This window comes from Ictalurus punctatus, chromosome 20 (assembly GCF_001660625.3).
Source record: "Ictalurus punctatus breed USDA103 chromosome 20, Coco_2.0, whole genome shotgun sequence".
NCBI lineage: Eukaryota > Metazoa > Chordata > Actinopteri > Siluriformes > Ictaluridae > Ictalurus > Ictalurus punctatus.
Window position 1 is genome coordinate 16,279,318 of NC_030435.2, and position 288,358 is coordinate 16,567,675.

A 288,358-nucleotide genomic window follows, 5' to 3' on the forward strand; every position below is an offset into this window, starting at 1 on the left:
GAAGCTTTCTGGCAGAGGCAGTCAGGTTTTCATTTAATATCTGTTGATATTTGATGGAGTCCATGATCCCATGTATCCTAACAAAATGTCCCCATGCATGAGGTACTTTTCCATATGGCTACTTCTCTGTGTGCCAAAACCACCTCTGGTGTTTATTGCCAAAAAGCTCTATTTTGGTTTCATCTGACCATAGAACCCGATCCCATTAGAAGTTCCAGTAGTGTCTGACAAACTGAAGATGCTTGAGTTTGTTTTTGGATGAGAGTTTTTTTCTTGGCTTTTTTCTTGAAACCCTTCCAAACAAATTGTGGTGATGTAGGTTAATTCAGATTGTAGTTTTGGAGACTTTCTGACCCCAAGACACAACTAATTTCTGCAATTCTCCAGCTGTGATCCTTGGAGATTTTTCGCCCACTCAAACCATCCTCTTCACAGTGCATTCAGACAATAGACATGTCCAATTCCAGGTTGATTCATAACATTACCAGTTGACTGGAACTCATTAATTATTGCCCTGATGGTGGAAATGGGCATTTTCAATGCTTTTGCTATTTTCTTATTACCACTTCCCATTCTGTGAAGCTCAACAACCTTTTGCCGCACATCACAGCTATATTCCTTGGTCTTACCCATTGTTATGAATGACTAAGGGAATTTGGCCTATGTGTTAGCTCATTTATACCCCTGTGAAACAGGAAGTCATGGTTGAACAATTTCTTGTTCTTAGTCACCCAAGTGTACAAAGAAAATGTAAAATATAATTGGGAATATACTTCAAATATAATTTTCTCACATGAATTCATAGGGGTGCCAATAATTGTTGCACACATATATTTAACAAAGATGTATATTTGTTTTATAAACCTGCATGAACATATAATACTACATAAGGTCTGGAAGCCATTATTTCTTCTTCTGTGTAGTGCAATTGTCTAGAGAACAGAGTCAACTGGGATTATGCCAGTGTTGTCATGGTAACAGGGCAACCTTAACTGGCCTTTGGACCTCCTTAAAGCTTGTGATGTTGACAGAACAAGTTTGCTTTTGTCAGCATTTCTTGTCCTGAAATCCAATAACAAAATTCTTTTTTCCCCTTTTTTCCTTTGATTCCCTTTTTTCTGTGATGTCATTTTTGCTAACAGCATAAAAGTCCTTGAAAGGACACAATTACATATATATTTCAGGCTCCATAAAAATGATGGCAAAGCTGTATTTTATTTATTTATTTTTTTTACCAAAACCAGTACACTAGTGCACTCCTGACCCAGTCCATGAGGGACTATGAATCATGTATATTAATAAGGCTGGGAATTAATAAGGAACCATTAAATGTGCCAGTGAAACATTACATATAAAAATAATCTACTCAAAATACTTAATTACACAATCACAGCTTATGATTTAAGGATTATGATTCCTCCAAGCTCAGCAGTATTGTAGCCAGTTATGCCTTGCTCCAATAAACAGCACTTCACTGTGTCATACTGTTACCAAGCAAACTACAAAATACTCTCATAGCTAGGATGCTTAATTGCATGTTTTTAACAGGAAAATCTTTCACTAATGGTCACCTGACCAAATTTACGAAGGGCTGAGTTTTTCATTGTACAAAGGACAGTGTGACGAAAATTGGGACGTATGACGACTGCTAGCACTTTACTGTTTTAACAGTCACATTTTGGTCGTCTTTACCTTTAAATATATAGTTTTGCTTGTTCAATTCAATTAAATTTGATTTGTATAGCGCTTTTTACAACGGTCATTGTCTCTAAGCAGCTTTACAGAAATATATAAACACGGGATACAGATTTTAAGTATGTGGATTAATCCCAATTGAACAAGCTGGTGGTGACGGTGGCAAGGAAAAACTCCCTAAAGATGATATGAGGAAGAAACCTTGAGAGGAACCAGACTCAGAAGAGAACCCATCCTCATCTGCGTAAAAACGGATAGTGTGAAAGCAAAGGTAAGTTCATTATGGTTTTATATGAAGTCTGTTTGTTGAACTAGTCCACTGTTCAAAGGCAAACCGAGTGCAAAACTACATGTAGTAATTGCAGTCCCAGGGCCATAGTAGTAACCGTAGTCCCGGCAACCACAGTGAGAATGTCCATGTGGATTTGGAGTTGATGAGAGCTCCATCCAGGGGTAGGGCATCCGAACGGATCAGGCAGGTCCGGAGAGCAGAAAGGATCAGTATCACTAGCATCTCTATAAAATCATGTGTGGTCTATGTAAGGTCTTTAAAGACATTCTAACCCTGTAATGTAATGACACTGTCTGGTTTGACTTAGTTCTATCTTCAAAAACACACACACACACACACACATTGGTTAAGTTATGATTGCTGCTAGAGGATGTCTTTGAGTATCCTACTTAACATCAGATTCTAGCTTCCCAAGATTCGATATTAGACTGGGTGAGGTAAGATTCAGTACCTCTAAATTAAATCTAAATTGATAGTGATTTATCCACCACATTTCACATTTGCCTTCTTAGCCTGCCATTTTTGTTCAAGAAATATTCAAGATCAACCCAAAGGGTAATAAAATCACTACTGTTACATTGTAAAATTGTAAAAGCTAAACTGTAGACACTGGTATCTCTGAAACCAGCAGTCACACTTAGATAAAGGCTGTGCCATTTAAAACAGATCTCACTAGTTACTTATGTAACCTATCAACAAAGTCATGAAGTGACATATGCAATATACCCCGATCAGCCGTAGTATTAAAATCACTGACAGGAGAATTGAATAACACTGATTATCTCGTTACAGTGGCACCTGTCACTGGGTGGGATATATTATGCAGCAAGTGAACAATCAGTTCTCGAAGTTGGTGTGTTGGAAGAAGGAAAAATGGGGACGCGTAAGGATCTGAGTGACTTTGACAAGGGCCAAATTATGATGGCTAGACAACTGGGTCAGTGCATCTCCAAAACAGCAGGTCTTGTGGGGTGTTCCCAGTATGCAGTGGTTAATACCTACCAAAAGTGGTCCATGGAAGGACAACTGGCAAAAGGGTCATGGGTGCCCAAGATTCACTGATGTGCGTGGGGAGCGAAGGTTAGCCCGTCTGATCCGATCCGACAGAAGATCTACTGTAGCACAAATTGCTGAAAAAGTTCATGCTGGCTTTGATAGAAAGGTGTCGGAACACACAATGCGTATGACACAATGTGTATGAGGCTGCGTAGCTGCAGACAGGTCAGAGTGCCCATGCTGACCCCAGTCCACTGCTGAAAGCACCTACAATAGGCGTGTAAGCATCAGAACTGGACCATGGAGCAATGGAAGAAGGTGGTCTGGTCTGATGATTCACATTTTCTTTTACATCACGTGGACGGCCGGGTGCCTGTGCATCGTTCAACTGGAGGAAGACAAGCTGGCGGAGGAAGTGTGATGCTCTGGTTAATTTAATAATATCTTTTGTTTAAAAAATGTACAAAAATACTCTGCTCTCATGGATATCAAACAATTGCAAACAAAACATATATATATATATATATATATATATATATATATATATATATATATATATATATATATATATATATATATTTTTTTTTTTTTTTAATTATCTTTGTTAAATATAAGTGTGCAACAATTATTGGCACCCTTTTAGTCATTACTTTGTGCAACCTCTGAGTCTTCTCCTATAATGCCTGATGAGGTTGGAGAATACATGGCAAGGGATCTGAGACCGTTCCTCCATACAGAATCTCTCCAGATCCTTCACATTTCGAGGTCCACGCTGGTAGACTCTCCTCTTCAGTTCACCCCACAGGTTTTCTATAAGTTTCAAGTCAGGGGACTGGAATGGCCATGGCAGGATCTTGATTTGATTTTGTGGTCAGTAAACAACTTGTGGTGATGTAGTTGACTTCAGATTGTAGTTTTAGAGACTTTCTGACTCCAAGACACAACTAACTTATGCAATTCTCCAGATTTTTTGGCCTCTCAAACCATCCTCTTCACAGTGTGCTGAGACAATATAGACACACATCCAATTCCAGGTTGATTCATAACATTTCCAGTTAACTGGAACTTCTTAATTATTACTCAGATGGTGAAAATGCTTGTGCTTTTTTCAATGCTTGTGTTATTTTCTTATTCCCATTCTGTGAAGCTCAACAACCTTTTGCCGCACATCACAGCAATTTTCCTTGGTCTTACCCATTGTTATAAATGATTAAGGAAATGTTACACCTCATCTTTATACCCCTGTGAAACAGGAAGCCATGGTTGAACTTTTTCTGGTTCCTAGTCACCCAGGTGTACAATTTTTATTTTTATTTTTTTTTAAATATTCATGGGAATATATTTCAAATATATTTTTCTCATATGAATTCTTAGGGGTGCTAATAATTGTTGCACACCTATATTTAACAAAGTTGTTTTGTTTTTGTTTTTTGTTTTTTTTGGATAAACCTGTGGTTTGCCATTGTTCGACATCCATGAGAGCAGAGTATTTCAGTGATTTTTTTAAAAACCAAAGATCAAAAGTTAAATAATAAAGACAATTTTCATAGCCTTCTTTGCTCATATTTACCAAGGGTGCCAATATTAGTGGAGGGCACTGTTCATTTATAATGCTGAGTTGCTTTATATGTGGGATTCTTTTATACCTTTCATATTATGACATATCTGTAACTTACATAGATTTAGTCATTTCTACACATCTTTATTTTTCACTGTGTAAAATCAAGGATTTCTCAATTTTCTTGCCAAAAGCTTGATATGAACTATATTTGGAGCAGTGGTGGCTTAGGCTCTGGGTTACTGATTGGAAGGTCGGGGGTTCAAGCCCCAGCACTGCCAAGCTGCCACTGTTGGGCCCTTGAGCAAGTCCCTTAACCCTCTCTGCTCCAGGTGTGCTGTATCATGGCTGACCCTGTGCTCTGACCCCAGCTTCCTGAAAGGCTGGGGTATGCAAAGAAAAGAATTTCACTGTGCTTTAATGTATATGTGATCAATAAAGATTCATTATCATTATCTTTACAAATACATCATTGAATGTATGTACATCATATGCATTTTTCTTGTGTGCGTGTTGGCTCATGTGTTGTACTTTTTAAGATCACTAAAAATGTATGCTTATTAAAAAAAACAGTAGCTATGTTGTAGTCAGCATGTTGTTCGATCTTCAATACAATATGTCTAGTTTGCATTCTAACAAGCAATTGTGATTAAATGGCATGATAGATGATAGAAATGGCATATGATGATATTGAAGAATGTCCCAAATGAGAGGCTGAAGTTTCTTCAAAGAGCCACTGCAAAAACTAAGAACTCATATTCTAATAAAGATTTTTATTTTTCAGTTTTAAATAGGCCAACAAACCATAAAAATACATACAGGTCAGTAAAATGATCAGCCACATACTCACATGTGCACATCAGCATCAACGTTTAAGATTGTAAACCGCCTTCAAAAACAGAATTGATAGACTGATTAAATTGCTGTTCACAGGAAGGTTGGTGGTGCTGTGGGATTTTTTTATTTATTTATTTTTTTTCCTATTTGTTTTATCCTGAGAGTCAATTAAAACAAGCTCACATTGAATTAATTCAACTGGTCAGTGCTGATGTAGTTAAAAGCCCTCTCCAGTCAATAAATGCACAAAGACATGAAATTAAATTAATGCAGACAGGGCTATCATTTTACTGAACGGGAAATTCAAAAATCAAAACACATGACCATTCATAAGTCCAGGAGAAAAATCAACCCAATAACCCCAAATGAAGGAATTTACATTGTGGCCATGAAAAAAAAAAATACATTCTCTATGAATAAAAACCTAGTTGTAGATTAAATGTAATTTGTGAGGGTGCGGTACAATATTGGCATCACAAAAACAAATATTTAAATTTGACAGGAAAAAAAAAAGGAAAAAGAAAAAAAAAAAGACCCTCCTACCATTTTAACGTCATGATTCGCATCCTGGTTGAGCGGATGCACACTATCACAGGACATAAGGAAATGTGTGATTACAATTTGAGGTTAAAACGCCACCATCTTAAAATAATGCATGGTATCTGACATAGTGGTAGTAGGGGTTTAGGCCTCTGCAGGGCACACGTCAAGTGTTTGTCCCTCAAACCAAAAGGTTAATCATTCCCTTAACATCGATCTTTCTACAAGCATTCAAACCAGGTGTAGATCATCAATCCACAGCAAAACACAGTTCAGTGTTTTTCCTGCTCAAGCACATCAGCACATAAAATCAGAGATTTTAGATCAGGAAAACACTCATGTAACACAAACATCAGGATAAAAGACAATTCAGCTCCTACATCTTGCCTCGGGAGCATGTAAGTATGCAAAATGCATTTTATTGCTGAACTGGTTGGACTTGCAGATGATCCTTAATTAGAGAACTTTCAGGAAAACAAAATGGCGGATGAAGGGAGCAGCACTGTGTAATAAAAATGCCACAACGCCAACATGCACAGTACAGCAAAAAAAAAAAAAAAAAAAAAAAAAAAAAAAAAAAATTTAAATCCTTTTCACCCCTTCATGGTTGTTCTATTATTTAGCTGTTTGACAAAGCAGAAATGTTTGGATTTCTATAATGCAAGAAAATGAGAGAGAGAGAAAAAAAACACCACAAGGTTAAGATAAATTAAATGAGGGAGCAAATGTAAAACTCAATTCAACAGAGACCAGGAGAAATTTTCATTTTGCTTTCATTTTCCAACTAGAAAAAAAAGAAGACCAAGAAAAGAACCTAAAACATCTTTTATAGCATTTGCAAAAGAAAAGTAAATACAAGGTGCATGCGACAGCTTTTCAACGTTTCAGGATAAAGGTGATGAAAAGGATAACGGTGATGATGGCAGCGTCACGATTCCTCGTTTCCTGAGTCATCTTCATCGTAGCAACAGTCCTCATCGTTATTGTCCTCCAAGTCCTCATCGTCATAGTAATCATCGTAAAACAAGTCAGAGCCCTCGTCTGTAGCAGGGGCACGCGTGCGCACACAGTACTCAGCCAGTGTAGTGGGGACTTTAACTCCGTCTCGCTCAGCTTCTGCTTTAGTAGCCAGAACCTGTTTCCTGTAACACACACATGCGCGCGCACACACACACACACACACACACACACACACACACACACAGAAGATTCAAAAACCTCAAAGAAAACTCTAGTATCTCTTTCTAATATATTCATCTTCCACCTCCATTTTCAGTGCCTTCTTAAATAAGCATGCTCCCATGGGGTGTGCGAGTGTTTTGGAAAACATTCCGGCTATGACGTGCTATGCCACTGTAGTCAATCTCGCCGCACATTATTTAAAGCTACAATGCATAGCTGTACAAAAATAAATAAATAAATTGATGATGATTGACTCAGAGATCATCATCCCCAAGCTGAAAGTAGTCCAGCTACACGATTACTGCCAGGAGTCGCAGCCAATCATTAAAGAGAATCAAGGCAGGGTGAACAATAGATTATTTCTCACTGAAGAATTTGTTCTGTAATTTTGTTGACCTGTGAATCCTAGCATGCTGATTTATTCTGAGGCAGTATTTGTATTGTTAGGCAGTGGTGGCTAACAGGGTGCTTGTGTATTTTCACATTTCAAACTTGGTTAAACTGGCCCAGGAGCCTACTGTTCTACTGATGCTTTTGTCTGGGTGATGAAAACAACAGCGGATATCTTCTGCGTCACAAATACTTGGGGAACATCCCAAATGACATTCTACACTACTAAATAGCATGACAATACACCTTTACTGTCGGTAGTGTGTTATTATTTAGCATATATAAAATGAGGTTTGGGCCCTAACCCTGAATTCTCATTGGATTTATATTACTTCGTAGTCAACTGACCTCTGATCCACAAGCTGAAGGACACAGCACCACATTCTAAAAATTCCAAAAAATCCTACATCCTGCAGCTTGTATTCTGTATTCCAGCAGAAGTATATGAACACTTTGCAATGCACTGTAGAATATGCGGCCTTAAAGGCTTCACGCGTTGAAGTTTCGCAGTCAGAAATTAATGTTTATCGGAGCAGTCTCTGTAACCCAGACATTCCTGCCTAGAACGCCACTGTAGCCAAATATTTTAAATGAAGTCTACAAATGTATTTGTTGAAATATATAGTGCAGGGTTTTCCCAGCTCCATCCTGGTGGGCTGTAGTGATTTGTGATAGTAAAACACAGTTGGTGATTTCCCTAGCTCAGTGGTCCTTAAAGTGCACCTATTATGGTTTTTCCAAATATCACCTTTCACGTAGTGTGTTATAGAGCTGTTTGTGAATGTAAAAACGTCTGTAAAGTTTCAAAAATCAAAGAGCATAACAAATGGTGTTATTGACTCCCAAAAGAAGGAACTGATTCTGAACAGCTGAAACGAGTCATCAGTATTTTTTAATTACAAGCATATTAAAGTGTTTTTTGACCTTGGATGCATGTAAATCATTTGTACGAGACCTTTAAAATAAAATTAGGCACGTCTGAAAACCATAATAGGTGCGCTTTAACCTTTTTGTGAGTGTGGCCCAATTAAAAAAAAAAAGACAATGTTTTGCGACCCCAGGGAGTCACAACCCCCAGGTTAAGAACCAGTGCCCTAGTTAATTACCTGCTTTAATAGCTGTGTTGGAGGGGGGGTGGTAATGTACCAAATGAGAAACTGCCAATGAGGTGTTCAGTATGCTGATTAACCACAAGAGGGCAGCCTTATTCAAATGCATTGTAGAAGATTTCTGACTGGAAACTTGAAATCTCTAGAAGATGCCATACACACCTAAAAAGCTAGTAATATGACTTTGCCTTAGCATAAGATATATATATCTTTTTTTTAAATGTATGAATATGAAGTTTTAAATCCAAAAAGAAAAGTTCAGGGGTGCAAAAATACAACATTGATGTTGGGGGGAAGAAAAAGTGGTCTAGTCATCCTTGACCACAATCCCAACAAGCAGGCGAGTGTGTATGTGCTGTATGCCAAGAGATCGCTACAGTCCTGCATGCCTGACCCCTACACTGTCAGAGGCATTTTGCTGGCACGGTTCATGCCCACTTGTCCCCTTAGAGGGGAGGGCCGCAGCAAATCAGCACAAAGTTCATCTGACTGATCACCTTTATCCTATGCCAAACCTTTATAGACTGCTGGGAGTGGTCTCTTACAGGATAAAGGACAAGCTCTCACTGAATGGTTTCATGCAGATGATAAATGTAAATCATATTCTATGGCCTTCTTAGTCACCAGATCTCAACCTAACTGAACACCCATGGGAGATTTTCACCACCATTATCAAAACACCATTTCAGGGGAATATCTTTTTGGAAGAATGTTCATCCCACCAGTTCAGTTCAAGAGATTTAGACAGTGTACAGAATCTACGCCATTCTGGCACATGATGGTTCTCCTTTTTTTTGTCACCTGGTGGTATATCAAATCAAAGATGTGTCAATGGCAAAAAAAAAAAATAAATAATAAAAAAATATTTAAAAGAACGGTGGAAATGCTGAGATGAGCATCTTACCGAATGATCTCTGCGTACTCTCTGTCCTTTCCTTTGCTATCTCTCCACTTGCGGTACATCACAGAGGCGTCCACATTAGCAGGAGAGAAAGTGTTGGGCTCGTTCAACAAGGATATGACGCTCAGCAGGATGGTTCTGAAACACACACACACACACACCATGGTTACCAGAAGGCTTTACAGAATTTTAAAATAGATCTACACATAAGTGCTCAGCTGGGTTAGAGTTTATTTCATTTTATTAGTGTTGTTTCCTCATCTTTACATGTTACACTGTGTTATATTATTTGTTACAAGTCTTTAAAAGGTAAGGACATTATATTTGTTAAAGTGTGCAGACTATTTATCAGATTTGATGTCAGTAGGGGACTTTTCTCTTACTGGAATTTTTTTTTGTTTACGTAATTTAGTAATTTAGGGGAGGGGGGGTCCCACTCCGGCTGGGACAGGCACGCCTTTAAGATTTATTTGCTGGAACATCAGAGGTAATCCTGTCAAGAGATCTAAGGTTTTTACATATTTGAAACGTCTTCCACTCGACTTTAATTTTAAAGTAGGAGGGGTCGCTATTTTAATTGACAAAAGGTTACAGTTTTCGTCCACTAACGTTATCGCTGATGCGAACGGTAGATATATTATAGTTGCTGGTACTCTAATGCAAAGACAGGTATCGTATATGCTCCTAACTTAGACGAATTATTTATTTATTTATTTAATCATTTAAATAAATATTTATTTTATAAATGGCATCCCTTTTTGTATACTTTATGGAGTTACAGACACTTCCCACTTAAATTTTTGTGCCTGTTCTTGGGTTTTATAATATTTATATAACCAGCGACAGTTATTGAGTAGCCATGATGAGCCGGGGGGGCGGGAGGTGGGTTTTTGGTACTTTTAATATGGTTTTCCTTTGTTTTTGGTTTTTTCTTCTTCTCAATGAAATATTTTGGAAAGGGAAGGGAGGAGAGAAAAGGTAAATGAATCACATGAAAATGAATCACATAAACAAGTGCTCAGGATACCACAATCGTAGGCCTAATCCTACTTTTGTTGGACGATATATTGGCCTGGAAATAATTGCGATAAACGATTCGTCATTTGAATGAACGTCATTTTAATACCATTTTATGCCACTGATATCTGAAATACAAGAATTATTCTTTCTAGATTTTTCTTCTTCAGTAAACATTGTTAGTGCATTGTTATCTCGTGTCAAATTTTAAACAAACAGTGCTTGCTACTCGAACCCACAGTTTTTGCATTCTTAAATACGATGAATATTCGAAGTTGGAACTTTCATTTTTACAGCCCTAGAGCAGACGAGAGGACAGAAGCAGAGTGAATGGCTAAAATGTTGGTGACATTCATTCTTATGTAAACAAACATGCATGTAAACACAATGGGCGATATTGAGGTCAGCAAAAAATGTTCTGGGACATAGAGCCATATATCGTACGATAAATCGATAATGTAATTATCGTGAAAGGCCCACACAATCCTACTGCCCGTGTAGCAGAAAACTGAGTGAGTAAAGACGTCTGTGTGATTTGACAGAAGGTAAGGGTTTCTACAAAACAAGAGAAACTAAAATCTGACCCAAAATCTCTGAGAAAAATAAATATGGAGACAATCATGACTTGGCAGTGATTGAAACATGAGCTTCATTGAGGATGGACTGCTGATTTGTCACATATTAGAAAAACCATTCTGTGTTCAGTGACAGCTGCTCTTGAAAAACATGCACACACATGCTTGGGTGCGCGACCTCAAACACGCACCACTAACTTCCAGGAAGATACGAGGCTTTCCTTTAAAGCTACAGGCATGTGAAACTCGATATTAGAGGTAGTGGCAGACCACAAACATCAAAGAAAAACAAATCTAGGACAGGAAAGGACTGTTAGTCACTTCCTATCACATGACTAAAATACACAAGTACACCTACACACTAACACTGACTGCAAAAAGAAAATCCAGGCATAGAGAAATAAGCTTTTAGCTGAAAAAGTGGCACTAAAAAAATAAAAGCTACTATATGACACACACACACAAAGTAAGGCATGATGAGAGGTGTGTGTGTGTGTGCTCACCTGACGTTCTGTGTTGGGTTCCACCTCTCCGAGGGCAGCTCTCCGCTCTGCGGGTCATCTACTGGAGGGTGGAGGATAGAGATACACACATCCCCGTTCTGAAAGACACACACACCATTCATTTAAAGGCTGACCATTATGTCCTTCAAGGTACCGCCAAAAGCATACGCAACAAGGCTGCACAATATTTTGTAAATACGATACGCTGCTACTTCTGCTGGGGTCCCCCTCCTAGATTGTCCGTAAACTCGACATACTCGATGGATAGCAAACATTGCATCACTGAGCGTAACTAAACAAAACAACAATCTACGCTTGACTAAGCAGCACTAGTGTTCTTCTGCAAGGTTTATATTAACGCACTCGTTCTAAGACATTTAATACATGCCTTTATTTTTGAATGGAGATATTTAACATTTTTGGAAGGAGTTGCTACCTTTACATGCACATCAATATTCTGATATTTTAATCGGAATTTGCTGACATTTGTGGTTGCTAACATATGCATAGTTGTAGGCCAGGTATTTAGGAATGGCAACTCGGGCATACTTACAACAACCACGTACACAGGAATATTCCGATACCTATGTACGCATATGTATATCCTATTCGGAATATGGCTGCAACCCGAATATAGACCTTAAACGGAATTTGATGTGCGTGTAAACGTAGTCACTGTCAGTGCATTGTAACAGTCAGAGCTAAAACAGTAACTTTCAGATTTCTAACACAGGAAAAGTCTTCAGGCTGGATGGATCTGCAGTTCCTCTGTAACATTCCAATCTGCAGCTTGTGTGTTATTAACTTGAAAAGATAAATTTAACAACGATTAAAACATAAGTGATAACAGGAACTTACTTGTTCCACAACAATAAAACGTAACTATAAATTAATAAAAACAATTTTAGAAAATTATTATGCCTTGTTTTTTTACTAAATAATGTAATTGCTGATGAATTGTATACGCCTTCAAAATGTACAGTCTCCCACTACCACCAATACAGCTCAACAATTTTTGATGACATTATTCTGCATTTCAGCTTAATCAGATTTTCTGTCCAATCAAACGGAATCACTCAGGAATCTGAAGTGTCCCGCCCACAATGTTATAAAAATCACCTTGCCGAAGTTGCTGTTGTTGAGTGAGAGAAATCATAGCAGGAGTGGGTAGTAAATGTGTCAGACAGTTTAAAACACATGCATTCACTCAGTTTCCCAACTGCAAGTTGGATAAGAAGGAAATGGCTTGAATTAATTCATTTTCAATTTTGTCAAGTACGGCTTAGCCCAGGCTGTGAGGCAACCTAAACGCTAAAGGCTATTTAAAAAGGGGGAGGAGCCACTACATATGCCCCGCAATGGCTTCCTGTTTCAGTGGAAATTGCATCAGCACACCAAATATCACTGCACATTTCAAGGGATGTCAAGATGCGTTCTACAACAGTAAATTATTGATCTGTCTAATTAAAAAAAAAAAAAAACTCAAAATACTTAAAGAAGCAACTCATTGTGGTGCTGTGTTCACTGGAAGCCTTACTGGCTATACTGGCTTTTGTGAATATTTCTGCCTTGATTTATTGTTATGGCTTCAAACCTTGTGTACTGTCCTCTTTCGAGTTGCTCCAAGGCTGGTTTACTTGAGAATTGCCAGGAGAGTGTTGCTGAAGGTTTTGAAACACTTTGAGAGTGTGTGTGTGTGTGTGTGTGTGTGTGTGTGTGTGTGTGTGTGTGTGTGTGCGCGCGCGCGCCTTGGGCTCTCTTTGTTCAGAACTTTGTTTTGGTTAAACCCATTCTCAGGAGTGAAGGATGGCTTCAGCAGAAATGTACAAACATGCTTTTTTTTTCTCTAGAAGGCTCATGCACATTTCAGAGCTTTAGAAATGTTACCATGTTAGCTCAGCACTGTTTGTCTGGTTCATACACTCAGTGCAACGTACTAGTGAACTTCCCTTACCTCATCATTTACAACAGGAAGAGAATTGTCATGTAAACCCAAATAAACAAATGTAGGTTAACACTCAACTGAGCAATCATATTGTACTATTAAACATGGTGTGTCTGCATATTGTCCAACCTGGTTATTAATAGGCTGAGAAAAGGGTGAGAACATTTAACTAGTAAGATTTTCCAACACCGATCACATGACAAAATAACAAAGGCATACTCTTACCTCATAAATGTTAGGGTGCCACATTTTTGTGAGGAATCTGAAGGCTGGAGGGGAGTAGGGGTAGTCGATGGGGAACTTGATACGTGCCTAGGGTTAAAACAATAAATAAATAAAATTAAAAATTAGTTCACCAAGCATACTGTAAAGAAAAACACACAAAGCAAATAAACAGGCTCAAATTCCCTGCGTAGGTCCTCAGCCTCAGACCTAATTAAGTCTGATTTTATGCTTAACACAACAAACAACTTGACTGTACTATGAAGTACAGGACGATTTTGAATCCATCAAAGCACCATAGTAATCGCACTTGGCCGACCAAAAGAAAGGTCTCCTCAGTCTCCCTCACTATGCAGGACAATAAGGAGACGCTGGGACTGAGGGCTGCTGATAATTGGATTGGAGATACATTACGATTCAAGGATACAGCACAGATATGTCAATGGGGAACATACCAAGCAAAAACAAAAATGAGTCAAACGTCAGGCACTGCACATTTTATCCACTAAAACAACCGGGATACTGATTACACAAGACGTGTGCCCTCTGAACAAAAATGCAGCCAAGATCAAGTATCTGCCACTGAAACACAACACGAATGTCGTTTCCATGCCAGAGACACACGAGTAGTAAGGGATCAGACAACACCTTGTAAAATATTGACAATGTTTGCATGGTACCAAAAGGTGAGCGTTATGTAAAACGGCCAGCTGGAATTAAAATCTGAATGAGACGGTGCGCTGCAGAATTTACTTATCAGCTCGATTAGCACTCTAATGAGAAACATTAGCCTTGTGATCAGTCACTGGTAGACATTAGGTAGTCACCAATTATTTATACTGTGCACTGCACATCATGTGTCCACAAGACTGACATTAACCTACTTAAAAAGGCAGTGATTTCAGTTCTGTGAGGCTTAAAAATTACATGCACGGTATTTTCCAAAGGATTGTAAAGATCTGAAATTTAACTTATTTTCAGACATTTCTTGAAACATGCCAACGCAATTATATTACTGTCCTTTATCCAAGTGCTCAGGGCGTGCAGAAACAGCCGAGAGAATGTCACAAGCGTGCAAAGCTGTCAAAGCTCAAAGAAAAAGGTTTCATAAACAGCTTTGACATTTCCAATATTCTTATAAAAATTCAAATCGTAAAGATAAAGTAAACCTTTCTATGAGCCGTACTTCTATGCATGCTCAGAAGTGGGTAAAATATCTTAATTTCCCATTTTCAAATTTTTAAATGATAATATACTGTGTCGCTCAACATTCCCAAGCTAATAATGAAGTTATGGCCAACAGCGTACTGTACATCACAGAATAATTTAACAGTACCACAATATCAGTGCATTTCACAGAATATCATCTGCATAAAAGGACCATATTTACTGACCAATATTTGGGCATTATTTCCATGATTGCATGATTCTGTTGAAAAATAAATTAATAATAATTCAAACTGACCTTTCACAATTAATTATTGTGTCCTGTTAAAAAGACTATTTTTCAAATGCAAGAAATAATACGTAAAAATAACAAAAACAAAAAGTCCAGGCAGCTCCACTGCTGCACATTTTCACTACTTCTGAACAAATATGAGCATCTTTCCTAACCACACTGTTTATAATAATATAGTTATAAAAATACAAATGATTGCCTGTTATTTTGTGGCTTTAGACACCAGTAAATATATAAGAACCGAGTGACTATTTATGATCTTTTACTGGCCTTCAGTGCAAACATGGAGCACAGACTACACATTTATCCCCCCCCCACAACACAAATACAGTTACAAAATATATTTATTTCTGTAGCACTTCATCGTGTTGTTTACTGCCTGACCAAGCACAGCAGGCGAGTGACGGATGATCTTTCGAGAATCAGTAGCACATACGTGGAAAACAGAAACAGGTGTGCTTGTAGCTCCTCGCGGTTTAATATGTAGTCAGAAATTAAAGACACAAGCCAGATTTAAATCATGGGTTTTATGTGCGATGCAACAAGAGAACACTGCAGCTTGCATACAAAATGGTGACGACTGAGTTTTTGGCCACCCCTGCTGCATTACGTAACGTTGCCCACAAGTTGTTTATAACTGGGACAACTTATTTTCCAGACTAGAATTAGCTAGCTGTTACTAAGACAAGTAAGTTATACTACACAGCGATTTTATGGCTGCAAGTCTCCTATCGCAGCACTATGAAGTCACCAGTAAGCTTTCCTGCTACAGGTTGCCATAGTAACATTTATCAGTGGGTGTCGCAACTACTATTCCACCTTTGACGACATACCAATTTTCTTGCTGCTAATATTAAAAATTCTAAAGAGTTTGTAGAACAAGAAATAAATAAAATACTCAGTGTGTATATATATATATATATATATATATATATATATATAGTAACACACGCATCACAGTCGACGAGATGAAGGCAAAGCAGTGTGTGATCTATGCCATCTATCTGCGGGGAAAGGGCAAGTACCAATTAGCTTAGCCTCCATGCTTCCTGGGTGAAGTGTCCGTCTTGGCACTGCTCATTCCCGGGCACCAGAGTCGGCCTCAGATCCACACGCCTCCTTCGAGCGAGAACGGGAGGTTACGGATCACGTGCGCTCTACTGTTTTCACTCCCATTGGAAGTCGCGGCACCAGATCACTCCAAATTCGCATAAAGTTTAACTTTTCTCAACTTTGTCGCATCACAGGACACACCCACATCTAGTCGCCAAAGGTCACTGTCGCTCATGTAGCTGAAAGTCACCAGCTCTCATTGCCACTTTGTCGCTGCACGTGTAAATGTAGTTTTAGTGTTAAGCTAGCCAAGTAATTTTTTTTAAACTATTACTGAGATGCTCTTGCTCATTCCTTTTCAGAGTATAAAGCCAAACATACGCAATAATTAGGAACCACCCACACAATTGTGTTGTTGCTGGGGAGGGGGGGGTTGGGGAGAAGCCATGACTGATTGCACCTGCATTTATCAAACTGAATATTAACCGCTAAATTTGTGAAATCATTCACAGGAGCATTTCCACAAAAAGTGTGGTAAAAATCCAGTTCATTTGTATCCTATCAGAGCTCTAGAGTGTGTGCAAATTTACATATAGGGAGATTTATGTGAACCAAATAACTGTCCCAAGTTACTTTAGTGTAAATCCCTTAGATATTTCAATCGCTACACAACATCAATTGTTTGCCATCAGTTGTTTGATGGCTCAGCAACAAGGCTCATACACTACATAAACGTCTACTTGGAGAGCACATTGGATCCCCGAATCCCAGGTTCTCGTGAAAATAGACATGAAAGCAGTCTACCATGTTACGATCAGTTGTTTTTTTGGAAACAAGAAAAAGAGAAAGATGCTGAGGAAATATTGGTTGGGAAGATGCAAGCAATCTTTACAGTCTGTTTTGAAAAGAGAACTAAAGCGAACAGCCATTTCGATATGACGTCAAACTTTCTTACAGAAGCAATATTATTGTGCTCACTGTCCAACACAAATGGATGGATGAACAATCTGGACTGATTGCTCTGCTGCGCAGGAGAGCAGATGAATTCGATTTCCTCTGGGAGTCTCATTGGCTGATTCTCATTGCTGTACTTTTAACTGGTTGCAGAGTCTCACAGCAAGTGATTCATCATGATAAAAATTAAACATGTTTGAAAGCACACCATGTGGCCAAAAATATGTGGACACCTGATCATCACATCCACGTGTGCTTTTTGAACAAGCCATTCCAGATTTAGTCCACTTTGAGGCCGTAATAACCTTCTACTCTTCTGGGAAGGCTTTCTACTAGATTTTGGAGCATGGCTGTGGGGATTTGTGCTCAATTCTGCCAAAAGAGCATTAGTGAGGTCAGGCACTGATGTCGGGTGAGGAGGACTAGAGTGCAGTCAGCTTTCCAGTTCATCCCAAAAGGTGTTCAGCGGGGTTGAGGTCAGGGCTCTGTGCAGGGCACATCAAGCTTGGCAAATCATGTCTACATGGATCTTGTTTCATGCACAGAGGTATTGCCATCCACATACCTATTGTCAGGTACATGTTTGAGCCCTTTAGCTCCAGTGAAGTGAAACTGTAAAGCTACATCATATAAAGATATCCTATACACTTGCATGCTTCTAATTTTTGTTGCAACAGTTTGGGGAAGACCCACATACAAGTGTGATGGTCAGGTGTGCACAAACCCTAAATATTTACCCTGGCAGTCAGTCTGCTTTCTATATTTTATTCGGAATAAAAGGATGCAGAAATACTCCAAAAGAGACTATTACAAAGATCATTTTGAATACCCTTCATCGGTGTAAATTTGGTTTAATAATTTGGCGTATGTTACAAATGCGTCTCCACTGGTTATAGTAGTGATGCAGTGAATCTACACTTTGCTGGAGAAGCACAAACAGTCGCACATGCCTATAGAAATGCGATATGCGTGAGCATGAAGTCATCGTTTCACAAATTCTCAGTGTTGTACGTTCACATGGAGAGATGACAACAGCGTTGTTTTCAAAAACTTGCGCACTGAAACCCGTTTTCAAAAGTTTGCGGTTTCAGGCCCCAAAACGCTGTTGTCGTGTAAACGAACAGCCATAACCGCATAATTATTTTTCGGGTTTTAGTTGAGAGCATTGTCGTGTAAATGGCTGCTGAGAAAATTGCACCGTTTAACGGTACATGAGCAGTCATTGCGGGAGGTAGTGCATGGAGAGCAGCCACCAATTGGGGGGGGGGGGGGGGGGGGGGGTGGTGTCGGGTGAAGGGGTTGCGGGGGAGCCCCAAAATCAGGGCTAAAATCATGTAGCATGGACAAGGTCGTCTAATCTTTTGTTGTTGTTGTTGTTGTTGTTTTCAGCTCTGCGTGAGCTTTGCCTTGTCTGGGAGTTTTATGGGCATTACTGAATGTAACTCACTGTGCCATAAACACGCTTGGTAATTCACAGCTACTCTGTGACACACAACTTTACTTGTTAAACAATCAAATGATTTGATTACGCAGAACTTGATAACGGATCTTGTCAGTTTGATTCCTTCTCTGTTCTTTGGTTGAAGCACGGCCTGTGGTGAACAGTTGTGAAGCTGCACTGCACACCAGGAGCCCTGCAGGTTCTCACACACGCACGGGGGGGGTTCACACTCCCAGCTCTGGCACTGCTCAAGTCTGAACACAGCCGCAGAAGGTAATGACGCCAGAGTATCGGCCAAACCCACAGAGCTTCAGCAGTGTAAACAAAGACAATAGATCGCCGTGTGTCAATGTGTCCCAGTTTAAAAACTGCATCAGAAGACATATTACTCACTTCTCTTCAAACTAACCCATCGCATCGAACTGTGTTTTGACATCCGTTAGCTAGACAATGAAACGTACTCGGTAGGATCCTTATTGTGCGACAGATCAGGAACTGAAACTTGGGTCATTTCCTATTTGTGCACAGTTAATCCGAAGCATTACTTCTTAAACACTTACACAGTGCTTGACTACGATAAAGCAAATAAAACCTGCGTTATTATCAACTTTCTGTTCAATACCTATACAGTAACACATTAGTGTTAATACTGAAATGACTTGATAAGGCAGATCTTCCTCAAAAACGAACACTCTGCTCTTCTTTAATCCTCACATTATCAAAACGTGCCAAAAATATAGGGACAGCATGAGCAGACATTTTGGCTAAAAGACTTGTATACTTTTCTGGTATGACAAAGCTCGTTCATGTGTTGCCTACTTCATGCTGAGAGAAGGGATAAAAAAAAAAAGTTATTGAAAAGCAATAATAATTTTATCTTCATAGTTACAAATGAAACTGTATATGTTAAATTTCTTAAGTGTAAGACATTTAGTAACACACAATGTGCCAGACTGAAACTAGGATCAAACTGAGCTCGAGTCGCGCTGTTCACAAAAGCGGAACAAAAGAAGGAAATCCATTATACTACCCTTCTGACTGATATATATTACTAGCTCCTAAAATATACATCATACAGCTTCTCTCTAACCAGGAAAACGAGCCTCGCTTTTAGATAAGCTGATGAATGTTCCTCAGAAATGTCAATTCCGGTATATAAACTATAAGAGCGCGCTGGAGCTAAATAAACACAAAGCTAGCATTAGCGAACTAGCAACGATGGCTTCATGAAGATAAATTTAGAGCTCGGACATTGCTATATATAGCCAGAGAAACGCGCAGCGACTGAAACATTACAACACACACATAATATAGAAATATTCAACTAATCTTACCTTAAAGTAACCCCCTTCATAGAGTGTATTTGGTGGTCCAAAAATGGCCACTTCCCAGTTATAGAGGTCTGCCTCGTCCACCAGGGTGATCTTAAAGCCCTCCACTGGCTCCTCTTGGAGGCTTTTCATTTCGAGCATTAACGCTTTCTGTGAGCTTGCTACGTGAGAACTGCTGTTCTGAGCCATTTCTGAGAGGGGGAGGAAAAAGTCACGAATTGAACGGATTTACAGACAACGCCTGGGTAGCGTTTCCTCTCGGGCTAACCCAAACTAAGCTAAGCTAGCAGGTTGTGCTAGCTGGCTTTGTGTGGTAGCTCGCGAGCTCTGCCAGCTACACAAAAACGCCTATTGTTTGTTGGAGTTGCCGAACGAGTCGCTCAGTGTGACACATACAAGTTAATTCCCTACTCAAAAACGACCCTCCGTCCACAAAACGAACTAACCGAATACGTTTATTTAACCGTCTAACATTATAAATGGTTTACTTTGTAAATATCACGCCATCCAAATGTAGACTAGCACACTTATTTTCCTAGCCACAAAGCTAAACTATCCAAATGGCAACGACTTATCTTTCGAAACGCGCTACTCTATCATGTCTTTGTCTATTTTTGTACAAAAGTTGTCAAATTCTTCTTTTAAAAAAACAATAATAACTCTACGCGGTGTTTAAAGCGACTTGCTCAACAGAGAAAATGGAGTAAACAACTGAGATAGTTGACTGACTGTTTGTCGCAGCTGGTGGAATCTCTAGTATGGCTCTGATGTTTCCATCAGTTCCACTCATCAATAAGTTCGCAATGCATTGTGGGTGTTGGAGTTTACAAGGGCAGCCCCTTAACGCTACCTTTAACTTCACAGTTACGGATTATTAAAAGTTTTCTGCCTTGAACCGACCTCCTTATAATCGCAGCTCAATTATACAAATGTTCAAATGCTATTTTGTATATAATAATATGCGCTGTATAATAATAATTCAACAAAAACTCCCAGAGCTATAACAACGAAAAAACAGCAACGTCCGGGGCAGTTAAAATGTGGAGTCGTTGGGCATTTATGAACATCATTACTGCGCAGTTATTGTGCAAAGCAGTTATGTTACATATGTATATAATCATATGAGCTGTGTGTGTAAGCTAACCACCATAAATGAGCATTTTGGAACTGAAATAAAGTATTTCAGGAGACGTTCAAACTGAGAATTTTGATTTAGTATATTTTTAAAAAGCTAATTTTTATTTTTTTTTAAGTGAGTTTAAAAATAAAATGCGGTTTAATGTGTTTCCACTCTAGTTAGTGTGTACGGTTTATAAAGGAATAAACGTGTGTCTCAATGCCACTGTCTGTATCAGTTTAGTGCTCCAGATATCCCTATTTGTATCTGTATACGGATTTAAACAATAGAGGAAATAAAATAAACCTGAGGTAGAAATGTCAGCATGCATTGCTAAACCCCCAGACCCCCCCCCCCCCCCCCCGAACAAACAAACAAACAAACAAACAAAAACAATAGAAACCATGAATTTTTTTAATGGTTTCCACTATACATACCATTACAAACAATCAGCTGTTAACCATTAAAACCATTACATTTATTAGTCCTTGATGGTGTCCATTAGACATAACATGCTACAAATAGAATGCAACAAATTACCAGTAGAGACCCACAGCGATCATCACAGTTTCCATTAAAACCAATACAATTCCCATTATAACCCTTAAAATCATTACAAATTCTATGAGGGTTTCTACTGTTTTTTTTTCAGCAGGGTGGTCTGTGAATTAATTTGCTCAACAGTTCCTCAACCTCAGATACATCACTTGCGTTTATAATTAGTTTCAACCGGATGTGCACAGGCTTGCATTATTTTCCTCAACTTTTTCCAACAAATTTATCTGGTTCTATTTTTCCGAAATATAAACAAACTAGTAGCCTTATTATTTCCACCATAGTGCAGCCTCCTGCTCATATGACCAGATGCCCTGCGAACCTTTCTGGCAAAAAATAATAATACTTCATTAAAAATAAATTTAAGAAATAAAAAATTATAGTGTGCCTCCTATTTGTGTCTGTATTTGCATGTGTTTAGAACCCTTTCTCCCTTCATTCTGAGTAATGTATTCGGTTCCATCCCGCATAATGCAAATCGACATGTACTGTATATCATGATAAAATAAACTGACACATTTATCATAAAACAAGCCTTTCAGGGATATACAACACACTTAACACTCTTAGCACACAGTTTACCCATCTACCAGTTTGCAAATGAATGTGGAACAGTGTTATAGTTTAAGAGAAGACATGTTATAGAAGCAAGGGGGCACGGAGGCTTAGTGGTTAGCATGTTTGCCTCACATGTTGGGTGTGTGCACGGAGTTTGCATGTTCTGCTTGTGTTTTGGGGGTTTCCTCCGGTTATTCTGTTTTCCTCCTCCAGACCAAAAACACGTTTCCAAATTATCGTAGTGTATGAACGGGTGTGTGAATGTGTATGATTGTGTCCTGTGATGGGTTGTCACCCCTTCTAGGGTGTTCCCTGCCTTGTGCCCTGAGTCCCCTGGGATAGGCTCCAGACTCCCTGTGTAAGATAAGAGGTGCCAAAAATTGGTGGATGAATGTTATGGATGCAATTTATATAAAAATCTGACATGACCAAAAAAATTTCTACCTGTAGTGTCTTAAATTTAAGTCTTTTACCTTAAACACCTAAACATTAACCTATCCCTTTTTATGGGTAAAAGTACCAACCTATCATTATGACATTATGGCAATTATGGCATGTGGCCATATCATTAGCCTTCATTACTTGCTGTGCATGAGCAAACCACAGTTGTGTAAGGCAAAAAAAAGCGAAAATTGTTATGAATGTGTCTCTGGGAAATTACAATAGTGTAGCCAGAAAAAAAACTTTAAGGGTGCCTATAGAGAAATACAATTGCAGAAATGCAACTTTACATTTTCAGTGAAACCTAGAGAGATTTCACTTAATCCATAATAAAACAGGTGTTAAACTGTTAACATAGTTGTTCTACTGCTTGTTTTGATCGGATGTAATATTGTACATATGGTGGATCATTCGTACATTAATCTTCTGTAATTGCTGTATCCTGGTTGTAATGGTGGATGATCCAGAGCCTCAGGAACTCAAGAACACTGGGTGTGATGCAGGAATACACCCTGTCTGGAACAATAATCCATCACACACATTCACAGGGGCAATTTACTATTAGACTCATGGAATCATGGACAGGCCTTGTGTTTTCGCTTAGCAGGATAGCTTGGTACTACTGGCTTTGTGCTGTTTTCCTGTGCTTATAATGTTGAATTTACAAAGGTATGCTAGGCACCATTCAATGATTCACAAACACAACACTGTAGGATCACCATATAGCACAATATGGTGCCAATTCTAACAAGCTAACAGACAATGTTAACATGCTAACCTGCTGATGTTAACTTGCAACTTAAAAAGCGAGTTCTTGTTTACAGGTTTTTCTCTTTCACCTGTTAGTCAACTGTTTTATTGAGATTAATCCATAGAGGAGAAGGACCCATTTTACAAAATGTTCCTATGGAAGTAGCTCACAATAGTATTCTTCTACAGAAGGGGGTAAAATTCCAAAATCTTACATCCTATAGCTTTACTATTGTCTGAGGTTGTGCTTCATCCAGTTGTGTTGTGTAAATTAAAGGTACTGCTTGCAGTATTAAGTATTTAATATAAATGGAAATGGGGAAAAAATAAACCGTAGAACAACTGTGATTTGCAGTGTCATCATGCAATGAATGTGGAGAATCTGGATTGATTCTTCATTTAATAATTTTGTTAATGTTTTTTCCCAACTCAGAAATTAGCCAGAACACAGCTGCTCAATTTCTTAAAAGGCAACAATAACAAAAAAAATTTAAAGCTGCAAGCAGCATTTTTGAGGGCTAAACACCCAGACTCGGTGAGCCACACATTCACAGACGTGGTACAATTGTTGTCTACGCAATCACAGGAAAACAGAGCCATAACTTTAGGTAAAGGGATGCGAGAGTTATTTGTAGTTTCACTCATGATGTCTATGTTTTGACCATGGACAGTGGTGGAGTTCTGTAAGTGTAGAAGGAACGGCCTAGATGAACAAATGGGCAGCAGGGTGGCATTGCTTTTGCAGCTGCCATTACTGCTGTGATCTTTGGTGTTGTCTGTTGCTATTTTGATCTGTGGTTGTGATTGTTACTCCTCTTATCTGAATTTGTTTCTTTTGGATTTTAAAAAGATCTAAGCTATTTATGTTTTTCTCATCAGTCTAAGCCTTTTCCCCACTTTGTGCAAGTTTAAACAGGTCTCAATATGTGAGGGGGAGGAGTAAAAATGACAGTTAGATGGAAGCATATTGAGCATGTTATTGTAACTTTTGATGAGTCAGTGGTGCTGTCAAGAAATCTGTTGCATAGCCTCAGGGCATGGTCGTGAAGATGCCTCCCAAGATTTGTGTCAGTGTGCTAGGTCATTACCAACGTATTTGCCAGCATGTTACAGGAGAATGGTTTGAATATCAAGATTCCTTTGATAGCTTTTATTCAGACATTCAAAATCTTTGGACTAAATTTTGGAGCAATAACAAAAATGGCAGTTGGATGTAAGCATTTTTTTACATGTTGTTACTTTTGACCAGCAGGTGGCGCTAGGATAAAATTTGTGGCATAGCCCCAAGTCATGGTCCTGAGAATGTCTACCAAATTTTGTCATACATAGATGCATTGCTGAGATACAACCTCACATCCTGTTTTTGTTTTTTTGTTTTTTTGCATTTGCCAGTGCGGTACAGGAGAACAGTTTTGAATATCAAAATTCCTTTGATAAGTTTGTTCAGACAGGTTTCAATATTAAGTCAGCCAAATTCGGTGAAGATTGGACAAAAGTTGGAGGATGTGTAGTAAAAATGGCAGTTCGATGTAAGCATTTTAAGCATGTTATTGTAACTTTTGACCAGTAGGTGGTGCTGTCACGAAATTTGTTGCATAGAGTCTATGCCATCTACGCCATAGACTCCAGTCATGGTCCTGAAGCGGCCACCAAGTTTTGTGTCAGTGTGCAAAGTCTTTGCTGAGATATATCCTCAATTCCTCTTTAAAAAAAAAAAAAAAAAAAAAAAAAAAAAGGCTTCGCTGGCAGGTTCATTGGCCCATCACTGACAAGCCGTTTGGAATATTCCAAATTATTTTGATATCTTTTGTGAGGCTTACTCTGATAATGACGTGCCAAATTTGGTGATGATTGAACACATTTTGTAGAAGGAGTAGCAAAAAACAGGTTTTAACAAAATCAAAGATGGACGACAGGAAGTACACTTGAATTTCAGCTCTTGGTGTGTGTTGATTTTAGTATACTCCAGGGAATTATAAGAAAAATTAATAAGGAAACAAATTAAAGTTATTAAGGAAACAAATTAAAGTTATATATATATATATATATATATATATATATATATATATATATATATATATATATATATATATAAAGTTTATGAAAGTTGAAAATAATATTAATAGTAATAAAACATAAAATAACAATAGGGTGCCTATGCACCTTTGGTGCTTGGCCCCCTAATAAGCAGAATCCGTAGAAAAACAATAGGTGCCTTGCACCTTCGGTGCTTGGCCAATAATAAGAACAGGTAGAACAACAATAGGGTGCCTGTGCACTTTCTGTGCACTTTCTATGCATCCCTAAAAAACTAACAAAATATATATTTCAATACCAGCTGTACATCTATCCCTGGTAGGTCAAGTTTGATTTGTATCCACTAATCCTCTTCTTCAGAGCAGTTGCCTACATTTGGTGGATGTCATTATTTAGAAGACTACTCAGATTCAAGTTGGTCGTTGGTGATTTTCTCTTCTACAGATTTCTTAATTTTTTATGTCATGTCCTCTTCACATTCTGGTAGATGACAAGAAAATATCTGCTACAATAAAGGGTGGGACTGGTCTCTGTGGATACCTCAGTTTTGGTAAATAAAGGCAAAACAAATCATTTGGACCACAATCATCCACACAATCAGGATAAGGCTGCGTCTCTACTTGCCCGTCAGAAAGCTCTCCTTCTTGTGCTAGCATTTTGGGTGTTCTAGTCTAGGCATGCTTTGGGTTTGATGGAGGGATCACAGTAGACAGGGGCTGGAGGAATTTTTCTCTTTGGTATCCAAATTGGCTGCAATTTGGGCAAACATTAGTTGGGTAATTGCCGTTCTTTCACCTCAAGTTGCATTAATACACATAATAAAATGCCTTATACCACAGTGTTTATGAATTCTCAAATCTGTTTGGTCAGAAAGTGTTGATTAATGTTCCATAACAACACAGCCACAAGATTTGAATGAATGAATGAATGTAACTACAAACTAATAGAAAATGTATGGGCCTTATCAAACCAGCTGTTAGAATTCGAAGACTCAAATGATAAGATTTCTTGATAGTCAATATTTTTCAAGCTCAATGCAGATCTCGGAATAGACACTAACTGAAGGTTAGGATCAAACCCCAGACCTTTGGAGCTGTGAGGCACTGACTCTACCTGCTGCTACCTGCTGCTCCATAATTAAGAAAGCCCAGCAGTGCCTCTACTTTCTGTGAAGGCTGAAAAAAGCCCATCTCCCACCCACCACCCCATCCTCCTCACATTTTACAGAGGGACTATTGAGAGTATCCCGAGCAGCTGCATCATTGCCTGGTATGGAATTTGCATCGTCTCGGATTGCGACACCCTGCAGCAGATAGTGAGGACAGCTGAGAAGATCATCGTTGTCTCTCTTCCCGGCATCGTAGACATTTACACAACAAGCTGCATCTGCAAAGCCACCTGCGTTGTGGATGACCCCACACACCCCTCACACAAACTCTTCACCCTCCTGCCGTCAGGCAAATGGTACTGAAGCATTCAGGCCCTCACAGGCAGACTGTGTCACAACTTCTTCCCCAAGCCGTCAGACTCCTCAACACTCAGAGCCTTGACTGACAACACACACACACACACACACACACACACACACACACACACACACACACATTCTCAACTGAACACCAACCCACTTTTCTGGCACTTTTTGCACATTTTTGTGTTGACTATCTGCCTTTTTGCTGCAACTCTATTTTATAAAATTATTTAAGTATTTAAATTCAAGTCACTACTATACTCTTTACCTGGTTGCTACAGCAATAAATGCTTATCTGCTGAATACTACATCATAGTATTTTATGTTTACATTCACAGCGTTTTTATTATATTGTTATTCTTTTGAACTGTTATATCCGACACTTCCACACTAAAACTGTGTACTGGTCGGCGCTACGCTGTCTCTTACTGTGCCTGTTGTCGTGTTTTAGTAGTTACTGTACTGCCTTATGCTGTTTACACAAATGTAGAAATGTGTTAACTTTTGTAGTCCTGTGTTTTATGCCGTACCCTGGCCCTGGAGGAATATTGTTTCGTTTTACTGTGTACTGTACCAGCTGTATATGTGTGAAATGACAAGAAAGTCACTTGACTTGACTATAGTGTCTGAACAGTTTTAGTCAATGAAAAATCTAAATATTTTAGTCTATGTAACTTCAATATGACCTTAGTCATGTTACCATTCCTTCAGGGGAGCATACGATAACGTTTCTCTAGCATATTTAATTATGTTGCTCCAGCTTTGCATAACCTTGCTAAATGTAAATAAGCATGCCTACTTGAGTGACTCTAATGAGTAGGGATGTCACGAGAACAGATACTTCGGTACCAAGTCGGTACCGACATTCTTAAAACGTGACGGTACATGTTTTTCTGCACTAGCATTGGAACCGTTTCTAGTGGAGGTACCGAGGTCGCAATTCTTGTGGACCTGATGGGGGCAGCAAATACGCGCAAGTGTTTTAGTCGGTCCACAAGTGGTGAAGAAGAAGAAGAAGAACGCCTACAAGCACACAGGTGAGAAAAACTACAGAAGTTTAGCTTAGCTTAACAAGTTTAGCTCCGCCCCGACTGAGAGGAAAGCTAGTATCGGTTTTCGGTGTGCAACCGATGCTATCGTTCATTTCAGACAAAGTGAGGAAACACCTGGAATTTGGAGAAGCACCTGAAAGACGGTCCTATATTATGTTTGTTTGAGGAAGCTGGCATTGTGGCCGTGAAACCAGCTAACGTTATGCTCCATGTAATGTTAGCGATAGTCTGTTATTTGTTAAAGACGCTAACGCATTGCAGTGTTATAAACTACCTCCTAATGGGCCCCCATGCATCGCCATTCAGCCCGTGTCCTGTCAGCTAAATGTAGTCTGATGTCACTAATAATTATTCAAATGTTCATGCTTTTAATAAATCTTTTTGGCCTGCCACCATGTCAGTGAATTTAAACTAATGCTTGCATTCAGAGTATAAGGTGTGTGTGCGCACGTGCGTTTAGGAGTGCACCTCCACTCATTATCACAGTGTTTGATAACTAAAATACCCCCCCCCCCCCACCCCCCCAAGCCTCCCTCTTCTCCCTCTGCCATCTGCCCACCCCCCTCCCCCCCTTCTCTGCCAGTATCAGCCAGAGGAGGATGTCCTCCAGGAGAGTTTTTAATAAAATGTTTTTAATTGTATTTTTATACCACACCGTGGTATCGACTTTGGTATCGAGTACTTTTGGTGGTATCGGTACCGACTACTAGATTTTTGGTATCGTGACATCCCTACTAATGAGATACTGTCAGGTATGGACAATAATGAAAGTTAATATTTCAAATCATTCTTTATCGGCCATTGTTTTGGTTAGAAAGGGAATGAGCTACTGTAGAAGATGAAATTAGTTGAGTAATTGCATACAAAATGGCACACGGCTCTTATTTTGGAGAAAAGGCGAGTCGTAAACTCCTTATACACGAAATCTCAGCCTTCACACTATGTGTTGCTTGTCGTTACGGTTAGCAAAACAGCTACTCAGACCGGATGACTCTCTGCACTTAATCCCTAATGATGATTTTAGTTACACGGGGAAAAGATTGGGAACCGAGTTTAATGTCTTGGCATGTATAGATACATAAAAACCTCTCGGAGATTCTGCTAGTTTTCGGTAAGTTTTTCGGATGTATATCTTTCACTATCGCACCCGACACCGAACTAGCCAAGTTTTAGCGAAACTCTTTTTGGTTGAATCTCAAACGGCTCTCTAGTGGTCATCTAGTGCAAAACAATAGTGTGTAGCCGCCATCATTACACAACCTGTGTAGTGCACTTGTATAAGAAGTGTCGCGCTATTTGGGATTCAGCCTGTAGCTTGCCGAGATAGGCAGATAGCAGCATTTGTGAACATTATGTATTTTAATAGTTACATAGCTAGACAGCGAGGGAACACTTTTAAGACTACTTAAATAACCACCAATTATTGTAAAAAAAATGATTAATACATTTAATTATCTTTTTATATCGAATTACATCGAGAGAAAAGGGCTACGCTGTGCCGCTCGGAGCAGGAAGCTCGCTAATTCAGCTAGCTAATTACACTACTGTCTTGTTAAAGATAAGAACTGTTACATGTAACGCTTGCACTATATACACTTTGTCGTTCAGTTTTATACAACGCTTACGTTTACAAATGTGTATTTTTTTTTATGGATGTATAAAAAGATAAACATTCGACGGTTAACACCAGAATTATTGGCACCCTTTAAGATAAGAGCATAAACGCTCATATAAAATGAACTGTGACCACAGTGATTAAGATTTTCCGTTCAAAACAGTTGGGAGCCCTGTGAAGGGAAATGTGTTCGTGCTCATTATTTTATTTTTTTCGAATTAATAACAAATTATTTCAAGGTATTTTGTCGTTATTAAGATTTAATAACTCGTATGTTTGATATTATGTTGACGCCACAGTCTGTGAATCAGACTAATTCATGGAACATCAGCGTGTAATTCTTATAGTAAGACCTAAATCTGGTTTACATAATATTCTCAAAGTAAGAATTAAGTCGGGTTTATTTCCTAATACATGATTATAAAAAAAAAGCAAAAGTATTTTAAGTCACTGAAACCCGTTTGGAAAACGGACTTCCGGTCTGGAATGGTTGTTTGGATGTGCTCCTGTCAGTCATTTTGTAGACATGCTATTCTACGGGCCACGGTAGATTTTGGGGGCGGAGCTTCGTGAACATGTATTCAAATCATTCAAATATCTAATGTACCTTTTAATTCTTATAGAAAGTAAGCGATATGTTGTTTTCATGATTGGTAATTCACCAACGTGAGTTTAGGTGTGGTCAAGGTTCTGACTCCTTGCTCCTAATCACGCCTGGTCCTGCAGGAAGTTTGACCAATCCTGCCTCCTCACGCAGTTCATTATCAGTACGTTTACATGGACAATAATAATCTGATATTAAGACGATACTCTGATTAAGAAACTACTATGTAAACAGCGATTATTGATTACCTTAATCTGACTAAAGTCATATTCGAAGTAAACACAAATTGAATTAAGACGTGGAGTATTCCTGTTTTAATTGCATTATCAACGTGCATTACTGACTACGTTTACATGGACCGTAAAAATCTAATTATTGACCTTATTCTGAATAAGACAATATTGTGATTAAGGTACATGAGTCGCTTTTAGAATATTCCTTTCATGTTCTCGTTTTACATGTTATAGAACATAGATCGATTAACAGCACACATCATTACGTCACCTCGCCGTCCGACGTTCCCTCCCGAATTTCATGGATCAACATACAGTTCGTCTTCGTTATGGTACCGTATACAGCTTTGGGTGTTTTTATTTAATTTTTTAAGAAAGCTTCGAATGCAGTTAATTATTTGTCATGCTATACGTGTAAATAGACGACTGCTTGAAGCCATGAGTTGTGTCTGAAACCGCGTAATTACCTACTATTTAGTAGCTGAGATACATGTATCTCGCCTACTATATAGCAGGTAAGTACATGGTTTCGGACGCAGACGTGCTCTCTTACCGTCAAATGGTTGAGCCCTGCCGTGTGTGTACGTGTCCTGTCGTACAAAGTGGTGAAAACTCTCACACGACCTTATTAGTGTGATTAAGGTGTTTACATGTCTCTCAGTACGTTTACATGGACAACAATAATCCAATATTAACCCGATTAAGACAATGGTAGTTAGATGGTTAAGAAACTACAATGTAAACAGCAATTTTTATTACCTTAATCAAAGTAAACACAAATCGAATTAAGACATGTGGAGTATTCCTGTTTTAGTCGCATTATCGACATGCATTACAGACATGTAAACACCTTAATCACACTATTAACGTTGTGTTGGAGTTTTCACTGCATTCTGCGACAGGACACGTACACACGGCAGGGCTCAACTGTTTTATGGCAAACGAGAGCACGGCTGCCTCCCCAAACCACGTACTTACCTGCTATATAGTAGGTGAAATACATGCATCTCAGCTACTAAATTGTAGCTAAGTACACGGTTTCAAACACAGCTCATGGCTTCAAGCAGTCGTCTGTTTGCACGTTTAGCATGACAAATAATTAACTGCACTCGAAGCTTCCTTAAAAATGTAAAATAAAAACACCCAAAACTGTATGTTGATACGTGAAATTCTGGAGGGACGGCGTGGCATGGGGACGTAATGAAGTGTGCTGTTAATCAGTCTATGTGCTATAACATGTAAAACGGGAACATGAAAGGAGTATTCTAAAAGCGACTCATGTAAACACCTTAATCACAATATTGTCTTATTCAGAATAAGGTCAATAATTAGATTACTGCTGTCCATGTAAACTTAGTCTTTGTTTGCACCTGCCTGCGAGTTTCTGACAAATTTAGTTGGGTACTCAAAATATGCGTAGATTAATAACCACTGTGACCCCTGACCAGAGTAAACCCATTACTGCACCTATGGCTGCACAATTATGGCCAAAATGATGATAATCCTAAATATTTTGATCAATATTGAGATCATGATTATTTTTCACGATTATTAATTGACTTTAGTGACAACATATTTTTATTGCACTTTCATATTTAAATAAACAGACGGCTGCTTTCACCTCCATGTTGTGCTAAATTCCTGCTAATGTACAAATCTTTGCATCAAATTAGACTGATCCTTAAAGTGCATCATCTCGTAGAAGCAAATTATAAATAAAATTGTACCCAGAATATAGGATAAGTAACAATAAAAATTCCATCAACCAAATGAAAATATGCAATCCAATAAAACAATATGCAACCAAATGAAAACAATTCAGGCGTATACAGAAAAGGCAATAACAGTGTTTACAGGAGTAGAGATGCAGCCAAATCACCCAATAGAGCGGTGCAGCGATGACATCATTTTGTAGCAGAACCCGGAAGTTAGCATCACACCGGTTCCCTCGACAAAAACACAATGGATTTTCACATAGACTTTTGAAATATTTAAAAAAAATAATAATAATAATAAAAAAAGCTTTGTGATTAACAAAAGTTTCCAATGCTAACACGTTTTGTGTATCAAGATAATTTTCACAAATGAACACAACTTTTATGAAGTTTGAAGCCTAAATACAATCTCCAGAAATAAAAAGCTAACTGTATGCTATAAACAAACTACACCACGGTCGTTCGACTTGAACGTCACCATCACCAAGCTTCCCGCAACTTTTCCAAACATAATTTACACATTTTCCATAATATGGATTTACTCTGTGGATGAATCTTTATCCACCTTTTTTGGGGGAATTGTGAGAACCAGTTTCAGGGCTCTAAGGTAAAAATTTCTTTCTAACAATTACAAAAATTTAGGAGCACAGTCAAAAATTTTGGAGCACGGTTGAAGTCTAGATTTATGTTTTTTTAAGGCACATTAATGTGCCACAATATAACACAGAAGTAGGCATGTGAAAACTTGAGCTGGTCAATTATCACAGAATTTAGGAATATAGTGTGAGCCAAGACTAATTAATTTACCTTCTGATAAACTAAATTTAATATTTTCAGTCAATTGTACAGACTGTATGCAAAATACAACCTTTAACCTGTTCCACCTTGTAAACAAATACAATAAACCTCAATGTTCAGTGTTTGAAGTCTGCTCCTCTTAAATATATTTAAAGCTACACTATTAGACATTTTCCACTGCCATGGTTCTGTGCTGGAGTCAGTTCTCGAACCGCTCTGTGTATATTGTGTGTATATATCTGAATAATCTCATATAGGATGTGATTGTGTTAGTTCATTTACCTGTCCGATGCATAGCGCTTTAGATTATTGGTGTTCATTAGGGATGCTCCGATCAGGGTTTTTACGTCTGATACCGAACCAGATACCAATCTTTTTTTGTTTAAGCTTTAATCAGGAGGTCTGTCATAAACAGTTAATTGTAAGTTCTCTGCTCATGGTCACTGTTAATTGAATTAAAATAATAGCAATGAGAAATACTGTTGGTTAATTGATAAATAAACAAGCATAAAATATTTATTTTTAAATATCTTAAACAATAAAGAGTCCTAATTAAAAGTAGACTAACACAAGCATGATCCATATTAGGAAAAAGGCTAATAGCCTTCTAAGGAAATAGCGAACTAAGCTTAATGTCAAATTGATATTAAATGCAACCCATAGTAATTAAATATTATTCCATTTCTCATTTTATTTATATTTTATGAAGTTATTATATCTATTTTTTATATTAAAGGATTTATTTATAATTAAGCACATTTTCTGTCTTTACATTTTAGTGTTTTTATTTTTGTTTGTTTATCAGTTTTAGATCGGTTCCCCCAGTACAGTGTCCATGTCTGCTGATAATATTATGTTTTTTGGGCGATTAAATCAGAACAAGCACGGTGTAGATGCATTTTGGACTTCCTGTAGTTTTTATTCCGACTGTATTATACAACTCCGAACAGGTCACTCGCACCGGTGTGAATAAATATTTATTGACAGTCGCACAATAAACTTTTCAGTCACAAACGTGAATGAAATGGTCGCAGTGTAGAGCCCTGAGTTTATCTGCAAAGTGTTTTCATGTTTAGCGTGATGAGGTTTAATGTCCCCGAAAACCTCTGTAGTGCCATTTAGCTACATGTTGGTGTCATGATTTCCCCTCGCGCAAGCACTGGAGCTCGCAGCGAAACTGGCAGATCAAGTGCTAAAATGCCCTCGTTTCCAGGTTTTGGGATTACAAAATGAGGTCATCCCTGCGCCGCTCTATCGTGATTGACTGTAAGTTTAGGAAGCCCTTGATTTCATCTGCAGCGGACTTTTCTATGAGTGGAGGACGAACTTTAAACATCAATATCGCATATCGCAGTTGATATTGACGTCATGTTCATGTAATCATGGGCAGGCAAAATCGTAATCGCGATCGATATTCAATTAATTGTGCACCCCTAACAGAAGAGGTGACGATGACTTAGGTTATGTGAGATCCCAGTCATGATGCACACCTCTAACTGATAGGTTGGGTCTGGTTTATGGCCAGCAGTTCAGAGGAGCTTTTAAATATGATAAGAAGTCTGCTAATTACCAGACTGCTGAGACCAAAACCTGGTTGCATCTGCCAGGCTGTGCCATAGATAATGACCCCAAATCATGCACCTAAATACCTAAAGATATATGAATCCAAAAATTGTTTTACAATGCTTGTTGGTGGAGTTGGGGTACTTGGTTCTGGAGTCGGACTCGAGTCCAATTCTGAACGAACTCGGACTTGTCACGCACTCGGGTAAATTTGTACTTGAACTTGACGTGGACTCGGAAATTTTTCCGAGCACACTCGAGACCGTGTCATGTGTAACGCGAAAAGAAAGATAAAAAATAAATAACAATATAAAATTAATATAAGAAGAAATTAATGAATGTCTTCCTGCCTGACCAGGGGGCTTTCTGTGCACACACACCTGAAACATGCGCACTGGAAGATGCGTCATCATGCGAGTGCCGAATTGAGGTCTCTTTAACGTTTTTTTTTACGCTTGGATGGTCAAATAAATAAAATACACATGCACCATGTCAAAATGCAGGTCTGGCCGAGTATTCATGTAAACACAGTTGGTTATGTCTTATGTGAATGTAAACAGTTGGGGGGAAAAATCGGAGGTGTCAGTACAGTGTATTTGATCTGTGCATTAGGTCTTAAAGTGACAGCAGTCTAATAAACCTGCTGTTGTCCGTGTCATTAATGTTAATCAAACAACAAAAGAGAGAGAAAATCACTCTCTCACTCATTTGACTGAATAACTTCAGTAAATGTAATAAGAATCACTGTATATGTCACACTGTGAAGTCTGTTTTATTTTACATTTAATTGCTTTATTCAATTTCCATAGTATTTCTCACTTGAATACTACTGACAGACCTACCTGAGAAAATGTATTGTTATCGTGAAATAAGATTGTAGTCATATCGCCCACCCCTAAACATTAACATTTGGTGCTCAGTCTTGAATTTCATGTGAAATGTACTTCTTAATGTAGTAAATATCATAAACCCTGCTGATGGGGATTTCTTTTTTCATTTTAGGAATGAAAAAGAACACAGCTGTGTTCAGAAATGAGTTTGTTGTCATTCATAGACGGATTAAAAGCAGTAATATAGCATGAAGCTTGTTGTTATGGCGTGCTGCTAAATGTAACTCGACTCTGTACTCTCTGTCTCTCGGCCTATATAACTGTGGGGGAGACGCATCAAATCATTGAAATGTCAGCTCGAACTGGAGCAAATAATATAGTGTAATACAATAACAACACAGCTTCATTTGTATTTTCATACACTTAAAAGTTCTACATATACCTCTATATCCTTTTTTATTTCTTTGAAACCATTTTTTTTTTAATAGGAAAATAGTTGAGATGCGATGACATGAAATAAAAATATTAAATGGCAATAGCAAGATGTAATAGTGGTATTTTGTTTACATTTATGTTGCCATTGGTTTGTGAAGCTTAAAATATTAATTTAACAGCTCAGTGTTGAGTTTACAATTGCAATTTCAAATCTTTTTTTTCCAATTTAATTACTTTCTGGACTCTGCTAGACTCGATTTGGACTCGGACTCAATTGGTTAAGGACTAGGTCTTGACTCGAGTTCAACCCAACACTTCTTACTGGCATTGAATCCTGTTGAAAACCTGTGATCTGAATTGAATATAGCTCTACAATTGTTCTGAAACACTGATAGATGCTAAGATATTTAACAGGATATTCATTACAGTGAATGTCCCCCATATGTTTAATCTCATAATTGGATTAATTGTGTGTGGTGTTTATATATTAACATTGAGTCATTTTCATGGAAGCTTCAGATAGATCTTGTTTTGTCTGGTCAGCCGAACTTTGTCTAACGCTATTGGATCTGTTTGTCTTGTTCTCAGGTTCTTCCAGCTTTTCTGTAACTCGGTGCTGGAAAGATGAATGGATTGTCGGTCAGCGAGCTGTGCGGCCTTTTCTGCTGCCCTCCTTGCCCGAGTCGGATTGCCGCAAAACTGGCCTTCCTACCCCCAGAGCCCACTTACACTTTACTGCCTGAAATAGACTCGCCCCCGACCATAACCTCAAATCAGAGCGCCTCGGGCCTGCGTTCTCGGCTGAGTCGGAGAGGTGGAGGAGGAGACCGAGGTGGAGAGGGCAGGTGGAAGCTCCATCTCTCAGAGCGAGCCGAGTTCCAGTACTCCCAAAGAGAGCTGGACAGGACAGAAGTCTTCCTGACTCGCTCTAGTCGTGGGAACAAAGTGGGATGCATGTACATCCGCTGTGCCCCCACAGCCAGGTAGAACTTCTACAATCGTTAGTATTAATATTATATGTGCAGGCTACCGTTTCCATCCCACAAAGCAAATAACATACTGTCCTTTATTTATATGGGCTTTCCATGACGACAAGCATGGACCTTTTTAAATAAACTAACACATTACCGGAACATTAGTACTGTTTTTAATTTATCTATCTATCTATCTATCTATCTATCTATCTATCTATCTATCTATTTATTTATAATGTTGCGGGGGTCAATACAGTAATCCATTTTTGCAGTAATTTATTCATTTTCGTGAATGAATGTGCTGCTGTTTGTCTAATTGTAGTGCTGCGTGATAATGATTGCAATCATTATTATAATTGTTTTGGTCTTTTTTTTCTTCTTTTTTTAAAAATTCATGATCATTTATCTCGTATACCACTATAATTATTGATACTAATTATCGCTATAATTATTCATCCGATTTAAGAACAGTTATTTTATTTGAGCTTCATCATCTTATTTTAATTGGACAAAAACAGCATTTAATGTCAGCTTTTTGTAGTAGAAGCCTTTATTTCATAGCATGTATAAATCTTTTAAAGGTGAACTCTTGAACATGTTCACAAGAAGTCTTGTACTTATTAAAGGATGTTACATTTCTTTTAGTCTTGATATATTTTTTATGAGTACTAAAGGAGTTGTGTGCCTGTAAGGATTGCTCATGTTTGTCTCTGCAGGTACACGGTGCTGTTCTCCCATGGTAATGCTGTGGATCTGGGTCAGATGAGTAGCTTCTACATTGGCCTGGGCACACGCATCAACTGCAACATCTTCTCCTACGACTACTCGGGTTATGGAGCCAGTACGGGGAAGCCGTCTGAGAAGAACCTCTATGCTGACATAGATGCCGCCTGGCATGCGCTGCGCACCAGGTGAGCAAAAGGCATCCAGTGTGGGAAGATTTGCAGCTAAGTGTACTGTTTTACTACATTACAGACTTGACCTCCACATTGCTCTAAATTATGTGAAGTGCTAATACTTAAACCTTGATAGTGGGAACGTTATAGAATAGAGTCAAGTGTCCTCCTCTAGAGCCAAAACTTTGATAAACCTTCAGCAACATGTGACACGAGATATCAAGGAACTACATAAGCATATTGTGCAAAAATGGCATATATAGTTGAGTGCAAAAGTTTGCATACCCTTAGGGGGAAAAAAAAATCAACAAAGCAATTTATGTGTGATAACTATTCTAGCCCCAAGCCATAAAAATATATTTAAAAAAAAAAAAATCCTTGCCGAGCATATGTCTGTTTATTTACTTAACTCCCAGAGACATGTGAAGACTTCAGCAGACGATGTTAAAATGCAACACCACGCATGCAGTCTCTCAGTTTCTGTTGCTAAATTATGGTACATTTTGTTATAAATTATACCACAGTGCTGTTGAATCAAATCGGTCCAAAGGTGTTGATTTAATTCTCTGTAGCAGCAGCTGTTTACAAAGTACCTGCTTTACTTCAAATGTTAATGCATTCATTCTAATACATTATTGTTTCTATAGTAACGACTCATTAACAAGGACTTGTACACAAAATAAACCACTAAAGTAAGAAGCGTCTAATCATTGATATGATGAAGCTTGATATACGGACACATTTATTTCATATTTGTGGAGTCTGTAGGTCTAGTCTAGTCTAGGCAAGTTTCCCAGGTTAAAGGTTTGCATCACCGGTTGTGATAGCGATAACTATTGCCTAATAACTTGTATGCTCACCTTTTGCCTTTGTAACTGCCTTTGAACTCTTCATCCTGATCTGCTTGTTCTAATTGTGCCAGATGTTGCTCTTCACTCTGCCAGATGTCATACACTGCCTTTTTGTTGCCTTTCATGGTGAAACATTTAAAAAAGGTGTAAAATAGAAGTTTTTTTTCTAGAAATATCAAACAGGGTAATAATTATCCACCAGTTGGTTTTGTGATTATTATTATTAACTTGTCCATTAATTTTTCTCCAGATATGGGATTAGTCCCGAGAATATCATCCTTTATGGCCAGAGTATTGGCACGGTGCCCACGGTGGACCTGGCGTCACGGTATGAGTGTGCTGCCGTGGTCCTCCACTCCCCCCTCACCTCGGGTATGAGAGTGGCCTTCCCTGACACCAAGAAGACCTACTGCTTTGACGCCTTTCCAAAGTAGGTGTTTCGCCTACCCAGTCAGCTGCAGTGATTTGAAACCAGTGAACACAGATATTCATAATTAGTACAAAGTTCACAACAGTGTAACATGCTTACTGTGCCAAATTCACCATTATCTGTTACTGAGACACTTTGCTTGGCTTTACGGCTCTTAGACCATGACTGTTACTAGTGTTCGAATCACAGGTTTTGTGTATAATTTGCTTACTCAGAATGATATGAAATGAGCAAAATTGTCTTTTTATTAAGATACCTTACTAGCCCCGAAACCCCATTTATAATATATAGAGGTTAGTACACTTTTTCTTGAGATATGGCATGTTTCAGCTGGAACTGTGCAAGCAAAAAACACACAGTTGTTGAAGGATCCTTTTTCCGTAAGAAAACTTTGGTACTATGCTATAATATTTCATCATAAGTCATTCTATCTATTTATTGATGCTTACATACAGTACTGTGCAAAAGTCGTAGGCATGCTATTTTTTTATACAAAGTTTATTATAGATGTTTATTTTCTGACCTCTGCATTATTGAGTCAATAACAAAAAAAATTACATTTCAACATATTACTTTACTAACTAAAAAAAACTGCATAACTGCAAAAAAAAACAAAAAACCCAAGTGTGACTGTCAAAGTCTCAAGAAGAACTGTAGCAGGTTCTCCAAGATGCTGAGTGATACATCAGTATAATTTCCTTATAAAACTGCACAATTTGTACCTCAGACTGCTGATGTTTGGGTTTGTTTGTTTGTTTTTTTTAAGCAAAGGGATGTCACACCAAATATTGACTTTGTTTAGTGTATTGCTATTTAATACGCTTTACAGAATTCTTTTTTTTTAATGCAGAAACGTTCCATTTTAAATTATTATTTTTGAAGGCACCTTTGCTTTACAGCATATTTTCCCCCTAATCTTGAACTGTCCAGATTAGGTGAGTCTGTGCCCATGATACCTTCTGATTCTTGTTCTTGGCTGACCGAAGTGGAACCTGATTTGTCCTGCTGCTGTTGTAGCCCATCCACTTCTAGGCTCGATATTTTGTGCATGCTGAGATGCTTTTATGATGAATGTTGGTTACTATAATCTTCCTGGTAGCTTGAACCAATCTGGCCATTTTCCTCTGACCTCGCTTATCAACAATGCGTTTCCGCCCACAGGATTGTCGCTCACTCTGTTTTGTTTTTTTTTTGTTTTCCGCACAATTCTGTGTAAACTCTAGAGACTGTAGTGTGTGAAAATCCCAGGAGATCAGAATGAGATCCTCAGTGAGCAAACCAGAGACGACACGAGGAGGAAACTTTAGAACAGCGTAACTCGAAAGGGCCCTTTCTGTGTGCAACCTGACAGTGGTTCATGTTCAATATCAGCATATTGTGAGGAAATGTTCTGGGTTGAGCACTTATAGCAGCATGTCTTATGTACTACATATGTTAAGTCTAGAGTGTCCAGGTGAGATTATCCACTTAAGTGTAAACTACTTGCAAGCAACATGACAAAGCTTGTCGATCGAAGCACTCAACCAAAACTAGAGTTTAATCAAGCTTGTCGTGTATGCCGGAGTTTATTCAAGCTTGCCGCGTATGCCGGAGGTTATTCGGGCTTGTCGGGTATGCCGGAGGTTATTCGGGCTTGTCGGGTATGCCGGAGGTTATTCGGGCTTGTCGGGTATGCCGGAGGTTATTCGGGCTTGTCGGGTATGCCGGAGGTTATTCGGGCTTGTCGGGTATGCCGGAGGTTATTCGGGCTTGTCGGGTATGCCGGAGGTTATTCGGGCTTGTCGGGTATGCCGGAGGTTATTCGGGCTTGTCGGGTATGCCGGAGGTTATTCGGGCTTGTCAGCTTGTGAAAGTGGTTTCACAACCCATGCAAACATCATTTTGTGACGTAACCTCCATGATATTGATCAGTCTCTCTGTACTATATTAACCAATACCTCCACCTTTTCTTTTAGCATCGAGAAGGTGTCAAAGATCACATCTCCAGTGCTAATCATCCATGGCACCGAGGATGAGGTGATTGATTTCTCGCACGGCCTTGCCCTGTTCGAGCGCTGCCCCAAGGCCGTGGAGCCGCTGTGGGTGGAGGGAGCCGGCCACAACGATATCGAGCTCTACAGCCAGTACCTGGAGCGCCTGCGCCGCTTCATCAGCCAGGAACTGACCGCGCAGTATGCCTGAAAATCCAGCAGCTCAAAGCTCAGTCCAGGTGAAACGAACACTCCAGTGTCAATTTGAGGGCCTGCTTCAACATTTTCTACTCTGTAGGCTGGTAAATATTAACATGCAGACCTGGATGGCTCAACATCTTGAAGCAGGACCTTGTGGGTCCAGTATAGCAGGGCAAAAATCACCACAAACTGTATTTGTCATAATTTTCTTATTATTATTGTATTATTATAATGTTATTATTTCTTTTGCTCAAGGCATCTACACGGAGACTGCCATAAGTGCAATTTCTTAGATTAATTCTTGTTTGGTTCAATATTTTGGGCTGGTGGATTTAATGGTAATTTAATGGAGGATTTAATTTTCTGCTCCTTCCTGTATGTATGTGCTCTCTGCTGGACAGATCGGGTGTTTTGTCTGACCTTGTGGAGACCATTATATGGGCCAAGTGTGTATGTACTGATTTATTACAGACTCTTTAAAATGCTTTTTGATCTCAAGCACCTCTTTTACCCTTTTGTTCCGTTTAATTTGTTCCTTTTTAAACACATTTGGATTGCCACTCAGCCAGCAGCATCTTGAGTCTGGTGTGTGTTTAACAGGACATGAACTGAGTGTTAAATTTAGGCAGCAAGCCATATACATTGGGTTACTGTGAATACAACTATAAGGCAACCTTGATAGAAACCCCCCCCCCCCCCCCCCCCCCCCCCCCCCGACCGGAACAAATGAACTGAAAAAACCCCCGTCATTTTTCCTTTAATGCAATTAAATTCACATGAATGTAGCTTTCATCTTTCATTCTCCACAATGATGATTAGATTACGAGTAAACTAGGGGTTTCTCTGTTATCTTTTAATCTGAGCTGCTTTGTTGGTGTGCTTTCCTCTGAATCTCATTCATGTCTCTCTTGAGCTCTTTATATCTTGTATATACTTCCCTAAAATCTCTCTTACACACATTCTCACTCTGTCTCACTGTGACATTATACACACTAACTATTCGTACATCGTCCCAGTGCCTCACTTTTTTAATTCGCAAGTTTTCTTGTGAATTAAGAATCCGTACTTCTGTTCTCCCTTTCGATCTCTGACATTGTTGCACTATTTCCTCTTTCTCACAGCAGCAGTGTCTGTAAAGCTTAAGAAATGTTGAGAGGTTTTGAATATAAATGCATTAAACAAAAACACATTGCTAATTTGTAAGATATCCTTCCTCTTTTTTGGTATTTCTTATTGCAGACATTTTTGTTTTGTTTAGTTTTTTTAGTAATCTATTTGACATTTACCATTTCTCGCAGTTTAGCTGTACTTAACGCATTTTAAGAACATTACGAAGAACTTGCAAATCTATTTTTCTAAGAGTAAGTTTTTGCTCTAGTGCTCTAGTTTTGTCTAAATCAGAGCTATTCTTAAGGGACTGGAGAATAGTTTTATTGCTATTTGGTTGAAGTGAAAAGAGGATAATTCAGCCCACTCCCTAAGATAATTAGATTTGCCTTTGTCATCAATCTAAAGTCACTTTTGAACATGATCACCTGGACAAAATCTATTTAAATTCCAAAAAATACCTTGGGTTTTGGTCTCAAAGTGCAATAACATCAAAATGATATGAGTTATAAGTGTAAGCTGCAGCCTCAGTGTGGGTACGCTCACCCTCTACACTCCAAATGGCAATAAACCTAAGCTTTATGATGCAGATGTTTGGAAAAACATTTTAGAAACCCTCATATTTAAAATGATTAATGTATTATTCTTTTTTTCTCGCTGCATCCTTGTATAAGTGTGTAGGCATGTTTCCGTTGGTGAAAGAAGCATAATGAACTTTTTTTCTTTTCTTTGTGTATCCTTTTCTTAGCTGAAGAATGTATGTGTTGTAATGTAACTGATTTAATAAAAGTGATGATGACTGCGTTAGAAGTGTTCTTAATTACCTTAAATCTGGTTCCTTAGAAGGTGCTGATGAATTTTCAGCTCTGACTTTAGTTCCAGCTGTAATTCAAATCACTTATTTACACCAATCAGCCATAGCATTAAAACCTCTGAGAGGAGAATTGAATAACACTGATTATCTCGTTACAGTGGCACCTGTCAAGGAGTGGGATATATTAGGCAGCAAATGTACGGTCAGTTCTTGAAGTTGATGTGTTGGAAGAAGGAAAAATGGGGAAGCGTAAGGATCTGAGTGACTTTGACAAGGGCCAAATTGTGATGGCTAGACGACTGGGTCAGAGCATCTCCAAAACAGCAGGTCTTGTGGGGTGTTCCCAGTATGCAGTGGTTAATACCTACCAAAAGTGGTCCATGGAAGGACAACTGACAAGAGGGTCATGGGTGCCCAAGATTCACTGATGTGCGTGGGGAGCGAAGGCTAGCCCATTTGGTCTGATCCCAGCGAAGATCTACTGTAGCACAAATTACTGAAAAAGTTCATGCTGGCTCTGATAGAAAGGTGTCGGAACACACAATGCACCACAGCTTGCTGCGTATGAGGCTGCGTAGCTGCAGACGGGTCAGAGTGCCCATGCTGACCCCTGTCCACTGTTGAAAGCACCTACAATAGGCGTGTAAGCATCAGAACTGGACCATGGAGCAATGGAAGAAGGTGGTCTGGTCTGGTGATTCACATTTTCTTTTGTGGACGGCCGGGTGCCTGTGCATCGTCTACCTGGGGAAGAGATGGCACCAGGATACACTGTGGGAAGAAAACAAGCCAACAGAGGAAGTGTGATGCTCTGGACAATGTTCTGCTGGGAAAATTTGGACACTGGCATTCATGTGGATATTACTTTGACACGTACCACTTACCTAAACATTATTGCAGACCAAGTACACCCCTTCATTGCAATGCTACTCCCTAATGGCAGTGGTCTCTTTCAGCAGGATAATGCACTCTGATACACTACAAAAATTGTTCGGAATGGTTTGAGGAACATGACTAAGTTGAAGGTGTTGACTCAGCCTCCAAATTCCCCAGATCTCAATCCGATCGAGTGTTTGTGGGACGTGCCAGACAAACAAGTCCGATCCATGTTGGCCCCACCTCACAACTTACAGAACTTAAAGGATCTGTTGCTAACATCTTGGTCCCAGATACCACATCACACCTTCAGAGGTCTTGTGGAGTCCATGCCTCGACGGGTCAGAGCTGTTTTGCCGGCACAGAGGGGACCTACACAATATTAGGCAAATGGTTTTAATGTTATGGATGGTCAGGCTATATTAATGCCCTTCTTTAAATAAGTTCATTGGCATAGTCTAAACCTAATAATAAATGACACCACATTATATAACAGAATGTATAACATAAATATAATAATAAATGTATAATTATTGATTTGGTTAAGCTTTCATAACTTTTATTGAAGGAGTATCCAGTGTCAGTGCTCTGTAACAATGTTACAAAGTGTTCCGACATGGGGAAGTCTTAAGGACAGAGGACTTGGAGTTTTTGGTTTCTCTGTAACAGGATGAGCAAAACCTTTTTTTTTTTTTTTTTTTTTTTTTTTTGTCTTATTAACTTCTAAAGAGAGAAAAAGATAAGATAAGTAGGAACAGGAACATTACACATTGTTAAATTCCACTATAATCAATTAAATGTGTGTGTTCATTACTAAATGCAAATTCTAATTATTGACAAATTTACCCTTGTACACGAGGAGTAAAAGCATTCCAGGATGTGCTGTTATTGGAAAATAATCATGTTTTGGGTGGTAACAGTAACGCTGATTTTTCTATAACAGCACGCCTTGTATTTTATTTCTTGGACAAGTTCAATAGGTTTAACTACATATGTAAGGAATAAAACAGTTATGGTGTGCTGATAAAGGAAAACTATATTATGTAGACTGCCTGGCATATAAGATGTTACCATATAACATGAAACGTTATACGTGAAACGATAACATGTTTATATAAACCTGTTATTTGTATTAAAGCCTTCGCTACACTCCGAGCTGCTGACCAGCACACATGAAATGAAACCTTCTGACAAGAGATTAGATATTGTATAAACACTGCTTTCACTGTTACACTGTTCAGTATAACCACCAGATGGCAACATGCTTCTTTCTTTCCATTCTACAAAACCACCATGTATGAATATGAGAAGCTGCATGTAGTAAGTAGCTGTTAATCCTGCTCTCCTGCATTGCATTCTTAAAGCTGTGTTTCATGCAAATGGGCTTCTTGGTTAGAAAGTAGGGGTTGATTTAGTCTGACACGAAACATAAAATATCTACTTGCAGCTTTGCGTTTTAAAGAGAGTGACTAATCACAAACTCTGCAGTGGCAGTGCAAGAAGTAAATGATTTGCTTGTTTAGCTGCTGAAATGTTCTTTAAAACAACCTGTTAAGAGAGTGTGATTGCTGAAGTTTATAAAAGCACTAAAACTACACAGTATGTTTCTAATTTCATTAAAAATGTCAATCAGAAGGTTAAACTTCAGTGTTTAAAACACTTGTACACACCTACCCCCTACCCTTATCATGGTCTTAAATTTCAGATTTATTCTCACAGTATTCTGTTGCAACCCAAAAAAATAATGGCACCATGTAACACACTGCAAGCAAGACCCACTTAAATCTAGTTAAAGTGTACTAAAATCAAGCAAAAAAATAATAATCTGCCACTGGGGTATGGAAAACAGAATTCATGAAAATAGCATAAATATCTAGTCATTAAAATATGCTATTGGATCTTAAAACTAGACAAAAATGCCAAAATTTAAGCAAGTTGTGCTTATTAATAGCAATGAAAACACCATTATTCAGGCTTGACTTACTTAAACTGAGTAGTTTGGTCTCTTGATTGAACGGACTAAGAGTTTATCCTTTAATCTAAGATTAATAATTAACAAAAAGCTTACAATTAGACAATTTTTTTTCAAGCAGCATAATAAAAATAAGTGACTATGTCTTAAATTAAGGCACTAGAAGCATTGTTATTTTTAGCATTTTTATAGCATTTTTATTGAAACAGGGAAAATCTCTGCAACATAGTGTCAGGGATTGTAGAAGGTGGCGGATGCAAGCGCAGATTTTTGATTGAATAAAGTACAAAACAAACGACCAAAACTGTGAAAACAAGAACCAGAAATGTCACAACAGACACAAGGTTATGACACATGCAGATTATGAGCGAGGCTGTAACACACATGACAACAACAGCTTGACAATTATATGCTGAAAAACTAGAACTTCTTTAGGGGAGCTTATTAGAGGTAACACAACAGGTGTGAGTGATCAGTGGGACATGGTCATGTGACATGCTGGGGCTGATGGGTAATGCAGTTCAGTGTGGATTTCAGCATAACCATGATCCATCCGTCCATCACGGGGAACCTGGAGCCTATCCCAGGGAGCATCGGGCATGAGGCGGGGTACACCTCTGGACAGAGTGCCAATCCATCGCAGGGCACACAATCATACTCTGCGGACACTTTGGACATGGCAATCAGTCTACCATGCATGTCTTTGGACTGGGGGAGGAAACTGGAGTACCCGGAGGAAACCCCCACAGCATGGGGAGGACATGCAAACTCCGCACACACAGGGCCATGGTGGGAATCGAACCCCCAACCCTGGAAGTGTGAGGTGAATGTGCTAACCACTAAGCCACTGCGCGCCATAATACATAGCTATTTTATTGGAAAAAAAAAAAGAGTCTTAAAATAAGGAAAACAATCTTGTTCATCTGCTGTTATATATTATTGTTGTAGCAATAATTGTTGTAGCTAAAACATTGTTGTAGCTTGTTACTGGTTAAATCTTGCTTGTCAATATTAGCTGGAATATCTTAAGACAAAGTTAGATATATTTTCTTAAAATGAGATTATGAGAGTTTACATTTTACATAAAAAACTAAGACTCATTTCCCCAGAAACAAGGCTTTTTTTTTTTTTACTTTCTTGAGGCATTTTTTTGGGAGGAAACCCACATGCACACAGGGAGAACATGAGAGCACTCCACACAGAGAGTAACCCAAGCTTTAGAATCGAATCCGGATCGTTCCTGGAGATACGATGTGGCAATGCACACCAGTTAAACGAAAATACATTTCTGAAGAAACTTGAACGCAGCCGGTGTCTACTCGTCTTCTGCTTTTACTGAAGATACAAAACCACACATAATGTTATGAGTGAAATTCCGCTCAGTGCTTAGATACCTACTAAGACGCAAAACCACTTGATTGTGATTGTTAGCTTTCACTTCTTATTAGCCGTCTTATTGCATTTAGCTCCTTCTAAAGTGGGCTTTCAATCCCAGCAGTTGCCCTCAGTTACAGTAGTGGGAACGGCATGCCCTACAAATCTCACTGCTCTAACACACTCAACCCATTTTACGAAAGACTTGATAATTGCTTGATGAGTTGTATCGAGTGTGTTAGAAGCAGGGGAAAAACAATAAACATGCTATGTGTGTGGTTCCCACCCCTGGGAGTGAGAATCCCATTTAATCAATCTCTCTACTGCAGACTCTTTTCATTTGTGGCTGTGTAATGATGGAATTTATTGCCTAGCTTCTTGCAGATTCCTTCATAACCTCCAAGAAATGCCTGAAGACGCAGCTCTTCCACAAGCACTGGACGTCCATGCAGAAACATCCCGCGGTGTCTCTGTGAGTGCATGTGTCGATGTAAATGTGTTCTCTTTCACTGTGCTTCTCTTTTATAGTGAGAAACATGACACAGTGTTTTGACTGAAAGAGTAAAAATGTTCCACATGAGGACCTTTCCACTGCAGGCTTGAGACATCACCTGAAAGCACAACATTCTGGTCCATTTGTAGACCATGTGTATTAGTGTTACAGTTTCTATTATTTGCTGTACTTATTGTCAGTTTGGTTTTGTGGAGTAATGATTTAATGAATGATTTTCAATTTTCAGAAGCCAAAAAGTTCTGTGCACCAATGTCCAATGCTAATTAATAATAATAGTAATTTAAAAAATAAATAAAATAAAAACCACCACGGCTTTAAGTGTTTGGTTTCAGATTTCAGTGCAGAATATATTTATTTATTTCATTTGGTCAAGAATTCCCATTTTGACGCATCATCTCTAATTATCCCAATTATTTTGTTACTCCTCAGTAGTAGCACTTACTCTAAGCATGGTGTGTGTGTGTGTGTGTGTGTGTGTGTGTGTGTGTGTGTGTGTGTCTGTGTGTGTGTGTGTGTGCGCGCTAAGCTGCATTTTTCACAGTCAGCCATTTAACAAATCTTTAACAGATGTTTTTTGTTTTGTTTTGTTTTCTTTCGTGACCAGTATTTGTAGCACTCCTCAGTAGTATTAGCACTTATCAGTCCCTCCAGGATTTTGTGAATATGCGGTTGCAGAAAATAACGCAAAAACGAGGCAACTCTGCAATATTCAGTGGAGATTGCAATTTATAAAAAAAAATTACCGCAGATTTGGGCCAAGATGCATCATGTGACTTCATCACAACATGCATTCAGGCAAAGCAGTCTTTGATTCATGTGCATCGAACATGAGTACAGCTAAAAGATCTCATTTACCAGCAGACATCACTGTGAAAGAGCGGACAAAACGATTCCGTTCAATTGCAATTTCGGCAATTCAAGTAGTTTTCCACAAAAAACTCAAACACAATTTGAAAAAAGTCGCAGCAAAATCAAGCATATTTGTCCGTAACAATCAGAAAAAAAAACTCCACAAAATCTCGACTTACTCTAAACTCTGTGTGTTTGTGTTAAACTGTATTTTTCACGTTCCGCTCTGCTACAAATATTTGCTTAGAATGTATTCTGCCTCATTTTTGAGACAATACCCTATAAATAAATAAGTAACTTTAGGGTAGTAACCCGAGTTCACATCAGGCCGCATCACACCACCCTGCCGTTTTCTTCTAATGGCGCGTCATGTTTTCTAACCGTTTTTTTTTTTACACTTAAAGTTTTGGAAACGTGATGGCACACTTAATGACACTGGAGACTTTATACTCCAATTATATTTTTCTTTGTTAAATAACAACGTGTTTTTTAAAAAAAATCAGTTTATACCACAGCACTGCTCTGACAGTAGTCCTGGCTGTAACATAAACGCTAGGTCTATCGTTTCTATAGTAACAGCACCTACATAAGAGCTTGAATGATGGACGCTTATAACCATGGTCTACTGTGTGTTATTTCTTACTTATTATTAGCCAGTGTGAATTAGCTGTTACTATGGAAACAATAAAGTATTGGAACGAGCACTTGAATATAAACCTGTTTTGAATTATGGCCAGAACTATTGTCAGAGCTGCTGCTGTAGAAAATTAATCGCCACCAACAAATCAGATTTGAGGATTCAATAGCGCTGTGGTATGACTGCAAATGTAAAATGTACCCAAGCGTAGAGTATATACAGTCCCCTCTGAAAGTATTAAAACTGCAAGGCCAGTTCTGTTGTTTTTCACTATACATTGAAGACATGTTGGTTTGAGATCAAAAAGATGGACATGAGGTGACAGATCAGAATTACATCTTTCTTTTCCTCATATTTACATCTAGATGTGTTAAACAACTTAGAACATGGCACCTTCTGCTGCAACCCTTTTTCAAGTGATCCAAAATATTGGAACACGTGACTGATGGGTGTTTCTTGTTGTCCAGGTGTGTGATGTTAAAGTGACTGTTTAAAGTATTAATACCTCTGAAAGCCTACTCATGGTTTGATCCCTTAGTTTCACATGTGAAGACTGCATTTTTTGTTAAAAAGGATAAATCAACCTGTAGACCAGCGAGATGGCTACGGGAGAAAAGCAAGCCATTTTGAAGCTGAGAAAAGAGGGACAATCTATTAGAGCCATTGCACAAGCATTGGGCATAGCCGATTAAACAATTTGGAATGTCCGGAAAAAGAAAGATACCACTAGACGAATGTCCGTTTGTGAAACCTCGTATTTCATTTCAGTGTTTTTCTAACAAATAACATGACTTACAAAGTCATGTGAACTGAACATCTTTATGAAACTGTATTGTGTTGCATCAGCTGGATTGTACAATTTCTGCTCACATTAGCCTTGGGTGATTTTATAATTTGATAATGTCCTTGGTCACATTCATAGATGTCACTTGAGTGTACCACTTTTTCCTGGCTTTAAATCTGAACACTGCAGCTAAACCTCTCAGCAGATAATATCAGCCGTTGCATATACAGGAACATTAAAGTATTTACAAGGAGGACCATTTGCATTTTCTTTCTCTGTCCTCTGATCGTGCTCTCTTTTTCTATTTCTCTGGAGATTCAATGCTCCAAATTTTCTTCTTTGATCCTGCCAGACTAGTTTTTAAATTTAATATTCTTTCAAGAATGTTCTCAAATTTCTTAAACGGCTACGATATGCCTGGTACGGGAAATCATATTATATATGAATACAATGCCTTTTCGAATCTTTCTCACGGCCGTGCCGATTCATTTGCTTCAAGTGTCCCTTGGGGTGAGTTTGACTTGGACCATACGCAGGCTACGTTTTACAAGATTGTGTATCAGTTTTGACTGAGAATTTCACGCTACGCAGCTTGAAACCGAATCACAAGGCCATCCATCTGTAGGATCTGTGTTGAATTAACCCTGAATTCAGCATGCTGTGTGTGTGTGTGGGGGTGTGTGTGTGTGTGTGTGTGTGTGGGGGGTGTGTGTGTGTGTGGGGGGGGGTGGGGATGGGGGGGCAAAAGAGAGACAGTGAGGTTAATCAGAAAAAGCCTGATCATAAATCATATGAGGTGCAATTTCAATGAAAAAAATACCCACAACACAAATTCAACATAACACCATTTGAACAGTATAAGTAATGGCTTGTGCACTTATTTATCATATACCACCAAGACAATGATTTTTCACAACACCTACAGTACGTCCTTAGAGGAGAAAAGCTGCTGCTGTGTGCTTTTAATAGACAACCTATTAGAGCATGACCTCCAGCCGGGTTCATTTGAAAAATCAGAATATGAAGAAGTTCCTAGGAAAACATAACTTTTCTTTCATGTCTCATAAGCTGACCTATTTTCAGTATGAATATCTGTGTCTAGACTTGTGGCACGGTATATTATACCACCTTGCTATGGTTTGCTTTTCCTTTTTTCATTTATTTCAGTAAGAATTTGTTATCCAGCAACTACATGGAAAACAACACAAATATGGTTGATACATATGTCTAAAAACATAAGATGTAGTTGTAGTCGTAAAATAATGATCACCTGGGTGATGTGATGCGTACTGTTACCATGTTACCAAGTCCATCCATTCATCGTTTTTCCATACCGCTTACCCTACATGGAGCGGGGAACATCTTGGATGGGGTGGCAATGCATAGCAGGGTCCAATCACATACTATGAACAATTTGGAAATGCCAATCAGTCTACAATGCATGTCTTTGGACTGGGGGAGGAAACAGGAGTAAACCCCCGAATTCGCATGGGGAAAACATGCACATTCTGTGAGCGGAGGTAGAATTTGAACCCCCAACTCTGGATGTGCGAGGCAAGGGTGCTAACCACTAAGCCACAACATAAAAGACCTGCTTTTTAATCCATTTATAGTTACTGTTAATGCTATGAAATGTCTGTGAAAAGGAAAAAAGTAAGGTCCTGTTAACACTTATGTTAAAACAATGATAAACACTCATTGTCTTAGCTCCAGCTTTACCTATGAGTGTTACAAAGCATTGACACTGGAGGCTCCTTCCATAAAATATCACCATATGAACACATTTATAGTATGTAGATACCCTGTGAATGCACTGTTACTATAGAAACGATACCATATTCGAATGAGTGCATTAGTGCATTAGTATAAACCTGTGATTGGCCTTGGATTCAGGAACTACCTTTTGGGCCTTACTGTTCTAGAAAAGCAATCACCCCCTTCTGACTAATCACATTCGAGAATTCAATAGTGCTGTGGTATTATATAAGATTTTAACATGTATGGAATGGAATATAGCACCATCCTGTATTTCCATGTAGGTAAGAAGACTAAAATTTGGTTTAGAAGATGAGGAACAGCTCAACTTGTATGAGTTATGATGGATAAGACAGGGTTTAGGGGTGGGGTTGTGTGGTCATACATTTTTTTTATCACTACATTTATGATCAAAATTCGATCTCAAAGGAATTGTATTCGTATGAGCTCTCCAGTGGTGAGTTGTAATATACACCTGTAGTGTTTGTGTGTAGGCTCTATAGTAAATTAATGTCTGAAGGGAATTAATTCCACTGAGCATTGTGTTGTATAATTGATCATGCTCATGGACATTTGAATCTCCTGAGCTTCCAGGCTCATGCTCCACTCATCCACATTCTTAGAAATCACTGGCCTGATCATTTCTGCATTGTTATCATTGTAGATAATGAGTTTGGAAATGTGAATCAGCACAAGAAGCTAGAGCTGCCCAGGTATTTTGCAGATAATTAGTTTCTAGATTTTATCCTGGATATGTGCGCGTGTGTGCGCGCTCGCGTGCGTTTCAGTATGTGTGTGTGTATGTGAGTGAGTGTGTGAAAGAAAGACCCAGTGAAAGAAAGCTTTATTCTGGTCGTTCCAGCAACAAACCATCTCGTTCTCGTGTGTGTGTGTGTGTAAGAGAGAGTGTGAGAGTGTCTGTGTAGGTGTGCATGACTGACACGAACTCTTGCTGATGCACTGCCTGCACGGTGGTATGTTTTAAAGCAAAATACGCACGCATTCGGAAATGCGCTTAAGGGAGCGAGCGGACTGACGCGCTGATCTGGAGAGGAGCCAAAGCACACGCCGCATCGATCCGCTTTCTGTGACGCCCGCTGTTCAGAACCGGCTCGTGAGGCTGCACAACAGCTCCCTAAACACAGAGAGAACGCAAACAAGGTGTGTGTTTATTTTTTGTTGTTGTTGTTATTCTCGTGCACAATGTCGGCGTGCGTTTTAACCGATTTTGCGCAATTGCGCCGCGGCTCCACAGCGCCGTATTTCTGACTGCTCCGGTTCTCCGCCACACCTACCGTTCTGTCTCTCCTCCGATCTGTCCGTACAGCACGTGCAGCAGCAGCGAAGGTCTCGCGCTCACATACTGTGCAAAAGAGAGAGAGAGAGAAGAGAGGAGAAGAGAACTGCTTGTGTGGTGTGGTGTGTGCAAGACAAGAAAGAGAAGGATGTCGCCGCATCGGCTTGTGTGATCTGAAGACGACGCAGGTGTCAAAAGGGAGAAACCGGACTAATCGCATTGAATCCAGTCAGTTTTTCTCTCTCGCGCGCTAGAGCCTCGGGGTTTATCCCCGCGCCGCATCCTGTAGCAGAAGATCTAGTCGGCGACGTAGAAGTTAGCAGGTGAGCAAAGGGGAGATGATTTGTGCACACTGTGCAAAATAATAATAATAATAATAATAATAATAATAATAATAATAAAGTGATTATTTGTTTACGAATATGCGCAATATGGATGGGTAAAGATGTGCGCATTTTGAGTGTCCGATTGTTTGCATGACTAATGTTTAAGATCTTCAGTTCACTCTGTCCTGCAGTGGTGTGGTGCACTGTTTCTCACTTGAATTCTCAATAGGCCTATAGCTATATTTTTCCGGTTTTGTGGTCCTGTTGGATGTAATATTCAAGCCTCAGTTCCTGGGGGTGTTTAACACAGATAGGTGAAACATGCGCCCCTGTTAAATGATCTGAGCATTACACCAAGGGGTCTCTTAGCAGATAAGTGGAAGATTCATCACATCTCTTTCAATCTAACAGATCACTTTTTGACCTGGAACTAGGAATCAGACATTGCTCCAAAAAGCACTGTAGTGCCTAAATGCCTAATTAGTCTTTCAGTACACTGCCTGTTAAGTATAACGTGTAATCAGATCCTCACATGTACCCTTCACGTTTCACATTTTCACAGAACCCTGTTCTGCAGCAGAGAGTACTCCGTTTATGTTGACGGCACATTTGCTGCTTCAAGCATACCTATGGTGTTTTGTCAACTCGTGCAGGCCTGTAACGTTGCCTTTTTACGCTGACGCCCTGTCTTCAGTTCTCTTTTCATCAGCACTCAGTCTCTTTGTTCTCTCTCTCTCTCTGGCACTCTGTCACTCCTTCTCTGGCTTGTAGGATTCATGGGTATAAAGCTGTAAGTCAGCAAAGTTAAAAAAGAGTGCACAGTCTGAAGGGTGAATGAGAGAAATACGTATGGATAGAAATCCTTTTCCTCAATAGAAAGCCACTGATCTAGTGTAAAGTACGGGAGAAAAAAAAAACACATCCTGACTTATTGATGCTGTCCATCAGGCTCATTAGTCTGGAGCTGAAGCTAAGCATAACACTGTCACCTTACAGCCTATAGCAGCTTTCTGCCATTTAAACTCTTCACATTCTGCCTTGCAACAGTATGTATTCATGACTGCGTTCCCAATTAGCCTGGCAGTTTACAGTTCATTGCATACAGATACAGACTTTGTGATATCAACTGATATCTGCTCATTTTGATACTGTTGTGAATGGTGATTACACCATAAAAAAAAGAATTATCTTTACACTCTCTTTCCCAAAGAGAGGTGAAGGCCTGCTTGCTGTTATTCTCTGATTGAAAGGAGTTTGGAGTGCTATCAGGTAGAGCAGGTGAAAACCATGTTTAATAATAGATCGGAGTGAAAAGCTGAACGCTTAAAGGTTAGTTTGGAAAAAAAAAATCACTTCATTGGGAAATAGCATGCTTCGTCATTAAGCCTCTGAATGGAACTGTTATTAACTTTAGAGAGGAGTTCAATGGATGAGCTGTGTGTCTTATTTTGAAGATTGCGACTAACCGATTTTAAATGCAGACCACATCCATGCAGCGTAGCGCCTGGTGTGTAATCGGTTTATTGCTAAGTGAATATGTTGTCTTACTTTAATTCCTTAAATTCCCAGTGTATTTTTTTTATTATTTGGTGACTACTAAAAATGATTCAGTAAAAAAAATAAAAATAAAATAAAAACCTGTGAAGCATAACCAGTGCTCAGTGATCAGATATTTTGTTACTGTAGTGGGAATCACAGCCCAACGTCATTAAAAGTAACTTATAAAGTACTTATAGTAGTAAAAGTACTTATAGTTATTATCTTGTTTGACTGGTAGAATGAATTGGACAGGTTTTGTCCAAATCTTTCAACAACTCAAAAACAAGCAGCTTATAAATAACGTCTAATGAATGTTCTGGAGTAGAAAGCCCTATGACACTAATAAATAGCAAAAAATATCAAATATATTGGTATACATGTGAATAATGAGTCTAATATTTGAATAGTTCGATTATGTAGATAAAATAAATCTGGCCTGAATTGATTTCCCAGTTTAACGCATCTCTGGCTTGAAATAATTCCTAGAAGCCCTACTCAACCAGCTCCTGGAAGTTTATAGAGTTACTACACTCCTGAGCTTTTCATTTTAAACTATAAAAATAATCTATGTAACTAAGTGATTTCATAGGATTGCAAAAGAAAAGTACTAAAATGGCCGAGGAACATCATTCTCCCATGTCAAGAGCTATGACCCAGCTGCTGCTGCTATTAAATTAATGCAAGTAATCATTTGAGAGCTACAACAACAAAAAGCTACTTACATTTCTAGACGAAGTTGGCTGAGAGTCCGTCCACCTTTTTAAAAAAAAAAAAATTTATTTGTTTTTAGAGGTGAGAGGCTTCAGAAAACATGACGTCTTTTCCAGTAAGGGAACCTAGTGAGCATCGATGCGCCCTGGTTTTTGCGGTGAATTCTGGGATATTTTAAGGGCGCGAACGTTCCAGTGCACTGGAAGTATTTTGCACTTGAGACAGCACTTAAAATGGCCGACTACCTGATCAGTGCACTATTGATCTAGGGAGCTGCTTGAGACATACCCTAAATGTTTTCGGGTCCTACAATTTCGACATAATGTTCACAGTCATTTTTTTTTCTGAAAGTTCTGAGACAAACTAAGTTTTAACCAGAAAATATTAATTTAGTGCAATGTCAATAAATATGAGCCGAACACCAGTCTGTATAATCAGAATTAGCCATCCAAGAATCATTTTCTTAAAGAATTCATTTTCTTAGAGTTAAATTTTTAATAAAGTCACGTTTTTAAAATCATGTCAGAGACCCTTTTCATTCAGTTTCCATGATTGATCTGAATGTTGTAGTGCACTTCAAACACAACTAAACCCATGTGTATGTGTATTAGAAGATGTAGAGGAATGAGGAAAGTTAACGTGGTGTGTTTTCAAGATGATATATCTGTGTGTCTGAGATTGAGGGAGAGTAAAACTGGGTGTGTGCGTGTGTCTTAACCTGAGAGATCGAAAGAGCATGAGTAGTGTGTGTTTTGAGGGTGAGGAAGTCCTGTGTGTATATGTGTGAGGTTGAGAATACACTGTTTGGCATGTGTGTGTGAGAGATGGAGTGTAGTGTGTGTGTGTGTGTTAGTGAGAGAAGGAGAAAGAGAAGGGCTGGCTCAGAGGCGCTGCTCATGAATGGCCTCCCTGTTATCGCCGCTCTGCACACGGGCATCAGCACAACAGGCCGCTCATGCAGGTGCTGCCTCTACCGCACAAAAATAGCAGGTGTCTCACTGGGATAATACACACACATACACACACGCACACTTCTCCTTCAGCAGTCACTCTCCACCCTTTACCTCCTCCCCAGGCTCTGGCGACCATGTGTGACGTCTCGGCTGTTGTCTGCCGTTTGTAGTGTGCGGCGGCGCTTCTTGTTGTTTTCATGGGCTGCCGAATGAGGGATTGCCCCCTGCTTTTGTCCACAGGGTGAGAACCGTGTGAGGATTTCATGTTCAGTAATATGAAGGATATGAGTGTTACTGAGTTGCAGCTGACAGTGTGTAAGTGTGTTTTAATACCACACTGTGTGTTATGAGTGTGTGTCGCATGGACCAAGATAGTGGTTGGACAATTTTTTTTTTTTTTTTGCCATAACAAGTTACATCCCTGGTTATGGTTGGATCTCTTTATAACTGAATTTGACAGTGGTTAAGGTTGTTTTATTCAACACCTATGTCACTGGTTATTGATGTTACTGTTAATAATTGGTCATGAAACTGGGTATAGTTGCGGTAGTCACTCGTAGGATCACTCGCCGTGGTTGTTTATCTTTATAAATTATGTCACTGGTTATAGTTGGTAGTCTTTATAACAGGTTATGTCACTGGTTATAGCTGATGTAGTCACTGATAGTTGTTTATCTTTCTAACCTATGCCACTGGTTATAGCTTTTACTCTATTACTTGTAGTATCACTGCTTATAGTTGTTGTAGTTACTGATAGTGTTATAGTTGGTAGTATTTATAACTGCTTATGTCACTGGTTATGGTTGTTGTAGTTACTGCTTATGGCGGTTTGTCTTTATCACTAGTTATGTCATTCTTATGAAAGACATTAGCTTGCATCGTGCACATATTTAGAGGTTAATGATACGACAAACAGAATGTTACAAAGATGAATACTGAATAGTGACAGAAGCAGGAACACTGTTAGAAAGGAAAACCTGTATCTCCTTTATGGGCACCAAAGGACTATTCATTCTTATAAAATTCTTAAAAACTTATAACATTCTTAAAAACTTATAAAATCTGTATGTCATACTTACTACATCTGAAGACAAGATGATTATAAGAAAGGTGATTATACCTTTAGAAAATGTTACGAATGATACACAGAAAAGAGAAAAAAAAATTGAATTGCTCATTGCATACTTGTCTATTTTTTCATCCTGATCGTGGTAATTATTTCTTTGTTTTCATTAACAGTGCATTAATGACATTTTGAGAAAGTTGTCACAGTGGGCATTCATTCATCTTCAGTAATCACTTTATCCTGGTCGGTGGATCTGAAGTCTAACCTGGGAATTCTGAATGGTCCATCACAGGGCACCATGCACAAACATATTCACACACTCATTCACACCTAGAGGCAATTTAGCGTAGCCAGTCCATCTACTGGTATGTTATGGGAGGTGGCAGGAAACCCGAGAGCTCTGCGGACACCCATATGGGCACGGTGAAGAACACAAACAGAAACTCCATGCAGATAGTAACTCAATCTCAGTATAGAACCAGGGACTGTGAGGATTGCAAATTTGCAATCATAACGGAGTTATCAATGCAAATTTTAGAAGTTTAGTTTGAGTGTATTAAAATCTTTCATTTGGCTGACATAAGCACTTTGTAAATAAGTGAACTGTATTGGAGTGGTGCTTCATAGTAATTCATAAATGCTAACGGACCACCAGTATGCCAGTTGAACAACATGTATGTACCTGTATGCTCCTTTTAGAATTAGATATAGTAATTAGACCTCCCAGAAGGTAAAATCAATCTTGGGTCCTTCATAGAAGATTTATTTTGACATAAACTTTACATACAGCATTAGTATTGCTTCGTAAGATATTTATTATCCAATCAATGTTGTTAGTTATTTATAGTTTCTGATGGTGATCTTTTTCAATCAATGTTTTTGGTGTCAGTAGCTTGTATCAGTTTCAGTATTAGTATCAGTAACTGGATCAGTGGACTGTCGTCTAAGGTAATTCGATGCTTTTAGAGAACATGAGGGTGTGCTCATGATGTTTTACCAGCGTGCCTGATTGTCCGGTCCATCTCTACACATATGTATAACATGATATTACTCTAAATGCTGTGCAGGCTGTATGGTTTGCTGTAGTCAACCGCATTACATTAATGTATACCACTTGGTTTCCTGTGTAGTGCACTGTTCAGTTTGATAGCAGCTTCACATTCAGCACTCACGCTGGAAGAAATACACTCGTACATTGCATAGCTTGATTCTCCTTGTTGGTAATAAAAATCCAAATTTAGGCACTGAAATCTAAATGTAGCTACATGTTTGCTTTGTACTTCCTTAATTACACAACATGCAGATTTTCTGTAATACAATTACAAACTCATTATTTCTCAGTAATGAGATTAAGACAGTAAAAAAAAAATCTAATGAAGTTTCATTCTTAGATACTTTAGTACATACTTTACTACTTAAGGACTAATTAATATAAAACAAGGACATATATAAACATCTTTAAAATATGAGTAGTGCTTTAAAAAAATCCAAGCTTTCAGATGTGAACCACTTTTTTTGCTTCTTATATAAAATTAACATTTCTGAGATAAGAGGTGTTTTTTTTAAAAAAAATGACAGTGCCAGAAATAATTAAGATTTTCAGTCATGTTTTATCAAGCAATCTTTATAGCATGTGCTTTACACAACCCAGAGTTATCAGTGCCACACAGCTTTCACCTACTCTAAGAAAATCTACTGTTCTGCAGTCTCACCTGTAAATAAAACCTCTTGACAATCCACTGTTTACTATTCAGTCTCACAGCTCAAGGCTAAAGAAGATTGTAAGTGTAGATTAGACAAATGATAGAATGGCAAGATCCTTGTGTTGTATTTCTAAATTCATATGTTTGCCAAGGTAGTACTTTTCAAAGAAGACCCCTAGGCTGTGTATTGGTCATGTCTCACATCCTTCAGAACCACATCCATTTATACGTGGCAGCTGGAAGCAGCCAGCTTCTCCCTGCTCTTTGTCGGAAGCCAGGACTTCCTGAGAAATTTTTGTAAAAGGTCATATTCCAACTGAAGTCCTGTGAATTTTAGATAACAGCTCTGCCTGGATATGAACTGGAATGGAGCAAATTATCTGTTCAGTTCTATGGAAGGTGGAATATGATTGAAAGGTTTGATTATTTCTTCTAATGAATCATAATCATATCAAGATCCAGTTTTTTTTTCTAATGATCATAATGAATATCAATGGGAGATTCCATCCAAATGTTTCAGTGGAACTACATTTAAAAAAAAAAATAGGCTAAATCTAGGGTTCTTTAGATTGTTCCTCTGGGGAATCCCTTTTAAGTTCTGTGTGGCTTTTCTCTTTTAGAAAAGGTTCCAAGTAGAGAGCTAGAACTGTTCCAAAGAAAGCATGAGAAATCCTTTTAGAGTGTGTATCATATTCAGACATCTGTGCAAAACTCATGCTCAGAGGTATTGAGGCTAACCATCGGCTGGAAAGGACATCAGTGGCCTTACATTTTGGGCTGAAAGTAGTCCAACGGTATAACTTCCTGGTCCAACAGCTATAACTTCTTGGTTGAAAACCCATCCTAAAAGCTAAACTGATTTAACACATGGTATACCGTTGTATCACGCAATAATATGTAAGAACTCACAAACCAGCTTCAGGGAAACAAACTGACATTTAAGATGGTAACTAGCAAATCAGACGCTTCACCACAGGGACACAGTTGGCCACCCTGGCACAACCAGTCTGCATGTGTGGGTGTATGTGTGGATATAATGAAGCTAATTCTATCTCAGCAGACGTTGCCCTGTAGAAGTTTGCTTCTTGCCCGCAGCGATGCTGCACACTACAGATCAGGTCATTCCTCAATGTGACAACATCATAAATTTGCCCCCCTCCTGGGGTAGATTGTGTCACTCTTAATACCCTGTCAACTTGTGTCCTCAGGCTCTCTCTTCACTTGTTGTCCTTATCCGAACATTTCTTTATATCATCAAAAAACTTTCAGACTGCAGTGCAGCAAAATATTTCACTGGACCGAACTGACCATTTGAAAAAAATATTATCGCAGAACAGATTGGTGTATAAAAAAAAATGGCCTGAAGTTCAGTGACTCCACTTTTCACTTCTGTAGCAGATCCTCTGTTGCAGCTTTTCCAATCACCTACATTTCTGTAAATTATTCAGGTTAAAGCAGCTCATCAGACTAGAGATTAGCTAGTAACAATGCTACACAGATCAGCAAAGGACATTTAAACACTTTTATAGATTTTAACAACATTTTATTTAACCTCTCTGGTCTGACAAGTGATGACATGACTTGTTAGAGACGTTACTGTTTATTCTAGAGATGCAACAATGCCACTTTTTTCCAATACTGATATTCACACCCATCCTGTATTTTTTTTACTTTAAAAACTTCTAAGATTGAGTGCATGGTGGATTCATGGTTAGCACATTTGCCTCGCACCTCTGGGGTTGGGGGTATAATTCCCTCCTCCGCCTTGTGTGTGTGGAGTTTATATGTTCTCCTCGTGCTTCGGGGGTTGGTGTCATGTCCAAATTGTAAGTAGCGTGTCGGTTTGTGTGTGTGTGTGTGACTGTGCGCAGTGATGGGTTAGGACCCATCACAGGGTGTTCCTCGCCTTGTGCCATAAGTCTCCTGGGAGAGGCTCCAGGCTCCCTGCGACCCTGTGTAGGATAAGTGGTACAGAAAATGGATGGAACTACTAATATTTTTTAAACTGACACACTTACAGTGTGATTCATCCTGATTTCTTCTGTTTTTGTGTATATATCATACTAAATTGTTTCAGAAGTCTAAAAAAAAAAACTAAGATAACAAAAGCAACCTGAGTAAACACAAAATATAGTTTTTAAATGATAATGTTTTTATTGAAGCAAAAAAGTTATCCAATACCAACTGGGCCTGTCTTAAAATGTATTTTCCTTTGTAGTTACTAATTACGCAAATCTGCATTCATAATGTGTTCAGCTGGACTAGATACAATCAGGCCTGATTACTACAAACCCTGTTCAATCAAATCAACACTTAAAGAGAACTTTTTCAAACAGCATGAAGTTGGTTAAAAGGTCTTACTCGGTAACACACTATACCAAAATGGAAAGAAATTCCAGAAATGATGAGGAAGAAGGATGAAATACATCAGTCTTGGGAGGGGTTGCAAAGCTATTTCAAAGGCTCTGGGACTCCAAAGAACCACAGTGAGAGCCATTATCTCCAAATGGAACAAACTCAGCACTTTAGTGAACCTTCCCAGAAGTGACCGACCTTCCAAAATTCCTCCAAGAGCACAGCAACTACTCATCCCGGAAGTCACAAAAAGAGCCAAGGACAATATCAAAGGTCCTACAGGACTCTCTTGCATCAATAAATGGCACTGTTCAGGAATCCACTATCAGAAAGACACTGGGCAAAAATGGTATCCATTGAAGAGTGGAGAGGTAAAAACCACTGCTATCCCAGAAGAACATTAAGGCTCATCTGAATTTTGCCAAAACACACCTGGATGATCCTGAAACCTTTTGGGAGAATGTTCTGTGGACTGATGAGTCGAAAGTGGAACTGTTTGGAAGGACCCTGTTACATCTGGCGTAAACCAAACACCAATCTCCACAAAAAGATCGTCATACCTACGGTTAAGCATGGTGGTGGAAGTGTGATGGTGTGGGGATGCTTTGCTGCTTCAGAGCCTGGGCAACATGCAATAATTGAGGGAAACACGAATTCTGCTCTCGACCAGAAAATCCTAAAGGAGAATGTCCGGTCTTCAGTCCGTAAGTTGAAACTCCACAGACCGACTATTTTCTGCTGATATCGCTCCTGGATATTGGATCGGAGGCACCTCTAGTTTATTTGTTCCTAGGACAAAAAAGTACAGCAGTCAGATATCCTGCATCATTCATTCATCCATCCTTATTAACTGCTTTATCCTGGTAGGTGTCATGGTGGTTTAAATGACTAATTTCTTTATATTTTGCGGACCATGTAATTTGTTTTTCCAGTTAGCAGATGCTTTTATCCAAAGCGACATGCAAATGAGGAAATACAAGCAAAGCGATAGTAGTGCTACCATACAAGATTTTTTTAATTGAGTGCTAGAGGAGCAAAGTGCACAGAGTAGAGTGTAAGAGCCAGTGTAAGTGCAGCTTTTTTAATTAATTAAAAACAAATTGCGGGGGGGGGGGGGGGGGGGGGTAGAGTTATGGGTCAGTTAAGTGTTCGAAGAAGAGATGGGTCTTTAACTGTTTTTTGAAGATAGTGACAGATTCTGCTGTCCAGATTGAGGTTGGAAGTTCATTCCACCAGTCAGTTTGTAGGTTCTGGAAAGGGACCTCATACCTCGCTGAGTAGGTGCCAGGCATCAGTCGTTGTGGGAACCGTGCAGTTGTAGAAATAAGGTCTGTAAAGTTCAAGAGGTCATTGAAAGTCACCCCAATATTAGAAAATATCTCGGGCAGATAGAATCATATACGATAGCCGCAGGAGCGAGGGGGATGGGTTAAATTTTCTTTGGGAGTGGGCTTGTTTGTCATACATAAACCTCTGTTTTCGTCCATGGTGCAAGTCAAAAGAAGCAATGTGAAATGCCAGTGCGAAAAACAAAAAAGAAACATTTTGTATCTAATGATAATCATCATATTTATAACAATAAACTAAACTTGAAACTAAAATGCAGTTGTTTTTTTTTTTTTAAATATAGCTTTCCATGTTATTTAAGCTGGTTACAGTGCACTGGGAAATATAACCATCATCTGATTAATTTGATCAGATCCAGATACACAGGTAATCATTACTTAATTGATTAAATTAACTACATCTTGATTCATTATGTTAACCTCTGTTTGTTGCGGATTCAATTACTGGTCGATACATGACCACTAAAATGCTCTCCTCTACATGTGTTTGTTTTTATTTATTACAAATGCTTATGCAATGTAATTAGTTTTTCTGTGAAGCTGGGTTTTTTTTCCATCTGCTTGTTAAGTGTTAAAAGCGTACTAAAAATATGGTGGCTGTAGAGAGGGCACTGTGACCCTATTACATTACGCTGGAAACAGAACATCACTGCTTGCTTCGCGTTCACCTTCCTCTTATCGATTTGCAAACACACGGCGTGTGGCTGCCGGCAACTGGGCAGAATGATGATGTGCTGTGGAATGGAACCAAGTGATATCATCAGCGGGAGACGAGATATCCCCCTTCTCGACACCGCTAACATCGCTATATTTATGAAAAAAAGGAGAGATGACAGTTGGTTTTACATTAATAGATAAAAAAATATACAGACAGTCTTAAAGAAAACATAAACCACAACTGAAAAATGAGATTCCTAAAGACATTAAAGCTGTTGCACATCAGCCATCGTGGTGTTTCCCTAAAACCTCTGTAACAATCTGTAATCATTTTGTAGATACTAAGTGCTTTGTTGAGAGGACATTTCTTTGCTTAACTGCGTGGGAAAGAAAGCTGTCACACCATTTTACATCTATGCACATGGTTCTTTCAGGAGAACGCGGCATGCACAATATGCACAGGAGATGAGGAAATGGTGTTGGCACAAGGATCACCTATTAATAAGCTGGCTATGGCTATTTTCATTTCTATTTTTGCCTCATTTTCTTTCAATTTATTTGTTATCAACTCCACGCCGCTTGTTAGGTCTCCTCAGTTGCACAACCCAGAGGTTAATTCAACAGCTAATTTGAATTTAGTTTAACTTAGTCTTTTGACCAAAGTACATAATAGTGAGGCATGTTTAGTTTAGTTTAGTCATTTAATTATTGTTAATTTTATTGTAGATGAAACTCCAGATCATTTTACAATGCAAAGTCTTTCTCCTTTTTTGATGTTTGTTGCCTAAATAATAGTTCTGCTGTGCCTGAAATTACCAAGCTACGAGAAAGAAATATTACTCTAATGAGCAGACTTAATACACTGCGTACACTTCATAAAAGTAAATCAATTTCACTGACTGAATGCAGGTGTCACAAATTTCTCCTCTTTTGTTAATAGTTTTCCAGATGCTTTTCTCCTCCCCTCTTACTCCATTGGTTATGTATGCTATATGGCCAAAAGTACATGGACACCTGAAGATCACACACATCTGTGGTTCTTCCCCAAACTGTTGCCAGAAAGTTTGAAGCACCCAAATGTACAGAATGTGTTTGAATGCTGTAGAATTATGATTTCCCCTCACTGGAATTTGGGTATAGCCCAAACCTCTTCCAGCATGACAATGCCCCTGTGCACAAAGCAAGGTCCATGAAGACATGGTTTGTCAAGATTGGAGTGGAAGAACTTTAGTGGCCTGCACAGAGCCCTGACCTCAACCCCACTGAACATCGTTTGGATCACTAATGCTCTTGTGACTGAATGGGTAAATCCCCACAGCCATGCTCCAAAATCTAGTGGAAAACCTTTCTGGAAGAGTATAGGTTATTACACCATCAAAGGGGGGACTAAATCTGGAATAGGATGTTCACCAAGCACATAGGGTTGTGATTGTTCAATCGTCCACATATGTTTGGCCATATAATGTATGTCGCCAGTGTTTTGGTTTTAAAGTTATTCCGTTAATATTACTGTTTATATATTTCATGTCTCTGTTCCTGGTCTTGTTTCTTGTTTTTCACCCTCCCAGTTACCAGCTACTTGCATGTGATTTCCAGCATTTTAGGTCTTATAATACTTGTGTATATATAGTACATATAATTCTAGTTATAATTAACTTTGTATCCAAGTTTCTTGTACTTCATTGTTTTAAGTCACGGCCGGTTATGGATCGCTAGTATTAGCTTATCATCAGTCTAATGAAACATTGTTATTCAACACGTAAAGAATAGGACAGCCCCTTTCTCCAACTTTGAAGTGTTAGCATACATATGCAGATCGTTCAATTCAATTCAATTCAGTTTTATTTGTATAGCGCTTTTAACAATGGACCTAGTCCCAAAGCAGCTTTACAGAAATATATAAATCAGGATATAGATTTTAAATGTATGAATTTATCTCTAATGAGCAAGCCAGAGGCAACAGTGGCAAAGAAAAACTCCCTGAGATGATATGAGGAAGAAACTTTGAGAGGACTCAGACTCGAAACGGGTAGTGCAATTATAAATAAGTAACTGTCTTCTACAAATGTGCTAATACTGCATGGTCAAATAGTGCATTTGTGTAACCAGGAAAATTCATTACTGTTTGTACATGCAGTCTGTTTTTTTGAACTTGTCCACTGTTCACTGATGGATACGTGAGTGCAAAACTGTGTGTGAATTGTAGTCCTAGCCATCATAGAATAACTGTTCATATGAAGTGAGGTCCAAAGCGATCTTATGGTCTTTAAGTGATACCATCCTCAGCAATCTCAATGACCTTTTGGCTGCACCCTGTGGGGCCATCTTCAGCAGCAGCATGTGGCTTCCAATTGATGAGAACTCCAACCAATAGTAGGGCATCAGGATGCATCAGGCAAGTCCGGAGAGCAGAAGGGGTCACGATCACTAATATCTCAGGAGTATCATGTGTAGCTCAATAGAAAGAGAGAGAGAGAAAAAAAGAGAGGGAGCGATGATTAGGTATGCTTATTGTCCCGTAATGGTTAAGGACAATGTATTTTGTGTGAGTGCAAGCAGGGACTTAACAGCATAAGTAAAAGGGAGAGCCAGAAGGTAACACAGACATGAGGGTTCCCTGGGGCATAAGGCGGCCTGCCACTCCACCATCAACAAACCTGGGTGAATGCACAAAAGTGGGGTTGGGGGGGATTGCGACAGCATCCACAGATCTGGAGCACTCTAGATCTGCTCCTTTACCTAAGGAAAAAAAAAACTTTTTTCACTAAAATCTTGACTTAACAAATATGTATTCAGCCAGGACTTAAACACTGAGTCCCGAACACTAATTGGAAGGCTGTTCCATAACTGTGGGACTTTGTAAGAGAAAGCTCTTCTCCCTGATGTAGCCTTCAGTATTTGAGGTACCAACAAATACCCTACACATTTTGATCAAAGTTGGTGTGGTGGATCATAAAAGACCAAAGTTAGCTTGGGTGTTGTGAAGCGGGACTATTCAGTGCTTTATAGGTCAATAGTAGTATTTTATATTCAAGGCGCAATTTTATGTGGATAAGATCGGGGTGATGTGGTCGTATCTTCTGGTTCTAGTAAGGACTCTTGCAGCTGCATACTGGACTAACTGGAGTTTGTTTATGCTCCTATTGGAACATCCGGACAGTAAGGTATTACAATAAATCCAACCTAGAGGTGACATAAACAAATTTTTCTGCATCATGTAGTGACATTATATTTTGTATCTTAGTAATAATTCTGAGGTGAAAGAAGGCTAGTAATATTATCTACATGAGCATCAAATGAAAGACTGGAATCAATAATCACACCAAGGTCTTTTACTGCTGCACATGATGAAACAGAAAGACCATCCAGAGTTACTATGTGATCAGAAAGCTTACTTTCTGTCTTGTCAGAATTACGTAAGAAGAACTTAATAAGCACCCAGTGTCTAATTCTATTGTCCTTTACACATTCCTCTTTATTAACCTGGTGCCTGTCATCTGGCTTTGCTGAAACATTCGACTGTGTATCATCAACATAACAGTGGAAGCTAATTCCATGGTTATGAATAATTTGACCCAGAGGTAGCATATATAGAAAAAGGCAGTGGGCCTAAAACAGAACCTTGCGGAACACCAAACTTTACCTCAGTATGCATGGAGAAGTCACCATTTACGTCTACAAACTGATAGATCAGAGCTGGCAGGCATCCGTTCGCTTGATCTTTTATTGCGTGTGTCTGAGCACATTTTAATTAATTCCTTCTTATCCAGTATGCCAAGATGAGGGGGAATGGTTTCACTTTAGTCTAATAAACTTTTTTTTTAATTTGTTGAAGAAAATGGCATTCATTTTTGTGATATATTTTGAGTAGAAGCCTGTTGGCAAACATTTCTCATCAACAAGGCAGTGCATCTTTTTTAGCTGCTTCACATACGAAATCTTGGGCCAAGGCTGGACGAGACAGCTAACACCTTCACTCTGTATAAATGGACTTTCAGACAGCTGCCATACCTGTAGTGACAATGCTAATTACTCCCCGCTGAAAAAGCAACAACAATTGTAACCATCACAGCAATTCTAATGGTTTCCACTACAAATACCATTACAAACCATCAGCTCTTATCCATTAAAACCATTACCAAATGTTTTCCATTACATTATAGGATATAATGGACATAGGTCTTTAATGGTATCCACTAGACATAACAGGCCACCAATGGAAGGCAACAAATTACCAGTAGAGACCCACAGGGACTATTGCAGTTTCCATCAAAACCAATTCCCATTATAACCATTAAAACCACTACAAATTCTGTGAGGGTTTCTGTTGTTTTTACCATCAGGGTTGTATGTTTGCTTGGACGTCCATTCATGGAGCCCATGATCTCTCTCCAAGAGGAGGAACACTTAGACCATTTGTTAAACTCAGGCTGGCTGTTGAGATTTAAGGGAAATGCAGTAATTCCTGTTGTGTGATGCACCAACCTATGAGTCAAGAGGTTATGGCTACAATTCTAGCTGATGTCCATTGCCACACTGCTGTTTAAGCAAGATCCACCAAGGAAGCAGAGGAGGGTTAATGTTAGTTGACCTCGGTAGAAGTGGTGATGAATAAAAAGAATATGAATGTAGGGAAATGGTGTAGGTCATTGATTCTGGAGGAGGATAAGTCTTTCACTGTGAGCAGGGTCTGTTCAAAACCTATACAGAGACCAGACTAACTAATTATAGAAAAGGCAGAATACAGAGATGAACAGGTACCGTTGAATTATGAAGCATGGATAAGCTTACATAAAATATTCATACTATATACAGTATTTATTCTCTTTTGCTATGTTAAAAAACACCTTTAATTATTTGTTTCCCCCAATATCAAATGATTCAAAAGAAACAGAGTTCATAACATGAGTAGTATAAATTTATCAAGATAAAATCTAACGTTCCACCTGTTTTTATCTTTAGTTTTTTGACCATTCAATTAAAAAAAAAAAAAAAACATATTGAAACAGATTGCTGTTTTTATAGTAGGTGGGCTTTATTTGTACCAGTTATGTACTTAAATGAAGATACATGACATTTTCATCTCCCACTGAACATCATTTTGAACCACCTTCATAACAGCTCTGCGAAATTCATCTGCATATCTTTGATTCATGCAAAAATACATACTAATTCTTTGCTATTTGAAGAACCTTTTGGCATTGTTAACATTTAATTTTTGAAAAAAAAAAAAAGTGAGGTCCACAGAAAAGTCTACAGTTCATTTGCATGAAGATGATATGACCACTAACCCTTTTACAATTTTTGTAAAGAAGAAATTAATTATTCAATTTTTTTGTAGCTTATGCGGATTTCATAGTTATGTTTTACACATATTGTAATACGTTGAAATCTTCTATTATTATGGTAAGAAGAGGATTTCATTTCCTATTTCTGTAGATGATAGTGAGGGCAACTTAGAGCATAGACGCGAGTGAAAAAATAATGCAGGACGTTTTATCACAGGAACAGAAACCGGACACAGGTATATGCTTTGAAGAATGTTTAGATGTTATTAGACATGTTACTGAGCAGTCATATCTCTAAAATATACTAACATTCCATGAAATTAAATTTGTGCCAAAAGTATTGAACGTAACTTTTTAAGAAACAAACAATAATATACAATGAGGAAGAAGGAAAACAGTCTGAAACTGAAAACAGTGAACTCTGTGGCAAAAATTTTACATGGTCTTCAAATAAACAGCGTTCTTTATTAACAATTTTCTAAGCTTCCTTTTCGCTAATCATGGTTTATGATGTTATGATGGTATGCTATGTTTTCGTTTATGCTTTCAAACCTTTTGTTTACATTTTGCAAGTTTCTGGCACAAACCTCTCATGGAGGCGGGGCTTAACAGAGATTTACTCTTATTGGCTAATGAGACTTCAGGGGCGCAAATTTTGGATTTTCTCTGTATAGTTATAGTATTTGTACTTTGTAGTGGAAATCACTTACTCACTTAGTCAGTATATTAGTTAATTAATATTTGAGGTTTGGGTAGTCTCATACGACAGTTTTTTCAAGGTGAGCTCGCAGTAGAGGCACAGAGTGTCATCATTGTCATCATCCTCCTCCTCATCCTCCTCAGCTGGACACTCAATCTGTCGATCCAAATCTCACTAGCCAATGAGAGTAAATCATTGTTAAGCCCCACCCACATGAGAAGTTTTTGAAAGTGAAATTGTATATGTTTATTAGTTTCTTGAAAAGTAACATTTAATACTTTTGTCACAAGTTTTAATTCCATAACATTCCTACCTCTAATTAAAATACGTCTGTCATGTTTCAGTCAGAGGGATGGATTGATTTTGAAAGTCAGAATAAACCAGCTTGAAAGTTGGAAAATTCTGTTTAACAAAAGAAACATGCACAAACCCTGGCTGCAAGAAGATTAGCAGAGTTCAAAGCTCCAGATGGGATGTGTACCTCTGCTTCAGCAGTCTCAAAAATAAATATTTAATAGGCCTGTTTCCATTGTTGTACAGTGCTGCCATATGGCAACATGCCCCCCCCCCCCCCCCACAATACTTCATAAAATAACAGGATAAACATTTTAAACTGATAAAATGCAATATATTTTTTAATGAGACTATCATAATATGTGCAGTAGAGGGTTAAGTTATAACAATAAATCCCAATAACAAAATGAGTGTATGTAATAACTTTATAGTTGAGTGGATAAAAACATGCTAAATAAATGATAATTAAATGATCTGTAAAATTCATTAGATTTCTTGGAGGCTTTCAAGCTGCTGATATTTAAAAAAAAAAAAAAGAAGTAATTTAATGTAAGAGTTTTGATAAATTCAAATTCACACCATCATTTTTCACGAGTATAAGTTGAAAAAGTTTGTCTTTACTTACTGGAAAAAGTATTTACACTTCTTAAGGAAACACTGCAAAACTCCTACTGTTTAACAAGATTAACACCTACAGTTTTGAATAACATTAAAAAAAAGTTGTCCTGTTTTTTTTTTTATAAATGATGCAAAATGATGTAAAAAGTTATACAGGGGCCTAGGATATTTCAGTAAAGCATTTATATTTGCACTCATGCATAAATATAGTCAGTTTAATTAAAAGAGTTGTAATAAATTTGATTGTTGCCTAAAAATAATATTAATATCAAAGCTGGAGATTTGCAGTTTAGTAGCAAAAAAGGTTTTGTGTGTGTGTATTTAAATAAATAAATAAATAAATAAATAAATCAGACTTGACATTATGTTACTATTTAGGCCTACGTTAAAATTCTAATATAGAAAACGTGAAATAAATTGTATTATAATTATTCGGCTTGATTTTTGGTTATTTTTTTTGGGAAACTTTTTTTATTAGCTACATAAAACACATTTGTTTGCCTTTATTATTTAGATTTTCTATGTTACAAAAAAAATGAATGTATTTGGTATTGCACAAATAAAACCATTTTTAGTCATTTTGCTTGTAATAATGTTTATTGAGTAAATCAAATGAATTTTTTTTAATGGAAAAAAACATGAATAGGTTTGTATTCTTAGGTAATAAATATGAACTACTTTAGTTCTGGTAACTGATAAAGGGACTGTGACTCGGGTGTATGGGCATTGTTTTCTGTTAGAAAGGTCTTCGAGATGTTCTGACAGAGATGGCATAAGTGCCCAGGACCCTACTGTGCCATTGTTGCTTCTTTAGAAATCATTAATAATCCTCCACAGAGCTGCTTTTTGTCCATGGAGAGCTGGAGCACAAGGTCCTGGCTGGACAGAGCTGTCCGCAGGCTGTCTCTCTCTCTCTCAGGGGCATCAGACACACACACACACACCACAGGGGAGAGGTTTCAAAAAAGAGGGCCGTCTCTGCCACTTTTGATTCCGATGTCAGTCCCTGGGCCATAACTTGATTAATGAGAATGGAAGCTGAATGGGCTTTTGATGTGCACCTCCTCCTTCAGCTGCCGCTTTATCAGGTTCCCCCGAAGTGTTTATACTTTGAAGTGTTGCTCTCTCAAGGCAGGAGGAAAGAAGGAAGTGAGACATGCATTAGGATTAAGAATTTCTGACATGTGTGATCCTGCTCCAATTATCAAGTACAGAAGAGGGATGTGTAAAAAGTCATTTGAATATCGGAAAATCTTTTGGGAGCTTCGTTTTTTTCCCCCTTCTTCTTTCACTCTATTACTTATGTACTCACACACACACACACAGACTTTCCTTTCACAATGATCTATCTCCAAAATGTTTCACTTTTTTCTTTTTGCCACCTTGAAATCTCTCTCTCTCTCTCACACACACACACACCTTTCACACATTTGTTTTAGCATCTCTCACAGGTTTTAAAACCTTTTTTTTTTTCCTCCTCACAATTTAATACCCTAGTCAGGGTAACCAGACACTCCTATGTCATTTTTTTTGTCTCCATCATTCACTCAGCATTTATGAACATTTCTTTTAAAAACTAGTATAAGCAGTTGAATATAAAATACTGTATCGGTTGCACTTTCCTCATCAATCTTAAGTCTTCGCTCTTGCTCTCTGGTGATTGATGGGAAAACTGTCAGTGCTACGGATAAACCACAAGTTTTAGGCTCCATTTTGTAGACGTTGCTGCAGTGATACATGAACGCTGCAATGTTTTGACCTTATGATTATAAGGGTTTATCTGAGAGCAGATCTGAGACATTGGGCATAAAACATTTAACATAATAAACGGCAAAGAAATAATATAATAATGAATTCTACATTAATAGTTCACTATAAAGTTTAGTTCTTTAAGTAATAATTCACTCGTTCCTTCATTCATCTTCAGTAAACACTTTATCCTGGTCAGGATACGGAGTCAATCCCAGGAACATGTGAGCCAGGAATACACACTGAATGGAATGCCAGTCCAACACCGGACACCATGCAAACACATGGTGCATTTTGGAGACACCAATCCACCAACTGGCATGTTTTTGGGAGGAAATTGAAGAACTCTGAGAAAAACCATGTGGAACATGTGAAACGCCGCACAGACTTGGGATTAACCCAAGTTTAATTAAAAATACAGTGTGTTCCAAAAGTCTCCATGTATGGGTGACTATGTTTGGCAGCACCACGTCGGTTGTGCCTTCGTCAGTGGATGTTCGTGGACACCGACTTCCAGTCTTTTTGAATTAGTTAATAAGTTTGGCAGCAATGTCATGTGTGATGTGCTCAGCATGTTTCCTGTTAAAGTCCATTGCAGCCTTAATTACAACAGCTTCCTGATTAGATGTAACGATATGAAAATTTCATATCACGATTATCGTGACCAAAACGATCACGGGTATCAGTATTATCACGGTATTGTTAAAATGTGCTGAAAATGTTCAAAATATACTGATACACACACTGAAATCATTTAAACAGGCTTTATATTTGACAATAAGGTGATGGATGGTTGTCACTAGACTTGCTGCGATCATTTAATTCAGTTAGAGAACATGGCGTATTTTGGATTTTGTAAAAATGCTGAGGGAAACTTAATAGAAGATGGTAAGAAGAAAGTTGCTGCGAATGGGGGCTTTTCCCTTTTTCCTGCCTTGATTTTAATTCGCTTATGAATGCCCGTGCGGCTGCGCGTATTTCACTTTTGTTTTTGAATTAATTGCTTGAATGGTGGGTGAATTATTATTCTTAATGAAAATCACAACAACAACAAAACAGTACAATGACAAACTCGCTTATATTAAACCAAATCTTCAGCCATTGACTTGTTAGTCAGCTCGCCTCACTCTTCCTGTCAGTCAACTCACCTCATTTTCGTCACGTGATGAATGAAATCTGACTCCTGCTGAACTGCGACTCATTCGGCTCATGTTGAATTTCTACATTCAAAAAACAATGTTGCATGCTGCACCTGCGTCACATTCATGCTGGGAGTGTGTGGACAACATTTACCGCGAGTTTTACAAATCACAATAATCACATATGGTTTGAATAATAATTTAATGTGACATGGTAATATTAACCGTCGGGGAATTTCATCGTGGTTTATCGTGAAACCGGTAACCATTTCATCCCTATTCCCGATCCAGTCATGAGAATGATTTCAATACGTTCTTCTTTTGTCAAAGGCATTCTTTAAGGCTATCTGAACAAATATATATAATATAAACTAAGTATGAAGATTTTTGGAAAACATTTTGCTAAAAATTGTTAACTTCCCCTATGTATGGAGACATTTGGACAGGTCTAAGTCAGACAGTAACATGCAAAAAAAAAAAAAAAAGGATTGCTAAAGCAGAATTGTTTGCTTTATGAAGTAATGGATACTCAGAAGGTGACCAAGAAAAAAAGAAAAGAACAAACCAATCATAACAAGAAAAAGAAACAACAAGAAAGAAATATACACTTACCAATAAATAGTAGAAAAATCTATTAAACTGTGTTAGTATTGTTTTCCTTCTTATCACTATTCAAAAGTAGTTTTTTTTTTTTTTTACATTTTCTTTATGAGTGGGTGTGTACTATAAATGTTTTATATACAGTGATAGTCAAATGAACTAAATCCAAAAAGGGCAAGGCGCAAACAAGATTATGGACAGGCCGAGAGTCCTATTTTAACACTAGCAAAGTCTACATTGTAAGACTTATTCAATTATGAATAAGTTCATGTTTGTAAATAATGTACCAATAATACCCAAGTTTCTTCAGTGAAGCAACCCACTTGGGGGGAATCAGTGATGTCACATGTCATGAACTACAACCAATGTGTACAATAATCCATCATCGCAGTACCAATAAAATGAACAAACTGCACAGCACAGAGATGATCTGCTGTGGTGGTCAGCTGGTAGCTCATCAGCTAGTCGTGTTCAGGAGGAGAAGGAGAAAAGGCGAGATGCATAGCTTTTGCAGCTTTTATTGGCTCTTCTGTGCCAAGAGTTGCGAGTTCGAATCCCAGTGATGCCGCAGCCATCCGTGAGTCAAAGAGAGCAAAAATAGGCTGTGTTGTGTGGGAGGGACGGGTGGCATACTCTCTCTCCGCTGTCAATCATAGCAACGCTAGCCAACCGTGAGCGTCTGTCAGCTCATGTATGAGGAAGAAGGTAGATAGCACTTTCCTCGGAGTGTGTTGTCCTGCCCTGTAATGTAGCATGAGCAGCAGTTCAAAATATGACTTAACATGTCTCAGAGGAAGCACGTGATTAGTCTTCACCCTCCCCAGTTGGTAGTTGTCATATGATAGGGCAGAGCTGGCTGGTGGGTGGGAATTAGCCTAAAGCAAATTATGGAGAAATTACAGCAAGAAAACAAATCTGATGTTCTTGTCTGTGACAGTATGATCTAGGACTGCACATCTAACTCATATCTAACTTGAAATGATACACAGATCTGAAAATATCTGATTTGCACCATGTGAAGCCTGTAATGCAACATTGCCCATGTGATGTTTGTTTTTTTGTGTGTGTAAATACAGTTTCTTATTGGGTCTATAAAGTTTACATGCTGAATCCATTTAAACTAACACGGAATCTTAAAATACCGAGGTGATAACTTTTCATTCTTGTTTATACGTAGACCATAATTTATGTGGCGGTCAAAAAAATACAAACCTTAATTAGCTGGCAATTAAAGACTAAAGTAAGCAGAATTTGCTAAGAACCTTCCAGAAATGACCTTCCAGAGTGAAGCGCAGTTCATTTAAAAGCCTAGAGATGAAGGACTTTTTTCCCCCTGAGTTAGTGCGTATAGATTTATTCTCCATCACGACATGTTCACATCTGCAAATAAGCTGTGCTAAACCCTACTAGCAAAGTTCAAGCTCAAGACAAACCTCATAGAAAGACAGTGAATTGATTTACGTCCAAAACTTGAGTAAAACCTCAGGATTAGAGCTAGCATTATGACTAGCAATACGCTTGCCATACACTCGTTATATGTGGATAGTGGTGTTATTTGAAGGTCTTTGTCATCACAGAACTGGCCTTCCAGCTGCAGAGATTCCTACCTAGATCTTTAAAGAGCAGATGAGATCAAAAAGGACCATGTGTGATCTCCCTCTGTTCTCTACAGGATTGCAGCTGCTTTTAAAACAAAGCCGAGTCAGCCAGCCTTCCCCTGGGTCTCACTATGTTCACCTTGTGCTGAAGGATATTCTCATCAATATGAAACATGAAACATGAAATGCTTTGCACATGTTGGCCATAATTCACAGCTCATTCAGCTGATGGATCAGTAGGTATTTGGCATGTATTGGCTCTTCCACACATTGGTCTTATTGTAATATCTGCACTGAAGCACTAGTGGTTTGTCATCAGAGCAATTGTTTTTCTATTCTGTCTTCTTTCCCTTCTCAATCCCCTGCCATCCATCTTTTCCTCTCTCTCTTTTCCATTGCACCCCAGGGCTGTCTCGAGTGTAAGTGCTGTACACAAGGCTGTGCTGAATCAAATTACTCTCTAGTTTCCAATTCATTTCTCTGTTCACGGTAACCAAACCTTTGGAAGTGGAATTTGTAATACGGGCCATATTTGGAGTTGAGTTAAGTGAGCACGGTGAGGATTTAATCATGAAATTGTGCACATTGGTGTTCAGACCTCAGATTTAAATGCAGACTTTGACTCTATTCTGACAGATGCATGAGAGTTACGTATATAACTTAACTTAAAAGAATCAATAATTATTAGTACTCTTTAATCAGAAACATTGCTTGTCTGAAGGACCAAATTCTTCATAGATGAAGTTATGACGTAACTTAAAGTAAGCTGTAGGTGTAGCAGATGAGTGCTTTGTCAGCTTATCCTTCAAGTCATGGTCATGTTTTCTTTACAAGAGTGCATTAAATGTGTGTCAAATGTGCACAAAAATTTCACAACTCTTTATAGCAAATAAAATAGTTTATATCCAAATCACTCATTATGATTTCATGACCTCCAGTTAGTGTGCACACAATTTAATACTCCAGGATGTGCTGGATCAGTAGTGGCAATGGTCGTTCAGTGGTTAAAGGCTCTGGGTTACTGATCAGAAGGTCAGGAGTTCAAGCCCCAGCACTGCCAAGCTGCCACTGTTGGGCCATTAACCCTCAACTGCTCAGTTCTCTAAATGAGATAAATGTAAGTCGCTCTGGATGAGGGCGCCAAATACTATAAATGTAAATGGATCAAGTGCTATTTCATAAGATACAGAATAAAGAGGGTGGAAACCAGGGTAAGGTTTCCATATTTGCAGTGATTAATGTGATACTTATGACTAGGACTATTCATGCAGCATTATATTGCAAATATACTAGACCACATTTGTATCAGGCTTAAACGCTTGTGTGTAAATATAGCATTGTGGAATCCTGTCTTCGATGTTTCCATTCAAGTAAAATCTGGCAAACTCAGAGGGGTAAACTACACGCAGGTGAATTGCATAATCTGATTGGGCTGCCCAGAAAATCAGTTTAAGCATGTACATAACTTTCCTCATGTAAATAATGTAACTTTTGTACTTGAGTTGCCATGGTCCTAAATGAAACTTACCTCTACATTCTGCCATATAGGATGACATGTGTCTTATGTCTAATCAGTAAAAAGAACTGTATAGGTAATCTTGAGTTGTACACATCATATTTGAATATCCTTGATTTAGGATTTTGTAAAGCCTAGATTTCATTTAAATGTAGATGTCCAAAAAAAAAGTCAAGCATGTATTAAATAGCCATTAGTTGCAGTTATTTTTCAAGAGGTTTGTGGGAGGCAGAGAAGCAAAGTTTGGAAGTCAAGGTTTAATCCTTTAACCTGTTCTGATGGGCTGAAGTGATGTGTTTTTACATATTAATAACATTCCCTTCTCCCACTCACCCTGTCCCTCTTCTTATGCCTCCATTTCCAGTTTAACCTTTAAGGTAAGATTGACATTTTCTCTCGGTAGCCATGGTGACGCTGTGGTCATCATGATCCCTGTACACAATGCTCAGTTGGCGTTTCCACTGAATATCTACAAATAACCCAAGGAATGATCTCTTCTCATTAATTCTTGTAACTGAAATGCAAAACTGTTTGCCACTGTTGGCTGCCGATGCTCTAACTTAGCCCATTAATGTGGCTCTGTATTACTGTTTTAATAAGGACAATTTGTGTAGGCTTGCAGCTTGTGTTATTTTGTTTTCACACTTTGTTAATTATGAAATGGAATAGCAAAGATTGTAGGGAAACAAAATACATATTTACATTATTTATATTTGTCAGTGTTATTATAGATTTCTAATTCCTCTATATTTTCACACTCAGTTATATTTCTATGGGGAAACACACACACACACACACACACACACACACACACACACACACACACACACACACACACACACACACTTCTTACTACATACTACATTTTTTTTTTATTTAGACCTTCAAATAGTCACTACAAAACTCAAAGATCATGACATGAATATATTTCTTTGGCTGGCTGGCAATTCAATTGATTTTTGTGCATTTTCATTTAATTTATGAAATATATTCGAACCGTCCAATCAAATATATCCTCATCACTGCCTGTTAGTCACACTTCATACATTTGAGATGAAAAAAGGGCAAAAAGGTCATGAGAAATATGCTCAGAATCAAACAAATTCTGTTTTATACAATTTTTCTTCCCACAGACCTAACCTTAACATTCTTAACATAAAATGAATAATGAAATGAATTTGCAATTGAGAATATGTTGCAAAAATCATGATTTTTTTCTTTTCAATCTTCAGTTAAAGTAATTTTAATTTTAAATTTATACCTGAATACATTCAATTATGGACATGTTTTCAATTTTTAAGTATAATTTTGACTAGTTACTTCCACTTTTCTGTTCTTTTTCCTTCCCTGCTTACACCCTGCTTTCAGAGTTCTGGAATGAAATCTCTGACAGAGAAAGCAAATGTTATATTCTCATCCCCTGTACTGGTATAATCTAGGCATTTGCACTGATGGATATGTTTACTGCAGCTTTTCTCTGCAAGTGAATGTGATAAGACTCCAGTCAGGCTCACTTAGATTTGTTGTCAGTCCCCAAATTTCATGTCCATTTAGAACTTACTTCCTACTAGTTTTCTAAAAGCACCATGACTACATTAGACAAAACTTGTAATCTCTGGGAAATAAATCTCTGTTGAAAGCTATGAATAGTATTCCAATTTGTTCATGAATACATTTGGATGGTTTGGTGATTTTACACTGTGACTGACACGGAATGTGCATATTATTAACATTGTCATTCTTAGTTTACTAAAGTGCCTTGTATTTACTGGCAGAGAATCACAGGAACAGCATAGAGTTCAGTGCATTTCTCCAAATTGTGCTGCAAGATGTAAGAAACTGGCATCAACCCATGGCCCCTATTTCATGGCCAAATTCTCTGAGTGCTGGAATATCATTAGCGCTTGTCTGGTTCTCCATAATAGCAGTTGCACTGTGATTTTGCTTACAGCTCAACATTCACAGAAAATCATTCATATATGCAATGAAGGTATTTAGTATCAGAGACCAAGGATTGGAGTGCGCTCTAAGGTCATTTTTACACTTGGTCCGGGTACTCCTTTCTTGATTCTGGGCTTCTGTGCAGAAGGGGCTCATATATCAGTCCATACAGGAGTTTTTTTGTTATTGTTGTGGCCAAAAATGCTTGATTTTCCTGCGGCTTTTTCAAAATTTGCGGAGCAATTTGCAGAGTTTTTGTATTTGTTTTTTTTTGTGTAAAGCTACTTGAATTGCCAAAATTGCAGTTGCACAAAAATGTTTTGAACAGCCTTTCACAGTGATATCTGTTGGTAAAAGAGACCTTTTTTAGCAGTACTCATGTTCGGCGCACACGGCCTTTGACTGAAAATGCATCGTGATGATGTCACATGATGCATTTCGGCCTAAATGTGTGGTAATTTTTAAATTGCTAGGTCCTCCAAATATTGTGAAGTTTGCTTGATTTTGCCTTACTTTCTGTGATTGTAAAATCACAAAATCCTGGAGGAACTATAATAATAAAAAAAACATATATAAACTCTCTCTATATATGTATGTATGTATAGGGTGTATATAGGGTTTACTCTCAGATAGAAGAAGATTTTTTCAGTTGTGTATATCCATACCTCACATTTGTGTACACAGGTTTGCGAAATGGTAGGCATTAAGTTCCTCTGTTTGCTTTGTATTTTTTTATTATTATTTTCCTACATGCCAACATGAAGACCAGCACTTTTTGGATACATGGCATGCCATTGTGCAGGAATACAGCCAACCCAGAAGCCATTCTCATGTAAAACGTTTTCAGCCATGCAGTCCAACATGAGACGTGCATTTTTCACTATGCTTTCAGTGCAAGCACTTGTACCACAAAGTGAACTAATTACACTGCTCCAGTCCTATGAAAGTCTGGTAAGGTGTTCTGTCACCTCCAATGTCCATAACAAGCTTTCCCCAGTCATCACTAGACTTGAAACAGGAGGTAATGTGACAAGTTTGAACTAGTCATATTACTCACCATGTTGCACTGAGCGTGGATACCTTCCACACCTGATGCAGATGACACCATGGTTCAGTGGAGGCAAGCCCCAGGCAACCATTTTCAAGATGACCATCAATTGGTTCACTGGACCATTTACGTGCTTAAAAACAGCTTTCACACTTCACCAAATATAAGAAAACTCTAGGGGGAAATGGGCCGGAGTCCTGAAAAAAAAAACTGACCTAAGAGTTTAACTACTGTGTGGAGAGACTTGATGCACTAATTGTCCTCAAGCTGTGGGTGCTGCTGACTGGTTTCTTGTTGTAGGATCGCTGGCCATGGTGCTGAACTTGGACTGATGGTGGGAAATTTATAGGCAGACTGATCTCATGAGAAATTCGTGCAAGTTTGAGTCATGCAATTGTTTCAGATTTACAATTGTGAATAAATTCTGTATGGCATACGATTATAATAAGTAAGAAAAAAAAGTTACAGCCAGATAGTTGTTGTTAGCACTTGTAACCTGTAGCAGCAGTAACCAATTTAGTGGCACAATGTGAAATTTCTATTTCTTCGCTGAAATAATGGCTACTGTTGGCACATATGATATGACAAATATGATAAAAACATATGTATAAGGTGATCCCGGAAACCTAGCAATAACAAATCAAGATAACTTAACCTTGGTAAGGACTTATATAGTATATGTATGGAATAAATCACAGATGAGTGGGGTGGTATGATGTTACCAAAATACTGCAAAGAGCAAAATCCTCTGTCCTGATGACTCGCCAATACTGAAAAACACTGACAATGGAGGCTCTTTCTGTAGATGTTAAATGTTAAATGTTTCTCCCAGAAACCTTCACATTTTTTTAAAAAAATGTGTTTAACAGCATTAGATTATGTGGTGAGTCCACCATACAAGTGCCTGTGAATGAGTTGTTACTATAAAAATGATAATGTATTAGAACGAGTGCATTAATATAAGCCTATAATTTGTCTTGCAGCTGGGAGAACTACTTGACATGCTATTATAGAAAATTAATTACTACCTTCTGATTTTTGAGTTACGAGAATTCAACAAAAAATATGCTACTTAGAGTACACTTAGAAAAATGCTCTTACAGCACTGGGTAAAACAAAACTGTCATGGAAACACATGCCACAATATGGTATCTTCCATGAAAACGCTTAGAAAGAATTTTTTCTCATTTTTATATTATTCATTTATATATACAAAGCTCTCATTTTTCCTGGTACGTAGTTCCATAGTTTGAGTGTTACAATTCTTAGGCGGAGACAAACGCGGACTGGCAATCGGGATTACGTGGGGTGGACGACAGACGGAACACGGAACGAGATTACGGTCAGAATGATCGGGCAATCAGGTTATACGGGGCATAGGCAGTAGGGTAATCTAAAGACAAGCGAGTATCGAAACCAGGTAAACGTATATGAGATTAATGCTTGGTACACGAACAGAGACGAGGCTGCTGAGTGGTTACTTCGCAAGCGGCTGACGTTAATGAGGCCCTTTTATAACTTTAGATGTAGTGCAGGTGTTCATAATCAGAACTCCGGCGAACTCGAGCGTGGGCATGGCTGGGAAGTGTAGTCCTCTTCTGCCATGTCCCTGGGCGGCACTACAGGCTGGGAATTGCAGCCACGAGTTTGCCATGGTGTAACAATGAGCAAAATGAGGATGTTCAAATACTGACTTTTCATTTCATTATATTGTAAGTTGAATCATGGCATCCATTGCCTCTATGTTGTATGATATTTTCTGATATCAGAATGCTTCCCAGCATTCCCAGCTTACCCAACTTGACACTTTAGTGGCCTGGAATGTATTTAATTGCTTGGAGCTCTCTGGATTGGAAACCGCTCAACTGTGGCAGCACCTTGCTCCAGATCCTGTCTTAGGTGAGAATAAAATGACAGGTAGGTATTTGAAACATCCTCTCATTTTCCCCAAAGTAGGTGGACTTATGCCTATTGCGCAATTGCACCAGGCTGTCGAGAACTGAGAATATGATCATCAGTAGCACAGACGTTTAACACCTTGTTCGTTCTGTTTACGGTCTCTGTTTGTAGTGCGAACTTGTCTGGGGCGTTGTTACACTCTTCTAATACATACGGTATTGTTGACGGCATGATATGATCCATCTAAGCAACCAAACAATATACAGACTAATATATCATCTCCCTATAAAATGGTGAGTGATTAACTCATGGTGACTTTTAAATTCAGCCTCATTAGGAAGAACTAAACAAAGAAAAATTGTTGAAGTTTTTGTCTTGGAGGTTTTATGCTGCTCGAAGATGTTTCCTGTGTGCTACATGATTAAGGCAACCTGTTTATGGTTGGTGAGATAGAGGAGACTGGATTAATAGAGGCACCTTGAAAAGAAACTCATATTCCTTTTTGAAAATACCAGCCTATTTCATATTTCTTGCTTTGATAACCCTTTTTCAGTTCAAGGGATTACTGAAGGATTAAGTTTAGCACTCGGAATAATGCGATGAAGCTCCTGTGGCATATGCGTGTTGTCGTAGAGAGCAAGAGCTGGCAAGGTGTCAAACATCTGAATGGCAGTTTATTCATCGTTTAGCTGGAACAGAAATGGAAAGCTACTCTTTGATGCCGTCTGCAGTACACAGCACCTTCTTACTTACGTGCCCTCACTTGCTTTCTATTTTTATGAGAAAAAAAACAGCCCAAATTTCAAAGGTCTACAGTTCATTTTTCTGTCTTGTGTAATGAAATTACCTTTCTAACAAGACCCATGGTATGCCTCTACATCTATTAGCTAACAGGCTTAATATAGAGCTTCAGAACACAGAGGCGTAGAATACTGCAAGTCTGAGTGCTAACTAAGGTTATGGCTTTCCCGTGCGAGTATGAAACGCATCTGTGTTCTTACACAATAGTTGGTGCTAAATGGTTGCTGCTTTGAGCGTTAGTGACTCGTTTCATTTGTGGGGTTGCCGTGGCAGGGTGTTTGTGAGTTGGCCCATGTGATGGAAGTAGTTCTGCCTCCCAAGGGCCAACAGCAGGAGCAGTTTTGAACGCTAAAATGAGCAGTTAATGGTTTGCACTTAGCCTGCTGGTTCCACAGTCCACTGCTCCCTGGACAGCAGGGGACGCATCTATGCCAAGGGCGGTTTCCCAGAGTCTAGACATGGAGGACGGTTGGGTGGAAGGATAGAAAGAAATTTGAATGTGTCTGAGTACAACCCCAATTCTGAAAAAGTTGGGACAGTATGGAAATTGCAAAAAAAACAAACAAACAAAAAGAGTCATTTGAAAATTCTGTTCACCCTCTACTAGTATTGAAAACACATTATTAACACATTATTTGATATTTTACTTTGTGAATTTAATGTATTTTTGAAAATATACGCTCATTTCAAATCTGATGGCTGCAACACACTCCAGAAAAGTTGGGACAGTCGACTGTTTACCACTGTGATGGTTTTTAAGACTGTGATGTCTGAGGGATCTGAGATCACATGGATTCAGAAGTGGTTTTCAGCCTTGCCCTTTATGCACCGAGATTTCACCCAATGCCTTTAATCTTTTAATTATATTGTGCACTGTAGAAGGTAGGGCTGCACAATTAATCGAATATCGATCGCGATTACGATTTTGACTGCACACGATTAAATGAACATGATCGACTGTGATATTGACATTTAAAGTTCGTCCTCCGCTCATAGAAAACTCCACTGTTTTCTCCACTCAAATCAAGCGCTTCCTACACTTTCAGCCAATCACATAGAGCGGCGCAGGGATGACGTCATTTTTAGAGCCAAAACCCAGAAACGGATTTAGCATTTTACCGCTCGAGCTGCCAGTTTCGCTGCGAGCTCCAGTGCTTGCGCGAGGGGAAATCATGACACTAGCACGATGCTAAATGGCACTACAGAGGTTGTTCACGCCAAACGGGAAAAAACTTTGCAGATAAACTCAGGGTTCTACAGTGCGACCATTTCACTCGCATTCGCGACTGAAAAGTACTTTGTGCGACTGTGACTAAATATTTATTCGCATCGGTGCGAGTGACCTGTTCGGAGTTGTATAATACAATCGGAATAAAAACTACAGGAAGTCCAAAATGCATCTACACTGTGCAACAGTTAATTTCACACTTTTCATCTCCTCAATCAACCGAACAAGTGTTTAAATACTGCAGAGAAGCCATTATGATGACAAGTAACTCTGGACATCATCTGCTTCTGTCAACTTCGCAGTCTCACAAACCGCCATCTTTTATTGATCCCGCACTAGGTTCCTAAATTCTGTCATAATTGACAAGCTCAAGTTTTCTCATGCCCACTTGTGTGTTATATTGTGGCACATTAACGTTACCATCTCTTAAAAAAAAAAAAAAAAAAACACTAAACTTCAACTGTGCTCCTAAAAAAATTGTCTTGCGTATCTCCTCCTGTAAACACCGTTATTGCCTTTTCTGTATACGCCTGAATTGTTTTAATTTAGTTGCATATTGTTATATTTGATACATATTTTCATTTGGTTGATGGAATTTTTACTTATCCTATATTTTGGGTACAATTTTATTTATATTTTGCTTCTACGAGATGATGCACTTTAAGGATCAGTCTAATTTGATTCAAAGATTTGTACATTAGCAGGAATGTAGCACAACATGGAGGTGAAAGCAGCCGTATGTTTATTTAAATGTGAAAGTACAATAAAAATATGTTGTCCCTAAAATCATTGAATAATCTCAATATTGATCAAAATAATCGGGATTATCATTTTGGCCATAATCGTGCACCCCTAGTAGAAGGTGAAATGCCCCAAATACTACCGATTTGTCTTTGGGGAATGTTGTTCTCAAAATGTTGGATTATTTGCTGATGCGTCTGTTGGCAGATTGGCGAGCCTCGACCCATCCTTGCTCTTGAAGTACTAGGCCATTTTTGAAGGCTCCTTATATACTATGATTAGACGATTGCCTCACCTGTTTTATATCACCTTCTTATTTCAACTTGTCACATCGCTATCAGTCTTAAATTGCCCCTGTCCCAACTTTTTTGGAACGTGTTGCATGCATCAATTTCAAAGTAAATGTTTACCTTCAAAAAACTATGCAGTTGATTAGGTAAAACATCAAATACCTTGTCTTTATACGTTTTTGTTTAACTACAAGTCAACCTACATTTACAAATCATTCCTATTTGTATTTAATAGCATTTTCCATAGTGTCCCAACTTTTTCGGAATTGGGGTTGTAGTTTAGGATATTAATGGGTTAGTATGCAGTACTTTGTTCTTCTGGGTTACAGCATATAATGCTGTGGCTCATCATACTGTTTAATTAATTTAAATTCAATTCAGCCTTATCTGATATCTGTCTTATCTTTGCAGAGATCCAGCTTCAGACTGTTAATCAACTAATGAAAGGAAAGATGTAGAAACTTAAGAAACACTGGTATTCTGCTTTTTCACATTTGTAAAGGCACATCTTTTGCTTACAAAAGTCTGGATAAGAATCTAACATGGCTGACTATTGACAGCAGTTCAGGGATCAGGGAAGGCCACTTGAGTTCATCCACACCAACTTTGGCAAACAATGTCTTTATGGACCTCGCTTTGTGCACACAGGCATTGTCATGCTGGAACATGTTTGGATGAAGGGAAATCTTAATGCTACAGCATACATCCAACTTTGTGCCAACAGTTTGCGGAAGAACCAAATATGATTGTGATAGTCAGGTGTTCACATACTTTTGGCCATATATATATATATATATATATATATATATATATATATATATATATATATATATATATATATATATATATAGTGTATGAGTGTAATTTATATCCAGGATTTAAAACATACTAACATACTAAAACTTACATCTGCGATATAAGCAAATAACAAATGCTAAAATTCTGTCAGAAGAAAACGTATATTTGGAAATATTTGATTTGCATATATTTTGTATGGGTGAGTTATTATGCTCTTATACTGTACATGTGGTGTTCGCATTTTTTTTGTAAACCCTACTAAATCTGAAATATTCATGAGCTTATCTGAAAAAAGTCTGTCCTTGATCAGCACCATCGTTTATTCCACTGTAGAGTTTTAATCCCCTATCAGGAAATGATGAAATATTTTGATTTTATTAAGCTAAATTGCATACAGTACAACTGTGTATTGTCTGTCGTTCTCTCTGCAACATCTCATGACCTTTTCAGAATTATACAACTCGATCAGTGGGCTGTGTGATACTCTATGCTGTATCTTTTTGGCCTCTGGTATGTTATATTACAAAAATATGGAACTGCTTTTGTTCACTCCTGTATGCAGTGTTTCAAGCATGACACTGACCTTGTTTTTACAACAACAACAAAAAAAAAACCACACTGACCATGTTTTTACATCCATTTTCTATGGAGGAAACCCAGTGGAGTACCCAGAGGAAACCCCCGCAGCACGGGGAGAACATGCAAACTCCGCACACACAGGGATCTGATTCCCTGACCCTTAAGGTGTGAGACAAACGTGCTGACCACTAAGCCACAGTGTGAACAATTATAAATATTTTCAGTTGAATTTAAGTAGGATGACCAAGCTAATACAATTTATGAAGGTGAAATTCTGACAAATGACATTTAGTTTACAGAATTTCACTGATATTAATTGGATCACTTTTTCACACATATATTTTGTCTTATACTACAAAGTAGCTGAATTCTTGCATCTGATTGGTCAAAAGGTGTTGATAAAAGTTTAAAAGACATTCCATTAAACATTAATCTAACTTTGAACAATTCAAAAGCACAATTTGTCTTTCGTTAATAAATATAAATTGTAATCACTGGCAAATTGCTACTGTAAGCAGAATAACATGCTTCACATGGTGCTGTTATAAGAAAATAACCTAATTCTGGGTGGTAACAGCCTCTGTTTTGCATCTGTTATGTATTATTCCTTACATATTTGATATATTGCATTGGTTCCCTGTTCCAGTCTTGATGTTTTCCATAGCCACCCATGTTAAAGCAAGAAAATCATTAAAATGTGCTGTGCATAGTAACCCTAGGAATGGAACTGGGAACCACCACTGTAGTTCATTTTCATTACACTGTAAAAGATTTACTTTGAAAATTTGACAGTATCTTGCTGATTGCAGAGTTGCCAGATATTTACTGTAATTAATATTTACAAGATCTTTACTGTAAAGTTTTTGTACAGTAATGATACATTGTCTTGTATCGAATATAGAAAAAATATGGATTGTACATCTATGAAGACAAAAACACCAACATTGTTATATTGCAGTTGTGGTTATATCGCTGCTTTATTGTTGTTTGCTCTTCTATGACCAAATTTGAAATAAATTTGAAATACCTAAAATTCCTAAGCAAATAATATGATCAAACGTGTGTAACATGCTTCATAGACAGGCAAGGAGGAGATGGGAACTGGCTGAACATACAGACTTTATTTATGGACTTTAATGTTGTGAATTCTTTATATTTCCGGATTTCTTGAGTTAACACTGATATCTGTTGAAAATTTCATGTGAGTAGCATCCTCACAGCCTGGCCACTCCTTCCTCCTCCTCACAATGTGTTTAATAAATCAATTATTTCCGTTCACATAAGAACACATTTAAGATATCCAATTACACAATATGAACTTAAAATTCAACAATGATGTTACATAATGACAAACTGCTATCAACAGATCACAGTCTTGATATCACAGAAAAAAGCAAGCTATTTAAATGACTAATTAAATTGCTTTACTTAATTACTGAGTAAAGTAATTAAAGCTTTTTTTTTTTTTTTGGTTGGTCGTTTTTTTTAATTTTTTATATATGTATCAAAGATGAGGTTCCTTTCCTGTTTCAGGTAAATAGTTTTTATGCCTAGTTTAACAATGATACTGTGTGTTTTACTGTATTATTATAATACAGAAGCTTGTATATAATAAGGTATGTTAATATGGAATAATCTACCATTGCTATCCATTTTCCCCAGAATACCAGGCAGGCAGACATATTGAACTGTGAACATATCGAACATATTGAACTGGAAAACATATTGGTGTGAACATTGTATTTTAATGTAGAATGACCGAAATTCTTCTTAATGTATGTGCCAGCATTATTGGATTAGAATTACATTTACAGTACAGTTAAAGTCCCTACATTTTACAGACTTGGTCAGAAAACCCCTCCATGTGCAGGAAACCATGTTTTAGGGACAAGAAGTTCATTATTTGACTCATAAATCACTCACACAGTCATTTATTTATCAAATGCCAGAACATGCTTCAGGTTAATAAATTAGGCCATGCATATAAAGTTGAATGTTGTAGAAGTAATGAATACAATATGACCAGGTGTGCTGTCATAGGAAGAAAAAATGCCCATGAGGTATGAGGCAAAGTTACTTTTAGCATCCAAAGTTTATTATTTTTCCAATAACAGTTTGCCCTGAAGTTTTTTTTAAAAATTCCTTTTATGCCATAGCAAACTGTTTTTAATATAGATAAAAAATGAACGAGCCGTTACTACTACTATTATGTGTGAGAACAAACACATAAATATAAACCAGTGATTTGAATCGCAGCTGGCACTACTGTCAGAGCTGCTGTTATAGAAAATTAATCACCTTATGACCAATCAGATTTGAGAATTCAACAGTGCGGTGATATCATTCAATTTAGTACAACATGGATACAAAGTGGACATAAGGGTTAAGGACACAGATACAGTCTTGCAATGATAATGATAGTGTTTCATAAGTTCTTTCTTCAGTATCAAGGTCTTGAAAGATCCAGTAGCAGGTAAATGTTGGAGGAAGTGCTCACAGGAACCAAATGAACTGTTTGTATGACAGGAGTGAGGGGGTGGGTTGTTTATTTCAGAAATCTGAAATGTGTAATATGGAGGATCCGGCGGGTTAGTGGAGGGAAGCTGGGGCAGCAAGATGCAAATAGAAAGTAGTTTGCTCCTTTCAGGATTAGTCAGGCTGGAGAAGTCTCAGGCACTGAGTCATATCTATTGATTTGATCTTGAAGGATGTGGGAAGTGTAGCGGGCTTATATTCTTTAAGAGATGTAGGAGTGCGGGGTAAAATAGAGGAATAGATTACTCATTCGTTATGCTGATGGATCCATGCTGTGGTTTTTACAAGTCTTTTTCATTGTTGTTGTTGTTGTTGTTGTTTTTTTTTTTTTTTGCTTTTCCTTTGTTTTTGAAAAATAGAGCTAGCAATCCTTAAAAGGCAGCTCTTATATCATCCGTATTTATTTTGGATTTTACAGATGAGTGCCTTCCAAGTTCCACATAAAGAAAAACGACACCAAAGTACTTGGATTAGCAGCATGAACTTCTGAGAAAGTTCATTTCGGCATTGTAATTATGAACCGCTCTAGGCTTTCCTTCATTTTTCTTACGTCAGGTTCCCACATGCTTGAGCAAGAAAGTTCTTAACAACTCCTTGCTGATGACAGCACTTTCTGCCCTGTGTGGCTTTTCTCGGCGCTCAGACTGGAATCTGAAACCCTCGCCTGATTATGAATTCTACAGCTCGCATTAAAACAGCACTGACCTTGACTTACACTCTCTTTCTCACTCTGCTTCTCATCCTGTATTCATCAGAATCTATCAGAGGAGTTCTCCGGCTCAGATATAACTGATTGATCTTAACAGATAAAGGCTGCAGTAAAAACCCAATTTTTTTGCTTTCACTCAGATGCTTTTTGGAATGTCATTGGAGTTATCCTAGCCTTGATAGACGAGTGGCTTTATCACCTGGACATGGTACAGGGCCAAAGTGAAATCTTCAAGTGAATTGAACAATCCTCACCTGATAAGGTAGATATCCATCCACAAGTATTCCATTTATTGTGACACGAACAAAACATGGTTAGAGAATTATGAACTAAAAGGATCTTTAGGGAACCTAAAATGGGTCTTCAATGACACAGGTCTAAAGAATTTAAAAATCTCTTGCATCAATACCATTTTTCTCAGACTGAGTGCGAGTACAGTTACATGTTTCTTGCTACACATTGACATGATAGCTGCTTAGTATTAATCAATCAGGGGCATCAAGGAACATTTTATTTAGCTCTGTTTATGTTGGTTACTGCTGCATGCTGCTAGCAATGAATTCCTTGTGCTGGGTTTTGTATCTAAAATATTATGCTGGTTGAACAGTACTGTTAATAGAGAGTGTGAGGGTGGCAGATCTGAGTGTGCAGAGCAGTATCAATGAGTATAGTAGACGTGAATTTCACGGCAAGGAGTGCATGTGCCTCAGTGCTCAGTGCTTGCAGATATGAAATGCACTCTCTTTCACGTGCGGCAGATAATACAGATGTTGTTATCGGAGCATTTTTACAAGTACGAGTAAATCAGCACGGTATCTGACCAGTACCTGATACCACTACTGGTATAAGTCCATCCCTGGTATAGTTTACACTGTGCAATGCCCTGACTTTGAACTTTTGTTCAAAATTATGGTAATATTATCACACCATTGCTGATACAAGGCTAAAGCAGTCACAAAGCAGCTGGTCACAAAATAACCATCCATCCATCTATCCATCCATCCATCCATTCATTTTCTGTAGCACAGGGTCATTGGGAAACCTGTTGCCTATCTCAGGGGACTCGGTGCACAAGGCATGGGACAATCTGGAAAAGCCAATTAGCCTACAGCCTGTAGTCTGTGGACTGGGGAGGAAAATGGAGTACCTCGAAGAAACCCCCGATGCATGAAGAGATCATGCAAGCTCTGCACACACACAGGGCAGTGGCGGGTTTCGAACCCCCAACCCTGGAGGTGCAAAGCAAATACTGGGATACATGAACACATCTTTACTTTACATTTTTATTATTTGGTCCAGCCTTATTTTTTTACGGAACTCTATTGACTATTCTACTAATCTATTGAATATTCTGTAGCTGTTGTAGCTGTTATAGCTGTCCTTGTGTGCGAGAGAGGAACATGATGTCGTGTGTGGTTAAGGGCCTTTATCAGCAGTGTGAGTGGAAAGAGAATAGAAGCTCTTGCTGTTCTTGGCCTTTCAGATAGCCGACTTACAAAAGCTGCCTCTAATGGGGCCTTAAGAGCTCGCAAGACACTGTGGCAACCTTTAGCAATCACTGTGGGGTTATGGAAGGATGAATGCATGTAGGTCTGAGATGTTACTCCATGGGCAATGTGTAAAGTAAAAAATGTGTGTGTAGCTTCACTTTACCACTCTGGGGAAAAGTTTTCACGCCAGATTCAAAGCCACACCAGGGCAGTTGTGGATCAACAGTTAAGGCTCTGGGTTTCTGCTCATGCGGTCGGGGTTCAAGCCCCAGCACTGTCAAGCTGCCACTGTTGGGCAAGGCTCTTAACCCTATATGCTTCAGGGACTCTGTACCATGGCTGACCCTAACAAGCTAACTAACAAGCTGGGATATGCAACGAAAATATTACTGTGTTGTGTTGTATTGTATAGGCTTCTTCTTCTTCACACCAAGGATCTTCTTACCACATGATGTACTTGTGTGCACTAGGTTGTTACAGCACATATTCATCCTCAGTGAGTGTAAACTGATAATGAATATGCAAACTGAACATTTATGTTAAATTAAAAATGCTCTCATTGAGGCCCTTCCCCCAGTCTAATTAATGCCCACTGCAGCGTTAGATCTTGCCCATTCCCTCATTAGCTGATGGTGCTGAACTGCATATATAGGTTTCAAGCGAGTGGTGAAACAGCTCTCTAATTGATGAATATTTATGAAAACATCATTGCAAAGAATTGAGCAGAAGAGGCTGCTTTTAAAAGGATTACTTGGAGCTCTTGTGAAGCCTTGACTGGTTTTAATGAATAAAGAATCAAGGAAGCATCTCTTCCTGACTCAGTCTTTCTAATCCATCTTGCTCTCACTCTTTCCTTCTGTCTCTGCATATGTGTGTGTGTGAATATGTTGGTGCACTCTTCCCTGTGCCGTCAGAGTGATCCCATCTCTCTGGGTTTATTGCGTTCAGATGACATTACCACAGTCCTGTTGTCTCCCTGATGCATCGGCTCAATATCAAACGCCCTGGACCATCCAATAGAAATGGATTTTCTCTCTGCTTTTGAATAGCATTATTGTCTTGTGGATTTTTATCAGCTCAAAATGAAGCGACCACTCACCTTGTTGTGTAGATGGATCTAATGGCATGGTGTCAGCTCTTTTAAAGTGGATTCAAGTCTTGTCTGTCAATAGAACAGACTCGAAATGATATCTAAAGACTTTTCAGTTCAGAGATGAAGTATTCGTAGGTGTGAGGCAGAGAGAGAAAGAGAGAGAGAAAGCTGAAAGTACTGCGTTTTTACCCACAGGATAGCAATTTCATTGCCGCAGCCACACAGTGTGTCCAGACTTGTTAAACCGAAGTGCGTCTCTTCCATAACAAACCAACACACACACACGTACAAAGACACAGGTACCAGACATCGAGCTCATATTTCTATACCATGCCTCACATTGTCCATTCCAAACACACACCCACAAGGACGCCAGGTATCAGCCTCACATCTGTCATAAACACAAGCTGGCACTAAACACTTGCTTCCCAGGAGGGTTTAGAAACGTAGCAGACGGAGAGAGAGGGTGGAATGAACATGTGTTAGTTATGTACACGAGTCGACGATAGAGAGATGAAGAGCATGAGATGGAATAATAAGGTATGTGCAGCTACATAAAAAAGTATCGTTATTTTACAATTTATCTAAAAATATAAGAGCATAAAAATAAACTGAAATGTGGGTGTATCCTGCAATAAGGCAACATAACGAAAAACGAATACAGAAAAAAAGCCATCTTGGCCTACAGACTTAATCTGACTTAAAGGACAGCAGAGATGAAGAATATAAGTGAAGTGAATAGAAGAACTGAGACCATGCAAAAGCTGTTGAAAACATAAGCAAAAAGCTTGGAGGCAGTTATAAATGCATGAGGGTGGGCGTACAAGTTATTAGATAATATATATATATCACATTGAGAAAAGGAAATGTAAAGGGTTCAATAGATATTATTTAGATCTTTTAGCATTAATATAATAACATACTGTATATGCTCATTTTGTAAATGCGTTTTTCCTTTTTTCTAATTGGAGACAAGGTTTGTGACCTCGCTGTAGGTGTACTGGTATTGTATAGATATGTCTTAATACCTATGGCTGCATGCATTCTAATAATCTGTTAATAGTTCACAGTAATATCTACAGGGTGTCCCAAAAGTCTCTATGTTTGGGACAAACATATGGGACTATGTTTGCCAGCAGAATGTTGTTGGCTGTGCCTTCGTCAGTCTTATTGAATTTGTTAATAAGTTTGGCAACAGTGTCATGTGTGATGTGCTTGCCATGTTTCCTGTTAAAGTCCCGACTAACCTAACATACCCAACTAACCGTTGAGGAAAATTGTTGTCGATTATTTTAATTATCGATTATTATTGATTAGTTGTTGAGCAGATGAAACCAACACCAGCAGATGACATGGCACCCCAAATCATCACTGACTATATATAACTATAAACTTCACACTGGACTACTGGATTCTGTTCCTCTCCACTCTTCCTCCAGACTCCAGGACCTTGATTTCCAAATGAAATGCAACATTAACTTTCATCTTCCCCGTGATTGTAGTTGTGTGTACTAAACCAGACTGAGAGACTAAAGGCTCAGGAAACCTTTGCAGGTGTTTTGGGTTAATTAGCTGATTAGAGTCTTCTCAGGTCGACATTTCTGTATTATAAATTCTTTTTGACCATGACCATACCTATATGTGGTTCTTCCCCAAACAGTTGTCACAAAGTTGGAAGCATACAATTGTATAGAATGTTTTTGGATACTGTAGTTTTATAATTTCCCCTTCTCTCCTGATATGATTATTCATGTCTGAGCTCACCAATGCTCATATCGTTGATGGGTGAAGTCAATACAGCCACATTTGAAAATCTAGTGGAAAGACTTCCCAGAAGAGTGGAGGTTATTGTATTCACAGAGAAGGGGGGGACTAAATCTGGAATAGGATGTTCAAAATACAGATTTGGCTATGATAGTTCGGTGTCCACAAACATGTGTCTATATAGTGTATTTTGCTTAGAAACCATTTAGTTGCTGTTGAGTTTGTTGCTGTTTCCACAAAAGTCTTAAATAATCTTAATACATTTGTTAGCAGCAAAAAATCTCACGTAGATGCCAAAAATGAAACCTTATACTGATGTCTTTTTGTATATGAAAGACAGAGGGACTTAACCTTGCTAACCCATTAAATTAGCCGTCAGTGCTAATTTGACAGACAGCAGAGTCAGAATAAACAGTGTTCATGTGCATGACTTAATTGGAATAAAGTGATTAAGGCCATTGATTTCTGTATGATGTAATGAAACAAGATGGTTTGCTGAATAATTGAATTTGATTTACACATTTGTATTTGCATCAGGACACTAATACGTTTATGTGACACATTTGAACAGATTCATTTGGGGTACATTTTGCTCACACGGAAGATCATTTAAGATTTGGTAAAAACCCAGTGAGGGTTATTAAACTCACAGAACTAACACTAGCCACTTATTACACTCTCAAAGGGTTCGCATTCACATTTTTCATTTCTGAAATTTGTAATGTCTACATAAGCATATTGTAAACCAAATGCCAAATTGAGGTCGCGTATAAACACTTTATTTGGAATCTGCAGTTGATTGACAACAATGTTTGCATGTAAATATTGCCATTGGATGATAAATATAAGGCATTTATTGTACTATTGATCAAAAGGTTGTGAGTTCAAATCCCAGCACCACAAATCTTGAACAAGGCCCTTAACCCTCAAATGCTCAGTTGTACAAATGAGATAAATGTAAGTCACGCTGGATAAGGGCGTAATGCCATAAATAGGTGCTGGTTGTGAGGCAGCATTGTGGCATCTGTTCTGCCCTTTTAATTATACAGAAACACAGGAGAAAAAAAAATTCACCTGATCACCTGCAGCCTGCCAGCCAATCTAGCTGCCATGTAAATTAGCATATAAATTGACCAGAAAATTGAAAAGTGCGGTACAACATTTAGCCCCCCAAAATTGCAATATTGCTCAAAGCCCCTTTAGGGAATGTGCCAAGAGAGCGTGGTCCTGCACGAAAGGACATATTATCCAATAAGGCTGTCTTTATGATAAGATAAAGACCAGTGGGCATGCACTCCCCAGCTGTGGTGTGTGTCTGTGTGTGTGTGTGTGTGTGTGTGTGTGTGTGTGTGTGAGCGCATACGTGTCTGAGCACAAACTATGTTTGATTACTAATCCCCTCTATTCAGACAGTGTCCTGTCCCTGTAATGGGAGGTTTAAATCTCTGATAGGTTCAAGGTTTGTAGTTGACACAATTCAACAGTATGATAAATGGCCTTGTGTGTGTGCATATGTGTGCGTGTGTGTTGGGGGTGAAGGTGACCTAGATTAAAAAGGTCTTGGAGCTCTCTCATTTTATTCAATGACTTTAACTCCTCACTCATATGGATTTAGAGCGATGGTGTGTGAGGGGTGAGAGGGAGGGAAGGAGAGAGGGTGAGGGAGAAAAATGTGCAGTGTGTGTGTGTGTGTGTCTGTGTGTGTGCGCGCGTGTCAAGGAAAGAGAAAGAGAAGCAGTTTGGCTCATTTACAGGAGAGGGAAAGTGTGATTAAGCAAAAGTGTGTGTGTGTGTGTGTGTGTGTGTGTGTGTGTGTGTGTGTGTGTGTGTGTGTAAGGGAGAGCAAGAGTGAGAGAGAGAGAGAGAGAGAGATTACTATATATAAATAATAAAAACCCACATATATAATTAATGCAAATTCATTGGTGTGATGTGGGGCAATTCATGATCCCTTCCCACACAATATTTATACCCCTTTACTGACATTATTTAAAAATAATAATAATTAATTAGCAACCTCTTGAGCACATGTTAGCAACTGTCCTGCACTCTATATGGCTCTCAAGCTCACATCACAGTTACTGTTTATATGACTCACCACCAGTGTGTAAAGCCTGACTGAGTCGTGCTTGAGTCTATGTTCCAACAACAAATCACTGATCACCACTGTTCTCAATGATCCATCACTAATCAATATTGTTTCTGACACCCAACACTGATCACCATTGTTCCCAACGACCAATCACTAATCACCATTGTTCCCAGTGATGAATCACTGATCACCATGGTTCCTAACCACTAATAACTAATCACAATTCTTCCCAAAGACCAATTACTAATCACAATTTTTCCCAATGACTAATCACTAATCACCATTCTTCTCAGTGACCAACAATCAATCACCATTCACCATTCTTCCCAATAACCAATCACTGATCACCATTGTTCCAACAACCAATTATTGATAATCAGTGCTCCCGGTGACCAATCACTGATCACTATTCTTCCCAATGACCAACAACCAATCACTGATCACCATTCTTCCCAATGACCAATCACTAATCACCATTGTTTCCAATTACCAATCACTGATCACCATTGTTTCCAACAATCAATCACTGATTACTACTGTTCCCAATGACCAATCACGAATCAGCACTGTACCCAGAACTGAACCCTGATCACCATTCTTCCCAACGTTTGTATTCTTGTTAGAACTTACAGTACTTTCTAAATACTGGTGCTATGGCCAAGAGACAAGTTCAAATCTACAGGATTTCCAATATGTCAGGAAACAATGAGACTAAAACTAATACTTAATTTTGTATTTATTATTTACAACATATACTCTACATGTTCACCCTTACGTTCTATACATTTTCTCAGCCACTGTATCATGTTTCTTGATGAATTGCCATGCAGTTTGTCAGTTTGTCATGATGATTCAATTAATACTAGGGCTGCAACTAATGATTATTTTCATAATTGATTAGGTGGTCAGTATTTTTTTCGATTAACCGATTATTCCAATGGGGGGGGGGGGGGGGGGGTGTACTTTCAGTACCATTGTTTCATTTATTTAAAATAAAATCCACAAAGTGAGTGTTACGAATATAAACTTAAGACTAAAATGTTACACAACTGTTTGTCCAATTACATAAGACTGAAAAGAAACCAATACACACAGACACACACCAGAATATATATTATTCATTTAGGACTGTAGTTTAATTCCGTGCTTTTTTTTTTTTTTGCATCTATAAAAAGTAATACATAAATACTTTGTATATTTATATAAATACAGTATTTATGCAGTACCTTTTATGGATGTACAAAAAGCACTGAATTCTGAAATCCCTGGTTGATTGGTAGAACCTGTCATTCCCCAGGGATTGGTTCAAATACCAGGTTCAATTACATTTTATTGTTGGTGTGACATTGAATTTGACTCTCTGAATTATCCTTTGTTTATTTTATCCATCAATGCGACACTTGAACTAATTTACTACTCAAAGGTTTTTGCACATTATCATTTCAGTTATAAATAAATTTTAAATAAATCCATCAATGAACGATCGTCAGCTCAGCTAACGTGATATTTGTGAATGCATGCTAATATCCAAACTGATTAATTTTAAAACATCTCATTTTAATATATTTTGTGACATTTAACAAAAAACTATATTATTTAAACATTTTTAAAACTTTCCTCCCGACCCCCTGCAATTACACCACTGACCACTAGGTCCTTGGAAACGCTGCACTAGACATACATACACTAGAGTACATAGTGCACTGTGTAAGTGTATAGTATGTCATTTGGGATACGACTTTAGTATTTACTCTCCGAGGCGTGTTTTCGGAACCGAAGTAATGTAATAAGTAAATGTGCCCCGTGCCGCACGTAGACCAACTAATCCATAATGAGATTCCTCGGCAACAATTTTCATGATCTATTATTATTGATTTTATCAATTATTTGTTGCAGCTCAAATTAATACGCAAATTAGCTTATGACATCATCTGGTAACTTCTAGCAACTTTTTGAGAACGCTTTAGCTACTTTCCCCTGATCTGATCTCTCTGCAACAAGGAAAACATTTCAACATTTTTAAAAAAGAAAAAACAAAAACTGGTCCTGCTTGTTGGGCTGTGTGAATGTTGAAATTCATCCAAACACATTCATCTGTGTGTCTGAGATAAGTCTGGATGTTCTCAGTGCACAATAAAAGAAATAAGGCTTAATTATCATAATCTAAGTGCATTATCATAACCCAAGGCATAAGATCACAGAATTTGATATATTTTGGTTTGGACTGCATTCACTGATTGTCAGTCCACAAAAAAAGAACATGGAAAGGTAAAATGCGCGAGTGTGTGTCCATGTCGGTTAAATCAGATTGATTACACAGTGATCACAATAATTCTCTTCCTCTCTCTTTCCCGGTCTCTTTCTCTCTTCTCATATTCCAGCACCCCCCCGAACCTCCCCGCCCGAGTGCTGTACCATGTGTGTCTTGTTCTCCCCTCACAGTAGCCGCTGTTCAATCTGAAAAACAAAATGACCACCATAAGCTCTTTATGAGTTTCTCCACCCTGCTGTTGGGTCGAAATGAAATTTCTTGGCTAAAACCAATAACGAATCCTTTCAGGGCATCAGTTAAAAAAAAAAATTTTGTTTATTTAATAATTAGCTTTAAAGTAATAATTAGCTTTTGCTCTAATCTTAGCTTTTTATAACCCAGCATTCTTAAGTGGTTGTGGGTGCAGTAAGCTAAAGGCAACTGTTTTGAAGCTTAAAATCCAAATATATGCAGTCTTCTCTCCAAAGCTAAATCTCCAACCACCTGCACACATGTTGGAGGATAGAAGAAGAGGAGCTTTTTGTATTGACTGGATACATGATTTATAGACTAGAGAAGTCTTGACCTGCTTAGTTGTACTGCATATTGTTGGTTCACATAATTCGTTTTTTGTTTGGTTGTTTGTTTGTTTTGTTATTTTTCTGAGCATTGTGACCATGGCTTCTCTTTTTGGCAGATATTTTATTGACATCCTCGAGCTTTTCCCAGATATTACACAAATGAAAAAGTGTTCTGACTTTGAAATCACTGACTGGATGATTCCACTGAAATTGTATATACAAATACATTTTAAACTTGGTAAAATGTCCTTCACAAGAATATATAGTATGTGCATATTTCCATTAAATAACAAAACTTAAAACATTAATAAAACCTGGACAGCACTACAAGAGAATAGTATATTTGCCTCTAGCCACCCCACCCCATAGCCCAGACATGTGAAGAATACGAGAGATTGTTCTCACATTCAGAGAATAATCATATATTTCCTGCAGCTCCTTTAATGTTGCCGTAGGTCTCTTGGCAGCCAAGTTTTTGTCTTGTCCTTTTGTAAATTTTGGAGGGACGTCCTGGTCTTGGTGATGTCACTGTGGTGATCCGTTTTTTCCCACTTGTTAATGATGGCCTTCACAGTGTTCCACGGTACATCTAATGTTTTGGAAATTCTTTTATACCTCTCTCCTGATCGATATCTTTCGACAGTGAGACCCACATGCCATGTAAGCTGTTTGGGGAACATGGCTTCAGTAGTCAGATGAAACCAAGAAGATGACAAGGAAATCATACAGAAACAGCTGGTTTTTATTTGGGGCTAATCAGAATAATTTCATAGATGACAGCTGTATGATAATTACTTTTGAACACGAGTGCACATTGAATGTGATTGGTTCATTCTGAACAAAGCCACACCCCCAGTTATAAAAGGGTGTGTACACTTATGCAACCAGGTTATTGTAATTTTTTTTCTTTTTCATATTTTTCCCTAAAATGTTAGTTGAAAAAATTATTGTTGTTCATGTAATTTTTATACATTGTAATTTCACACTGAGGGTGGAAAAAGATCTGACATGATTTCTCTCTCTTTTTTTTTACTTCGCAAATTCACAAAATTCACAAAAAAATGATTTTACAAAATCGTGTTTCAGCTTTAGGAGTTACAATCATGGAGTTCTTGTGACTGTGACAGTGAGGAAGTATTTGAACATGCTAAGTACACCCCTTCACATTAGGCAGTCACTGCAGAGTGGAAGTTGACACCTTAATTTAGGAACCCCTAAGCAAGAAAAAGATTTAATCAAAGGATTAAATTATTTTACATTACAAGACCCCTGGAGACACATTGAAGACAAGACAGAGAGAGAGAGAGAGAGAGAGAGAGAGAGAGAGAGAGAGAGAGAGCGAGAGCAAGAGAGAGCGAGAGACATAGAGGATTAAATGTTCAAAAGATGTTCTTCTTATTCAGACTGTTAAAAAAATGAGAAGAAGAGATTTAATAGAAAGAAACGTATTGTGTATTGAGAAAGAAAGGAGCAGAGATATGTTTGGAAAGTTCAGCTTGGAAAATTGGAAATTCAAGGTCACAATATTATTAAAAAAAAAAAGAAGGAAAAAATAAAAGAAAAACGAAACAAAAACTGACCAGCAAACAGTTGCGCAATCTCTGTTGCTTAATGGAAATAATGTGCTCTTATGACACACAGAGTTTTGTCTATTATATGTATAAAAACCTGGCAAGTCATTACATCTGTTATACTGTTATACTAACTATCTCTCTTTCTCTCTCTCTCTCTTGCTCATACACACATATACACACACACACACACACATGCAAAGGCTGGCTGACTGGACTGATTATCAGCAACACAATAGACAGAGAGAGAGAGAGAGAGAGAGAGAGAGAGAAAATGAAAATGCGAGACAGAGAAATGTCTCTCGAATAAGAAAAATTACAATAATCTAGCACTGTGACAAACAATCTGTCCTTTTCACTGCACTTGTTTACTGTGGCTACTCTTCCTGAAATTATTAGATGCGATATTATTATATAGATATTCTAGAGAATAGATATTATTCCTAACAATACTGATCACTTAATGGCTCAAGTTGGCAACAAGTGCTTTTTTTCCCCCTCTGCATGACAACTGCATAAATCCATCATACTCATTTATATACGTAATTATGATCATATTTCGGAGGAGTGTGAGCATGACTAAGTGCTGTAATATAGCAGGATTTTATAGGTTGTAAATTACATTAACAGGAACTGTGTTGATGTGAATCATATCCTTCTCTTTCTGGGATTAGTATTATTATTATCATGGTTATGATAATATATGCTGCTAATTTTCAATGTTGACTCTGCATGAACTGTACGCCATGGTCTGTGTGGTAAATGGAGATTCATTATGTACACTGAGTTTGTTAGGTACACTACCGGTCAAAAGTTTAGACACACTCATTCTTTATTTGTATTATTTTCCCACGTTTTAGAATAAAATTAAAGTCATCAAAATGTTGAAAGAACACAAATGGAATTATGGGAATTATGTTGTGATAAAAAAAAAAAATCCAAAATAAATCAAAAGAATTGAGTCTTCAAAGTAGCATCTTCAAAGTAGACACCCTTTTTGCCTAGAATTTCCAGAAATTTCCACCTACGCTGGACACTTATTGACTGCTTTTCGGAATATTTCGCTCTGAGTCATCCATTTAAAAAAAAAGATTTTTTTGTAAATAAAATGTTAGTTTTTCTAATGAAAGATACTTTTGTTTACAACACCGATTTCAAACATTTAATCATACACCTTCAGATCAAAAGGTTTTTACGATCACGAGAAACATTTCAGTCGAGTATCCACAAACTTTTGAACGGTAGTGTATACCTGTTGAAACACATCTCAAATACCTCTAACATACAGGTCCTGTACATACACTCACCAATCATTCTATTAAGAACTCCATCGTTTATGTAGTAATCCAGTCAGCCAATCATGTGACAGCAAACAGCTCAATGTGTACAGTTATGCAGATACAGATCAAAAGCTTCAGTAAATGATCACATCAAAATATCAGAATGGGGAACGATTATCTCAGTGACACTGACTGTGGAATAGTTGTTGAAAATGGTGCGATAATCAAAAAACATCCAGCGAGCAGCGGAATTTCTGTAGGTGTAAGCTGCAGGTAAGAGGAGAATGGCCAGACTGTTTCAATCTGACAGGAAGGCTGTGGTAACTCAACCACTCTTTATATCCATGGTGAGCTGAAAAGTGCACATCTCACAGTGCACAACATGTTGAGGCGTATGGGCTATAACTGCAGAAGACCACATTGGGTTCCACTGAGGAGTCAGTGAGCACAGGCTCATCAACACTGGACAGTTAAAGATTTGAATAAAATAATAATAATAGCCCAGCCAATGTTTTAGCATGTAATCTGTCTGTGCAAAATTTGTAGGTATCATGTGAATATGCCTAACACCTTTGCACAGTACTGTACATAGATTAACAAGTTGTTCAAGGTGTATTTTTTTTTCTTTAAGGCTGTTAAAGAATCCCAGCAAAGCTTCTTTACTTGGGTACTCTTTTACAACCCACACTGATGCCACTACCATGCCAGAGTCATTGCTGTGCTGAGAATGGTCCAGGACCCCAATTAATATCTGGTCAGTGGTGGTCTTCCTCCTTTGATGGAGGTAGAGCGAGATGACAGATTGTGCATAGCAACAGATGGGCTGCAGTCTTTATAGGTAATTGCACCTGATAGGATCACCTGATAAAATGGCTAGTAACTGTAGAGCTGTGTAAAGCTACAGTCCAGGACTCTGTGTTAAGACCCACCCAGTCAACAGAATGTTATCAGAGTGATCACTTATTCATCTTAAAGCATTTCACTCAGTAACTACAGCAAAAGTAATACCAGAGGTATCAATAGAGTTGATATTCAAATCATTTTTTTTTACTGCACAGAATTCCACATGTCTGCTCATGCAGAATACAGAGTCATAATACTAAAGCAACACTGGGAGTTTTGGCCATTATCACCTAGCTGAGATGTAATGCTTCATTTCTCTGTAAGGCTAAATGTAACGATGGTCCAATTAAAATGCAGTACATTAAGTGAAAAAGGACCCTTTTTTTTTCCACATTTAGTGATAAATTGCCAGGTAAACTGTGGTAAGGGCTGTGACCTAATTGATTTTAAGAGCAATTATAAGTGAGTACATACATTTATTGTGCAGTATTTATTAATACAGTTATTACTTGCGTTTAAAATGGTTCTCTTTGGCCGTGGCTAATGAAGTAATTGGCGTCGATGCCCTGCGTTTCAGTCTCATGTCTCAGGGGGCTTGTTTCGAGTTAATGAGTGATGGTTGGCAGCATTTGGGCAGGCATTGAGAGTGTACACGGCTGGAAGGAGGAACTCAGCATGTCGATATGTCTGTCAGAAAAGAAATATAATTAATGTGGAACAATGACTTGCCTTGTTTGTGCTCGGTAGCTGCTATCTGCAGGCCTCACAAAGCTCTGTGTGTGTCTGTGTGTGTGTGTGTGTGTGTGTTTGTGTGTGTGTGTGTGTGTGTGTGTGTGTGTGTGTGTGTTGAAGGGAGAGAAAAACTAGTGAAAGTAATGGCCAGGTTGTGTTAAAGGTGTAATAGCTCAGTATTCTCTTTGACCTCAGCATCCAAGCAAAAGCCACTTGCTTTCAGCTGGAAAATACAAGACAAGCAGGGAGCCTTTTTTCCCTTTTCCCTCCTCTAACTGTTTATTCCTTTTTTTTCTCCAATATCCCTCTTCCTTTCCTTTTTTCTTCATCCCCCTCTGTCACTCAGGTACTGCTGCTTTGCTCTATCTTGATGTCTCTCTCACTCCCTGTCCTCTCTTTGTCTCTCTCTCTCTTTCTTCTTCCCTTTCCTCTGGCTCTCTCTCTCTCTCTCTCTCTCTCTCTCTCACTTTTGCCCCTCCACTCTTTCTCGGCTCTGCTGAACATCGCTTACTGTTTCCACGGCAACAGAGGCGCGAGGGGAAAATCAGCAGGCAGAGCCGTGTGGTCGTATCGAACATTTTTATAGCTGTCTTTTTCATAACCCTTTCTTTGTGTGTGTGTGTGTGTGTGTGTGTGTGTGTGTGTGTGTGTGTGTGTTTGTGTTTCGCTCAAAGGGATTTACTGAATTTGGCTCGGTCTCAAATACATAAGTGAACTCTAGCCCTTTAATAATCCTCATGACTGCTTAACTTAGTGCTGATTGTATTTACACTAGCTGATGAAGTGTCGATCAAATGTAGCATGCATGGGTGTGTGTGTGCGTGTGTGTGTGTGTGTGTGCTGTGAACGTAAGAGATATAGAGACTGATAGAGTGATGGTAGGAGAGCTGAAAGGCTCTGATAGCCTCAGCAATTAAGCGCGACGTTAATTGGCTACAAGGAGTCGATGACATTGATCCATCATTTTTTACGAGACTCAATACACCCTCCCAGTAGCTGAGTGTGATTCATCAGCCATATTCACACTCACCCATATAAATCACCTGGATTAAGAATTATAGCAATGTGGGAAATGAATCTGCGTGCCACTCTGTAGTCTTGCTCAAAATCTCATTTCACAGGTGGAGCAACATCTTTCATCAGTGTGATTGATTTCAAATTTCCAAGATTTATTTTTTAGGAAATTTATTCCCATAAACAAACTTGCATGTAATAATATCAGTTATGAAAATTGCTGCAATGTAATAATAATATGAGAGAAGGCTCTTCTGAAGTGTGAGGAGCAGAATGTGAATGTACAGGGTGTGTAGAAGATACATGATGGTTTGTGTGTGTGTTTATGTGTGTGTATCTACCATGAGACAGAATGTAGGGGCTAATTCACTGTGTGTATGTGAATCTGTGTACATTGGGTGACTATGTGTGTTTTGTTTGTGTTTATGTGTGTGTAGGTGTAAGACACAGTGAGACAGTGTGCATAGCAAAATCCTCAGTGTTAAGGCCCGTTCACGCCAAGAACGATAACTATAAAGATAACTGTAACGATAACTATATTAGTGTCCACACCAACACACGATATGGTTCTGTTTATACTGCTCTGGCGTTTTCGACCCTTCGAAAATGGAGATTTTGGAAACGCCGAAGACCTCGTTTTAGTTTGAAAACTCCAGGCTCGCATTTCAATGTAAACAGACCAAAAAGAATGCGTGGCTGCCCACATTCGCCCCCTGATTGGGTCTTCTGGGTCATTGCGTATCCTTCCCTGATTTGTTAAGCTCTTACCATATGACCATTACGTTACCTTGATCGTATACACAACATCACAGAGACTGAACTGCAAGCTTTCCTGGCGTTGTTGTCATTCTTAGCAGCCATTGTGCATTTATATTCTGTATTTTATAATACTGCAGCTGCCTACATGCACAAGAGGCAAGCTATGACTAGAGCAATCAGCAACAAATCTCATTTCAAGAGGCATAAGCCCAACGACCCTATGGGACGCTGATTTGGACTTGCAACCAACTTCCTGTTTATACTTGTATGCGCATGCCCGGTGTTTATGAATGGTCATGTGACATGCGTATTCGGTCGTGTAGTGTGGATGGAGATCGTTTCTGAAACACAGCTGAAATGCCAGTGTGGACACTAGTGTAAACAGGGCCTAAAGCAGGATGGATTCTGATTGGCTGTCAATGTGTTTATCGTTCATCAGCTGAGGAAAAAAATCGCTCTGAAAGTGATTCCAACGATATCGTATCTCTGTGCCGTTATTGTTATAGTTGTGGTGTGGACTGTGCTATTGTTTAATATTTACTAAGATTTTTAGAACTATTTCTTTGTCGTTATTGTTATAGTTATCGTCCTTGGCGTGAACGGGCCTTTAAACACCTACACTGTTTGACATGAAGTGATATCATAAGAGTTAAATGACTATGTATGTATGGTTGACCGCATATAGAGCTGAGTCAATATTAAGCTAAATTTGCATGTGCAGCTGTACATTACGCTTATCCTGATTAATATAGCACAAAATGCTGACACACACACATAGCAGTAATGTTGGTAAAGTAATGTTGGTACAGTAAAGCTACTGTAAAAAATGGAGTTCACTAAAGCTAGCTAGCTTCACTACAAACTAAGATAAATCAACATCTTCTGTCCAATCAGATTCAAGAATTCAACAGCATAGTCAACATTTCTACTTTTTGCAACATCAACTATCATCAGTAGCCGTGTTTCCGTCCACGTATTTTTATGCGAATGTTGGGATAGTGCATAAAAAAAAAACGCTGGATGGAAACACCAGATTCAAATAAAATCTCCAAAATGCGCATAGAAAACTTATGCGCTCAATAGAGGGGGATAATTTTAAGTTAATTAAGTTAATAAGTAAAATAAAGTAAATTTTATTTACTCGATAAAAAAACGTGCATAAACTATGATGAAAACACATTTACTGAATAAATTCCTCAATGTGCATCAAAAAAGTCATGTGACTTTGCCTCAACAAATCATGCAAATGGATAATTGGCTCAGAAAAATATTGATACTTTGAGCCAGTTTCCTCGGAAGTGACGATTTTGTTCTCCTGAACACTTGGGATGGAAATGGTGCTTTATTTGCAAATGTTTATTTAGTTTAAACTTGGATAGAAACATATCCATTGACAGGTTTACATAAGTGAAGTTGTTCTCGAGAGTTTCTTTCATGTGTCAACAAACTATTTTTGTCAGATTGTAAGGAAAAATGTCATTCGCGATCTCTATTGCAAATCAGCACTAATAGATAAACATTAAAAGATAGATTTACAATGAGCTACAAGACTGTAAGCTATAATTCAGCCTTAAAAAATTTATTTAATTGTTAAAATCATAGTGAATTACAGTACTACCAACTATCCTAAAGCAAGACCCACTGACTTTGTATGAGTTCTGGAAGTATATTTTATATGTCCTAGGCCACCGACCAACTAGCTAGTGATTATACAGGCTGAACGCATAGGCTATCTCTGGCTGAAACAATGTGTCATAAAAAATAGAAGAATATAATATCCGTCTGTACAGGATTGTTGCGGCAAAAAAATGCTTGATTTTGTTTCGGCTTTTTTCTAAATTTTCAGCGCAGTTTGTGGAATTGTGCAAAACTACTTTAATTGTCCGAAATTGCATGTCTGTCGTAGTGATGTTTGTTGGTAAATGAGATTTTTTTTTAGCTGTACTTATTTTTGACACACGGGAACTGAAAAGGGCTTTGGCTGAATGTGCGTCGTGATGACGCAATCCTGCACTCGAGTTACTGTCTGTACATAGTTTCACATGTTCTCTCAGTGTCCGTAGGGGTTTTCTCCAGGTTCTCCAGTTTCCTTCCATTCCCCAAAAACATGCCAATAAGTGAAGGCACCAATGATAAAACAATTAGAGTCACGTTGTGCTTGTATTCCAGAATTTGAATTTAAAATTTCAGAACCTTCTTATGTCATAATAGTTGAGAACAGAGAAAATCTTGATGATGTGTTCACTAGACCCATTCATAGTCTTTATGAAGACACCAAAAGTTATCAGCCATTATTGTTTACATTGTGTTAATTGAAGCATGAAAAAATGCTTGCGTGGACTCTGATCTTTCTTTTGTGGGTATTCACAGTAATACAGTGATAAACTTATACTAATTTATTCAACTGAGCATCATCAACATCATTTAAATACTGAAAACTCACAGAATATACATTATTCATCAATCTCAACTTGAATAGTATTAATTATTAATATTAGTTAATATTAATATTAATTAATTATTAATGCTATTATTATATTATTATATTAATATTAGAGAAATTACTAATGAGATATGTTGAAGAAATTTGAACAATGAAATTCACTCAGCTGGGCGTCCGCCATTACTCAAAGCCTATTGGCTGATTTCGGTCATGTCACTGGACTGTGATCATTTTTCCATAGCCTGGCTTTATTTTAAATGGAAAATTCTGTGACCCTGATCTTTCTATCATCCAAGTGCATTTATGAGATCATTCTTCAATGCTCAATCAACAGCCGTGGATGCACAACTCCAAAAATACAGTTTTGTGATCGTTTTTTCATTGTGGTCTTCAAGTGGAATGTCTACTCTAAATTGTCCCTAGGTATGAATGAGAGTGTGAAAAACCACGATACAGCGGTTACAAGATAATGAATAAATGAATATAATATAAAAGATTATACATTCAAAACACAATTACAAAACATTACAACATAGAAAAGTAATAATGTTGAAATTACAGGGCTGCAAAATGTTTTGGAAAAAAAGATTTTAAGACTGGAGGGAAGTTGATTACATGACAAATTGCAATGCTTCGTAATATCAGTAGTTTATTCTTTCATAGATACATTAAGTGCACAGTCTTGTACCTTGTTTATTTATTTATTTACTTACTTACTTACTTATTTTTGTCTAAATCCTAAGTGAATCAGGATTCATCTTGTAACTTCAGTCTCTTTATGCAACAAATTTCTGAAATGTTCAGATGTAACAAATGGGAGAAGCTTCCAGAACCTAGGTCTCTGAAAAAGTGAGTGGTAAGATCTATAGTGTCAGTAACTATGTGTGTGTGTGTGTGTGTGTGTGTGTGTGTGTGTGTGAGAGAGAGAGAGAGACATATACAGTCCTGCTCTCTCACACTCACACACACACACACACACACACACACACACACACACACACACACACACACACACACACACACACACACACACACACACACACACAACCCCCCAGGCTAGGCAGACCCTTAGTGAACCAGTCCAAAAATCTTTACCCTATTTTGACAACACAACATGACCATATCACTATGCCTGAGCTTTCACTTTAAGCCAATTTCAACTGCATGACTTCAGTGAGAGAGACAGGAACAGGGTGTGCTACTGAAAATGTGGTATAACTTCTAACAATGGTACAGTACATTTATATTCTAGTGCTGCACTTGACACTAGCAGCCAGCTTCTTCTGCGCTGCAGTCACATCTGGAGGAGGCACAGCTTCACTGTGGAATTCAGTAGAGCTTGTATGATTGGTTAAATGCATAATGTGAAAAGGGGGAAAAGTTTCACATCCAACCTGGGGGTGATTTTACTTGCAAAAACGTGGTGCATTCTTTTTCTATTCTAATGTTTTGTAACATAGAGAGCCTAAAGCCAAATGCAATGAGACTTATTATGACATTTCTGTATATCTTGGTTGTAATCTTCAAGTCAGATAGCACAGAAACATATTAATCTCAAATCCATACACAAATCCATACTCTCTATGGAAAAAATAAGCAGGCTATTAGTTTTTGGCACATATTTGCAGCCTACAAAGCCCTTTAGGGGTCTTGCATTAGAACCAAAAAAGATTCTTGTACCATTACTTGTACTTGTAAATATTAATAACAGTGTTTTTCGGGATTAAGTCCCACCCAGCTAACAAAACATTATCAGTAACTTATTTAACTGATTCGAAGAAGGTTGGGTTGTAATGTTAAGAAAGTAACATGTCTGCAATGTTCTGTTAGCATAAGGTTGTAAGCTCATGATAGCTGTTTGTCAGTGATATTTCTAAGCAGAATCACATTCATTTCAGTTAAATGGTTTTAATAGTTGGATGTTGCACTGAAATAGGTAAGTAAACTTGACGTTGAATTCAATTCAACTACTGACACGTGTTTGTCTTTGCATCGTCAAGCAACAGTACAAATGCTTTGTCTCGGTTAAAAAATTATTCCATTAAAAAGTGGTAGTTTGTTACACAGTCAGGAGATTGAATAAGTATATAATAGTTTTACCAGCTTGTTCCAAACCAGAAGCACACCAAACAAGTGCTTTTTCTGCATAAGCACTTTTGAGTCCTTTTGGACAAGTTTCAAGTCTACTGACATGACTGCTTATGAATTTGTCAGTGTTTCTTTCAAATAATGATCAATTATTTCGTGCGCAATTAATGAGGTATTATGAACTTTTAAAAACCTAAAAAAGAATACATTTCCTTTTAAGCACTCTTTGTAAATTCTCTTTTCATGTTAGTAGATAAGTAGACATACTTATACTTTGCTGTAATCAGGTAAACAGTAGAAACAGAAAATTAGGAAACTATAAAATAAGGGAACTAGGTGACTAGGAAGCCAATGAACAGAGCAAAATGTCAGAGATATTGGAATAACTGAGGGGTATATATGAGCTATATGGCCTTTGTGGACACTTGACCATCACACCCATATGTGAGCCTTCTCCAAACTGTTGGCACAAAATTGGAAGCACACAGTTGTATAGGATGTCTTTGTAAGCTGTAGCATTACAATTTCCCTTTATTAGAACTGAAGAGCACAAGCATGTTCCAGAATGGCAATGCACCTGTGCAAGCTCCATGAAGACATGGTTTGCCAAGATTGGAGTGGAAGAAGTCGAGTGGCCTGCACAGAGCCCTGACCTCAACCCCACTAAACACCTTTGAGATGACCTGGAACACTGACTGCATCACAAGCCTCCCTGCCCAACATCAGTACCTGACCTCACTAATGCTCTTGTGGCTGAATGAGTACAAATCCCCACAGCCATGCTCCAAAATCTAGTGAAAGCCTTCCCAGAGGATTGGAGGTTATTATAACATCAAAGGGGGACTAAATCTGGAATGTGATGTTAAAAAAGCACATATGGTTGTGATGGTCAGGTGTCCACAAACCAGAAAAAAATAATAATCAGAAAACAGATTAACCTAGTGCCTACCATTTTGCAAATATGCATGCAGAAAAGTGACCACAGCCAGAGTTCAAAGGGAATTCTTTTATGTGAATGCAGACCTGTGATTATGAGCCCTTCCCCAAATGAGCCCAGAATAGGTCAGATCTGAGTACAGATTCAAGTATTCAGATTAAGTAGACTAACTGGGCACAGTAAGGTTAGCTCTCCCTTTCTTACTAAGTGGAAATCAAGAACTGAGGCAAGTATGAAGCAAACAGGACACTTGTGCTAGCTAATATGCGTCAAGTCAATTCACATCATCCTAAACCTAAGGTTTCAGTTTTCAGGTGGTTGGATCTTGGATTTATGTAGCAAAAATGCAAAGGAGTGGAGGGTGCAAGTGTTCATTCTTGGTCCCGATAGCTGTAATACATATTGGTCTGACCACAACAAATGATTACGTAGACTTCTACATGAATAAAGAATTGCACAGTTTTTGGCACTTTCATATGAACATATGAAGCTTCTAGGAGAACACTACTGTAGCAGTCAAAATAACTGTAGCAAGAACTTGTAGGAATTCATACAAATTAACTGATTATTTATTCATTAGTGGTTTGTGGATTTTGCTGGCTACAGATTTGTTGGCTACTCAACAAAAATCCAATAGTCAGTAATTTTGTTCATCAGACCCCTGTATTCAGGCCAAGTAGAGTCAAGTAGAGATACCTTCTCATCCTGATTGTTTGTTGGAAGGAGTTGGAGGTCCACATCATTTCTTTTTCACCCCATTTATAAATCTATTCTTAGGGACCAGACGTGGTGGAATTACAAAAAGTGTTCTGACTGGACTCTACATTTAAATGCGTTGCTCAACAATTGCTTTCTGGTAAATGGCACACTTACATAGTGCTTTTATCCAAAGCGCTTTACACTGTGTCTCATTCACCCATTCACGGTAGCAGAGCTGCCATGCAAAGTGCTAACTTGCCATCGGGAGCAACTTGGGGTTCAGTGTCTTGCCCAAGGACACTTCAGCATGTGGAGTCATTTGGGCCGGGAATTGAACCGCCAACCCTACGATTAGTGGACGACCCGCTCTACCACCTGATCCACAGCTGCCTGGGATAGCTGGTTGCTTGCATCCATCCATTTCCCATACCGCTTATCCTACATAGGGCCACGGGGGAGCCTGTAGCCTATCCCAGGGAACTCAGGGCACAAGGCCAGGGACACCCTGGACAGGGTGCCAACCCATCACAGGGCACAATCACACAGTACAAACAATCAGCCTACAATAAAATGTCTTTGGACTTCTTTGAACATGCAAACTCCACACACACACAAGGCAGAGATAGAGTTTGAACCCCCAGCCCCAGGGATACAAGGCAACTGTGCTAACCACTAAGCCATCGTGCCCCCCAGTTGCTTGCATATATCCTTAAAATCCATATAGTTTTGTGTGCTTGTTATTCTTTTATTCATTTTCTTTTCTGATTTTCCTGGTGAGGGTTTGAGGTGGCAACAGGTAGAGAAAGTCAGTCCAGGTTTCTTTATGCCCAACCACAGATTCCAGCTCCTCCAGGGGGATTCCCAAATGTTCCCAATCTAACTATGTATATAAACATTCTCACAAGTCCTAGTGTCTCTGTTCATTGAGACATGATACAAACACCTGAGCCTGATATGGCTGTGGGGGAGCTGACCAGGGGGCATCCTTGTAAGGTTACCCAAACCACCTCAACTGGCTCTTGTCGACTTGGTGAAGCAAAGTCTTATTCTGAGGCTCTCCATTATTGTCAGACTCCTCACCCTAACAAGGAGAGTAAGTTTGCCAACTCTGCAGAGGAAAGTCCATAAACACCTGATTGCCTCAGGTTCTTTCCTGGTCAGTTCCTACAAATAGAGAAATCCTATTCCATTTTCCTTTGGTGCTCAACTTCAGATTGTCAGATTTAAGGGAAGGACAGCCATTGTCAAAACTGCCCCAAAACTTCGAAACTCATTACCTCTATATCTCTGGGATCTCTTCCATCTCAACAACTTTTTTTCTCTGAGCACTTTCACCCTCCTCTGTCATTGGTGACCTTGACTTTGAGATAAGTGCTATATAAATAACATTTATTATTATTATTATTATTATTATTATTATTATTATTATTATTATTATTATCATCCCATTTTGAGACTGATTTAATTGCTTTGATTTTTTTGTGTGACTTGCATCAACTGAATCCTGCAGGAACATTTTGCTGTAATCCTCATTTTTGGGGCTTTTGGTGGTTTTATACTGTGAGGCTGGATTTTTTTTTTAAATGTACACCAGACCGTGGAGCAGAACGGGGCTGTGAAGAGTTAGTCAGTGAAATGATTTAGGGGCAAACGAGTGTGACAGCGTTCATGTTGGATTGGTTGGTGCTGGATTATTGCCTGGATGTGTTGCAATAATCCTCAGCAATAGCCAGCCCAGTCTGTAACACCATACTAACAGAGCTATGAGGATTAGAGCAATGCTGCAGTCTCTCTCTATGCCATATCCATAAATCAACAAGCATTAGGCCATGACAGACGGACTGTGTGTGTATGTGTGTATGTGTGTGTGTGTGTGTGTGTGTGTGTGTGTGTGTGTGTGTGCCTGAGAGAGCCAAGACTGAGCAAAGCATCCCATTCTTCTGCAACCCCCCTTTCTATCTCTTCCTTTTCCCATTTTCTCTCCAGGTTTATTAAATTAGGCTTGACACATAGAGGAACTAACAATCCCTGGGCTTCCATTGTGACCTGAGGGGGAAGAGTTTCACCATGACACAAGCTTGCACATTTATCTCATTTGAGTCTCAAAGGGAAAACTTGATTTAAAGTTTGTTATCAGGTTATGGCCACTGTCTTCCTTACAGCGGCAATCGCAGAGCAAGAAAGAAGAATCGCTGGACCAGATATTAAATAATGTTAAGAATAAATGTCGTAGTGGTGCAACAAATACATTTCACCTGTTGGATCTCATGCTCACATTGGTAGAGTTATGGACAAACCAAGTGACATAAAAAGTTTGTGTAAATATGTTAGACTTAAGTCTGGTCTTAGTGGTCCAGTGTTGTACTCGAGTGGTGAAATTAGTCTGACTTGATCGAGAACAAAAAATCCAACATCTGATAGTCAGTGATTTTGGTGGAAATGGCCTAAAGCTTGCTATATGGAAACTCAAATTCACAAATCTCTTAAAAGTTGCCTCCGAAGCCACAAGTGTGCATAATGCTTTCTGAATTAACTGGCAACTTGATTGACAGGAAGTAGAGATCTCTCCCTGTCCTGATTGTTTGGGTCTGCATCATTTGTCTTTTCTCCAGTTTACAAAGCCTGGGGTGAAAACATTTTGCTTGCTGTGGTGTGTAAGAAGCTACTACAGCCTACACTAATAAGAATGTCCCTCTTGGGAAAATGCTTAAAGGTTATGTGTAGAAGCTTACAAATGAATGAGTGTTTCTCTTTGAGAGAGAGTCCCAAGAAGAACCCTTTTAGGAAGGATTTCCTAGTGAATTCCTAGTTCTAGCATATCTTGCTGAACTCCTGAAGTAGTATAGCCCATCTCAAGCACGTTAATCCACTGAGGCAGGCCTACTGTCAAGATCAAAAACATTGCCTATTCTTAGTATTAGGATTTGTTTTGTTAAATAGATTTGCATCCTAATTTCCTAGATCTCTCTGATCTCCTGAAGCAGTATAGTCACTGAGGCAGGCCTACTGTTAGATCACTTGCAGCTGGGGTGGTGAAAGATGTTTTACTTTCATCACCAATAAGCTCTGGAGCAGTGTTCCAGGAAAAATTTAATTCTTGGCCATGAATAATTTAATCAAATTTAAAAACATGGCTTGTTCTTAGTAATAGAATTTGTTGTGTTAAATAGATTTGCATCATCAATTCACTGATTTTCTGTAGCAGTATAACCTGTCCCAAGCACTTTGCTCCACTGAGGCAGGCCCGCTGTTAGTCTTGAGGATCACTTGTAGCACAGGCGGGGGAAGATGGTTTAATTTCAGCTCCCCTAAACTCTAGAATAAATAGTTTTGCAGATAATATTTTTAGTCTTAGTCTTAGGACTTATTTTAGCATGTTTGCCTCGCACCTCAGGTATTGGGGGTTTGATTCCCACCTCCATCCTGTGTGAGGTGGGAATTCATCCATGATTAACGTTCATAGTTTACCCATGCCACCGTTTTCAAGATCAGGTTCATATAGACATATTGACAACATTCAGTACGTTTACATGGACAACAATAATCAGATATTAACCTGATGAAGACAATACTCTGATTAAGAAGCTACCATGTAAACAGCGATTATTGATAACCTTAATTCAGCTAAAGTCATACTTGAAGTAAACACAAATGGAATTAAGACATGTGGAGTATTCCTGTTTTAGTTGCATTATCGACGTGCATTACAGACATGTAAACACCTTAAACACACTATTAATGTCGTATGGAAGTTTTCACCGCATTGTGCGACAGGACACACTCACACATGGCAGTGCTCAACCGTTTGACGGCAAACAAGAGGGCACGGCTGTGTCCCAAACCACGTACTTACCTTCTATATAGTAGGTGAAATACATGTATTTCAGCTACTAAATAGTAGGTAAGTACGCGGTTTGGGATGTGGCCCACGGCTTCAAGCAGTCATCTATTTGCACGTATAGCATGACAAATAATTAACTGCACTTGAAGCTTTCGTAAAATTAAAAATGAAACACCCAAAACTGTTTACGGTACCATAACGAAGACGAACTGTATGTTGATACGTGAAATTCGGGAGTGAATGTCATACGGTGTGGCGTGGGGACGTAATGACGTGCCATAAATCAATCTATGTTCTATAAAAGCTATTAAACTAAACTATAGAGTTTAAAACACAAGGGTTGGTGTAGGTGCTAGTACTCAGGAGCACTGCAATCCCTAGTCACAAAGCAGTCAGTCAAACGTCCTATGAAATAATCCTACAAGCTGAAGAAGTCTAACCTTCAATAGATTGCAAAGTAATACCCTACCTGAGCAAGTCATCAATCACAGCAATGGGTACCAACACAGCAAAAGAGGACATGTCTTGATAGACATACACTACACTACACACGCACACATATACACACAGACTCAGGAAAAATGCTGAGGGTACATCGGTATTGATGTTCAAGTGCTCTCAGACAAGCTATCTTATTGATAATCTACTGATCAATTAGTGACGCATTGGGACCCACAGTGAAGTTTCTTGGCTATTCTCAAGCGAAAATACCTTCTGCTAGTGTATGTTCTGCCAGCATGACAGCATCTTTCCTCTATTTCGCTCCCAGATGACATGTCAGCTCCTGTGTGCTCATCTTAAAAGCCACAGTAAACAAGCGCCCAAGTGTAGAGGGAAGAGTGAGCAGCATTATGGGTCTCTCAAATCACTCTGCTGTGCTGGAATATTGCTGAACGTTTTCTCAAAGGTCATCTGAATTATAGAGTTTCAGCTCCTTAAGTGATAGAACGCCTGATTAGACTCAGTTTTGACTCCGTGCTTCTCTTCTCTTCTTCCCGCCTGCTCAGAGGATGGTAATGAGCTTTCCTTCATTAATTATTAGCGTGATTCATGTCTCTGAAGCTCATTAATTAAATATCATGTTTGCACAGGTGCTTTTTGATGATAGACAAATAAGAAAGATCAACATGGGGTTAAGAAAGGAGAGTGTATATGTGTCTGTGTGTATGCACATGCATTGCATTTCAACATTTTGACATTTTTTGTCCTGATTAGTCTTGTGATAGTTCCAAAGTAATCAGTGTTTAGTGTGAAATCAGGCATTAACTCCAAAACAGCTTAATTTAAGTTCTGTCTTTACTTACCAAAATGAATTTCATACTGAAAAGGCACTTGTAATGATGCAGTAGACATCGAAATGCCAGGGCTGAGGATGATGTCTTTCTGACAGCCGAAATATTGCACTCAAATGCACGCACACTCTCTCTCTCTCTCTCTCTCTCTCTCTCTCTCTCTCTCTCTCTCTCTCTCTGAGTCTGCCTTCCAAACAGACACACACACACAGACAGAGTCAACCTGTGTAGACTGAAGGCTTGTCAAAACACGTCGCCTTTCACGGTATCGATTGTCAGATTTTGTGTTTGTAGAGATTGCATAGTCGAGATTGTCGGAAGGGTTTTTTTCCCACACATTTTGTTTACTCCAGGGGTTAGAGCGGGTGCATGCAGGAAGGGTCCTGGTGCAGTCACACACTGCTCTGTTTCATGTGTACGCACACACGCACACACACACACACACACACACACACACACAGTCACTTTTGTATTTGTGTTAAGGGCATTAAATGAGAAATGTGTCTATAATGTCCAGAATGAAACTTTTTTCACTTTGTCAGTTCTGCACACATAGTCCTGACAGAGAGCAACACAAGCATAAACTCACACAGCTATCCCCTCGTCGTAAAGCTAAGCACGTCGGTGGTATACTCACAAAAAACACCAATGTTGAAGGATAATCACCAACAATGAAAGTCAAAGTCAGCTATTCTTATTTGTCATCCCTTTGCTTTCGTCTCTCCATGAAGCCTCTTGTTAGTTTTTCCTAATGAGACCGTTGAGCAGAGGCAAGAGGACTACATGTCTTTCTACCTTCAACATATGCCTTCATTTTCAAACCCTTATGTGCATTATTCTTCAACTTTGGAAATTTTGCTTTCTTTCTTAGGGAGACCTCTGGTAAAAAAGGTAAAACATTTCTACTGAGCTCATGTGACACATTAATTTCACCCATGTGGACTCCATTGAATTAACTATGTGACTTCTCATAATGAGGATGAACACTTATGCACTCACAATACTTTTATATTAAATCGGTGTGTATATATATCGATATATTTAAAATGTAGAAGCTCAAAAACCACAAAGTGATGGTTCTAGTTGAGGTCATGACAACTTCCTGCTATTTCTAGATAGCGCTTTCACCAGAAATACCAACAGTTGGTTGTAAAGACGCCATTGTAAATCTTAAAATTGATCTCTGTTGTTTTTTTGTTTTTTTTAAACAAGCTAATGAACATATATTCTAGCTGCTCTTCACTTCTTCATGCGCAATAACAGTGAGTTAACTTGTTGATGAAGGTTTTTTTTTAGTCATCCAGGTAATTAGAATTAAGATGTTTCACCATTCTTCAGCTATTCAAGATCATAGCACACATCCTATCATCAAAATGCTAATTCCACCAGTGCTTGCCTAGTGCCAGAGTTTTAGCCTTTTGTTAATGGAGACAGTCTGGACCTTCTGGACTGTCCACCAGCCATGTGTCTCATAAAACAGTCTTGTAACTTTGTTTAACCACCACATCTGCAATGTACTGGGCAGTAGTTCAGGACACCTGAACTGCTCTGATTCTGCTAGCAGCCACTGTTAGCACACTACAGTGTAGCTTCAGCAAACACAGTTACAGATGTACCTATGCTCAGCCAAACGCTTCTGTTTTTCTTTTTGTACTGTATAAGGTTTGAATGCCAGATCAGATATGAAAGGGGAGTTGTTATCCTGCGCCCTAGCACATGTTGCGTTTTTAATTGAGCTTTCGCTACACATTTAGTAATAAATCATTTGTAGTGGCCATAGTTGCTGATAAGCTCTGTTTTGAGGGTGATTGCAGATCCATATCTGAGACTACTGAAAAACAGTATTTTCTGGTCAGAGTGCTGCAGATCTCAATTTTTTGTTTTGTTGTGCTATAAAACCCCTACTGCTCTGGTCCTCCCTTTTCTCGTCTGAGATCATCTGAGATCCATCTGGCCCAGCAGGCCCACTCCAGCCTGTGAAAATGGCAGTGAGCCATTTCTATTTTCCTTCATGTAGTAGATTATAACTTGTGAGGGGAAAATTACTGTCTGGATAAACAGCATAAATCATTTACGTACATTAGGCAAATGCTTTTATCCAAAGTGACTTGCAAGTAAGGCAGAATACAATCCGAGTATATAATCTAACAGATGAGGGTTGAGATTGGTTCTTGCCTCTTTTCACACAGTCATCTGAAACCTTTAGAAAGGCAGTTGGAACTACGGAGCTTAGAAGCTTACAAAAGTATGTGAATATGATTTTATTATGTTTGTGTTATAGACTTCACAGTAAATGAAAATCATTTTTTTCCCCTGTGCTATATTTAATAAATTAAAAATTTTGCCAATGGTTTTCGTTGTTTTGCATTTGCTAACAATATCCATTGTTAAAAGTGCTATACAAAATAATCAGTGGCTTAGTAGTTAGCAAAGTTCGCCTCGCACCATTGGGGTCAGGGGCTCGATTCCCATTGCCACCCTGTGTGTGTGTATGTGTGTGGAGTTAGCATGTTTTCCCCATGCTACAGGGGTTTCATCTGGGTACTCTGGTTTCCTCGCCAAGTCCAAAGACGTGTTGTAGGCTGATTAGCATTTCCAAATTGTCTTTGGTGTGTGAATGGGTGTGTGATTGTGCCCTGTGATGGGTTGGCACCTGCCTTGTACTCCAGGCTTCCCCACAACACTGTAGGATAAGTGTTACAGAAAATTGATGGATGGATGAAGATTGGTCTATATAATTTGTATATAAACAAGTTAAAGTTTTGATATTTAAAAAAATAAATAAAAAATCAAAACCCTTAACACAAATCTCAAAGATACAGATTTTAGGCCACCTTTAGGCCAAAGGTGAAGTATACAGGATTACCAAGAAAATGTAGGTATTCTCAGACTGGTCAAAAAGATTAATTAAAAAGATATGTTCTGAAAGCTCTATGTTCAAATAGCTACTTTTCTCAATGCCCAGAGTAACTATTTAGGTAACACTCTAGCTAGTTAGGCTACTCTAATATTAGCTTGCCTGCAAAGGTAGCTGTTTAATAGGAATTTAAATATTTCAGTAGAAAATAAAAACTTTAGAGGCACTTACTTCATTACAGTTCTTGTCTTTAGTTTTTTGACACCACTTAACTGTTCTTCATGTCTCTTCACTTCACTTCATTCATATTGCAGTCATGAATGTGAGCGTGGCAGACAACTATGATTGAGTTCACCCACTCTGAAAGCTTCTACTTTCCTCTGCGAGTCCTGGGTGCTACATCTTTAGCCTAATTTACATAAAATCTGTATTTCTATTATGTGAATTATTTAGTTGGTGTATATATATATATATATATATATATATATATATATATATATATATATATATATATATATATATATATATATATATATATATCGGGTTCTGATTTTTTTTTAATCTGAAAGCCACAAATGATAATTTTGAAATATATGTTTTTAAAGGTAGATCTTACCCATAAGTAAGATTTCTTGGGCAAAAATGTAAATGTATGAAATACACCACATAAAAAAGAAGTCACTCTCTAAAACACTAACATTCACGTCCTTTAAAAGCCTTTAACAAGCCTACAATGAAATACTTGTGTTTACTATTTGGATCACCTTCAGTAGAATTTCATTGATTTCTTTCTCTCTTTTTATCTCTTTGACTGTTTAAGGTAATAGTAGAAGTGCTTAGTAGAAGGGCACAATGCACCAGTAGTATGGTTTTACTTTTACAGCTACAAATGTAATTCATTTTGATTGTAAACTTTTCTAAATGCTTAGATATGAAATTATAATCAAATGTTTTTAGGTGTTTAGTCTCCCCACACACACTAGACAAAACAAGACCATGACTATAACCTTCTATAAGACTATAGACTTCAATATAAAGACAAACAAATCCAACAAAATAAAATATATTGCATATCCTACACAAACTTTAGTTTAACCCATAGCCGCTCAGTTTGTGAGCTTGCCTAGCTACTTACTTTTTATTTTTGTTAAATTTGGAAAATATAGCGGGGGAAATAAGTATTGGACATGTAAACATTTTTTTCAGTAAAAATATTTTCAATGAGGCTATTCACATGAAATTTTCACCAGACGTCAGCATTAACTCAAGAAATCTGGAAATATAAAGAATTCACATCATTGCATAAATAAAATCCATAAATAAAGTTATGTGTAATAAAGTGGAATGACAGGAAAAAAGAATTGAACACACTATGGGAAATTTATTTAATACTTATTAGAGAAGCCTTTGTTTGTAATGACAGCTTCAAAACACTTCTTGTGTGAAGAAATGAATCGGCCACAGTATTCAGGTGATTTTGGTCCATTCTTCTAAACATATTGTCTTTAAATCTTGTTCAATTGGATTCAAGTCAGGTGATTGACTGGGCCATTCTAACACCTTGATTTATTTTCTCTGAAACCAACTGAGAGTTTCCTTTGTTGTATGCTTTGGATCGTTGTCATGGTGGAAGGTCCACCCACGTCCCATCTTCATCATCCTGGTGGATGGCAGCAGATTCTTCTCAAGAATCTCCCGGTAAAGGGCTCCATTCATCGTTCCTTCAATTATATGAAGTCTGCCAGTACCAGGTGATAAAAAACAGCCCACACCATGATGCTTCCACCTCCAAACTTCACTGTTGGTGCAGTGTTTTTAGGGTGATGTGCAGTGCCATTTCTTCTCCAAACATGGTGTGTAGTATGAAGGCCAAAAATTAAATTTTGTTCTCGTCTGACCAGACTACACTCTCCCAGTATTTCATAGGCTTGTCCAAATGAGTTGTAGCAAACTTTAAACGATCTTTGACATGCCTTTTCTTTAGTAATGGAGTCTTGTGGGGTGAGCGTGAGCAGTGGACTGCATTGCCTATTGTTTTCTCTGTGACGATGGCACCTAATGCCTCCAAGTGTTTCTGGAGCTCTTTCTGAGTGGTCTTTGGCTCTTGGGCTACTCTTCTGACTCTTCTTCTGACTCCCTGGTTAGAAACCTTGCGAGGAGCTCCTGTGTGTGGCCGGTTGATGACGGAGTGATGTTGCTTCCACTTGTGGATAATGGCCCCAGTGGTGCTTAATGGGGGATTCAGAAGTTTCAATCAGTATGTTTTGCAAGAATAAGGTTCCGAAGGTCTTGGGAGAGCTCTTTGCTTTTACCCAACATGAGATGTTGCTTGTGTGACACCTTGATAACGAAAGCCTTTTTATGGACTATCAATTTACTAAACCGGCTGATATTAATTTGTACAGATGGGGGGTATAATTACTTACAGATTTCAGATGTTTCCTTGCCTTACCTTGCCTTGGAGAAGCTTTTTCTTAGCTTGTTCATTACTTTTTTCCTGTGTCATTCCACTTTATTATACATAACTTTATTTATGGACTTTAATGTTGTGAATTCTTTATATTTCTGGATTTCTTGAGTTAATACAGATGTCTGCTGAAAATTTCATGTGAATAACCTCAGTGGAAATACATTTACTGAAAAAAATGTTGATGCGTCCAATACTTATTTCCCCCACTGTATTGGAATTACAGTTATACGTGCGTGTGGTTGAAAGGTTAAATCAAGTAGCTTGATTTAGCTCAATCAAGTAGCTTAAGAGTTAACATCTTTAATCAACTAATTGATGCTCTACTGCTCCTTGGAGCTTCTGTGTATCTTGTGACTCATCTTCTGCTGCTTGTGAATGGTTGTAATTCCTAAAAACAGTTAATGCTCATGTTTCACCGTTTCAGTGCATAATCTCACATGGTGATTACTACTGTAGACTTGTATTTACAGTGAGGGAAAAAAAGTATTTGATCCCCTGCTGATTTTGTACGTTTGCCCACTGACAAAGAAATGATCAGTCTATAATTTTAATGGTAGATTTATTTGAACAGTGAGAGACAGAATAACAACAAGAAAATCCAGAAAAACGCACGTCAAAAATGTTATAAATCGATTTGCATTTTAATGAGGGAAATAAGTATCTGACCCCTCTGCAAAACATGACTTGGTACTTGGTGGCAAAACCCTTGTTGGCAATCACAGAGGTCAGACGTTTCTTGTAGTTGGCCACCAGGTTTGCACACATCTCAGGAGGAGTTTTGTCCCACTCCTCTTTGCAGATCTTCTCCAAGTCATTAAGGTTTCGAGGCTGACATTTGGCAACTCGAGCCTTCAGCTCCCTCCACAGATTTTCTATGGGATTAAGGTCTGGAGACTGGCTAGGCCACTCCAGGACCTTAATGTGCTTCTTCTTGAGCCACTCCTTTGTTGCCTTGGCCGTGTGTTTTGGGTCATTGTCATGCTGGAATACCCATCCACGACCCATCTTCAATGCCCTGGCTGAGGGAAGGAGGTTCTCACCCAAGATTTGACGGTACATGGCCCCGTCTATCGTCCCTTTGATGCGGTGAAGTTGTCCTGTCCCCTTAGCAGAAAAACACCCCCAAAGCATAATGTTTCCACCTCCATGTTTGACTGTGGGGATGGTGTTCTTGGGGTGATAGGCAGCATTCCTCCTCAAATACTTTTTTCCCTCACTGTAAGAACTGCTGCTACAATCCTGCTCATAATAGAGCTCTTGTGCACAACATGCTCATACTGAACATATTGTCTGCACACTGACTGTATAGTTACAGCTGTATAATAGTAATGGTTTATAATCTCACTATTGACCAGAAAAGGATGCGTTTCCTTGGTTTCTCTGAAGCTTTCTTTCTCGTGTTGTTTTAGGGAGTTTTTCCATGCCACTCTCTCCTCTGGCTTGATTGTTCAGGGTCTAAAATCACTTCCAGATTTCTGCAAAGCAGCTTTGTGACTACATCTTTTGTTAAAAGTGCTATACAAATGAAATTGACTTGAAGTAAGTGTTGCCACTTAATAGATCTAAGGTCTCCAGCTCAATCCTGGGCCCAAGTTACTATCTGTACAGAGTTTTGCTTGTTCTCCTGTGGGTTTCCTCCAGGTTCTCCATTTTCTTCCCACCTCCCAAAAGCATGTCAGTAGATGGATTGGCATCTCTATATTGACCTTAGTTGTTAATTTATGTGTGAATATATGTGTGTGTGTGTGTGTGTGTGTGTGTGTGTGTGTGTGTGTGTGTGTGTGTGTGTGTGTGTGTGTTTGTGTGTGCATGGTGCCTTGTGATAGCCTCGTGTTTCATTCAGGGTGTATACCACCCAGTGTTCCCAGTATAAGCTCTGGAACTACCACAGGAGCTCTTTTCCAGTGCAACAGATCTGGTTTTATTGAGTCATTGATTAAGGTTTGTGGAGTAACTTGGCTAACTAAATTTTTAGCTTCCTCAGTTTGCCCACAAGTCATAAATTGCTGCTGTGTCAAAATCCTGGAGCCATTTTGTTCGACTTTGCAGCCATTCATTATCTACTATGTTACTGTCAATGACTACGTTTACATGGACAGCATTAATCTAATTATTGACCTTAATCTGAGTAAGATAATAATGTGATTAAGGTGTTTACATGAGTCGCTTTTAGAATACTCCAGTCATGTTCCCATTTTACATGTTATAGATCATAATTAGATTAACAGCACACGTCATTACGTCACCGCGCCACGCCGTCCGACTCCCTCCAGAATTTCACGTATCAACATAAAGTTCGTCTTTGTTATTGAACCGTATACAGTATTGGGTGTTTTTATTTAATTTTGTACGAACGCTTTAAGTGCAGTTAATTATTTGTCATGCTGTACCTGCAAACAGACAACTGCTTGAAGCCAATGGGTGTGTCCCAAATCGTGTAGTTACCGTCTATATAGTAGCCGAGATACATGTATTTTTCCCCACTGCAGGCCTATAGTAGGAAAGTATGCGATTTGAGACGCAGCCAAACTCTCTTGTTCGCCGTAAAACAGTTGCGCTGCCGTGTGTGATTGTGTCCTGTCGCAAAATGCGGTGAAAACTTTCACACAACGTTAATAATGTGATTAAGGTGTTGACATGTCTGTAATACACGTCGATAATGTGACTAAAACAGGAATACTCCACATGTCTTAATTCGATTAGTGTTTACTTCGAGTATGACTTTAATCAGATTAAGGTAATTAAAAATTGCTGTTTACATGGTAGTTTCTTAATCACAGTTTTGTCTTAATCAGGTTAATAGTGGATTAATTTTGTCCATGTAAACACACTGAGTATGTTATGACCAGAGACCAGTCAGAATAGTGGTATAGTGACACCAAGTAGGACACTTATGAAAAGCACCAAAATTATTCCTACATGCTGTTACTTTGGAAATGAGCAAATCCCCCAAAGCACTTTAAAGTGAATTGCTAATTTGAATTTCTCTCATCTCTCTTTTACCCTCTCTCTCTCTTTCTCACTCTCTCTCTCTCTCACACTCAATTAGTGATATGCTGTTCAGTGTGATTAGCGGGGGTGGAATACTTTAGTGTAGATCAAAGTTAAAAAACTTTGTGGAGACTAGCTTCATTTAAGCTTACACTGCGCCAAATAACCCTGGGTGCACAGCTAGCTAATGCTCACCCTCTCTATCTAGTCAATAAACTGCCTAATAAGAATATTCAATCAAAAGACTCTAGTAAGCCACACAGGAAGAGAGAAGGGTGTATAATTAGTGTACATTACTGAACTAGTCAACGTGTGGCCTCTATCATGCCGATATTTCACTGAGCTCTTGATGTTGAGCTTTAGCTGTTAGCCTTACAGACCTGTATGAGACTCTCAGACTCTGTATGAGAGCAAACAGAGTAATTTGTTTACCATCCTGATGGTCGTTTCTTCTGTAGCCATCAGAATGGCTGCCGATCTTTGTGTACAGAGGATTCTGACTCAGAGTCAGCATTTGACAACATCTTCACGGTAGTCTTGATAAGAAGCGACGTTGTGGGTTTTGCAGTGACATCTGGGTTTGATTGCTTGAGTGTATCACAAAAGCCATAAATCTGTTTGGAAAAGAATGTGTGATTTATTAGCTATCCAAAACATGCTTCCTGTTTCTCAGACAGTCTGTTTTATATTCTTTTTTGGGTGATATAACTAAAAATGTGGCGTCACTTTCTGTAAATATTTAGCATAATTTTAGCAGAAGATAATCTTGCTATAATTTTATAAATTGCTATTCTTCTTTTTGCAATCAACACATTTTTCTGTTGGATGTTTTTATCCAAAAGACTTACAAGTAAGGCACAAGAAGCACTCCTGGGATGTAAACTCACAACCTCATAAACTCACAAACTTCAAAATGTTAAAGTGGATTCTGTTTAAATATGCACATGCATCACAAACCAGCTTGTCAAATAAAAATTACTGCTGTATTCCTCCATTAATTAGGGCAATAATGCATGTCATTTGAGTGTCATGGGGGGTGGTTAAATATGTCCACAATTTATGTTAGACAAGTTTGGGAACCTATAAGGTCATGTTTATGTTGTACATATCACAACTGAATCTAAATCATCATGGCATGTTGTATATGTAAACATAAGGTAAGAAAGCTATGAATTATTTGGTCCCCAAGAGTCATGGTGGCTTTGAGGTTAATACAGTATCTCTCAAAAGTGAGTACACCCCTCACATTTTTGTAAATATTTGATTATATCTTTCCATGTGACAACACTGAAGAAATGACACTATGCTACAATGTAAAGTAGTGAGTATACAGCTTGTGTAATAGTGTAAATGTGCTGTCCCCTCAAAATAACTCAACACACAGCCATTAATGTCTAAACCACTGGCAACAGAAGTGAGTACACCCCTATGTGAAAATGTCCAAATTGGGCCCAATTAGCTATTTTCCCTCCCCGGTGTCATGTGACTTGTTAGTGTTACAAGGTCTCAGGTGTGAATGGGGAGCAGGTGTATTAAATTTGGTGTCATTGCTTTCACACTCCCTCATACTGGTCACTGGAAGTTCAACATGGCACCTCATGGCAAAGAACTCTCTGAGGATCTGAAAAAAAAAGAATTGTTGCTCTACATAAAGATGGCCTAGGCTAGAAGAAGATTGCCAAGACCCTGACACTGAGCTGCAGCACGGTGGCCAAGACCATACAGCGGTTTAACAGGACAGGTTCCACTCAGAACAGGCCTCGCCATGGTCGACCAAAAAAGTTGAGTGCATGTGCTCAGCGTCATATCCAGAGGTTGTGTTTGGGAAATAGACGTATGAGTGCTGCCAGCATTGCTGCAGAGGTTGAAGGGGTGGGGGTCAGCCTGTCAGTGCTCAGACCATACGCCGCACACTGCATCAAATTGGTCTGCATGGCTGTCGTCCCAGAAGGAAGCCTCTTCTAAAGATCATGCACAAGAAAGCCCGGAAACACTTTGCTGAAGACAAACAAACTAAGGACATGGATTACTGGAACCATGTCCTGTGGTCTGATGAGACCAAGATAAACTTATTTGGTTCAGATGGTGTCAAGCGTGTGTGGCGGCAACCAGGTGAGGAGTTCAAAGAGAAGTGTGTCTTGCCTACAGTCAAGCAAGGTGGGAGTGTCATGGTCTGGGGCTGCATGAGTGCTGCCAGCACTGGGGAGCTACAGTTCATTGAGGGAACCATGACTTCAAACATGTACTGTGACATACTGAAGCAGAGCATGATCAGTATGCAGTATTCCAGCATGATAACGACCCCAAACACACCTCCAAGACGACCACTGCCTTGCTAAAGAAGCTGAGGGTGAAGGTGATGGACTGGCCAAGCATGTCTCCAGCCCTAAACCCTATTGAGCATCTGTGGGGCATCCTCAAACGGAAGGTGCAGGAGCACAAGGTCTCTAACATCCACCAGCTCCATGATGTCGTCATGGAGGAGTGGAAGAGGACTCCAGTGGCAACCTGTGAAGCTCTGGTGAACTCAATGCCCAAGAGGGTTAAGTCAATGCTGTAAAATAATGGTGGCCACACAAAATATTGACACTTTGGGCCCAGTTTAGACATTTTCACTTAGGGGTGTACTCACTTTTGTTGCCAGTGGTTTAGACATTAATGGCTGTGTGTTGAGTTATTTTGAGGAGACAGCAAATTTACACTGTTACACAAGCTGTACACTCACTACTTTACACTGTAGCAAAGTGCCATTTCTTCAGTGTTGTCACATTAAAAGATATAATCAAATATTTACAAAAATGTGAGAGGTGTACACACTTTTGTGAGATACTGTTTTTTTTTTTTTTGCCTTGCACCTCTGGGGTTGGGGGTTCAAATCCTTTCCTGTGTGTGTGCAGAGTTTGCCTTTTCTCCTCGTGCTTCGGGGATTTCCTCCGGGTACTCCGGTTTCCTCCCCCAGTCCAAAGACATGCACTGTAGGCTGATTGGCATTTCCAAATTGTCCGTAGTGTGTGAATGTGTGTGTGATTGTGCCCTGCGATGGGCTGGCCCCCCGTTCAGGGTGTCCCCACCTCGTGCCCCAGACTCCCTGGGATTGGCTCCAGGCTCCCCATGACCCTGTGCAGGAAGATGCATTAATGCAATTTTTCAGACCTAGTACGAGTACTATACTTCAGTGCTATTGAAGTTAGTAACTTTTATACCAATATGTAACGTTAGAGACGGTTCCTTAATTTGTGCATATCTGCGATTACTGAATGTCCAACGTCAAGCCAACTTTATGCCAGTCCGCTAGGTTCATCTTCTCTTGTGGCTTGTCAGTACAATCCCACCACTAGGGTCCAGCCCAGAGTAACATGTTACAGTAGTATCGGCAATCCATTGCTCTTCCTGTGAGACCCGGATGTGAAGACTTGAATTTCTGCAGCCTGAATTTGTGAGGTTGAAAAATAATGTGTTGAAATATTACCTGATGAATAATGAAGATGGTATTTCAGCAACTGAATATTTTGGAACGTATTTTAGGAAGGTGAATATGTGTGCATTGAATTTTGAATGCTGGAATTTTGTTTTCAGTCAAAATATACAAACCCAATGAATTGCAGAGGAAACTAATTCAAGCATTGTTATTGTTTGTTTTGGTTTTTTTCTAATTTGTGTCAAATTGCTGGGCAGAAAAATTCAAGTACTGTCATTGCAATATGTTTTTATTCAATTTATGTAATTCAACATGCCAAATACTCAATCACAAGCGTCACTGAACATGTGAACATCACATTTAGCTCTCTTTATGTTGGTTTCTGCCATGAGTTTTGTGTTTACAATGTTATGCCATTTCAATGGTATTTTTAATAGAAGATTTGCACCTTGAGTCATGAGCAAAGTATAAACCCTGATTGAATGAGGGGGAAATGAAGTGTCTCGATGCTCATTTACATTGAACCTTTACAGCATTTAGGAGACACTCTTATCCAGAGAGACTTAAAAGAATACTTTGTAGTCTCCATCAGAAACTATCCTCATGCTAGTTCAATAGGTCAAGGTCTACCAGGGTCTACCAGGGAATACCATCAAGTTTAACTTTATTAGGGAGAGGGCGGTACAGCAAAAAAAAAAAAAAAAAAAACCCAACCCAAGTCAAGGGATTGGTTTATTTTTGCGCAGTGCTTAGTGCGCACCGAACTGAAGTGCTCTCGTACCCAAAAGTTTCTTTGCACGGTCACTTCACTGCTCTCTCTACGCTTGCAAATTTCTTTGTTTTCAGACAATTAACAACACAACTTGCTCTCATTTTTAATGACCATTCTCTGTTATATTGTGCTGTGTTAAAGATACTGTTTAAATACCATCAGATGTTTCATCAAGGTAATTGTATTGTAGGCAGATGATGTAGTACCTCTTGATATTTTCACAGTTTGTGGTCTGCTTTGCTTTCAATGGAATCATTATGATCAATCAATTGCTGTCATTTATTATTGATCCAGGTATATCTTATTTCACCATGTCGTCTGTTCAGTAGCACGACACTAGGTTTAGCATAGTATCACATGGTATTGGATGATCAGTATTATAGCATTATAGCAAGTGTGAGTAAATGAGCATGTACTGATACCAGCATTGGTATCAATATATCCCTAGTACAGATACTATTACTACTACTACTACTACTACTACTACTACTACTAAGCAGAAGAATTTAAATATTTAAAGTATTTAAATATTGCACTATATATTTTACAATTTACTTACATATAAATGTCTTATGGAGTTCTTTTAGCTGAAATTGCCACTCTGTTGGCTCATTAATTCTGTTCCTGAGTAAGTCAAATAAATAGATGCAGTGATGGCTCTCTCTGTTGGGGTGTGTGTGTGTGTGTGCTCATGTGTGAAGGTCAGTATTATGCAGCATGGTATGTGGGTCATTGCAGCAATTAGAAGCTAAAGGTGATAATGTGTACACACCTAGCGCATACTGATTAGGAATAAATTTACTTACATGTGATTGGTTTTTTTTTTTTTTTTTTTTTTTTGAGTGGTGTAATACTGTATGCAGAACATGTTTTTGCTCAGGTACACCTGCCCGTTTATGGATCTGGCATACATTTTCTCGAGACATACACATACTCCATTAACTTACTGTGTGTGTCTGCACCTGTGTCCATAAAAATAAAAAATTGGGTGGAGGACTGCTGAATTTATGTAATGGGAGGATGAAGGAGGTCAGTGTGAACTAGGCTCTACATTTATTCTTTTTTTTCCCTCCTATAACGCTTGCATCTGTGTTGAATTTTCACTCATGCCCACTTTTCTTACAAAAATGATATTACTTGAAGACATTTTCATGATAAATATAGTAATTTATGGTTACTAAAAAAAGCAAAAGCAGCAGCATATGGAGTTTATTTTGATATTGAAATTGTATCATTTTACTGCCCAGCCCTATTTTCTTTCTGCACCAAATTGTCGATTCATCCATGCTTGCATCCACCCATCCCTGCATCCATCCATCTTGTCCACCTATCCAGCTATTGCCTCAGCAAGTCTTTAATCTATCTGTTAATCTGTTGAGCCATCCATCCTTCCATCCATCCATCCATCCATCCATCCATCCAGTGATCAATCCATTAATTCATGTAATAATCTATTCATCCATCCATCCATCCAGTGTTCAGTTCTTTAATCCATCTATCCATCCATCCATTAATTTATTGAATCATCCAGCAAGCCATCCATCCATCCATTAATCTATTGATCCGTCCATCCAACCATCCATCAGTTTATGATTGTCATATGATGAGTGGGCCACATAAAATTGAACTCTCTTAAATAACACATTATTTAGTGTGTGTGTGTGTGTGTGTGTGTGTGTGTGTGTGTGTGAGAGAGAGAGAGAGAGCGTATTTGGCATCCATATCTCTGCTTGATATTTCCTCATTTGCACACACAGAGCGTTGTGTCACCTGGCAGTGTTGAATGTGGATACCCAGCCAGCTTTGTTCCTGTGTGAATGCTCTTTCAGATTGTGGGTGTGTGATACACACCTGTCGCGGTGTGCTCATTAGAGAGCCATACTTCCTGTGTCTACATAACACTTCCATCCAGCTTACATGGCAAGAGAGATGAACATGATGGAAATAATTGCAAGTTGGTCCTGAATTCTTCATATCTCTCTTTATGTGTCATTTCTGTTTCTATTCTGTGTCTATTCTGTATTCTCTCATTAAAAAGCAATATACGTGTTCATTTTTACCTCTCCATCCCCCTCTTCTTCCCCTTCTCTACTCAGCCACATTCTCCATTATCTCTCCTTTTTTTTTCTCCTTCTCACTACCCCCAATCTTCGCCCCTCCTTTTCCTCTTCTCTAATGCCCCACCGCCCCCTCTCAATCTCTTTTTCATACTCAGAGGTGTGGCTCTTCCTACAGCACTAAATCTCACCTTATTACACAAGGAAAGAGAGAAAGAAACAGATCCATGAGAGATTTACAGGACATTATTATCACACTACTCAGATCTGGAGCATGTTTTCAGAAGGGAGAGTTCAGATAGAGAAGGTGAGGAACACACTAAAGACTCTCGGCCCAGGCAGCAGACGTGTCTGTGCACCAATGGAGTGTCAGAGCTCCTGTGGGGTCCTGGTTATTCGTTTCATGAATGTTGCCATTCATGCCTTTCTGACCCAGGTGGTGAAGTTTCTGGATTTAATATTCAGTACAAGACAGTTTTGTCCCTCTGTTAAGTGATTTTTGTGTATTTTTGTGCATTTTCTGTATACAGTATCACAAAGAGCAGCATTAGAACAGTAGAGTCATGGACTTAAGCTCAAAAGTTACATCAATATTTACACAGGGGCAAGTTATGCGTCTTGAGAGTCAAGTTATGGAGCTCCTTGAGTTGATTTTCTGTGCACCCCATTCAGATGATTAAAATCGCCTGTGTGTAGTTCATGCCTCAGAGGTTGCCAGACTTTTCTTGAGTAGAGCTTTTCAGTAGCATCTAGACCACCACCTTTAAACAATCAAGGGATAGACACAACTAAAGGCAGACTAAAGAAGCAAATAATCCTTGTTTAAATAAAAATACTATGTAGCATAAAAGCAAGTGATAATTTAAAATTAAACATGTCTAATATGATAAAAGATACCCCGTTCAGGGTGTCCCCCGCCTTGTGCCCAGAGTCTCCTGGGATAGGCTCCAGGCTCCCCCACAACCCTGTGTTGGATAAGCGTCACAGATGGATGGATGGATGGAACGATGATGATAAATGATTAAAGAGAAGATCGCAAGCATTGAGATACAAATGTCATGACATACTAAATTTCTCAGCCAATACGATAACCGATTAATCAGAGTGATATCGGCCAATACCGATAACGATAGTTCTGCCTTTTATGCCTTCTTTTAAATTAATAATAATTAATTCCACAATTCTGAAAGAAATGCAAATAAAAACTTTATTGAGACCAGTTACTTGAGACTTGTTTCACAGTAACTGGTCTCATAAACAGAAAACACATTACTCTAATTAACATGAACACATGAACTCAATTCTGAAGATTAAAGTAAGATTTCTTAATTTATTGAATGTTTGTTAGATTTCCAAGTATCTCAGGGATCTCATATTTATGTCTTCAGATCTCCATCAGCCCTTTCAGCCTGTTCTACAATTATTAAATATTAACTTTTAGTTCTGTGCTTAGAAAGTGTGGTTTACCACAGAGAGTCAGGCGTGCCTGGAGAGTCCGAATGAACACACACACTGACACAAATGAATGTTCACTGCACAAATGAATGTTCAGAAGCAGTGCGTGGACGGTTTCTACTGGTCCAGGTGTCAGACAGATTTAAACAAAACACACAGCACATAGTCATAATACAAAATAAGTCCTGTGTCATGTTGACACGGAAATACATAATAATATAATCAAGGTTAGCAGTTGATCAGCTTATTCATACAGGTAATTAAATGAATACAGTCGTCACAGGTATTTGATAGCAGTTTGTAATATAAGAGAGTACATGATATAAGAGAATTTCCTTTCAATGTTATTAATTCATATTAAGAGAATTAATTGACTGAATTCTAAAAAAAACCTCCTGTTAGACTCACATTGACTCACCACAAACAAAAGCATTCTACTTCACTGCTGCAGCATCCGGTGTAAAATTTTAGCAGTGCAGAGATTACAGAGATTACAAAGTGCAGTTTTGTCGTCATTCCACACAAGAGACATCATCTTTACACAAATCACGAAATCGATGTGTTTTCCCGCCCTCTTTTGAATGACAAGGTATAATCGTCCCTTATCATCGGATGTTTTTAACCTATCGGCCAATGGCCCATAGCGGGAAAAATTGCCTTTTTTTACTAAAAATGGATTTTTACTAGAGATGCACCGATGTATCGGCCATTAATCGGTATTGTAACCATAAAAATCAATATGGTTTCCACAGATTATTTGCCAAATTATAAAATAGCACTTGATCCAGCACATCGTATAATTTAGCATTAATTAATTATGCTAAATCAAGATCATGAAATGTGTACACAGGATGTATACTATTTCATTACACTTTTAATTTGCAATTTTGAGCTGTCAAATTATTAAAGGAATTCCAGTGTAGAGCTGCAACAAGTAATCGATAAAATCGATAATAATCGTTTATGAAAATCGTTGTCAATTTATCTCATTATCAATTAGTTGGTCTGCGCGTGACACGGGGGAGATTTACTCATTACGTCACTTCTGTTCCAAAAACACGCTCAGAGAGTAAATATTAAAGTTTTGTCCCAAATGAAGTACTATACACTTACACTATGCACTCTGCACTACCATCTAGTATGTGGATTTTAGAAAGGTAATATAATCTCAAATATAACACTAGCGGGGTTTTTTTACTAACCGGAAGTATAAGCCGCTTCCTAGGTGACGGCGCATGATGTCATACGCACGCTAGCATTAGCTAACACCCAGAGTCACCGATAATGACTTTCTTCAGTTTACTTTCTGTCAGCGTTACCTTTTATTCCCAACACGACCTCAGTCTCCATCAGACGGAGCCGAAATCATCACGTGACTGAGGAAGAACGTGTGTGACCTCCAAGTCCTCTAAGGCAGGGGGGCATTTTAAACACCGTGGAAATCAAACTAATGCACGAGGACAAACTTTTGTTTATATACAAAATGCTCCACTGAGTGCAAGCAGTTGGGGAAACTGGTGCAAGCTGCTTAAAAAGTTTAGTTTAATTTAAGTTTATTGTCATTATATGCTGTATTTGCACGCTTGCAGTGTAAATTCTGTCGTTTATTATAACAGAAGTGATGTGTTAGTAACAATGTGGTTGCTGATCACGCGCTGTGTAGACGCGCTGATACAGAGTGTAGCGCCAGTAAGATCTGTAATTTCTAATTAAAACACTATAATCAAAAGTAAACACAAGTAAAATAATATTCCTATAAGCAGCCAGTAACAGTAACCACAAGGTGCAAAGTGAGTTTTTATTATTAATTTAGGACTGTAATTTGATTCGGTGCTTTTTGTGCATCCATACAAATAATGCATAAATACTAAAAAATTATATATATATATATATATATATATATATATATATATATATATATATATATACAGTATCTCACAAAAGTGAGTACACCCCTCACATTTTTGTAAATATTTGATTATATCTTTTCATGTGACAACACTGAAGAAATGACACTTTGCTACAATGTAAAGTAGTGAATGTACCGCTTGTATAACAGTGTAAATTTGCTGTCCCCTCAAAATAACTGAACACACAGCCATTAATGTCTAAACCGCTGGAAACAAAAGTGAGTGCACCCCTAAGTGAAAATGTCCAAATTGGGCCCAATTAGCCATTTTCCCTCCCCGGTGTCATGTGACTTGTTAGTGTTACAAGGTCTCAGGTGTGAATGGGGAGCAGGTGTGTTAAATTTGGTGTCATAGCTCTCACACTCCCTCATACTGGTCACTGGAATTTCAACATGGCACCTTATGGCAAAGAACTCTCTGAGGATCTGAAAAAAGAATTGTTGCTCTACATAAAGATGGCCTAGGCTATAGGCTATGTATTGGGTTTTTTCTGTTTTGGACAAACAGTTGTGTAAAGTTTTAGTCTGAAGTAACACTCAGTTTGTGGATTTTATTTTAAATAAACAAAAAAAAATGGTACTGAAAGTTTACCCCGCCCCATCCGATTATCAAAATAATAACAATAATATATATGATAATTGCATTCACAATTCACAAGAATTGCAGCACAGTTCCAGTGCAACTGAACTCAGACCACCTCTTACAGGTAATCAGTACCGGGTTGTGCTTCCCGGGCGGACTGCATAACAGCTTTCACATTAACAGCTTTTCATGCAAACCGTGCTCTGTTTAAGATAAACTGACAGTGCGAAAGCCCCCTAAGTGAACCTAAGTCAGCTTTGAGCTATAAGCAGTAGTGCTGCAAAGAATTTCTAGCCACAGAGCGGCTCTGGTGTCAGCTCAAAAAATCCGTTTACATGTCACCACACAAAATGTTTGAAGAGTGAATACAAATTACAAATGACACTGCATATGCACACTGTCCAGCCCTGCTTCAGCCCTGACTGATTGTTAGTACTGCATTCAGGTCTGTTTTCCTCTCAATGTTTATAATGTGGTGGCATTTTAGCTTCCTGCTGTGTTTCTTATTAGTGTCCTCCAGACAGTCACAGGGGAACAAGTTTTATGATTTAAAGAGGACAGAAAAGCTGCAACCCTGGGACATTTCTGTGATTGTCCTTACTGTGGTCTGTTAGCAATTGTCTGTCTTGGATAGTGTCTGAGGGACATTCAAACTGATCAAAATCTCGCTGGGCTAAAAGGTGGGTGGGCGGTTAGGTGTTGCTTACGAAAGCCTGTCCACTGTCTTGGCACATTAAGGTACAATTTAAGGACTAATTAGACTTCATTAACTAATCTAAAATCTTTGTTTTTGTTGATGTTGTTGTTGTTCAGAGCTCCAAATTCTGAAGTGTAACCTTAATAGGACGAAAAAACCCAACATGACCCTTGATCTCTGTGACCGAGCCTCCATGCTAAGGAGTCAAGAGAGCAGTAAATGGGTGGCAGCAAGATGGATGGAGAGAGAGGAAAGGATAGGAGGAGTAAGAATAAGAGAAAAAAAGAGAAAGGTTCTGGGCAACATTTGCGTTCTTTAACAGTGTAGCAATGGTGTCTGTTAGCTTAGTGTGTCCTCTGGTTCCTTTGTTGTGTTTATATGGTCCCTTTATTGGTCTCTGGTTTCAAAGGTGCTCTCTCTCTCTCTCTCTGTCTGTTTCTATGTCTCACTACTCTCCCTTCTTTCTCACAGTCTGTTTCTTACACACATCTATATTATTGACTGAGTAACCAGGGTGCTGTGATGTGTGTGTGTGTGTGTGTGTGTGTGTGTGTGTGTGTATTTTTCCTGTTCTCTCCATCTTCCTTGAATTCTTAGCGACTGCGTTTCCTCTGTAATTACACACTCATCATATGAAAGGGATGTGAATCTCATTCTCCCCTTTGTGCATTATAAAACTGTAAGTAAATTATGAAGCATAAGCCTCGTAGGGTTGCTATTAATTTAAGAACTCGTTACCGAATGCATCAGGTGATCTCCTGGTCTCAAATTCTCGCTGTCATGTCTCATTTTCTCCCTCGCTCGACCACCCCCGAAGGGATGCCTTAATTACATTATTTCGCATTTTATCTCTACGGAACACACATAATTGAATTGGCCACTATAAAAAAAAAACAGAACACTAGTTAATATGGAGTTGCACTGCTGAGGAGTAACATGAGCAGTATGAAACTGCTGAGATACATGCAGCGCATTTGATAAAGATGAGCAATCTGTAACAACATCATAGGCGCATGAACGCAGCATCATATGGGTGTATCGTCGACACCTATAATCATCTCCACCAGCAAATCATAATCATCATTATTATTACAGTCCATAAAGATGTGTCTGATCATAAGGAACAGATTTTAAACCAGCAGGTCCATGGTGTTGCAGGCTTATTTTGTTCTTCATGGACTTCAGGTCACAAAGGTGTTGGAAGTACACTCCTGTTTTCTCACATTTGAAATCCAAACAGATAACCCCTCACACATTACAAGTGTATAGCATCAGGCTGAAAATAGCATTGGTTACACAATAGAGCCATTTGTACCCTTAAACTCCAACAAACAGAACTTAAACTTGAAGTTACATTTGATCAGCAAACAGCAAGTCATATCACATTACCACCAGTTTATGTAAAACATTAGTTTTAACTACACTATAATGGTTTAGCAATATTAGTTAAGTTACCTAAACACAGCATTGTGCTAATAAATATCCAGCTTGCTTGTTAACTTAGCTAACGTTTACTTCACCAGCAGTGGATTTTTGCCATTACTAGTTCACTAAGCTAACATTAAAGCCAGCAGTCATGTTTTCTAGCATGCTTGCTAACATTAAGCCAAAACTTTTTAACAACACAGACCATACTGCAGCTCAAAACTGTTTTAATGGACAAGTCGGTGTATGGGTGGCGTGTAGGGGAGGGGACATTACCGCAAGCACATGTAAAATACTGGTTTTAATTACACTATAACCGTTTAGCAACATTATTTAAGCTACTTAAACACAGCATTGTGCTCATAATTGTCCAGCTTGCTAGTTAGCTTAACTAACATAATGTATCCATCAATTACTAGTATTGTACTTGCAATTACTAGTTATTAATAAAAAGATAGCTGTCATGTTTGCTAGCTAACTTTAGGGCAGCATTTTTAATGAGGCAGACTATACTGCAGCTCAAAATAGTTTTGATGGATCAGTCTGTGTTTAAGTGGAGTGTAGGGTAGAGGAGGCACAGTCGGCATCATGGGTGGGGGGCGGTAGGGTGCAGAGAGGCATTATTATCCATTATGGGATTAGTAAAATTGAATAAAGCTAGCCATACGCTATTTGTGTCCAGATAAATGTAGAAATTTGTATGAGGTTGCACCCAGTTAGTCATTAGAAATAAAATTACAGCATCCAGTCAACATATAGCATATTGCAAATACATTGGAAGGAGCCTCACAGGTCCAGGGTCCCCTAAGCTCCCGTAACTGTCCGTGTGCAGTTTCTGTGCGTGTTCTCACTGTGTTCATGTGGGTTTCCTCCAGGTTCTCTGTTTTCCTCACACCTCCCAAAAATATGCCAGTAGGTGGATCGGCTAAGATAAATCGATCCTACGTGTGTAAGAGTGTGCGAATGTATATACTAATAGTGCCCTGTGATGGACTGGCATCCCATCCAAGGTGTATTCCCATTTCACACTCCGTGTTCTCAGGATAAGTCCTGGATTCCCTGCGTCCCTGACCAGGATAAAGCTGTTACGGAACGTGAACAAGAGTGAGTGTAGAATCCAAATGTAAGACATAACTCAGAAGTAGTTCAGAATCCACACCCTCCCCAATTTTCTGTTCACTGCCACATAATCAATCTACGGACACCTAGATACCCGAGAAAGGGAGAGAGAGAGAGAGAGAGAGAGAGAAAGAAAATGGAAAGTATACGCTATTTGTCCTTTTTTACACTGCAAATTCCAAATCTCTATAATATATTCTTTTCTTTCCCCTCATTCAGTCCAGCAGATTAGAAATAATCGATTGTGTCAGTTTTTAGTTTGGAGCCACAGAGATGTGTTGTATAGCAGCGGGGATGCTGTGTGTAGATTGAAGTCTTTTGTTATGTCGTGTTGGCTGTGCGTCTGCGTTCCAAACTGCTGTTTGCTGTTTGTGCGCGTGGGTAATGTGCTGGAAAAAAAGGAGCTTTGACAAACTGCCATAAATCATCAGGCAATTAAACAATGTGCAGAGGAATTCGTCATGTGAATGACAAGGAGGGAAGAGAAAGGACCAGAAAAAAAGGGAGGGGGAGAGTGATGAGCAGATGGTGGCATCCCTTGTTTTGTGCCCCTTTGAACTGGTCACTCAGAGAAGACATTCTTCTTTCACTCAAATAGGAAATTTCATGTAATTACTGGTGTGTGTGTGTGTGTGTGTGTGTGTGTGTGTGTGTGTGTGTGGTCGGTCTTCAGACTCTTTAATTATGGGTTGTCTGTAAAGAAGGCGGACTTCACACCTTCAATCTGGAAGCATTCTGGGCAAAGCAATTGCCTGAGATAAAAGCTGTTGTCTAGCAGTTTTATGGTTACACACATGTGCGATACACTGCACACACACAAACACACACACACACACACACACACACACACAAACACACACACACACATATCCATATACAGTCATGCAGATGTTTTCTCTGAGGTTGGCTCCAAAACCAAAGACATCATTTGAATGAATTGAAGGCATTTTTTTGTTTTGCTTTTGAAACAGAACAAAGGATAATATGACAGAAGGATCTTCTTCGATAAACTCTGATGTCTCTCTGTTTGTCTCTCTTAATTACGTCTAAGTAAATTTAGCATGTTTTGCTGGCATGACCGTATTTAGTTACAGTATTGCCGAAGCATCACTCAAATGATGGTGAATATTAACATAAAGATTTCACCTAAAATATCAAAGAATGTCTGTTTAAAGGAACAAAATGAAACAAGCATGGCAAAAATGGTACCTTAAGTGCATGGCTCATAGCCAGTGTATCTAACATGTCTTATACATTATTAATCCGGTTAATCATCTTTTTGTAGACATTTATACTATTTATCAAGAGTTCATTGGAAGGTCATTTTACATCTTTCAAGAGAAGGAAGTACATTGTTGGCTTAATAACTTAATAAGAATAGTAAAAATGTCTAGAAATAAGTCATAATAAGAAATACCAATACATTGGCAACATTATATACAGTGGGGGAAATAAGTATTCTACGTGTCAACATTTTTTTCAGTAAATATATTTCCAATGGTGCTATTCACATGCAATTTTCACCAGACATCAATATTAACTGAAGAAATCCGGAAACATAAAGAATTCAGAACATTAAAGTCCGTAAATAAAGTTATGTATAATAAAGTGGAATGACACGGGAAAAAAGTATTGAACACACTACCTGAAATTTATTTAATACTCAGTGGAGAAGCCTTTGTTTATAATGACAACTTCAAGACGCTTCCAGAATGAATAAAGTAATCGGGCGCAGTATTCAGGTGTGATTTTGGCCCATTCTTCTAAACATATTGTCTTTAAATCTTGTTCAATTGGATTCAAGTCAGGTGATTGACTGGGCCATTCTAACACCTTGATTTTTTTTTCTCTGAAACCAATTGAGAGTTTCCTTTGCTGTGTGTGTGTGTATATATATATATATATATATATATATATATATATATATATATATATATATATATATATATATATATATATACCATGGTCTTTATCTTTGTGTATATGACTTAGAGTGGGCAGACTTCTATATCTAACGACCTGTATGTAAAATAACTAACGAAAGTTAACCGTTATTTTTTATCTTTTCAGTCAAATTTTGCACTGCAAACATCAATGACAGCTTTAACTTGTCAATGCTGGCAAGTGACCATGGAATAAGTGGGATAATTCATGGCTAGGTGTGCGCTACACAATTTTAATGTACTTCGCGTTCTGCATTAAAATCTTTTAATGCAAGCCTAGCCATGGATTATCCCTTGCATATATATAAACAATTATATGAAAATGAAAAGTGCAGTTAAGAAGTGCATCTCTGTCTCAATAACACAGCTATACTCTCTTAGCAACCATGTTTTTTTTTTGTTTGTTTTTTTGTTGTTGTTTTTTTGTCTGTTTGTTTTTTAATACAGGCCTGTCTTTATGGCCAGAATATGTTCAGTGACTGTCATTTTAGCTCTGTATTTGGTATCAGTCACTGTTTTCAGATAAACTGCCCCAGCGTATAATAGGAAGCACAGTATTTGTGTTTGGGTTAGATCTAGTATGTTGTGTGTTAGGTTGGTCCTGATGCACTACATTATTAGTGTTTTAGTACTCACATCTTGTCCTAGCAAGGTAGAGTTGCTGTGGTTTTTTTAAGACTCTTTCCCACTGCACAAGGTCCTGGAACTTTTGGAATTTTTCACACCAGAAAATGGTGCTGGGTATAGCAGTACTGTTTGTTGTTGTACAATGTACGCACAGATAGACATTGATTAAGAAATACACACAGAATAGTCTGGCTCATTGGTGCTACAGTATGTTTGTGCAGCATACACACACAAAAAGAAAGAACAGAAATTCTTTAGTTTTCTGCTCATGTTGGGTGCAAATTCAAGGCATTTTTATTGCGCTGAGAATGTCCTTATAGTTATCATATGATCAATAGTGGCTTGAAATTTTAATCTAAAAAATCACAGTGCAGATATTTTTGTTAATAAAACAGCTGAACTTTTCCATTAACTTTTCAATGGAATTATTGGTGCAGTTTTTGCAGCTAAAGCATGTTGTTGCTTTAACTGCTCTGATGAAAAATACAAAACAATTTATTGCAAAAATGTATCATAGTATCCATCAAGTAACGGACCTTAATGGCAGTGGCTGTAGATTTCTACTGGAGATTTTCTGGAATACATTTATTTAAACAGCAGAACCCTCTAGAGCCTTCTTTCATGGATAGATTATTACCATCATAATAACATTAGATAAGCCATTAGGAACCATTAAAAACCTATTAGGAACCTACGGAAATCTTTAATGGTTGCTAGTGAGTTTTCACATTGTTCAGTTGGTGGAAAATCATCTAGAATCCCAGCCTCCATTTAGATCAATCATTGCTTGGGAATGGGCAGTGGGAAAATCCTCAAAGATTTAGCCATTATTTAATAGTCTACGGAATTTTTTATTTATTTTTAGCAATAGTGAGAGTTGATCTTGAGCTCAGGTTGCTAACTGGATTACTGTTTAGTGTGTCCTCCCTGTATCTCTGTCGGTTTCCTGGTCTCCTCCCACCTCCTTAAACATGCTGGTAGGTGGATCAGCTGTTCCAATTTGCCCCTAAGTGTGAACGATTGTGCAAATGGTTGTCTATGCTACCCTGCAATGGATTAGAATCCCATCCAGACTATACTGCTGTCTTGCTATCTAGACATGGCCTATGCAACATTAAACAGCATACAGTTATTCTACAGTGAGTATATGTGTATATATATTTGTATTTGGATGTGTACTTCACTAACATTTCTATCCATCTTCCTGTCACAAACAGTTCTGGCAACCGCTATCATGACAACCCACACCTCCTTCCTCCTGATTCTCCTGGCTGTTCTTCGATTGACTGCCGGCTCGTTTCCAGAGGAACCAGGTCCTTTAATCTCCACCCCTGCTGAGGGTAAGCCCCTCCCCTGCCTCCACCATCCACAACTTTCACCCCACCAATTACAGAAGCTGAAGGGTGACATTTGGACAGGGCCCTGCGGGAATTCTACTGTGACCAGTAAAGAAAGATCTCGTGGGATGACTAAGAACTGGAGAACAAGCTCATACGAGCCAGAAGGATAGGACTGTACTTTTAAACTTGTCAGGCAGGAATGGGCAAGAACAAAATTAATTTGCAAAAGATGGTTTTAGAATTTCATAACATAATTAAACATATTGTGATTTAGTGATATGATTGCAATGTTTTGCACCCAGAGTGTGAAAACACAGGGTCATGGATTTGATTATTAGATGAGTGGCAACATTTTACCAGTCCAGGCACTCTTAGCATTATTTTTGTTTCATAAATGAAATGCTTGTCTGTTTTTATGTATAATGATGATAGAATGTTGTTGTCAGCCCTGCTTCTGAAAATCCAACACAACTAATCCCAGAAAAATAGGTCTTTAGAAGCACCTGGATATCAGGGCGAGATGTATTTACTTAGATTTGGGCCTAATGACTGCATAATAGATTTCTTTTCTCCATTTCCTTATTAAAGGAATGTTCCAGCATTTTTCAACCAAATCTCTAGCTACTGCATCTGCAGCCTATGTGCAATTACTACAGGATGAAACATTTTTCCATACTGAGAAAATAACAGAAAACCTGTTTACTTGAGACTCATTTATTGTTCTTTAGTACTTTATTCCAAGGTATTTTTAAATTAAATTTAAATGTGTATAATTTGTCCTTTCTGTTAAGACTACTTTTTCAGAGACAAAAATTTGTTTAAGACAGTGTGTGGCTCCAATTGTGCATGAACACCACACAACTATGTTTCTAAAGCATAACCACAATTTGTGGTTAAGGTTTAGAAACATAATTGTGTGGCTCCAATCATGCATGACTGCCACCAAACCAGAGAAAGTGTAAGTAACCACAGTTAGTCTTTAGTTCTCCAGTGTTGAAAGATTAGATAAAACTTCATAAAAATGGCTTTATCTCATCTCTCTCTCAAGCTAAAAAGGCTAGTATTTGTGTTTCTATGACCCCCAGGATACAAACCCCCTGGGGTTTGTCGAAGCACAGTTACATACAGAGCTGTGAAAAAGTATTTGCTTTCTACTTCTTTCTTTTTGTGTATATCTCAAACAAAATCTCAGATAAAACAAAGGCAACCTGAGTAAACACAAAATACAGTTTTGAAATGATAATGTTATTTATTGAAGCAAAAAAAGTTATCCAATATCAGCTGGGCCTGTGTGAAAATGTATTTTCCCTCATAGTTACTAATTCTCCAAATCTATGAAACTGCGTTCTAGACTAGACACAACCAGGCCTTTATTACTGCAAACCTTGTTCAATCTAATCAGCACTTAAATAGAACTTTTTCACCAGCATGGAGATGGTTAAAAGGTCTTACCCAGTAACACACTATGCCAAGATTGAAAGAAATTTCAGAAATTATGAGGTAAAAGTTGATTGAAATACATCAGTCTGGGAAGGGTTATAAAGCTATTTCAAAGGCTCTGGGACTCCAAAGAACCACAGTGAGAGCCATTATCTCCAAATGGAAAAACTCAGAATAGTAGTGTATCTTCCCAGAAGGGGCCGAGCTTTCAACATTCCTCCAAGAACACATTCAGCAAGTCACAAAAGAGCCAAGGACAACATCAAAGGACCTACAGGCCTCTCTTGCATCAATAAAGGTCACTGTTCATAACTTCACTATCAGGAAGACACTGGGCAAAAATGGCATCCATGGAAGCGTGGTGAGGTGAAAACCATTGCTATCCCAGAAGAACATTAAGGCTCGTCTGAATTTTGCCAAAACACACCTGGATGATCCTGAAACCTTTTGGGAGAATTTTCTGTGGACTGATGAGTCAAAAGTGGAACTGTTTGGAAGACAAGGGTCCCATTACATCTGGTGTAAAAGAAACACATAATTCCACAAAAAGAACATCATACCTATGGTCAAGCATGGTAGTGGCATTGTGATGGTGTGGGGATGCTTTGCTGCTTCAGGGTCTGGGCAACTTGCAATAATTGAGTGAAACATGAATTCTGCCCTCTACCAGAAAATCATAAAGGCGAATGTCCGGTCTTCAGTCTGTAAGTTACTCAAGCGCAACTGGATTATGCAGCAAGACAATGATCCAAAGCATAGGAGTAAGTCCTAGTTCTAGAAGTAAGTGACACACTGATCTCCAATTATCGGAAGTGTTTGGTTGCAGTTATTGCTGCTGAATGTGGCACCACCAGAAAAGTTTAAGGGGGCAATTAGTTTTTCACATTGGTTTTGGTTAACAGTTTTTGCTTCAATAAATAATGAATAAAAATTGTATTGTATGTTTACTCAGGTTGTCTTTGTTTATGTTGTATTTCGTTTGAAGATCTGAAACTATTTAGTATGAGATATACACAAAAAACTGAAGAAATCAAATCAAATACTGTTTCACAGCACTGTACATAACTAGAGTTCTGTTTCAGCCCGCCTAACCAACAGGTGTGGAAAGAATCTCTTGGATAATGTGATTACATCTACCAGCCAGTGGGCCAGTCTTTATCCCTGCATAGAGAAGCATAGGCCTCTGTGTCTTTCCACAATGTCAGACGAACTGTTGGTTGACTGCCGTCCAGTCTAAATAGTACCAAAGGGCATGTGTGGAGCACAGCAAGGAGCACACTGCAGGTACTCTTTCATGACTTCTACAAGGTCACTCAACTGATTCACAAAGACACATGACCTTAGGCAGGATTCCCAGGTCACCCCAAAGTCATCTGGCCACCAACACGTGCAAGGCAAGCTTATTAGCAGAATCAGAAGTGATCACTCAAAAATAAGGCAGTTTTCAGACACTCGTTTCAATTCAATCTTTCATAGGCTTGAAAGGAGGGGCCTTAAGGGACCCCAGTACAAGGTGGGAGCTAATTATTACAGAGGAAAGGTTGTGTAGGTTTATAAAGACTAGTATACAAGAGGCTCTTGCCTTCAGGACTGTTTCCTTGACTGTTTGGTTGCAGTCCTTAATTTGTGATTAATTCTAAAGAGCCAAATCACAAAAACAATACAGATGACCTTACTGAGGATGCTATATCTCTCCATTGATTTTAGACAGCAAGACTGTTCAGTGAAGAAGTGTTGAGGGTGTTCCAACCACCAGCAAAATCAATGGTGGATAAAAAAACCAAGGTCTTGCCAATCATTCTGGGGCCACAAACAGGAATCTGTGGCCTAGTTGCTAAATATTGTACAACATGAATAAGCAAAATGAAACCTATAGTAGATGGTGATGCTAGTTGTGGGCCGGTGCATCTTGTCCCAGTGGGCTGTCCGTGTCTGCCGAGGAGAACCATAGTCAACAAGTCTAGCAATGCTATCAAGGGAAGATTGACTCAAAGCTAATTTTATAAAAAAATGGTACTAATGTATAAAAATCTATACACTAGAGTAAAAGACAAAAAAGGAGGCTGTTTACAAGGAGGCTTTGTAGGAGTAAACCTGTAGCTCTGTGGTTACAAGAGCATAGCTCCATATGGTGTAGATGGACGCTGAAGAAGGCGAGGAAAATGGCTGTATGACAGCAGTATTTATTCCAAATACTGTGTCATACGTCACTATGTGACTTTGTTGGAAGACCTTGGCATAGATGTATACATGCACACAAAACGTATCCAGGTGATAACTGGCCTTGGATCAGTTACAAGCGGTGAAACATGATGAAATTATTCCTTGTGGTAATTGCCAACACACTGCAGATGTTGTGGATAGACTTTAGGTTGAAATGATGGAATATTCTTTTAATGATTTCTCATATAATTAAATGTAAAACAAAAGATTTAGACACTTTGTGCTGCTATACAAGTCACTGTGAATTAGTTGTTCTTATAGAAAAGATCAGAATTGAGAATTCAACAGTGCCTTTGTATAAGCCAATATAATAAACTTGTGTTGTGCTAGCTGCATTATCCTGTGTGCTGTAGCCTACTCTATAAAGGGTACAGTATGAACTAAAAAAGCTGATGTGCTGCATACAATTAACTATTACTCAACTAAATGTAACATAAATGCCACCAACATATTATTATTCACTTTAATGATGAATATTGGGAGGAAAGCAACTGTCGGTTAATTTTTTTCTACAGTAATGACCTTTCACAAAGGCCCTTAAAAGCTGTAAGTTTTCAACACTTCAGCTTGGAATGGCTCTACAAATGGCTGCTGTGAGCATTCCACCTTCTGAGTCTCCTGTGTCAGTTTCATCACTTCAGAATGGACTACACTGGAACATGCTAACTCATACCTATGCAACATCAATACTATATCTATATCTATATATCTATATTTATCTATATCTATATATTCTTATACAGTACAATCCCCTCTGAACGTTTTGGAATGGCAAGGACAATTCTTGTGTTTTTGCTATACAATGAAGATATTTGGGTTTGAGATCAAAAGATGAGTATAAGACGAGAGATCTGAATTTCATATTTAATTTCCTGAAATGTATATCTAGATGTGTTAAACAACTTAGAACATGGCACCTTTTGTTTGAACCCACCTATTTTTCGAAGTGATCAAAATATTGGAACATTATAGCTCTGAATGTCTACTCTTGGTTTGACCCCTGGATTTCACCTGTGAACACTGCATGAAAATCAGAGAACTGTCATTGGGAGAAAATCAAGCCATTTTGAAGCTGAGCTATCAGAGCTATTGCCAAACATTGGGCATAGACGATACAACAATTTGGAATGCCATGAACAACAACAGCAATTGATGTCAGAAACATTGTAAGAGCTGTGAAGAAATACGAACAAAACAGCAGTCAATGACATCACCAACAACCTCTACAGGTCAGGGGTGAAGGTATCACAATCTACCATTTGAAGAATAAATTTGGAGGCCACACCACAAGATGCAAATCACTTATCAGCAGTAAGAAATGGAAAGCCAGGTTGGAATGCACAAAGAAATACAGAGATGAGGCATAGAATTTCTGGAAGTGTGGAGAAAGAAAGGATTTGCTCATGATGCAAAACATACAAGCTCATCAGTCAAACATGGTGGAGGTAGTGCCATGGCTTGGGCTTGCTTGGCTGTTTCTGGAACGGACTCACTAATCTTTATTGATGATGTAACTCATGATAGTAGCAGGATAATAGCAGTAGTGAATTAATTCAAAAGGACTACAGAAACATTCTGTCTGCCAATTTACAGAGAAATGCATCCAATATAATTGGGAAGAACTTCATCATGAAGAAAGACAATGACCCAAAACACACTGCCAACACAACAAAGATCTTCAGCAGTGTTAACAAGTGGAAGGTTTTAGACTGTCCAAGTCAATCATTAAACCTTATATATATATATATATATATATATATATATATATATATATATATATATATATATATATATATATATATATATATTCATGTAAACATTGTAATGTACTGAATTTTCTGGGTTATTGAAAACATTAATTTTGCTGGTTATTTTCCCACTGCTGCAGCAATAATAGTGAGAGTTGTTTATTTGCTATAAGCCAACAGCTGTTTCTGCTATAAAACATGCAAGCACACAGAGACTGGAAGCAAAATGTGTCAACAAATTTCCAGCTGTATTACAGGGTGTGTTTGCATGTGTGTGTGTAGCAGTTTTAACAATGGGAAACAGCAGTAGGGCGAGGTGTGAGGCATTGAGCGTGGCACATGCCTTGTCTCCATCAGTCATGCCTGGTGAAAGTGTGATTAGAGGCACAGTGCTAGAACCAGTGTGATGTATAGCTTTGCACTCTTACTACCATCCTCTTCTTCCACTTGTTTTTCTGTCTCTCTGTCTCCTTTTCTCTGTTTTTTTAGTGAATGGTTAGAACACTATCTTGATCTCTTCTTTGATTTGTTCTCTTGTTTTTCTTGTTTTCTGCCTCATCTTGATTCTTGGCTTTCTAATATTTCTTCCTCTCTGTTTTTCTTCCTCCTTATCCTACTTCCTCTTTCTGTTTCTCTATTTACTTCATTCATTCATACTTCAAATCCTCTTTATCTTAATTCATACTCACTCTCTCTCTCTCTCTCTCTCTCTCTCTCTCTCTCTCTCTCTCTCTCTCTCTCAGTTGCCAGGCGTTACCCTGTGTTTCTGGGCCGAGCTCATCGTTCTTACATGCGGCAGGAGCCGCTGTACATTCAGACAGTTCTAAAGGTCAACCGCACACTGTACATTGGTGCCAGGTAACCTCACCTGTTTACTTCTCCATCTTACAGTAAAATACATCTTATTATTTATATGGCTCATGCAGATGAGTAAAAGTCTGCATAATGAGGCTACCAAGCGACACAACAGGAAAGCATTTAAATCCCATTTTAGCCCCAATGATGCCATAGCATATCTATGACTGGGAGTCCAAGAGAGCATAACTAACCCTGCAGTCTGGGCAAGAGGCTTGGTATACCTCTCTACCAGTCAGTCAGAATTAGCTCATATGTAAAGAAAAGGACTGGTCAGTAGATATAATGTGTTTCACGACCAGTAGTTAAAAAGTGCTATCTTCATATTAACTTTCCCTTGGCAGCTGTCATGCAACAAGGCAGAACCAGCTGGTAGGTAGAATAAATAACTGCAGTATTCCTGATTTTCAAAATAAATAGAAGCCATTAGAGTCTGTAGTCTGAGCACAGGAAGTAAGGCATACTGACAAGTGCATGGTGCCTTCTATGACTAACAAATGAAATGAAATGCTCACTAACATTACGCAATGGTGTCTCAGTGGTTAATTTTATGAGCAAGTTTAAATCCAAGGACTACCCGAGGACCACTGCTTGGCCCTTGAGCAACCACTTGACCCTCAACTGCTCAGCTCAATTCTCACTATGGCTAAAAGCATCTGTGCAATGATGAAACGTAATATTGTCATTTATTATTTGTGCCCAGTATCCTATACCGGTATTACAACACTTTAAAGGACAGAGTACAATAAAACAAATCTCAAACTACCAGCTAGCATAACGTCATATAGCTAGGAGCTTTTTTGATGTGTTTAGAAATTAATGTTAGTCATCTCCTTGTAGTAATTGCTAAAATAGGAATGGGACCGTGATAAACAATACTGTATTATTTAAGTCCCACTCCTCAGCACAAAGAACCAATAGCCTTTTTGTTAAAGACGTTATCATAAAGTGGTTGACCAATCAGATTCTTAAACTGGCAACTGCACAAGGGCTATACCACACATCATTTATGCCATTTTGTCCAGTTTTAACCATTTGTAATATTATCTTCTTGATCTATTTTTTTGTGTATGGGTCTCTCCCCATTCAAATAGGTTGGAGCCTCATCTTGTATGACTGACCAGGATATACTGTATAATAACATTCTGGGAGCGTTGCCAAAGGACTTTACTAAAGCGTTTACTAAAAGGACTTTGGTACAAATCAGAATCAGATAAACGTATGCCAAAACTGATTGCATAAAGTTTACTTAATGCACAAGCTAATCTTCCAAATAGTAATAAACGCACAAAGCTTACACAGCCTTATTCACTCAAGCACACATGCACATATACAAATGTATAATGTCTTAAAATGTATAATGTATAATGTCTTAAAATGTAGCAGGAGCAGGTTGAATTCGTTTTCATTATAGGCATGTATTGTATATTGAGTGAATGGGAGAGTGTGATTGTGTACATTAAAAGTGCTCCTGGAAACTGCTTCAATATCGCTTTAGAAAAGCTGCATAACCCTGTGATTGTATTTACTGTATTTTCTATTTGTTTTGATTTTTCTACTACTGTTTCCTACTTTGTTGTTATTTTTTACTCTGATTCGTATTTGTATTTGTGCTTTTGTATGTGCAGTATATCTGTATGTATGTAGGTAAGTGTGTGTGTCTATCTATCTTCTTATGTAGAAATCGCCTCTTAGCTGTACTTCATCTGCATACTTCACCCTACTTCACACACAGGCTGACCCATAATGGACTGATATCTTTTTTATTTCACCACCAGGTTATAAATTGCATGAGGATGTAAACCTCTTTTCTAAATGTATGTTAGCTGCTTTGGAAATGTCAACTTTATTAATGCTACACCACTATCATATATATATGAGTATTTTATTCTAGACAAGATTTTCATTTAAACGGCAGTGACAGGTGTCCTAGTCCATTTGAAATGGAAATGAAAAATTACACAGTGGAACAATTTCATTACAACTTGCGATCTCTAAAAGCACTTCTGTGATAAGCGCCGGATCCAATATTGTAAAGGAGGTATTATCCACTCTGAAAGTCATTTTTTTCCATCTGCTTTTTATTCTTTTCACTGTGTGTGTGTGTGTGTGTGTGTGTGTGTGTGTGTGTGTGTGTGTGTGTGTGTTTGTGTGTGTGTGAGTGTTTCTTGTATATATGTGTGTGTGTGTGTGTGTGCACTCTGTCCAACGGGTGTCTTAAGCAGTGTTAGAAATACACCACACTTGCTTCAAAGCCAGTGCTGACAGGAGGTTTTAAGCTCCCTGGGGAGTTCACATGTGCTCCTGCTTAGACCAGGGCCTGAAGGGTAAACCCTTCAAAAAGGGAAGTTAGGAAGCCAGAATTTGCCCCCTGCCCTCTACTCTCCTAAAACACTCTCTTCTTGTCTACTTACTGACAGCATAAACACTCCAACTTGGGTTGCAGGATTAGAGGTGGCAGGAAAGCTGGCGGAAACTGGTTAACACCTTCCAGAAAGTGTGAGGTCTTAGGGCAGAATATGCACAAGGCCAGGAGGCGCATGAATTTTGGGAAGAACAGCGCAGAGATATTAGTTATAACCCACACTGTAAAACCATAGAGCCATATTCAAAGTTAAGTCAAAAGTTGCGTCAGAATTTTTCACAAGGAACTCTTTTTCAGAGACACAAAAAGGTCCATTTTCTGAGTTCCCTATTCGGATTATGCAAATCTACAGTGTTTATCTCTGAGAATGTCAGATTTTTCTTAAGTAGAAGCATCTGAGATGTTTTTGTGTTTTTGAAAAGCGTCTAGACCGTTGCCTTTAAGCACAAGCACCTGACTTGTGCCCCCCCGCAAAATTGAAAAAGCAATCTTTTGCGGTCAAATGTAATATGATGTAGAATAAAAACAGTAGACAATTAAAAAATGAAAAATAAAAAAAGACTAATGTAATGGTATATGAACGAGAAGAAAGCAAGCATTGAAATAAACATCTAATCGTAGTCCAGTATATTGCCTATATATTGCTGCATGAATAAGCTCAATTGTAATTATGATATTAATCATTTTGGTTTAATTGAGCAATATGGCTTCCATTATTCGACAGCTTTTATAATAGGACTTCATCCAGCACATCCTGTTATTTTGTATTTTATTTTTTGATATAGAGTGCTGATAATTGTGCATATGACTAAACAAAGCCAGGAGGTACTAAATCAAGATCATAAAACTGCAATACAGTGCCATCCACTAATATTGGCACCCTTGGTAAATATGAGCAAAGAAGGCTGTGAAAAATTGTCTTTATTGTTTAGCCTGTTGATCTTTTGTTAAAAAAAATCACTCTGCTCTTATGGATATCACACAATTGCAAACAAAATACAAGTTTATAAAAAAAAAACTTAAATATATGTGTGCAACGATTATTGGCACCCCATGAATTAAAAAATACATTTGAAGTATATTCCCATTAATATATATATATATATATATATATATATATATATATATATATATATATATATATATATATATATATATATATATATATATATATATATTTATTTTAGCACACTTGGGTGACTAGGAACAGGAAATTGTTCAACCATGGCTTCCTGTTTCACATATATAAATAACACATAGGCAAAATTCCCTTAGTCATTCATAACAAGGACCAAGGAATATAGCTGTGATGTATGGGAAAAGGTTGTTGAGCTTCACAAAATGGGAAGTGGCTATAAGAAAATAGCAAAAGCATTGAAAATGCCCATTTCCACCATCAGGGCAATAATTAAGAAGTTCCAGTCAACTGGTAATGTTATGAATCAACCTGGAATTGGACGTGTGGCTATATTGTCTCAATGCACTGTGAAGAGGATGGTTCGAGAGGCCAAAAAATCTCCAAGGATCACAGCTGGAGAATTGCAGAAGTTAGCTGCATCTTGGGGTCAGAAAGTCTCCAAAACTACAATCTGAATTAACCTACATCACCACAAGTTGTTTGGAAGGGTTTCAAGAAAAAAGCCTCTACTCTCCTCCAAAAACAAACTCATGCATCTTCAGTTTGTCAAACACTACTGGAACTTCTAATGGGTTCTATGGTCAGATGAAACCAAAATAGGGCTTTTTGGAAATAAACACCAGAGGTGGTTTTGGCGAGCACAGAGAGGTAGCCATATGGAGAAGGGTTAGGGTGGCTCTTTAATGTTTTGGGGCTGTTTTTCTGCCAAAAGACCTGGACATTTTGTTAGGATACATGGCATCATGGATTCTATCAAATATCAACAGATATTAAATGAAAACCTGATTGCCTCTGCCAGAAAGCTTAAAATGGGCCGTGGTTGGATTTTCCGGCAGGACAATGATCCAAAACATACATCAAAATCAACACAAAAATGGTTTCTGACCACAAAATCAAGGTCCTGCCATGACCATCCCAGTCCCCTGACTTGAAACTCATAGGAAACCTTTGGGGTGAACCGAAGCGGAGAGTCTACCAGCGTTTAAAGTATCTGGAGAGATTCTGCATGGAGGAATGGTCTCAGATCCCTTGCCATGTCTCCGCCAACCTCATCAGGCATTATGGGAGAAGGCTCAGCACTGTTATCTTGGCAAAGGGAGGTAGCACAAAGTATTGACTAAAAGGGAGCCAGTAATTGTTGCACACCTATATTTAACTATTTTTTTTATATATAAACCAGTGTTTTGTTTGCAGTTGTTTGATATCCATGAGAGCAGAGTATTTTTGTGAATGTTTCGAACAAAAGATCAAAAGGTTATACAATAAAGACAAATTTTCACAGCCTTCTTTGTTCATATTTACCAAGCGTACCAATATTAGTGGAAGGCACTGTACCCGAACTTCAAAATCAGCTGTCAGATGATGCCTCTATAAGACATGCATGAAAGATGAAAGTTCTTCCATGAAAGCACACCAAATGCAGAGCATGAACAGCATATTAGATCTACATTGAATCAGGCATTGTCGTTAAAAAAATAATGCTTACAGTATATAACATTGTGGTTAGATGTTAAAATGGTGTGATTCTACCTGACCAAAACATTAACCTTGTTGTCTTTGTCTCTGAAGACAGCCATGTTAGTAATCATAGTCTGTACCTGTCTGATTAGGTAACAACGGAACCTTGGCAGTTAATTCTTTAGGGACACTCATCAGTGTCGTGCATCATAACTTCTAGGAGTTGTTTACTTGCAAATCCTTCCTGACTTGTCAGGCTACCTGAAGAGTGAGCTGAAGAACACAGCTAATTAGCTAGCTAGAATGCCACATTTATTTCTTATTAAATTATGTATGTTGGTTGGTCATTTAGGAACTTAATTATGACTACTAATCAAAACAGTAAAAAAACAGCATCTAAAGATATATGTTTATTTATTTAAATGTATTTATCTAGTTAGTTAGTTTTTATTATTTTATTGTTTTTGATTGTTTGACAGTTTTTATTATTATTAATAATAATACGAAAAATAATAAGAACAAGAACAATAACAGTAACAATAATAATAATGTTATTGTTGCTGTTGTTGTTGTTGTTGTTATTATTATTATTATTATTATTATTATTATTATTATTATTATTGCGACATGACAGGTAAGTTATTTTCATCAGCCAGAGTGACAGTTCTGTCAACTAAGTCTTTCAAAGAGGGATAGAAAAAAACTCTAGATGCATAAATTTTGTCTACCTTGGATGACAGCTGACTTCCATCTGCAAATGCTACCTAAATTGATGGGTATACAACTGCCCTCTGTATAACTGCCTATCATCCAAACAGAAATATGGGGTTTACCTTACTGAAAATGATACTTGGAGGATGTTTTCAAATTTTACCAAAAGAATTCTGTCTTCTGAACTGGACATCATTCAGATTGGGCTTACACAGATTCTCAAAGCTCAAAAATCTTATTAATAAAAACTAAACAAACTAGGATGCAGCCTCCTAAATTCTGTGTAAGATCAAGGAGAACTGGATGACATGGTGGTACAGTGGGTAGCTTCACAGCTACTGGTTTCCCCAGTTTGACCCTGAGCTCAGTTCACTGTCTGTACTTTGCATGTTCTTGACAAATCTGCATGGGTTTCCTCTGCTTTCTCCGGTCTCCTCCCACATCCCAAAAACATGCATATAGGTGGACTGGCTATGCTAAGTTGTGAATGTGATGGACTGGCATCTCTTCCAGGGCGTATTCCTATCTGATCAGGATAAAATGTTTAATGAAGATGAATCTAGGAACTGTAGTTGAAAAACAGAGGAAGATGTTGGACCAGATGTTGGGCTAAGTTTTTACTTAAAACTGAATAGTTTCCCCAAGGAAGTAGTTTTCATTTAGCTCGGCCTACTTGGGAAGTATAAGAAAGGTTTCCTGGGTTGAGGAGCAGGTTGAGATGATGTCAAGAGTGTACATCAGGAATTTTTTTTTTCTTTCATTTTCCATACCGCTTATTCTACACAGGGTCACGGGAAGTCGGGTACTCGGGCCCCAAGGCAGGGAACACTCTGGATGGGGTGCCAATCCATCGCAGGGCACAATCACTCACATTGACACACTATAGACGATTTGGAAATGCCAATCACCCTACAATGCATGTCTTTGGACTGAGGGAGTGTCTTTGAAACTGGGGAACCCTGGGGAAACCCCCGAAGCACACATTAACATGCAAACTCGTAGGGTACATAGAGCAGATGTGGGAATCAAACCACCAACCCGGAGGTGCAAGGCAAACATGCAAACCAATAAGCCCCCTAGGAATACTTTAAAATCTAAAATTATTTTGATTGGGAAAGTGGTAGCTCAGTGGACTACTTATTGGAAGGTCATGAGTTCAAATCCCTGCACTGCCAAGCTGAGACTGCTGAGCCCTTGAGCAAGACCCTTAACCCTCAACTGCTCAGTTGTATAAATGAGATAAATGTAAGTCTCTCTGGATAAGGAAGTCTTCCAAATGCTGTAAATGATTCGTCTAACTCTTCTTGATCTGCATAATTCCATATGCAGTAGGAAATGCCCAAATCAGAACAGTACAGAAGTAATGAAAGAATTAAATTGTAAAGTGAAATATGTAACCATGAGACATGTTGGTCACCAAGCCATGTTAACATTGCAGACCAAACTGCAAGGCTAATCAAACCGCTAGCATAATTCTGAAAATGGCTGGTGTGAAAATGGCCTCCTACATAAAGCAGGTTTTGATACTCAGAATATTGACCATAAATGAGACTGTGATTTTAAAAAAAAAGAGCACATTGAGCCAATTTCATGACTCCTTCAGTAGTCCACATTTATTCTCAAGAGGGAGTGTATCATATCTAGTCTGTTTTAGAGATTTCATTAGCTTTTTAGGACATATTTGACACTGGGAGCTGTAAATGCTCTGTGGTAATGGTCTAGCTGTTATAATTGGTCCCACAGTTCCACGGAGTAGAAAGGAGTCTGTTCTTACTTTCTTAAATTCAGCCTTTTAAAATGTCACACAGATAATGGATAGATTTCTTAATGCCATATATTGATGCCATTAACCTTATTTTGTATCCAAAATGTGACTTACAATATTCACTTTCCTTCTAACTTTGAATGATAACTAATGCATAAAACATTGGAGTGCTTTATTAAGTTAAAGCAGTGGTCTGGTGTGTGTGTGTGTGTGTGTGTGTGTGTGTGTGTGTGTGTGTGTGTGTGTGTGTGTGTGTTTGGCAGGGCCAGGAGATATGCAGATATCATCAGTACTTGTCAGTCTCTTGTCAGGACAGTATCAGTCTACGTTTTTACTCAGTCAAAAATAGCTGATTAGGCATCAAAATACAGTCACGTGAAAAAATAAGTACACCCCATGGAAATTTTTGCCTTTTTTGACATATTTTAACAAGCAAACATTTGATCCTCTTTGAAACAGTGCCTATTAATAAAGTTGATACACTCTTTCAAATGACACATAAAATTGACATTTTGTAGTAACTTTTACTTCATACCAACTGTGAAGCATGGTCATGGAAATGTTATGGTTTGGTGTTGCGTCACTGCCTCAGGGACTGGACAGCTTGCATTCATTGATTCACCTATGAATTCTGCATCATATCGAAGAGTGTTTGAAGATAATGTGAGGCCATCTGTCTGAAAGTTGAAATTGAACTGAAAGTGGACCTTTCAACAGGATAATAATCCTAAACACACTAGCAAATCCACCAAGAAATGGCTCAAAAAGAAGAAATGGATAGTTATGGAAAGGCCTAGTCAAAGCCCGGATTTGAATCCCATTGAAATTTTGTGGGGGGATTTGAAATGGGCAGTACATTCAAGAAAACCCTCAAACATCTTGCAACTGAAAGAATATTGCATGGAAGAGTGGTCAAAAAATCCAGCAAACCGATGTCAGAGACCGGTGGACTATTATGCAAAACATCTACAAGAAGTTATTTCTGCTAAAGGGGGCAATACTAGCTTCTGAGCTTACATTTTCCACATGAGAATATCACATCCATTGATATTTCTGTCAAATGATTTGTAGTTACTTAATTCATTATTCTGTTTCATTAATGTGCTTTATCATACCTTTAATTTTCTGTATGGAAACTGCAAAAAAAATTAAATGTCATCTTAGCCAGTGAAAATATCTTGAATATAGTCAAATGTATCTAATATTTCTTATTATAAGATTTCAGTAAACCAAATATAAGATCATTAAACCTATTCCTGGACATTTCAAGCTGGCAGTTTTCTTGTTCTATTGGCAGATAATTTTGCTTCTTTTTAGAAATAAATGCTTAAAATGATGCTTAAAATTATCTGCCAATAGAACAAGACTATTTCAAGCTTGAAATAAGCACAAATGGCAGGAAATTGGTTTAATAATCTTATATTTGGTTTTTGTAATCTTATAATAAGAAATACTAGATAAATTTGACTATATTCAAGACATTTCCACTTGCTAAGCTGTAATATTTTTGTAGTGAAGCACTTTGAGATTGTGTTCTTAAAATCAAAAGTGCTGTATAAATTATTAATGTAAAGATAGTTTGATGACTGTTACTCATAACAACAACAACAGCAAAAATAATAATAATAATAGCTATAAACCTAAATGCTGTATTGTGATATATAGAATGTATCTTGAACTTGTCTTATAGTATCATAATATGGGATTTTTTTGCTAGTGATATAGCAACTGCTCCAATGATTCATGCTTTTTAACCTTTTCCCCTTTTTCGCTAATAAAAGGTTTACCATTGCAGCTCTCAGAAGAGATGAGACTTCTGTGCATTGTTTCTGATGAATAGTGTGTGTGTATGTGTGTGTGTGTGTGTGCGTGTGTGTGCGTGTCTGTTTCAGAGATGACCTTTACCGTGTGGAACTGGACCATGTAACAGGGGATGAGATGTTCTACAGCAAAGTAAGTCTTATTTTCACACACACACACACACACACGCACCCACACACACACACACACACATACACACACACACACACACACACACACACACACACACACATACATACATGCTCTCTGAATCATTAACGAGTGTCTGTGTGTGTCTTCAAGTGTGTGAATACATGAACGAACCACATTCTCTTTCTTTGACTGCTACAGAAGCGAACATGGGAATCCAATAAGAATGACATCCGAATCTGCAGGATGAAGGGCAAACATGAGGTGAGTGTTTAACGCTGTTAAGTGCTGCGCAAATGTTTCTCAGTGGGCGTGTGACACTGCTAAATGCCTTAGAAAAGTATCTCAGTGCATATGAACATCGTGAGTATATTCCACTCTGACAAATACTTCTTAAGTGTTCTCTGGTGAAATTGCAGCTCAGCTGTACAGTATTCAGAATAGCAGAACTCCTGACATGTTGATATGCAGCATTGGCCAGCCTATAACCTATATAGTGACTATAAAGTGTTATTTTCTGTTGCTAGTTAATCGATCAGTTGTTCTGATGTTGACTAGAAAAAAATGAGAAATAGAAAATATATAAGCAGTCTTCATTGGGGCCCAAAAGTCTGATGCCAATAGCAACTGTTTTTATTTCATTAGTAAATTACATTTCTCATTATTCTTCACTGACAGCATGGTGGCACTGTAGGTAGTGTAACAGCCTCACAGCTCCTGTATCCCCACAGCTCGTTCTTGAACTCAGGTTACTTTCTTTCTGAACACGGGCCTACTTTCTCGTCCGGTTTCCTCCCACCTCCCAAAAATATGTCAGGAGGTGAACTGGCTAATATAAATTATCCTAGGTACATCCTTGCTTGACTGTTAAGGCTCTGGGTTACTGATCAGAAGGTCAGTGGTTCCCACCGGTCCCAGGTGCATTCCCACCACAGTGTTCCTAGGCTCTTGATCCACTCTGATCCTGACCAGGGTAAAGCAGTTACTGAAAGTGAATGAGAGAGATTATTCTTCACTAATATATGTAAAAAGGCTGGCTATTGTTTTAGTGAATCATTAATTGGGTCAATACTGGAACTGTTGTTACTCTTTATTGGTGAACATTAGATCTAGTCAATATCATAATGTTAACAGTGTGTTAGAAACCTCTGTTTGATACCATTGAAATTAAATAATTAAAAAAAATATCTTTCCAAAGGAGCAAATAGTCTGTGAATAAACAAAAAATGTAAATAAAAGGGATATATTTTGAAAATGATGATTTTTTTTCAAGGATAAAATGAAATTTCTGATTAATGAAGTACTTGTGGTTATAATCAGAATTAATCATTATGATCAGAAATGATGAAGTTTGAATATGTTAAGACACAAAGTAGCAGGTCTTGTGGGGTGTTCCCAGCATGCAGTGGTTAGTACCTACCAAAAGTGGTCATAGCACCCAAAGCTCATTGATGTGCGTGGGGAGCGAAGGCTAGCCAGTCTGGTCCGATCTCACAGAAGAGCTACTGTAGCGCAAATTGCTTAAAAACTTCATGCTGGCTATAATAGAAAGGTGTCAGAACAGACATCACACCATGCTGTGTATGGGGTAGCCCCAGCCCCCTTCATTGCAACACTATTCCTGAATGGCACTGTCATCTTTCAGCAGGATAATGCGTCCTATCACACTGCAAAAATTGTTCAGGAATGGTTTGAGGAACAAGACAAAGGGTTCAAGGTGATGACTTGGCCTCCAAATTCCCCAGATCTCAATCTGATCAAACATCTGTGGGATGTGCTAGACAAATAAGTTCGATGAATGGTGGCCCCACCTTGGAACTTACAGGACTTAAATGATCTGCTGCTAACATCTTGATGTCAGGTCTTGTGGAGGCCATGCCTTGAACTTTCAGAGCTGTTTTGGTGGCACAAGGGGGACCTACACAATATTAGGCAGGTGGTTTTGATGTTATGGATGATTGGTGTACATTTTAAATGGAATTTTCAGGACTTTAGACGGTTGAAATGTCATTCAAAATAGATAATGCTACATGGGTAATTTCACAGTCTAGTAATTATACACCAGCAAAAAAAGGTTCATCAGTAAAGTTAGATCTGTTTATCAAGTTTCATTCTTTTTTATATCTTTGAGTTAATAAAAGTGTGCTGATTTATTTCAGTATTGAATGCCACTATCATGTCATATGACAGCATCAACCTTTTCATTTTTGACCTACATACAGATATGCAGCATGTACACTTATTATCAAATCCTCACAAAATGTAGTCTTTTGATTTTGGAAACTTCCAGAGATGATCCTCATTTCCTGTCTCTAACCCCTGACTGTAAAAATCATGTGTGATTGCATCTGGATGCTGGTGAATGTCCGCTGGGCTCAAACACATGCTCGGTTTGTTCTCTTTGATGTTCGCCAGACAAATCACTCCTTCTCCTCAAGTTCAGAGGCTAATTGCGGTAGACTGGCCTTTCCTTAGTACAGGAAGTGGAGCTAGCAGGGTTTCATACAGGTGCATTTCAAGGGGATTGATGGGATTGATTTCATTGAGGATTGATGTCCAACCGGGGTTGTGTATTATTTTTCCGCAAGAGCTAGCTTACAAATGAGACTTGTCTCTAACGCATACTGATAGTCCTCCCTGTTACAACTCTCAGCAACACACACACACACACACACACTCACACACACTCCTGACACTTCAGATACACACCTGCATGCTGCTCTCTCATTATACTCCTGTTTTTGTGTTACCTTTTTGTCAAATTCAACCACCCTCCTGTGCTTTTCATCCTTTCTGTCCATCCATTGCTGTGTCTAATTCTCTCTAGATCTCACTCTGTGACAGTAATGTTTGTTCTCACTGTTCTCTTGAAAAGTCCTCATTCTTTTCTCGGACTATTCATCATGAGCCTGAAAGAGCAGAAAGCATAACATTAGAGACAGAGAAAGAAAGCAACACAGAGACACACGTCTGTTTCCATGAATTCTTCCCGCTGCTAATTTGACTACGTAATTGTATGTGAAGTTCGACATACCACGCTACCAGACTGACCTTGAGATCTTTGGGAGTTGATAGAGACAATGTTGAGAAAATGAGACAGTGAGCATCAAGCTGTCTGTGGTATGTTTATGGTATATCAGAAAAAATCCAAAATCCTGTTTAGGCCAATTAAGACATAGGTAAGATAATGAAACGGTAAGATAATGTAAATGTCTATTAGAGGCATCAGCTACACACACACACAGACAAAGTATGTAATCTAACATAGGGGATGGGTTGTATTCTAGTGGATTTTAGAGCAGACAGCAGCACATCTGTTGATTCTGAAATTATGTACAGTACTGTGCAAAAGTCTTAGACACATGCAAATAAATACTGTAGAGGAAAGCTGCCTTCAAAAATAATGAAATTAAATGTTTCTACGTTTTAAAAAAAACAATAAAGAGCAGTAAACAGTACTAAAGGAATCAAAGTCAATATTTGTTGTGCCGACCATTTGCTTTAAAAAAAAAAGTGTAGGCTCAGGTACAATTTGTGCAGTTGTATAAAAAAAAAATTAGCTGGAAAGTTTTATTGAGCATCTTGCAGAACCAGCCACAGTTCTTCTGGAGACTCTGACTATTACCAGTTGCTTCCTATTTTTTTGCAGCAAAACCCAGCAGCCTTCATTATATTTTTTGTCTGAAAAGTCTCTTACGTAATATTCTGCTTTCTTTACGGACGTACAAACATTTTTTGTAAAAATTTAATTTTGTACTGGAAATCTATACAAAAAACTTTGGGTGCCTAAGAATTTGGCATGGTACTGTATATTTGTTTAAAAGTGTTCACATTATTGGACATTTTTTATCTTTTCAATCACTGGTTAACTGTCATGGTACAGTAATATGTTAGAAACAAAAGACACATTAAAACTGATTCATAGGTTCTGTCCTTATACAGGAGGTGTAGTTGATTTGCTGTAACCCTGTGCTCCTATCTGCAATGTCATGACAAGAAAGTTGTCAAAAGGTTGTTATTGTTGTTTTTCACAAGACTTGGGGATTATTATTGGTGATTTTTATATATATTTTCTATATATCTGCATAAATCTAAAATCTAATTTAAAACATCAGATTTTCACACAAGTCCTAAAAGTAGACAAAGAGAACCCAATTAAAGAAATGAAACAAAAATTATACTCGGTCTTGATCCAATATTATAGATCTGTGAGTGGCAGAAGTGTACCAGAAGTGTATTGCGGCACAAACAAAGGAGATATCTGAGGAAAAGGTTACAAAACCATCTCTAAAGAGTTTGGACTCCACCAATCCACAGTTAGACGGACTGTGTACAAATTGAGGAAGTTCAAGACCAGGAGTGGTTGACCAACAAAAATCACTCCAAGAGCAAGACTCCTGTAATAGTCCACGAGGTCACAAAGGAACCCAGGGTAACTTCTAAGCAACTAAAGGCCTCTCTCACATTGGCTAATGTTAATGTTCATCAATCCACCATCAGGAGAACACTGAACAACAGTGGTGTGCATGGCAGGGTTGGAAGTAGAAATTCACTGCTCTCTAAAAAGAACATTGCTGCCCTTGTGCAGTTTGCTAAATATCACGTGGATAAGGCAAAAGTCTATTGATAAAATGTTTTATGGATGGATGAGCCCAAAATAGATCTTTTTGGTTTAAATGAGAAGCGTTATGTTTGGAGAAAGGAAAACACTGCATTCCAGCATAAGAACCCATCTGTGAAACATGGTGGTGGTAGTATCATGGATTGGGCCTGTGTTGCTGCATCTGGACCAGGACGACTTGCCATCATTGATGGAACAATAATTTCTGAAATATACCAGCGAATTCTAAAGGAAAATATCAGGACATCTGTCCGTGATCTGAATCTCAAGAGAAAATGGGTCATGCAGCAAGACAAAGACCTTAAGCACACAAGTTGTTCTACCAAAGTTGTTCTACCTTATGTTGTTCTACATAAGCACACAAGTTGTTCCTCTTGTTCTACCAAGTTGGTCTGTTTTGGAATGGCCAAGTCAAAGTTCTGACCTTCATGTGAAGAAACCCATCGACATCCCAGCGTTGAAGCTGTTCTGTACTGAGGAACGGGCTAAAATTCCTCCAAGCCGATGTGCAGGACTGATCAACAGTTACCGATAATGTTTAGTTGCAGTTATTGCTGCACAAGGGGGTCACACCAGATACTGAAATCAAAGGTTCACATACTTTTGCCACTCACAGATATGTAATATTGGATCATTTTCCTCAATAAAAAAATGACAGTGTATGATATTTTTGTCTCATTTCTTTAATTGGGTTCCCTTTATCTACTTAGGACTTGTGTGAAAATCTGATGATGTTTTAGGTCATATTTATGCAGAAATGTCAAATATTCTAAAGGGTTCACAAACTTTCAAGTGCCACTGTATGCTGAGCTAAAGCGGACCTTAGAGATGTAAAGGGGTTGGGGTGAGGTGGTGACTACCAGTGTGTTTATACAGTTCTTTTTTCTCCAGCATGAAACACTATCTTACTGCTAAAAAGTCAGCTTGGTCTGACCAGCTACCAGCTGCCAAAACACAGACCATCTTTGCCAGATGGTAAATTATATGTTCATAAATGTTCAAGATTTAAAAATTTTCTCTGTTGTTATTTTCTTTAGAATAACCTCCTCTACAACATAGCAGAGTAGCAATAATTCAGGAACTGTTTCCTTTCTTCCAGCACTTACCAGCTTGGTCTGTGTTTTGGCAGATGGTGTATAGTCAGACCAAGCTGGATTTTTCACCAGGGCTGTATTTTTGTTTTTATTTACTCCTAATCGTAGCTCAACGGATCAGTGTGTGATACTAACTGTGCTGCTGTAAGCTTTTTATTGTACTCCCCCAAAAACTGCTGCTTTCTCCATACATAGGGGTATATTTTTGCCAGCAGCATGTCAGTTGTGCTTATGTCAGTGGATGTTCGTTGACGTCCATTTCTCGGTCAGTCCGCAACACTTCCAGTCTTTTTGAATTTGTTAATAAGTTAGGCAGCAATATCGTATGTGATGAGCTTGCCATGTTTCCCGTTAAAATCCATAACAACCTTGCGACAGCTTCCCGATCCAGCTGTGAGACTGATTTCAATACGTCCTTCTTTTGTCAAAGGCGTTCTTCAAGACTATCTGAAAATATATATATAATGTAAAATATTTTGTAAGACATTTTCCTAAAAAGTGTATATTTCCCCTATGTATAGAGACTTCTGGGACACCCTGTAGATGGTATTAATCTTAATTAATTAAGCTCTTAAATTATTTTCACTGCACAAATGCAATGTATGCTATATATATATATATATATATATATATATATATATATATATATATATATATATATATATATATATATAACTATTTTCCACAGAAATAAATCAAAAACAAGACATCACATATTTAGCAGGAAGACATTTGAACACAGAGTAAAATGCATTAATATATCCATTTGTATTTAAATACTGTATATACCCAGTATGACCATGCATAATTAATAAGACTGCTTATTTAACCAGAGTTACAGCACAGCACCTGCATTACTGGTGCCCCGTGTGAGGAAGTTTAGTGTTCACAGTTCACAGTTTAGTGCAGACCTTCAGTGTGCTCTCTGAATAATACCTAGCAAAGGCGGTGATTTTCCTGAATACTAACTTTACCCATATAAACTAATGTGGCACAACTAATCTCAAGTTTCCTTTACAAAATGTATTTCTGTGTTTAAAATACAAGATACTTTCATTTCTTTGGCTATGTTATTTGTTTACACCCCACCCCCACCCCACCTAGCCCCACACACACAGAGGGAACTGTCTTCCCTGATGCCAGTGCTTTCTCAGTAATTGCACTGACAATTAAATTCTTTTGGCTACTTTACCCTAGTGGAAACATTCTCATAAAGGGGATTGAAATTCAATATTCTAGCTTGTGTTGCAAACACACACATGTGCTCCTCTATCTTTCTATGTCTGTTTATTCTGGTCTTTCAACCTCATGTAGAAGAGTCTGATACACAAAGAGACACACATTTTTCATTGCAATCTCCTTCTTCAGCAGAATACAAATGGTCCCCGAGCCCTGCACATACACATATCTTAATAAGACACACAAACCCACAGACACACAAAGCCACCCAGAAGCACAAACTGTAGCTCTATTATAATCTGGCTGAAGGGCCAAAGTTTATCCCATCCACTTTGATTGACTCATAATCCCTTGTCAGCAAAACAAACAAAAACAAGCATACAAATCTCAATAAAAGCATTCAATGTGTTGAAGAGCGGACCGTTCTATAAAAAGTGATCAATAACTGATATTACACAAAGGACATGTGTGGGTGGAATATGAACACTTTTGCATAGTGTAATGTGAAGAAAAGAAAGTAAAATGACTTGCATATTACGGCAGAATATGTATGCGACTGTGTGTACACACTGAGGGGCATAAAATACAGCATAATTACTTCACTTTTTATCCTTTTCTCTAGTCGACCACTACTTTATTCTCTCTGGATTTTTTATTCTTGTCCAATTTTCATTCTGCAAGATCATGAGAGAGAGAAAAAGAGAGAGAATGAGAGAGAGAGAGAGAGAGAGAGCAGAAGCTGTGCGAGTGGGATTTGACCCATTGCCAGACAGCACAGGTGGCGCTTTGTCAATGATGTGTCAGGAGGGACAAAGCAAATGAGAAAGAAGACGAAGAAAGGAAGAAAGTGGGGAATTAGACAGAATCATTCTCTAGAGAGAAAGAGGGAGAAGACAGAGAGAGAAAAATAGCATAGAAATGTAGTATAGAACCCTGCATGAGGAGATAAAGTATGCAGATACCAGTAGAGGACCAGTACACCTCAGGGACTGAGTATTAATGAAGGGTTAAAAGGACACTCACAGTAATGATGGTGATTTCAGACTGAACTGGAAATCTATGTTTTGATTTAAACAAGCTTCTTGGGTTGGGACTTATCTGAACCTCAAGTGATATCGTCTGTTGACATAGAGCCTATGTTTGTGTCCTACAATTACGGCATATTGATTTCCTGTAGATTTATAAAACGCAAAGCAAACGCTCACAGCCCTGAGTGTAATGGGTCCATTGTTCTTTGGTTGTTGTTTTCTATTTATTGCTTGTAATGTACACTGCCCTCCACTAATATTGGCACGCTTGGTAAATATGAGCAAAGAAGGCTGTGAAAAATTGTCTTTATGGGTTAACATTTTGCTCTTTTGTTCAACAAATTCACAAAAAAACCTCTGCTTTCATGGATATCAACAATTACAAACAAAACACGTTTATCAACAAAAATATTTGTTAAATATAGGTGTGCAACAATTATTGGCACCCTTTTAGTCAGTACTTTGTGCTACCTCTGAGTCTTCTCCTATAATGCCTGATGAGGTTGGAGAATAAATGGCAAGGGATCTAAGACCATTCCTCCATACAGAATCTCACCAGATCCTTCACATTTCGAGGTCCACACTGGTGGACTCTCCGCTTCAGTTCACCCCTACAAGTTTTCTATGGGGTTCAATCAGGGGACTGGGATGGCCATGGCAGGACCTTGATTTTGTGGTCAGAAACCATTTTTGTGTTGATTTTGATGTATGTTTTGGATCATTGTCCTGCCGGAAAATCCAACTACGGCCCATTTTAAGCTTCCTGGCAGAGGCAGTCAGGTTTTCATTTAATATCTGCAGATATTTGATAGAATCCATAATGCCATGTATCCTAACAAAATGTCCAGGTCCTCTGGCAGAAAAACAGCCCTAAACACATTAAAGGGACACCACCATAATTTAACCGTGGACATGAGGTACTTTTCCATATGGCTACCTCTCTGTGTGCGCCAAAACCACCTCTGGTGTTTATTGCCAAAAAGCCCTATTTTGGTTTCATCTGACCATAGAACCCATTAGAAGTTCCAGTAGTGTCTGGCAAACTGAAGACGCATGAGTTTGTTTTTGGATGAGAGTAGAGGCTTTTTTCTTGAAACCCTTCCAAACAACTTGTGGTGATGTAGGTTAATTCAGATTGTAGTTTTGGAGACTTTCTGACCCCAAGATGCAACTAACTTCTGCAATTCTCCAGCTGGGATCCTTGGAGATTTTTTGGACACTCAAACCATCCTCTTCACAGTGCGTTGAGACAATATAGACAAATGTCCAAATCCAGGTTGATTCATAACATTTCCAGTTGACTGGAACTTCTTAATTATTACCCTGATGGTGGAAATTGGCATTTTCAATGCTTGGGCTATTTTCTTATAGCCACTTCTGTCACGTTTCGTGACGCAACGGAGATAAGGTAGGATGCAATCGCAGGTTGAACACCAGTTTTATTGAGAGACACACAGGCAGCTAAATCCAGAACGTGATCCAAAAATGTAATCCAGTAACATGCAAGGTTCAAGCGATCGGCAAACAGGCATAAACGAGGCAAGGCAGGAATTAACGTCGTGGTCTCGGGATACAGGGTCGATATACTAAACATGAAACATAAACAACGGCGAGGGACTGGTAGCGGAGAAACCAGTGTGAACTTAACAAACGAAACTAAACATGACATGAACTATGAACTAAGACTATGAATCGAAACAAGAAACTATGGACTGTGACTGTGGTTATCTATCGTAAGGACTCTAAACTAATCTACTATCTAACTCACTCATTCATTCACTCACTCACTCACTCACTCACTCACTCACTCACTCATTCACTCACTCACTCATTCATTCATTCATTCACTCACTCACTCATTCATTCATTCATTCATTCAACATTCCGCGTTGTGTGCTGGGAGGCGCGCGGTATATATGCAAAGATAATCAGCCTCGTAATGGCTGACGGCTGAGGACGATTCAAACACACGTGAGACTACAATCAATGACAGAACGGGGAGGAGACATGACAGAAACATAAACAAATGCATGTGTAGAAATGTCACGATTGTCCACAAGGGGAAAGCAGGTGCTCGCGCACCTGCTCGTGCACGCGCGCTCACATGCTCCACAGCGCGCTGCATAAAGGGGAACTCGTGACAACTTCCCATTGTGTGAAGCTCAACAACCATTTGCAGCTATATTCCTTGGTCTTACCGATTGTTATGAATGACTAAGGGTATTTGGCCTATGTGTTACCTCATATTTATAACCCTGTGAAATAGGAAGTCATGGTTGAACAATTTTCTGTTCTGAGTCACCCAGGTGTACAATTTATATATATATATATATATATATATATATATATATATATATATATATATATATATATATATATATATATATATATATATTATTGGGAATATACAAATATATTTTTCTCATATGAATTCATAGGGGTGCCAATAATTGTTGCACACCTATATTTAACAAATATATTTTTTGATAAACCTGTGTTTTGTTTTCAATTGTTGATATCCATGAATGCAGAGTATTTTTGTGAATTGTTCTAACAAAATATCAAAAGGTCAAACAATAAATTTTTCACAGCCTTCTTTGCTCATATTTACCCAGGGTGCCAATATTAGTGTGGGGCACTGTACATAGAAATACGCTTGAACAAGAGGAGGATTTGGTGGGAATTGCTTGCTTAGTGGATATTTTTTCAGTGTATTCCAAAAGGCTGAACATACATCCAACAACGTTTGTTTATTTATTAAGAAATTCAAACAAAACTTGACTTAGGTCAAAGTGAACAACACTATGTTTGGTGGAAACACGGCACTGCTCATCACCCTGAGAAGACTAGACTCACAGTGAAGTATGGTGGTAGTAGCATGTTGCAGGGATAAACTGCAATAAACAGTCATTCTTCACCAGCCTCTCTCTCTCTCTCACTCACACACAAATAAACATCTCGGAACAAAAAACTTCACCACATCAATGATTATAAGATTAACTTTGTTAAACAACAACCCATTTTTAAGTCTGTTTATTACTAGTCTTAGATTATGTGGCGCGTCCACTGTACAAGTCCCAGTGTATGAGCTGTTACTATGGAAACAATAACAAAACGAATGTGTTAATTTGAACATTCATGTTATAACCTGTGCCCTTATATACGTGTATGTATGTATGTATGTATGTATGTATGTATATATTGTTTTTCCATTATTAATAGCATAAATATTGTTATCATTTTGCTCTGCTTGTATATATTGTTTTTACATGGTGGCATGTCTGCTCTTAACAATCACAGTGTTGTGATTTTGCCATCTTTTAATAACTAACACTCCTATTGCCTCAGTTAATGTGGTTTTTGAGACTTTTTGTGGTACTGTCTCTTTTGCTTTGTTACATTTACGTATGTTTTTTTCACATATTGATTAAAAGAACATGTTGACTACATCTAGACTACATCGAGACTACATCTCATGTTTATTTGAATGTAATGTACTGATTGTGAATTGAATTGATGAATGTGGTATGTCTTATGAATAAGAGCTTTCTATACGCACTAAAACTCTATCAGGAAAGAGAAATATCCGTTCAGTCAAACACACACACACGCCAAGCATATGTAACACCAAACCAGTGCTCAGAACTTCACCTTATTGCCCCAGAACATCTGCCCTCAGTGTCAGCCCTGCTGAGCTCTGCTACACCATGAGGCCAAGCCAAAGTCAATGGACAAAGAGAAGTGTGTGTCCCAGCATGGAGCTACACAGTGGGGCTCTTCTGCAGTGCTTTTTGATAAATACACATAACTTCTTCAAAGGGGTTCACAGGTGCCTTTCAAATTCTTTAGTAACCTCCTGGGTTGCTTTAATTTTACAGTTTTTCTAATGAGAGTTCAAATTCTTAATTACCTCCATTAGCATCAAAAGCAGACATGCACCATTAATGTTCTTGAATATTGTCTAGGAATGTTTCAAAATGTGGCGGAAGTTGTTTGAGTGTGAACTATGATGAGTGATTGATCATGAGCCCTGTGGTGGAGCTACACAGTAAGGCCTATTCATGCATTAAGCAAACAACTGGAGGTGCTACTAAGAAAAACGACCTTGTTTAAATATCTGCATGCATGTAGTCTCATCCATCTCATCCACATTTGCTTTCCTCATGAAGCCCTCTTTGTTTTCTCTTTTTCTCTGTTGGTCTCTGTCTCTCCAGGAGGAGTGCCGTAACTATATGAAGGTATTGCTGAATCAACATGGCGGCCTTTTTGTGTGTGGGACCAACGCCTTCAACCCGCTGTGTGCCAATTACACTGTGAGTGGCTCCATAGCGCCTCAGGAACAGCTGAATACTATCCATACTGGCGTCTCACTGAGCAAATATGTGGCTGCATTGAGAATTTAATGGGTATATTTAGTCCAGCATAAAGTCAAGGGTTCTCAAACATGCAACATAAAAATCAAATTCTCAGACACTTTTATGACCTCACTGCACATTTATTTAACAATTATAAATCAGCGATTCAAATATGATACACAATAGATAAATGTGTACCATTACATTTATTTATTTATTTATTAAAACTATTAAAGCTTTTAATTTCTGAACTTTCCTCGCACAGAACCCAAACTAGTTATGCTATGTTAAAATATACGTTCAAAACATTTTGTGTCATGTAAACAGCCCTTTCTTGACTATTATTAAAACTTCAGTTAGATTAGAATATTAGAATATTAATTAGATTAATTAGATAGATAATTAGAATATTATTCATAATTGTTTTTAAATTTAGATTCAGCTAAGTGACCAATCAGTTACACTTACTATAACTGGAATAATTAAATTTGCCCTGATCTTGTAAAGAATTTGTATGATCTCATGAACATGTGTGAGTAAATCTCATTTGATTTCATACATATGAAGTTGATGGAAAAGAGCCACTACCCACACTTCATAACATTTCCCTTCAATACGTTTTATATGAATAGAGTGATGCGAATTTCTAAGAATCTGCAAATATAAAACAATAACATATATAAAGAATATATAAAGAACATGATATGTTGAGTTGATTATTTTCCCATAATGTCTCATTCTGAACTGTTTTATTCCTCTTACACCACAGCGATTTGCCAACACCAACATTTTTATTTATTAAACAATGATGTTGTACGTTTTTATCTGTTTATAGTTACATTTTAAGAAATTAAGCTTGTTGTTGAGCAAGAAACCAAATCTCTTGGTCCAAACAACTTTACCTCTGACTGTACACTGGAAACCCCTTCTTAAATGCTACATGAACATCTCCTCACAGAAAATGTCACCGTAACATCTTCTGACCAATCAGATTTGAGAACTTGACAGCACTGTGATGTAACATCTTTGCTAGTAGTTATTAATGATCTCTACCACAAAAACATAATTATAAAAATGATAGTAATAATAAAATATCAGACCCCTTAGTTATATGTCATGGATCCTTGGGGTCCTGAGACACCACAGTCATAAGTGTAATGAGATTTTTATCAGATGTTTTTTTTTTTCTAATGAGGTTTATATTAAAATCACTGTTTTCCTCAATTGAAATGCTTTCTGATTTACTGGTCTTTCTTTGATCATCAGCTAAAAAAGAAAAAGCACATTTTCTGACCTGGTGCTTTATATATATATATATATATATATATATATATATATATATATATATATATATATATATATATATATATATATATATATAAAAGCTGCTTATATTTCCTTAATCAAAGCTTACACCAAAACAGTTCTGTTATTTGTGTTCCATAAAATAGCATAAAACTCGATCCTCGTTCAAGGGGTCCAAGCATCTGTATTGATAGGCTGTGAAAAGATAAATAAAATGTTGCATGTACAGTGTTTTAGTCAGTCAGTCAGTAGATGAGTTGTCAGTATGAGGTATGATGTCAGATATTCAAGATTATTTATAGACCTCTTCCTGCTCCCTCTCAATTCCCAATTTCCCACCACCTGGAGATATGGTAGTTGCTCTGGGAAATGGGGTGTGACGTGTATGTGGTTGCTGCAACCGTCAACAAGTGAGTGTTATTTATGGCTCCCAATGTGTGTTTCTGTGTGTGTGTGTGTGTGTGTGTGTGTGTGCATTCATGTGTGCAGAGAGACACTCTGGAAATGGTAGGAGAGCCAATCAGTGGAATGGCCAGGTGTCCGTATGATCCCAAACATGCCAATGTGGCCCTGTTTGCAGGTTTGTACACACAGTTTTTAATTGTGTCAAAGGACACTGTGGAAATTGATTTGGGGAGGGGGGTGTAACATTCCTATAGTCTTGTATGGAGTGTTATTGATGTGAAACGCACTATGCTACCCTTGCGATTTTTCCCTTATCTCTTGGCCTTTTCACCTTTGACCCAGAGGGTAACCTGTTTACTGGTACGGTGACGGATTTCCTCGCTATCGACGCTGTCATCTACCGGAGTTTGGGAGATAGCCCTGCTCTCCGCACGATCAAACACGATTCCAAGTGGTTTCGAGGTATATCAGCTGATTACCGTATTGATTATTTTGTCACCTGGATAGATCGATTGCTTGTCAATGGTCGAGACTCATTTACATAATCATTACACTTTTCCAGATCAAACATAAAAGGAAGATAATGAAATGTTTTTGCTGTTTCTAAAAAATGACACAAATGCACATGTGACAGACATAAATCTCCTTTAGAGAAAGTAATAATCATAAAGAAATAAGAAATAAAACATGAAGTAGGAAAATATCCAACATCTTTGTTACGTCTCCAAAGTTCATTATCTTCAGCGCATCAGTTAACTAATGATTATAATTCTTAAGTTATTAATAAATGACAGGTTGTGTGTTTTTCCGTTAATCAAAGTTAACAACTTAGTTCCTGTTATAATTTACATTATAGCTGCTACAAACCATCATTCCTCATCAGCTTTTCTTATTTTTGTCTCTTAATACTCTTATGCATGTGAAAGCACATATAAAAAAAGTTGTACGTATCCTTAGAAAAACATGTGTAAAATATTCATTTTGTTTGGTATTGTTATCAAATTTGAACTTGGACTAGGATAGACTTCATTCTGTGGTCCAATGGTGTTTTCCAGCTAATAGCTCCAAGCTGTAGTCATCTGCATACCTCTGTATGCAAAAAAATAAAATAAAAATCAGGCGAAAAAAAAACTCTTCCATTTCAGACTGTTCAAACCTCTATTACTGTATACTAGTAGCACTTACAGTGATTCTGACATAAAGGAGACATTTTGTATGTCTCCTTTATTTAACACACCTGATTCAGATCATCAGCTTGTTAGGAGAGAGAACTGAGCTGAGTGAATCAGGCATCAGAGACATGCAAAATGTGCAGTGATGTGTGTCCCTAGGACCAGGATTGTAAACCACTTCTTTAGGGGAATAAAAGCAAAAATAGAACTTGCTTTATGCTCTGCAGCATTGCTTTGAGGCTTGAAGGTAAAGACACAGATGACCTACTGAGTGAGTTTGTAGTGAAAAAGTTTCAAGGTCTCTTTGAAGCATTCAGAGCCATGAGATTTATTCAAGAAAACAGACCGAGTGTGTACAAAAGATCAGCTCGAGAAGATAGAATGGTAGAGGTTAAGTCCTCACAGCTGCCTCAGCACATTCTGCACTGTTTCTATACCAAATTTGTAAGCTTTAGGCCTTCAACTGTGCTTGACTCTGTTTGCCTCCGTCTTCCTCTTTTCTCCTTCTTTCTCCCTGTCTGTGAGAGTTGTGTTGCTGTGCTCCCAGCTAGCAGAGAACGTTATCAGAATGTTGAGTAGTATATCTGATGTAATATAAAAGGTTTATGCTGTATAGTTACAAAAAATTATTTTCTGAAAACTCATAATAATTGTTATAGTGGGGCTCATTTATCAAACTGGATGCAATGGATTTATTTGTAAATCGTTCCTACGTGCATTTGCACAAGGAATTTGGTATCCATGAAAATCCTGAAAAAAATGTAATTGCCTTCAAATCGTTTAATTAGCACGGATTACTGCATTTTTATATATGGAATATATAATATGCGCAGAAAAATGGGCCAAACGCAAAACGTCAAAATATTAAGCTTTTAATGGTCTTAACAACAAATCATTGGCCAGAAAATTAACAAGAATTAACAAATGCACTCCTGAGACCTCCTGTGCCATTAATTGCTCGTTGACTTTTGCTGCAGTGAACTGTTGGAAGAGAAGCTAGAAACAGGGAAATTCACTTGTACGCAAAGGTAAAATCATGAAAATGATTCAAATGTAACACATGTCTGGGTGTGAAAATTAAAATAAAGTAAAAATAAAATAAAGCAAATGAATTAAATAAAAATAAAAAGCCATCTGCAAGTTTACCTACAATGCTTAAACATTTAAATAAATCAAAGGGAAAAGTTTCCTTTACTAAGTTACTTTATCTATTTGTTTCATTCTTGCTAATTTCCTGACCAATGTTTTGTTAAGCCCATTAAAAGCTTAATATTTTATTATTTGCTATTGTGAAACCCAGTTGTTTTATTTTATTGGCAGTAATTAAAGAATGTGAAAAATAAAGAATGAGAACCAACAAAAAACGCATTAATTAAGACAAATAAAACTAATCATTCAACTGTGACCAAAGAAATGGCGCTATATAAATGGAGGACGGGTCGGTCCATCTGCACATAAACAAACATAAACTGCCATAAACAAACATCTCAGCTGATGGAAGATATATATATATATATATATATATATATATATATATATATATATATATATATATATATATATATATAAACGTTTATGACAGCATATGGCAGTGTGTCAAATGAGAATATTTTAACATCCAGTCAGTCAATCTGAGGAACAATTGATTTGGTCAGTGATGTAAGAGTACTGATAATAATGACAATACTTGCAGAAAAGCATACTGTGGCATTGAGATAGTGAAATCATATTGCCAAATCACTCCATCCTAATATAAATCTAATTTTAATGACTTATTTATACCAGTTCTATAAAAAATGTCGTTGTTTTGGGCTTCATCCTATTCTCTGTATATGTGTGTGTGTGTCTGTGTGTGTCTGTGTGTGTGTGTGTGTGTGTGTGTGTGTGTGTGTGTGTGTGTGTGTGTGCTTGCATGTGTCTGTTTGCTGTCTGTCTGTATTTGTCTTAGAGCCCTACTTTGTGAGTGCAGTAGAGTGGGGTCCTCACATCTACTTCTTCTTCAGAGAGATGGCGATGGAGTTTAATTATTTGGAGAAGGTGAGCGAAAGTAAAACCTGCAGAATTTTAACATTTAGCATTTTGCTGAAATTGTACTTTATACCTTTGAGTTGTGCACATATTATGCATGTGCAGATTAAATATTCAAATATTACTACATTGTTACTGTGTGTTTCTATGTAAGTGCCCATATGAATGAATCCATGTCTATCTGTGTGTATGTGTGTTTCAGGTGATGGTGTCCCGTGTGGCACGTGTGTGTAAAGGTGATCTAGGGGGCTCTCAGCGTGTGTTAGAGAAGCAGTGGACGTCATTTCTGAAGGCAAGACTGAACTGCTCTATTCCAGGAGACTCTCACTTCTACTTTAACCTGCTGCAGTCCACCAGTCCAATCATACGCATGCACGGCAGAGACATTGTCCTAGGAGTTTTTTCCACTCCTCCCAACAGGTACACACACCAAACCCAGCATAGATTTGGGTTTTTATTATCCACTGTCTGTACATGTAAGTCATTGTCTACACGTGTTCGTGTGTGTATGTGTGTGTGTGTGTGTGTGTGTGTGTGTGTGTGTGTGTCTAATGTTATTAGTTCCTTGAGAGTTCTTTTGTATAGTTAGGGATTTTTAACTTTCCTTATAGGGTTATACTTATATGTCACCTACAAGTAAAATATCTACTAAATTCCTGCTAAAGTATTTACTAAGAAGTACTTGCTAAAATATATAATGAATATACCTAATAAAACATTTACTAAAAATAAGGTATCTAATAAAATACCTGCTAAAATATCTACCAAAAATCACTGCTAAATATATTGACTAAAAATAGCTACTAAAATATCTATCAAACATCACTACTAAAGTTTTTGCTAAATATATATATAAAAAAGACTAAGAATACTTACTAAAACATCTACTAACATGACTGCTAAAATATTTACTAAAGATATATAAAATTGCTACTAAAATATTAGCTAAAACATCAACCAAAATTCACTGCTAAAATATTTACTAAAAATAACTACTAAAACATCTACCAAAAATCACTGCTAAAAATATTTGCTAAAAATAACTAATAAAATATATAAAAATTACTGCTAAAATATCTACTAAAACATCTACCAAAAATCACTGCTAAAAATATTTACTAAAAATATCTACTAAAACATCTACCAAAAATCACTGCTAAAATGTTTACTAAAAATAACTACTAAAATATATACTATATCTACTAATACCTAATGAAATACATAACTAATTTGTGTAACAGGAATAATTTCCCATTGTACTTATTTTACATCATTATTCATTTCAGTATACATTTTTAAAAGAAATAATTTCATATAATACAGAGACACACTAGCGCATAATGTAAATAAGAATTTAAATAAGATGTAAATGCATGTACTACAATACCTAAATATCTCAGAAATACTACTACTAAATACTACTACTACTATTACCATTTATTACACAGTGACAGTGTATTTATAGAGTATATTCTGTCTTATTGGAAATAATTTACCTTTACAAATGTTATTTAAACATTTATTCTAATAAATATGAATATTATTGACAAGGTTATTCTTTGCAAATGTTAATGATAAAATGCATTTAAGAGAAAGAGAGAGGGAATGAGGGAAAAAAGGGTTGTATATCAGAGCATTAACTCTGTAATAACACTCATTTGTTATATTCAGTCCCATTTGAAATGAGAGAACAGTAGATCAGCCACGTGAGCTGAGTGGACAAAATCTCCACTGCGTATTCCACATACCCTTTTCATTTCATACTGACATGGAGTAATTGGTGTACCTTACAAAGACCCAAAATGGCAGACTGACACCTCAACCCACCACAAGTGATCGGTACTTTTACACCAGATTACAATGTCTCCTTGGAAACTAAGAATAATGTTCGGTTCTGGCATGATGCACCAGAATCCCCTTCTGAGAGAGAAATGTATTCAAATGAGCATGAAATAAAGAGAGATACTCTTTCACAAAGTGGCTCTATGGCAGTTAAAGGTATAATGTATTGTTTCATAACTATGACATATCTCCCATAGCACTAAAGCAGATGAATGTAGTACTCACAGTGCTGCTACAAGGAAATGGCTGTGATGTCTCTGTAAAGCAGTTAAGTGATGAGACACAGAGGAAGACGAGGGACATTCAGTGTTCTGCAGACATGAAATGTCAGCTGTAAGCTGTAGTCGGGGGCTTAGGAAACAGATGAGTCATGCAGGTGGTTTGATTCTGATTGAAGAAAATCAGTCAAGTACATACATTTGAAATTATACAGTAGGTTTCCTTTTTTCTAGTTTTTACCTTTCCATTTTGTTTTTCTTCTTCTTCCTTCTCTAATTTTCTCTTTATTTTCTTCTACTACTTTATCTTCCTCCCCTCTCATTTTTTCTTTATTGTCTTCTTATTGTTATTGTCTTTTTCTTCTTCTTTCTCCTCCTCTCATTTTCTTTTCATTGTCTTCTTCTTCTTCTTCTTCTTCTTCTTCTTCTTCTTCTTCTTCTTCTTCTTCTTCTACTGCTTCCTCCTCCTGCTCTCATTTTCTCTTTGTCATCTTCTTCCTCTTCATCCTCCTCTCATTTTCTTTTTTGTCTTCTTGCTCCTCTCATTTCTATTTCTTCTTCTTCTTCTTCTTCGTCCTCCTTTAAAGTTCTCTTTATTTTCTTTTTCTCCTCCTCCTCCTTCTTTTTCTTCTTCTTATTCTACTACTTCTCCTTTTTTGTTTATTTTTTCTCTCTTTATCTTCTCTTTATCTGCCTCTAGTACAGTGAAATACTGCAACAATCACTTAAAAGGCTATTGAGTGCTTACTTAATCAGGGCCAGTTAGAACAAAGCCTGTAGCTTCAACATTTAAATGCCATTCATTCAACAATTAAATCACAACAAGAAAACAAACCCCACACTTAACTTCTTGCATTTTCAGTAAGATAACATATGCCACAAAGTGCAAGCGAGAGGGACATTGGCATGCTGCAGAGAGCCATGTCATGAGCTATCTCGCCAGACACTGAGGAGCGGAGCCAGTGCACACCCGACTGCAGATGAGGTTTGAGCAGATTGGCAGGGAAGACATACAGAACATGCTTTTTGTTATCTGTGAACAGCACACATTTTGGTTATATTGAGGTTTAGTCAGTGACCAACAGACAGCAACTTCATCTGACTTTTCTGGATGAATGGGCAAAAATCATGCAGCTACCCGTTGAAAAGCTTATTGCCTCAGGGGGGTCAAGCAGTTTTTGGCTTGACCATAAAGGACCATAAGATGAGATGTGCTGCTGCAAATGCACATTTATACCCTTTGGAGGTTTTCTGGCAGAACTGATACAAAGCCCTTGGATGAGCAGTGAGAATGTCTTCTATAACTGATATTTGTTTTCATATGTCTATTCTATGGTTTTGTTTTCCTCATATGATAGTTATAAGGTTATTTCTTTTTTCCAACAGTACAATGAAAGTTTTGAATTGGTTTCCTGTGAGCAGCTGAATGTTTTCTATTGCTTTCGCATTAGAAGTAATGCACTGTTTTTCTCTGTCTGGGAACATGGCAGAATATAGTGGAAAATTTCGCTTTAAATATTTTATATCGCAGAGATACTCAAAAGATCAGGTTTAGGAGCATGGTGTTCATTAGAAGGCGTTTCGCTCTGGGCAAATGTCAGTTTGAACAGCAGGCAGCACAGTTTCTGTCCTCAGCTGTTCAGCCTGTGCAGCCTGTAGCTCCTGCGGAGTGAAAGACACTTTGATGAGGGCGGTATTTTGATGCCGTAGTGTTGGCACAGAGACTGCATGGTGTTGGCATGTTGATGGCACAGCACTGGCACAGCAATGACATGATGTTGGCCATACCATTCTTTTCCCACTGTGCTAGCCACTAACACAGGCTGAAAGCCAGGAGGTCATTTATGTAGTTGATGGTGGGTGAGAAGGACAGACAGCCAGACAAAGACAAAAGAGAAGCATAGACTAACAAGAGTTATATTTTTAAGGTATATATTATAGGGGTACACATTTACCATGTTGTCACAAACAATAGTGAGGAACTTGGCTAAAATGAATAGGCTAATGTTAGATATTGGTCTTTACTTACATTACATCTCCACATGTACATGTTTTAAATAACTGTTTGGTTACATGCTGTAGAGGCTTATGTTCTTTCTTACTCATTTTACAAACCAGATATAGAGCATTCACTAGAGAGTGATATTGCCACTGGCAATTTTTGGTACTAAATGTGACTTCTTTACTCATCAGTAACTGTTTCAAATATTTGAAACTTGTTCTCAATCCAGTGATTATACAGTGTCTTTCTCAAAAAGTGTTCAAAGTTTGTCGTGTTGTTGAAAAACCAACAAAAGGATGCAGATAACCTTATTGCAGCATTCATTATTCTGAAGATTATGGCCAGAAAAGTGTACAAAGCATATCAGACACTCTGTGTCCAGTGGGCAGAGCATCTTAGGCTGAGACCATTATTAACTTACTTTATTTCAACATGGTCTCACACTTCCAGTTTTGTAAAGTTTTTCACAGTTTATTTATATATTTATTTATAAAAAAGTACTGGGCAGACTTGCTAATCCTGTTTTCTCGTGACATTTCATGAAATCGCATATAATCGACCTGCACTGCTTTCATATGTTGGAATTACATTTTTCATTTGATCTATTAGAATTTATTTATTTACTTACTTATTTACTTGCTTACTTATATAATAATAACCAAAATACATGATTATTTATAAGCTGATTAGCTTTCTTAGTGACATTTTAAAGATGTTTTAAAATGCCATATATACAAATGAACCAGCCTTGATTCAGAGATTTAAACATTGGAAGGAATCTGTTATTCATTATACATATTAAAATGAAGTACAAGTGCTATACATATTTGTCTGTTAATTTAGGGTGGTTGTTTAAATTTTCGTTCTTCATATGATCTATCGGTTTTTGTTTGTTTGTTTGTTTGTTTGTTTAATGTGCTGGTTAGTAAGCAAATATAATTAACATTAAAATTAATATAAATTAATATTATGTATGTTAAACATTACTGGAGAGAAAGGGGAGTGAGAAAGATAAAAATTCAGTTCATTTCTACAGCCAGATAATTACAAAGTTGTAGTTCATCAAATCTTGACAGTTCATTGGCCAGATTGGAACTGAAGCTGATGAGTTCTAACGGCTTATCGGCTGAGCTGGCATTCTGAAAAACTGCCATTCTCAAAGTCCCACTTTGGTAAGATCCAAAAGGATTACAGGCAGCAACATCTAACATGAAGACACTTTGAACTTGTTTGTCATCCCTGCATGGCCTACATTTCTGTCAGAGTGTAATTTAGTCAATAAAACATGCAAGAGATCCTGTCAAAAGCAGACTTTCAGCATTTCTGCTTTATTCTTTTGCCTAACATATTTCAAATGGTCTGACTCATACTTTTTACTTTTTTTTTTTCTTAACTCTTTGAATGTGCTCTGAAATGTGCAAATCGGAGTAGCAGGTAGTGATCGGTGATTGGTAAGTGGTCCATGCATTCAGTTTTGCATAAGGGCAATGAACTGGGGTCATCAGAACTGTTGCAAATGATTATCAATGACATACAGCCCTGCTCCTGTAGCCTATTCTGCCTTTACTTTTTCTGTCATCCTGACATTTCTATGAATTATTTCACACTCTTTGAAGATTTTTTTAATTGGCTGCCCTTAAGGGCATTCCCTTGAAATGCTTAATTGTTCGGTGTAATTGTCTGGCTCTTTGTCTTCGTGTTCACTGAAGTGAACCAGATGAGGTAGGGAAAATAGCATGAAGAGGTAACTAAGCAAGGCAGATCACAATAAAGGGATCCTGTCATAATACATGCACTTTGACATTCATCAGTTCAGTCTGCGTAGGCACAGAATGATATCTAATCAGGAGACGCCGAGTAGGAACTATTGAGTGTGACTGATTTGGAACAGAGCCCTTTGGCAGTTGAAGTGCGTCCTGGTCCATCGTTGGCACAGTGACATCCTGCCAGCAGGTCCGGTTTCAGGTGCCAGGCAGCCATGTCTCACCTCAGTTTTTTTGACATAGCACAGATCTGGACTAATCCAGCCTAATAATTGATCGCCTCAGAACACAGCTTCTGACTTTTCACAGACCAGACAATGTGGTGCATCTCCTGTCATATTCTCAGTCTCTCATCCATCCTTTACTTCTTATTTTCATTCTCTTCTGTCAGTCCATTCTGATGTGTTCCTGTCTGTTACACTCTTTTAGACCGAAACTTGTACTCTTGGCTTGTCATTTACCTGTTTCTGTGCCTCTCTTTCTTTTATCTGGGAGACAGATGTCTGTCTAGCACTAATAAAATAGTCTCACCTGCAGCAGATTGAATATCAGGTTGTCTGTTACATTATTCTAGTGATAGTCAGTAATGTTATGTGTTAGAGCGATTTTGCTTCAACAGCATACACTTGCTTGCAGCTCACCATCAAGCAACGCAAAATAGGAAACATGAGTCATGTGACAAGAATATTATGTATAATGTATGAATTTATATCCACAAATTAACTCATTTGGAATATACAAGCTCTGAAATGTGGTACCAATGAGGTCATGAATTCCCCCGGGGGGGGGGGGGGGGGGGGGGGTCTGGTCTGGCCCACATGGTGAACACCTGGACCCTCAATCAAATCCCTTTCCTCATGTCCCTCAGCTACCAATCTGGAAAATCTGGATATCAAGTTATCCATTTGGTTGGTCATTAATAATTAATATACCATATCATATTTCTTTAAATGTGTAGTTACAGTTGAGGTCATACATTTACATACACCTTGCAGAATCTGCAAAATGTTAATAATTGAAAAAAATAAGAGGGATCATAATTGCATTTTGTTTTTTATTTAGTTCTGCCCTGAATAAGCTATTTCACAAAACAGATCTTTACATTTATTGTGCACAAGACACAATAATACCAATAATTATTTTGCTTAAAGATCTTATTTTTTATTATTATTAGACCTTATTATTATTTTTTTTAGTTCTGCCCTTCAGAAGCTACATAAAATATTAACATGTTTCCCAGAAGACAAAATAATAACAATTTACATGACTCATCCTGTTCAAAAGTTTATTTAATGTCTCATGTTGCCTTCTTAAGAATCAATGAATGTTTGCACTTTTTGTAATAGTTGTGTACGAGTCCCTCAGTTGTCCTCAGTGTGAAAAGTTGGATCTCAACATCATATAAACACTGTTGGAAAGGGGTCGAATATGCAGAAAATACTGGAAAAGCAATGAATGTGCAGGGCCTGGAGGATTTTTCTGAAGAACAGTGGGCAGTTTAACTTCTCAGGACAAACAAGGGACTCATGAACAACTATCACAAATCATCTGTTATATGAAATAGCTTATTCAGGGCAGTACTAAATAAAAAACAATTTTATTTTATTTTTTTTTAATTATTAACATTTTGCAGATTCTGCAATGCATATGTAAACTTATGATCTCAACTGTATGTATAATTTGTTTGGATTTATTTTTAGTATTTCTTAGTGGAGCCAATACAGGTGGCACATATATTTTTAAAAGATTCAAGATTTTATTTGTCACATACAGAATTATATACAGTATATAACTTGCAGTGAAATGAAAACCTGGCCTACTCCTCTTTAGACTGTGCATTAAATGCTAAATTAAAGATAAAACAATCAGAAATGAATAAGAAATAATAAATAAGTTAAGAAATATGAAATGTGAAACCCTTTTTTTTTCAGAAAGATTGCCAGAAAGGTTCACAGCACATCTGTTTGAGACTAAAGATGTTCAGCACTTTGGGACTGTGATCCTGTGGGATACAACAAAAAAAAATCCCACTTGCTTGCTAATTACTTTCATACAGATGTTAGTGAGCAGTCAGATGTGAAGCTCATGTGACAACATAGACCATATTTATTCATAACTACCTGGCCAGGGTTGCAGTGGATTAAATTAGGCTACTAGTTTGTTTATGTTTTGGGAATTAGAACCAACTAAATTCATTAGAAAATGTCATGGACACAATAATTACGTATAAAAATAATAACTGTACAATCAGGATCAAAAAACAGTCCAGCGCACATCTCTAGTTGAGACTGATTATGAAATCGAGTGATGTAGCTGAGGTTGATAAACTGTCAGAGCCAGAGTATACACACATGCTGAGAGTGCTGGCATATATATCTTTCTACTATTTCTAAAAACAAACAAAATTTTAGGCCAGATCCATTTGGGGTTTAAATCCAAATACTGCTACAGATATGAATATGTGAAGCAGTAAACAGTAACATTGTATTACCCTCCTATTGTTTATCTAGTAATTACTGGCATTGATTCGGTTCTGGGTTTGATTATGTGTATGTAAAACTCTTCATAATGACAGTGTGAATAATTGCATATATTCTAGTGGTGTCAAATGTATTTAGTTCCAAATCTGATTAAAATAGCTTTTGTAATCAAATACCCAATAATGACTTTTGCTGAAGACTTAGTCAGTGATGGGGGAAAAAAAGCCCTAGTAGTCTGTCGAGGTGTTTTCCCTGTGTTTGTTGTGACAGCATTTTTTTTGAACCATTACAGTGGTGCATGTAGAGTGTTGATCAGATCACTCAGAACATCCTGACCACAGCTGCTTCTGTTCGCTGTTTCCCAGCATCCCTGGCTCAGCGGTGTGTGCTTTCGACATGCAGCAGCTGGCACGTGTGTTCGAAGGGAGGTTCAAGGAACAGAAGACTCCGGAATCAATTTGGACTCCAGTTCCAGAGGAGCTTGTGCCCAAGCCCAGGTATCCTTTCTCTTAACACATAGTGTCTTCTCTTTTAACACAAAGCCCACAGCACAAGAGATTGACGAGTGCTCAAGGCCAAGAGATCAATAAATTTTTAAAGCACTTATAACAGTCGAATTTTGTGAAATAGGTTGGGAATCACCTGACAGACCGTGCTGTTATACAAAAATAGTCCACACTGGGGACGAGGTGCACGAGGTGCAAGCCAGTGGTCTCGAGTGTGTTATTCTGCTTATACCGCAACGATTTACCAGAGATTATTTGCCAATGATATTTAATTTATTAATGAAAGACATGTCATGCATTTTAGAGTTAGATTTAATGTTGTGGAATGTCCGAGCATCAAGGTCCTCTTCTCACATATGTTACCGCTAACAGTCATTCCCTCATCAGCCTCTCTCTCATGCGCTCTCTCTCTCTCTGTCACACACACACACACACACACACACACACACACACACACACACACACACACACACACACACACACACACACACACACAGCCTGTCATTTTGCCTAGAAAAAAGGAAAGCATAACCAAGACTGATAGCACTTACAACCAAGACTCCTTCCATAAATAAGCACCTCCTAACAAAAAACTCCACCAGATCAACGATTATACTAATTCATTTGTTAAACATAATCATTTTAGTCTTAGATTACGTGGAGCATTTGGCGTACAAATCCCTGTTGTTACTACTGGAACAATAACGTATTAGAACACGAGCATTAATATAAACGAACCATTCATGTTACAGCTACAGTAGGAACTACCTGTGCTGTTATACAAAAATAATGCACACTTTCTGACCAATCAGATTTAACTACTCAAACATGATGTAATATAATATATAATACCATCCAGCAATGAAACAGTATGAAAAAGGAATTGAGTTGTAGCTTTACAGTCTGATATTACTATTTCCTCAATGTTAAATTAGGAAGGTGCTAGAACATTTATTAAAACTGGCTTGTAAAGAGGATCACTCTTACCCTTCAGTACTTTATCAGAAAGATGTAGAAATACAGTTTCTCTGAAGTTCACTTGGTATTTTGGCCAAAAATCTACAGGCGCACTAGAAATTTGTAGTCTATGATGCTTAGGCTTGCCAATGGCAGAAAATCGTAGAAAAACTAACAACAAAAATGCTCCTCGTTTTTAGTTCAGTCTATATTTTATCCCAGGCTATTCATTAACTCTGATTTCACCAGTTTCCAAAATTCAATTGAACTTTACTAAATTTAGTACAAAAACAAGTTCTAGATAAACACAAAGTTTTGTACATTGAGAGTTTTTTTTTTTTTTTTTTACCCATGTGCCATAATTGGTTGCTAGCAGGCAAAGCTAACTTATCAATTATAAACAGCAAACACACACACACACACACACACACACACACACACACACACACACACACACACACACAAAAAAAAAAAAGTAAAAGAAGGTTATACCAGTGTACTGAATAACTACTGGTAAAAATTTGTGCTTCCTCAGTTTTTGGTGTTATGGCAGACTGTGTAACTGTTTCTTCCCCCAACTCATCAGACTCCTCAATACCAAGAGATTGGACTGGCATCAACCCAGACACACACACACTCATATTCAACTGAACACCATTCCACTACAGTTCCTCTGCAATTTTTGCACAATTCTGTCTTAAATTGCTGCTAAAACACTGTAAACAAAATGCTGTATTGACCACCTGCAGTTTTGCAGCTAATTAGTATGTTATTTTTACATCTACAACATTTATTGTTATATTGTAATATATCTTTGCACCTTATTCCACACAAGAACTGTGTCCTGGTCTGTGCTGTACTGTCCTTTACTGTTTTTGTTGTGCTATCTTGTGCTGTTGCACACGTTTGCACACGTGCACTTTAGGTAGTCCTGTGTATGTCTTTGTAGTCTTATTTAATTTTATGTCTTCTCATGTAACTCTGTTTTTTTAAGTAGCACCCTGGTCCTGCAGGAACATTGTATCATTTCACTGTGTACTGTACCAGCTGTATATGGTTGAAATGGCAGTAAAGTCATTGAACTTGAACTTGTATGGACATGTGAAAAATGTATGGACATCCTCTTTAGAGATCAGTGAATCTAGTGAAGTTGTGCTGCTGGTCGATGAAGCAAATTTCCATGTCAAAGTTCATCAAAGTTAAAATCGAAGCAAAGTTTTGATTCCAAAATGTATTTTTACTGAAAGAAACCATTGACCATAGGAAATTCCTTTGAAACTCCTCTGTTTGAGGGCTATTGGATCAGACACAGTGTCAAGCAATTTTTGTGTGCTTGGTGTTACACTCAGTATAATTATAAGGGCACATTTTGCACTCCAGACAAAGATGGCCAACAGTTTTTCCTTCTTGACACACAGTCCACGTCGGTGATACAGAAAGTAGAGAGCACTCAGGGTCTAGGTGATCAAAGTATTTTCTAAATGCTCACAACACATGAAATTTTGGCAAAACGGTCAGTGACTGGAGCAGGTCATGCACTAAATATGTTGGTGAATCAGGCTATTAGTCCAATTTCTCTCTTACCATTTGGGTTTGTGCTTTATTTCCTGATGACCAGACACAATGATACAATAATATCCCACCAGTTATTATTTTTTTCTGAATAAATTTTGAGTGTTATGGTATTCTTTCACCCTTGACAAAGTCTATAACAGGAATATTCAGTTACAATTTATGAAGTACAAGTTAATTCTTTGCTTACAGTGGTCTGGATATTTAAACTAACATGAGGAACCTTTTGGTCCAATTTTCATAAATACAAGTGATTAGATAAGCTTAAACTGAGAATGTACTACAGAAGCTGAGATGGTTCATATTTAGAAAACTGGAAGTACATCCATTTTTAATATGTTGATGTTTGCTCTGGTAGAGTATTTTTTCAGGTGCTCTGTTTGGTGTGCTGAAATATTTTGGGGTCCATTTCCTTGAGCAAATAGTTGACTATGCCTGATGTAGAAACTCAATTCTGATTCTTATTCAAACACAAAGGATAGTTAATGCATATGAATATCTGAAGGAAGTATGTAGATTAAATGCAGTGTTCTGTTATTGTCCTATATCAAGTAGGTCTTTCTACACAATGATCATTCTTAATGTGTAAATATTCTGCCTTGTGTGTTTGTGTAGGCCTGGGGGTTGTGCTGGTCAGGGGTCCAGGTTCAGCTCCTCTACCTCATTCCCTGACGAGGTATTAAATTTCATAAAGACCCATCCACTCATGGATGAAGCCGTCCCTCTGCTAGGACACAGACCCTGGATAGTTAAAACTATGGTCAGGTAAGTGACTGCATTGCCACTGCTAGAAAATTACAGCCAGGTGTTCAGAATTTTTGCTCATATTCATAGTCATGTCTTTTGGAAAATGCTAATATGAGGCTAAGATTTAGAGTCAAGGTCAGGTGGGTGAATGAATTGCCATCACCGGAAGAAAAATAAAAGCTTACTCACCAACAGTTTCATTTTGCTTCTATGTTTGTAAAGCTCAAAAAATGCTAATATGAAGGTCGCATATAAAACGAGGCACAGTATGGTTAGAAATTCAAAACTGTGGGCAGCTGGCCTAGTCTAACTCATGCAAGCATGATGAAACCCTTCATGCATATAGCCTGACTAACAATGTAAGAGTGTAGATGAAATTGTAAATCAGAGCTGGAAAATGCTGCCAAGAGCAATTTGACAGCTATTTGCCTCTGGCCTCTGAGTACCATGGAAAGTAGAAGAAAAAGTCTCTTTTTTTTCCTTCTAAAAAAGTGAAAAGTACTCAATTTAGCCAAGTCAACTGAATTTTGATTGAAATGCTCTCAGGGATGGAAATGTTATAATGCTTCCCATGAATAACAATGTTGCCCTTATCAGGCATTATAACACATGATTTAGATGCTTATAAATAGTGAATGTGACCTTAAAATTATAGCAAAACCCCACTCATTTATAGTGCACCACAATTACCATGAATTTTGGGTTTAACAGCATTGATGGCTAGTCCACTAGTTCAAACGATAAAATTTATACCGATCAGCCATAACATTAAAACCACTGACTGGAGAAGAGAATATATATATATATATATATATATATATATATATATATATATATATATATATATATATATATATATCGTAGGGTTGGTGGTTCGATTCCCGGCCCACATGACTCCACATGCTGAAGTGTCCTTGGGCAAGACACCGAACCCCAAGTTGCTCCTCCCGATGGCAAGTTAGCGCTTTGCATGGCAGCTCGGCCTCAATTGGTGTGAATGGGTGAATGAGACACAGTGTAAAGCATTTTGGATAAAAGCGCTATATAGTGCACCATTATATATATATATATATATATGAATGTGATTATCTCATTACAATGGCAGCTGTCAAGATATGGGATATTAGGAAGCACATGAACAGTCAGGGCTCTAAGCTGATTTGTCATGCTGTAACGAGTCCATACCTTGATTCAATTCAGTTCAATTCAATTTTATTTGTATAGCGCTTTTTACAATAGACATTGTGTCAAAGCAGCTTTACAGAAATATCAACATGGTATACAGATATTAAAGGTGCAAATTTATCCCAACTGAGCAAGCCACTGAGTGGCGACGGTGGCAAGGAAAAACTCCCTAAGATGTTTTAAGAGGAAGAAACCTTGAGAGGAACCCGACTCAGAAGGGAACCCATCCTCATCTGGGTAACAACAGATAGTGTGAAAAAGTTCATTATGGATTTATATGAAGTCTGTATGGCGTTAGGAGCAGCCGTAGTCCCAACAGTCTGGAATTAAAGAAGATTTGAGCTCCATCCAGAGGCAAAAAGGATCTGGATCTCTAGTATCTCCATAAATTCGTGTGGGGCTCGGCGAAAGGAGAGAGGGAGAAAAAAGATTATTATGACTGCGAAGTAGTAGAACAGAATCTAGTCAGGGTAGGCTTGAGTAAACAAATACGTTTTAAGCTTAGACTTAAACACTGAGACTGTGTCTGAGTCCCGAACACTAATAGGAGTCCCGAACACTTGATGGGTCAGAGCTGTTTCGGTGGCACAAGGGGAACCTACACAATATTAGGCAGGTGGTTTTAATGTTATAGCTGATTGGTTTACATTGATTACGGGGACATGGTTTAAGGTAATAAATAAAAACAAAGCAAAAATGCTAACTTTGTTTTACAGCAAGTAATTGGAATGCTCCTGGGGTTGGAATACAAGTGATAGTCAAACAGATAACATTGTTGGAAATGTAAGAGTAAGAAATGTTAAAGGAACGTGATCCAAGATGCATGGGGTGATGTGATGCGACGTGTAGCTACCACCCAAAAGTTTGTGTGTTTTATTTAAAATGTGTTATTTCTTGAACACCATGGCAGTGTGTCAACAAATACGTTTTTTAACTTATCCAAGTTAGTTCCTGTTATCACTTATATCATAGCAGCTATAAAGAGTAAATCTCTCACCAGCCTATCTTTTTTTCCTCCCTCTTGAAGTTAATAAGAAAAAAATGCAGGTTGTTATGTTACAGAGAAACCGGAAATCCTCTGTTATGAAGACTTTCCTATAGCGGAAAACTTAAAGACATTTACAAAGCGTTGACACTGGAGACTCCTTCTAAAAATATTAAATAAACATCTCAGAAGAGATGTCAGAAAATATTACAGAATAGTTCACCATAGCAAAGATTATGCATTTTTCTTTGTTAAATAACAGCACATTTTTAAAATGTGTTTATTATTAGGCTTTAGAGTGTCCACCATACAAGTCCATGTAAATGAGTTAATGATACAGTGCTGGGAAAAAGTATTTCCCGATTTCTTCTGTTTTTATGTATATCTCATACTAAATAGTTGTAGATCTTCAAACAAAATACAAGATCAAACAAAGACAACCTGAGTACACAATAGTTATTATTTATTTTTTGTTAAAAACTCATTTCCCCTCAGAATCTGGTTGTGCTACCTTCAGCAGCAATAACTGCATAACTGCAACCAAACGCTTCCGATAACTAGAGCTCAGTCTTTCACGTACTTCTAGGACTAGGACTTACTCCTATGCTTTGGATCATTGTCTTGCTGCATAATCCAGTTGCACTTGAGTTTCAAATTATGGACTGAATATCGGACATTCTCCTTTAGGATTTTCTGGTAGAAAGCAGAATTCATGTTTCCCTCAATTAGTGCAAGTTGCCCAGACCCTGAAGCAGCAAAGCATCCCCACACCATCACACTTCCACCACCATGTTTGACCGTAGGTATGATGTTCTTTTTGTGGAATTATGTGTTTGGTTTACACCAGATGTAAAGGGACCCCTGTCTTCCAAACAGTTCCACTTTCAACTCATCAGTCCACAGAAAATTCTCCCAAAAGGTTTGAGGATCATCAAGGTGTGTTTTGGCAAAATTCAGACAAAACTTAATGTTCTTCTGGGTTAGCAGTGGTTTTTGTTGATGCAAGAGTAGGTCCTTTGATTTTGTCACTGGCTTTTTTGTGACTTGCTGGATGAGTCGTTGCTGTGCTCTTGGAGGAATTATGGAAAGTTGGACACTTCTGGGAAGTTTCACTACTGTGCCGAGTTTTTCCATTTGGAGATAATGGCTCTCACTGTAGTTTTTTGGAGTCCCAGAGCCTTTGAAATAACTTTGTAACCTTCTCAGACTGATGTATTTCAATCATCTTCTTCCTCATCATTTCTTTAATTTCTTTGAACTTTCCAAGTTCTATTTAAGTGTTGATTTGTTTGAACAGGGTTTGCAGTAATCAGGCCTAATTGCATCTAATCCAGCTGAACCCCATTATGAATGCAGTTTCATAGATTTGGGGAATTAGTAACTATAGGGTTCAAATACATTTTCACACAGGCCTTGTTGTACTGGATAACTTTTTTGCTTCAATAAATAACATAATTTAAAAACTGTATTTTGCGTTTACTCAGGTTGCCTTTGTTTTATCTTAGATTTTGTTTTCATATCTGAAACAAGTTGGTATGAGAGAGACACAAAAACAGAAGACATCAGGATACTTTTTCAGGGTACTGAAACTTTTAAAGAAACAAACAATAATATACAGTGAGAGAAGAAAAACACTTTGAAGCTGAAAACAATGAACTCGGTGGCAAAAATTTAACATGATCTTCAAATAAACAGCATTCTTTGTTAACAGTTTTCTAAGCTTCGTTTTCGCTAATCATGATTTATGAATGCGTTTCCAGAGTTTTCATTTACGCTTTCAAAGTTTTCGCTTACTCTCTGCAAGTTTATGTTCTGCAAGTTTACGTTTGCCATTCTGGCACGAACCTCTCATGGGGGCAGGGCTTAACAGCGATTTACTCTCATTGGCTAGAGAGATTTATATAGATAGCTCAAGTGTCCAGCTGAGGAGGAGAATGATGATGATGACGGCGACAACACTCCATGCCGCTCATCTCAAAACAATTGTAGTATGAGACTACCGAAACCTCAAATACTAATTACAAACTAATATACTGACTAAGTAAGTAAGTGATTGCCACTATAAAATACAAACACTATAACTATACAGAGAACTCTCCAACATTCACACCCCTGAAGTCTCTACTTCCAGGTCAGGAAGCTATCGATCCAAATACTTTTGCCACAATTTTAATCCCATACTTTTTCCCAGTCAGACTGGAGAAGAAAACAGACCTATGATGTAAAAATAATATATAAGCCTGTACATTGACAATGTTGCATGTTGTATCAGAGTGAGCTTGAGTCTCGGTTATCACAAATTCCATGGAATAAACCCGAAATTTAATATTCAATTATTCAATTATACAAATTTGTTTTCTGTGGGAATATAGCTAAGGGATACTTTAGAAGTCACTTGTTATTAAATGTGTTCATGAATATCATGTGACACATTTTCCTTACCATGTAAAAAGGCTATTGTTGATACTCGTTCCATCTGGCTGCCTTAATGAAATATTCATATTCATATTGTTTAGAATCATTACCAGAAATTGTACCCTTGGTGTTATTTTATTGTATGTTGTTTTACCATTTCTCTCCCTTGCTTGCACACATTTCTGTAAACATTGTCTCAGTGTTGCAAATGATCTCAAAATGATACACACATTTTGCAAATCCACATAAATTATGAGCAAAGTGAAACATTGGCTCCATAACCATAAACACTCTCCTCAAAATGAAATATTCACATAATAATAATGCACGCTTAGCATATCAATTTCAACAAACCTTGTTTTTCACACTGCACAGATTAATTGAGAACACAGTTGTCACAGTGTGTATGCTGGCAACCGTGTTATATGCATTAGCTACTGAACACTATAGAAGTGCAATGTATTGTTTATTAATATATTTCTTTACTTTGTACTTTGTACAGATGGGGAAAATGGAGAAATGTATGTGGCTATAAAACATAAACCAATCTTTCATATGAATGAATGAATGAATGAATGCACATGTAAAAAAAATAAACATAATGAATTTTGTGTCAGTAGCAGACAAAGTTAAATTGGTCCACTTTATAGAAAGGAGCAGTGTAAGAACTTTTCTCATTTGTATTCATTGAGGAAATTTTATCTACATCACACGTAATGTTCTCTAACAGTGTTTGAAAAATCTTCTATATATCTCGTACTTAAACTGTGGTTTAAGTGACATGTTCAACAAGAGTAACTGGGATTTCATTAGAGACTGTTGGTCTCCTTGATAGAGAGTGCTTCTCCATTCCACCTTCTCTATCTGAGAGATTCTATATGGTCTCAGATACCTTGCCATGTATTCTCCAACTTCATCAGGCATTATAGGAGAAGGCTCAGAGCTGGTATCTTGGCAAAGTGAAGTAGCGCAAAGTATTGACTAAAACTGTGCAAATAAGTGCTGCACACCTATATTTTAAAAAAGATATATATTTTTTGGCTAAACCTCTGTTTTGTTTGCAATTGTTTGATATCCAGTATTTTTATTAATTATTTTTAACAAAAGATCAAACCCCAAATTAAAAAAAATTGCTCAAAGTTAATTTGCTAGAAATTAACACAAATTGTTCTCTGAAATACATTTGTTAGGGTGACCATACGTCCTCTTTTTCAGATGTTAAAAAAGCGTCCGGTCGTGATTTCTAAATTTGAGAGAATGTCCGGGCTTAGACTTTAGCTGCATTATGATGTGCTCATGGTCTAATACTGCATCATGTGTGCATATATTTACATTGCTTTAACCCCTCTCTGTAATTCCTGCCTTCTCACACACCAATTGGTCGATTCTAAAAGGCTTGCAGCAACTATTGGCCAAATTCCTGCCTCTCAAACATTAGCCTACTCTCAGCAAACCCACAAAGGTGAAGTGCTGTTGTGTATGGCGTCAAATAGTTGCTTGACAATAGAAGCAAATGATGGTTCTCCTGAGTTGAAACAATGTCCCTGGCCATATAAGGTAATTTTTAATTTCATGTTATCACATTGCTTCATATTACATGGCCATTAAAATGTGTAAATGATGGCAGAAGGTTCTCTCGTGACATCTAATATTTTATTTTATTCAATGGACATTCAGAAGAATGTAGGAATTTAATAGTGTGACTTTTTCAGTGTATTGCGAACTGTGATCATAGTAACGCTATGTTGAGTTGAAGTTGTTCTGTATTGAGAAATGGGCTAAAATTCCTCCAAGCTGATGTGCAGGACTGATCAACAGTTACTGGAAACATTTAGTTGCAGTTATTGCTGCACAAGGGGGTCACACCAGATATTAAAAGCAAAGGTTCACATACTTTTGGCACTCAGGGATATATAATACAGGATCATTTTTCTCAACAAATAAATGATCAAGTATAATATTTTGTCTCAGTTGTTTAATTGGGTTCTCTTTTATCTACTTTTAGGACTTGTGTGATAATCTGATGATGTTTTAGGTCATATTTATGCAGAAATATAGACAGTTCTAAAGGGTTCCCACACTTTCAAGCACCACTGTAAGTAACTCACTTGTTTATGTACAAATTGGCTGTTTAATGCTAGGATTCACACTAGCTTCATTCATAGATTACCAAAGCAAGCTAATTGTTCTAGCTACATTCACTCACAAGAGGCACTAATGTTTACTGTGAGGTTGCATGTGACAGATTAAGATGAAACCATGTAAGTGATAGTTTTTTCTTCCTTTTTCTGCACCTCAAGCAGTAAATGGGATCTAAGTGCATATAGGAAGTACAGTTGTGAGTGGGAGACCAAAATAAAAAGTTGGAATACATGTACCATAGGATTGGAAAAATGTATGGGAAGTAATTTAGGAAGAACTTAAGTCATAGATTTTCCCCCAAAGTTGAGTTATTTCATAACTCCATTAAGGAGTTTGTAATAAAAGTTAACTTCAGTGAAGATTTATTCTAATGGCTTATTGAAAAGACAGGTGAGCTTTGGTTATTGAGAAATATGAACCAAAGTACAACAACAGCATGTAAGCCATTGTGAGAACTTGTAAGGACAATGTGGTAATTTGTCTAGATTTATTGATCAAATGAGTCAAGTAATAAAGCTCGACAATTAGGGACTAGGCTATTGATCAGCATGCCATGAGCTCAAATCCCAGCACTGCCAAACTGCCACTGTTGGGAACCCTGTGCTCTGACCCCAGTCTTTTCAGATATGCACAGAAAGGAATTTCACTGTAGTGTACTGTGCTGTGCTTGTATATGTGACAGTAAGGGCTACTGTACCTGGCAATGTCAGTGAGAAGATATAACTTTCACATACATCACAGTTGGCTTATTTGCTTAAACAATTTACTTAAATTACAGGCTAGTGTTTTTTTATTTGTTTATGTTTATGTGTTTTTACTCTCTTTGTGTTTTTCAGTCTTTTATATAGCAGTATATATAGTAACTACATTTACTTGTCAATCCACCTGACAGTCACAGCGGGGGAAATAAGTATTGGATGCGTCAACATTTTTTTCAGTAAATATATTTCCAGTGAGGTTATTCACATGAAATTTTCACCAGACATAAGTATTAACTCAAGAAATCTGGAAACATAAAGAATCCACAACATTAAAGTCCATAAATAAAGTTATATGTAAAGTGGAATGATACAGGAAATAAGTCTTGAACACGCTAAGAAAAAGCAGTTCTCCCAAGACAAGGAACCAGCTGAAATCCGTAAGTAATTATACCTCCTATATGTGCAAATTAATAGCAGCTGGGTTAGTAAATTGATGGTCTGTAAAAAGGCTTTTCGTTATCAAGGTGCCACACAAGAAACATCTCATGATGGGTAAAAGCAAAAAGCTCTCCCAAGACCTTCGGAACCTTATTATTACGAAACATATTGATGGAATCGGATACAGACGTATTTCAAAACTTCTCAATCTTCCAGTAAGCACCATTGGGGCCATTATCCACAAGTGGAAGCAACAACACTCCGTTATAAACTGGCCACCCACAGGAGCTCCTCGCAAGGTTTCTGACCAGGGAGTTATGAGAATAGTCCAAAGAGTATCCCAAGAGCCAAGTGGAATGCTGGGAGAGTGTAGTCTGGTCAGATGAGAGCAAAATTGAACTTTTTGGCTGTCATACTACACACCATATTTGGAGAAGAAATGGCACTGCACATCACCCTAAAAACACTATGCCAACAGTGAAGTTTGGAGGTGAAGCATCATGGTGTGGGGCTGTTTTTCATCACCTGGTACTGGCAGACTTCATTTAATTGAAGGAACGATAAATGGAGCCCTTTACCGGGAGATTCTTGAGAAGAATCTGCTGCCATCCACCCGGATGATGAAGATGAGACGTGGGTGGACCTTCCACCATGACAACGATCCAAAGCATACAGCAAAGAAAACTCTCAATTGGTTTCAGAGAAAAAAAATGAAGGTGTTAGAATGGCCCAGTCAATCACCTGAATTGAATTCATTTGAACAAGATTTAAAGACAATATGTTTAGAAGAATGGGCCAAAATCACGCCTGAATACTGCAGCCGATTAATTTCATCATACAGGAAGCGTATTGAAGCAGCCATTACAAACAAAGGCTTCTCTACTAAGTATTAAATAAATTTCAGTTAGTGTGTTCAATACTTTTTTCCTGTGACATTCCACTTTATTACACACAACTTTATTTATGGACTTTAATGCTGTGAATTCTTTATATATGCGGATTTCTTGAGTTAAAACTGATGTCTGGTGAATATTTCATGTGAATAGCTTCATTGGAAATATATTTACTGAAAAAAATGTTGACGCGTTCAATACTTATTTCCCCCACTGCATGTGTTATATGTATATTTCTCTCTCGAAAAGCTGCTGCTTTGGATCTGTAGAGTTTTCTTGCCTGGCTGTCCCTGTCATCAGCTCTGTCGTGTTAGGTGCTTTTAGCACGTAATGTTGTGTCATAACCATTGTGCTTATTGAAGCCTTTAATTGACACTCTGTGCTGAAATAAATAACATTTATGTAACAGTTTGTTTGACTATGTTGTATGCCATTCAATCAATTATTACGTAATTCTTATTTATGCTTTATTTACCCTGCTCTCCTTCCCAGGTACCAACTGAACACCATGGTGGTGGATACAGAGGCAGGACCACACAGAAACCGCACTGTAGTGTTCCTCGGGTCCACCAGGGGCACCGTTCTGAAATTCCTCATCACACCGGGTAGAGACAACCCTTACTCTAGCACCAACATCTTTCTGGAGGAGTTAGAGGGCTATAATCCTGAGAGGTAACAGAAAATTTCATTGTGATAGTTTGCTGACATTTATTTGATGTTAGGCAGAAATTTTTCACAGTCTGTGATTGTAAGTGTTAATATGTAAGGGTTTATCCCTGTTTTGGATCAGTGTTTTTAAGTTTCAGTAAGTATTTGGTTCATGTAGGGCCTTATGGCTACATATTGGGTTGGTGATTATGAGTGTTAATAGGTGTTTGCTTCATGAAGGGGTTTATGAATATATTCAATCAGTGGTTATTAGGGATATAACAGAACACCATACAGCACATTATTCAAAATGAACGTGTTCATAGATACAGATACAGATATGAATAGGAGGTGTACTATTTTTTTTTTTATCATCAGTCAGTGGTTTTCTTCAGAATCTTGGCATAAATACTTCCTTACAGAGCTCCTATCCATATTTCTATACAAACTGGCCTGAAACTCACAAAAGAAATATGCTTTTATTTATAGAGCCACTTTAGAGCCACTATATACTGTAGCCCACACAGACCACACACTGTGCAGAGGATAGCATATATCTGGTTTTCAAAATTCACCGTTGTTATTAAATGAAGATATTCTTGAGAAATCACAAGAGTATTATACTGAAATGAAGTGTAGCAGCAGGACTGTGTCCCAGATTTGTAGTAGATTCTGATTATGTGTCCAGTGAACTTTTATGATCTGGAATATATCAAACCCAAAAACTAAACTATAACTTCTGTGATTTTGGAAAGACATTGTTTTAAAAGATAGTTAGATCGGTTACTCAGTCACTTTAGATAGAAAGCTTGTCAGAAAGGTGTACGGGGCCAATTAGATACTAATTATGAGACAGAAGTAGGGGAGATTGCAAAATTGTTATTTTTTGTTATATTTTGTTGACAGCTCAGTTGTCCCCATTATTTCTTGGGGTATAGTTGTGTAGGATTCACATTTAAATAATAATAAAAAAAAAAAAAATCACTTTTTTTGTACGGCACATCCACTTCCCGGTGAAATCTAAATTCAGATACATATATTTGGAGTACGAAACAGATGGCAGTCACAGATAAAATTACATACTTGGTGTTTATGCATGCTATGTTTTGTTTTGTCTAGGATGTTCTGAATGTTTTGGGAAGTGTTTATAGTTGTTGATTATTTGAAATATTTAGTAATGGGCTGTTACAATGAGTTTTCCTGTAGACCCACAGTTTAAATCTGTGGAACGAGGCCTGAATAGGCTCTTCAAATGTAATTGAAATGTCAAAAGTCTATTGCTGTGTGTTGATGTTTCGCAGTGACTGAATATGTCTGTCTCTTTAAGCATGAGATTCTCATTGTATCTTATTTATTGTTATTAGTGTTTGTTATCAGACATTATGTCTATCATTTGTAGGTTAACTACTGCTTTTGTAACTCATATTTGAAGCACTCTTGTGTTCTAGCACATCATGTTTAATTGTTGCTCTGTTCTTCCTATTACTATGTAGCTCAATTCACTACATTTAGGATCTGTAGTAGGGCATTTAGATATTTCATCATTTATTTTATTTGTTTTATACTTTTAGACTTTTTATAATTTTCCTCCAACAACTGCCGTATAACACACTGATATTAAGCAATAGACTCACTGTGGAGTGAAAAGGACTACTTCAAAAGCCCTCCATAGTCAATTTAGTCATAAAAGAACAGCAGACCAAATAAAAACATGTCACCCAAAACAACAAAGAGGTAACACAATCAAATAGATTTCACAGGTGTGTGTGTGTGTGTGTGTGTGTGTGTGTGTGTGTGTGTGTATGTGTGTGTATGTGTGTGTGTGTGTACCACGCACGTGTGTTTGGTAGACGAAAACAAAAAACATAGCTGCTATTTGAAGTTGAAAGGCTGTACCTGTTTCTTCATATCCCCCTAAGAGAAACAAATATGCTCGCAAACACGCCAGTGCTTACACTCCTGCAACAACTGGTGTAAATGTTAACTGATTCCCACAGGCTGTAAAATGTAAATATTAACGTAACACAAATAGTACAGCTTAAATAGGACAATTAAAATAGTTAAGTAAAAATTTATGACCATGCAGAAATAACTCTTTGTGTGTGAGTGTTAATAGGTGTGTGGTTTGTTTTGTCTATTCATGAATGTTAATAGGTGTTTTGGCTAGGTTTCATAAAGAGCTTTATGAATACTTTATAGGTGTTTGGTTTGTGTAGGGGTTTATGCATGTTTAGATTATGCATTTATGACTAATAGGCGCTTGGTTTGGTAGCTGGTTTAGAAATATTTTCTGTAGGTTTTCAGGAGTGTAAATAAATGCAGGATTCTTAAACTTTTTGCAGCCTTTTAATTGTAAAATAAATTCCAGGCCACCTCAGTATAGATTTATATTATGAACATAATCCAGTTTGTAAAATATTAGACTCATTGTATACTATAAAGGTGCACAATGATAGTCGCTCCAGGATCGTGATTTTGCGATCGCAGAAGTTAACGCAAAACCAATCAAACTCTGCAATATTCAGAGGGGCTTGAAATTTTTCATAATTATCACAGATTTTCTGCAGTTTTGATGTGATGTCATCATAACTCGCATTCAGCCAGAAGATCTCATTTACCCACAAACATCACTGTGAAAGACCATGCAAAACAATTTCGTGCAATTGCAATTTGGCCAATTCAAGTGGTTTTCCACAAAAAAGAGCAGGTTGCATCAAAATTTTGAAAAAAGCTGCCGCAAAATCAAGCATTTTTGGCCGCAACAATCACAAAAAACTAATTGAAATCAGAGTTGATTCTATTACTACTTATTGAAGCCTTCGAGCTTTTTATTCAGTACACATTAGGTCCAAGTCTAATAAATAAAACAGGTCAATGACTACATTTACATGCACGTCAATATTCTGATATTAATCAGAATTTGGCAATATTCTCATTAGTACTGTGTTATGTAAACGCCACAATCCGATTGCCCGATTCAGATTAAGACACTTTTCTGATCCCCCAAATTCTGATTCCCACCCGTGGAATATTCTTGTTTGAATTGGAAATTTGTTGCATGTAAACACCTTATTCAGAAAATCCACTGAAATAAGATATATGCGCATGCTCAGTCCTCAAGGAATTGTGGGTGTTAACAGATGCTTAGCTGTAGGCTAGGTATTTAGGAATTGCAACTAAGACATACTTACAACAACCAGGTATGCAGGAATATTCCGATCCCTGTATGCATATAAATATCGCATTCGGAATGTGGCTGCAGCCCGAATATAGACCTTAAATGGTATTTGATGTGCATGTAAATGTAGCCAGTAATAAATATTTTGCAGTGGATACCGTTGCCACTGTACAACTCCAGGGTCCTCGGTTTGACCTGGAGCTTACTGTTTGTGTGGAGTGTCTCCCTGTGTCTGCATGGGCTTCCTGTTGGTTCACAGGTTTCCTTCCACTGTCCAAAAACATGCTGGTAGGCAGAATGGCTATGATAAATTTCTCATAGGTGTTAATGAGTGTGTGTACATGGAGCATGGTGATGGACTGGCATCCCATCAGGGATGAATTCTCCCACCTTGTGCCCAGTGTTCTTGGAATAATTAATCCACCGCAACCCTGTACAGGATAAAGCGCTTACTGCAGATGATTGAATAAATGTTTAGGAATAGATTTTTATCAGCGTTAGTATACTGTCGGCTTTATTAAGTTGTGCCGTTTTAGTGTTAATAACAGCGTGTGTGATTGTGTTTCATGTTATGTGGTTTTGTTTTTACATAAATCTTTTTCAATTTGGTGTGTAGGTGTGGTGATGATTCTGTCCAGGCACGCCAGCCGTTGTCTCTCACCCTGGACAGACAAAGTCATACTCTTTTGTTAGCTTTCCACTCTTGTGTGGTGAGGCTGCCTGTAGCCCGCTGCCAACTGCATTCCCGCTGTATGAAGTGAGTATACACACATACACACTCTGCCTATCTCTCTCTCTCTCTCTCTCTCTCTCTCTCTCACACACACACACGCACACATACACACAACCTCACCCCCCATTTTATTTAATGTTCCAATTTTTCACTGTTCCACCAAAATAGCTTTTGCTTTATCAGCGTCTGAAATCCTACTGATCTGACCCCCATCACATTCACACACACATACACACACACACACTCATACACAAACTTTCTCTGGCATGTCCCTCTGGCATGTCCCTGCATGCCCCTGCAGTTTGGCGTAGGCCTGAACTAGTGTATTTGATCCACATTATTAATACATTCCATGCTGGTTAATCGCCTTTTAGCCGCTGTCTTACTGGTCTTTCTGCACAGCATGCTGGGAGATTACAAATTCAGTCATAATTCTTTATGTTTATACATAAAGTAGTATGCATGCACACATTTGCACAGACAAACACGTAATGTATTTAGCGCTATCTTTAGATGAGGCTTTATTTCACCTTGCGGTGAGGCAATACCTGCAGTATGGGTATGTGTGGGTGTGTGTGGATGGGCATGTTTTTAATATCTAACAGTTTTGACCTTTTGGGGACATTTGGCTGGTCCCGACAAAGAAAACTGCTGCAGTTTTGTAAATAAGTTTATATATATATATATATATATATATATATATATATATATATATATATATATATAAAAGTGACAAATGGTTTCCTTATTGAGGTTAAGATTAGAGTAAGATTTAGATGTAGAACCCAGCCGCATTAATAATTATGGCAGTGGAACATGTCCACAAGGGGTGTCATTTACCAAGTTGGAGTGTTCACACAGTCGTTTTGGAAAATGTTTATATCCTACCTGTACTCCTGAGTGTGTGTAAATTTAGGCATAAACTAATGTAAACTTCGACCTGACTGACTTCAAATCATGTAATTTGCATGGATTACTGTGCTTTTATGTTAGATTATACTGTCAAGTTTAAAATGCTTATTTTGTAATTACATTTACAGCATTTAGCAGACACCCTTATCCAGAGTAACTTACAGAAGGGCTTTGGAGTCTCTATCAAAAACACATCCTCATGCTAGTTCAATAGTTCAAAATTTTTAAAGAAAATTTTGTGAAACCCAGTTATATATTATTGGCATTAATTAAAGAATATGAAAAATACAGAAGGTTAGCTAACACAAACCCATAAATTAAAACTCATTCAACTATAACAAAATAAATGATGGTGTATAAAAGAAGGATGGGCTGCTCTGTCTGTGCATAGACATAAACTATAAACAAATGACTCAGCTAAAGTAAGATTTAGCTCACGTCAGGCTGAATCTGGCTTCTTTGTTTAAAAATTTTTTTTTTAGAATTTGGTTCTATTTGCCTATTTGCCACGGCATCTCTGTTTAATTCTGTGCAACACTTCCGGAATACTAAACTATTTTAAAATAGCAGTTTGCCTGGTGTGATTGATGTGCATGATCACCTGGGTGCAGCAGATCTTTTTTCTCCTCCATTGTTATGGCACATCATGTCACCTTACTTAATTCAGACCTAATTCCTAATTTTGTGTCTAGATTTTGCCCTTTCCAGGTGCTGTTACACTGCTAAATATTTTTATTGGTATAGAAGTGATTCAAAATAACTTCCATTCTGCCTTTCTGCCTTGTCTTTCACTTTAGTATTCATTTTGTACTCCCAGGTATCTGTGTATTTGCTTTTATGGAGTTTTGTGTGTGTCACTACAATCAAATGAGCTGTGTCAGGAACACACTTTGCACTTTATGTACAAAGAAGCGCAACGTTTCTGAAACCTTTGTAAATCTGACAGAAAAGTTTAGTTCAGTTTGGTTTACACAAACATTTATGCACAACTTAAATAAAAGATTGATATATGAGGCACAAGGATAGTAAGACAAATGTGTGTGTGTCTGTGACATTTCTCAGTTACATTTGTCTGTGTTGCATTCAGTTGTTATAGTGTCATGTTTGCAGATAATGGCTAATACTTACTAGAGTTTATATTGGAGTTGCTATGGTGTGTGTGCGTGTGCATGTGTGTGTGTAGGAACTGTATCTCCTCTAGAGATCCTTACTGTGGCTGGACCAAAGGAAGCACATGTTCTCTCCTCAGACCTGGTACCAGGTGAGACTCTGCACATCATAAATTGTCGTCTTCATAATTTCAGTTCTTGTTCATGTGTGTTTATTTATTTATTTTTTGTATGTAGACTACCATTTGTGCAGGACATTGAGTATGGGAACACCACACATCTTGGAGACTGTGATGGTGAGTTGTTTCAGTTTGTCATAGTTTTTATTACACAGGACTGGATGGTGTATTCCAAGCAGAGTGTGGTGGACTATTCATACCACTTAATGGATTTGATCATCTGCATATGAAACAGTACATAACACACACAATTAAATATTATTATACCACAGGAACTAACATGTTTCACATTCCACAACATTAATTGTAACTACAAATGGATAAAATGTATTACGTGTCATTCTTTTTAATTGTCTCAATTAGTTAGTGCTAGCAAATTGTTGTGGTCTAAGAGGAATAAACATGAGATGCACTGTTAAAGGAAAATAATCCATGGTGGAAACAGTAACACACTTCATCACACTACCCCATCATTGATTATTTTTCTGTAACAGCACACCCTATCATGTTTTATTCCTTACTTATCTTTGCAAGGTTTAACTCAGAATGTACATACGTAGGTCATATGATCACTCCTCATACCCAAACAAACACACAATTCCCATTTTGCCCCTGTTCACCGTGTCCACCCTTTGCTAGATGAAGCTGCACTGCACAAGCCTTTTTACCACTGACAACAGTCTGTAGCAAGATGGATTAACCACTCTCGGGGGAAGAGAGAGAAACAGAGAGAGAGATAGACAGAGCAAGATAGAAAATGACAAACAGAAGTGTAAGAGTGCGAATGTTAAGCTACAGAGTAAAAGTTTAGTAACAGTGGGAAAAGTTACATGAAAAATCACAGAGAGAACAGGTTAAAGTAGTTTTCATTGAACTCAGTAAACAGTCAGGCTGTAACAATGAATTTCACTTTTTGAATACTCTTTAAAATGTTTTCTAAGGCAAAAAGGGAAAAAACATCCACCTTCAAATGTTTCAAATCCCCTGTTTTACTATTAGTTATGTCTCTTTTAATACAATATGCAGTGGGCTCATATAGTTACTAGGAAGTGTGTGTGTGTTGCATTGAATTCCATTGTGAAAGTTAAATGGTAAATGGTCTGCACTTATATAGCACTTTTTTAACCGTAGCGGTTATACAAAGCGCTTCACACTGTTTCTCATTCAGGTTAGTTAATGTGGAGGAAATGGTGGTGGAGGAAATACGTAAAATCCAGTTCAATATCAGCAATGAGAAACATCACTACATGATTATATATATATATATATATATATATATATATATATATATATATATATATATATATATATATATATATACACACATATATTGAATCGAAGAGTATAATATTGCCTGTGCACATTCTTCTTTGCTTATGAAAATGACTACAAAATTAACTACATTATGATTGTAGACAGGACAAGGATATTACATGTTTTTAGTAGTGCAGGAAAGAAAACTGGACCACTGCCAGCAACAAAGGCAGCATACTGCAAAGCCCAGCAGAATGTTCTCTTATAAGTTTTCTTCTCAGCTTTTGCTGTCATGGCATAGTGATGGATTAAACCAGCTGCTAACTCTTGTAGAAAGTATACATGCTCAATTGCTCATATTCAAAACCCAGTGATCTATAATAAAAAAAAATTAAAAGAATATTGAGGCATAAAAAGCAATGATGCCTTAAAGGAATCAAACCGACCCATTTTACCATAACCCTCTATGCACACCCCAGCCACGGATCTACCCATGATATCTAAGAGTAAAGCTTTTTAACAAACTGTGTGACTAACAAATAGAGTTAAAGCATGAGACTGAGTCTGATTCCTTACCACTAAGTTTTCCCCTACTAAGTTATTGCACAGCTGGGGGAAGGGGGATATGTGGAAAACAGGGAACAGCTCTGTCCACTGCTGTGGTTTTAGTTATTCTAGGTACTAATAAAGAACCTGCACATTTTGATCAAAGCAGGATGTAGTGGATCATAATAGACCAAATGTTTTCTCAGATCCTGTGGATGAGACCATTCAGTGTTTATAGGTCATTAGTAGTCTTTTATAATCAATAGCACCAATATTGTTTTGCTAAAATAGAAAGAAAGTCAACAAGGTGTTACAGTGATCCAAACTAGAGGTGATAAAAAATTAACTACTTGGTTTTTTTTAAGCTAGAGATTTAATAGCACTGTGTTGTAGCTGAAATAATTTTATAAGCAATATTAGCATTGTGCTATAGGTTATATTTATATTATATTACCACACCATGCTGACAGTGCTGGGATTTCTACCTTTCTACCGACTTTCGGTTTAGACCACACCCACTTAGGGTTTAAATCCAAATACAGATTAATATTTGGAACACTAAAGAGTCTTCTGTTACTCCCCTAATATGTAACATAGACATTGTCTTCAGTCTTCTGTAAGGAAAACACAGATGAGTTGTTGTTGTTTTTACAAATGCATATAAAGCCTAAATTCCGATTCAAATGTGCTTTCAAAAATACAAGCTGCACAAAGCTTCTCTCCGTTAGGCCTTGTCCCTGCATGCCAGGTTTGAATTGTGAATTCCAAATCCATCGCAGCTTTCTGAATTGTCTCAGCATTCTGAGATGAGTTCTAGAAGTGGAACAGAACAGCAGCAGGGTTTCCTATCCAGAGCTTTGAGGGCACTTGAGCAGAAGGGCGTAACTGGTTTTCATGCTAGCCCTGCAGAGGTGATTATAGAGCTGAGAAAATCTTCCCAGCAGTTGGGATTCCTCTGATCAGCAAGACACAGAAACTTTCCTACTTTATTCTCGGCAAACTAAAACATCTGCCTTCAAAGCTTAAAATGTTCAACCTTAGAATGTTATTTTACATTATTACTTCAGGTAACATTTTAAGTAATGGCAAATGCAGATAAAATGCCCTCTTGTACACTGTACAGTACTTTACCATTGACTTGCACATAAGACACTTAATGTGTATGTAGGGGAAAAAATGTTAACAATGAATGAATTTTGAGTCAAATTTATGTGACTGAGAAATGATAACTGACTTTGAAAGCACTTTGACCTGGCCCTTACAGAAAAATCATATACAATTTCACTTGTGATCATGTGTTTTTCACCGATCAGCCATAACATTGAAAACACTGACCAGTGAAGTGAAGAACATTGATTGTCTCATTGCAAATGGCACCTGTCAAGGAGTGGGATATATTAGGCAGCAAGTTAACAGTAAGTTCTCGAAGTTGATGTGTTGGAAGAAGGAAAAATGTGGAAGTGTAAGGATCTGAGCAACTTTGCCCAGGGCCAAATTGTGATGGCTAGACAAATGGGTCAGAGCATCTCCAAAACGGCAACTCTTGTGGGCTGTTCCCGGTATGCAATGGTTACCTACCTGAAGTGGTCCAAGGAAAGACAATTGGTCAACTGGTGATAGGATCATGGGTACCCAAGGCTCACTGACGTGTGGGGAGCGAAGGCTAGCCCATCTGGTCCGATCCCACAGAAGAGCTACTGTAGCATAAATTGGTGAAACAATTAATACTGGCTATGATAGAAAGGTGTCAGTACACACAGTGCATTGCAGATTGGGGCTGCCTAGTCCAGACTGGTCAGAGTGCTGACCCCTGTCTACTGCCGAAAGCACAATACAGTAGGCATGTGAGCATCAGAACTGGACCATGGAGTAATGGAAGAAGGTGGCCTTTTCTAATGAATCATGTGGATGGCTGGGTGCATGTGCGTTGCTTACCTGGGAAAAAGATGGCACCATGATGCACTGTGGAAGAAGGCAAGTCAGAGGCAGTGCGATGCTCTTGGCAATGTTCGGCTGGGAAATCTTGGGTCCTGGCATTACTGGTGTTACTTTGACACGTACCACCTACCTAAACATTGTTGCGGACCAAGTACACCCCTTCATGGCATTGGTACTCCCTAATGGCAGTGGCCTCTTTCAGCAAGATAATGCGCTCTGACACACTACAAATATTGTTCAGGAACGGTTTGAGGGGCATGACAAAGAATTTAAGGTGTTGACTTGGCCTCCAAATTCCCCAGATCTAAATCCAATCAAGCATCTGTGGGACGTGCTGGACAAACAAGTTCGATCCATGAAGGCCCCACCTCGCAACTTACAGGACTTAAAGGATCTGCTGCTAAAGTCTTGGTGCCAGATACCACAGCACATCTTCAGAAGTCTTGTGAAGTCCATGCCTCGCAATAGTAGGCTGGTGGTTTCACTATGTTATACCCTGAAACTTTGCACACAATCTCACATGAATAACACGTTGTCACGTGAAAAGGAGCAACAACCATATGCCCTAAAGATGATATGTAAACAAACGATATGTAATATGAAAACAAACGAATCCTAATATTCACATGTGAATCTTGATCATATGCCATTCATGTAACTTTTCTGTAAGGGTTAAAATACTACATTTAAATACCATGATAACCAACAACATGGTAGGAAAAAAATATTTTTGTGAATGTAAGAGGTAAGTTTAAATATGGTATAAATGCCACTTCATTTTATTGAATAAATTTACAAACAACAACCACAATGATTCGAGACATTATTTGTAGTGATCATGTAGTTATTTTACACAGACTGTCATGTGGATATAGTGATTCTGAAGCCATAAATATGAGGCTTGAAACTTCTACAGAAATAGTAAAACAAACAGCAAAGGGATTTGATTTTGTTAGTAATTATTATTATTAAATAATTATAAGCAAATCTCGTACCAGCATATGATGCACTTATTTGAGCACTGTTTGCAGATTTAGTGTTTAATACAAGCAATGTCAAAATAAATGAAAAAGTTAATGGCCCAGGTTATTAAGGCTATAGACTATGGCTCCATTATAACTATTCTATAATGGATGCTGTCTTAGACAGAACCATAAATGTGAATTAAGTGGGAGTGTTTGGTTTTTTTAATCAGTTGCTCTGCCTTTATACACAAAAGGAGGATGATAAACAAGGAGCAATCTCCGTGCTTATGAGCTCCCTTCCTTAGGAGTACTTATTTAGCTCCCTTATTTAGAATTGATTTTTAAATCCGCCTATTGGTTTTTAAAGCTCTTAATAGCATAGCAGATTCATACAGCAGATTCATGCCAGGCAGTGTATGTTCTAAATTAAGTTTTACAGTCATAAATGCTGGCTTTCTGAGTATCCCAAAAGTTGAACAAAGCAGAAAAGTGGGCTGTCATGATTGTATTTACCTTACTACTTGCAGCATTTTAGCATTCTATCCCATTTTAATATCTTAATTATTATTCAAACACTAGTTTCTTATTGTTCATTACACAATCCTCACAGTGCTCAAATCTGAATCGTTGAATCTGTTGAATGCTCAAATCTGACTGATCAGTAGGTGTTGATTTAATTTCTTATGACAGTACCTCTGACAATAGTGTGAGCTGCAAGGTTTATATTATCGTGCTCATTCTAATATGTTATCATTTATATAATTCCAACTTACACAGCAATTTGTATGCCAGACGTGCCATATAAACGGATTAAAATATGTGTAATTGTTGATATAGTGAAGTTTTCTGTGAGAAGATGTTTATTTGGCATTTATAGAAGGAGTCAGCACTTTATAACAGTAAGAGGTAAAGCTGTTCTTTTAAGTTTCCCAACACAGGAATGTCTTCAGGATGGAGGCCTTTTCAGTTTATCAGTAACACGACAAGCTGTATTTTTTGTCTTATTCCCTTAAAAAGAGGGAATAAACAGAGGCTGGTAAGGGAAGAAAAGTTTATAAGCTGTTATAAAATAAGCGATAACAGGAACTTGTTTCATGGATGTTCCAGAATGTTGGGCTTCATTAATGAAATTGGATATGAATGAATTTATTTGTTCATCGTTAGCAGGAGCATTCATGGTACTCATGAAAATCTGGTTGACTCAGAAAATCATTCGCATCCTATGAGAGCATCTGAGATTGTCAAATTGTGTAATTAGTGTATACAGTGGTGCTTGAAAGTTTGTGAACCCTTTAGAAAGAGAACCCAATTAAACAAATGAGACAAAAATATTATACTTGGTCATTTATTTATTGAGGAAAATGATCCAATATTACTATATATTACATATCTGTGAGTGGCAAAAGTATGTGAAGCTGTGCCTTCAGTATCTGGTGTGACCGTCTTGTGCAGCCCATTCCTCAGTATAGAACAGCTTCAACTCTGGGATGTTCAATGTTTCCTCACATGACCTGCTTGCTTGGGATCCTTCCACAACATTTCTCTTGAATGAAGGTCAGGATTTTGACTTGGCCATTCCAAAACATTAACTTTATTCTTCCTTAACCCTCCTATTATGTTATGGGTCAATTTGACCAATTTCCACATTTGAGATGTCTGAAATACTGGTTAATCTCTCTTTTTCTCTTTGACTTTTCCTCATTTAGAGTCATGAACTCATATACAAATATTTCTTCTTTTTGTGGTCTCGGACAAGCCATAAGAAAGGTTTACTGTTCTAAGCTGTTGTTTGCTGTTTTTTAAACTGTGGAAGTTTCCTCACATGACCAGCTTGCTTTGGGTCCCTCCACAACATTTCTATTGAATGAAGGTCAGGATTTTGACTTATCCATTCCAAAACATTAACTTTACTCTTCTTTTACCCTCCTATTATTTTATGGGTCAATTTGACCAACGTATAAGAGGAATAAAAGACTTTGGGATTTGTATTGTTATTGGAAAATAATCAACTTTGGGATAGTAATCACACATCCATATTTGGTACGTTTACATGGACAGCAATATTCCAATATTAACTTGATTACGACAATACTCTGTTTAAGAAACTACCATGTAAACAGTAATTATTGATTACCTTAACCCAATAAACACAAATGGAATTAAGACATGTGGAGCATTCCTATTTTAGTCACTCTATAGACATTCTATTTATGAATTCTATAGACATGTACACACATTAATCACACTATTAACGTTGTGTGGGAGTTTTCACGGTATTGTGCGACAGGACACACACATGGCAGCACTCAAACGTTTGACGGCAAACAAGAGAGCATGGCTACGTCCGAAACCGCACGCTTACCTACTACATAGTATAGTGTACATGCACTTCGGCTACTATATAGTGGGTAAGTACGTGGTTTGGGACACAGCTCATGGCTTCAAGCAGTCGTCTATTTGCACGTATAGCATGACAATTAATTAACTGCACGTGAAGCTTTTGTGAAATTAAAAATAAAAACACCGAAAATTGTACACGGTACCACAACGGAGACCAACTGTATGTTGATACGTGTAATTCTGGAGCGAACGTCGGACGGCGTGGCATGGGGACATAATGACGTGTGCAGTTAATCGATCTATGTTGTATAACATGTAAAACGGTACCATGAAAAGAATATTCTAAAATCAACTCATGTAAACACCTTAACCAGAATATTCTCTTATTCAGAATAAGGTCAATAATTAGATTAATTCTGTCTATGTAAACTTAGTCATTGTTGATAGAAAAATTGTGAAAGAAAAGCATGCCCCAGTTGTGCTTTATTCCTTATATATCAAGTTTTATTTTAGTAATGTTATTCACTTTATTTAATTTTTCACTCATTGTAAATTTAAAAAATAGAGGGAGTTTGATTAGGAAAGAATTGAGCTGTGCAATGTGAAGATGCACCAGGTCTGGGATTGAAAAGCCTATTAGAATAAGCAAAGCAATAAAGTACAGCTTAAGGACACTAAATGTTTAACACAAGATGTGGATTGCCAGCTCACTGTAGCATTTAGAAAATGCACTTCATTTCATTTTTTTGCCTTGCATTCGTATAAGCCTCTTAATTTTATCAGACAGCTGTACCTCGGCACAGACAGGAAGAGAAATAATGGACCAATATAAAATATAAAATAATATTAGGTCTAATAGTCCAACGTTCATAAACTGAAAGAAGTCAGGGTTGAAAAGCCATTATTTTTAGATTGTAATATGGTTTTCTCCAGAAGTCATTTTCATTTTAAATGTTGAAAATATAATTGGACAGCATATGTTATTACTTTGAGAGGGCCTAGTGCTGTTAAAGCCCAAAGCGATTGTGTCTGAATAATGGTAGGAGCATATCCATTAAGACTGTGAAGCACCTTGTACTTAATAAATCATAATAAATCTTGACACTGTCAAGGAAAAGGACAAGCAACAAAACAATATCTTACATGAAAATGAAAGATTTATTTGACACCCCTTCTAGCAATGGGAATAATAACACATTTTTCATTTGAGTCCAAACTTAAGCAAAGCTAGAGGCATGAACTTCTGTCCATGACCTAGAGCAAACCCACATCAGCCTTGCTTCTGTCCTGGAGGCTCCGACAGCCATGGAAATGCTGCGGCCTAAGCATGGTCACCTCTCTGTCTGTATAACCTGATTTATGGGGATGATGTGGAGTCTGCTCTGCCATTAAAGCGTCATAATATATAAGATACAGTGGAGTCTCAGCACGCATAGCTGTCCTTGTGGCCTCTGCACATCAAAGAGCAGCCTCACTTCAAAGAGTCGCCGTGTCCATGACCTCCAACATGGGCTGAGGAGCGAGATGTAGTTCTCTCGAGTGTGGTGCTCGATGTTGCCTAATGTCGAAAAAGGGGGTTTTAGACTTTAAGAACAGATGCAGCAAGACAATGGTTTCAGCTTCTATAACTGATCATAAGCGGTGGTGTCTTTTCCAATTTCAAACCTGTTTCTTTTCCTCTTTTGTTCGTTTTGTCAAAGGGAAAAAAAACCTCTTTGAGGTTCTTGAAAACTCGTGTCCTTTTATCCTTCGATAACCAAGTGACGCAGTACCAAGAGCGGTGTTAAAAGTGAAGTAAAAAAAAAAAACTTTTTGAGAGAGAGGTGTGCAGCCGGACAGAATGACAATAAGAGCGACTGAGTGAGTTTTATGTAATGCTCTGTTGACTCTTAGTGTGCTTGAGCTGCTCCCAAAGTGCTATATTGTGAAGAGAGGCCTCTGACTAAGGTGAAGAGGAAGGTGATGATGGTTGAAGGTACTTGAGAGTGGTGAGAGACAGCAACAAAGAAGCAGGAGTGTGAAGAGATAATATAAACCCAGAATCATACTCGGATAGCTCTCTACTCTCAAATGAAAGTGTTTATTTGTGGCCGACTGGAGTTAATTTAGAGTTCATTCAACAGCGGGAACATTTCTTTGTAGCATTATACATGCCCTGCTATTCTTCATATACATATCTTTCCCCCATACCATCCATTTTGTAGATTGCACTGTGTGCGGGTGTCTGTGTGTACTATCACTGCACTAACCTCTGTCACAGTTTTCTCTCACACAGTCTCTACATTTCATATAATCCTCAAAATATAATTTCTTGAAGTTTTATTGGTATTATGTGTTCTCTGAATCGATAACAGGTGCACACTGCGGCAGGGCAGAAGTCAAAAGCCATCGGCAGGCAGAGTGTGTGATAATGGGATTCAGAATAGAAACTCAGCCATGCTGTATAGCTTCTCATTTCTAAGGCTGTCAGACCAGAGAGCCCACACACACACACACACACACACACACACAGACATGCTTACGCACACACACGCACACACTCAAAGTATAGGAGAAGCAGGACTGAGCAAGGGGAGAAGAATAGATAAGAGATTGAGAAAATGGTGGCGAAAATCAAGGACATCCCACAGGACGGCAGAGAGTAGAGATTACAGGAAATGCCAGAGAGAGAGAAAGAGAGAGAGAGAGCGAGAGTAAGGGAGGGGTAAGGACAGAGGAAATGAAAAGGAACCTGAAACCTATAAGCATAATTTTAATGCTTCATTATTACATTTCAGTATTGTGAACATACACTGAAGTGTTGATCTTTTCTATTCGTTTTCAGAATGATCTGAGAACAATTCATAGAAATGATAACAAATAAGGGCAATTTTCTTTACCACACAAAAATAGCAAGATTTCCGGGTGTTTTGTTGCAGACTGATTAACAATTTAAGATCCAGGACTTGTTTTTCAAGGCTCTAATCCACACTGTGAAATGGGACATGTCTCTGGTAATGCGTTCTCCTCATGAGTGCACTGACATGCTCCTGCATAGTTCTTGACTCTATATAACTGATCACTTGAACAGAAATTTCAAGTCACTTGATAGATGGAGTTTGCATTGCCAGCTGTCTAAATAAAGCAGTGTGATCGCTAAGTCAATATTTCTCACGGTTGATTGCTTTTTAATTGGTAATCTTCTAAAGGTTAAGGAAGTCAGTGTTTTTCTGAAGCGCCACTAATGCTGACATTTTCATAAAAGCTGTGAAAACCATACTTACCTCTCTCTAAACTCTTTTAGCAGGTAATACTTAGAGATACTGACAAATGTATTTTTTCACATTGTAGCTCCTAGGGAACAGTGTTATTGTTATGTAACATGTTGCATACAGACCATACCAGAGTTCTTGGGAAATGGATGATTACACTGTTGTAACAAATTGAGGAGTTTGAATGTAACCTTCATGTTCTCTTTATATTTGATTTGAATTTACTGCTGACCCAGACCGTGTCTCTTGAATTTATAGTACAAAACTTATATATATATATATATATATATATATATATATTCCTGTGCCTATTGTAGCCTCAGATTCCTGTTCTCGAGTGACATAAGTGGAACCTGATGTGGTTTTCCGTTGTTGTATTCCATCCACCTCATGGTTAGGCTTGATGTGTATTTTGAGATGCTTTTCTGGTCACCACGGTTGTAAACAGTGATTATTCGAGTTACTGTTTCCTTCTTATCAGCTTACTCCAGTATGGCCACTCTCCACTGACATCTCAACAAGATGTTTCCACCTGCAAAAGTCCCACTCACATGGGTGTTATTTGTTTTTTTTACACCATTCTGTGTAAACTCTAGAGACTGGTGAAAATCTCAGGAGAGCCGCAGTTTCTGAAATGCTCAAACCAACCCGTCTGGCATCAACAACCATGCCACAGACACATTTTTTCCCCATTCTGATGTTTGATGTGAATATTAACTGAAGCTCTTGACTTTTATCTGCATGATTGTATGCATTGCACTGCTGCCACATGATTGACTGATTGGATAACTGCATAAATAAGCAGGGGTACAGGTGTTCCTAAAAAGTACCTATATAATGTATATACATACTTTATAAGCAGTTTAAACTTTGTCTGTTACTGTTACATGCAAAAATCTTATTGACAGTCCTAATGAATTCTGAATGAAGAATTTCTGTTTATATTTACAGCAGAAAATCTCCGCATTATCAAGTTACATATAATCTAAATGTGTACATACAATCCAAATGTAACTGAAACATATGCACATGTGAGCTGCATTTAGTGTTCACATTACTATGACAAAAGAAGATCAAAATCCTGCCACAAGTAGTGAACCATAGCTTCGCATGTTAACTCTTTGCAAATGCCAGTCTTGGTATCACTGAAAAAGAATTTGTGTCTGACATTATTGTGTCTTGCATTATTAGTTGGATACTGATTCCACTTCCTATCCAACCATGAGTAAAAAAATATATATAAATATTTTTTTTTTACAATGTGTAACTTTGTTCTCCCACAAGACCATTTGCATGGCAATTTTTCTTCTATTTAATGGATTATTAAACAGATTATCCACCTTTTTTCCGTCTATTCCTGTCTATTAGTCTATTCCAATTTAGATCTATAATTATGTTATTAATCAGTTTATTTATTACCGGATTATCAGGCTGCATTTAAACATGGCTAATGTTCATGAAAACAGTCACACAAAAAACTCCTGTATGCTTTTTAATGCAAATGGAGGAAACATGGTAGGGGCTAAAATATGTTTTTGAGCCTCCATTTTGGAAAGTCATTTTTATGCTGTTCTTAGTTTTCAAAAAAAAAATTAAGATGGGTCATTCTGACATTAATTAAGCGTAAAGGTTAATACAGTTGTTTCTCCTGTCTGTCTCCTTCCCCCTCTGCAGGTCTGCTGCATGAGAGTTTTACAGACGAGCCAGAGAGCCTGGTGACCCTGAACCTGCTGGTGGTGGCAGCTGTTTCAGCGTTCTCCACTGGGGCGGCACTCTCTGGCTTGGCCGTGTGCTGGATTATGAGCCAGAAGCACCGTCATTGCTCTCGGAGTGAATCTTCCTCCTCGGGCAGCCAGCGGAAGAGCGAAAAGGAGCGCAGCATGCTGGGCCCAAGCACCAGTGGCTCAGTGCTGAGTGTGACAGATCGGCCTCGCCCTCAGGGTGAAACGCTCTTTGTGATGCCCAACGGTTGGACGAAAGCTGGTGATCTGGACCCGGGACTGCTTCCTACACCTGAACAGACTCCACTGCAGCAGAAACGCCCAGCGCCCTCGCTCCGCCTCTCTGACTCAGGCTCCGGCTGGGACCAGAGCCAGACCTTCCTGAACTCGGTAGGCACCCAGTGTCCTCCCCCACCACCCTCTGCCATCTTCCTCAGTTCTAAGCTCCTTGGCGACAGGCGGCATGAAGATGTCATCGAGCGCCAGCGATATGTTTCTCTCTCAAAGTACCGTGAGCATGGAACACGCCCAGGCACACTGCTGCGGAAATCAGCGGGCGACTACAACTACCCAATGACGCCTCAGGACTCGCCTGACAGGAGGCGGGTGGTGTCGGCACCCAGCACGCAGATGGAGTACACTGGTGAGGCTCTGCGCTGGACCCATGAGAACTACGTCTTCCATGCCGTTCCAACCCCAGGACACCGCTACACCGCAGGCACAGGGCATCCAGCAAGCCTCGCCCGCACTGTTCTGCACGGCTCTCGTGGCCTCATGGACCTTGCGGATTTCAGCCATCTTCTGGGCAAGGGAGGCAACGAGCGTGCTCCTTCAGGTCAGTGAAGAACACGGAAAAGAAAAGATCTGCAAAAAAGAAGGAAGCAGTGAAGGAGAAAACGTGCGGAGAGTAGAGCTTCAGAGCTACTGCAGTGCCAGCAGGTTCTGGCCAACATCTTTCTGTTTTTCTCCAATTTTCTTGCTGTCTCTCTCTCCCCTCTCTTTCAAAGCTCCTTTCCGATCTTGTCTGGATCCCTCTGTCATGCTATGATCAATCACTGGAAATGGAAATGGCCTCCTCTCTGGCTCATAGCTGAAGTTCCTGCAGAGGAGTTCAAGCCAACACCACCCCCTATCCTCCCACCACCCCCACCCCACGCACACACTCATACATACAAACACTCATTCATACAGCTTCCTCAGTCCACCCTCGCAGTCTTGCAACAGTATGTCTTAACACACCGCAGGTCCTTCATCAGAAGCAAGGGTACAGCAACAAACTGCAGCATTTGTGACTGCAGCAGCACTAATGACGTCCATATCTATTCCCAAACACACACAGTTCTCTCTCTATCTCTCTTTCTTTCTCTCTCGCTCATCATTTAGAGAATGTGCTGGCGTGTTCTCGTTCACTAGGGATTTCTGAGCTGCTGGTTGTAATAAAACATTTTCAGCGAGGGTCGGCAGAGACAGCGCGGAGGCATCGATTCCCACTGCAGTCTAGCCATGGCGTGTACCTCAGCCTATCCCATTTTCTTTGGTTTTATACATTGCTTATTGTTTTACAGTGTTGAACTCACTTAAGTAGCATCACCACTCCTGACCCAATGACGCAGTGCCACACATCAGCAGTATTCACGCTGGCAGGGCATATAGAATAAGATGGGAGCAATGCATCTCCTTGACTGCACATGCAAGCGTTCTTGTTTTCAGAGCGGAAAATACAGGAGAGAGGACGAGTGCGGTTCATCCGCTAACTCTGATTTTTCTATGAGGCTAGGCTACAGAGGGACAGAGAGTGAACGAGAGAGCAAGGAAGGAAGACGGCGAGACAACACACAGAGACTGATAAAAATGGAAGAAGTGCAGAATTTAAAGCAATTCTTCCCAAGCAGAGGAAAGAAACCCTCTGAAAGTCAATGAGGTGTTTGAACTCCCAAATGTTTTACGTTTCTGTGTACAGTTGTACAGTGAATTACCTGCGCTGAAATGGACTGTGGACAGAAACGAAACCGTCCTAAAGAAATAGCAGTGTTGACCTTCAAATGAATGTTCATATGGTCACTACATAGACTACATAGACATATTCGCTGTGCAGAGTTTAGCTACGCAGCTGAGAGAAGGAGAGACACGAAATTAAACAGTCTTCATCTCCTCAGGGGAAGAGAGGGACAAATAAACAACAGAGCTGAGAAAAATTGTGCCAAATGAAGACCGTTGATTGGATTAACCGGCGCGAGATGTCATTAAATATTGAGTGATCCAGAAACTCTTCAGCCTGTACTGTATTATAACCCATTTTGTTGGTTGCTTTGTTCTGTGTTTGTCTCATTAATAGGCTCTGTATTTCCGTTCATCATAAGAATACACCTGCTTAAAGAAAACGACAAAATCGACGAATCAGATTTTGAAGAGTTAGTCGCATACGTACGTATGTTTCATCAGCATGGGAGCAGAAAAGGGGCATTGTGTGTTAGACAAGACTATAGAGTTAAAGATACATTTACAGGATAATCCATCAATGTTCAACCTGATATATGCAGTTGAGGTCATAGGTTTACATACACCTTGCAGAATCTGCAAAATGTTTAGAATGAAAAAAAATATTAATAATAAGAGGGATCATCAAAATTTAATTTTGGTTTTCATTTAGTCCTGCCCTGAATAAGCTATTTCACATAACAGATGTTTACCTATAGTCCACAAGACACAATAATAACTGAATTTACACAAATGAACCACTTCGAAGGTTTACACACGCTTGATTCTTAATATTGTGTAACTGTTACCTGGATGATCAACGATTGTTTTTATCTTTTGTGATCGTTGTTCTTGGAGTCCCTTGTTTGTCCTGAGCAGTTAAACTGCCTACTGTTCTTCAGAAAAATCCTCCAGGTCCTACACATTCTTTACTTTTCCATCATATTCTGCATATTTGACCTCTTTCCAACAGCAACTATATGATGTTGATCTCCATCTTTTCACACTGAGGACAACTGAAGGACTCGTACACAACTATTACAAAAGGTGCAAACATAAACTCATACTCAAGAAGGCAACATGATACATTAAGAGCCACGGGGGTGTACACTTTTTAACAGGATGATCGGTTATTAACATTTTGCAGATTCTCCAAGGCGTATGTGAAATTATGGCCTCAACTGTACATATTGCATATGTGCAAGTACCACAGAGAAGTTTTCTTTTTAAAAAAAAAAACAACAACTCAAAACTCACTTATAATGGAAATTATTGAAGCAGTGAATAAATGGGATTTCTTTTGTGTAACCAGTAAAATCAATGTAGCTCATATTAAACACAGAAGTGCCTCAGTTTCAGTCTGATGGTGAACGAATGCCACAGAACCTTTAGGAAAGTGTAAATAACCAGAATTAGTTTTTACTGTATAGCTCCAGCGTTGGACGGTTGGCTAAAACTACATAAGCCTGGCTTTGGTGTGATACTCTTTCATGTCTGTTTTAGAGCATCAGTTGTTGTTTTGAATTTGCATAATATACCTACTGTATGTGCGTATTTTAAACAGCGCTTGACAGAGTTCAACAACTGCCATTACACTCTTATTATAAGTCTGTTTGGAGTAAACTGTTTTTTTAGTGTGTTTTTTTCCCCCAGGAAATTATTATAGAATTATTCTCTGTGGTAACGGCACATATGCCACAAACATATGCAGGTTATGGAAATTGTTGAAAAATTAAGTTTTTTTTTCTTCTTTTCTTTAATTCCTGGAATACACTCACAGAGAACACTGAGAGATTTCTGAACATATGGGTGATCTGCATAATGCATATATAATCCACATGTGTTCAATGAAACGTTCAGAATTCAAACATGCGTCAAGGAAAACACACACACACAAACACATGCAGAGAATACCTGCATTTCAGTGTCCTGCTTCTTTGTGGGAAGATTCATTCTGGCGCATTCATGGTTAGTTCCACTCTTTAAAGGTTAATGCTTTAAAGATGTGCAATATTGGAGTCATATGGATAGGGTTAAAGAGAGCGCGACCACACACATGCACGCACACACAGAGGAATATACACAAATACAAACTGTCATATGGTATACCTGTGAATGTGCAATCTGTGAAAGTATAATGTATGCTCACACACACACACACACACACACACAAATACTTTCACGTGCAGCATGACCAAGGCTGATTAAGGGAGCACATTATAAATTCAATTTGAACAAGTTTCATGTGTCTCTGATTGCCCCAAGCCACAATAATAAACGTTAAAAGAAGCTGAGCTTAAAATACAGGAAATAGAATCTAGAAGACATGAAATGCAGGTCCATGACCCTTCACTCAAAGGTCAGCAGTTCATGAACCTGCACTTCCATTCATTATGCACTTTGCATTTGCACAGTCGCTTCACATGCTTTCATGAAATAGTCACGTAGAGCAACACTGTTACAGCTGTTCAGTATTCCAACGATACGTAAATCTCAAATAACTATTCCGCTGGCATTGTGGTGACCTGGTATGGATAGTGAAATCGCATGAGGAAAAATGTTACCTTTAAACATATAATCGATTTTTAAACTGGACTCTTTTTTATGAAAAAAAAAACCACGGGAAAAAACCAGATCAATCAGTATTTATAAATTGCTGAAGTCTCAAAATGATACTCTTAAAAGGTACAGTATTTAAATTTTAAAACTGTTTCTAGACCTGAAATAATCAAATAATGTCAAAGACATTCTAGAAAAAAAATTGTGATTCCAAAAAACTGCCATGCAATTGATCTGGCTAGGTTTTTCATTACAGTTTTCTGTTTATTATTTTCTGACCCAGAAATACAGTTAGCTCCGACCCCATGATGGAATGGAAGTGGCACTTTTTTCTTTGAAAGCCAAGTTGCTAGGAAAACTTTTGTTTTTAAACAAAACACATGGGGAATATCAGATAAATTAGTATTTCTAAATTACTGAAGTGTCAAATTGATCTTCTTAAAGGTGCAGTATATACATTTTTAAAGTGTTTCTAGACCTAATATAATTATATAATATCAAACACACCACAGAATAACTGTGATTCACAATACTGCCATGCAATTGAGCTGTCTAGGTTTTTCTTTTCAGACATCTGTTGAATTTTTTTTGGCCCACAAGAATTACATACTGCTCCTTTAATAAGTCAGTTTTTTAGCAGTTACTTGAAGACATTAATCAGTCCATACAGGATTTTGTGGAGGGTTTTATTTTTTGTGATTGTTGCGGCCAAAAATGCTTGATTTTGCTGCGGCTTTTTTCAGAGTTTTTTGTGCTTTTATGCGGAAAACCACTTGAGTTGCACAAAATTGTTTCACAGTGATATTTGTTGGTAAATGAGACCTTTTAGCTGTACTCGTGTTCGGCGCAAGTGAATCGAAGAGGGTTTTGACTGAATGCGTATTGTGATGACGTCTTGGCCCAAATCTGCGGAAAATCTGCAGTAATTCTGAAAAATTCTCCTCAGAATATTCTGGTGTTACCTTGATTTTCCATTAATTTCTGTGATGGCAAAATCACAAAACCCTTGAGGGATTGATTAATTAAAGTATGTAGTTGCCCTATTTCAAAATGTAAATTTAATACAGAGATATACCAAGCATATAGTACTTTGCTATTGCAAGGCAAATGCAAACTTTTCCAAAATTGTATATAAAGGAAAATGTTCTGGTCTGTTCTGTCATGAGGTCTAAGCATTATCTTAGATTCTTTGGATCAATTCTGCATCGCAAGCATTCTTCAAGTGCCAAAATGTAACTTTTTATTTGACAGGATGCTGTTTGTATCAAAAGGCATCGACTTTGTCATTAACGTAGTGTTTTGTTTCAACTTTTCTTTCAAATTCTTAGCAGCTTGGGAGAGTATTTCTTTTCTCATGTAACCAGTGTGTTGACTTCCGTTTGTGTAGCATGCCTGCTACATTGAAGATGGAAGTGCTTTACCACAACTGCCATATTGTTACCTCAGCTCGAGGCACTGTACTTCACTCCGGGAAGGCACAGCAATGAACCCTGATCATAAATCAATAACACTACTATATATATATATATATATATATATATATATATATATATATATATATATATATATATATATATATATATAAAAGCACAAGAGCGTTTTATTTTTGGGACCTGAAATGACGGCTAGTTTACTCAATCATGTGTCAGAAGGAATTTTTTTCCTAAGCATTGTCTGAATCATCCAGTATTGAGTTGAACTGAGGAACCTTGAACTAAATTTTCCTGAGAGGAGAAGAAGAAAACAAACTTTTTTTCCTCATTTCGTTCCTTTTGTTTGTTTGTTTTTTCCAAAATTGAGTGACATTTCAGACTGAAGGGACGAAAATGGCCCGAACAGTGACTCAAAGAATTGTACATAGATGAAATAGTGACATTTGAAGCAACACTTGATATTGTTTTCTCATCCATGTGTACAGAAGATACATGTATGCAAGTGTACAAGGCAAATGTCTTTTTTTTTTTGTATTAAAAAATTCACCTGTGTATACACTTCTCTCAATTATACACACGTACATATACACATACACTACTCAAAATGTTGCCGTGCACAGACTTATTTTGATCTGTAAATCGACATGGATATTTTATCATTCTAATAAACACAATGGATTGTTCGTTTTTGTGTGTCCTGTGGTTAATGATTTTAAATCTTTATTTAATTTAAGTCCATTTTTTAAACACTTTAGCATAGTAGAACCTGTAAAGACTGAATCCGTGTGAATCAGGATGACACTGAGTGGTGAACAGAGGCCACTACAGGACAACTGTGGGCATCTCTGTTGCTATGGAGAGCTGCGTCACCATAGCAGCATTGCTGTGATTGTTAAAGAATAGAAAGAGGTGCTGTTTTGAAAGATCATCACACATGAGCTATTTAGATCTGTGTTACTCACACAACACGTAATTAACACAAACAGCGATTGACTTCCCAGATAACAGAACAACACTGAATCAACAATGAATCAATGTTAATGCATCAACCAAACTATCATTGAATGAATGTTGAAATTTAACATAGATTTTTCATCAGGTTTGCACCCTCAAATAATGTTATTTCAACGATGAAAAACAGATCAAGATGTACATAAAATCAATATTCGTTCAGCTTAAATTAAATCACTTATTTAACATCGACTCAAAAAAACAATTTATGTTCAAATTATGATAAACTGGATAACGTCCATCCATCCATCCATTTTCTATACCACTTATCCTACAGGGTCACGGGGAACCTAGAACTTATCCCAGGGAGCATCGGGGTGCCAATCCATCGCAGAGCACAATCACATACACATTCACACACCCATTCATACACTACGGACACTTTGGACATGCCAATCAGTCTACCATGCATGTCTTTTGACTTGGGGAGGAAACAGGAGAACCCGAAGGAAACCCCCGCAGCATGGGGAGAACATGCAAACTCCACACACACAGGACCGCCGTGGGAATCGAATCCCCAACCTTGGAGGTGTGAGATGTGACGTGTGAGGCGAACATACTAACTAAACTGGATAACAATAGGGAAATGAAGCTGACCAAAAATCAATATTGATTCACTGTTTGTCTTTTCAATACGGAAAAGCTATGAATTATCAACATTGATTCAATATTATTTAGCATTGAATATTCAACCTCAACCAAAATGATGATTCTGATGGAATTTCAAAATATATATATTTTTTTTTTTTGCAGATTAAGCCTTTGTTTGAAGAAAGAGAAAAGGACATCAGAATCAGAACTTTGAGTCACAGTGATAACTTTACATTATTCCATTCAACACACTCTATTCATTCGGAAGCGTAACTCTATCATTAGCCCATTCTTTCATTTCCTATTAACCATTGGTAGAAAAATCAGTCACATTTTAAGCTATATTCTTTTTCCATTATGCAAATGTTCTATTAAAGCATCATATTTTCCAAATTAGAACTCATTATTAAGTGCATTAGTTAGTTACATTATTTGTTCCAGTAGGAAAAATGGGTTTGCAGCATAATCACACAAACGTCAGAAATCACGATGGGCATACTGTATATAAACAACATACACAATATAATACAATATAATAATGAGGAATAATGAATGGAATGAATGAATGACCAGACCAGCTGGTCATCAGTTAACAACTATTTAAAAAAAGAATTTTAAAAAATAATAATTGCTTGGGGGGGGGTTAATTTGGATCTGTTTTTCATACACTGGGGAACACAATACCGTTGGCCAGATGGCAACAATTCAAAAGTAGTGGCCAAAGGATGCTTCTTGTCACTCACAATATTATTTGCCTTATTTATCACTCCATACCTTCTATACATAATCCCTAACAATTTACTTGCCATTGTTACCATTTTCATTGTTACCATTTTCCTTACTGATTACCATTTTCCTTACTCGGTAACATTATAATAATGTCATATAATAATACAAATAATAATGTCATAACACTTTCAATAAAAGCACCATAAAACATCAAAAGCTGTTCTGGACATTAAACGAGAGTAATTTCTTTAGGAAATACATTCTCTGTTGTGTCTTCTTACATGTCCACATGTCCCATTTAATCTTGTGGTCAAGCACTATACCAAGGTATTTATAATTTGTAACTGATTGAATTGACTCCCCATTAATTAATGTAGGATGTGATATTTTGTGCTCTCTGAAATCAATAGACATTTCTTTTGTTTTGGAGATGTTTAGGAGAAAATTTGATTTCTCACACCAGTTAAAAAAAACCTCAAGGACAAGCCCATGCTCTTCCTTCCCATCAAGGCTAACTAAAGCAGTATCATCTGCATACTTAATGATATATTTATTCATAAAAGTACTTAAGCAAGAATTAGTATATAAAATAAATAATAACTGTGATAAAACACATCTCTGAGGTGATCCTACTGATGTAATTATTTTATCATAAGTAGACTCACCTATCTTAACCTCCTGGGTTCTGGAACTGAGAAAATCACCCATGTAATCAGCCTGATTTCAAGTAAAAATTATTTTGCCTGTAAAACTGCTAATGTACTAGGGAAAATACTATTAAAGGCAGATGAGAAATGTAGAAATAAAACTTTAGAATGAGTCTTTGGTTTCTCTAAGTGAGAATGCAACAGATGCAATACAGTCAAGATTGCATCCTCTACCCCCTAGAAGCTTGATATGCAAATTGCAGAGGATCTATAAGTTGCTGTGTTTGGTATACAATGTACTTTTTCACTAAGCGCTCAAAACGCTTCATCACTAGTGATGGCAATGCTATGGGTTGAAAATCATTTAATCCTGAAGGTCTAATAACTTTTGCTACTGGAACTATTCTAGATGTTTTCCATATAACAGGAACAATACCAGTATTGTAAGATGCCCTAAAAATATCAGTAAACTGGCACTAACTGGGCAGCACAATGCTTTAAAACATTACCACATATCTTATCAGGGTCTGAACTTTTATGAGAATTACATTTTCTAAAAATCTAACTGACCTCTAGTTCATTCATATAAGGACCAGCGGAAAAATGAGTTGTAGGTTATAATGACATCGCTGAAACAGCATCCCCACATCCACATTCATGATCGCAGAATTATGAGTTAAGATGATTGGCCATCTTCAGATCCTAATTATCTTGCACCACCAGAGGCAATTTACCTCTTCCCTTACGGGGGACATTTGTCATAATCTTAATCCCCTGCCAAGCATGTCTAAAGTTACCAGATGTCAAAGATGTCTATTTTACTTATAAATATGCTTATTTAAATTTGACTTTTGATCTGTCCTTGTATGTCCCTTAAAGTTATCACATCCTGATTTCTATATTCCTTTCTTATCTTGTTTATGAGGGTCTTTAATTCTCAGTAAGACATTTGGCCTTCGTTAACACATTTTCAGTAATATTCATAGTGAAAATAGTTTAGCTAAAGGAATCTCTCTCTCTCTCTCTCTCTCTCTCTCTCTATATATATATATATATATATATATATATATATATATATATATATATATATATATATGTATGTATGTATGTGTGTGTGTGTGTGTGTGTATATATATATATATATATATATATATATATATATATATATATATATATATATATATATATATATATATTTCAAATATATAAAAACCATTTCATATATGAATAAAAATATTTCATTTATATAAGAAATGAAAGCTGGAAGGAAGAGTGTTGGTGACCACAGCTTTAGAGACTGTTCTGTTGATAACCCCAGCAGATCAACAATCTCTGATATACTCAAACCTGTCTGTCTGTCACCAACAACCACACTACATTCACTGTCACTGAGATCACATTTTCCTCATTCTGATATTCGATGTGAATATTAACTGGAGCTCTTGACCTGTATCTGCATGATTTTATCTATTGTTCTGCTGCCACTTTTGATTGGCTAATTGGATAATTGCATAAACAAAACCAGTGGGGGAAATAAGTATTGAACGCGTCAACATTTTTTTCAGCAAATATATTTTCAATGAGGCTATTCACCAGACATCAGTATTAACTCAAAAAATCCGGAAATATAAAGAATTCACAACATTAAAGTGGAATGACACAGAAAAAAAGTATTGAACACGCTGAGTGAAATGTATTTAATACTTAGTGGAGATGCCTTTGTTTGTAACGACAGCTTCAAGACGCTTCCTGTATGAAGAAATTAATGGGCCCTAGTATTCAGGTGAGATTTTGGCCCATTCTTCTAAACATATTGTCTTTAAATCTTGTTCAATTGGATTCAAGTCAGGTGATTGACTGAGCCATTCTAACACCTTGATTTATTTTCTCTGAAACCAACTGAGAGTTTCCTTTGCTGTATGCTTTGGCTCGTTGTCATGGTGGAAGGTCCACCCACGTCTCATCTTCATCATCCTGGTGGATGGCAGCAGATTCTTCTCAAGAATCTCCCAGAAAAGGGCTCCATTCATTCTTCTTTCAATTATATGAAGTCTGCCAGTACCATGCGATGAAAAACAGCCCCACACCATGATGCTTCACCTCCAAACTTCACTGTTGGTGTAGTGTTCTTTGGGTGATGTGCAGTGCCATTTCTTCTCCAAACATGGTGTGTAATATGACAGCCAAAAAGTCCAATTTTGCTCTCATCTGACCAGACTACACTCTCCCAGTATTTCATAGGCTTGTCCAAATTAGTTGTAGCAAACTTTAAACGATCTTTGACATGCCTTTTCTTTAGTAATGGAGTCTTGCGGGGTGAGCGTGAGCAGTGGAGTGTATTGCCTATTGTCTTCTCTGTGACGATGGCACCCGCTGCCTCCAAGTGTTTCTGAAGCTCTTTCTGAGTGGTCCTCGGCTCTTGGGCTACTCTTCTGACTCTTCTTCTGACTCCCTGGTTAGAAATCTTCCGAGGAGCTCCTGTGCATGGCCGGTTGATGATGGAGAGATGTTGCTTCCACGTACGGATAATGGCCCCAATGGTGCTTACTGGAGGATTCAGAAGTTTTGATATATGTCTGTATCCGATTCCATCAATATGTTTTGCAACAATAAGGTTCCGAAGGTCTTGGGAGAGCTCTTTGCTTTTACCCATCATGAGATGTTTCTTGTGTGACACCTTGGTAATGAAAAGCCTTTTTATAGACCATCAATTTACTAACCCAGCTGATATTAATTTGCACAGAAAGGGGGTATAATTACTTTCTAACTACTTATGGATGTCAGCTGGTTCCTTGCCTTTCCTTGCCTTGGAGAACTGCTTTTTCTTAGTGTGTTCAATACTTTTTTCCTGTGTCATTCCACTTTATTACACATAACTTTATTTATGGACTTTATTTATTTCATTTGAATAACCTCATTGGAAATATATTTACTGAAAGAAATGGTGACCTGTTGAATACTTATTTCCTAAACTGTAAAGCATTTGTGCAGGTGCGCCAATTAAAGTGAGTCAGTGAGTGTATAGAGTACATTTCAACATAAATAAACAGTGTGGATTTGCTGTGTTTGTTAAGTGTGCATTAAGTGCAAGTGCTGTAGTGAATTACCTGTGAGGTATGTAGAGTGTTTAAAAATTTGTCTTTTGTGCAAGTATGCATTTTTGATGTCCACAACAACATTAAGTACATTAGAAGACCGTAAAATTAGTGTAATTGTTCCTTATAATAATAAGCTAATTGTGCAGTGGAAGCAGTAGCACAGTTAAGTAAATTAAATGTTTTCAAAAGAGTTTGAACCAAATAACACATTGTTGTCTTTTTGTCAACCTTGATCCAACTGTCTAACCATCACAATGACCTGCAAAGTTGTAATCAATCAAATGACCACAAGAGGGCAGACCGTCATTAAATATTATTATTTTTTATTTATTTATTACCTACTTTTTCATTTATTATACAAATGATCCAATGATTCTATTAAGTATTATACTATTCCTCCCTTGATAAGTGCTTATTTAATGTATTATATAAATTACATGTTATGTCTTTATTAGATTACAAACATTTAAAAAGAATTGAATGAATTTCAAGTTAACAGAAAAGAAAACTTCAAGTTTATTAACATTAAATAAGACTAAGACCTTTGGCCCTAAGACTATAGGGCCAAAGGTATGTGGACACCCCTCTTAATGATTGAGCGTTCCAGTCACACCCATTGCTAATCCACAGGTGAAAAATCATGAGATTCAGATGTAAAATTGACATGTTTCATATATAGTACACTTTTCATGTGTAAGACATGTGGTTATATTTTACACAAGATTTTATTTACATATTATTCACTTATTTTCACGTTAATTTTTCAGATATATATTTTTTTATATCTGAGGTTCGATTCCCGGTCAGGGAACCTACCAGTGTCAGTGCACTCTCAATGGCAGTCCCAAGCATGGAAAATGGGGAGGGTTGTGCCAGGAAGGGAATCCCGCATATAGCTTGTACTACAATCAACGTGCGGACGGGTGATCCACTGTGACGTCCCTGAAAAAAAGCAGGAGCAGCCGAGAGAGGGGAAGAAAATTGTTCATGTAGTCTTTACTTGCGTTCACATGTGCTGTTTCAGGTATACCATGGTGACACTCAAATATTGACATAATGTCATCAAATATTACTCACATAATCACAAATGAATAATTTAGAAGCAGCACATAAAACGTACCCTATGTGAGTACTAGATTTGCATCTGTTAGACCTCACATTTGTACCATTAGCACAGTATACGTGCCACTAAATGTCAGATAAAAGACTCATGAATTTCCTAATGAATTACTCATGAATTGTCATTTCCTTCTGTGTTATCTGTTTAAAAAATATTTTTTATCATCTCCTGAAACCTTATCCACCCTTAACCCTTACTTAGATTGAAACTGAAAACTGAAAACCTGGTTCACGCATTCATCATCTCATGCTTAGATTACTGTGATTCACTCTTTTTGGGCATTACTAGTAAAATACCCTAAATATACCCCAAAATTCACCTGCTAGAGTCCTGACTTATACCAAAAGTTCAACACACATTACACTCAATTCAATTCAATTTTATTTGTATAGCGCTTTTTACAATAGACATTGTCTCAAAGCAGCTTTACAGAAATATCAACATGGTATACAGATATTAAAGGTGTGAATTTATCCCAACTGAGCAAGCCACTGAGTGGCGACGGTGGCAAGGAAAAACTCCCTAAGATGTTTTAAGAGGAAGAAACCTTGAGAGGAACCCAACTCAGAAGGGAACCCATCCTCATCTGGGTAACAACAGTTAGTGTGAAAAAGTCCATTATAGATTTATATGAAGAAACCCTATTATTACACCTATTATTATTATTATTATTATTATTATTATTATTATTATTATTATTATCCAGCTCATGCTACATCTTGTCTCTGTAAGCTTTTTTCAACAAAAAGTAATATCCCACAGAATCCAGGCAGCAATTTGTTGTTGCTAACCACTCAGAGACATCATGAATGATATGACTTTTTTTCACAGAAATGTGTCTCAGCAAATGATAAACATGGATCGGGGTAAAGCACACAATGAAAACAATCATGTTTGCTGTGATTATAGCCACGACCCGTTTCCTTTGGTCGATAATTTCCTCCTCTGTGTGCTGATGGATGTCCTTTAATGACTTTAGCACAGTCCAGACTACATGAGCTGAACAAGTCATGATGGTGACTATCGGCAGAAGATACCCAAGAATCTCCAGAACCAATAAGAAGCTAAGGCTTATCTTATCAGGTTCTTTGAGCTCATAGCATGTCGCTAGCCGGTCTGGATACATATCTTTCCTGAATGTTGTGCTGAGTGTTATGACTATGACCCAGATTAAAGCACATATCCCACTCGTTATCCTCCTTCTCCTGACCTCTGATGCATGTGAGGTTTTGTTCTGCATAGGGAACCTGATGGCCACATAACGATGGATGCTTATGGCTGTGATGATAAAGATGCTAGCATACATGTTGATGTAATGGACACATATCAGGAATGTACAGAGAGGCATCGGCTTCATAGGGCAGTAGGTTTCGAATATGCGAAAGGGCAGGAAAAGGGTCAGCATGAGGTCTGCAAGCAGGAGGTTAAGCATGTAGATGTGAGTGTCTGTCCACTGGGGGATACCAATGAAGCACCGCAAGGCTGAGGCATTAAGGATGATGCCTAAAATGAACACAGGTGTGTAGGCCACACGCTGGAAAATAATAAGTCCCGCTTCAGGCCCATTCGGTACCAAACTGCAGTTAAACACCATCGCCTAAGACAAAGCAACCAGAGGAGAGAAATAGAACAAATGAAAGCAGTCAAGTAAGCATCATAAGCAATAATGTTTCATCAGGAAACCATTATTTTAATTGGGCCTTGGAATTGAATTATTCAAAATTCACATATGTTGTCTTTATTTATTTATTTTATTCTGTAACAGTGATTAAAAAAAAAAAAATGTAGTGAAGTTGAACACAAAATATACATTAAACAATCAAGTAAAAGTAAATGTATTATAATTTATCCATCCATCCATCTTCAACTGCTTACTCCTTTTCAGGGTCACGGGGAACCTGGAGCCTATCCCAGGGAGCATCGGGCACAAGGTGGGGTACACCCTGGACAGGGTGCCAGTCCATCACAGGGCACACAATCACACACATTCACACACTACGGACACTTTAGCCGGACACCTATCAGCCTACCATGCATGTCTTTGGACTATGAGAGGAAACCAGAGTACCTGGAGGAAACCCCCGCAGCACGGGGAGATGCAAATACATGCAAACTCCGCACACACAGAGCCGCGGGAACCCCGACCCTGGCGGTGTGAGGTGAACATGCTAACCACTAAGCCACCGTGCGCCCGTATTATAATTTAATTAAACTCAAAAAACTACTGTAACTAGAGTACAGTACATATTGTCCATTACTTTCCACCCATGGTGGAATTACATTATATTGTATTATATTGTCCATTACATTCCACCCAATAGAACCATGATGGTTCTATTTTCACCCTTTAGATTTTAGATTTAAACTGTGGTCCTCAAGGACTAATTTTTTTTTTTTTTTAAATGGGAAGCATGCCCATGGAGACTATACTTGCAGGGCCAAGAGATTTGTTGAGTGCCACAGGACATGACATACTGCGGGCCACCACATCTTTTAAAACTCATGCAATGTCATAGGGCAGCTGAACATGCTTGGAGGAGAACACAAATTGACCTAAACTGAATACATTAACTCAAAGAAGCTGTTATTTATTAGCATCACTCTGCTTGGTAGAAGAGAGAAAGAGGCTTGTGAGGGAACTGTTTATAGATGTTTACAGCTATTATAATGTAAGCTATAGTTAAGGAACTAACTTTTTGCAGACATTCCACAACAATAAAACATTTCAGAGTTATTGTTTTTTATGTTAATTAGTTAAAAAGTCTTTAAATAATACATTTAAATTTACTCATTGTTACTGTTGCCAAATTATTGTAGTATAAGATGGATAAAACATATGGGATGTACTGTGACGCCACTTCATGGTTAATTATTTTCCTATAACAGCAGAGCACATCATGTTTTATTCCTCAGTATTCAGGCCACAGCTAATTTGGGGTCTACAGTGCTGTGAAAAAGTATTTGCTTTGATTTCCTCTGTTTGTGTATCTCTCTTATTAAATTGTTTCAGAAATTAAAACAAAATCTAAGATAAAACAAAGGCAATCTGAGTAAACACAAAATACAGTTTTTGCATGATGATGTTATTTACTGAAGCAAAAAAAATTATGCAATACCAACTGGGCCTGTGTGAAAATGTATTTGCCCCATAGTTACTAATTCCCCAAATCTATGAAAGTGCATTCATAATGGGGTTCAGCTGGACTAGACACAACCAGGCCTGATTACTTCAAACCCACTTCAAATCAAATCAACACTTAAATAGAACTTTTTCAACAGCATGAATTTGGTTAAAAGGTCTTACTCAGTAACACACTATACCAAAATTGAAAGAAATTCCAGAAAAAATGAGGAAGAAGGTGATTGAAATACATCAGTCTGGGAAGGGTTCCGAGCTATTTCAAAGGTTCTGGGACTCCAAAGGACCACAATGAGAGCAATTATCTCCAAATGGAAAAACTTGGCACAGTAGTGAACCTTCCCAGAAGTGGCCGACCTTCCAAAATTCCTCCAAGAGCACAGCAACTACTCATCCAGCAAGTCACAAAAGGACAACATCAAAAAACCTACAGGCCTCTGTTGCATCAATAAACTGTTCATGACTCCACTATCAGAAAGGCACTGGGCGAAAATGGCATCCATTGAAAAGTGGTGAGGTAAAAACCATTGCTATCCCAGAAGAACATTAAGGCTCATCTGAATTTTGCCAAAACACACCTTGATGATCCTCAAACCTTTTGGGAGAATGTTCTGTGGACTGATGAGTCAAAAGTGGAACTGTTTGGAAGACAGGGGTCCTGTTATATCTGGCATGAAACAAGCACAGAATTCCACAAAAATACCATCATACCTACGGTCAAGCACAGTGGTGGAGTGTGATGGTGTGGGGATGCTTTGCTGCTTCAGGACCTGGGCAACTTGCAATAATTGAGGGAAACATGAATTCTGCTCTCTACCAGAAAATCTTAAAAGAGAATGTACGGTTTTCAGTCTGTAAGTTGAAACTCAATGCACAAATGGATTATGCAGAGAGACAAAATGATCCAAATCATTGGAGTAAGTCCACCTCTTGGTTCATGCTCTGGATCAAAAAAAAGCTAAATTAAAGTTTAGTGTGGCCTAGCCAAAGTCCTGAACTAATTCAGATGCTGTGCACTCGAAAACCAGTGTGGCTAAACTTAAGCAGTTCTGCAAAAAAGACAGGGCTAAAGACAGCACTTCCCCCACAGCGCTATGAAAGACTGATCTCCAGTTATCGGAAGCATTTAGTTGCAGTTATTGCTGCTAAAGTTGGCACAGTCAGATTTTAAGTTTAAGGGAACAATTAGTTTTTTCACATGGGTGATAGGTGTTAGATAACTTTTTTTTGCTTCAATAAAATAGATTTAAAAAAAATAAAAACTGTATTTTGTGTTTACTCAGGTTGCCTTTGTTTTATGTTGTATTTTGTTTGAAGATCTGAAACTATTTCGTATGAGATATACAGAAACACATATGAAAAATGTTTTTCACAACACTGTATGTAAATCTAATAATTCTTGCCCTTATCATGTTTAATCTACATTTAAATCACAGTTTAGTGCTTCATCTGCATTACCATGTTTGCATAGTTCATTATTTGATGATTAGTACTTCAGCAATTGAATAGGACTGTACAGTAGCATACTGTAGGATTGAAGTTAAAAGGGATGTGCACTGAAGTCAATGTAGCTCATTACAGTTCCCACGTAATAAACTGGAAACTGCTGCAACTTCATTTACTCCTGTGGTGAAAATAAACGTGTACCTATATGATGACATGATGATGTGCAGCATTACACCATGCATATTGTCCTTTATGTTTCATTGCCTGCTCAAACACTTTAGACTTAAACTGCTGCACTCATTCCAGGTGGATGAATTAGAAATAAACACTCATTATAAACGCGTTCCCTCAGACTGGCACTCTTACCACAGTCACTAATGATTTGATGGCGTATGGCAGAAGCATCGCACGCTCTTCTCACGCATTGTCACACATTATTAAATAAATTGTTCAGTCTTATTAGACAGCAGTATATCATGTAGAAGATCAGACCTGTCTGATCTTAAATAAGTGCAAAATAGACAACTGTGTGACAGAGTTAATTATGAATTTATGAATTTGTTAGTTATGAATATGAATTTGATACTGTCTGATAACATTGTTAAAGCTATTTCATTTCACACTATTACATTCTTGTAATAATTTTTCTTTCCTTCTATAACACATTTGGATCAAAATTTTGACTTACCATTGTGCACGGCTGACTCTGCTTTTCTCACAGCTTAGAACTACAGAACAGTTTTGAAACACCCCACAGGATCAAAATGGAAACATTGTGTAAATGAATATGGGTAATACAGACAGCTAACCTTCCATTTAAAACAAACAAAAACTTTCCGTTACTTTGTGGTAACGTTTCCGTCAGTGTAGATATGGCTTTGTGGTTTTTCACTTTAAATTACTAGTGTCTAGTCACGTATTATGTGTGAAAGTGTCACTGCTTTGCATCTCACTTCCCCTTTGTCACTGACAAGTGCATACCCTCACAATCTTACAGATCTGTGATACTAAGAAGTGTATACCAAAAAGGTAGTAAAATCTAGGAAAATATGAATATGGTGACTGTTTATATATTATGAATTTGTAATTATACAATATAAGCAGGCCTCGTTATGATAAAACGTAATTAACAGAAGCGTTAGACCTCCAGGGCCAAAAGTAAGACATGTGGTTAATGTAATGAGTCCAGAATCCCCCCATGCTACGCTAATGTCTCCATTGCATAAATGGATCAAAATCCATTTTGGAAAATGGTCATAAATCTAATCTGATTCTATCTTAGTCATTTGAATGTTGTGTTAGTGATGTGGTTATTTGATGAATTGTTTCCCAATACAGTTGAACTTATGAGCTTAAGAGTTATGTGGGATGTTGCAGCTAGTAACAACTAAAACACTAAGATGAACTGGCTACAACCAAAACAATAAGACAAGATAACTTCAACCAAAACAGTAAGATGAAATAACTACAAACAAAACAATAAGACAAGATAACTTCAACCAAAACAGTAAGATGAACAAGCTACAACCAAAACAGTAAGCTGAACTAGCTACAACCAAAACAGTAAACTGAACTAGCTACAACCAAAACAATAAGACAAGATAACAGTAGACATGATGACAGTAAGATGAACTAGCTGTAGTGTACTTGGTGTAGTGTGTGTTATTTGATACAAAGTAAATAATTGTTAGGTAGCTAGCAAGGACAAATGCTAGTCATAGTTATATCTGGGTAATGTTTACTAGCAATTACAATTTAGCCTAAAACTAACTATTAGCCATAAATAGGAACCTAGGGGAGGCCATTTTTGTGCTTTTGAAAGATTGTTTTTAGAAATTGTTGGAATTTCCTTTAAAGTTCTTTCAAGAAGCTGCACTTCATTCAAGTCTTTTCTGTTCTCACATTTTCAAGGAAGTGTCACAACACAGCAGGAATCTAATGTCCTAATGTCTAACGTTGAGTTCTGTTCACACTGGCAATGAGAAGGTGCGAGGCTCCCTCTGTTGGTGGTAGACTTTTGTACATTTTCATGTTGCCTTTTTTCACATTGCTAAGCAACAGTCTTGGCCATGAGAAGCTCTGTGTCAACAGTGCAATATAGTCCCACGACTGGGATTGAGAATCACTAAAGCACACTAAACACTCAGTGATAAACCAGAAAGGCCAATAGGTCACGCCAGACACTGTTCTAGTCAAGCGTTTAGTCAGGAGAGAAATCTCGTGGGTCTACAGCAGATGAAACTCTATGGAAATAACAAAATATTATGTGAAGTTGAAAACATTTGTTTTTGTTGGGTAATGAATGTATCACAGTAACAATGATGCATCCATATATACTGTATTTGGAATATCATATTAACAAGCTTTTATGCTAAAAAAAAAAAAAATGCTTTCTTTCTTTATTTCTTTCTAAGATGTTCCACATTTTAGATGTTATATGTCACAATTACCTTTTTTCTCCTGAAGCAAACAATTCTTACTCATTCTATGACAAAATTGCACTCTATTCCATCTTTCCATATCTAGAAAAAAAATCAGGAGAAGCATACAGCATGGACAAAAGATCACAGCGTGGAGCCTTGGTAAATAAGGTAGAAAATTGAGAGAAATATTAGGTGACCGACTGTGCCATGTCCCGACCTGCTTATGTCCCTTTTATGGGTCACTGTAACACAGAGAATAAAAAACAGTTACAGTGAATGAACAACAGGCATTCTCAGGACATGATGAAGTTGGGCTTTGGGTAAAGAGTAATTTTCTAAGTGTGTCAGTATGTCAGTAGCTGAAGCTATAATTGAGGAAAAGGGCCTACTGTATTCATCCCATTAATGAGTCACTAACTAATCTCAGGAATGTTAGAATGATGAACGACCCTGACCATTCGAATGAACCTTCTTAGCTCTTGTGAATTAAATTACATTAGGACCATTTACATAAATTGTACCTTGGTCAATAAAAACTGGACCTGTACAATATTATTTTTTTTCTGATAGTGATAGTTTAGGTACTTCTAATAGGTTCTACATGATATTGTGAAGCAGTTCACATTATGATTATCTCCAAAATGACAGGTCTTGTGGGGTGTTCCCAGTATGCAGAGGTTAGTATCTACCAAAAGTGTTCCAGTGAAGGACAGCCAGTGAACCGGCAATAGGGACATGGGCACCCAACGCTCACTGATGCGCATGGGGATTGAAGGCTAGCCCATCTGGCCCTGATCCTACAAAAGAACTACTGTAGAACGAATTGCTGAAATTTGCATATGGGGTTGCATAGCCACAGACTGGTCAGAGTGTTCTTGCTGACCCATTTCCACCCCTGAAAGCACCTCAATAGGTATGTGAGCAACGGAACTGGACCATGGAGCAATGGAAGAAGGTGGCCTGGTCTGATGAATCACATTTTCTTTTACATTGTGTGGATGGCCGTGTGTGTGTACATCGTTTACCTGGGGAAGAGATAACACCAGGATGCACTATGGGAAGAAGGCAAGTGTGATGTTCTGGGCAATATTCTGCTAGGAAACCTTTGGTTTTTGCATTCATGTGGATTTTACTTTGACACGTACCACCTACTTAAACATTGTTGCAGACCAAGTACACCCCTTCATGGCAACAGTATTCAGTAATAGTAGTGCCCTCTTTCAGCAGGTTTTTGGAATATGACAAACAGTTCAAGGTGTTGACTTTGCCTCCAATTTCCCCAGACCTCAATCCAATCAAACATCTGTGGGATGATCGAGTACCTTCAGAGGTCTTGTGGAGTCCAAAACTCAACAGGTCAGAGTTGTTTTGCTGGCACAAGGGGAACCTTCAGAATATTAGGCAGGTGGTTTTACTGTTATGGTTGATCAATGTATAGTCTCTAATATTTGTGTAGTTACACATGCAGTATACATGCAACTACAATGTAACTTCTAAAGATATATGCACTGTTACAGATTTTTTATTATTTATTTATTTATTTATTTATTTATTAAAGACTAAAGTGTCTTATTAAATTAAACATTTAAATGTATTAGCTTCCATTTAGGCTCAGGTAAATACACAAGCCTAGCATGAAAAGCTATTTGGTGTATAGGTTAGTGTCATAGTATTTTTTTTTACTTATTCACTCATCAGAGAGTAATGTGAAATAAAACGGTCTTAGACTTCAGTGCAAAGTTTGCATAGTTTGTTTTTCTCTATTTTTCTTCCCAATTTTAACACCTGCCACCAGCCAGCTCTCCCTAATCATATGACAGATACCAACTGAAAAAGGTGACTAACACCTGCTTCTTACAATAAACATGAAGCCAGGCAACCACATCTTTTCGACATTTTGCTTATGCTTCATCACAGAGTATTGTAACATACTCAAAGGAAAGCACTCTTAGGAAAACTTTCTCTCCTGTCAATCCCACAGACACTAGCCAATTTCAGGCATTTGTGAGCTCACATATGCAAAAAGGGTAGATAGCTCTTTCCTCTTCTTCATACATGATACCCATGATTGTCTAGTGTCACTATCTAAATAATGCTTTGAGCAATATGTTATGGGCTCATGATTGCCTTACATATTATTAGGTTATTATTATAAAGGAGGGACTGAGGAGCCTAAACACAGCTAATAGACTTACCACATGTTATGTTCTCTGATTGTTTCAATTTTAGGAAATTTTGGTTCAACAAAAGTTTGATTTGTCCTCCCCGCATATGTATGTAATTGCCTTGTAACATTTGTTAATACTCAGTGTTCAAGTACTGTTTTTGGTTAGCTGGGTGATCATGTCTTGATTTCAATATTCTTTTAATAAAACAAATGTTCATCAAGTTCAGGGGTCATTTCAAAGTGTAAACATCTCCTCTATCTTTTCCATAGGTCTTATCTGAGACCTTTACAACACTTACCTGATGACATCACTCCTTCAAAAAGAGGTAAAGGTAATAGTTATACGGGATACAAAATCATTAGAAGTCAAAGAACAGTTTTAGCGTTTTAACAGTTTTGATGCTCCTTTGCAATTCGCAAAATGATCCCTTATGTGTACTCAAATTATTTGACAGTTGCCTCCACAAGTTCAGATATTTTTGCCATGCATCTATCATTATAAAAACAATTGATCACTACAGTTAAAAGAAAATAGTAAAGGTAATTAAATTTGTCAACTTAAAGTAACCTTGTTTAAAAGGTAGAGCAAAAATAATTCTGGATTGAATGCTATAGCAAAGTCATGTCAGGTATCATGCTGCTTAAATGTTTAACATTAGTCTTCAGTAAGTGCTTTATCCTTGTCAGGGTCATGGTGGATCCAGGGAACAGTAGGTATGAGGCGGGAATACACCCTGGATGGGATGTCAGTCGTGGTGTCACTGTGCATACAAGCATTCACACACTTATTCATATCTAGGGGCAATTTAATGTCGCCAATCAATCTTCGGGCATATTTTTGGGAGGTGGGAAGAAATCAGAGAACCTGGGGGAAACCCACATGCATGTGGTCCAGATCAAACCCTGGACCTGTGCAGTGACAGAGCTACATTGTGGCAAACTGTTGCCACAAACTTGGCAACCCACAAATGTACAGGACGTCTTTGTATGCTGTAGCATTACAATGTTCCTTCACTACAACTAAGGGACTGGGCCCAAACATACACATTGTAGCATATTTAATGGATGCCACATACACCTTTCACATACAGTAAATGGGATCTTTCAGCTGTCTAGCAGTTCCTGCACGAAGGTCAATACTCTAGGATCTGGGCAGGGCACCAGGATCCACATGATGGGACGTACACCATTCATGGAACCTGAGAGCATACAAGACCTGAATACAAGGCATTGCATTCAGGAGTGCACAACCTGCACTTCACTCTGAAAGACCAAACCCACAGTCGGCGGTAACCTTGTGACCTAATCTTTCTGTCCATTCGGGACAACAGATCTATTTGGACAGGAAGTGAGAACAGTAAGAGAAACCAAGGTCTTGCTGGCCACTTCAGTGCCAAAAGTACATGATGAGGAAGGAGTCCATGTTGACAGTCTCTCTCTTATAGACCCCTGGGCTACAACTTGTACCCCCTCAATGAGATGAAGACATGTCTCTGTCTGTGGTATTTGGGGACTAGCTGCAGGCTAATAACCCACTTATGAATGTTCCTTAATTTCAACAGTATAAAGGAACTACTGTTGCAGCAGAGAGTGACTCGAGCGTCTCAGGATGGCACTGTTTATAATTTCCATCCTTCCAGTGCTTTATTAATACATTATTTTTCTGAATTCAGTTTAATTCAACATAGGTCATCAAGTATAACATTGTGAAAACAGAAAAATGTAATTGAATATAATTTGTCATTGTTTATATATAAAGATTTACAGTAGTCTAAGGAAAGGTTTGATGCAACCTGGTCCCTGTTTTTTGGAAGAAAAATAAAAATCTGGATATCTGATAAGATGCATATTTGGCATTTTATTATGCTGGCTTATGTTGACCTACGTCATGCATCATGTTCACAGACTTAGTCACTGAGCTAAATGATTCAGTGATAATAGCATCTCATGATGGGATGGCTTTGTACAAAGGTGCAGAATGGCCCAGAAAATGCAGGAAGCATTAAATGTCAGTATTACTGAATATAGCCAGGCCTTCATATGACATCCTGGGAGTTTAGGGGCTGAAGTTTAAGCCAAATTTGAGTCAAAAACATCAGGAATTCAGTGAATGACTAATGACTCATAATTGCATGAAAAGTCTACACACCCCTGTTAAAATGGCAGGTTTTTGTAATGTAAAAAATTCAAGTTGAATCATGTCAGAACCTTTTTTGTGAAATTGCAACATATAAAAATCAAGTGACAAACAATCATAAATTTTTTTGGGGGGAAAAGAAAACCCTAAAATAGCCAGCTTGCGTAAGTGTGCACTCCCTTTTATAATGGGAATGGGAACGTGAATGTGACAGTGCTCAGAATCAACCAATTACATTCAAACTCATCTTAAATACTAATTAGTATACACCTGCCATCAATTAAAGTGACTGATTACCCCCAAGTAAAATATAGCTATTCCTATAGGATTTTCCTGACATCTTCTTGGTAAAACCCAACTGGAAAAGCTATGGGCTGCAAAGAGCTTACAAAGCAGATACTGTATGGAGTCTCACTGTTGAAAAATATCAATCAGGAGAGGGTTACAAAAATATTCCAAGGCATTAGATATAGCATGGAACACTGTAAAGATAATAATCAACAAGTGGAGAAAATATGGCACAACAATGACACTACTAAGAATAGGACGTCCCTCTAATTTTGATGAGAAGATCAGGAGAAAACTTGTCAGGGAGGCTGCCAAGAGGCCTACAGCAACATTAAAATAATTTGGTACTGGTTTCTCTCTATATGTGACAACAATCTTGCAAATTCTTCATTTGTCTTCATATGTGACAAGACAGAAGACTCTTTTAACCAAAAAAACAACAACAACATCCAAGCCTGGCTAATTTTTTTTAAATATACAACCAATCTCCTAAAATCATGTGAAATAATGCGTTATGGTCTGATGAGACAAAAGTTGATTTTTTTGGCCATATTAACAAAAAATATGTTTGCCAAAAAAAAGAAGAAAAAAAAAACACAGCACATAACCAAAAGAACATGATTCCCACAGGGAAGCATGGAGGTAACTGCACCATACTTTGGGCTGTTTTTCAACTGGAACTGGGGCTTTAATCAAGGTGGAGGGAATAATGAATAGCTCCAATTGGAGCTATTACCAGTAAATTTTGGCACAAAAAATTATGGCTTCTGCTAAAACACTTAAGATGGAGAGGAATTTCACCTTTAAGGCGGACAACGACCAAAAGCGGACCATCAGTTCAATAAAGGAATGGCTTATCCAAAACAAGTTCAAGGTTATGGAATGGCCCAGCCAGAGTCCAGACCTAAATCCAATGAAAAATCTGTGGGGTGACCTGAAGAGGGCTGTGGAAACAAGATGCCCAGCCAATTTGACAGAGTTTGAATGCTGTTGCGAGGAAGAATGGCAAAAATTTTGCTAGACCTTTTAGATCCACTGTAATTAAGTAGAAATCATGTTAAATATAGATATGACAATAAATATCACAATAAATATAGTACTACAACATTGCTGTGCAAGTGCAATGTAGATGATATGGAACAATATTCAGTGTTGTAATTTGTCCTCCACTCAGATTGTGGTATGTTGTTACTGGCCAAATTGTGACTACTTTTTAGTCAGCACTTTTATCTCTCTCTCTATTTTTTCTCTCTATATCATTTTAATTAAACTCGGTACTTCCTATATTGCTATTGAGAGATAAGAATTATACATGCTTTATTAGTATTCTACCTCTTCCTAGTCTTAAATATACCAAGTGAGACAGAATGAGACAGCAATATAAACAGTGCATAATTACTCTGGATTGGCAATATCATACACAGCAGGACTTCATGTTGACTGCTCAGTGACCCCCAGGGAGCTGGTGAGAGCTGGAGAGAAGAGTTATTAAAAATGCAGTGAAAGATGATCCAAGAATGAGGAACATTTAATATAGACTTAATGGAGAAAGGCATTGTTTGTTTGGATAGACATGGATAAAATAAGTAGATTGGTAACCATGGCAATGGAGAACATGGAGGATGGAGAGCATGTATAAGGACAGGGATCTTAGAGAAGGATAGATGGTGATGCTAAAGGGAAACTGGGAGAGATGGCATTCAAAGAGAGGAGTGAATTAGAAGAGAGGAACAAATAGAAAAAGAGAGGATTTGATGTGTGGTGAAGAGAAAAAAAGAAATAGGCATAAGGACAGGCAGAAAGAGACAGAAAGGGGAGGTAGGAAGCATGAGAGAGAATGAGAGAGTGCCTGACCTATGGTGAAGAGTAAAAGAGGAGGGAGGAATGACAGCAGAAGTAGGCCACCAGGCCAGATAGAGAGCAGTGCAGTCCCTGTAGAGGAGAAGAAGAGAAATGGAATGAGATGCTTGATGATTTTTTAGTTTGTGTTTTGATTAAGTTATCTATCTATCTATCTATCTATCTATCTATCTATCTATCTATCTATCTATCTATCTATCTATGTTTGCTTATCTCTGTAGGTATATAGGTCAGTCTGATATGGCATCTGACGCTGACTCATCTGAGCCATGGCATGCACACACACACACACACACACACACACACACACACACACACACACACACACACACACACACATGCATGCTTGTCTGCTCCCTCGTTACCATGGCAGCGCCACCTTGGAATTATTGTTCATCCCTTTTACATGCCTTGCATGATCCTGTGAGCATCTGTTCTGATACAGTTTGCGCTAAAACCATTTAAAGCTACTATCAGCCTACCAAATTACCTACTTTTCTTAGTTTCTTAGCCATATTGTGAGGTATCTTTATGAACATTCTAAAATATGATGGATTTTTAAAAAATATAGATTTGAATTATAATATCGTTAAGTTAAAGTATGGAAATGTAATATAATAGTATGGAAATGTATTTGTTTTTCCTACTTCATGCCTTTTTTCTCTCTTGCAGTGGTCCCATTTTGGCACGATCTGGCCCCTGGTCTGTGAAAAAGATAGAAATCTGAAGATCTGGAGATGATGAGCACTTGGCCTTTTGTTATGCAGGCTAATGTTGACCTATACCATGCATTATGTTCAGAGACTTAATCACTGAGCTAAATGATTCAGCAATGGGCAAAGGGGCAGATGGGCCCAGAAAATACAGGAAAACCACATAGTGAATACTATGTTGCTGAATTCAGTCAGACCTTTATACAGCTCCCTCTGAAAGCATTGGAACAGTAAGAGTAATTCTATTGTTTTCACTATACATTGAAGACATGTGGGTTTGAGATCAAAAGATGAACATGAGATGATAGATCAAAATATGAGCTTTCATTTCCTCATATTTATATCTAGATGTGTTAAACAACTTAGAACATGCACCTTTAGTTTTAACCCACCCATTTTTTTTTTCAAGTAATCAAAAACATACAATATGACTGATAAGTGTTCCTTGCTGCCCAGGTGTGCCATGATAAATTGATTATTTAAAGAATTAATAGCTCTGAATGTCTACTCTTGGTTTGAGCCCTAGGTTTCACCAGTGAAGACTGCCTTTGTTCTTAAAATGATAAACCAACATGAAGACCAGACAGCTGTCTACGGGAGAAAAGCAAGTCATTTTGAAGTTGAGAAAAGAGGGACAATCTTTCAGGGCCATTGCACAAGTTTCGGGCATAGCCAACACAACAATTTGGAATGTCCTGAAAAAGAAAGAAACCATTGGTGTACTAACAACCAGACATGGGCCAGGTCAGTCAAGGTAAACAACAGCAGTTGATGACAAACATTATGAGAGCTGTGAAGAAAAACCGAAAACAACAGTTAGTGACAACACCAACAACCTTCACAGGGCAGGGGTGAAGGTATCACAATCCAATATTCGAGGAAGACTTTAAGTGCAGAAATATAGAGGTCATACCACAAGATGCAAACCATTCATCAGCAATAAGAATCAGAAGTCCAAATTGGAATTCAAAGTATGGAGAAAGACAGGATCTGCTCATGATCCAAAACATAGAAGTTCATCAATCAAACATGGTAGTGTCATGGCTTGGGCTTGCATGGCTGCTTCTGGAATTGGTTTACTAATCTGTCTTCCAATTTACAGAGAAATGCATCCAATCTAATTGGGAGGAATTTCATCGTGCATCAAGACAATGATCCAAAACACACTGCCAACTCAAAAAGGACTTCATCAGAGGAAAGTGGAAGGTTTTAGACTGGCCAAATCAATCACAAGACTTTAACCCACTTGAGCAGCATTTCACCTACTGAAGTAGAGACTGAATGGAGAGTCCCACTGAAACAAACAACAATTGTAACAGACTGCAGTATAAGCCAGGAAAAGCAACACACAAGAAAAATGGTGGTCAGTGAGTCACTGGCTTAAGACAGTTACTGCAAGCAAGGGATATGCAACCAAATATCAATATATGAAAATATTAAAATATGTTCTTTATTTTAATTTACTTTAAGTGTATCTGTTCCAATATTTTGCTCACCCAAAAATTGGGTAGTCCGCCACCAATGGTGTCATGTTTTAAGTTGTTTAACGCATCTAGATGTAAATATCAGGAAATTAAAGCTGATCTACAAAATATATTCTAATCTATCGTCTCATTTTCATCTGTTGATCACAAACACAAATGTCTTCAACGTATAGTGAAATCAATAGAATCGGCCTTGCTGTTCCAATACTTTCAGAGGGGACTCTATGTAGGAAGGCTGTGTAGCACAAAAAGCTTAAATCTATAACCCTTAGGGTTCTTAGGTTGTCCCTCAGGGGAATCCCCTTAATATTCTATGTTGAACCCTAAAACTGAGTGTTTCCCTATTAGAAATGGTTTCAAGTAGAAGCCTTTTAGGATGCTAAGAACCTTTAACTACTATCCAAAGAAGCCTTTACCATGCCTTTTTTTCTAAGCATGTACAGTTTTCTCAAAGGAGATATGCAGCTTTTGGTTTGGTACTTACCTTTTCACATAATTGTTAATTTGATTAATTATATGAATAGATTAATTAAGGAGAATAAATTTACAGTCAAATTTAAACTGCTTTTAGTTTCAACTGAATGATTAATTATCTAGAAGTTCGATGTGAAACACTGTGGACAAACTGGTTGCACAGTTTACTGTCCCCTGAACTACAAGTAAATGGTGTTGTCAGGGCTACAGAGATTGCAAAATTACCTGTGGACGTGTACTGACTGTGTGTGTGCAGTTTTAAGGACCATCATTGTCTGATGTCTTGGGCATTAAAATTGGTATTCTGGAACATTTTCAAACATTGCAAAGAGTTTTAAAGCACTTATTATGGTCTGCATTTTTCTCATATGGTGCATTCCCAGTCTAATGCATTGCAAATCCAGATCCAGACATCCTTTCGGAAATTACAGGGCTTATTAAGACAAGAGGGGGGCAGTGAAGCCTCCTCTCTGTCAACAAATTTCCCCCATGTGCAAATCATGTTGTCCTAATAAATTTTGTTCTGTCAGATTCAGAGGGTTATTTTATCATGGCTTGGATTTCTCAGAGGATTGAGCATTTTATATTTGAATACAGCAAATGATATTTGCACTGCCAATCAAAAGTTGTACTTTTGAATTTTTTTTTTTTTTACCGTACAATATTAGGTCGTAGAGAAATCTTTAGAAGATTGAGTCTCTGTGACTCTGTGTAAAGGAACTTCTTGTCAATTCACCTGACATTAAAAATGCCAAACTGTTTTGGAAAGAGCCTAATGGAAATGCCCTAGTCTTGTCCAACCAGCCCTATAAACTTCTCCTGCAGGACGTACAACAGATCATCATTTTTGAGGAACTATTGGAATGTTAATGCTTTTTAAAGGTTTTTACAAATGTTTACAAATGGTTTTCTTTACAATATACCCGGTTAAGTTTTACTATGTTAGGTACATGTTTTATACACTCAGCTACTAAGTCATGATCAAGCACTATTAGAAAGTGTGCTGAAACTTTCTATTTCAAATTCTATTCATTGATGAATTATACATGGGCATGGCAAGTGCCACCCTAATGTCAAATATGGCCACTACAAAAAAGACATTTATTATTATTATTATTATTATTATTATTATTATTATTATTATTATGTTCCTGTTGTTGTTGTTGTTGTCAGTGCAGTTACCAATGATGCGATCATTATCATATGATTGCAAAATTGTAAAAAACAAACAAACAAACAAAAAAAACAAACAAAAAAAACAACTTGGTAAAATCTCTCTGTGATAGGCGAATTTGATTAATACTGGAACACCCATTACAACATCTCTGGCAAGTTCATTTCATCACTGTCCACATGCCGTGAAGGTATAGACTAATTTAGCTAGCTAGCACGGAAGAAAACTATTCGCTGATCACAGTGAACAAACAGGTGGGCAAACATTAGTCAAGCCTTTTTTTATGTTCATAATATTCATTATTTGGAGGCATAACATTGGATTTCTTCAGTTCGTTATTAGCTACTGTTAGATAATGATATTGAATTAATTACACTAACATCCTTCATAAGGTAACTATGGCTGTTGTAGCTTGCTAGACAATAAATAAATATGGCATCAGTATGTGCAATGGGGATCATTAGATTGTCACCCAAGTAAAATTATTGGTTCTAACCTAGCCATTGTAAAAGGTCTTGCAGTATACGTGCCTAATTCATTAACAGAGCAAGAAGTACTAGTAAAATATGCCACATGCAAGCCCAAATTAGTCAGTTTGGCAGAAATCACACTGCCCAAAATATGCTCCAAAGTCCCACTGGCAGTTCCTAATAATGTAAAAATGTAGTCATTTAACTCTGTTTCTAATTTGGGATTTGGGAGCAGAATAAGAAGAAAGTAAAAATTAGAGCTGATAAGGAAGAGTCTGGAGAGGGAGTTATGTTAAAACATAGTTTTTTCTTGCTCTCCTGACACACTGACCCGGTTGTGTGGCCCTTTGTGGTCACATCAGATTACCAGGCCCAAGTGAGCTCAGCTTAGAGGGCTTTCAAACGGGGAAAAATGAGAGGGATTAATGGAGATGGGGAGGAGGGGAGGATTACACCACCAGGCAGGAGTGTGATTCAGACATAATCCCTGTGGATATTTGGAATTCTGAGAAACAGTGTTTGTGTGTGTGTGTGTGTGTGTGTGTGTGTGTGTGTGAGAGAGAGAGAGAGAGAGAGAGAGAGAGAGAGAGAGAGAGAGAGCGCAATCACTTTAGGAGCCTTTCATTCAATCACTACAAATGTACAAATGTAACACATTATAAAATAATATACATGAAGCATACTGGAACTGTAATTATAAAACATTCAATAAGAGGGTGCATCTTTCATTACTTTATTCAAATGAAAACAGGTCAGTGTCCTTCTGGTTTATATTTCACTCACAATAAGCCTGACTGTTCCTTTTCTTCTCATTACGGTTGCAGTAAAGAAGAAATTTACATTTGCATCATGGGCTGTGGTATGGCAAATAGTTCGAGTAATCCTCAACATGTTATATACATGGTTATGTCTTTATCTGGAACTCTTGTATCACTGTTATAATGGACAAATGTCAGTGATATTGTATTATATTATATATGAAGGCAAAACTGGAGTTTCAGTACTATGTAAACATAAAACCAGACATGGCACCAGACTCTTTAGAAGCATGAGGAGGTCAAAGACAGTTAACAATTGTCAAACAAACAGGGGTAATTTAAAAGAGTGGTCAAAAAGGAATATTGAGGAATAAAACATAGGTAAGGCAATCAGGATAAACACAGCTCAGAATTCTGTATTGGCAAGACTTCACAATGCTATAATGAAAGACATGTGCTTAAGTAGTCCAGGAACAGGAAGTAAACCAGATTTGAACAGCTGAGATAGACATTGACCTCTGTTGGTGAACTTGACCTCAGTTGGCAGTGGAGCTGGGGGTCAATGTGAAAGGCACAATAATAATAATAATAATAATAATAATAATAATAATAATAATAATAATAATTGAGAATAATAATGAGAACTCAATTCATTGATGTATACTGTTTCTTCATTATTGGCAGAAAATAACGTGAAAGAAGTAGGGCTCAAATCCCAGTTTAACCACTAGTCATACCATATTACTCCATTATTGTTATTACAATGTATTACAAGATAGATTACTTCACTGAAATATTCTAATTCTGTATCATTCGTAGTTTGACTGATTTGTTACTAATATTGAGGCAGTTTTAAGAACTAGCATTTTCTCCAACCCTCTTGTGAAGTTGTAAACTTTCTCAGTTGGTGGCCAGCAGCATGCAAGTGAAAGGAGTAGTTTATCATTTTTAGAGCTCTCTGCTGTCTGCAAGGTGAATTGTAAGCCATTAAATCATTCCCCCTGACCGAACCATTCCTTCTGTGAAATTATTGCTGCATTCTTCATAACTTGGATGTAGGAAGTCTGAATTCAGAATGAGCTTGACCTATTTGAGTTACAAAGTGGGGGAAAACATGAATGCTTCCATCTAACTACAGTGAGTTTATGTGAGGGTTGGGGGTTGGATTCCCACCTCTGCTCTGTGTGTGGAGTTTGCATGTCCTCCCCGTACTTTGGGGGTTTCCTCTGGGTACTCCGGTTTCCTCCCCAGTCCAAAGTCAAGCGTTGTAGGCTGATCGGCATTTCCAAATTGTCCGTAGTGTGTGAATGTGTGTGCAGTTGTGCCCTGCAATAGGTTGGCACCCCCTCCAGGGTGTCCCCCACCTCATGCCCCGAGTTCCCTGGGATAGGCTCCAAGCTCTCCGTGACCCTGTGTAGGATAAGCGATACAGAAAATGAATGGATTTGTCCATGTTGATCAAACTAAAATAAATCCTAATATAAACTCATTTTAAGTAGTGGTATTTTATTTACTTTTGATGGTGTGAGTATCCATGATTACATCACATCATATGCTGAACTGAGGGTTCACTGGGACCGTCCTGACTTTTAGATTAGGAATTCCAACTTGAGGGGTTGTTTTCTTTGGCTTTTCCTAATCAGGAGGTCAGAAGTTCCAAGTTACAAGCTTTAGTAGAGCATAGGATTAGATTTTAAGGCTTTTAAGGAAAAGAGTTTGAAGACTATGAAAGGGTTTTTTTTTTTTTAATGGATGACCAAGATACATTACATAGAGTGATCATACACTGATACAAATTGATCAGTACAGAAATAAAAATGGTGTATATACAATATAAAAGGAACTGAGGATAGAACAGGGAAGAAATTAGTACCTCATTAATATCATCATGTTTGATGCGCTTGGCTTGTTCACTTATTAGCTCCCTTGGTGAATGTTTTCATGCTTCATAGCTATGAAATGGTATAGATGAATTCACTCAATTCCCCCGGAGACGCAACATGTGCACAACAACAATTCAGGGTGTCTTACTGTTTACTGAAGTATCAGATGTTTCACAAATGTCCTCTCTGCCCAGCATCAGCAGAATTTAAGCTCATGTACAGCTGACATCAATTAACTGAATGAAAGTAGAGGATCAACTTAATCCATACAGGAACAGGTGCTTTCTGATTGGTTAATTATTCCAAGAAGAGTAAAGCATACAGAATTATTTAAGACTAAGAGGTGCTCATATTTCTGTTTGAAGGATAAAAGGACAGATAAAGTGATGCATTGATAGTGACATTAATTTTTTTTAAATAGACATTCAAGATTTTTAAAAAAGGTTGTATGAAATATGCAAAGAAATACAGTGATTAGTTGTACCTGCACCAAGTAATAGTAAAAAAAAACAACAATAAATGAAAGATTTTATAAAATAAACTTGTCTAAGAGAAATTGCTAACTTGAAAATGATGAAAGAATGTAACATTTTAAACAAATACAATGTATGTAATTAAGATATCTCATAAAGATATCATTGTAAAGAAAAGCTCTCAATTGCTTAACAGTTTAAAAGTGTAAATATATATGCTTTGATTTGATTGATGCAAAGGAAGGAAGGAAGGAAGGAATAAAGGAATGAAGGAAATAGGAAGGAAGGACGGAAGGAAGGAAAAAAAGGAAGGAAGGAAGGGAGGAAGGAAGGAAACAAAGGAAGGAAGGAAGGAAGGAAGCAAAAAAGGAAGCATATAGGATCCAGCATATTTCAGTGGGAAAACATCTAAACCTAAAAGTTGAATATCATAAGGTTTGCCCTAGACTAAAGAAGTTTGAATGGTTATACATGATGTGAACTACATCAAGTTGGAATTGTTAGAAGAAGAAGAAACATTATTAGCAGTGCACTGATGACTACCATCCTCATGCTGGTTTGTGCATTATTCCCTAGATTTTTTCATGTTAATAATCCTGGATTAGAAACTGTTCTTGAGTAAGTGGTCAGTTTTGAGATAGTGTTCAGCAGGCTGATTTGAGTGTTATATTGAGTTGAGATAGTGAAGGAAAGCTTGGTCGTCCAATCAATGTATGTGATAGAAAAAAGAGAGATGGAGAGAGTGACTCACACTTCCACTGCTGCTCCACTAACCTACTTACTGTAATCGCCTCTCTGTTTCATAACAGAGGATGGCAGAGAATTACATCACCTGGCCTTTCTACATGCAAACAGGCTCATTGCTCAGGCTGTCAGGATTATTCCTAGCCCTTAAACCCACACTGACTTTTACTAAATTTATCAGCAGTCAGAGCCATGTTCTCGCATGCTAAATTTCAATTCATGGGAGTTTCCAGGGTAAAATCATGAATATTAATTGAGCAGTGTGCAAAACTGACCTGTGATAGTCTGACTCGTCAGGGAGTGTTTTTCACTTCCAGTGCTTATTAAGCTTATTCAGCCACAAAAGGACCCCCTCCATTGTTTTGAGTGTAAGTATAGATAGCCAGCAGAAAAAAAAGACATGGTTTAGAGATATGATTGAGCTGGTGCACATACTGTAAGGGACAGTTACAGTAATGGGAAGTGTAACATGAGACACATGTGGCCCAGCTCTTAGTTCTGGTCTATATTATGCTATGCATACTGTATATTTCATAGTAGTAGTAAATTGAATGCAACGTTTGGGAGATTTTATAATATGGTCCCTCAGTATATACTACGTACTTACAGTAAGATAATAATGTTAGCACCACATAACAAAAGATTCATTTAATCAATAATCTTCAGTAAGGTCTTCACTTTATCCTGTTCAGGGTTGTGATGAATCCCAGAACGGTGGGAGTGAAATGCAGGAATACTCCCTGGATGGCATGCCAATCCATTGCAGGGCAACATGTACATCAGGTAAATAAATCAGATAATTTTAAAACATAGATTATCAAACTGTATGTAATCTGTTTTTGTACATATGCATACATATGCAAGGAACATTTATACTGTAAGACCCCCTTGTTCTTGTAAAGTGGGTGATATGAATCCTGATTAATTAAAGAAGTCATGGGTGGAACAGTGGTACAGTGGGTAGCACTGATTCTCACAGTGCCAGGGTCCCTGGTTTGATCCTGAGCTTAGGTTACTGTCAGTGTGGACTTTTGCATATTGTCCATGTGGGTTTCCTCTGGGTCCATCAGGTTCCTCCCAAATACCTGCATGTTGGCTAAAAGGCGACTCTCAATTTCCACAAATGTATGAGTACTGTACCCTGTGATTGTCTGCCATCTTATCCAGGGTGTACAACAACTTTATAATTTGCACATTATGTCCCTACCTCAAATTGTCTATGGTCATCTTTACTATTCTGTTTTTCCATCCATGCATATATCCATCCATCCAATTTCTGTACCGCTTATCCTACACAGGGTCATGGGGAGCCTGGAGCCTATCCCAGGGAACTCAGGGTACAAGGTGGGGACACACTGGACGTGATGCCAACCCATCGCTGGTCACAATCGCACACACACTCACACACTCATTCACACACAATGGAAAATTTGGAAATGTCAATCAGGGCCAATAATGGGGGAGGAAACCAGAGTACCTGGAGGAAACTCCTCAAAAACAGGGAGAACATGCAAACTCCACACACACAGGGTGAGGCGAGACCCCAACCCTGGAGATGCAAGGCAATATTCGGTTTTTGTTTTTGTTATGTTATGTTATGTTATGTTATGTTATGTTATGTTAACTCACTGTCACTTTATTACCTGGACACTTCATTTTACCTTGGCAGTGGCGGTGGTGGCTTGGTAGTTAAGGCTCTGGGTTACTGATCGGAAGGTCAGGGGTTCAAGCCCCAGCACTGCCAAGCTGCCACTGTTGGGCCCTTGAGCAAGATCCTTAACTCTCTCTGATCCAGGTGTGCTGCATCATGGCTGACCCCAGCTTCCTGACATGCTGGGGTATGCGAAGAAAATAATTTCACTGTGTTGTAATGTATATGTGATCAATAAAGACTCTACCTCGATACTTTATTCCACATGACACTGTAGGCATCTACTTTACTTACAGATAAGTGTATCTTGTTAGTATTGTCTGCTGCTGTGACAATACAATTTCCCTCAGGGATCAATAAAGTACTACTGTCTCTGTCTGTCTGCCTGTCTGTATGCCTGTCTGTCTATCCGTGTGTACTGTGTCCAAGGATAAGTTCTGGATCCACAGTGACCCTGAGCAGAGTAAAGTATTTATTGAATGTAAATGATATTTACAGTGGTGTGAAAAATTATTTACCCCATCCTGATTTCTTCTGTTTTTGTTTATATCTCATACTAAATAGTTGTAGATCTTCAAACAAAATACAACATAAAACAAAGGCAATCTGATTAAACACACAATACAGTTATTTTTTTATTGAAGCAAAAAAAAAAGTTATCCAACACCTATCACCCATGTGAAAAACTAATTGCCCCCTTAAACTTAGAATCTGGTTACGCTGTCTTCAGCAGCAAGAACCTCAACCAAACGCTTCCAATAGCTAGAGCTCAGTCTTTCACTTACTTCTAGTACTAGGACTTACTCCTATGCTTTGGATGATTGTCCTGCTGCATAATCCAGTCCAGGCCCTGAAGCAGCAAAGCATCCCCACACCATCACACCTCCACCACCATGCTTGACCGTAGGTATAATGTCCTTTTTGTGGAATTGTGTGTTTGGTTTACACCAGATGTAACAGGACCACTGTCTTCCAAACAGTTCCACTTTCAACTAAACAGTCCATAGAGCGTTCTCCCAAAGGGTTTGTGGATCATCAAGGTGTGTTTTGGCAAAATTCAGATGAGCCTAACGTACTTCTGGGTTAGCAGTGGTTTCACCTCGCTGCTCTTCCATGGGTGCCATTTTTGCCCAGTGTCTTTCTCATAATGGAGTCATGAACAGTGCAATTTATGATGCAAGAGAGGCCTGTAGGTCCTTTGATATTGTCCTTGGCTCTTTTGTCACTTCCTGGATGAATAGTTGCTGTGCTCTTCGAGGAATTTTGGAAAGTTGGACACTTCTGGGAAGGTTCACTACTGTGCCGAGTTTTTCCATTTGGAGATAGTGGCTCTCACTGTAGTTCTTTGGAGTCCCAGAGCCTTTGAAATAGTTTTGAAATCCTTCCCAGACTGATGTATTTCAATCACCATCTTCTTCATCATTTCTGGAATTTCTTTCAACTTTTGTATAGTGTCTTATTGAGTAAGACCTTTTAACCTACTTCATGCTGTTGAAAAAGTTCTATTGAAGTTCTATTTTATGATGATTTGATTTTTGGCAGTAATCAGGCCTGATTGTGTTTACTAGTTAGATCGTGTCTGAACCCCATTACTTACATTTATCTCATTCATCTGAGCAATTGAGGGTTAAGGGCCATGTTCAAGGGCAGTGAACAGTGGCAGCTTGTCGGTGCTGGGGTCTGAACTCACGACCAACAGCAGCAGACCAACGCCTTAACCACTGAGCTACCACTGCCCTGGAATTAGTAAGGGTGGCTGTGGCTCAGGTGGTAGAGCGGGTTATCCACTAATTGTAGGGTGAGTGGTTCAATTCCCGGCCCACATGACTCCACATGCCAAAGTGTCTTTGGGCAAGACACTGAACTCCAGGTTGCTCCCAACTGCAAGTTAGCACCTTTCATGGCAGCTCTGGTACCATTGGTGTGTGTGTGTGATTCAGTGAATGAGACACAGTGTGCAGCACTTTGGATAATGGTGCTAAATAAGTGCAGACCATTTAGTAACTACAGGGGCAAATACATTTTCCCACTTTTTTTTTGCTTCAATAAATAACATTATCATTTAAAAACAGTATGTTGTGTTTAATCAGGATGCCCTTGTTCTGTGTTAGATTTGGTTTTCATTTCTGAAACGATTTAGTATGAGATCTAAACAAAATCAGAAGAAATCAGGCAAATACATTTTCACACCACTGTCATCAAAGTACAGTAACAGTCTTGTAACATATAACCATACTGCTGAGCTATAGCCTATTACTGCTATGGCATATGGCACAAGCCTACATGTGTTCGATTGTTTTAGACATTCTTGCGTCAACACCCAGTCCCACAAACATCCCCCCACCTACCCCGCACACACACGCACGCACGTAAGCACGCACACACACACACACACACACACTTTTCCACTTCCTGTCTTGGTCTCTGCAATTGCCATCGTGGCCAGTTTAGATGTTGATAGTGCGTCGTAATCGCGTACAAATACCGTATGACTTCGTTTTCGCTGCATAAATCCTCACATGCTTGAGAGGTGACAAGCGTTGCCTTTCTTGGTTTCCTGGAAAAGAAGTAAACAAGTCTTACAGGGTGTTTTTTTTTTTTAAATAATAAATTATTTTAGAAATAGCTAAATCTACAAAGCCTGATAGAAGTTGCCTTTCCTGTCCTCTCGAGGCAATGAAGTGCAATTAAATGCAATTATAAATGTCACAGCGATGAAAACAACAACATAATTGCACATACGTCGCATAGCGCATTATGAAACATTAAATGAATGAATATTAACACACTGATTTTTTGTTTGTTTGTTTGTTTGTTTTATTTTCATATTTTCTTACTGTTCTAATCAACCCCGAATAATTTTTTAAAAATAAATAAATAAAACAGTTACTTTAAAAATAGATATTGTTTCATCCACTACTTGATGTGCGCACAGACGCGCGCGCTGACTCGGCGGTTCCACCTTAAGAAGGAACGGGGATGCGCGTCCCCGTGAGGACTTGTGCGAGATCATGTGCGAGTCCATGCGTCCGAAAAGTAGGTTAGCAGACTGGATTGAGAAGGAGGGAGACACGCACACACACTCACCGCGCACTAACACTACCAGCTCTGCACGCACAAACGTGTAATTAACGCGATCTGATCAGTTATTTTATATTTTAAACTCCACACAGACGTTTAAGGAAGTTTTAACGTGTTTTTAAAATTGTTATTACTACTATTATTAGTATTATTACCCCCCCTCCCCCCGATGATGCGCTCCATCGGAGCTGAAACGTTATATTGGGTTAGCTTAATAAGCTTACTTAAGCTAACTACTCTAAGCTAGCTCTCCAACTTGTTTTCTTTTCAGCATCTTGTGGACTTCCAAAATCTAAGGGGGAAAAATAAAACTCCAAAAAATGAGAGGTAAGTCGGTATATTTTCTTTTTTCCAGATCTGTTCCTTCGGCTATACGGGTCGAACACAATGCTTGTGTGTGCTGCTTTAAACGCATAAGTAAATAAGCAGCCTAAGTAAATACAAATACACAAACTGAATTGAGATTTGTTTGTTTATAGTGTATCATATGCGTATTTCCGCACGTGCGGTGAGCGTGTTTGCAGCGCCGGTATTTCAAAGTGCGTAATGGCTACCAAGCTAATCCTTCCTCGCACTCTTTATTTATATATATATATATATATATATATATATATATATATATATATATATATATATATTTTAATCATGCCTTATTTATTATTATCCGTTGGAAGTTGTATTCATGCATTGCTGCATCTGTTGCTGTGTCTGCATTTAGGCGTAGGTGACTTTCATATTAGCAAGGTGACTTTATATAGCCTGTGTATATACTGTAGATCACGTTAAACAGCACGCGCAATTTAGTCCAGACATCAAGTAAACACGAAATCTAAAGCTACAGTACACTGTCGCAAACACGTGAGACTGCAGCATTGCTGGATTTGACACTTCAGGGGGGAAAATGTGATGCATGTCTTATGGCACGATGTGGGATGGACGGATATTGATGTCTTCCAGTTCCGTTCCATGCATGACTTTGAACTTGAATTAAATTGGCCTACATTTGAACTAAATGAAGCATAAGATCCGAAATAACTCGCTACATCTAGGTTATCTATCTATCTCTATATATATCTATCTATCTATCTAATATTTTGTTGAAACGTTTTTTTGCGGTGGTGTGGTGAGTTGAGTGCTGTGTTATTATTGTTGTTGTTGTTGTTGTTTGGGCACCAGCATGGCCGGCTGTGTGAGCAGGAAAGAGCCGGCTGTTCCACTGACCCACTTACGTCAGTGCGCGTTACAAAGCGAGGGAAAGGGGCGGGGCCGACGATGCAGTGGGCGGGGCTTAACCAAGAGTCGTGCAGAGCCACGCGGTTTGTTTGTGAAACTACACCGGTCTGCTCCACTGACACATTCCTACCACATTGCGTGTTTCTTTTGATTTAAACAGATGTGTACGGTATTAAAAAGGACCCAAGGAAATTGTGCCCTAAACTATCTTCACTATATAAAATTTAGCATAAAATTTAGCCTATGTTTATTATATTGGTCTTTATTGCAGGAAAAAAACAACATATATATGCTACATACTGATTTTTGTACTAGTTGCTAAGCCATCTTGTTAAGTTGATATCCATGTCTGTTGTCCATTAGAATTGAAGAAGGCTTTATTTGTCAGATATATACGTGACAGCACAGTGAAATTTTTTTCTTCGCATATCCCAGGTTGTTATCCATGCATAGAGCAGAGAGGGTTAAGTTAAGAGAGGTTAAGCGCATTGCTCAAGGGCACTGCTCAACACTGGCAGCTAAGTGGTGCTGGGGTTTGAACCTCTGACCTTCTGGTAACAATGAGTATCTTCACATGGACAACAATAATCCGATATTAACCCGATTAAGACAATACTCTGATTAAGAAACTACCATGTAAACAACGATTATTGATTACTTTAATCCGACTAAAGTCATACTCGAAGTAAACACAAATCGAATTAAGACATGTGGAGTATTGCTGTTTTAGTCGCATTGTCGAAGTGCATTACAGACATGTAAACACATTAATCACATTAGTAATGTCGTGTGGACATTTTCAGTGCATTTTGCAACAGGACACATACACACGGCAGAGCTCAACCTTTTGACGGCAAACAAGAGAGAACGGCTGCGTCTGAAACCGCGTACTTACCTGCTGTATAGTAGGTGAAATACGTTTATTTCTATATACTATATAATAGGTAAGTACGCAGTTTCGGATGCAGCCCATGACTTCAAGCCGTCGTCTATTTGCACATATAGCATGACAAATAATTAACTGCACTTGAAGCTTTCATAAAATTAAAAATGAAACACCCAAAACTGTATACGGTACCATAACCAAGACGAACTGTATGTCGATATGTTAAATTCTGGAAGGAACATCGGACGGTGTGGCGTGGGGACGTAATGACGTGTGCCATTAATCGCTCTATATTCTATAACATGTAAAACTGGAACATTAAAGGAATATTCTAAAAGCAACTCATGTAAACACCTTAATCACAATATTGTCTTATTCAGAATACGGTCAATAATTAGATTACTGCTGTCCATGTACACGTAGTCATTGACATTGCACATCAAATTCCATTTAAGGTTTATATAGGAATATGCCATTCCTAAATACCTGGCGTACAGCTAAGCATCTGTTGCTACCCACAATTCTTTCTGGACTGAGCATGCACATGTATCTCCTTTCAGTGTAATTTCTAAATAAGGCGTTTACATACGACAAAAATGTCTGATTAAAACGGGCATATTCCAGGGCTGGGAATCAGAATTTGGGGAGAATATTGTCTTAATCCGAATCAGGTAATAGGATTGTGGCATTTACATTGCTCAGTACTAGTTAGAATATTGCCAAATTCAAATTCGCACTATATTTACATGCAATATTGATGTGCATGTAAATATAGTGCGACAGAAAAAAGAAAGAAAGAAAAACACAAATCCAGATGGTTTCAGCACTCACATTTGCATTTCAAATCATATGAATGTTCACTCTCTATAAACATCCTGTGTGTCCAATTAATATATTTCAATATTTTCAACACCAATACATCTTACAGGTGCATACTGTCTGCAAGATGTGCTTTATTTTGTCCTAAATGCACCATAACAAGCTAAAAAAAACAACAACAACTAAAAAATCACAATGTAGTTGAAAATTTTAATATATCATACAAATTCATGTCCATTTCATGTGGCAAAAGGAAGTCAAGATTCATTAGTTCAAAATGAAGCAGACTTGTATTTTTAAATCTACACAGAGTTTGCTTAGAACATTTACTATCTCTACTTCTGAGCTACTTTTTTGACAGCTAAATATATACAAATAATGAGGGTGTATGAAAATGGAAGCAAGGGCGAATCTGTAATGAAAAATTTGAGGGAGGATCAATGGCTTTTCTTTTTATTTTCTTTTTTTAAAGGAATTTTACTTGTAATAAGATTTGAAAGGGGATTAAATGCACCCCGTTGTTCATTGTACATGAGTAAATATATAAAGTCTGAGATGTACTTTTATTTTGTTACACTCAAAATGTCTTCCACTACATTTTTCTGTGGGAATATTGTATAGCATGCTCTACATGTAGTGTGTTACAGAGGTTGTATAAAGCACGTTTGTAATACCCTGGAGCATTGTTTTCAAATGACAAAAAAAATCAGTGTAATTAATTAATCTCCTTCAAAATGGATGTATTATTGTCCCCATGTCAGATCTGACCTCCGTGATGACCTGTTTCACCACAAGAGTGTGTTGTTAATTAACATTTTTGACAAGTGGAGGTTTTTGACGCTCCACTTCCACGTATATCTTTGTTTGTTTGTGTTTTATTTCTTGCAATTTTATATTTAACAGTTGACATGCTATACTATCAGACTCCGTACATCAAGACACTTTGGGACGCAGGCATAAAATGGTTTTTGGGTTTTTTTACTGCATACTTTCCTTAGTTGATAATGATGTTACATCATTTATACTGTAGAGGCCAAATCAGGCTCCTTAATCCCTAATAATATGTTGAACAGTAGGCAGCATAACCTTGCTATTTCTTTATAATTCTAAATTAATATGCGGATAGAAGGGGAGCAGATGTAACATGCTTTATTAGCTGCTCATTTTCCATGATTTGCACAGTGAGAGACCCACTGATGATTCTATTAGTTGAACACAGGGAGAAATCTAAATACATTTATTAATAATAACAGCTTGGCAGTTTTCTCATAACAGCGCTGTCACGATATGGAGGCACAGACAGAAGCAAGTGCAGGTATGGCAGTTTAATAAAACAACAAAAAGTCCAAAGGATAAGGCAGAAGTCAATAATCATGAACAGGCAGAGGTCAGGAAATCAGGCAACAGTACAAATAGGGCAGGGCAAAGAGACGAGGTCATGAATGTAAGCAAAGTCAAAAAAACAGAATGTGAATGAGCAGTCTCTTTAAGTAGTGTGGTGATTGCCAGTGTGATTGGGAACAGGTATGTGTGATTAGTCCTCAGAAGAATGTGCCGTGTCTGTGTTACACTGGGAGTTGTATTCATTGGTAGTTCATAGTTTGTGGTGCATTCTGGGAAATGGAGTCACTAGTTTGCCGTGACATGACAAGCGCAGCCAGAAGTGTGTATTCATCTTATACTACAGCTATTTGCCAACAATTTAGAATTTTTTAATGAATGTGCTTTTTAACCATTTACAGTTACATTTAATGTCATGGTATGAGCACGGAACAATTTAGTTCCTGTTACCACTTATCAGCTATATTTAGATCACTAGACTTTCTTTTCCTCTTACTTGAAGTTAATATTACAACCAAAAAAAAAAATGCAGCTTGTCATGTTACCAAGAACCCGGAACACACAAACTCCATGAAGTCTTTCCTATAGTGAAAACTTACTGACTCCTTCCTTTAATGTTACATAAATGTCTCCTAACAGAAAGTTTCACCATGTCAATGATTATAGGTTTTTCCTTATGAAATAGATTTTTAAAATGTGTTTGATTTTGTGAAGTGTCTGCTGTTACAGATGATGCATCAGTCCGTACAAGATTTCATGAAGTGTTTTATCTGATTGTTGCGTCTCCTTTGAATATCACGGAGTTTGCTTGATTTTGCGTTCATTTCTGCCTGGAGGGACTGATGAATCCACACTTTAACAGTTGCCACAAAGTTGGAAGCACACAACTGTTCAGAATGCCTGTATGCTGTAGCGTTATTGTTTCCCTTCACTGGAACTAAAGGGCCCCAAATGGGCCCCAAATGTTCAATGCCCCTGTGCACAAAGTGAGGATCTCTTGTGGCTGAATGAGCAAATCCTCACAGTCATGTTTCAAAATCTAGTGGAAAGCGGAAAAAAAAAGTGTTGTACATTACATACTGGTGTTTTTTACCCTTGTCTAAAGTAGGTTTAATATCGTTATTTAACCAAATAGGTCACTTGGGTCATGTCTTGATATAATGACATAATAATACTATTATTGTCATGCCCTAGCAGCAAAAGAATGACATCTCAAATATTTTTAGGTGTGGTGCATAATTGAAAACATTTTTTCAGTAAGGCGCCAGTGTTATACAACATGTAACTAGCTGTCATAATTTTTTTTGAAGCATTTAAGTGATGAAAATGTGATTCCCATAGTTTTATACCATGCTCCTATTTTCTTCACATTTACATTTACATTTATTCATTTAGCAGACGCTTTTATCCAAAACGACTTACAAATGAGAAAATACAAGCAAAGCTTAATTGGTCAGACAATAGCATAGAGTGTAATGTTTAGGGACTATAATTTGCACTTTACTTTTTAATGACTCATTTTCCTTTTCTTGTCATGCATTATCTGAATGTTTACTGATTGATTTGTTGATGTTTTCTTTAATAGGAGCTGTAACACATAGTCTAATCACATGTACATACACACACACACACACACACACACACACACACACACACACACACACACACACACATATTGGAATGCTATTTGACATTTGGGTTTGAGATCAAAAGATGAATATTAAACGATTGATCATCATTTCAGCTTTCATTTCCTGACATTTACATCTAGATGTGTTAAACAACTTAAAACACGGCACCTTTGGTGTCAAACCACCCAATTATTAGGTGAGCAAAATTATAGGAACAGATAGTTTTGAAGTAAATTAAAGTAAATAACACTTAATATTTGGTTGTATACACCTTGCTTGCAATAACTGAATCAAGCCTGCGACCCACTGACATCACCAAAACTGTTACATTCTTCTTTTGTGTTGCTTTTCCAGGTTTTTACTGCAGCTTCATACAGTTGTTGTTTGTTTGGGGGGCAGTTCTCCCTTCAGTCTCCTCTTCAGGAGGTGAAATGCATGCTCAGTTAGGTTATGGTCTGGTGAAAACCTTCCACTTTTTCCCCTTGATGAAGACCTTTGTTGTGTTGGCAGTGTGTTTTGTTGTACAATGAAGTTCCTCTCACTTTGGATTGGATGCATTTCTCTGTAAATTGGCAGACAGAATGTTTCAGTAGACTATTGAATTAATTCTGCTGCTACCATCATGAGTTACATCATCAATAAAGATTACTCAGTCAGATCCAAAAATAGCCAAGCAAGCCCAAGCCATGACGCTACCTCCACTATACTTGGCCGATGAGCTTGTATGTTTTGGATCATGAGCAGATCCTTTCTTTCTCCACACTTTGGCCTTTCCATCACTTTGGCAGAGGGTAATCTTGGTTCTAGAACTTTTATGGCTCATTTCTGTATTTCTTTATGAAATCTGGACTTTTGATTCTTATTGCTGATGAGTGATTTGCATTTTGTGGTGTTGGCCTCCATATTTCTGCACTCAAAATCTTCTTCAAACAGTGGATTGTGATACCTTCACCCCTGCCCTGTGGAGGCTGTTGGTGATGTCACTGACTGTTGTTTTTCGATTTTTCTTCACAGCTCTTGCAATGTTTCTGTCATCAACTGCTGTTGTTTTCCTTGGTCGACTTGTTCAATGTCTGGTTCTTAGTACATCATTGATTTCTTTCTTTTTCATTTACATTTTACATTTACAGCATTTGGCAGATGCCTTTATCCAGAGCAACCTACAGTACATATATTACATTCATTTATACATCTGAGCAATTGAGGGTTATGTGCCTTGCCCAAGGGTCCAACATTAGTAGCTTGGCAGTGCTAGAGCTTGAACCCCTGACCTTCTGAACAGTTACCCAGAGCCTTTAACCACTGAGCCACCACTGTACACACTTTATCCACCACCGCCCCCACTTTTTTCAGGACATTCCAAATTGTTGTATTTTCTATGCCCAATTCTTGTGCACTGGCAATTTCTTCTCTTTTCTCAACTTCAAAACAGGCTGCTTTTCTCCCATAGACGGCTTTCTAGTCTTCCCATTTGTTTATCCTTCTTAACAACAAATGCAGCCTTCACAGGCAAAACCCAGGGGTCAAACCAAGATTAGACATTCAGAGCTATTAATAGTTTAAACAATCAATTTAACAGGGCACACCTGAGGAAACAAGAAACACCTGTCATTCACATCTTCCAATATTTTTGATCACTTGAAAAAAATGGGTGGGTTCAAACAAAAGGTGCCATATTCTAAGTTGTTTAACACATCTAGATATAAATTTCAGGAAATTAAATTCTGATCTATCATCTCATATTCATCTTTTGATCTCAAACCCAATTGTCTTCAGTGTATAGCAAAAACAAAAGAATTGGCCTTGCCGTTTCAATAGTTTTAGAGGGGGCTGAATATACAGTGTATATGGTGTGTATGTAGAGTACGTTTATTTTTGTACTCCTCAACATTGAAATTCAAGGATCACAGTTGTTGAACACTTAAAATGAGAAGAACAGATTTAGGTAATTATCGCACAAACTGGTTTTGACAGTGATGCAATTATGGGAACAGATTTGCTCTGTAGTAATAACAGAACAGACAGAATAAGACACAAAAATGTTGGAAAATTAGGCTTTGTAAGATGAGAATGATATTATGAAAATGTAATTTGTCTCTTATTTTTTGGGAAGGAAAGTTCCAGTAAGGTTTCACAGCTTATGAAGGACTTTTAAAAATTATTTTCTAAAACCCCCTGTTTCTCAAGAAACCGTGGGTATTTGTTGACTTTTTGCTATTTACAATAATTACTTGTATAGTTATAGTCATATGAAAAAATAAGCACACCCCAGGGAACTTGTTGGCTTTTTTGACATATTTGGACAAGCAAACATTTTATCATTTTTGAAACAGTGCCTATATAGGTGATACATTCTATCAAATGACACATAAAATGGACATTTGTGTACTCATTTTCACAATTTAAATGACCAAAAAAAAACAGAGCAGTCACATGGAAAAAGTAAGTACACACCTACATTTATCACACCTTCAAATCCATAAAATTAGAATCAGGTGTTGAAGATTGGGTGCCAGTGATTAGACCCTGCTTAGGGAGTGCAGGTGGAACCACACACCAGTGTCTGGTGTTCCCTTTGCTATTGAGGTGTGTGGTGTCATCATGAAAAGATCTGAAGAGTTCTGTAAGGCCTTCAGAAAAAATACTGTGGATGCCTATGAGTCTGGGAAGGGATTTAAAAAGATCTCCAAATTATTTGAAATACATCATTCCACTCTAAGGAAAATATCTACAAGTGACACAGGTTTCAAAAGACTGCAAATTTGTCCAGGACTGGCCGTCCCAGCAAATTAAGCCCAAGAGCAGACCAGCTGATGCAAAAAGAAGTCTCCAAGAACCAGAGGATCTGCTAATAAGTCTTGCAACTATTGGTGTCTATGTGCATGCTTTTACTATCAAAAAGAAATTGCACAAATTTGACCTGCATGGGATGCGTGCCAGGAAAAAGCCATTGCAAGACTACAGTTTGCGAATGAGCATACAGGCAAAGACCAGGCCTTTTGGAATAATGTGCTAAGGAAAGAGGAATCAAAGATAGAGTTGTGTGGCCAGAGTAACAGCAAACATGTTTGACCAAAGACAGCCTTTCAGGAGCACCTCATACCAACGGTGAAGCACTGTGGTGGACATTTTATAGTTTGTAGTTGATTCACTGCCTCAGGGACTGGACAGCATACATTCACTGATTCAACTATGAATTCTGTATCATATCAAAGTGAGTGCTTCAGAGTGCTTGAAGATAATGTGAGGCCATCTGTCTGAAAGTTGAAATTGAACTGAAAACGGACCTCTCAACAGGATAATGATTCTAAGCACACTAGCAAATCCACCAAGGAATGGCCCAAAAAGAAGAAATGGAGGGTTACGGAATGGCCTAGTCAAAGCCTGGATTTGAATCCCATTGAAATGCTGTGGGGGGATTTGAAACAGGTAGTACATGAAAGAAAAGTCTCTTGCAACTGAAAAAGAATATTGCATGGAAGAGTAGTCAAAAATTCCAATAAGCCTGTTGGACAATTATGCAAAATGCCTACAAGAAGTTATTTCTGTTAAAGGAGGCAATACTAGCTTCTGAGGTGTGCTTTTTTCACCAAAGAATATCACATCTATTTCTGTTGAGTAAATGATTGAAAAAGCTAATTTTCTTTGTGGTTTTATCCAAGTATATCAGCTTTATTAATAGGCACTGCTTCAAAGATGATCAAATGTCCGCTTATCCAAATATGTCAAAAAAGTCAACAATTTCCATGGGGTGTACTTATTTTTCACATGACTGTACTTTCAGTTACTGAATATAATGCACAGTTACCTCCTGGATATAACTGGATTCCTGGAGTAATCAGTTTTGTGCTTAAATATAAATTGTCATAAAATGAAATTCTGAGTGTCAATGTCTTCCTGTTCTGAGTCCTGTTTGCGTCATACCACTTGCTATTGACACATTACAAGCTGTACTGCTCTGTTCCGAATTGTTCCTTGGATCCGGTCTTTCTGCTTTGGTGAGTCACTTTTGTTTGTCATTAATCATTATTGTCATTAGTGCTGAACAGACCTCTGAACCAATGTACATTCATTTTCCAAATCGATAATGTCACATCTGCCATGAACAACAACAAAATAGTCATATTTGCAAGACAGTCCATAATTATATTTGTGAAAAAATGAACAAATGAGCAGCAAACATCTTCAGCATATTCTTCACAGTTTTTATTTGCTCAGGTGGTTGGCTGGCAGCAGGAGAGCTGTACCTGATTCTAACTAGAAGGCAAAAAGACAGTTACACAGTTCCTTTTTCTCTTTTTGCAGATAGCACAGGAATTTTTCTGCCAAAGCTGTGGATGATGGCAGCCAATGAGCGTGATATAAAAAATATACACTGATCAGGCATAATATTAAAACCACTGACAGGTGAAGTGAACAATATTGACTATCTGGTTACAGTGGCACCTGTCAAGGGGTGGGATATTAGACAGCATGTGAACAGTCATTTCTCAAAGTTGAAGTATAGAAAGCAGGAAAAATGGGCAAGCGTAAGAATCTTACGGAGTTTGCATGTTCTCCCCGTGCTGTGGGGGTTTCCTCCGGGTACTCCGGTTTCCTCCCCCAGTCCAAAGACATGCATGGTAGGCTGATTGGCATGTCCAAAGTGTCCGTAGTGTATGAATGGGTGTGTGAATGTGTATGTAATTGTGTGTGCGCCCTGCGATGGATATTCACCCTGTCCAGGGTGTACCCCGCCTTGTGCCCGATGCTCCCTGGGATAGGCTCCAGGTTTCCCCGTGACCCTGAAAAGGATAAAGCGGTATAGAAGATGGATGGATGGATGGATGGATGTTTTAGCTTCAATTTTGGCTTGTGTAAATACACAAGCCTAGCTTGAAAGGTGTAACATGATCATCTCTTTGGAGATAATTACATTTGCATGAATTTCCAGTAAGGATTGTTTTTCCTGATTGTGACCACATACTAAATACACAGTAAACTGCAAATTTGTATGGAAATTCCAGTTTAAAAAATAGAGAACATTTTGCAGATTTAATGTTTTAGACTGTTACAACACAAAAAAGGTATAGGAATTTTATAATAGTTAGCGTGTCATAGGAAAATAATCAGTGATTGGGTGGTGTGATGCAGAGTTACTGTTACCTTGTCGAAGTAGATTATTTTTTTAAAAATCCATAGCATCTGGGCATTTATTTTTTTTATTATTATTATTCCAGCAGTTTGCCAGTGCTAACAGTTTTATGTGTTAATGAATAGCATTAATATTAAAGAATGTTAAAGAATGGTCATTTTTATCCATTTATAGTTATTTTTAGTGTTGTTTAGTCTGCAAAACAATGTAGTTTCTGTTAATACTTACATTATAACAGGTATAAACAGTCATCCTCTCATCAGCCTCTATTTTTTTCTTTTCCCTTGAACTTAATAAGACCAAGAAAATGTAGCTTTTCACATTATTGCAAAGAAACCACAAACTTGTATCCAAAAAACCTAAAGGAACAACTAAACCTCTGTCTGTTGCAAAGTGCTAACGTTTGGAGACTTTTTGTTTATTAATAAATGCCTCATCATGTTTTTTATCCACCATACAAGTCACTGTGCAAGTTGTTTCTATTAAAATGATAATGTTTTAGAACAAGGACATCAATAAAAAACCATACAAACCTGCAGCTGGAAATACTGTCAGAGCTGTTATAGGAAATTAATCAGCACCTTCATGCCAGTCAGATGAAGAATTCAAGGATTCAGCAGCATTGTAGTATGAATTAGTGTGCATAGATACTATCACTAAGAAGAGCTGATGCAGAAGGAAATTGCATATCTTTGCATTCAGTAGCCTGCTAATTAATGGTTAGTGAGGTAGCACAAGGGGAGTAACCTGGCCTGGGCATTTGGGGTTGTAGTTCTGAAGATTTTTTTTCTTTAGCCATGAATAATTTTGTATATTCAGTGAACGGGAGCCAAGACAGATCAGACAGGAAAATACACGGAAATACTTTTGTCTTATTGGCTGACAAGTCTTAATTCTGCCCAATGTTAGTTCACACAGTCAGTTAGTGTGAGGTGGAAAAATGTATATTTTATTTTATTTATTAATTTATTTACCAGCAAAGGGGTAGAAACTGAAACACTTAACATCCTGTCATACTGAGCAGTAAAACAAGGTGTGTAAATGTCTATACTGTATGAGTTCCAAGTTACATAAACATGATATGAGCAGAGCATAAGGACAGCTGACTTACTTTGACTTACTTTGCATTGCACTGTTACAGTGATAGCTTAGCTGTGCTTCCCTTTTGCTAGGGACCCCAAACTAGTCTAGTCTCGTCTCATGTTAGTTAGCCAAAAAGTTTTATATTTTATCGGTCTGATGGTCCTACAAACAGTGATAACACCCAAGGCAAGTTTTCTGATAAATCCAACTTTTTGTCAAATTTAAAAAAATAAATGATTAAGCAGCTAGCCCTCACGTGCAAAAAAAAAAAAAGCAGAGAAACAGTCTATTTAGAAGTATGTTTTAAAAAGTTTTTTGATGGAGAACAAATGTGGACTCAGCCACGGATGATTAACAGTCCAGCTAACTCCCCTGGGTAGCTCTTTAATAAATTCTTGCCAGCCTTTATAGTAGGATTGCTCAATCAATCAGGCAATCACCTAGCAACAAAGCAATGCAAGAGCTTCACTTCATGATTACATCAAGCATCAGAATGGTGGGAAAATGTGATGTCAGTGACTTTGCATGTGGCATGGCTGGGCTGGTTTGTGTATTTCAGAAACTGCTGAGGTCCTGGCATTTTCACACACAGCAGTGTCTAGAGTTTACACTGAATGGTGCAAAAACATCTTGTGAGTGGCAGTTCTGCAGGCAGAAATGCCTTGTTAATAAGAGAGGATGATGGCAGAGGAGAATGACCAGACTGGTTCAAGGTGACAGGAAGACTATAGTAACTCAAATAACCACTGTTTACAACTGTGGTGAGCAAAAAGGCATCTCAGCATGTCAAACCTTGAGGTGGATGGGCTACAACAGCAAAAGGGCAGCTGTGGGCGGCTGTTGCTCAGGTGGTACAGCGGGTTTTCCACTAATCGTAGGGTTGGTGGTTCGATTCCCGGCCCACATGACGCCACATGCCGAAGTGTCCTTGGGCAAGACGCTGAACCCCAAGTTGCTCCTGATTAGTGCCTTGCATGGCAGCTCTGCTACCATTGGTGTGTGAGTGTGTATGTGTGTGAATAGGTGAATGAGACACAGTGTAAAGCACTTTGGCTAAAAGCGCTATATAAGTGTGCCATTTACTATTACCATTAAAAGATCATGTTGGGTTCAACTCCTATAAGCCAAGAACAGGAATCTGAAGCTACATTAGGGAACAGATTCACTGAAACTGGACAGTTGAAGATGGAGAAACATCATCTGGTCTGATGAATCTTGATTTCTGCTGTGTCATGTAGTTGGCAGGGTCAGAATTTGGCATCTGTGGCATGAATCCATGGACCCAAACTGCCTGTTCAGGCTGGTGGTGATGTAATGGCATGGGGAATGTTTTCTTGGCGCACATTAGGTCCTTTAGTGTCAGTTCAGCATTACTTAACTGGTAAAGCTTATCTGGGCATTGTTCCTGACTTTATGCATCCCTCTAAGGTCACAATTTAGCCATGTTATAATGGCTATTTTCAGGATGATAATGTGCCATGTTGCAAAAAGCATAAGTTGTCCCAGCTGGGTCCATAAAGATAAGTCAAGTCATGTTAAGTCGGGTTTTTATTGTTATTCCATTATATAGCTTGAATCCATTAGAACAAAATGTTGTTTCTTCAGGACAATAGTACAATACACAGGACTACATAAAGTGCAGATACAGAAGGGTGTGAGAAGTATAAAAGAACAAGCAATAAATACACAGGACAGCGCATGTTAAATAGACAGGACAACAGGAAAGTGTTGTATGGGGAAAATTAGTGCAGCAGTTACAGTGAGGGAAAAAAGTATTTGATCCCCTGCTGATTTTGTATGTTTGCCCACTGACAAAGATATGATCAGTCTATAATTTTAATGGTAGATTTATTTGAACAGTGAGAGACAGAATAACAACAAAAAAATCCAGAAAAACGCACGTCAAAAATGTTATAAATTGATTTGCATTTTAATGAGGGAAATAAGTATTTGACCCCTCTGCAAAACATGACTTAATACTTGGCGGCAAAACCCTTGTTGGCAATCACAGAGGTCAGACGTTTCCTGTAGTTGGCCACCAGGTTTGCTCACATCTCAGGAGGGATTTTGTCCCACTCCTCTTTGCAGATCTTCTCCAAGTCATTAAGGTTTCGAGGCCGACGTTTGGCAACTCGAACCTTCAGCTCTCTCCACAGATTTTCTATGGGATTTAGGTCTGGAGACTGCCTAGGTCACTCCAGGACCTTAATGTGCTTCTTCTTGAGCCACTCCTTTGATGCCTTGGCCGTGTGTTTTGGGTCATTGTCATGCTGGAATATCCATCCACGACCCATTTTCAATGCCCTGTCTGAGGGAAGGAGGTTTTCACCCAAGATTTGACGGTACATGGCCCCGTCCATCGTCCCTTTGATGCGGTGAAGTTGTCCTGTCCCCTTAGCAGAGAAACACCCCCAAAGCATAATGTTTCCACCTCCATGTTTGACGGTGGGGATGGTGTTCCAGGGGTCATAGGCAGCATTCCTCCACCTCCAAACACGGCGAGTTGAGTTGATGCCAAAGAGCTCCATTTTGGTCTCATCTGACCTCAACACTTTCACCCAGTTGTCCTCTGAATCATTCAGATGTTCATTGGCAAACTTCAGACGGGCATGTATATGTGCTTTCTTGAGAAGCGGACCTTGCGTGCGCTGCAGGATTTCAGTCCTTCACGGTGTAGTGTGTTACCAATTGTTTTCTTGGTGACTATGGTCCCAGCTGCCTTGAGATCATTGACAAGGTCCTCCCGTGTAGTTCTGGGCTGATTCCTCACTGTTCTCATGATCAATGCAACTCCACGAGGTGAGATCTTGCATGGAGCCCCAGGCCGAGGGAGATTGACAGTTCTTTTGTGCTTCTTCCATTTGCGAATAATCGCACCAACTGTTGTCCCCTTCTCACCAAGCTGCTTGGCAATGGTCTTGTAGCCCATTCCAGACTTGTGTAGGTCTACAATCCTGTCCCTGACATCCTTGGAGAGCTCTTTGGTCTTGGCCATGGTGGAGAGTTTGGAATCTGATTGATTGATTGCTTCTGTGGACAGGTGTCTTTTATACAGGTAACAAACTGATATTAGGAGCACTCCCTTTAAGAGTGTGCTCCTAATCTCAGCTCGTTACCTGTATAAAAGACACCTGGGAGCCAGAAATCATTCTGATTGAGAGGGGGTCAAATACTTTTTTCCCTCATTAAAATGCAAATTAATTTATAAAATTTTTGACATCCGTTTTTCTGATTTTTTTGTTGTTATTCTGTCTCTCACTGTTCAAATACAACTACCATTAAAATTATAGACTGATCATTTCTTTGTCAGTGGGCAAACGTACAAAATCAGCAGGGGATCAAAACTTTTTTCCCTCACTGTATCTGTCAACTATTGTGTAGCGTAGCAGCAATCGATATTGGGTGAAAGGCAGCAACAGTAAAGGGCCTCATAAACAGTCAAAATGTCCAATGTCCAATAGCAGCATTGTGAAGTACAGGTGTGCAGTGGTGTTTATACTAGAAAGTATGTCACATTGCACTTAATCTTTTGTCTTTTATCAATGTTAATTGATAACTTTTAAAACTAGCATGTTGCTCATCTGTTTCTCAGTGTTATAACTTATGCATGCCAGCAGTGCATTACAGGAATATCCACAGTCCTCTGGCAATCAAGACCATGCTGTGTGGAAAACAACTAAACACTGACCACTTAAATAATTCAAAGACCTTGTACAAGTATTTCGGATATTAGGAAATTCATTTAGTTCTTAACAATTCTTAGCAGTATCCATTTTAGCATTTAGGACATCTCTTAAAATGGCTGACTTTCTAGTAGGATGGCACAACAAGCCAGGACATTACCTCTTCCTGTTAACAGAGGGCAGTCTAGTCTGAGATAACCGGTCTGTAGTTCTGGTTATTAATCTTCTGTCCCTGTGTAGTTCTCATTACCGGTTCATGGACTATAAAAGTATATACACCCACACAATGTTAAATACTGCCTCTGTATTCACTGAATAAGTGCTAAACTTTGTCATCCTGTTTCTGCCTTGTGGGTTATGAGCCAGCTATCCCTGCCACATATTATAACTCTATACTTGAGTGTGGAAAAACTCAAGTGGCCTGCACAGAGCCATGACCTCAACCCCACTGAACACCTTTGCGATGAACTGGAATGCTGACTGCACCCCAGGCCTCCTCGCCCGACATAGTGCCTGATCTCACTAATGCTCTTAATGGCAGAGTGTGCAAATCCCCATGGTCACACTCCAAAATCTAGTGGGAAGACTTCCCAGAAGAGTATAAGTTATTATAAGAGCAAAGGGGGACTAAATCTGGACCAGGATGTTTCAACAAGTATATATGGGTGTGATGGTCAGGTGTGCACAAACTTTTGATCATATAGTATATTTTTACTCCTTTATTACAAGGCTGTTACTTGTCTTCTAGATGTTTTCTACTAGTTTTACTGAAGTTTAATCTTCCAGAATACAAAGATTAGGCTGTAATTATATGGGGATGTTTAAAAAAAATGGACATGCATTGTGTACATGCAAGACAGTGAAAGCACATAGAAAGTCACAGATGAATGAATAAATAGATAGATAGATAGATGGATAGATAGATAGATATACAGTACTGTGCAAAAGTCTTAGGCACCCTATTTTTTTAGTAAAAACTTTGTTATAAATTTTATTTGATGACTTCTACATTATCGAGTCAATACAAAAACATTTTAGATTTCATTGTACTACCAAAAATATATATAAATAAAAATAGATAGATAGATATAGATATAGATCGAGAGGGGTAGATCTGTAGATATATATAGATATTGATATATATATAGAGGCACCCTATTGTTATTATAATAATAATAATAATAATAATAATAATAATAATTGTATCTTACCTTAAAACTCTAGAATCATCCTTGAACCCTAATATTAATCTTCTCATCTTTTATTTAATGGAGTGTTGTTATTGTTGGTTTTTTTGGTTGGTTGGTTTTTTTTTTGTTTTATTTATTTGCAAGCGTGAGATCATATTGACTCCTCACATTTATTTTGATATATGATGTATATAGAAAAGATACACTGAAGGGGAAAATAAAAGCAGATTTAATCTACAGGCAAGTCAAAGATGGCCATTATAACCTGACATAGTTTTACGACAAACAACAAAAAGCCAACTATAGAGATCAATTACCCGTCTGATATGTAGAAATTATCTCAGTATCAAATTCATTTATGGGTCTGGTTTGTTTTTGTTTTCGTTACTACATCATCGCCCATATGTTTTATATGTTTTAGAGAGTTCAGAGTAGGTCTGAAGTATCAACTAGGTTCCACCTTAACAGACAAAATAGGAAAAACCTATTCAAATGAATTGCACTAGGCTGTCTCCTGCTTTTTGAGAGAGAAAGTGTGTCAGTAGGACATCAAGCGCGTTTGGGCTGACAGCCAAGTGCTGCTGAGTAACATTTCATCCAGCCATTCACACACGAGGCTGTGTACGTCTATACCAATAAGCATGAGAAAGCACTGACTGGGCGGAACTGGTGTGTATCTGGATCGAGCACCACTGTGAGAATCTGTAGACTGTGGGTAATTACACTGGGCTGGAGAAAATTACCCTGTGTTTGTAGATACATAGTTACAGTCTGAAAAGGTTTGTAGTTATGCAGATGGGTTTGAAACCGTGATTGAGATGAAAAACAATCAAGGCAGTCTGCCTACAGATGGTTGTTATATAACTGAAAACATGAGAGCTGGAGCGGGCGAGGCTCTCGGGGATTTACTGATTTTTCCGCTTCGTGCCCTGGAATACAATGCCATGGTCATTTGCCTTCAGCTGTCTGATGTGTCAGAGACAAGAATAGAAAATGGAAGATGAGCAGTTCTCTAGCGTGTACATCGGATTATTAAGGTTTATGATGTTCCTTTTCGCAATCTGCAAAATAGACCTATACCCAGAGAAAGCCACAGTGCCAATGTCAACATATGTCATTTTCATATTGAATATTGCAAACACACCCCACTCATTTATTCCAATATGTTTTATAAAGAGCATTAAAAAAAATTAGACATCAGAAATAAAAGGCAAATGATTCAAATATGTATAGTCACCTTTTATGCAAGCAACATTTTTCCAGGTAGTTTGAGTGACACTTCCACTAGTTCGTGGTTCTAGTAAGTGTACAAAGGCTGTAAAATAAAGTACATCACATAGGTGAAGTTAAGAGGTATAAAGCGAAGTGAGGAAATGCTCAAAAAAAAAGTTTTTCACTCATTTAATTAAATTAAATTTTTCCCACTACAGATTTACCACTTTCCACTCACAGGGCCAGTTACAATGTGTTCAAATGTAGATTTACAAAAAACAACAGTTTTATAACAATATATATAAATAACTTTTTTTATTCGCCTCTGTAATGATTCATACAAGAAATTTACAGTACTGAGCTTCTGTGATTATCAACATTGAATAATATGTTACGCAGAGCCAGATGAGGTAGACGAAAAAGCGTGTTTGGTTCCTCATTTGTAGACAGCAGTTCCTACAGTAGTGCTGGTTATCTAACGTTTTTGCCCCCTCTCTCCTGGATGCCTGTAAGGGTTTTAAGTGATATGACATTGTATGGTTGGAGAAAGATAACCAGTACAAATGTTAGAGCAGTCGTTTTAACCGGGGCTGCATGATATGGACAGAGGACTGTTTTGGACTTGGAGCTGGTGCGAGAATGGTAGTAAGAGAGAAAATACAGAATTATTTTTATTATTATTATTATTCAACCCATTATATTAATTTCTTTACTCTCTTTTTTGTTTTTTTTTCCCCCACACTTTTCTGCACTTATGTATAATTGGTTAGGGCTCTGTGGTCAAAGACATTAGCGTAAATGCATTGTACAGCCCCATCTGTTCAGCGCAGCATTCAAATGTGCTAATAAGTGCTCTATCACAAAAGCTGCCGTGTTAATGAGCTGCTGTGAAACATCTAACCTTTGCTGCTTCACTCTGTATTATACTCCCAAGTACTATTCATCATTAGATTACTGTCAGAAAAGCGTGACTAACGATGGTACCTTTTTCTGAAAGGTCTTCTGCCACTGTAGAATCTTTTAAACATTTTGTGTCATTTTATGTTTAAAAGGTACATCACCCGTTCATGTTTCTCTTTTTCATGATGTTTTCATTCTGTTGGCAAAATGGCCGAAAGTACACAGTGTGGGTTTTAGAGATCGTTAGGAAGAAGCCATTATGTTGTGCCATTCAGAGGCATCAACAGGACTTCTGGTTTTCTATAGCCCATATTATTTATGTGTGCGGCTTCCTGTCTGGCTCTGATCTTGTTCTGTGTCTATTCATTATATTTCCGCAGCTCAAATAGAGGTGATTCCATGTAAGATCTGTGGTGACAAGTCCTCTGGGATCCATTATGGTGTCATCACCTGTGAAGGCTGCAAGGTAGAAATCTTATTTTGCACTTCCCTTGAGACATATAATTTTCATGAATGTCAATTCACAGGCCACAGAACAGAATCTTATACAAGACCTGATATAATATACAGCGATGATGCTAAACTATATTCTACAACAATTTCTTAAGAAAGCGTTAGTGTGTGTATACACTCACAGAGCACTTTATTAGGCACACCTACTCATTCATGCAATTATCTAATCAGCCAATTGTGTGGCAACAATGAAATGCATAAAATCATGCAGATACGGGCCAGCAGCTTCGGGTAATATTCACATCAACCATCAGAACAGAGGAAAAAATGTGATCTCAGTGATTTTGACCGAGGCAAAATTGTTGGTGCCAGATGTTTTGAGCTGTTTTGAGCATTTCTATAACTGCTGATCCTGGATTTTCAACAGTTTTTACTGTTAACTCAGAATGGTGTAATAAAGTAAAAAAACATCCAGTGAGTGGCAGTTCTGTGGATGGACATGCCTTGTCGATGAGTGAGAGAGGTCAGAGAAGAATGGCCAGACTGCGTCGAGCTGACAAAAAGGCTAAAGTAACTCTGTATAACCACTCTGTGCAATTGTGGTGAGCAGAAAAGCATCTCAGAATGCACAACATGTTGAACCTTGAGGGGGATGGGCTACAACAGCAGATGACCATGTCAGGTTCCACTTATCAGTCAAGAACAGAAAGCTGAGGGTGCAGTGGGCACAGGGTCACCAAAACGGGGCAGTTGAAGACTGGAAAAATGTAGCCTGGTCTGATGAACCTCGATTTCTGCTGAGGCACACCATGGACCCAACATGCCTTGTGTCACAGTCCAGGCTATTGGTGGTGGTGTAATGGTGTGAGGAATGTTTTCTTGGAACACTTTTGGCCCGTTAATACCAATCAATCACTGCTTGAATGCCACAGCCTATTTGAGTATTGATGCTTACCATGTGCATCCTTTCATGGCCACAATTTACCTCGTCTTCTAATGGCTACATCCAGCATGATAACAAAGCAAAGGTCTGGTTTCATGAACATGACAATGAGTTCAGTGTTCTTCAATGGCCTTCCCAGTCACCGGCTCCGAATCCAATAGAACACCTTTGGGATGTGGTAGAACAGGAGATGAAAGTCCACCTGCGGGAATTGTGTAAAGCAATCATACATTCGCAACGTGGACCAAAATCTCAAAGGAGTGTTTCTAACATCTTGTGAAATGCATGACACGAAGAATTGAGGCTGTTTTCAGAGCAAAGGGAGGCCCTACCCAGTAGTAGTATAGTGCTCATAATAAAATGCTCAGTGAGTGTATATGTATTGCTAATCTATTGACCTGCAATCAAAGTGACATCATTCATAGCATCATTCATAGTCATCAAGGTAACCTTTTATATCATTTTACAGGGATTTTTTCGGCGCAGTCAGCAGAACAATGCTATGTACTCATGCTCTCGGCAGAGGAACTGCCTGATCGACCGCACAAACCGCAACCGCTGCCAGCACTGTCGTCTCCAGAAATGCTTGGCACTAGGCATGAGCCGAGATGGTAAGATATCAACCTCATCGTTCCTCTATGCAAATAAAATCGTATGCTAGCCACCAACTGGCAGCTGTAAATCATTAGGAAGTTCATTCCTCTGGCATTTCACGCTTAATTAAAGTTTTTTTTTTTTTCATTTTAATTGTGTAACACCTATCCATGTGATAAATGAGTACAGGAATGACTCCACTGTGTTGTGGCTGACTGATTAGTCATCCAAAAGTACATGATGTGCTAAAACTGTGCTAAAAGCAAGGATTTCACTCTCGCTGTCTCTTTTTCTCACTCTCTTTTGGTTTAATTAGCAATTAAATGATTCACCAAATGTCTGGAAGAGTAATTCTCGCTAAATATTACAGTTCTTGAATAAAAAAAACTTATCAAAAGGTTGTTAAATTCATGTATGTTTTCCCATAGCGGTGAAGTTTGGACGCATGTCCAAAAAGCAGCGTGACAGCCTGTACGCGGAGGTGCAGCGGCACCAGCAGCTGGCGCGCGAGCCTGAGGAGGCGGGCGAGGACAGCGGACTCAGCCGCTCGTACAGCAGCACAGGTTCCAGCACCTCCTTCAGTGATCTAGACGACATCACCACGCTACCCAACGGCCTGCTCTTTGACCTGCCACTCACACCAGGGGAGGCAGCTGAATACTGTGCCTTTGACCTGCTTGAGGGCGGGGTCAGTAGTGCAACAGGGAGTGCAGCGAGCAGCAGCTCATCCAATCAGAGCTCTCCAGAGCCTAGCATGCTGGATATAGTGGAAACAGGCCGAATGAAGCACGAGTACCAGCTGCTTCCTGAGCCCAGCCTGCTCACGCACACCCTGTTGGGGGCATTATCCGATGACTGCTCTTTGCTTGATATAGGTGAGTGTTTGGCTCAATATAGATGGTGCAGGGAAAGTTTTTGATCTTGTGGAACCACAGATTAGCAGAACTATCCCTAACAAATACTACACTGGTCCTGAACGAGTTCCTAGTTTAGTTGTGATGCAAAGTGCACATGTATGATCAGTCTGCAATGTGCTGGGTTTACTCTGAATGTACCTGGTCCACAAAAGGGTTCCTAGAACTTTTGACGTTTTTCAAAAAGTTCCTGAGTTTCTGTACAGGTTACTGCAGTGGAAACACTTTTACATTTTACATACATAGAAAGGAACATTCTGTTGCCCCTTTGTCACTGAGTTCTGTAGCATAATTATGTTAAGGACCAGTGTCGGGTAAATTACAAAAAAAAAGTAATCCACTACAGATTACTAATTACTACTTTAAATTTGTAATCTCATTACATTACTGATTACTGCATATAAAAAGTAAGCAGATTACTTATTACTTTACTTTCACGTTACTTTCAAAACTTATCAAAATACACTGCAAAGTGAAAGTCATAGTTCTTCCAGTAATTTTATCCCGAGTCAATGTATGACATGATCAGATTGTCACTGTTTGTAGGACTACCAGACCGATAAAATATAAAACTTTTCTAACTAGGCTAGTTTGGGGTCACTAGCCAAGGGGAGGCACAGCTAAGCTATCATTGTATGGGTTTAGCTGCTACAGTGCCATGCAAAGTACATTATCTTTCCTTATGCTCCCTCATATCATGTTCACGTAAACTGGAACTCGTATAGACATTTACACACCTTGTTTAGCTGCTCAGTGGATGTCAGTGTTTCAGTTTCAACCCCTTTATTGGTTTAAAATAAAAATCAGCACATATACATTTTTCCTCACATTGAATGTGTGCTAGCGTTTGGCAGAAGTGAAACCTGTCAGCCAATAAGACATGAGTATTTCCATGTATTTTCCTGTAAACCCTGTCTGATTGGACTCGCCTCCGTTCACTGGAGATATAAAATTACAGGCGTTTTTCTTTTACTGACGTTCAGTTACAAAGTGACAAACTCTCTACAAGTGGAGAATTATTCGGGGGTAAAGAAATAATCTTCAGGGCAAAACGTGATTTATTTTAAAATGCATTTTACTTAATATTGTTTTTTAACAATAAATTTGTAACACAAGTAACGTAATTTTATTGACATCAGCAACTGTAATCAAATTACATACATTTAAAAGGTAATGCGTTATATTACTGCGTTATCAGAAAAAGGAATTAGATTACAGTAACACATTACATTGTAACACATTACACCCAACTCTATTAAGGACATGTACCATCATTAATAATGCATTGGTTTTAATTGATATCTTGGGAGCAGGTAAGTTAATAGTCTAATGTGGAATCTGGAATTACAGCCATGAGTCCTTTAATTGCCTTTACATAAGCTAATAAAAAGTGATAACATAAATCAAGTTAGATATGGACGAGGTGTGGCTCAGGTATGCGCAATTCTGACCTTGGCCCATTATTCTTGCACAATATTGACTCGAGCAAGATGCGAAATTTATGTTTTGGCCATTGTAAATACACTCCAAAAGCCAATGGAATTCCACTTGAGACCAGTATAGAAATATATAAATATGACACTGTTTATTATTTTATACCTTTGACTCTTTAAAGTCCATAAAATATTTTGTTCCGAGGACATTGGTGGAGTGCATCATTGGTTTCTTTACAGGAGTGTGCATCAAATTAGCAAAAACATTAGCATTAATACAATGAAAAGTGTGATCAAATGGATTATAACCAGCACACGTTAAAATTTCATGACCTTGTTTTAGTAGCTCGTGGCTTCAAGTTGTGCGCATGAGTAACTGTCAGAGCACAAGAGCTATAAAAAAAAATCAGTAATAGGATGTGCTGGATCAAGTGCTATTTTATTCGCTGTATAAACGTGTGTTTAAAAGCATTGGTCTAACACTATTGATAAACCCCCATCTTAGGCTCTTCTTCTATTCAAGAAAAATCTGGCAACCTCGGAGGCGTGAACTACACGCAGGTGATTTGCATAATCTGAATGCCACACTAAGAAAATCAATTTAAGCAGGTGCATAGCCAAGTTTAAATACATGCAGATTTCCTTATAACTGACATAACTTTTGTACATAATTCATAGACTCTGAATATGGTAATCAACTTCTACATGTATTTAGACTGGATTTTTTTTTTAGGTTACTAAAAAAAACGCCAAATACTTTATATCAAACATCTGTCCTCGGGGTGCCCCATATAGTCTTGTTTTGTTTATTTATTATTATTTTTAGCTCATTTCCTAACATATAAGTTCCCAAGGTATCCCAATTTCCAAAGATAATTGAGGAAGATGAACACTGATTTAAAACGATATAGTTGCTTGCTATTGCCATAAAGGGGGAACATGGTTAAACTATTACTTAAACTATACCCAGGGCAAAATAACTGCAGCTTAGGCTTTGTACATGTCTGGGGTAATCGAAGCAGCTAGCCTGCTAACTCTAGCTTTCTATGTAAATAGTATGTACAGTTACATGTATTTTGTTACCTATTCGCTGTACTTTGTTCTCCAGCCTGTGGCTAGTCTTAGCATGCTAGTTAAAGTGTACACCAGAGAATGGAAAGATGAGGCACACATTATATCCTGAAATATCAGAGTTTTAAAATACAAAAATACAAAAATAACTAGTGCTCCATCTGAACAACTTACTCCCATATTAGAGAACACACAAACTCCTTACCTGTTCATTAAGAAAATAAACACTCTATCAATCCTATACCCTTTTCATCTTGTATATTTTCTTACATGCTCACTCGCTTTCTCCTGATTGGCTGCAGCTCCTGCCAGTCACTGTGTATCCAGAGTTCGTTCATTTCTTAAGTGCATATTTTCTGCTAGTTCCAATCTGACACTCTCTCACTTTAAATTACTATTACAGGATTGTCAGCAGCTCATGAACACCATAAGTATTTTTTTCCTCCATAGACTTTAATAATAATGATTTTTATCTTTCGATTTCACAAAATCAGAAACACTTTTTCCTCAGAGCCTTTGATTTAATAATAGCCATCACAGTGTGTTCTGTGAAAGAGTTATCCCTTATATTGTATCATATTCTCAAATGATGTAACGCTGATGAATCGATCTTTGTGTCCAGAGCGGATCACTCAGAATGTGGTGAAATCACATATAGAGACGTGTCAGTACAGCACAGAGGAGCTGAAACGACTAACTTGGAACCTATATACGCCTGAGGAGACCCGCTCCTTCCAGCTCAAGGTACACATGACAATCAGCTGCTATTCAGCTTGTTTCATGCAGTGACAATAACATTGATGACTCATTTTTGATGAATAGTTAGGCAAATGAGTGATAAGCATGGGAATGAATGACACAGTTGAGCAATCATAATATTGAGTCCTTATCTAAGCACTGTTTTTTTGGCCTTTGAACCAGAAGTGAATATTATGGAACCAGAATGCATATAATTAACAGTATTAGCTAGGTCTTAACCATGGACTGGGTGTTTTATATCTGTAACGCTACACAAGTATGAGATATGGTTTGTTTCTTTTTTGTTCTTGTTTTTTCATGCAGCACTGCCAAAATCTGATATGTTCTCTGATAATTTTGTTTTCATATTTTGTATTATTAGTATTATTATTTTTAGTAGTATTATAAAGAAATGAACAATCACTACCAGAATTATTCCCAACAATCACTTATCACCATTGTTCTTAACAATATATATATATACACATATATACAGTATCTCACAAAAGTGAGTACACCCCTCACATTTTTGTAAATATTTGACTATAACTTTTCATGTGACAACACTGAAGAAATGACAGTTTGCTACAATGTAAAGTAGTGAGTATACAGCTTGTGTAACAGTGTAAATTTGCTGTCCCCTCAAAATAACTCAACACACAGCCATTAATGTCTAAACCGCTGGCAACAAAAGTGAGTACACCCCTAAGTGAAAATGTCCAAATTGGGCCCAAAGTGACAATGTTTTGTGTGGCCAACATTATTTTCCAGCACTGCCTTAACCCCCTTGGATATAGAGTTCACCAGATCTTCACAGGTTGCCACTGGAGTCCTCTTCCACTACTCCATTACAACATCACGGAGCTGGTGGTTATTAGAGACATTGTGCTCCTCCACCTTCCGTTTGAGGATGCCCCACAGATGCTCAATAGGGTTTAGTCAATCACTTTCACCCTCAGCTTCTTTAGCAAGGCAGTGGTCATCTTGGAGGTGTGTTTGGATTCGTTATCATGCTGGAATACTGCCCTGTGACCCAGTCTCTGAAGGCAGGGGATCATGCTCTGCTTTCGTATGTCACAGTACATGTTGGCATTCATGGTTCCCTCAATGAACTGTAGCTCCCCAGTGTCGGCAGCACTCATGCAGCCCCAGACCATGACACTCCCACCACCATGCTTGACTGTAGGCAAAACACACTTGTCTTTGTACTCCTCACCTAGTTGCCACCAAACACGCTTGACACCATCTGAACCAAATAAGTTTATCTTGGTCTCCTAATCCATGTCCTTAGTCTGCTTGTCTTCAGCAAACTGTTTGCAGTATTTCTTGTGCATCATCTTTAGAAGAGGCTTCCTTCTGGGACGACAGCCATGCAGACCAATTTGATTCAGTGTGTGGTGTATGGTCAGAGCACTGACAGGCTGACCCCCCACCCCTTCAACCTCCGCAGCAATGCTGGCAGCACTCATACGTCTATTCATTGAGGGAACCATAAATGCCAACATGTACTGTGACATACTGAAGCAGAGCATGATAAGTATGCAGTATTCCAGCATGATAACGACCCCAAACACACCTCCAAGACGACCACTGCATTGCTAAAGAAACTGAGGGTGAAGGTGATGGACTGGCCAAGCATGTCTCCTGACCTAAACCCTATTGAGCATCTGTGGGGCATCCTCAAACGGAAGGTGGAGGAGCACAAGGTCTCTAATAACCACCAGCTCTGTGATGTTGTAATGGAGTAGTGGAAGAGGACTCCAGTGGCAACCTGTGAAGATCTGGTGAACTCTATACCCAAGGGGGTTAAGGCAGTGTTTGAAAATAATGTTGGCCACACAAAATATTGTCACTTTTGGCCCAATTTGGACATTTTCTCTTAGGGGTGTACGTACTTTTGTTGCCAGCGGTTTAGACATTAATGGTTGTGTGTTGAGTTATTTTGAGGGGACGGCAAATTTACACTGTTACACAAGCTGTATACTCACTACTTTACATTGTAGCAAAGTGTCATTTCTTCAGTGTTGTCACGTGAAAAGTTATAATCAAATATTTACAAAAATGTGAGGGGTATACTCACTTTTGTGAGATACTGTATATATATACAGTACATTTACACATTTATATATTTATACATATACATATAAATGTGTATACACATTCTTATTATTTTTGCTTTTTTCATCTGCAACCTTGATAGAAATTATGGTAATTTGTAAATACATATATAGCTGGGATTGGGATTAGTTAGCAAATAGGTATATACAGTGTACAACAGAAGTGAGTACACCACTGGGCAACATCACTGAAATGTCAAATGATTGTCAAAATTATATCAACTCTCAATAAGTGCATTATTTCTAGGTTGACAAGTAGAGTATTTCCTCTTCTAAACAATGAAAAACAAATACTTTAGAAATAATATATTGAAAATACATTGGGAAAAAAAGTAGAAACTCAGTGCAACGAAAGTGAACCCACTGACACACAAGTTAGAAAACCTGTGGTAATTGTACACCTGTGGTTTCCAATTAGCATAATTGCATGAACATAATTATGAAATGACCTGTGAATACCAGAACTTTCTCTATTTTGGACGTATGGTCTGTGTCTATCTGCATGATGGATCCACATGGAAAAGAATTACCAGAGGAATTGAAAAATCAGACTTTACACAGACTACGTTTACATGGACAGCAATAATCTAATTATTGACCTTATTCTGAATAAGACAATATTCTGATTAAGGTGTTTACATGAGTTGCTTTTAGAATACTCCTTTCATGTTCCCGTTTTACATGTTATAGAACAAACTTGATTAACAGCACACGTCATTACGTTCCCACGCCGTCCGACGTTCCCTCCAGAATTTCATGTATCAACATACACTTTTGGGTGTTTTATTTAAAATTTTACGAAAGCTTCAAGTGCAGTTAATTATTTGTCATGCTATACGTCCAAATAGACGACGGCTTGAAGCCATGAGCTGCGTCCGAAACTGCGTACTTACCTACTACGTAGCAGCTGAGAAACATGTATTTCGCCTATTATGTAGGAGGTAAGTACGCAGTTGCGGACGCGTACTTATTGTTGTCCATGTAAATGTACAGAAAGATGGGGGAAAAGGATACAGGTAGATTGGTGACCAACTAAATATCAGAACTAAAAACACAGTTGCAATAGTAATCAGGAGGTATAGAACGAGTCGTAGGACCACTAATCAGAGCCGCAGTGGCCATCCTCCTACTGTAAAATGACTCCGCGGACTGTGCCCTACTTGCACAATCTAGCACTGAAGAACAGACAGGCAAGTGCTTCAGACACGGCACAGAATTTATCAATGGAAATCGGACTATCTGTGACAGCTCAGACAATACGAAGGATGTTGACTTATGTCAAACTCAAGAAAAAAAACCCTTGCTTGCTCTTTGGCACAAAACTGCAAGAATAAACATGAAACATGAAAGAACATGAAAAGAAGACTGATGAATATTGGGAGCATGTTCTTTGCTCAGATGAGAATTTGTTCAGCTAGGATGCGATCCAGCATGTTTGCCATGAACCTGCCCAGGACTGCAACAGTGAACGCATAGTCCTGACAGTGAAGCACGGAGGTGGGAGTGTCATGATATAGGGTTGCATAATCCAAAAAGTGTTGGGAAGATGACATGTATAAATGGCACCATGAATGCCTGTGGATATGCCAAAATACTGGCTGACAAGCTGACTCCCAGTCTCCAGAAGCTTGGCAGAAAAGGAATATTCCAGCATGATAACGATCCAGAACGCACTGCCAAAATCATGCAACAGTTTCTAAAGAAGGAAAAAGTGCAAAACTATAGTATGATCTGCCAAGTACGTCACCTGACTTGAATCCAACAGAACACCTTTGTGGTATTTTAAAGAGAAAGGTAGAGCAACACAACCCATCCAGCAAAGAGCAGCAGAAAAAAAATTGCCATGAAGAATGGCAGAACATCTCTCCAGAAATTTGTGTAACACTGGTATCCTCCATGCTGAGGAGGATTGAGTCTGTCATCAGAAATAACGGTGGGCATACAAAGTATTTGAATCTCAGTAATGCAGAGCAGATACCCTACATGTTCAAGTTAGAAATAATGCAATTACTTTAAGGTGATACAATCATGAATCATTTGACATTGAAGTGATATTGAACAGGCATGTACTCACTTCTGATGTATACTGTAGTTAATTTGTGGTGCCATGAACAAAGATGACTCCTGCGCCTTCTTAATCTTGCAGGATTTGATATGCTAATTAGTCTGTGATGTCATCTAGCAGCTTCTAGCGACGTTCTGAAGATGCGTTAGCTATTTTCCCCAAAACTGGATGGTTATACGGTACAAGTTTGGATCGGAGCTTGAATAGATAAATTATATGGCTGTGGCTATGGCTGTGATAAAAATATGGCTGGATAGATACAAGTCCATTGGGCTTTGCTTGACCGTTTGTTTGATCCTGATCACCAGACAAGCATTACACGCATCACTGGCTCAGCATCGACAAAAGCATTCATTTCCTGACGTATTCACATTTGATCTTTGGAGCGCACAATCATGATCTAACGCAGTATCGATTGTCTGATTAACACATTGATCGTGTCTTGTGCAGTCTGCTGAGTGGATGTGGCAGCAGTGTGCCGTGCACATCACCAACGCCATCCAGTACGTGGTGGAGTTTGCCAAGCGCATCAGCGGCTTCATGGACCTCTGCCAGAACGACCAGATTATCCTCCTTAAAGCAGGTCAGTGCTACAGGACACGGCACACTGACCAGCACTGAATTTAGTTTACATACATGTACGGTTTACAGCTCTCAGATTTCTGATGGTCAGTATACAGCGTTTTGTTCAATCTAAGTTGCTTAGTTTAAGTTTAAGACTTAAAACTGTTAAGTTGAAGCCGAAAGGAGGCAAATTAATATATTTAAGAATCTGACATTTAAATAGACTAGGTTAAATCGTTCTGTTCAGTTAAGTCAGTAATAAATCAGAACGGTGCACGCTGTTATAGAAAAATAATCAACATGGTATAATTATGACCGCACATCACAAAGTGTTTTATTCCTTCTTATACCACAGCACGTTGCCAACCTCAGTAATTATTTCTTTATTAAAGAGTGAGATTTTGTACTTATAAAGGTCCCTGTGTAGATTACTATAGAAATGATAACATGTTTGAAAGAGCAGAATAAGTATAAACCTGGGAGACCAACACCGTCTGTCTAATCAGAACTGAGAATTCTGCAGCGCTGTGGTATAAAACACATTAGTCAGCTCATCTTCACATAGCCATCAGGTCATATACACAAACAAATTGAAGAGGTCAGTGAAAGAGTTCTGTATGTTTCATTGTTTTAAAAACCTTTTAAAAAAGATGTGTTTGCTAACATTTCTCCCCCCTTGTCTTTTTGTCTCCAACTTTCTTTTTCTCTATACATAACTTTTAAATTGATAATAACGTCCAAAATTTTTGGAAAATTATATATGATGTAATTACATTTTGACAACCATTTTTTTCACCATTCTTTCTATTACCATATTTTACTTCCATATCCCATATTTTACTCCCATACTTTACAATTATATTAACTTAAAAAAAACCTTATCTGGAGAAAATCTTTATATATATATATATATATATATATATATATATATATATATATAATTTTTTTTGGGTGGAGCATGTGTCCTCCTTTTCCCTCTTTCCTCCTCTCTATCTCTCTGTCTCCATGTCCCATGTCCACACTTCCAGGCTGCTTAGAGGTTCTGCTGATCCGCATGTGCCGTGCGTACAACTCCACCAACAACACAATGTTCTTCAACGGCAAATTTGCCAGCCCTCAGCTCTTTAAAGCACTAGGTAAGTGTCTGTATTTCTGGGGAATCATGAGAGCTTGGACCGTCGTGTTCATCTATTCTAACGTGTAACTCCAGAAATACACACTTGCAGTGGTGTACGTGGCTTCTCAGTGATATTAAGTGATGTAAAATGTGAGCTACAGAAATAGACTTTCATTATGGGTGAGTCTTTGAGGAAACAGTTTTCCTGGTCTTTTCTCAGTAAAGGGAAACATGTTCGTTCTTGTCTGTGTTAATCACACACCTAAAGTACAGATGTAGCAGATAGAGAGGAAAAAAATTAATATGTGGTACATATTACATAAAGTTTACATAAAAATATTACATTTATCATCATAATGTGATTTTGTAGTTTATATACTAAACTTCATTTGAACATTTCCAATTAGTAGATTGAATTATGTAGCTGGAGTGTGATCAGTTCGCGTAGGTTCTAAAATTTGGAGCAAATCAGATGTTCATGATAGCCTCATGACTTAATCCGTTTTATTTATTTTCTGCACAGGGTGGCCTAATCATTGACATATTGTGTGTGTGTGTGTGTGTGTGTGTGTGTGTGTATGTGTAGGCTGTGATGACCTGGTGAATGCCATCTTTGAGTTGGCCAAGAGCCTGTGTCGCCTGCAGTTGAGTGAGGAGGAGATGGCCCTATTCAGTGCCGCCATCTTGCTATCACCTGGTATGCTACAGACAAGTATTTTGGATGTAACATACTACATGATACATGATATGAACAGATAAAGTGTTCTAAATGGGTACAAATACAGGTGCAGTATCAGTTGTTGTTGTTTTTTTTTTCAGAAAGGTACCTCTGGTTGAGACTAGTGTGAGGTCAAGTCAAATTTGATTTATAAAGCACATTTAAACACAATAGTGGTTGATCCAAAGTGCTGTATATAATAGAATCACATTAAATAGCCTCATAAGACAAAGAGTCTAAATACATTTTAAGAGATTTAAAAATGGTTAAAGATGGAGCGGACCTCAAGTGAAAGGGAAGACCAGAGTTTAGAAAAGGCTTAATCGTGCTTTGTGTTAGTACAACAACAGGGGACCGATAGATGAAGTTGATTATAAGATCTTAGCATTCTGGTAGGAGATTATGGGTGAAAAAGGTCAATAATGTTCTGTGGAGCAAAACCAATAAGAGCTTTACATGCATGAAATAAGAATTTTAAAATTCATTCTGAACTAGAGGTGAGCGTCAGGACTGGGCTCTTGTACAGGACGCAACAAGAAAAAATAAAAATGACACGAGCAACAAAAAAGTTGCTAGAAACAAACATACTCCATAGCCACGTGATGCACTTACAGCATCCTTAGTAACTGCCTGGTAAGGGTTGCAGATGTTTAAGTTGGACTACTAGTTTATATTTTGGGAAATATATATGAAAATAAAAAAGTCCTGTGCACATTTCAAGTTGAGACCAGTTATGAGTGCTGGCATTTCTGCATCTTGTTTCGCAAGACACCCCCCCCCCCCCCCCCCCCCCCCGGCATGGTGGTAGGGTTCGTTATTAATAAAACAAAAATAATAATTCTGGTTTGCGCCACACCCACATCTGGTTTAAATCCAGATCCAGATTACTACATCATGTTGTAATGTCTAATAAGAAACCTCTACCAAACGCAAATACACATACACTATGATTTCCTGCACCTCTCTCACCATCGCCTCTCCTTTCCTCCACTCTTTCTCTCTCTCAGATCGCCCGTGGTTAACAGAGAGTCAGCAGGTGCAAAAGCTGCAGGAGAAGGTTTATTTGGCCCTGCAGCACAGCCTGCACATGGGGGGAGGCAGTCAGGAGAAACTGGACAAGGTGAGGGAGATCATCCGACATGACATTTTTCTCTCTGTTTAATTAGTATGTAGTAGGATGTGTGAATTTATTATCTATTAATTTTTTATTACATTTTTTTTTAAACCAAAAACAAGTCTCAAGGATCACGCTTTCAAAATGAATATACTATATCTGTGTGTAAATTCATAACGATCCTTATAAGAAATTATAAAAGTAAAAGGAAATGGAAATGTGGGACAATTAATATCTGTTCAAATTTATTATTAGCGTTTATGTTTACATGGCAAAAGAACTGTAGGTTACTTACCGAGTTAGAATGTCGAATGAAAACCTGTTGATACTGTTTAATTTGCTAGGAATGTTATGTAATCTATTTGCTAAGCAGGTTATAATTAAGAAAGTTCTAGCACTTTGTGGACGTGCCTGAGGGTAGAGTCATACAAGCAGAGAAGTTAGAGTTAGTTAGTTGGATGGATCAGATTGCATTGGGTTGTGGATGTTGGAAAGTGTTAGCTTGTTCTTGACCCCATCCAATCACCTAATCTACAAACTAATTTGGAACGGTGGCAAAATGTAAAAATCGTAGACACCCTGACTAGTCTTCAATGAGCCCTGGGGTAGGCCTGTCATGATAATTACGCTATCGACTTATCGTACGATATATGGACGTGACTCAGGTCACTTTTGCCGACCTCGATATCGCCCGTTGTGTTTGTTTACATAAGAATGAATGTCACCCACATGTCAGCCGTCCGCACTGCTTCTGTCCCATCATCTGCTCTAGCACTGTCAAATGACAATTTGTTGAATTACATGAACATTCCATTGCGAAAACGCTGCATTTGAATTTAAGAAGAGCAAGCACTGGCACTATTTTATTTCAGACACACTGTTGAGAAAATGACATGCAACAATGCACCAACAATGTTTGGGTGAAGAAGAAAAATCTAGAAAGAGTAGTTCTAGTATTTCTAATAATCCAGTCGTAATCAGTAATGTTGGGGATTGAGCCGCTTAACCTGCGTGAGCTGAAGCTGAACAGTGAATGAACAGCGGTAAACTGAAACGCTTCACTTGCGGGTTAATTAACTCGCCAAACACATCCTATATGCATGTGAGGTTAATCCGACACCTACACAACATAAACCTCATATTACAACTTGCTTCTGAACAAAATGACGCGAATAAACTT

At 38.1% G+C, this 288,358-nt stretch overlaps 5 protein-coding genes across 6 annotated transcripts in view; 3 read left to right on the forward strand and 2 right to left on the reverse strand.

Annotated features, from left to right (window-relative positions):
* Window positions 1-5,294: 5,294 nt before the first annotated feature.
* Window positions 5,295-20,773, reverse strand: cdc34b (cell division cycle 34 homolog (S. cerevisiae) b). The gene is made up of 5 exons (XM_017496200.3): window positions 20,004-20,773; window positions 13,766-13,852; window positions 11,596-11,693; window positions 9,504-9,638; window positions 5,295-7,060 (listed from the first exon to the last, which is right to left on the reverse strand). Exons 1-5 carry the CDS (start codon window positions 20,187-20,189, stop codon window positions 6,847-6,849), a joined length of 720 nt encoding a protein of 239 aa, XP_017351689.1. The 5' UTR covers window positions 20,190-20,773; the 3' UTR covers window positions 5,295-6,846.
* An 8,136-nt stretch (window positions 20,774-28,909) lies between these two features.
* abhd17aa (abhydrolase domain containing 17A, depalmitoylase a) lies at window positions 28,910-43,007 on the forward strand. Its single transcript, XM_017496209.3, has 5 exons — window positions 28,910-29,092; window positions 36,363-36,757; window positions 37,465-37,659; window positions 38,746-38,925; window positions 40,881-43,007. Exons 2-5 carry the CDS (start codon window positions 36,399-36,401, stop codon window positions 41,104-41,106), a joined length of 960 nt encoding a protein of 319 aa, XP_017351698.1. The 5' UTR covers window positions 28,910-29,092; window positions 36,363-36,398; the 3' UTR covers window positions 41,107-43,007.
* A 9,598-nt stretch (window positions 43,008-52,605) lies between these two features.
* On the forward strand, window positions 52,606-217,891 carry sema6ba (sema domain, transmembrane domain (TM), and cytoplasmic domain, (semaphorin) 6Ba). The gene is made up of 17 exons (XM_047162430.2): window positions 52,606-53,398; window positions 142,113-142,235; window positions 148,390-148,504; window positions 157,831-157,891; window positions 158,090-158,152; window positions 170,025-170,123; window positions 171,960-172,050; window positions 172,218-172,337; window positions 174,996-175,084; window positions 175,278-175,495; window positions 183,746-183,877; window positions 187,031-187,180; window positions 196,414-196,593; window positions 200,364-200,504; window positions 202,576-202,653; window positions 202,739-202,797; window positions 214,649-217,891. Exons 2-17 carry the CDS (start codon window positions 142,130-142,132, stop codon window positions 215,536-215,538), a joined length of 2,592 nt encoding a protein of 863 aa, XP_047018386.1. The 5' UTR covers window positions 52,606-53,398; window positions 142,113-142,129; the 3' UTR covers window positions 215,539-217,891.
* A 9,211-nt stretch (window positions 217,892-227,102) lies between these two features.
* gpr35b (G-protein coupled receptor 35 b) lies at window positions 227,103-233,334 on the reverse strand. The gene is made up of 2 exons (XM_017495053.3): window positions 233,134-233,334; window positions 227,103-229,457 (listed from the first exon to the last, which is right to left on the reverse strand). The coding sequence occupies exons 1-2, from the start codon at window positions 233,134-233,136 to the stop codon at window positions 228,573-228,575; spliced, it is 888 nt and encodes a 295-aa protein (XP_017350542.1). The 5' UTR covers window positions 233,137-233,334; the 3' UTR covers window positions 227,103-228,572.
* A 20,822-nt stretch (window positions 233,335-254,156) lies between these two features.
* rorcb (RAR-related orphan receptor C b) overlaps window positions 254,157-288,358 on the forward strand; it is a 41,048-nt gene continuing 6,846 nt past the window's right edge. The window contains exons 1-10 of one of the 2 annotated variants that reach the window (XM_017496416.3): window positions 254,157-254,268; window positions 254,497-254,552; window positions 273,718-273,803; window positions 275,203-275,344; window positions 275,756-276,202; window positions 279,368-279,489; window positions 284,116-284,248; window positions 285,258-285,365; window positions 285,933-286,043; window positions 287,072-287,184. In XM_017496416.3, the coding sequence (XP_017351905.1) occupies window positions 254,546-254,552; window positions 273,718-273,803; window positions 275,203-275,344; window positions 275,756-276,202; window positions 279,368-279,489; window positions 284,116-284,248; window positions 285,258-285,365; window positions 285,933-286,043; window positions 287,072-287,184 (1,269 nt within the window). In that variant the 5' untranslated portion in view covers window positions 254,157-254,268; window positions 254,497-254,545. Of the gene's footprint in view, window positions 254,553-273,717; window positions 273,804-275,202; window positions 275,345-275,755; window positions 276,203-279,367; window positions 279,490-284,115; window positions 284,249-285,257; window positions 285,366-285,932; window positions 286,044-287,071; window positions 287,185-288,358 lie in introns of both variants that reach the window. The other variant, XM_017496415.3, reaches the window with a different exon arrangement.

Excerpts from the sequence above, each read along its gene's own strand:
- abhd17aa (XM_017496209.3), top strand. The coding sequence starts at position 36,399 with ATGAATGGATTGTCGGTCAGCGAGCTGTGCGGCCTTTTCTGCTGCCCT. Across the intron at positions 36,758-37,464 it reads CGCTGTGCCCCCACAGCCAG|GTACACGGTGCTGTTCTCCC; the intron begins GTAGAACTTCTA and ends TTGTCTCTGCAG. Across the intron at positions 37,660-38,745 it reads TGGCATGCGCTGCGCACCAG|ATATGGGATTAGTCCCGAGA; the intron begins GTGAGCAAAAGG and ends ATTTTTCTCCAG.
- cdc34b (XM_017496200.3), bottom strand. The coding sequence starts at position 20,189 with ATGGCTCAGAACAGCAGTTCTCACGTAGCAAGCTCACAGAAAGCGTTA. Across the intron at positions 13,853-20,003 it reads ATGAAGGGGGTTACTTTAAG|GCACGTATCAAGTTCCCCAT; the intron begins GTAAGATTAGTT and ends TTTTAACCCTAG. Across the intron at positions 11,694-13,765 it reads GGCACCCTAACATTTATGAG|AACGGGGATGTGTGTATCTC; the intron begins GTAAGAGTATGC and ends TGTGTCTTTCAG.
- sema6ba (XM_047162430.2), top strand. The coding sequence starts at position 142,130 with ATGACAACCCACACCTCCTTCCTCCTGATTCTCCTGGCTGTTCTTCGA. Across the intron at positions 172,051-172,217 it reads CAATGTGGCCCTGTTTGCAG|AGGGTAACCTGTTTACTGGT; the intron begins GTTTGTACACAC and ends CCTTTGACCCAG. Across the intron at positions 172,338-174,995 it reads CGATTCCAAGTGGTTTCGAG|AGCCCTACTTTGTGAGTGCA; the intron begins GTATATCAGCTG and ends TATTTGTCTTAG.